The sequence below is a fragment of the Accipiter gentilis genome, chromosome 29, assembly GCF_929443795.1.
Source record: "Accipiter gentilis chromosome 29, bAccGen1.1, whole genome shotgun sequence".
NCBI classification, from domain to species: domain Eukaryota; kingdom Metazoa; phylum Chordata; class Aves; order Accipitriformes; family Accipitridae; genus Astur; species Astur gentilis.
In genome coordinates this window covers 5,572,490-5,833,252 of record NC_064908.1, presented here as the reverse complement: position 1 = coordinate 5,833,252, position 260,763 = coordinate 5,572,490, and the positions used below count along the sequence as shown (strand labels likewise).

The following is a 260,763-nucleotide window of genomic DNA, read 5'->3' as shown; positions in this document are numbered from 1 at the left end:
TGTGGTGGCTTTATCTCCTCCAACTAAAGCAATACCATCAAGGATGGGGGAGAGGAGATAAATGGTGGGGCCAGAGCTCTGCCAAAGCAATTGCCCCTTGGGATGCACCCAGCATGGGGCTGGGCCCAGAAGCAAACAGCACGGGGGTTTGCAGAGACACCTCAAAACTGCCCTCACCTCCCACCATCGCCTCGTGTAAAGGGGAAACCCCAGCACCCCTGGAAAAGCTGAGGAGCACAGGGTGCTGCCAGGGGGAAAAGAGTGAGCAAGGGAAAGCCCGCAGGGCTGGAAGGTTCTGCGTGGTGGCCTTCCGCCTCAGCGTCACCCCTGTGTCAGCGAGGAACAAAACAAGCCCGGACCGGGAAGCTGCTGTCAGCCTGCGGCTCATGAATGGGCCTAAGAATAGATTTCCTGTTTACCAAACGAAAAATCGCTTCTGGGGCAGAGGGCACCTGGGTGCTATTTTTACCAGCTCCTGCCTACCCCCCTCTCGGCCCCCCCAGCTGCCCTTGGGGACCACTGCCCCGCTGCAGCATCCACGTGTGCCGCGGGAAAGGGGCTGCCGGAGAAGAGAGGTGGCCGAGGGATGGAGAGAGTGATGGGACACCGGGGCAGGTTACTGCTACGGCCTTGGCATCGTGCTGTCCCCAAAGACGGCTGGCTGGGAGACAGCATCACTCAGCTGCCCCAAGCATCATCGAAACAGGCTGGTGGGAGACCTAACTAACAGGTGGGGGTCGTGATTCCCCTACTCTGCTTTCCTAGGAAAAAAAAAAAAGATATTTTTGCACCCAAGACGTGCAGCAAACGCACTGATGAATTTTTCCCTTCCCGTGCATTTTGATCCCTGGCTGCGTCACAGCAATGGTCAAGTGGAGCAGTTTGGCCTCTTGCCTCCCCACGCAGAAAGCGAAACCCCGTGGAGAAGTCATGTAGTTTCCTATTCTCAAGAATGAGGAAGGCTTGAAGGCCATTTACTGGAATCCCCCCCCACCGCAGCCCTCCCCGCCACCTCTTCTTGTAAGCACTGACCAAAATACATTGTGAAACCCACGTGCTGCAGCGATGCTGGGGGCCGGGCCACCCCTCATTGAGAAAACCCAGCCCGCAGCAAAGAGGAACAAGTGCCGGTGCAGCCGCTGCTTTGCAGAGCCTTCGTTGTCCCATACTCATCCCAAACCCCGGCTGGGTACCGCACCCCCATCCACACTGCGGGAAAGGGGATGCAGAGAGGTTCGAGGGCACGTGGCGAGCGGAGAGGTGGCAAGCAGGGACATGGAGAAGTTGGGGGGGCATTGTGGTCCCCCCTGCACCCTGCCGCAGGGCTCTGTGCGGTGCAATCTCCCCCTGCTCCCCACGAAGGGGCTCAGCAGGTCCCGGGGCTGGTTCTTCCACGTGCCCCGCCAGGTGTGGGGTGGGATTGGCACCATATGGGCCCTATAAAACCCCATGCCCCCAGTCTGCAGGGCTGCTCTGTGGGGTGGGGGCTCTTGTTTTACAGGGATAGGCTCTATAGTGGGTTTCTCTGCAGGGTCCCCTCTATAGGGACTGCTCTATCAGGCATATTCTCTTGCTTGCTAATTGCAGGTCCCTGTAGGGGCTGCACTCTGTGATGCGAGATGGGGTTTCCTGCTCTATAGGGACTGATCTCCAGGGGACTGCATTGCTGGGACAGTAGCTCTTGCTCTATAACGCCTGGGGTTGGGTTGTATAGGAGCTGGCTTCCATAGGGGCCAGCCCTCTGCAGCAGGGACTTCTGCTCTATAGTTATTGGGTTCTGTAGGTGTCGGGCTCCACAGGTGTGTTCCCCTGCGCCTTGCCTTATAGGTGCTGGGACCCACAGGGGCTCTGGTCGACGATGCTGAGCGTGTAGCCGTTCCAGCAGCATCGCCCTCGCCGCAGCGCCACAGTGCTGGGGCTGCGCAGGCCGGAGCTGCAGCAGCAGCAGCAGCAGCAGCATGGCCTCTCCCCGCCGCGCAGCCTCCGCAGCCCATGGGGGTTTCCACCGCTCCCGCCGAGCGCTTTAAATAATAGATAGGCTGAGGCCAAAGGCAGCTGTGGCAGAGCCCTGCCCTGGTGCATCCCACCCTGCCATGCCTGGGGCTGCAGGGACACATGGGACCCCCAGCTCCCCCAAGGCTGGGGGCATCCCCCCCGGGGGGGGGGGATTTAAGGATGGGAGATGATGCATTTAGCATCATGCAAAACATCTGTGATGCTCCCCTTGCCAAAAAAAAAAAAAACCACAGCCAGGATCTCGCAACCTTAGGGCTGGGGTACCCCCATCCTGCTCTGCATCCCCCCCAGGCCCACGAGGGAGCAATGCAAAGCAGGAGGGGGACCCCAGGATCCACCCAGCTGCACCCCCCACTTTGCATTGTACTGGAAGGACCTCGCTGCTGGGGTGTTCCCAGGCTTGGGGGAGCTTTGAGGGGGGGGGGGATGCAGCTTCCACCTCCTTTTTGGGGGGCCCCGCAGGCTGCTGGCAAAGGGTGTTTCATGCAATTGAGAACCAGGTCGTGCATCTCAGCGTCTGGCGAGGCAGGAGGTGTTTCCCGGTGGCGCAGGAATTTGCTGTTTGCGCCTGTGTTGCAGGAGGCTGGGGGAAGGAAGGGGGGGGGGGGGTGTGCTGGCAGTTGTTATTATTTAATTTTATTTTCCTGCCTCCATCCAGGAATCTCTGCAATGTGCCGGCTGCTCCCTGGGAGGCTGGGGCGGCCGTGAGTCACTGCTGCCGCTGGAACGTGACTCAGTCCTGCTGCTCTCCCCGGCAGGACATGACCAGACTGCCAAAGCCAGGGAGAAGCCCCAGCACCATCGCCTGCCCGCGCCGGCGGGCGAGGACGTGCGAAATCCCTCTGGAGAGCTCAGCCCCCCGCTTCCCACAGGGATATCAGCCCATCGCCGTGGGGCAGAGCTCAGGCTGGGGGGGCAGAATGGGCTCTTTTATTTATTTCGATTTATTTTTTCTCCTTTTTTTTTTCCCCCTAGCCAGGAAAACCCTCTCCACCCACTCTGTCTCACCCATCCATGGGTTACCATCGGGCTGTGGGGACCTCCCCATGGTTTTACTGCCCCATCTTCCAGGCCAGGCCCTATGGGAGAGCAGGGAAAGCTCCTGGCACTGCTCCTGCCCCAGTTCCCGTGCCTCAGTTTCCCCATCCTGTGGGGAGTGGAGATTTCCCCATCTAGGGAACAGGGTTACTTCAGGTTGTGCTTTGAGGTCGGTGAATAGCAGCTGCGGGGGGTTATTATTAATATTAATAGCCAGGTTCGGTCAGGGCTCAGGTGGCAGGGAGGGACGGAGGGGGGGACGTGAAGCAGCCCTGAGTCACGGGCAGGAGCAGGGGGTGGCCCAGCCCTGTGCTGAGCCCCAGCACGCTCGCTGCACCCCAGGGCTGCAGCAGCCAGGGGCTGAGGCTGCCCCACTCATCTCACCCAGGACTGGATGATGCCGGGCACGAGCCCTCCTCATCCTCACACCGCTGCTGCATAGGGAAATGGGCTCCGGGGGTGGGAGAGCAGCGGAGGCGGCCACAGGGCAGAGCTGAGCACTGGGAAGCTTGTCACACCTCAGGCCACGCGGTGCCTCGGCGGCCACAGCTGGCTCTGTCAGCTGTGATTGAAAGCCAAGCCGGGCTGGCAGGCCTTCTCTGTGATCTTGTTAATTAAGAAATACATTTAATTAGCAGCACCCCAGCTGTGACTCAGCTAATCATCATGATCGAAACAAGAGCTGGACTCCAGCACCGGAGCACGGCAGCACCAAACCCCTCCTCGGTAGCCACGAGCTCCCGGCTCTGCCGTGGGACCCCATCGCCTGCCAGGCACAGCCTGATGCCCCTCTGGGGTTTTGGGGTGAGTTTTCCCCTGGGCTGGAGGCAGGTTGGGGCTGAAACCGTCCCCATGCAGCACCTCACACACGCAGGGTGTCGTCCCCACCCGGGGCAATTACCCATTGCCACACTGCGAATAATCACATTAATAACCCATTTAGCGTGCTATAAATAGCCTTGATAATAACAGCCTAGGCTTTCCAGGAATAGATCATCAAAAATGCAGGGAAAGCCATTCCCACCCTGGCCCAGGTTGCAGATGGGGAAACTGAGGCACGGCTGCTTTCAGGCTCGACTCTCACCCGCTGCACAGAGCCGTCTGCCAGGCAGCTGTGGAATTTGCTCCCGAATAAACCGTCATGTAAATGAGCCCTTATGTATATTTATAGGCACCGTCCTGCCAGCTGGAATCTAATAGGGGAGAAAATAAACTGGGAAACTGCCTGGAACAGGAGGGCGGCGCTTCACACCTCGGCCCCATGCCCCGCCGACGCTGCTGGGGACGGGTGTCTGTCCCTGGTCCCTGGGGTGTCTGTCCCTGGTCTCAGGTGCCCAGCCCTGGTCCTGAATCCCCAGCCCTGGTGCTGGGTACCCATCCCTGCACCCCAGGGTGCCCAGCTCTGGTTGTGGGTGCCCAGATCCCCAGGTGCCCGGATCCTGGGGTGCCCGGGAAGCCAACACCAGGTGCTCTGCAGCTCCCGCAGGCTGCAGTTGGCTTTGGGGTGTAGAAGATTTGGGGGGGTTGCCAGCAGTGGGTGTAGCTGCAACACATTTGGCATCCCTGTGCACAGAGCAGGGCGGGGGAGGACCCTTGGCACAAGGGGTCCCTCCCCACCCAGCAGGGCCTGGGTGGCACCACGGTCCCCAGAGCTCATGATGGGTGCTCCTTCCTCGCTGTGCCAGTGATGCACACGTGTGTGTGTGTGTATGTGCGTGCATGCACGTGTGCACATGCATGTGGCACGGGGGTGCGCGCGTGTGGCAGCACCATGCGGACGTCGCAGGGTGCAGAGCACCCACCCGGCACGCAGCCGGTGCAAGGGTGGCCACGGCAGCAGGGTGGGCGGCAGCACCCATGGCGGGGAAGCAAAGCCGCACACCCGGGGGTGCCCTCGCCCGGATTTCCCGCAGCCTCCGCAGCGGCACTGGGAGGGGGAGCGGGCGGCAGCCGGCGGGAGCGAGGCCGATTAGAGATGCAGACAGCGCTGCTCGCCTAATGTCTTCCCGTCTAGAGAAGACAGCAGCAGCCCCTCCGCCGCCAGCCTCCCCTCAACACCCTGCGCCTCGGTGGGTGCTCCGTGCCAGGGTGCAGCCCTTCTGCCTGTGTCCAGCTTTTTGGAGCGGGGAGGGCAGCGGGTGGCACAGGGACGCGGTCCCTTGGGTCCCAGCAGGGCATTAAGGGATGCAGTGGTGCCAAGGCCAGGCGTGACCCTGCAGCCATCCGAGGCGGGGGGGGATTCCTCCTCGAAAAGGGAGGGCAGCGAGGCCGGGGGGGGGGGGGGTTTGGAGCAGGGATGCTGGCAGGGCTTCGTGCTGCAGCACCTCTCCTTCCCTCCCTCCCTCCCTCCTGCCGCTCCCGAGTGCTCGCCGCCGTGATTCCCTGCAGCGGGCTAAAAATATCCCCAGGAGCTGCCGCCGCACACCGGCACTTGGAGGTGGTTATAAATAACCCGGGGGGGGGCCGCTCACGCTGGCCCCGCGTCGCTCCGGCCCTTCCCCGCTGCTGCAGGAGGAGGTCGGAGCCCCCGTCCTCGCCATGCCGCTGGAGGGGTGGATGGACAGAGGGAGGCGTGCGGGGAAATGGGGACGGAGCAGCATCTGCCCCTTGGCCACGTGGGGAAACTGAGGCACAGGTGGGGCTTTGCTGGGGGGGGGGGGGGGTGAGGAGAGGTTATGGGCCCATTTGCCCGTGATGCCAGGGGAGAGGGGATCAGCCCCGTGCTGATGGCAGTTCTGGGGGGCGGACACAAACTCCTGTGCTCGTGTCACTCTGAGTCACATCCGTCTGCCTCAGATACAGCCCTCTGCATCAGACCCGTCCCTTTGCAGCAGCTCCATCCCCCTGCAGCAGAACCAGCCTCCCACATCCGATCCATCCCTTTGCGCTGGATCCATCCCTTCGCACCAACGCCATCCTTCTGCCTTGGACCCGTCCCCCTCCATCGGATCCTGTCCCAAACCGGGACTGCCTCTCTGTCTCTCCACACCACCCTCCTCGGGGTGGGGGACGAGCTCTGGGGACCAGCTTGGGGGATCTGCCCCCTTCCCTCTGCCCTCTCCATCCCGTGGAGCCCCACTCCTGCCTCTGATCCGTGCACTGAGCTGGGGCAGTTCTCATGCCCACGCACTTCAGGCAGGTCCACATCATGGCCAGCTTCCTCCAAGGCCATGGGGAATGGAATGTGGGGCGGGGGGGTCCCATGCAGGAGGGGGGTCCCGGTTTGGTCCCATCACCCTGTTGGAGCCGAGCATCCCAGAGGAGCCCCCTCCCACCATCCCTCCCTTCGTGCTCCCGTTCTCGCTGTGTCCCAGCCCACCCCGGCGGAGCTGCCAAAGCACAGGGCAAACGGGGACAAGCTGGGGAGAGAGAGTGATTTTTGCGAGCGTTTATTTTCCTCCATCAAAATCCACCAGCCGGAGAAAGCAGCAGCGGCAGGGGGGGGAGGACGGGGAAACCCATCGGATTTCACAGGGGATGCTGCCGCCCCCCGTGCCGGCGCTGTATTTATTTCCCCCCGCTTCCCTGCACCACATTTCATGTCAGCCCCGTAATGAAGCTGGGTAATAAATATCAGCGTGCTGGTAAGCGGTGAATCACCGCCTGCTCCCAGTGCTGCTGAAACGCCGCCGTGGCACATGGACTTTCTGTCCCCAGCCCTGGTTCCCCGCCAGCCTGCCAGGTCCCCAGGCAGCGAAGCCCCCACCATCCCCAGCTCCACACCGCAGCCAGGCCACCGGGCAGTTTCGGCCACGGCACAAACATGTTTGGCCACATTCCCCTGGCTCCTGCTCCCGCCCCAGGCCGGTGCTGGGATTCAGCTCCAAAAAACATGTTTTGTGGGAAGGCACCCACTAGGTAGTAACGTTTCTTCAGCTGATGGGAGGCTTCGGGAGACCCAGGGATACTCCTGCCCCCCCTCGATGCTGGGGATGGCCCCATGCTGGAGCCCACGGTCACTCCGTCCCTGCGTTGTCCCCAGTGTGCCTAACTGGTTCCAGTGAGTTCATCCGACCCTGGGGCAGATGTCCCATTTTCCAGCCCTATGTCCCCCCTTAAACACCCCTGACACCCACCAGCCCTGGGTCCTGCCACCTCCCTGCTGCTTGCACCCATCCTGCACCCTTCAGCCTCGGCCAGCCGGTCCCTGTGGGGCGGAGGGGGACCCTGACCCAGCTGTGGTTTCTCTCCCCACCGGGTCAGTGCGTCCTCAGTTGAAGAGCCAAAGTGACACATCTGTAAAGTGCAACTGCTGGCAGGATGCCCTGGGTTCAGGGAGCACCTCCCACCGGCACCACAGCACTAAACCCCCCTCCAAATCAGCTCCCCAGGGACCTAAAACCCACCCCGGACCTCAAACCCAGCCTGGACCCCACTGCTGCAATGGGGCCAGCACATCTGGGAGGCACATCTGGGGCCATGTGTCCCCCCTGGCTCAGTGTCACCCTTGGTGGCGACTGACACAGCCCATCCCAAGTGCCACCAAAGTCGCGTGGTCCCCAGGAGCTGGAGTTCAAAGTCCCCCTGAGCAGCTGATCCCCTCCACAAGTTACAGAAGGTCCTTGGACCTCGTGAGCAGCTGGTGTGAAGCTGTAATTACCTTAATTAGCTCTGGGATTGCATTCCCTCCCCGTGCTAATTTCGTTTCTACAGTAACCAGCCCGAGAGGTGTGCGTGTGCTCCAAGCGAGATGGAGACAGGAGCCCCAGCAGCCAAACCAGGCACCCCAAAACCACCCCGAAACCAGGGGCCACCCCCAAATCCCCATATCCCAGGGGCTCGGCCAGCCCTGCTTTTCCCGTGCAGAGGTTCAAGAGGGTCCTTGGTGCTTTCCACCATCCCAACGGGGTCATTTGCTGCCAGGAGCTTCCATCCGGCTCCGGGGAAGGGACTGGCCAGGGGGAGCGGGACCGGAGGCTGACAGTGCCCAAAAGCACCGGTGGATTTAGGAGTGGGCAGAGCCTGGGCTTGTTCCTTGCTGCTGGTATTTGCTGTAACCCAATATCCCCCTGATGTAAGAGCCATTTGGGAGGAAACCATAAAAGCTTCAGGAAATGGGTATTAATTCACATCGTGGCAATAAAAGGGAAGAAGGGCTCCCGGGCAGTGCGGCCACCTCGAGGGAGCGAAGGCCAGTGGGACTGAGGAGCGCATCCTCCGCCGGCCAGCAGCCAGGCAATCTTGGAGCAGACCACCCCCCCGTAACTGGGCATTAAATCCCCCTTGAGTGGTTTTGGATGGAAAGGAGGGGGGCTGCAAGGTGCAAGCATGGAGGTCTTGCCCCGGTGAAGCATTGCCAGCCCCTCAACTCAAGCATTTGTTTGGAGCTGGAGCACGGCTTAGGGTGACTTTCTCACCCTGGAAACTTGGAGGGGGTCCAGCTCTTCCCCTGCAAACGCCAAGCCCTCCTCTGACAGCATCCCTCCCTGATCCCAACCGGCCTTGGCAGGGAGAGGGCAAGCCCCAGCACAGGCAGAGGCCAGGGCTGCTCCTGACCCATAGACCGAGCAGGGGAGAGTGAGGATGGGGGAACCCCGCACTCCCACCCTGGGCAAAGGCAAGGACCGGGTGATCCCGCTGCCATGCTGGTCCAGTCCTGGCACCGCAGCCGTCACTGCGGTGGGCATCATCCTGCAATAAAAAAGGTCTCTGGGCTTGACAGGATCCATCCTGCTGCTTGTGGAAGGAGCAGGGCAATGCTTTGGGGAGCCCCGGAGCAGGGAATGCATGTGGGGTGCCCTCCTCTGTGCCGCACCAGGAGCCCTGGGCTCACCGCATGTGTGGGGCTAGAAATAGTGCTGGAAAGCAGGTTGCAATGCTCCTATTGCTCCGCGGAGGTTTTGGCAGCCCAAAAATCCAGCAGAACCTGGGGAAGGAGTCCAGGAGGGTGTGGGGCAGGGACCATGCTCCTGCCCCTTGTTTCAGGCATCCGAGAGCAGCGTTTCCCGGGACGGATTTCTCCCTGGCGGCGGGCAGCAGTAGCAGGACGGGCGGTGGAGGCAAATTTCGCTGAGTGGTTGTTTTTTAAAAATAACTCTGCCTTTGTCAGCAGGTCAGGGTTGCTCCAGATTGAATAATCACAGCCGCCCAGCCCTCCCCTGCTCCCGGGCGCTCTCTGGCAGCCCCAGCCCGGGATGCATCGGGCGGATGCTGGACCACGGCCCCTTTCCCAGCATCGCTGTCCCCAGGGATTGAACCTCTCATGGGGGACACGATGCTCTGCATTCCCCACCCTGCTTCCCCCAAAACCCAGCCCAAGAGCTGCAGCTAGTGGTGACGCCCCAAGCTTGCATCCCCAGGGCTGGGGGGGTAACGGGGGGAGGAATTGGGGCACGCGGGGACGGAGCCATCGGGCGTTTGCCGAAACGGCTGACTCACGCAGTAATTACGCCTTAAATGTGAGCACGTTTGTGCAGGGATGAAAGATGCTCACATGAGCAGAGGCAGGGAGCTCGCCCGCTCTCCCCCTGCCGAAGGCTCTGCCCCAGCCACCGCCGCGGCAGGGAGGGATCAGATCCAGCCAGCTTTCATTGGGAGCAGGGAAAATGCCCCAGCTTTGGGGCAGCAGCTGAAGGACGGACAGGAGGGAGCATGGGGGTGATGGGGGAAACCCAGGGCAGAATGGACAAGTGGCAGGGGAAGGAAGGTAAAACCCTGCGGAGCAAACCGTGGTGGCAAAGAGCGGTGAATCCAGCGATGCTCCGACCGGGCATGGCATGGCACGGGGACACCTGCGCAGCACAGTTCAAGGGCTGGGCTTGCTTCCAGGCAGGCGATGTTTGGAAAAAGATGAAGCAATTCGGCAGCACTGGCCTCACTGGGCACCTATGGCATCGGGAGGGGAATAAAGCACAGGGGAAGGAAAAGCTCGAGCACAAATGGCAGCAAGCTCGGACTAGGGCTGGCTCCAGGTGGTCGAAATCGATTCCTTAAATTCTTGCAGCTGGAGAAATACTGCCTGATGTGGGGAAAATGGAGATGGTCTCTGTCTCAGTGGCCAAAGGAGGGGTTTAGGGCAGGAAAGCAGCTCTGTGGGATTGTCCTGGCTGCTGTGGGGACTGGGGACGCTGTGCTACCCAGTGCTATGCCGCATCGAAAGGATGCTAAGGAAAACAGGGAGGAATGGAAACCTCCCAGCTTCTCCCAGGCAGGATGGGGACAAGGCCACCTGCAGAGGCCTGACTGCCTCTGGCCACCCAAGGGCTCCCCCGAGAGCCCCTGTCCCCATGCCAGTCTCTCCTTGGGGGAGCTTGGGAGCAAACGCTGGTGTTACACAGAGAAACCCCAGTCCGGGAAGGGAGAAGGTACAGTGCAAAAACCGCAGGTGCTTTATTGCTCCCTACAAAGACCCGCAGGCCACAGCGGGTGGGGAGATGCCTGCTTGGCTGGGAGTCCATCAGCAGGACACAGGAGGGTGGAAAACAGAGGAGATGCTGAAAAGGGGGTCAGATTTGCCAGGAGCTGCTGTTCAGGCTCCCCCGGGCCATTTTCCCCCAATAGCAGAGCAGTGGCATGCTCAGCATCCTCATGCAGACGTCCTCACACACCCTTCACGCAGCCGGCGGGGACGCAAGGTCTCCCCGTCGCGACGCTGTCGCCGGAGCGAATGCCAACGGCGAGGCCAGATCTCGCAGAGAAATCCTCAGCCTTGTTCAGGTCTGATTTACACCCTGGAGACGCTGCCGCGCTCAGTAAAGCCGCCGCTGATTGATAGCAGCACAACAGCATCCCACCCCGCGCCATCTGCATCCTCCCCCGGCACCCGGGGACAACCCCGCGCCACCAGCCCTCCCACAGCCCCATCTGCCCACCGTGGCATCGCCCCACGGAGCTGTCCCCACCCTGCCACCCCCACCAGAACGTGGGGATGATGCTGCCCAGCACCCTGCAGCACCCTTGGCTGCCTCCATCCCCATCGGACCACGGTGGGACTGTACATCCGGATACAATCCCTGTTGGGGGAAGCATCACCAGAGTCCACCAGCCCCCTCGCCGCGGTGCCCAGTGGGTGTACTGGCTCTGCCAGAGGCTGATCCAGCGATGAAGCAATGGGAACCTTTCCACATCCCCATCGCACATCTGCAGTCGCTCCGTCTCTCATTGCAAAATGCCTCCCTGAGCCCTTCCCATTAAAATCAAACCCTTCGGCACATTTGGGTTCAGGGTGAACACCAGGGATGGGGCAAGGGGGAGCAGTTGGTGTCCCATCCCTCCTCCTCATCACCCCCCTGTGCCATTTCAGAGATGAGAAAGGAAATCGCAGCCTTGGTTTTCCTCCCCGTTTTTTTTTTTTAAATAATAAAGGCAGGGAGCAATTTGGGATTGTGCTGCTCGCAGAGGGGCTGGCGGCGCGCCGGCGCTCTCCAGGCTGGCGGGGAAAAATGGGGAGGGGGGGGATATAAAAGGTTTCATGCGGTGAGCCGGGCACTCAGGGAAGAGGCTGAAAGGGGGCGGTGAGTGCTTTGTATTTCATGCTTGAAGGCACCGAGGCTTTTACCAGCCTTCCTGCAATGATTTAAGACCAGCTCTGCAGTTCAGGAGGGGAGCAGAGCCGCGGCTGGCAGCTCGGTGGGACCCCCCAGGTTTGCCTGGGGTGAAGCCTGATTCTGGTTTGGAAATGTCCTGTACGGGCAGGTACCAACCATGGGTGGTTGTGGGGCAGCTACAGAGTCAATGGGAGCATCTCTGGGGCACGAGCCTGGTTTAAACGTCTGCCCTGGGATGTTCCTTACGGCAGCGGTGACGAGCCCTGGTCCTCGCTGTCCCCTCTCTCCTGCTCAGCATCTTGTCTGCAGCAAGAGGGGTCTCATCCATCTCTGCCCATGGAGCTCATCCCTTCTCAGAGGGTTATTTACTGTCAGCGAGTGTGTTAATCCTATAAAGGAGGGTGGACATGGGTTGTGGGGTCCTCTCTCACGCCCAGGTCCTCCTGAGGTGAGACCCCAAGAGGCAGACCCCCCCCAAATGTAGGTTATTCTCTCCCGAGGGGGCTGTGCGCGTGGGCCTGGAGGGGTTGCAGCCAGCACAGAGATCTGGTGGGGACCAGCTGCATCGCTCAGACCCATTTGTTCTGGAGCACGGGGTGCAGCCCACATTTTGGGGAGCGTGTGGGACTCAATCTCATGCTTCAGCCACAGCAGCAACACATTTGGGACCGAGGTTTTTACCGCCTTTGCTGGCACAGCCCAGCAGCAGGGGCTCCATCAGGTTAGTCCATGCCCTGGGACCTGGTCCCTTGGGCCCCCCAAGTGCAGCCCAAGGCGAGGACATCTCCTCCAGGCTCCCTGCTCCCCACCCTCCATCCCAGCCACCTCCAGCCCAGCTGCGGATCTCACAGCCCTGCCCCATCCCATCTCCCCAGCTGGCCTGGATCCGGCCCAATCCCCCTCACCCCACCCACACGGGGCTATATAAGCCCTGAGCAGCCCTAGTTGATATTCCCATTTTTAGGCTTTGCTTTTTTTTCTTTCTGATTCTGCTTTAAACCAGGCCTGTTGGCTGCTCATCTCCTGTGTCAAGGCTCTTCTGCTTCATCATGGGCAAGATGTAGGTTGGGAAAAGGACTGGAAGGATTAGGGATGCTGCAGGGTAGGGTCAGATCACAGCAAGTAAATGGTGAGTGGCAGCGGAGGCTTTTGCCCTGGCAAGGTGCTTGGCCGTGTGCTGTAAGGGGGACGAGAGCAGAAAAGCTCATGAAGAGGCTGCAGGTTTGTCTGCAGCTCAAGGAGGGGGGAACTGGAAAGGAGAAGTGAGGGTGTGAGTAACGGTCATGCAGGACCTGAGGTCTGCTGAGGAAAGGGCAGGGGGGAAGCGTGAGTTCCGAATCCAGGTTTGGGGCGTGAGAGTGGCCAAGGATGGGGCTGCGGCAGGGATGCAGGTGGGAGCGTTAGCTTGAGCGTGTGGGGGAAACATCAAGGGAGCATCTCGGTTTGGGATGCACTGGGACGGGGAATGGAAACAGCTTAGTGTCATGGGGAAAAGAGCCCCTTGGGACAGCCCCAGTGCTGCTGGTTCCTCCTGGCAGTCTGGAAAAGGGGCACGGGGTGGGGGGGCTTCAGGCTGCCCTAGTTCTGGGGCAGGCGTGCAGCTGTGCCTGGGGTGACACCGGCCAAGGAAGGAGTCTTGTTTGCTGCAGCCGTGCCAGGGGCTTTGCTGCAGAAACCCTAGGGGAATTAAATGTCAGGTTGCTCCAGGCCAGCAGCACAGCGGGTGGGAGAGCCCTGGGGGGCTTGGCAGGGTGGGGGCGCAGGGACCCCTCACTGGGGGGTAGGGGGCCTTGCCAGGGGATGGGCAGAGCTGATAACACCCCCCCCCTGCCTTGGGCTGCCCTCCTAGAGCAGAGGGAGCCGCAGATAAAAGTGCTGTGGGCAGAATGGGGCTCAGCTCCAGGCCTGGCTTGGGCTGATACCAGCCCTAAAGGGTGACCTCTCCCTTGGGCTCGGCTCAGCCCAGTGGACCGGCCACCTCCCCCACTTCACCCCAAATTCCGCCCCTGCCCCCCCCGGATAAGCAGCTTGCATCGCTCTGATTGACCCAGGTGACACCCCAGGCATGCAATTCCCCTGCTCTTAGGTTTGACCACGCTTTGGGGGGAAAAATTCTTGCTTATTCTAAAAGAGACCTGCAGCAATGCCCAGATCTGCTTGCAAACCCCTGCGAAAGCCTCTGGCATCGCAGGTTGAGCCGGCGAGGCCGGGAGGAGCTGGAGGGGGAGAAGCAGCTGCTTTGGGGATTATTAATGAGCAGCGAGTGATGGGAAAGGCGAGGATCAATTGAAACAAAGGAGTTCAATGGTAAAAAGAAACGTTTGCGGAGTAATGGGAGTCCATTTCTCCAGCCGACTGTCGGAAACGCATCCTGTTAAACATCCATCAATTATCCCAGCTTGCAAATGCATTAAAGTAATGAGGAATTATCCATCAAATACACTTAAAGCCAGTGCCCCCCTCTGCCAGCCGCCCTGTAAAGAGCCACTTCAGGAAGGGAAAATGGTCTGAAGGTGGTTGGAAACTCAGGGGGGGCAGCGAGGAGGCCCCAGGGCTGCATCCCCCAGAGCCTGGTCCAGCCAGGACCATGCTTACCCAGCTTCAGGGTCTGATCCTGGGCTTGGCTGCCTCCTTTGGTACCTGCGTTTCCTTCAGAGAGCTGCGGTGACACCGGCTGTGCCCCCCAGGGGTAGCCCAGGTACATGCTCCGTGCCTCAGTTTCCCCATCCCTTCCGCAGCACTGCCTGGGGCCACCTATGGGTGCTGCTCGTGTCTGTGCCCGTGTCCCCTGTCACCTCTCTTCCCAGGAACAGAAGTAGCGGTAAGCATGGTGTGCAGTCTGGTAGATAAATTCTCCGAAGCCCATCCTCTGCCACCTCCTCCCCCTGCATCGCCCACGCTCCTTGCACCCAGGATGACCCTGTGCTGGCAGAAGCGGGGGGCATGGTGGGGGTAAAGGGTCTTGCAGCCCCTTAGGATGCCGATCCCTGGGCTGAGCTGGATGCACCAAGCAAAAAAATAAAAACATCTGGCAGGCAGGATCCTGCTCTGCCATCAGCGGGAAGAAGGTTCTGGAGCCTCCGTCACCCCGATGGGGTCTGAGGGGCTGCGGGTCCGGTCCCCACATGTGGCAAGATGAGCCCGTTCCCTACGGGTGGATTTGGGAAGCAGCTGGAGAACTGCCATAGGACAGCGGGATCTGAGCAAAGGGGAAAATGAGGGATGTGTCCCAGCACAGGAGGCTGGAGGGTCTGGGGTTGGTGGTCCCGGGTAATTTAAAGGGTTTGACCCCTTCGGTGCTGGATTCGGGGCCAGTCCAGGAGTTTTCCAACCTGGGTGATGCAACCTTGCGGCGAGACCTTGGCCAAGGTTTTGGTGCCGTGATGTGAGGGGACACGTCCTCCTCCTGAGGGATGGGGCTGGTTTTATCAGGGCGTTCCCCCAGCAGCAGGATTTGGGGAGCCGGGGCTGCTTCATGGTGCTTTGGTGTGGATTCTCTGATGTCTGATGCTGTGGTTGTGGGCAGGCTCCTGCCTCTCCCTTCATGTGGGGGGAGGATTGAAGAGCAAAAGTCGGAGTTTCTCCTGTCTGTACACCTGCCTGGTTGTTCTCAGCTCTGCAGGCACCACTCGGTTTGGGGTTGGAAGTGGCCAGCAGGTTCAGAAGTCCCTGGGACGAGGCAGGCGGACAACCAGCGCAGTCGCAGCCTGCGTTTCCATAAGGAATGAGGAGAAAAGCCAGCTCCTGGGTTTGCCTTTCCCAGGGCTGCTATGTCCACCTCCCAAACCCCTCTGGCAGCCCCGTCCGAGCTCAGCAGTACCAGCCTGGGCTGGGTACCAGAACATCCCTCCATCTGTGGCTCCGTGGCAAGCTGAGCCTTCCTGGGAGAGCGCTCGGTCTGATAACAGTAACTGCCATTAGGTGTCACAAGAGCATCAGGTCTTTGCTCTTCCTTGGGAAGATGAGCAGTGGCGTGGGACAGGAGGGATGGGATGATGAAGTGGCCCTTGGGGTGGCACCTCGGAGCCGGAGATGCCCCAGGCAAGGGAGATGAGCTCCGGCTGCTGGGAGGGGACAGCATGTCCCTCATGATGCCACTGTCACCCCTGGAGGTCACTGTCCCTCTGCACCCAGCTGCTGCCCAGCTCTCCCCATCCCCGTCGCCTCCTGGGTCTCCTGCCGTGGAGCTGGGGACAGGCAGGAGGTGGCAACAGGTTCCTGCTGTCCCACGCTTGGCCCTTCAATAACCTGGTGCGTTTTATTGTACAAAAGCAAAAGCAGCAGCTGCTCTCGAGGAAGCGGCCGGTGCTGGTGCCTTGCTCAGCAGCACAGCTCCTCCCTGCAGCCGTTCCCACCTGCAGCCAGTGTCCTCCCAGCATCCTCCCAGTGCCCAAGAGAAGCCCAGGGCTCAGACATCTGCAAAAACATAGCGCGTTCCTCCCCGTTCGGGATGTATTGCGCTGTGGAGGCTGCAAGGGCACAGCCGGGCTGGCTCTGGGTGCTCACCTATGGAGGGATGCTTTGGGGTTTGTCCTCTCCTGAGATTCCCACTCCATGCTAGCACCTGGTCCCATGCCATCCCCCACTGCCCCACACCAGGGGCAGGTGCCACACTCAGATAATCTTCCAGAAATTTGCAATTCTTCCCCCAAAAGCCATTTCCCTCTTTAATTTTGCAACACGACCTGAAACAAAGCACCGTCCAGGACTCAGCACATCGTAAGGCACTGCTGGGAAAAACCTTTCTCTCCTCTCCAACGCAGGGCACGAAGCTGCAGTGAGCTGATAAAGCTGAAAACACTGACTTCCCTGGGGGAAGGACAGGAGCGGGAGCCACCTCGGGGAGCATCTCTCCCCCTTCCCTCCCACCAGCCAGAGGGGACGGAGGTGGCCAAGTGGGAGAGCCCCGAGCACTGGGCTGGGACGGCTTCCTGGCCCCGGGTGACCTCCCAGCATCACGTCATCTCTCCCTGCTCGGAGAGGCTGAGTTCATGTCTGGCCTCCCCGGAGCTGGGGACTGTGCCTGGCCTGCCCGCCCCATCCTGTGCCCAGACGCCGGGGTGACGGCCACCTCTGCAGCACCAGTATCTCGGCTAGGTTCACGCCCCGGGTGGGTACCCCATCTCCCCTGGGCCCCTCTGTGGGCTGTAACGGGGGTGTCCCGGGGTACTGCACACCCCCGGCTCACCCCAAAACCCACGGTGCAGGACTCGAAGCCTCGAGCTGCCGTCCCCCAGCACGCTGTGCCGCCGGCTGGGAGGCACGGCGAGGGGCTGGCGGCGTGGGGATGCTTTCCCCGTGACTCACAGCATTCCTCGCAGGTCAGCGATGGCCGGAGGACACCCCGACAGCCCTCGCTGCCCCTGGCCTCTGCCTGAACTCCACTGGCAAAACAAACTTCCCCCCCGTGCCGGATGCCGGGGGTCCTCGGCCCCGCAGCTGCGCCGGGCGGGGGGGAGGCAGCGGGTTCCCCCCGGAGTGGCCCGGGGCGAGGATGGGTGACAGAGAGCCCCTGTGGGTACTCATGCCAGCAAACCAGCCTCTCCGTGATCTGCGGGTTTCCTCCTCCTCTGCCAGTTCTGCAGAACCCCGAGGAGGAACTGGCTCCCACAAACACCCCTGCTGCTGCCCTGGCCCCGAACGCTCCCCAAGCCTTGCCCTGCTCTGTGCCTCAGTTTCCCTGTGTTGGGGCAAGGGGAGGCGGTGCTGACCCCTCCGATGCCATGCACTGAGGTGAGAGGGTTCCTGTTGCATCTCCCTAGCAGCTTTTTTGGGGAACATCCCATCCTGTTTGCTGCTCAGATTTCCCCCCACCCAAAACATTTCCCTTCATCTTTTTAACTTGACCCCTTTGAATCCACTCCTGGGGACCCTTGGGGTGCTCCCCCCAGCACAACCCTGCATCTTGCCCCATCCTACCACCCCCAGCCATCCCATCTCATTGCCATCCAGGTTACATGACACGAGTGGGTCAGTTCTCTTCACTGCTTACAGGCACCTCTTCCCAGCCGCGATGGTGCAGGATGAGTGCAGAGGAGCAGAGCCGATGGCAGCGAAGCGGCCGGGCAGCACGTGAACACCCATCGTGGCCGTGGCTCGCCGGCTGCCCCAGCGCTCAGCACGCAGGAATGCTGTGAGTTTGCAAAGTGGTTTCAGCGAGACGTTATCTAATGGAGGAGGAGGAGGAGGGCGGATTAAGCCAAACCCACAGCACCGGCTTTCAATTAAACCAGGCGAATTTACGGCTTCTCCTGACAGAGTAAACACACGCTCCCAGTGGCCGACGGGGTCCCGACCTGGCATTTCCCCTCCGTGCCCTGGCAGGCAAAGGGAGCAGCATCCCACGGGTACTCTTCCCATGGCAGAGAAACCTGCTGGGTTTTGCATTATTTACTACCACTCAAAGTGCAGGGAAATGTGGGTGATGCTGCGGTGGGCACTGCATCCCAGAGCCATCCCACATCGGGGACCTGGGCTGTGGGGATGGGGAAGGGGTGGGGGGAGAGATAGAGACCTGGGAGAAGAGACACCCCAGCAGCATCCAGGAGAGATGCAGACAGCCCCCGCGGTTTGGGTAATGCAGCAGCACCCTGGGATGGAGGGTGCTGCGGGCCGACGGGTGGGTGGTGCTGGGTGCAGGCAGCCCTGGTGCCACTCTCTGCCTTCCCTGGCTGCCCGATGGTGTCCCTCCGGCAGCTCCCCAACATGTCCCTGCATCAGTCCTGCACATCCCGGTGCTTCAGTTTCCCCCTTGGAGCGGGGAAGGGTGCAGGCTTTCTGGGTGTGGTAGGAGAAGGGCGAGCCGGGCGAGCCGGATGAGCCAAGAGAGGATCTCGCAACCCGGGCCGGGAGCATCCTGCTGGCGCTGCAGACCAGAGCCGGGTGCGAGGTGCACCCATGCGTGTGCCAGGGCACGCCTGGCATCCGCTGCCAGCAGCCTGGCCCTGCCCGGCCACCTTCTCCACCCAAGATGGGGGAGAGAGCAGCAGCCCCCCTCCCCTTGCCCTGCAGCAAAGGGGTCCGGCAGCGCCAGGATGGTGGGTGCATCCTGCCACCCCCAATCCTAGCACTTCTGGGCACCCAAGGCTCCCCGAGCCCCTTCGGCCACAGCAGAGGAGACCTGAGCATCATGCTGATCCCTGGCTATGGGAGATGAGGCCGTGGTACCCAGGTCGGTGGCACGGGGAGCAGCGCAGCGTCCCAGCCCTGCCGTGCCGCAGCAGCACCCGCACCCCGGATGCAGGCACCTGGCCAGGACGGTGACAGAGGAGCCCGGCAAGGCTGTTGGGGTGACGTTGCAGCACCGCTGCTGACGTCCGATGGAGGGAAAAGCCCTCCCTAGAGCAAATAAGCATCCGGGCTGTGCAAACCCGGCTCGGCGGGTGTCTCCGGGCAGGTATCTGGGTCCCATCTGGCCGCTGTTTACCTGCCCACTGGAATCCACCCTGCAAACTTCCTCCTCGCGTGGCCCAGATAAGGTGAAGGAGCCACACTCGGCTCTGCACCAACCTTGCAGGGAGGACCCCAGCACCCCAGCCTCGCCGCTGACCCAGAGCTGGGTGTCCTGGGGAGATGGCGGTCCCTTGGGGATGCCTTGGTCCCTGCACAGGGCAGTGCTGCAGGCAACAGAGTGGATCCCAACAGGGTTTTGGGGGATGCAAGCATCCAGCACCCAGCCCCTGCTGGGTCCCCAAGCCCAGGGCCAAACCCTGTTAATGCCAGCCCAGCACTGAGCACCCCAGGAGCTGCAAACTTCCAGGGAGAAGGCAGGGCTGTTTGGGTCCCCTTCCAGGAGGTTTCGAGCAGGTCGTGGCATCCCCATCGCTGCCTCAGTTTCCCCCTTAGCCGAGTTCGCCTGCCCCGCACATCCCTCCCTGACCCGCGGCGCTGGCTTCGGTGGCATGCAGGGACCTGCCGCCACGCAGGGAGGGGACCACGCCAGGTACGTGCCCGGCCATTACGCTGCCTGACTCAGGCAGGACCCTGCCTGCCATTTCCCCTGCCGGCGCTTCAAAGGCAGCTGGGACTGCTCAGCCCCTTGGTGCAAATGGGAGCCACCGGCTGCACTGCTCCAGGCACACAGGGGACCAGAAAGTCCCTAACCTGCTCCCATTCCATCCTACAACTTGCACTGAGGTCCTACATCCACCCCAAGGGACAAGGGGACTCGCAGTTGACTAGCCACAAGCACAGCCCCATGGTTCAGCCCCTGGGACCCACCAGTTCTTTCTTGGGTGCTGCCACGGAGATGAAGGAACCCCGCTTCTCCTCGTTCCAAGTTTTCCAAAAGGGTGTCTCCAGCACAGCCCTTGCTACTCAGGTGGCTGGATGAGGGGGAAATGAGGCTGAGACCTGACACGCTTCATTACACCTTGCAGTGAAACACATCCATGTTCTCGCTCTTCTTGCAAGCACCCGGGGTTTGCAGCGCTCAGGGCTGTGTTTCCACCTCTGCGGAGGGGGGGAAACTGAGGCAGGGCAAGCAGGTGCCCACAGGGCGATGCAAGCCAGGCGGGAAGGACAGCGGCAGAGCAGGGAGCAAACCCGGCCCCACGCTTGCCAAAGTGTGTTGTGAAAGCAGCTGGTTATCAGAGCACCAGCATCACGCTCAGAGCGAGCGGCTTCCAGGAAAGGAAGGAAGTGCGGGGTCACCCAGCCTCACCGCCGCCCTTTTCCAGCAAACAGCCCAGGCGTGCTGATAATGGGGTCCTTGCCACCAGCCGTGCAGGAATTTGGGGCCGCCAGCTGCACGTGCCACCCGAAACGCAAGATTTCCCCCCGTTTCCTCTCCCATGAAAGCCAGCCGTGGTGCTGGGGCAGCAGCGGCCGGTGCCGATGCCAATGCCGCCCAGCTCTTGTGTGAGATGCAGAGCGGCATCACCCATCGGCCGTGACACAGTTCCACGCCCGTGCCTCTTACTGGTGGGAGCTGGGAGTCACTGGTCTGGGTTTGCTCCTGGGCTGTGCCGGGGGAGTGGGAAGGTGCTCGAGGATGTGTTTCCCGCTGGTCTGCCCCGGCACGAGGCGGGTAACGCCGGTGCAAGGTCGAACCGGGACGCAGCAGGGCGGGGGGGTGCGATGGGGACCTGCTGCTCCCACACACCTGGGTCCTCTCCCACCATCTCCTGCCGGACACGGTCCCAAGAGGCCGGCAAAGCAGCAGGGCATTGGGCAGTCCCACCAAACTAACAGGACCCCAGAGCAGCATCGGGGCAGGATGCAACTCCCTGCCACCATCCTGCCATGTAAAGTGGCCCAGGAGGGAGCAGGAGCCTGGAGCCTGCTCCACCCCGATACCAAGAATAATTAGATGATTATGTGATTTGGAAGCAAAGCGCAGATTAATCTCTGATCTCGTTAGTCCGTGTTTTACCATCTGCTTTGTACAGGCAGGAGAAGCCCTCGCCCCATGGCGCAGCTGGGGAGAGGCAATGGAAACCCCCAGGGAGAGCTGGAGTCCCACGGGGCAGCAGGACGAGTGCATCAGGACATGGGTGCTTTAGGAAACGGGTTCATTGAGACCCAAGCACGTCAGGACAAGTGGATGCCACCCAAGGCACCAGCTGTCATCCACAGCCGCCCGCTCACCCCAGCCCTGATTCCTGGAAGCCAGGCTGGATCCGGCTCGGCGCGGGGCAGGGCTGCGCTGGGACTCCTCCTTTGGCCAACAAGGGCAGGCGATGGTGGCAATGGCCCCGCGCTCCCCGGGGGCTGCTGGGAGGGAGATGCCGGGGTTCAAGCCACCGGCAGAGGTTTATTACGGTCCAGGTGGGATAAAGAGACGGAGGGATTTGACTGAGGACATGCAAGGGGTCTGTGGCAGAGGAGGAGATGGCCCCACCTCTCCTGGGCTCCTTGGGGGGCTCCCCCATCTCCTCCACTCAGGATTTTTTTGCCAAGCAGGCAAAGAGGGCAAGATCTGCCTTTTATTAATTTTGCTTTTGCCAGGAGACCTGCACCTGCCCCAACAACCCCAATGCAGCGTCAGGCCCAGCCTTTGCACCAGGGCTGCTCCGAACCTCCGCACCCAGCAAGAGGAGAGCCCGGTCTGCAGGCTGTCCTTGTGGGGACTGGGCTGGGTTTCCACCGGGATTTCTCCAGGCTGGGGGCAGCACCCTGGCCTAGCTCCCTCCAGCACCGAGAGTCCCCCTGGGGTGATGCTGGGCCAGCAACTGGTACCCAGGCACCTCCGGGTCCCCAGTGGGGCTGAGCTACAAGCACCTTCATGTCATGGGCATCACAGGGGACAGTGCTCCCTCGCCCCCATCGCCCTGGGGTGTGGGGGGTCCCAGCATCCCACTGAGCCATGCAAGGGGATGAAGACCAAACCTAATTGCCCATCACCTATCCTGCGGGTCACCACTGTGACCCATCCATCCCATCTCCGCACCATCCATCCCACGTGGCGATTCAGCCTCCTTCAGCTTGGAAACAGCGTCCGGCCTCCCAGGAGCCTCCCAGGAGCCTCCCCTTTTCCAGGCGCAGACAAAACCTTCTCCCGCTCGCCCCACGCGCTCCCCGGCCGCGTGTCGGCTAAAGGCCCGGGAAAAGATGAAAGGGATTTCCCGGCTGACCTCCTCACCCCATACTATTTGCACCTCCTTTCCCGCACGCAGACAGACATTTTTCCCATGCTCAGGGGGTCAGCGCCCTCCCTGCACTCCCGGCCGGAGCAATGCCAGGAATGTACCTGGGAATAGGCAGGGCTTTGCGGGGTGGAGGGGGAAGAGGAGAGCTGGGCACCCTCCTGTCCCCCATCAGCCACCAAAATCATTTTTATAACCTTTAAAAGGTGCTTTTCTCGTGTGAATGCTCTGCAGAAAGAAACCCGTTCTGCCGGGGCAGGCTGGGGCTGCCCAGGCTCTCTGAGCCTTGGATGTAGCAATATTTTGTGTCCTTTCCCCCAGGTGATGCCACCCAGCTTGCCAGCCCATGGTGCTGGTCACTGGGCCAGATCCTGAGTCCCCATGCACGGTCAGGGGTCTCACCTGGGTGCAGGGTCTCCCCCAGCACAGCCATCCGGTGCAGGTGCACCCGCTCATCCTCCTCTGAACAGCACTTGTGATCCCATCCACACCTTCCCTGCCGTGCAAACCATTTTTTGCCCTTTAATCCTTTTTTTGGGGTAGAATAAGCCTGACTCCACCTTCCAGCCCTGCAGGGGCTCTGTGGCCCCCCCGTGCCTCAGTTTCCCAGAGCTAAATCAGGGACAACAGCCCGTCCCTAGCACACACCCACTGGAAGTGGAGCCTGGCTGCCCACAGCACGTGCCGGCATCTCTGCCATCCCAGGGCAAGCAGCTGGGTCAGATCCTACAGCATCCCTTGGCCCAGCCTGGGGGCTGTACTTCCACCCTGCGACAGTCCCTTCCCAGCTGTCATGTCAGAGATGGAGGACAATAGGGAATAACATAGGAGAAATGCGTTTCCCTCTCCTCCTCCTCACCTTGACCTTGCATCACCCAATATAGTGATAAAGGGGAAATGAAAATGAAGTGTTTGGGGACAAAACCTAGGTCCCAGCCCAGGAGGTGGTGGGATGATGCCATGCGATGCCCAGGACTGGGGGCTGTGTCACCTGGCAGGGTACAAACCCTGTGCCTGGGCACAGCACAGAGCCCATGCCCCCTGCGCAGAGCCCTGGGTCTCCAGCTGCCCCCTCCTCACTGCTGATGCCCCCTCTCCCTGCCCCTTTCCTGGGCACCCAGTGGGGGGCACAAGCCCTCTCGGAGGAGCAGATTTTCCTGCCTGTGCACAGAGCTGATCCGGCTGTTTGCAACTCAGGGGGACAGGAGGGATGGGAAAGCTCCTGGGGCCACGGGAGGACGCGGCGGGGAAGCCAGGCTGGGCACCCCAGGCCACGCCACGCGTGCAGGGGACCGGCTGCTGGGATCTCGCTGCAGAGGGGCTCTCGGGGAGGAAAACACGCAGGGGCCAGGTCAATCGCCCCGCTGTGCTTGCCAGGGATGGGATGCGGGTGATGCATGGCCTGGGGTCCCCACCGTCACCCCGATGCATCCCTTTCCCCTCCGCTCTGCAAGAGGGTTTGCTTGTAAACAGCAGCCCCTGGGTAACACTTTTTAATCCCTCGCCTCTTGGCTATTATTCATCCCCAGCTAACCTTAAAGCCTCCCCCTTTTTCTCTGCGAGGCACCCCCAGAGCAGAGGAAATTCCTCAGCCCTGACGTGATGTGAAACACGAGCGGCTCGGCCCCAGCCGCCCCCTTCCCTGCCCCAACCTCGTCGGGCCATTTCCCAACCCAGGTTTCCCTGTAGCATCCCACTCTCCCCCCCCCCCCCCTTTTTTTTTCCCCCAACCACCCTTTTCTGCTTTAGACATTGTAACCCGAGAGGCTGGAAATGCAGCTCCTTTCATCTTCCATTTCCCACATCCTGAGAGTCTGGGGAGAAGGAGCCCACCCAGATGAAGGAATCCCAAATATGTGGCTCCCTCCACCTCCCCGATCCCCTCCGCCACCCCCCGTGCGGCTCCATTCACAAAGCAGATTAGCCATGCTGCCGCCTCCACGCACACCTCTCCCAAAAAGCCCGCGCTAAAAGCCAACATAGAAAAAAAATTAAATTAATAAGAAGAAATCCCCACATCTGCTCCTCCCAGAGAGCAGGACTGGCCCCTGCATCTCCTGCCCCACTCGCAGGTCCCATCACCTTCCTAAGCTGGCGGGGATTGGTACCCAAAGGCCCAGGACTGGGTGCTGGCTTGGAGGGGTTTTGGGTTGCTCCAGCACACCAGCGAGGACCTTTCTCCTCCTGTCCTCGGGTGACTCCAGCCCCAGGATGGGATGTGCAGTTCCCAAGCTGTCACTGCTGCGTTGGGGTCTCAGTTGGGTCTGGGGGGAGTCCCAGGACCCAGAGGATGGGAAACAGCACCCAGCCAGCACCCCATGGCTGCACTGGCTCCTGGCATCCGTGATCCCGACCCATGCCTGGGGAGAAAGCCCAGCACCTCCGCAGCCCCCCCAGACCCTCTGTGCACCCCGGGATCAGCCGCATCCTGCAGGGCGATACCCATCACCTGCACCGCAATGACGACGCTGGGGGATGCACACACGTTTTATTGCATTTCCAAAGTCGCCAGTGAAACACCAGGGCACCTTTTCGCTGCAATAGAAGTGACTTTAAGTGGGTGATGGCACGTTGGGGGTGTCCCAACCATGGCACCCACTGCCTGGCCGAGGGCAGCACCCACTTCCTCGCCGGTGCGGCCAGGGATTGCTCACTGCGCGTAGGTGGGAGCATCTTTGCTGGCCCAACTGAGGAAGGTTTCACTCTTTCCCTGAGGACCGGCAGGTCCATGTCTCCGCTTTGCCCCACGCCCTGGGCCAGCCGGTTCTGCGGGCAACCGAGCCCGAGCGGAGGGAGCCACGGGCAGACGCAGCCAAGGTCACGCAATGACTCAAAGCTCATGCTAGGAAAACCACAGCCTTTCTGTGTCACGGCTTTAATCGCCCCGCAATCCTCCCCTCCCTCCTCCAGGGATGCTGTCCCCTCCGGAGGGGGATGCTCGTGGGGCTGATATGGGGTTGTGCTCCTGGCTTGGCATTGACCTTGCTATTTTGTCTGCAGGACACCGGTGGAATCTCAATTTTAACCCTCCAAGGGCTGCAAATCTGCTCCCCCTCCATCCCAGGGACTCCCAGGCAGCAAATCGCCCCGCTCTCCCTCCTGGGTATTGCCCTGGCCCTCCCCATTTTCACCTATTTGCTAATTGTGCTGGAGGGGAAGGCGGAAATACAAAAAGTAAACTGCGAAAGCAACACTGCAGCTCCAAGGGCCCAGCACAGCAATCAAGCGATAAAGCAGTAATTAAGCCTGATTATCATGCAAGGCAGCCCCGGTTAGACTGGAATGCCGCTGAAGAGCCTGAAAGCTGCCGGGATTGTTTGCAGGGCTGAGAACTGATCTTTTGATGTCTGCTGGGAGCTCCTTTCCCCCAGACCTGCCACCAGCTCCATGTGCCACTTCTCCCCAGGCATGGTCCTGCGTGGGTTTTTTCCCTCCTTGCGAGCTCTGTGCAATCTCCTCCGAGCCTCAAACTGCTCCCCGGGGCGGGGGGGAGGCTCACGTCAAACACTGGGTTTGACCCAGGAGTGGAAAGAAGCAGCCCGGGTCAGGGATGCTGCTCCCTGGTCGAGGCAGGACCTGCAGTCCTGCTTGGACATCCGTATGTCCATGCAAGTGCAAGGCGTGCCAAAAGACGCGGGCTGCTCTCCTGCACCTGCCATCCTTGGCGGCTTTAATCCCGGAGGAAGAAGGTTGGGAAAAGAAGCGATTCCTCCAGATGAGGGCAAAGCGTGTAGCAAGCAGGATGGGGTTTGTTTCATGTTAGCTTGAATGTCTGACACATCCCAATGGCCTTGTCCGGGCTGGCAGGGGGAAAGGTGAGTATGTGGGATGGGCTTGGGGGGAAAAGGTGGTTCCTAGCTCTGGTTTGGGGTCATTTGGGGAACAGGGATGCGTCTGGGTGGGTTATTCTGGAAATAGATGGATATGGCTGGAAAACAGGGCCGCATCCCTGCTCCACAGAGCCAGGGCATGGAGAAATGTCTCCCCACCGGGAGGGGGGGTTCCCCAACCCCTCCGCGCCGGCAGGAAGAGATGGCCGCTGACTCAGTCCCCTGGGGATATTAGCAGTTGGGCAGGTTTACGCACAAGGATGATTTGGCCCCGGATCATCCAGGTTGCAAGACACGCTGCTCCCTTCGACGCTAATTAGCAGGTTTGGGCAGAGCGAGGAAGAAGGCTGCACCTCCCAAGGAGGTCAGGGGAAGGCAGCCCCCAGGAAAAGCCCTGCCACTCCCGGGGTGAGCTTTGTTTGTCAATAAAGAGCCTGGGTTTCCAGGGCAGCCCCTTCGGTACCTTTCATCATCCTGGCAAAGAATTTGATAATGAGTTTGGGGCCAGATGCTGAGTCATCTCATCCCATAGCTGAGCACCGACTGGCAGAACCAGTTGTCCCAAATATGCCCAGGCGTCGGGTGGGAATAAGGCAGGAGAAAGGCGCTGCCCGCCCCTCTCCTCCACCCTCAGCTTGCATCACCCCAAATAATAACAATAATATATTTAAAATTTAAAAAAAAACACAAAAAAAATAGAAAAATGGGATGAAGGCTGCTGCACCAGGTTGTCCACACTTTCCCCCAAATAAAGATGTCGCTTTCTGGGTAAAAACCAACGTAGGTTTTCCAGTTTTTAGGTTTGTAGTTGCCTCAGCCCCTGAAAGAGGATGTGCCGTGTTCTCGGTAAATCTAAAAGAGGCAACGGTGGTGGCGAGCCCTTCCCGGCCAGTGCGAGGGCTGAGCCGCAGCTCCGTAGCCGGCTTTGGGGTTTGCATTTTGGTTGTGTTTTATTATTTTTTTAAAAAGAAATACTAAAGGAGCCGGGAGCTCACCAGCATTTCCAGTAAACCCCATTCGATTTCAAGCAATTCATCCCACAAGTATGTGTGGGATGCTGGGAAGTCCTCGGTCTCGCTCGGGCGCGGGAGCCCAGATGGGCTTCGTCTGGAATAATTCAGCTCCCGGTGGCTGGAGCTCTTTGCTCTAAATGCTAATAGAGTGAGTAATCAGAGACCTCCATCCAGTAAATTATTTATCTTATCTCTGGAACTCGGGAAAGCATCTCAGCCAGTGACTTCTGCGGAAAAAAAAATAATTTAAAAAAGGGTCGTCAGTCAAGAGTCTCCAGCTGGGATCGCCACTTTTACTAGAAAAGGGAAAAGTTCAGACGCCCGCGACGAAGTAACAGGAGCGGGGCGGGATGGGGTCGGGGGGATGCCGAGCACCACCGGCAAGTTGCGAGGCTGCGGGAAAAAAAAGAATAAAGCGAAGAATAACCTAAAAAAGCCCGGGGTTTTCGGGCGGACGGGGAGGGAGGGGGGCTCCGTGACTCCCGCCCGGCTGCCTTCTGCCTCCCCGGCCGCGGGGATGCCGCAGCGGTGTGTCGGCGGGCCCGATCCCGGAGCCGGCGGCGGGGCCGGGCCGGGCCGAGCCCCGCGTGCCCCCGCACCGCCGCTCCGCGGGGTCTCTCGCTCTTCCCCCCCCCCCCGCCCCGGCTTGCGCGCGCTTGGAACAACGGCGCGTTCTGTCAAAGCCGTGGCAACCGGGGGACGCGGTGGCATTCCCGTTGAGAATGGGGACGCGAACGGCCGCACCGGCGGACGGCAGCAGCGGTTCTCCGCCAGCCGCTCTCGCTTTTTCTCCTCGGCTCGCCCCAAACCCCTCCAAAACGGAGCCCCCCGCCCCCCGCCCGCCTTTGGCGCCTTTTCCTTCCCGCCACGTCGTGACCAGCCGCCGTCTCTCCTCGGCGCGGCTCTCCCCCTATTGGCTGTGGCGCCGTTGGGCGGCCCGGCGTGGTTGGGCCTGGCGTGGCAGCTCCTCCCTCCGGCTGGCCGCGGCCCGCCCCCGGCCCCCGCTACTCCCGGGGCCGGCTGGGGGCCGCCGCGCCACACGGGAGCCCGGCAGTTCGCGGAGCAGCCGCGCCGCGGCCGCTCCCTCCCCGCCCCGCTGCCGTCAAGCTACCGCCTCCTTCCCTTCCTCCTCCTTCCCTTCCTCCTCCTCCTCCTCTCCGGGCTCCCCCGCCCGACCTCCGCCGCTCGGCAGCCCGACCGCCGGAACCGAGCCAGCGGTGGCCGGTCCGGTTCGGGAGGAGCCGGGACCGGCCCCGAAATCGGGCGAGGGGGCCGGGATGCTGCTCTCGAAAATTAACTCGTTGGCCCATCTACGTTCCGGGACCGGTGGGGAGCTACACGCCGCCAAACTACAGCCAGGTGAGCGAGATCCGGCCCGGTTTTGCTCGGCGCGGTTCCGTTGGGGGACCGTTGGGGCGCCGGGCGGAGCGCTGACGGCCGGCTCTCGCCCGCAGGCAAGGAGAAGGAGCCGCTGGAGAAGCTCTACCAGGTGGGCCCGCTGCTGGGGAGCGGCGGGTTCGGTTCGGTTTACTCGGGTATCCGCCTCTCCGACAGCACCCCGGTAAGTGGCGGGGACGGCGGCGGGGCGGAGGAGGAGGAGGAGGAGGGGGAGGCGGCGGGGCGGGCGGCGTGCTCAGCCCGCCGCTCCCCTTGGCTTGCAGGTGGCCATCAAGCACGTGGCTCGGGAACGCATCTCCGAGTGGGGTGAGCTGGTGAGTGACCGGGGCATCACGGGCGGGGATAAGCCGGGGCCCGGGAGGGTGGAAACCGGGACACCGCGGGGGGGAGCGGGCCTGGGGTCACCGGGGGACGCGGAGCATCCCGGGCTGGGGGGGGATGCTCGGGCACCGGTGGGGCCGAGCAGGGGGGGGGGTACCGGAGCATCCCCTGGGCTGGGGGGATGCTCGGGCACCGGTGGGGCCGAGCAGGGGGGCACCGGAGCATCCCCTGGGCTGGGGGGGATGCCCGGGCACCGGCGGGGCCAGGCAGGGGGGCACCGGAGCATGCCGGGTGGGGGGATGCCCAGGCACCCGTGGGACCGAGCAGGGGGGGCACCGGATCATCCCCTGGGCAGGGGGGATGCCCAGGCACCAGTAGGCCAGGAGGGTGGGGCACCGGAGCATCCCTTAGGCAGGGGGGATGCCTGGGCACCAGTGGGGCTGAGCTGGGGTTACCGGAGCATCCCCTGGGCAGAGGGGATGCCTGGGCATCAGTGGGGCTGAGCAGGAGCAGGGGGGCACCGGAGCATCCCCTGGGCAAGGGGGATGCCCAGGCATCGGTAGGGCCAGGCAGGGCGGCACTGGAGCATCCCAAGCAGGGGGGATTCCCAGGCACCAGTGGGGCTGAGCAGGGGGGTACCAGAGCTTCCCAGGCAGGGGTTACTGGACCTCCGGCACAGCATCAGCCCCACTGACAGCATCATGGTCCCCCCGCAGCCCAGCGGCACCCGTGTGCCACTGGAGATTGTGCTGCTGAACAAGGTGGGCTCCGGCTTCCACGGCGTCATCCACCTCCTCGACTGGTTCGAGCTGCCCGACAGCTTCGTGCTGGTGCTGGAGCGTCCGGAGGCATCACAGGACCTCTTCGACTTCATCACGGAACGGGGGTCCCTGTCGGAGGAGCTGGCGAGGGGGCTTTTCCGCCAGGTGCTGGAGGCCGTGCGGCACTGCAACAACTGCGGCGTCCTGCACCGCGACATCAAGGACGAGAACATCATCGTCGACCTCGCCACCGGTGAGCTCAAGCTCATCGACTTCGGCTCCGGCACCTTCCTCAAGGACACAGTCTACACCGAATTTGACGGTGAGCCCACACCCGGGGGGATGCTCCCGGTACCGGGCATTGTATGGCCCAGCCTGGCCAGGCACTGGAGGTTCCCCCCTTTGCGGGGAGGGGAGGAATTAATTATTCAGCCGGCTGCCAAGTTGCTTTTTGGCGCAGGGCGGATGTTGTGAAACGGGAGCCGGCTCCCGGCCCTGCCGACAGTCTCCGCCACCCACCCTGCCCGGGGCTGGGGCGGGGGGAGCCAGCTCGACAAAAACAAACACCCGTGGGGGTAGCAGAGGGGGGGTTGCAAAGCCCGTGCGCCGCCTGGTTTGGTTTGCAGGCGCGGAAGGGCTTGGGCTGCTCTGCTCCCCTTGTTTGCCTTGGCTTTTTCTTTTCTTTTTTTTTTTTTTTTTTTTTTTTTTTTTTTTTTTTTTGGCCAAGGCGAAGGGGGGGAAAGGCGTGGTTTTTCCCCACCCGTGGGTTTTTTCTTTTTTTTGCATGTAACGGTTGGGCCTTCCCTGGGCCCGTGCTGCCCTCTTCCGGCACCGGCGGCTTTTTTTTACAACCCAAAGTTTGTAAACAAGAGTCACGTGTTGGCGAGGGGGCGGCGGGTCACACCGTGTTGTCCCCCCCGCCACCGGTGCAGCCCCCGCATCCCCGGGGATGCTCGGATGAGGATCTGGGAGCGGGCAGCATCTGCCTGACGAGCTCCACGGGTATCCTGTAGGAACACGGGTGTACAGCCCACCGGAGTGGATCCGGTACCACCGCTACCATGGCCGTTCGGCAACGATCTGGTCCCTGGGTGTGCTGCTCTACGACATGGTCTGCGGGGATGTCCCCTTCGAGCAGGATGAGGACATCATCCAGGGCCAGCTCTTCTTCCGACGGCGGGTGTCTCTAGGTGGGTACCGGACTTTGTGGTGGGGGGGATAACAAGTTTTGGGAGATGGCACCAGGCACATGAGCATCCCGCTCTTACAGCTGTGGGGGAGGTTGATCTCCCATGGTTAGCTGGAGGAGGTGGCACATATCCTGCCATCCTGCTGTCCTCCAAAATGGATAATAAATTGGGAGGTTTGGGTGCGGCTCTGAGCACACCCAGCAAGGCCTGGGCACTGCAGACAGTGGTACCAGGTGGACAAGAGCCTTCTCCGACTGACCAGCAGTTTCTGGTTTCTCTCCACAGAGTGCCAGCATCTCATCAGGTGGTGTTTGTCCATGCGCCCCTCAGACAGGCCATCTTTGGAAGACATTTTCAACCACCCTTGGCTGCAAGGCATTCACCTGCCTCAGGAAACAGCAGAGATCCACCTGCACAGTTTGATCCAGGAGCCTGGCAAGTAACAGCTCCACGCCTCTCCTGGCCATAGGAAGCAAAGAAGACCAGACTTCTTCCTCGTGACCGTAGCACTGAGCAGGGACCATCAGATGGGAACACGCACATCTTGTCCTGGAGCTGGGATGGAGACCTGGTCTTCCAAGCGCTGGTGGCCACCATCCAACCCAGCTGTCCTGGACTCCATCTGAATGACCCTGCCTCATTTGAAGTTTTGCCAGTAAATTTTTTTTGTTTGTTTTGGTTTTGGTTCTGGTTTTGGAAGCTTCCAAGTGTCTTCCTGACCTGCTGAATTCGGGACCGCGAGAGGATCGGAGACCTTATTGCGAGAAAAGCTTCAACGGGGGAAGGCTGATTGGGGTGGAGGGCAGGTACTGCGGCCAAATGGCTGTCTCTTCTCCGCTGTCACCGTACTCGAGTGCCTTCAGTTGCTATCTGGGCCATGCTGGAGGAAATACTTGAATTTTCCTACACTGCTGCTTTTCCAAGACTTGCCTGGGTATATAGTTCCTTTTCCCTTTTCAAAAAGAAAACAGGTCAGAAGACACTTGGGCGCCAAATGGGCGATGCCTTGCCTCCTGTGCCTTCGTTTCGCGTGGATTTTCTGGTGTTCTTTGCTTCCCTGTGCCCTCATGAATGCACAAACAATGCAAACCAACAGAGCTGTAAATGTGTACAAAGTTATATAGGAGCAAAGTTTGATGTACAGTTGTTAATAGTGTTAACATTTTACCTTTTTTCTTTTTTCCAGTTTTTGTTTTTAATTTATTTTCATGAATTTGTTGTTGTTTTTTTTAAAGAAAGAGTTCTAGCCGGTAGGATAACTTATTTATTTATTTATAATTCATGTGGGTTTCCACGCCTTGCTTCTACAGCTGCTGATCCCCCGGTTTTCCATTCGGGTCTTCCTTCCATGTCTGTCCTGTGTCCATCCCCGGGCCCATAGTGTTTCTGTTGGATGTCTGGTGGAGGTGCGGAGCGGCTGCCTGGTCCCCAGCTGTCTGTGTACATAGTTCTGGTTGCTGTTGTTTCCTTGCCACGTGCAGATCTCAGTTTGCAGATGAGTTTTGGTTTTCTCCACGGGTGTCTTGTTTGGGGCTGGGGAGGGGGGAGCTGGCCCGGGCTGTCCGCGCTGTCGAGTCTTTACATGTAACCAAGTGTGTAGCCGGCGGGTTTTTTGTTAATAGTTAATATTGTACAGGGGAATTCAGAAATCTTATTTTTTTTATGCGGTTTTAAATAAAAACAAACCACTTGATGTGATGGAGACATCCCTTTATTGTGGGGTGGGATGAAGGATGCTGCGAGCACAGGGGATACTGGTGACCACACCGTGGCTACTGTAGGGACTGCCGGCTTGTCTCTAGCCAAGGCTAACTCCAAAGGTCCCACCCAAAGGCTTGCCGAGCGGCATTAACCAGGACCAGCCAGCCGAAAGCACCACAGGGACGGCTGGATCCATCCCTCTGCGGGGTGTTTCCAGCACCGACTGCTCCTGGCAGGTCTCCTGGGAGAGATCAAAGGGGTGTGGAGCCCTTTTCGTTTCCATTCATCCGCAGGCTGGTGTGGAGCATGTGCTGGGGATGGCAAGTAAACAAACATCAAAGCAACCTTACGAAACACCGGATGTTGTCAGCCAAATTAAATTTTGGTAAGGCAGATCCTGTTGCTCCGGCTCTGTTGGCGTGGAGCTGGTGTTGCATGCCGGGTGCCAGTGGGTGAAGAAAGCCGCCAGCGGGCTGTCCCCACCTCCAGCTCGGCTGCAGCGAACGCAGAGTGAGAGGAAGTCGATCTTCGGATTACGAGAAGTCGGTCACTATCAGTCAGCAGCGGTAACGCTTCGCTCAAGCTTTTACCCTCCAAACTGTCAAACCCCACTTCCCAGCTCTGCGGCGCTTTGGCTTCAGGGGTGTTGGTTTGTGGTTTTTTTCTTTTTTTTTCGCTTGGGATTGTTTTTTTTTAATTAAGTTAACATGCTAAATTTTGAAGGTCTGTTCCTGCTTGACCTCATGGAGCACCTGCCTCTGTGTTCACACACGGCTGTGTCCTCCAAGGAAGGGGCACGTTTCCCATTCTGCAGGTTACTTTGCAAGTCCCCTGGCCAGATCTAACACAACAGAACCATCCTTTCCTTGGCTTGCCCCAGGGCTTTCTTGCTTAAAACCCCCATGCCCAGGGAGCGGTTCCTTTCCCTGGCTCACCCCAGGCTTGGCAGCACCACTCTCCGAGCCATGGGGCTGCTATCCGAGGGAATGGGGGGTCCTGGAGCCACATTCCAGCCTTGCGGGGTGACCTGGTGTGCTGTGTTACTGCTGTGCCTTTGCCTTCAGCAGAAAGTGTTAACTCGGTTTGTTTTGCCTTTTTTTTTTTCTTCTTTTTTTTTAAACTCAGCTGCATCTTTCATCTCCTCCTCGAGGCTGCTAGAAGCAGGAAGCGCAGCTCCAAACGCCTTCAAAGTTTAGGCCTATTTTGAGATGTGGTTTGTATTTAACCTCCTCTCTCGCTTTTTCCCCAGACCATCCGGGAAACTGCTCTTGCACGAAAGCAAACCTCTCTGCCACACTGCCTGCTACCGCGAGGAGCCAAAGCCCCTCAGGTAGCCACTGTCGTGTGTGTCTGTTCCTCCCCCCCCCGTTGGCACCACCAAAACACTATCGCAGCTGCCCCGGCTGCAGGCTGAGCTCGGCCCACCCTTCCCGTAAACGCTCGCTAACTGCTGTCGTGTTTCTTAGAAAACTCGCCGCAGAAAGGCTGAGCAGGTCCGGCACGGGGCTGTGGAGCTGATAGTCACTTCGTTTCCGCCTGTTGATGATGATTTTGTCACCACTGGGCTTGTGCTGCAGGAGGGGAATGGTGCCATCATGTCCCCCAGCAAGATCCTGCTGCCCGGGTACCATCTTGTCCTGCCAGGGTGATTGGGTGCATCCAAGGTTTGGGTATTGGAAAAGGATCGGTGTATGTTTGATCCCCTGTGCACCAACCTTCCTGTGCAGTAATACCTTCACAAGGCTGAGAGCCACCAGATTCGTGTTCCAGTCCTCTGCCATGGGGAAAGGACCAAGGTAGATGTGGTCGGAGACCTGAAGATGGGCAGCTGCAGCATCGGCTGCCCATTGCTCTCCTCCATGATGCCCATCACCGTCTCATCGTGGCACGGGGGACTGCACACAGGGGCTGGAGGAAAGGAAAAAGCCTTTTGACCCTTTGTTTTTCCTTGATAGGAGGGATGTGTTGGAGCGTGTCCAGAGAAGGGCAACCAAGTTGGTGAGGAGCCTGGAGCATAAGTCTTATGAGGAGCAGCTGAGGGAACTGGAGCTGTTTAGTCTAGAGAAAAGGAGGCTGAGGGGAGACCTTATCGCTCTACAACTACCTGAAAGGGGGTTGTAGTGAGGTGGGTGCTGGTCTCATCCGTCAGGTGGCTGTAGATGAGAGGAAATGGCCTCAAGTTGCAGCAAGGGAGGTTTAGGTTGGATATTAGGAAAAATTTCTTTACTGAAAGCATTGTCAGACATTAGAATAGGCTGCCCAGGGAAGTGGTTGAGTCACCATCCCTGAAGGTATTCAAAAAGCGTGTAGACAAGGCACTTCAGAACATGGTTTAGTGGGCATGGTTGATGGTTGGACTCGATGAGCTCGAAGGTCTTTTCCAACCTAAATGATTCTATGGTTATATGATTCTATGTTCACTGCCCTTTGGGGCCATCGGGTATGATAGGAGAGGATGAAGATGCAGGAGTTATCCAATGGGAAGCAATTTGGAGCCAGCATGGCTCTCCCACCTCCCTTTCACAACTTTTTGTTGCTCCCCAGTGTCAGCAGGGGAAGTACCTGCAATTCAGAAGCGGAAAAAAAAACGATGAAGTAGGACCAGAATGAGATTTCAGGCTGTTGGACCTCCTGTTCTGGGAGCACTGGAGTCCCATGGATGACCAAGGACTTGAAAAGGGCCAGCACTCATCCTGTACACATCCATCCCCAGCTAAGGTGCTTGGTGTTGCAGGAAGGACTGGCCAAGGGAGCCTGGAACCACAGCAAAAGGGACGTTTATATTTTCCACATCCCCTTCTGGGAATGGGAGGTGAGCAACAGCCAAATGTCTGCCACAGCTGGAAAAACGCAGAAGAGCGCTGAGGAGAAAAGCCACTCCGGTGAGCAAGCGGGGGCCAGGCTTGCCGCAGGGACCCGAAGAGCTGGAGACTTGGAGGTGGCATCTCGCCCCACATCCCGTCGCAAGGAAAACATCCAGCTGCCCCCGAGGCAGCGTCTGAAACCCTTTGGCCCTTCTCGGCACAGTGAGTCACAGGAGCTATTTTAAACACCTGCCCTAGGACAAGGTGAATTATCAGCAAACCAGGTGTCCCACAGCTCCAGCTCCTTGGTAATGAATCCTTGTGGAAGTCGGTCTCCGAATGCTTTTTGCCGACGGCCTGTGTGGCAATAACATTATCTCCATAGGGTATGTGGGAAAACTGAGGCACGCTGCCCCACCTCGCTGGAGATCTTTTGTGGTGGAGCTTGGGCTTGCCTGCCTTTCCCTGCCCTATCTCTTCTTGGGCTGGGACCGGCTGCAGAGGAGCTGCCAGCTTCAGAACCCCAATGTCCCCACATCCCCCAGGCAGGGGATGTACTCCTCCAGGAGCTGAGACCAAAGCCCTGCACCCTCTCAGCATGAACCTGGGGTGAAACGTGTCCCTTCCCAGACCTCCTCTGAAGAAAAACCCCAGGGTTGTGATGGTGAGGGGGGCCAGGTGCTGGTTTCAAGCACCTGGAGCCCCACTTGACACCAGAGTCTTGTTTTGGGGTTTACACCAAACTTCCTGAGAGTGGGATCTGCATTAACCCTGCCTCCATGACACATCGAAACTGCATCACTCGGCCTGAGAGTTGGTGGGGGTTTTTATGAGGAAAAAACACTTTATTCACTGTTAAAAAAAACACACAACCGCAAAACCTTTCCAGTGTGTAAAGTTGAGTCAAATTTAGCAGCTTCAGCTAAAGAAACATATTTTTAAAAGGGGTAATCAGTGTGTTTCTTTCATCCTTTTCCAAGCTTTTGGTCCCCTTCCTCCAGGGTACTATTTCTGTGTCCTTAATCACCATGTTTATTACAGTTAGGAGGGGGTTAAGCAACCTGAAAAGTGAAACAACAGCTCCTGTTTCAAATTGAAGCAGCCACTTCAGTTAACCTGAAATGACACACAGGCACGCGTGTGTATTTGAAGGGCGAGCGGTTTGCAGGGACTGAGATCTCACTCTGCTGCGAAAGCTGTGAGAAAAACAGAAGCGGGAAAATGTCATCTCAGGTCAACCCCTGCCAAAATTCTTCATCTTCCCCCCGCCCTCCCCCCGAAATGGGCAAGCAGGGCTGGGCCCCCCTGGCACGCGCGCGGCCTCGTAAGCCATCGGTACCGACCCCAACGGAAACCACCCCCGCGCTGCCAACCGCATGGCACGGATACGCCACAGCAGCCGTAATCTTGGTGCCAGGCTACTACTCGTAGTAGATTGCTCGCTGTAGCATCTCTGTGTGTGTGCATGGGTGTGTGTAGATTCTCCCCAAAGCACATAGATTTGGCTAGATTTGGCCCAGGTTGGCTCCTGCTGTCGCCAGCAGAGACCTGACGACAATTGAAGCACAGCCGTGGATGCCAAGGACTTGGATTTCGATCCTTTTTCCCCCATCCTCCGGGTGGGTTTTCTCTCCTTTTGGGGAGAGGAGCAGGATGTAGCCAGAGCAGAGACAATGAGCCACATTGCCTTGCCAGGGTGGAGGGGTCACTTAACTGTCTCTCTAGCAGGGTGTTTCCAAACAAAGTCTTTGATAAAGCCAATAAATGAAGCAGGAGAAAATGTGTAAATTGCCATCGAAAAGCAGGAGGGAAAACTCCTCCAAGGAGGATCTATCCCTCAGGCTGAGAGGGAACAGCAAAGCCAACCCACCCTGCCTAGACAGAGGGGATGGCAGTCATCCAAAGGGATGTGTGGATGCTGAAAGGGACTCTAGGACAGACGGACAGACTCTCTGGTGTGCTCAGCCTCCCACTGACACCAAGGGCTCCCACTCCAATGTGGGATAGTTTCCATTTCTCAGAGTTTGCAGTCATGTTATGGGATGAAGTGATTTTCAATAACCCTCTTAGTCACACCTCGTAGCCCACAGGTTTTTAACTCTGGGTGGAAGAAGTGGCGTTTCCACCCTGGATGGGGTGGAATTCCTGGATTTCCTCCACCCCAGCTCCTTTCTGGAAATTTTGCTAATCCAACACCGCACCTCCTGACTAGGAGGGCAGTGATCTCCCTGCAGCTGGGTACCTCAAAATGCTCTATTTTTGCCAGTTCTTAAGTTTCCCTTCTCCACTTCAGCTTGAGGATGGGAAAAGGAACTGACTCTTCTCTCTCAGCTTTCATTCTCGTTCAGAATCGAAAGCTAACAGAGATCCAGGGCTCGCTGCCACAGGCTTGGGCTCCGTCTACCCCCCGAAATATTTCCCTGTACCTCAAGAGCAGCTGACGGAGAGGGAAAGAGCAGTAACAGGTTGGGTCAGGACAAAGCACCCAGGTGCCAGGCCAGGCCCTGCAGTGAGGCGCCAGCCATGAGCCTGTGCCGCCCTCTGCTGTCAGCCCTGTCCTCCCACAACAGGCTGGTTTTACAGAAGTGTGCCTGCTTTTTAATTTTTGTTCCCTTTTTTTTTGAGTGCTCCCGACCCTCTTAGGTCCCAAAAGACTCTCTGATCCTCTCCCCCAGTGCTTGGCAGGAGCCATGATCCTGCCAAGCCGGGATCTGACCCTGAGGGGATGGCGAGAGCCCTCTGTGTCCACCCCAGCCAGGAGGTTGAGCTCGGGGTGACAATTATCCCTTTTTCCGATGACTCCAATGCCTGAGACACCCCGAGGGACACCCAGATCCCCTCCTGCCATTGCCCTGCCCTTTGCAAACAGGGGAAACTGAGGCACCTCGTGAGGAACTGACTCATGTGGGTCACGGCCATGCTGGCGGCCTGACCATGAGAGGCAGCTGCTAATTCACCAGGCAGGGGCCGTCGCACGTTTCCCCCCCAGGAGCGGGAGATCCCCATGTCCCCACAGCCCAGGAAGGCCAGTGACAGCAGCCATGTCCTGCTCTGCCCACACCTGGCGCCATAGAGGCCCGATGGCTGCCGGCCACCCTCTGTGGTAGGGTTTCTCCTCAGAGCATGAGAAGGATAGCAGCGCCTTGGGGGCTGTCAGGGTCCCACATTGCCTGAGAAATTTGTGGTTTTGTGACATCTGTGGTTTCTTTCTCAGTTTATCCCCGTTTATTCGGGGGGTGACTACTTGCGCCTCACGGCTTGCCCCATAATGGCCGCTCCTCCTTCACCCCGGCTTGTCGTTATGAGGGAACACACCGGCACCAGGGCTCGGTTGGGGGCTGGAAATGGCCCCAAATGGCCTTGAATACTTGAGGGGACCACGACAGCCGCGGGTGCCAGCAGAGCCACCCCGGGGTGCCGCAGGGACCCAGCTGAGCTCTGTCACCAGTCGGTGTGTGTCCCCCCGCCCCGCGCATGGTTCTGTCCACCGGCTCCCCCTCGCGGCCCTGTGGGTGATTTAACCCTCTCTCCTCCCGCCCTCTCCCGATGGTTTCGCCCAGGTGCTTGCTGGGCGTGTTTCCCGCCACCCCCGCAACGTGAATGGTCTCTCCCCTTCCCCAGGGCGGTGTTTAACTCTACCCGCCCTCCCCATTTCAGGGTCCCCCCCGTCCCCCGGCCCACGCAGATACCGCCGCCTCGGCGCCGCTTTCGCGCCCCACTCCATGCCCCTCAATGCTAGTGGTTTGCTCTATCCCCCCCGGGGCGGGATGATTTATTCCCTTCCCCCCCCTCAAATGGTCTCTCCCGCCTCACACAGCCCCTCCTCCAGCCCGTTGGACCCCGCCCCGTCACGTACGTCACTCCCCCTCCCGCTCGCGATTGGCCCATCCGCAACGCCTTGCCCGAAGCGACCAATGGCGGTCTTCTCCCCGCCCGGACCCAAGATGGCGCCGCCGAGGGCTGCGGGCGGGCGGCGGTGAGGCGGCCTGCGGGGGGTCGCCGCCTTCCTCCGCGTTCCGCCGCCGCGCCGCGGGGCCGGCCGGCCGGTGGGCTCGCTCGCTCGCTGGCTGGCCGGCCGGGCCCGCCCCTCCTCTCCCCTCCGCCATGGCGGCCGAGAGCGGCAGGCAGTTCTGGAAGCGGAGCGCCAAGCTGCCGGGCAGGTAAGCGCGGGCCCGGTCCGGCCGGTACCGGTCCCCTCGGTCCGGGGGGGAAGGGGTGCAAGCGCCGCAGCCCCCTTCCCCAGCTGGGGGAGCGTTGGGTAGGGGGGCTGGAGCAGCCCCTCTGCTTTGGGAAGGGGCTGTCGGCAGCACCCACCCTGGTTATGGGGCTGGGGGCCCCGGGGTACCCCCCGGCAAGGGTGGGCGGGGGGCATATCAGCGGTATTTACTCTGGCTATAGGGCAGCGGAGCTGGTTGGGGGCGCCGGGGTCCCTCCCTGCAATGGGAGGGATGCCAGGGGCACCCCAGGCTGTGGGGCAGGGGAGTTTTGCTGGAGGAAGTTCTCTCTGTGCGAGGGACAAGGGCAGCGCCACGATTGCCCCCTCATCTGTAGGGCAGGGCAAGGCCGTGTGGGGGCTGGGGGGAGACCCTGTGTGCACCCTCTGCCCCATGGGAAGCAGGGTGGAGGGCGGCAGGGCCTTGAAGGCCCCCCTGGGCTGGCCTCGGAGCCAGGGCTGTACCAGTCTCCTTTCCAGAGATGCTGAAGAAACCTTATTCCTTCCTGAAGCCCTTAGAGGTGTCGCCTTGGGTGGCAGCAACTGCGTCCCAAACAAGTGCCCCTGCCAACGCATGTGCCCCCCTGTTATGCTCTCCTGTGTGGGATGTCACTCCTGGTCCACCTCTACTCAATACGAGGGACTGAGGGGGGCTGTCTGTGTGCACGTCTCCAGCTTTGCTTCCTCCGGCCGCGATGTCCCAATTCCTGTTGAGGCACCCACACTCGCCGAGGGATGGGTGAAACAAGTGAAATGCCTGATTCAAGTGGTGTATAGGAAGAAGAGGCTGGTGGTGATGAAGGAGATGCTCTTTACAAGGCTCCCTTGGGGAGAGCCCTCTGGGAGGGCTCACCCACCTCTCTGGGGAGGCTTTCACAAGTGCTGTTCCCATCTGGTGCTCCTCACGTTTGCTCTCATTTGCCTTATCTGAACCATGCCCTTCCCCGCTTCGTGTGCGGACGCAGTCTGAAACGCTTAGTTGGCTTTAAATCCTGCTAGGCCAGTTAAATCTCTCTTTCTAATGTGCTTTCACTTGGTTCTTTGTCTCTGTGCTGGCTCCCTCAGGTTGGTGGGACAATACAGGTCTGTGGCAAGCAAAGGGAAAGCAACAAGCACAACACGTTCCTCCTCTTCTGCTCATTGGGGCAGAAAATGCTGTGTTCTCCCTAGGTCATTTTGTCTCCTGATTGCTCCCATTCCTCACTCAGAGGTCACAGCCGTGCTTCCAGATGGTGGTCTTAGACAGCATCTCGCTTCTGCAGTGAGGTGACTTCGAGCTTTGGCTTGGAAAGCTCAAACCAGGTGAACCGGTCTGGTAGGCAGTCAGTCCTGCCTAGACAATACGCTCCAACGTCAAGTTTTTGGCAAAGTTCTCCCCTGCTCCTAACCGGCTGCTTGGCAAATATCCTGCTGTCCAGGAGCCTCGTTACCACCTCTAAATACCCTGCGTGCTGGTCCTTTGCAGGGACAGTTACTGACAGGTCTTGGGCAACACAACTGGAAAGGTGGAGGGGGGCATGTGCTGCATCCATGGTTGCTAGATGTGAAACTCCCTTTCTTCATTTTTGTCTGAGCTTTGAGAGGTCTTGCTATACAGATTCTTGGCGCTCTCCTTTCTCAGCCCTGACAAGCTAGCAGAGGGAGGCTTTGTAAAGATTTGGAGACTGTTAGCTTCCTTTTCTGTGACACTTTGTGCATTTGGTCACCAAGTTTTATTAGCTTTTAGTTGGTGTTTTTTCCCTGTAGATCTATGGTGGCAGAACTAGTAAATGTTTTTTCATGTTTCCAGTACTGTCCTGTGGTTTTTGCATTGGGAATTCTCGCCCCAGTAATTTTCTGGGGATGCGTTGGCAGGTTGCTCTAGTGTGTTATCCTGTGTGATGGGTTGTTTATTTCCTGCTCTATAGAGAAATGGGCAGTCAGGTTCTAGTGGGGGGTATTTAAATGCTGTTTTAAAAGGAGAGAAGCAGAATCTGCTAGGAATAGATATATTCTGTGTCCGAAGTGGCACTGAGGTTTCATGGATATGCTTCCTGCTGCAGTGTCAAAAACCCACCCTCTGTGACGATCTCCTCGTGAGTGGTGTAACACAGATAGTACAGCTGTTGTACCAGACACTGAACACAGGGTAAAAAGAAATGCTGGTCCCAACGAGCTTAAACGGAGACAGGATAGGGGACTTGTCCAGTCAGTTTGGGGGCACAGTGTCAGCTTAGATCTTGGTTCCTGACTCAGTGGTGTGTTTGCTGAGAAGTAATGCCTGCCCTGAGCTTTCTGTCCATGCAAAAGTCAGGTGAGGACAGCTCGGAGACAGCAGATTCATCTAGCCAAGCAGCATCAGGGAAAACCAGGCAAGAGTAAGTAAAGTTACTGAGCGTCATTTGGTGGTATCACTCCCTTCCCTCAATTTTCTCAGCTGTAAAAGTAGGATGTGGTAATGCACCTTTGTGTGGAGCTGTAGTATCTGCTGGGAGTCAGGTACAAGGACGTGAGCTAAAGGAGCGGGATCAGACATCAAGGGTGGCACAAACTTGCCGTCTGGTAGTTGTGCATGTGCTCGTGTATCTTAGAAATCACCTGTTGCACACCTCGTAGCATTTGCACTCTTCCTGTCCAGCCTGTTACACCCTCTGCATGGGTGGATAGGGCAGAGAATCAGCAAAGATAGGACAAACATGGGGTGAACCCGCTCCATTGCAGCGGTTGGAGGTCACCAATGCAGGATGGTGGTGTTCAGCCCTGCTTTTGTAGCCTACTGGAAACGAGACTGTCATCTTCAGCCACTTGTGTGGGAGCACAGGCTGATGGGCTGTGCAAATAGATCAGCTTGGGATGCTTTGGGGGAGCCTGGGTTCAAATTCTTTAAGAAGAGCTGCTTGGAAGGTGGGACCCTCTGCTGCTGTAGCAGCCGTTATCCAGTGAAGGCATCAGCCAATTGCTTCAGAGCCCCAGGGAAGGGTTTCCTCACCCAGAGCTGGCTGCCACATCCCCTCCTCTATCTCTAACACACATCATTAGTTTGGCTTGTGAAGTTCAGGCCTTCCCCTGTGAATCAAAGCGGTCACTGTGGATCCCTGCACAGAGAGGAGCAGCATTGCGACTGCTGTCACGAGATGGTGTGAGCTTGGTGCTGGGTATTGGAGAGGCTCTGCTGGCTCCTTTTCTGCAAGGAGCTGCCATGAGTCATTAGGAAGCAACGCTGATCTGGAGGGGCTGTTTTTCTTACTCCTGTTAATCTGCTTGCTATGCCCACCCACGGGGGTGCCTCTGCTTAATAGCTGTCCTGATTCCTAGATGCTAATTAGTCAGCAAACTCTTTCCTAGGCTTGATCGCTGGTGGGTAAACACAGTGAGCCTTTTCAGCGCTTCCAGCCACGAGGGACAGCCGCTGCAGCGGCGAGTCCACCCCTCGCCAGGCTTCACCACCAGGATCTCTCTGTGCTGTGGTTGTTTCCAGCCTCTGCCCTGGATCTCTGCATCTCTACCCTGCCAGCTGGGCCTGTTGCTGCTGCTTCCCCAGCATCAACTGGTTCCCAGCGCACTTCCTAGCTGTGCCAGGCTGCTGTCCCCCTCCTACACAGCTGGGCTCTGCTCGTTTTACTGCCGGGCACCAGCTGCAGCTCCTGGAAACCAGGCCAGTTCTGTTGACCCAAGAGGAGCCTGTCCCTTGTGTGCCAGCTCTGAATGGGCCCTTGTCTCCACCATGGGATGCAGGACCATGCTGTGTATCAGGGGATGGGGAGGACTTGTTTTCCAGAGATGGTTTTTCAGGGTGGGATGGCTGTGAATAGTTATCCAAATGGAGGCAATAACTTAGGATCCCTGTCTCGTGTCCAGAGCCTGTAAAACTAGTGAGGAGCACTTGTCTAGCAGTTCCTCCCCGAGGTGATGCTCCCCCATGTAGTGCCTGCAGCCCTCAGGCTCCTTGTCCCACTAGTCCCACTCCATAGGGAGGGGGAGCTGAGGGACTGAGATGTGGTGACTCATTTCAGGCCACATAGGAAGTAGTTGATTAAGCTGGGATTTGGACCTGAGTCAAACTGTGTACCATACGAGAGGCTGCTTCGCTGTAGCATTGGCTACGAGCCTGAGAGCCAGCATGGAGTTCAAACCCTCAGGTGTGTTGTGGAGGAGCCCCAGTGTTGCTCGCTTCCCTGTCCCGCAGGGCTTGGAAGTGTGAATTTCCAAACCTGGAAATCCCCTTGATGGAAAAGAGACTGAACATCAGTGTGTAAGGCAGGGAGACTGAGAGACATGGTCACTCAGAGTGAATCAGTGGTGCAGGAAAGAGCAGATCTCAAATCCCAGCTCAGACTGTAGAGAGCCTAAGAGTTTAAACAAGGCTTCTGTTTGCTGGTGCAAAGAGCAAATCTTCAGCTGAATGTGGTGCTTTGGATCTAAGGCTTTGAAGACAGAAGGTTATTGAAGTTGGTTTTGGTCTCTATTCAGCTTCCGACAGCAGGCAAGAAGTGTGACCCCAGTCTAGGCTGAGGAGATTATTCCTGGGTACTCTGTGGGTTTTTGCATTGTCTTTTTTTTTCCTATCCTCTTCCTGCAGCATTCAACCTGTCTATGGTGCACAGCATCCTCCGCTGGATCCCCGGCTCACCAAAAAGTAAGTGTTTATCTTCTGGAGATGCAGGCTGCAAGGCTTTGCAGGTTTTTGGCTCAGTCCTGCAGTAGGTGGAGGTCTCCAGCATCCTCTGGCACTGGGGTGTTCCAGCGGAGAAGGGCAGCAGTGGCATGCGGTGCTGTCTTGAGCTCTGCAAAAGCTTGCAGGGAAAGCTTATTTGCTGGCACCCTTTACAGCCAGAAATCCATACTGTACCAGACACATCAGAGGAGACAGGCATATTTTTTAGCAATGGTGTCTGAGCCCTCTGCTCCCCTTTGGAGACAGAAGAATTAAGGGAAGGGGAAGTAAAGCTGCCCAGCAGCTGCGACACTGCAGAATTGCAGCACCCTTCCCAGCAGGAAAAGGCAGAGCTGAGCTGAACTGCCTCCTTGTCTCTATCTCGTGCTGCATAGCGGTGAAGGTTCCCCCTTGTCTGTGACACTTCAGGTGGTGGACTTTGACTCCTGTAGCTTAAGGGTAAATGCAAAAGCTCCTCCTGTGCCTGAGAAAAGAACCAGGCTGGTCTGTGTGCTGGGAGCCATCGCAGCTGTATCAGGGGTGTCCACAAGTACAGACTGGCTCCATCCAACCTCTGACATGCCTCTCCCAGGTCGCAAGACTATTTTTGGGTGTTATCTACCAGTTTCCTCTAGGGTGGGGGGAGGTAGACCTGGAGGAATTGTATGTCTCTCCCCTTTGCCCTTCTGAGCTGAGAAGCCTGGCGCCTCTCCAGCTGTCTGCTGGCACTGTGGCCTCTGTGCCCTGCCATCACACCAGCTCAGGCTCTGCCTCCCGGCAGCGGGCAGCCCAGAGAGACTTTACACGTTCCTTGGGTCTGGGAGGAGGAACAGGGAAACGGGAAAAAGGGACTGGCTGATTGGAGTGAGGACATAAGGAAGGAAAGAAAATGGACTTGTCTGACAGCATTGCTTTGATACTGTTTCTCTCTGGCTCCCAGCTTCATCAAGGACCGCTCCAAGACCAACGCACTGCCTATGAAAAGCAAGAAGGCCTCCAGCTTTCATGAGTTTGCCCGCAACACCAGTGATGCCTGGGACATTGGTGATGACGAAGATGAGGACTTCTCTTCTTCCTCTTCTTCTTTGCAAACTCTGAACTCTAAAGTGGCCAAGGCCACAGCCGCCCAGGTTCTGGAGAACCACAGCAAGCTGCGGGCAAAACCCGAGCGGGCCCCGTCCACTCTCAGTGACATGCCCACCAACTGCAAGGTCATCAAGTCCAGTAGTGAGGCCCAGCTGTCCAGGACATCTGGTAAGAGCTGTTTTCAGGAGCAACCTCCTGCTCTGATGCTCTCCTGGTTGACTGCTGAACTCAGCCACTTGCTGCTACTCACATGTTATGGGTGAGAGACTGTGACACAGCCTGTAAGCTCAACAGAGGCTTTTGCCTCCTTGTAGTATCCTGTGCTCCAAGGAGCCATTTTTGGAGTCCTGGCCTTAATGCTTCAGTGTCCTTTGCTGCTCAATATCCTGCATAGAGGCACATCTGTCCCAGAGGATCCTGTGTTCTGGGGAGATCTGTTAAGTTCTTGCTTGGGCTTGCTCACTTTCTGCTTCCTTTGTGGCCCAGTGTGCTGCTCTTAGTAAAGGCCTGGATGAGGCTCTGTAGAGCCCAGGTCGGTACAGCTTGGGCAGGGAACTGGGCAGCATCAGCCCCTGCTAACTCTGCCTTGTCACAGGCAGACAGCTGCCTGTGCTGTGAAAGTAACCCAGCAGGTCCCTGCTGCCAGCAGGTGGCATTGGCAGCCCATGACCTCCTCTCTCTGTGCTAGCAATTCGCTTGATCACCATTTAGATCAGAGGTGAGCAGAGGAGATCTGAAGGTCAGTTCTTCTGGGATTCCCACAGCTTCTTCTGCTTCATCTTGTGTGTCCTTCTGCCCATGGCTTTGCATTTGAAGAGGGAGGTCTGATCCACTGGCAGCCAGGTGTCTGGATGCAGGAGGAAGGAAGGGAAGGAGAAAGGGGAGGGAAATGATGGAAGAGCCACAACAGCTGATCCATCAGAGTGGGCCAGTGGTGCTGGGGCTGGGAAGAGAGGGATGAAATCTGCAGTGGCAGGTCTCTGACAGTGGTTAGAGGAGTGAGGTAGGGTTGGAGAGACACGATCTCCTTCACCACCTCACTGCAGCATCTGCTCCTTGCAGAGGAGGCCTGTGTGCGGACCCCGCTTCAGAAGCAGCAGTCCCTTCCCCTTCGGCCCGTCATTCCACTTGTTGCCCGAATCTCTGACCAAAATGCTTCGGGCGCTCCCCCCATGACGGTGAGGGAGAAAACCCGCCTGGAGAAGTTTCGGCAGCTCCTTTCCAGCCACAACACAGACCTGGGTGAGTGTGGCAAAATGGGGGTGCCTGTGGGTGGGAAGGAGAAGGCAAAGGGGGCCTGCTGCCTGCTTCAGGTTGTAATTGGATCTGCTCCAGGGTGGAGAGGAGAAGATGACTGCCTGCAGTTGCACCAGGTGGGATGGTTGCACAAACTGCTGGCAGATGGTAATGTCCTCCACCAGCTCCCTGTCTGTTCCCAGTCTTTCTCCATCTGACAAATGATGGTTGTGATCACTGGGGGCTGTTAGGCTCTGCATGAGAACTGACGTTCCAGCACACTGGGGCCCCTGCAGCCACCAGTTCTGTGCCCAGGCTGAGCTGAAATTCTCTCTACTGCCCTTGCTGCAGACGCACATCCCCAGTCATTGCTAATGTGGAGCCTTCCTGGAGGCTCAGTGTCTCCAGAGCCTGCAGGAGCAGACTGGGCTTTCCTCTCCTTCTAGGTGTAGTGGTGCCTGGACGTGCCTAGGATCTAATCCATTGCCACCACTGTCCGTTTGCAGATGAGCTGAGGAAATGCAGCTGGCCTGGTGTGCCCAGAGAGGTCCGGCCTGTGACGTGGCGTCTCCTCTCAGTGAGTACTTGGAGCTGTGATGCAGGAGTGTGGGGGGAATGTGCTGAGCCAGGGACATGTGCTCCTAGACCTTCATGTGTCCCATAACCAGGTTTGCTTGTGTTGTATCCGTGCCCAGCCTACGGGTGAGCTGTAGGGTTTTTTTGGTCAGGGAGTGTAATTGCTACATTCTCTTTGAGCACAAAGCCCAGACTGGTGCTGGGAATGTGTGTGTCACTGTTTTGGAAAACTGAATCCCATGAAGCTGGGTTGCTCCGAGATCAGTAGAGGCATCAGGGGCTGTGAAAGCCAAATCCCATGAAAGCTCTTTCCCCAGCTCCTGAGTCTCTGTGCCTGATGATTCCGGGTGCACAGCTGACTGGTAGGATTTCAGGGGATGGTTTGTGGTGAGGGAAGAGGGTCTGCCCTGACACAGGTTTTCCTGCTGCAGGGTTATCTCCCTGCAAATATGGAGCGGCGAAAGCTGACTCTGCAGCGCAAGCGGGAGGAGTACTTCGGCTTCATCCAGCAGTATTATGATTCCCGCAATGAGGAGCACCATCAAGACACCTACCGACAGGTACAAGCCCTCTGCCTGTTGCCTGGCTTTCTGCCTTGGTTATATACCTTTCCTCCCTCTTGCTGCTGCTTGTCCATGTGGTTGGGGTCATGCTAAGACTTCCTGTAGCTGTAGCTTCCTTCTCCTTGAGAACAGGGCACCATGTTTCTGTTCGTCTTCTTACAGGTATTAGTTTATGCCTTCCCTAAATTGATCTAATAACTAGATTTCAGACCCCAGCTCTTTCCCAGCTCTGGCCACCTGCCCATGCCTGAACAGCAGAGACTGGAGATAAAATTCTAGGTGATTTTCTCAGTCCAGCTGTCATGGGTAGCCCTTGCTGTGCTTTTCAGCCAGTGCACCTCTCACTTGGGGGGACACTGAGGGGTGGATCGTCCTCTGTTAGCCTGTGATGAGTTATTGTGCCTCCAGAAAGCACAGCTGGTGTGTGTAACCCACCCTCTCTTCCAGATACACATCGACATTCCAAGGACCAACCCACTCATTCCCCTCTTCCAGCAGCCGCTCGTCCAGGAGGTAAGAAGGAGTGCAGCTCCTGCCCCACATTTGCCGTGGGGCCTGTGTGTGTGGAGTTAGACTAGTACTGCCACTAGTGAGTTAGCTTTGTGGGGAAATTTACCTGGCTGACAGCTCCTGATACCTGCTGAAACTGTTTGGTCTTGTCCCGTGTTTCTGAAAGACATCAGACTTGGAGCTCAGGGTTATGAGATCAGCTCTTTTGTGGTGAGATGTAGCCAAGAGTTGGTAAAAGACCTCAAGCTTTTGTTCTGAGACAAATTCAAGGCATTTGAACCAGAACAGGAGATGAGTTCTGTTTTGCTATGAAACCTCTTTTGTGCAAAGCAGTGTGTGAGAAACCTGGGCAGGGATAGGTTTGAGAGGTGCCCAGGAGGTGTGGGTATCTGTCCTCCTCGGAAACAAGCTCAGCGTGTGTATGTGGTACATCAGAGCGTGGTGTCCTGGGGCTGGGGCATTCTGGAAATAACACCTTGGTTGTTGGGGGAAGTCTGACCTGTTGGGAACTATCCCGATCTGTGATGTTTTGCTTGGGAGTACTGTGCTGATAACAGAAAGTAAGTAGCCTTAGCTTTCCATGTGATGTTCAGCAAGGCGTGCTGCTCTGCTAGTAGGCAGCCCTGCCCTGTGGGTGGAAGGGTCTTAAGCCACCTCTCTTAAAAAGTTGGATCTGCTTTTCTTCGAGTGGAGGCTTTGATGAGGAGCCTGGGCTGCCTTGTTCTGTGAAGTGGGGGCTGGCCTGTGTGTGGGATCTGTGGATCATACAGGAGTCTCTCCTAGGACTTGCATGCTTCTTATCTTACCCATATGGCTGTAGAAAAGCCTGTAAGCGCATGATCTCTGCTCCCTGAGATTAGCAGTTATGCTTTTCTGCCTTTCCTTTGTGCACGGCTAATGCAAGTACCTGCTTTCCCTCATTCTTCCCTAGATCTTTGAAAGAATCCTGTTTATCTGGGCCATTCGACACCCAGCCAGCGGCTATGTACAGGGAATCAATGACCTGGTCACTCCATTCTTTGTTGTGTTCCTCTCTGAGTATGTTGGTAAGTGACATTTGCTGTTTGAAGCACAGTGCTGCCCCTTGACCACAGTGTTTGAAATAGTGTGAAGTGCTAGCATCAGAAAAGCTTGCCTTGCTGGAGGGGATGATGTGTTTTTCCTTCAGCGCCTTAGCTAGGCTGGAGATGCATCTTGACCTCTTACTGTATCTTTGCTGCCTGGTTGAATCGACTTCAGTTTCATAACCTTGCTGAGCTCCACGGAAGTTGAAGTGCTAAGGGAGGATTTGCATTTGAATGTGCTTAACATCCTTACAGCTTGGAGGAGAATGGGGTCTTTTAGGCGCTGAGGGAGTTTAGGGAAACTCTGATATACAGAGTTGGGGGAGGGGAGAGTCTTGCTCTCAAAGCTTGGGCTTGGAGCTAGTTATTGCTCTAGGAGGAATGAGTGAAGTATAAAGAGACCCTGCTGAGAATGTAAAACAAACTATTTAAATAAAGATTCCTGTCCTGTGCTGCTAGTACAGGTGTGTTTCTCAAGCTGAGAGTTTCAGAAAGCAAATTGACTTCTCCCTGCTGCTTTTGGCTTGCTTATCAGCCAGTTGCTTTTAGCCGGAGATCAAGTCATTTCCACCCATAGCATTTTTATTCTTTCTACAGCTCTAACTGTGTTTTGGGGTTGACATTAATGCTGGGATGCTGTAATCCCTATGCCTAAAGGCTCTTCATTTTCACTGTAAATAGAAGGAAAAGGGCATTTGTAAGGCTGTATTAGTGACAGAGAAATCCTGTTGAACAAATATTTTTAAGGTCTGATCCAAAGCTTGTTGAGTCAGTGGAAGCCTTCCACTATCTAGCGAAAGCTTTGTAAACTAGTACTGATCTGCCTCTTCTGAGGATGTTGTGAAGAGGTAGGCCACCTCAGTTTCCACTGTGGTAGCTGGTGTGGTCAGGATTGATCCCTAGAAGTGCTGTTGCTCCTCACAGCCTGAAGAAGGGACAAAATGTGGCACTGCTACCAGCTGGAGTGAATTCCCGTTCCTGGGAGGTCAAGACCCTGTCAGGTCTTAGCAGGTTCCCTTTGAGTGGCTTTTCCTGTGCCTTATTGCTTGAGCGGCATTGATGGCACTTAGTCTTGGCAGAGGCTGGTTGTCCAGGATCGTTTTATTGGCTTAGAAGTAGAGCTGTGCACAGTGAGTTATCTGTGCAAGAAGGGAGCTGGTCTGAAGCATCAGAGCTGCCTGCGTAGCTGGTATGACTGTGTTGGGTGTCAGGGCTCAACTCTCTCTGCATGTGGCTGCAGAGTTCATGCTGCATCAGACCTGTCCATCTCTTGCTAGGGTCATGCTTCTTGCCATATTCCAGGGCTGTTTTCACCCCTGACTGAAGCTTCCTCTCTGAATGTGACCTTCCTGATTCCAGCTGTCTCTGAAACCTGTGTTGGAGGAAAAAACTCATCTGTATGAGACCCATTGAGTTGAATTTGGCCAAGCAACATCATGCATCCCCTTTGTCCCCAGAGCCTGGGATTGAAAGCCAGCCTTTAGGTCACAAGCAGTCTCAGTGGCTACCTGCTCTCTGGTCTGCCTGTGTAGCAGTGAGAATTTAAGGGCAAAATCAGTAATTGCCTTGAATGTAGGCGGGAAAGAACTGGCAGTGCTCATGGTCGCATAAACCCTTTTGCAGCAGGATTTAAGTCGCTGGTTTGGAGCACCGGCTATTCTCTACAGCTGCCTTTACTGACAGGCCCCTGAAGAGCTGGTGCTGGGCAGGGCAGGTCTAGAGGCTCTCTTTGTGGGATCACTAGTTCTCAGGATCCCTGGATCAGCCAAGTCTGCACTGTACCTGCGTTCTTGCAGCAGGAGAGCCAAAAGAGGCCTTGCACAGTTTGGTAATCCTTGTGCAGCATGTGCAAAGGGACAACTCACCTTTCTGTGGGAAGTCTCTTGTTCAAAGGAAATTCTGCTTGTATTCTTCAAGCTGTATCCCCCTTGGGAAGGGGGACGATCTGTGTGGCTCAGGCAACCCCTGCCCACAGAGCCACTGAGGGCTCATACACCTGTGTGTCATCTGAGGGTACTTCCACATTCAAAGGTGTGTGTACAACTGGCCTGGAAAATTTTCCCTCGCTTTTCGTTTAAAGCTGGCTCTGGGAAGTTTGCACCAGCCCTGACTCCATACTCAAACCTCTTGGGTTTGCTGCCCCTACTCTCCTTTCAGAGCAGGTGTTTTGTTGACTGCAAGATGCTAGAAGGGATTCACTGTGCTGCCGGCTGGCTCATCTGCTTAGATGCCCACTGTCTTCCCTGAGCTGTTTGTGTTAGAGCCTTTGAAGGGCTGCCTCCCGCAGTAGCTGACTCGGCAGGACCATCACAGCTCTCCGGGGACTGTGGTGTGCATGTGTGATTCAGAACTGACAGGCGGAGGTGGGAGTTCACAAGCTGTTGCCTTTGGTTAGCTGTTCAGCACAAGGCCAGGCTGACACCCTGGTCTTCTACTGTTCAATCTAGTGGCTTCTCATAAAGCAGTCTCACTACTGATAATGGGCTGGTCCTCATCTCCAAGTTCATTGTAGACTCCTAACGCATCATCCCATGCTTTGAGCAGGCATTGCATTTGCAGACAACCAATCAACTTTTCTACAGATCAGTTAAAACCTCTCCTCCGTGCTTATCAGCTGATTAATGTGTCTGGGTGGTTAGTGTCTCCATTATATATCAGTTAATAGACCAAGGCCTAAAACATCCTTCAGAGGGCTTGATTGGCGTCCCACCAAAGGCTAGAATGTGTCCATGGGGAAAAGGTGGGTGGTTTGCATAGGGGATGGTCTGTAGCTTATCAAGCACATTCAGGGAACAATTTGGCAGTTTCCTTCCATTGAAATGGACAGGAGGAATGAACCAACAGTCAGCAGTAACCCAGCAAACTCCCAGGCTCTTGTGTGCAGAGGGATTAAACACAGCTTGCTTGGGGTACTAGTTAGAGCAGTTTGGCTGGCCATACTGCTGTGTCTTTGACTTGATGCCTTTCCATCGTCACCATAGAAGGTATGGGAAGGAAGGGTGTATACCTCTCTGAGTCCTGAAGGAGGTAAACAGACCAGTGAGTGAAAAACATTTGTGGGAAGCTGTTTCTTCTAGCTGCCCTGGGATGCTCTGGGAACTGGATGAACCCGTTATTAACCTGCATCTCCCTAGCCTGACTGAAAGGGTCCCGTTGATGTTGCTTCCCTCTTCTTTCTGAGCAATGCCTTGAATCCAGTGTGTGTGCCCCTTTGACCAGCTTCAGAAAATACCACCTAGGCTGAAGCAGGGAGAAGCAGCTCTTCCCCAGAGCTTCCCATCCCTGTGTGTGAACTCCCTTGCCCCCTTCTCCAGTGCTAGTCAGGACCTGTTGTTTTTCTGGTACTTGCACCCACTCTGAATGCAAAACTCGTGCTTCCTCTAGGTTCTGTGCAGACTGCTGTGAGCTTTTGGCAGATGGATAGATTTAACTGCTGTGTTTTCCCATTTACCCTAGCGTGGCAAGCTGGCTCACCTTCTCCTGTGATGCTCTACCTGCCTTCTGCACACACATGGCTGCCTCAGCTACTTGGCAGCAAGCATGGGCACTTTGGGCCCCTGCCACTGCCAGCTCCATAGCTGGAGGTATTCCTCCTCCCAGCTGATCAATGGCTTCTGCTGCAGATTGCTGAGCACTGCTTGTTTTCAGCTGGTGCCGCTGTGAGGAAGAGCTTGAGGGAGGTGTTGAGGCTGCAGGAGCAGCTGAGCTTGCTGTTGCTGCCCTCTGGTTAGGATGGGCGCAGGCTGCCAGTGCCGCTGGGGATGCAGAGCTTGAGCGGTGAGGATGGGGAGAGGCAGTCTGGCATCTGTAGAATTGGGGCAGGGATGACACTTCAGCACCTGCTGGAGGAAACCACATGCCCCTTTTTCCAGGTGATCAGAGAGGGCCTGCCAAGCACAGGGATGCTGAGCTGTTAGTCCTGCTAAAACTGCCTCCCAGCTCAGGTCCCACAGCCCCTCCTGCTGCACTGAGTCAATCCCAGTTCTCGTGGCTTGTGTTTGCATTTAAAATGGTAGTGACAGAGCTCAGGAATGAGTTCAGCATCCCCAGGTAGTGTCAATGCTGGCCCCTGCACCCTCTCCCAGTGCTCTCTGCCCATCTCAACATATGACACCACTTCCATCCTCTATTCAAGGCCTTGCATAAGGGATTGTACCAGCTTTGGGACCTGTTTGGCATTTCACCAAGTCTCTAGAGGGGAGCAATGCCATGGAAAGTATTGATCTTGCTCACTCCTAACTGGCTTTGTTACTAAATCCTAATCACGGTTAAATTAAGACTCTGTTTCCCTGTAAGCAGGAGCAGAAATGAAGCTTGGGTGAAAAGAAGGGGAGCCTTGTACCTGGGTGTTACTAGTCACACTGTGACTGACCCAGCTTGTTCTGAACTCTGTTTTTGCCCTGGACCTGTCACTTGCTGCACGCAGTGCAGACTTGCCCATTACTGTGCAGAGCTGTGAGCTGAGACTGGGTTTAACTGTTCTCCAGGCATTTAGTCCTGCACTGAGCCCCAGCTGCCAGAATACGGGGAGTCATTAAAGCTCCCCTATGGAAAGCAGGGATGTGGGAGGCTGGACCCCTGGCTCCTCTGATCTGCTCCATGGCAGGCATTTGGGGCAGGGGTTCAAGTGGGACTGTGATGCCCCTTCTCCTGTGTCAGCCCTGAGCCCTGTTGAAATGTCACTCACAGAACTTTGCTTTCCCCAAGCCCCAGCTGCCCTTGGACACCCCGTGACGCTGTCAGCGGTGTCCTGGCTGCCTCTAGCCCAGCTGCAGGCAGCTATCACTGTGCCGCTGGCTCCTTTTCAGTCCCTGTCGGAGCCATATGTTGAGTATCTCGCTCCTTTCCACGGGGCCTCTTTAATGATGCTGCTGAGCAGATGTTTGTGCTGAGCCACACACTCCAGAGACCCGGGTTTTTTTTCAAAGCTTCTTGCAATGTGTGTTGGCTCATGCTGGGGATCTCCTACCACTGTTTTGCTTTGACACTAGGGTGCTGGCAGGGTTGCTCCTCTTGTCCCTATACTGGTGCAAGCAGCAGGGTGTTCCCCATCACATGGGCAGGTCACCACATCCCCTTCTCCATCTCGGTCCTCATGTGTGGAGCTGCACGGGGAGGTCTGCTGCACAAGGCTCATTCCTGCGTGGCTGAGCCTGCCTCTCCCACCAGTCCAACCTGACTGTATGCATGTGGCCCTGTCCCGCTCCTTCTCCTGTCTATCCTCCTTACTCTGTGGGAGAATTTATCTAGGGAAGGAGATGGGTGTTAAACAGATTTTGCCTGCCTTTCTCATTACCTGTTTGAGAGTGGCTGTGGAGAAGCCAGCAAAAGAGTGGTAGTTTTGGATGATGACCTGCAACTGAAACACAGCTTTGTTGCTCTTTCTGCAGTACAAGATTGCCAGATTAATGCAGGTTTAAGCCCTTGCTTGTCCCTAAAGCTCCCTGTGGCAGTTTGCTCCAGAGCTGAGCTCTGCCCCAGAGGAGGGGCAGAGGTGGTAGCAGCGTTGGAGTTGCTGGCTCTGCTCTTCCCATCCTCCTGCGGGCAGGATCTGTTAGTGTCAGTTTTCACAGCGCTGCCAGCCTGAGACAGCTGCCCTGCGGTGTATCTGAGCCAAGAAGGTGGCCCGACTCCAGCCCCGAGACCCATCTTCTCCCTCTTGCTCCTTTACAAGGAAGATCAAAGACGCTTGTTTGGATTTCTGAGCCTCTGGGTTTGGAAATAGGCCAGTTCAGCCCTGGCATCTGTTGATCCGATTTAGCGGCATGACAGCTCCCTCCGAGGTCTCTGTCAGCAGCGTGACAGCCGCTCTCCTCCTAAGGAGGAAGGGAGGGAGCTGCTGCATCAGCCAAGCCAGGAGGGCCAGACCTGTGTCTCTTGACTGTTTCCTTCCTAACTTCCACTGCTTTCCCTTGCCTGTTGCCCTCCACAGCCTCCAGGTTAAGGTGAGCTTGGCCTGGAGCAGGTGATCTCTGCTCCAAACTCAGCCAGCATCACTGCTGTCCCACCCTTGAGGCATATGATCTCTCCCTTGCCCTTCCAGGGGGTTCATAAGCCTATTTAAAAGCAAGGGCAATGTTTTGCACTCTGTGAGTACCCTTTGGGGACAGAGCTGCTACTAATGCTCATGCTCAGGCACCTGGTTCACTGGGTTTGAAAAACAAGCTTGCACAAATCTCTGCTTCCCCTGCAGCAAGGCTCTTCTGTGCATGGGGTTGCTTCTGTTTGCTGGAGCTCTCCTGTCAGCCAGGCTCGAGGAGGAGCTCTGTGAGGCTGAGCAGTCCCTCTTCCGTGTGCTCCCACTGTCAGGCTTCATACTGGATTTAACTCGGAGCCTTTTTGCTCTCCAGGAAGATGTCTGCATGCTTTTGGGTCCTTGCAACTGTGCCCGAGAGTCCTCCTCTCCTGTAGAGGTTTCTGAGGCTTTGGTAGTTCTTCCTCATGGGTCCTCGGAGTTGGCAGCCACTTTTTGGGTGCCCCTGTTGTGACTCGGTCTTAGGCTGGCACTGATGAATCTTGTCTTTACCAAAGAGGGAATGGGAGATCAGCTCCCTCGTGCTACCCCAGGTCAAAAGCAGCATTTTCTTCCCTGGTTCCTGGTCGCAGCTGGCAGAGACCTGCTGTCACCAAGGCAGGATGCGGTCCAGCAAGAGGTGTCCCATATGCGAGGAGCTTTGTCCATGTGCAGCCCTCGCCCCAGAGGGACAACAACAATGGCAGCTCTGTGGGATCCCTCCCACAGTCCCCTAGGGAGCTGGGCTGGGTTCATGTCATGGCTACTGGGTCTTTCAGGGTCCTTCAGCCCTTCACCTGGGTTGGAGAAGTAGCTCAGTGCATGGATGATGTGCTCTGTGCCAGGCAGGCCACTCATGTCATGCAGGGAGCCTTGTAGTGCCTCTTGCCCTGCCTTGGCTTGATAAAGCCCCTCGATGTGTCCCATGAGCCTCCTTGTGTCCCCCATCCTCCTGATGCTCTTCCCTCTCTATTTTGCAGAGGAGGACGTGGAGAACTTTGACGTGACGAACCTGTCGCAGGATGTTTTACGGAGCATCGAAGCTGATAGCTTCTGGTGCATGAGCAAGCTGCTGGATGGGATACAGGTGAGCCACTTCTGGGGCCGCAGAGGTTTCTCTCCCCTTGCTGGGGTAACAGTGCAGTCATCTTTCTGTGTTTGGGTGAGCACTCTGTTTGTCCCAGCATTTGGGAGATTTTGCTACTTCACTGAGCAGAACCCATGGGTAAAATCCTGGGCAAATAAGATGCTGTGGCTGTCCAACTGACACTGCCCTGACTAGGGACTTCATAAGCAGGCAGATGATCCTAGTGCTCAAGAGCCATGTCTCCTTGGCTTATGGTGATCTCGGCTCCCTGTGGAGCTGGGGATGTGGTTTTGGTCGTTTCTAGCTGTTGTTAGAGCTGCTGCTTCTGACTTATGGCCTCTCCCCACAGGATAACTACACCTTTGCACAGCCAGGGATCCAGAAGAAAGTCAAAGCCCTGGAGGAGCTAGTCAGCCGGATCGATGGTAGGTGACAAGGAGATTGGAGCAGCTTGGAGTCTCTTTTGTCACAACATCGGGAGGCCTCCTTTGCAAGTCGTACTCTCAGGGCAAGGGTAGACACTTGCCTACAACACGTACGGAAGCAGGGCAGGGTAGGGTCAGCCAGAAACTGCCTGGGGACAGGGTTTTTCTGGCCAGGTAGCACAGGGTGAGGTAGTAGAGGCATTTAGGAGAGCAAGGTCTCAGCCTGAAAGTGTGTGAAAGCCAGTGCATTGGGGGCAGTGCCATGTGTGGGAGCTGGGGCACTGTGGTCCCCGGGTATGTAAGTGAAATGTGCTGTTTCAGAGCAGGTACATAATCACTTTAGGAAGTACGAGGTCGAATACCTGCAGTTTGCCTTTCGCTGGATGAACAATCTGCTTATGAGGGAGCTGCCTCTTCGCTGCACCATCCGCCTCTGGGATACCTACCAGGTACGCAGGCTCCCACTGCCTTCCCTGCTTGGCTGGTCGTTGTGGGGCCCATTCCCTGTAGATGAGGGGATGGAGGTCTTCTGGCAGCACAGTGCAGCTGGGGAGATGAGGGAAGGAAAGCAGTGTGGCCCTGGGACATTTATAGCCAGCTGGGTGATGGGTGGCCCTGTAGGATATCTGTGTCCAGGGAAGTCATGCTCCAGCTGAGCTGCAGGAGCTGACCCAGAGTTTTTCTGTCCACAGTCAGAGCCAGAAGGATTCTCACATTTCCACCTGTACGTCTGTGCCGCCTTCTTGATCAAGTGGCGGAAGGAGATCCTAGATGAGGAAGACTTCCAAGTAAGTCCCTGGGGCTGGGGGTAATTGCCTGGGGCTAGAGGGGAGGGAATTGCTCTGAGTGGGAGCCCAGTACGGACACAGTCAACAATCATCTTAAAGCTGGCTCCAAGATCATCCAGTCTCAGGATCTTTGCCTAAAAGTAATGTCTGAGCTTCAGCAGTCAGGACAGAGAACTGAGCTGTTGGAGGGTTCAAGCATCAAATACCAGCTCTTCCCTGGGCTCAAGTTTTGATCCCGGTAAGTCCCTTTGTGTTTGCCTTCTGGTGTCCAGCTGTAACACTATGGTAGCAACCTTCATCTCAAGGGATTTGGGGGCATCTGAGGTGCTTCACTGATTCGGATCTAGACACGAGCACATCTTAATGCTGTCTCTGAGCCTTTCAGACCTGTGAGTGTGGTGAGCGAAAGTTACTGAGTGCTGCTGCCTCTGGTCGTGCCAGCTCCAAGCCTGCTCTGGAGCCTTCAACCACCCCAAACTAAGCACCTTCCCCTCTTTCAGGGCCTTCTGATGTTGTTACAAAACCTGCCCACGATACACTGGGGTAACGAAGAAATTGGACTCCTGCTCGCTGAAGCCTACAGACTCAAGTATATGTTTGCAGATGCCCCCAATCATTACCGCCGATAGGTGCCAGGACTCGACTCCCTCCTCTCCCCCGTGCTCACACCCTTGTCCTGGCCCAATCTGATCACTGTGGCATTTCTGTCGTCCCAAGTCCTCGGACACTCCGACCGGGAGCTGCTCCTCGCTGTACAAAGCTCACATGAACTCTTGTCTTAACTCTTAACGTGTGCCTGTCTGCCACTCCATGCGCCTGGATGTGCCACTCCAACGACCGTCAGTATTTCACACCATGCTGGTGGCTTGAGCCAGGGAGAGAGCCTTGAAAGGGCTGGGGGAGGACATGGCGGGCAGCTTTACAGATAAACTGAGCTGAGGACGAAGCCCTCTTGTCCTCTCCACTCCCTACCCTGGGCTTGTCTGGCTGGGACCACCTTGGCTTCTCTGCCTCATGTTAACCTGCCACCACATGCGTTGCTCCCTTCTCTCTTCTGACACCGCTCCAACTCCCAGATGAAAATGCCTTATCAGAGACCCACCTGGCTGGAAAAATCCTTCCCCCGGAGGGCGGCAGGGCAAGAAGTTTCTCTCAGGGCCTAGCTTCGCTCCGAGGGTCCGGAGACCCCAAGCACTTTGTGGGTTCGTGAGAGACCCCCTCAAGCCTGCCCTCTCTCCATCCTCTTCGCGTCCCTCTTCCCCAGGGCAGCAGGGCGGGTATGGCGGCAGGGGGACCACTCCATCCATGTGCAGTTCGAATGATGCACGCCAGCTTGACGGGACTTTTGGTGACCGATGTGCTGTCGGTACAGCCCCCTCCGGCACGGGGGGGAGGTGCAGGGGGGCTGGTAGGGGAGCAGCATCTCCTGAAACCCCCTTGCAAAACCCCTGCTCCTCCAAGACATTCTGTGTATATTGTGTTCTTGTGTATATGGGTCAAAGATGTACAATATACGTCTTCTGTTTGTAGCAGATAATGATTTTATATTTATAATGTGCACCCCTTGTTCTCCCCATCCTCTCCATGCCTGGGAAGGATACCTAGGTACGGCATCATTGGGCTTCGGACCCCTCCGGAGCTGGGGGGCAGTTCAGAGCTGCAGGTATTTCTGCCCCACCATGTTTTTGCAGTGTTGGATCTGCCAGGAAGAAGTGCGATAGAAATATGTATCTCAAGGCTTCCCTTACAAAGAGGATTTGGGCATTTAAAGGAGACGGGAGCTCCCAGTGGGAAGCAGGGGAGAGCTGTGCTGAGGAAACAGGGTATCTGGGCTTGTCAGCTGCTGGCATGTGCCCCTCCAAGCGCTGCAGGGCAGAGCTGTGCTGGTGCCGCCGGCGGGACTTTCCGGGGAGGAACGATCCCAGATCCAGCACTGGCTGCCCCCAGCACTCCCTGGCCATGCGGACACGTCCTCCCAGGACTTCCTCCGCAGGGCCGGCAAGGACCGGGCTGGCCTCGTTGCCGTCTGCTTTTAAGTCAAACCCATCGTGAATGTTTTAATGAGCCGTTTTCTTCCCGCTGTCCACGTGATGCCAAGGGCTGGATGCGGGAGGGCATGGGGGGACGGATCCGGGCCACCCCAGGTTTCTCCCAGCGCTCCCATGGGGTGATGTAGGCTATCTCGGCAGGGGGTGGAGGTTTCTGGTCCCTCTGCTTTCTGTTGCTGTTCCCAGTGGGAAAAGGCGGTGGGCCGTGAGGCTGGCGCCAAGCATGTGAAAGGCAGAGCCTTGTTGCCAATAAAACTCCAAACAGTGTCTCAAGAAATCGCTTTCCTAACCTGGAGTTGTTTTTCTCAGGCATTTGGACTTTCACTTTATTTTTGTGTGTGCCTTTTGTTGTTTTCTCTGAGACAGGCCTGGTGGTCCTTAGTTTAACATGATGAATTTAAAAAAAAAAAAAAAAAAGTGGGAAAAAAAAAAAAGTAACAAAACCCAAAACTAACAATTGAACTGTGTGGTCTGGCAAGTATTTGCAGTAGGGTTGAGGGTGGTCAGTCCTTATTTGGCCTCGTGAGGGGCTTCAGGCACATCACCTACCCCCATCTTGTGCCTCAGTTTCCCCAGCTGTAAAATGAGGGGAGGTTCTCTGTCTTGCTGGAGGACTCAGTGGTGGTGTCTGAGTTTGCTGTTGGTCAGAGCAGCTTATGGGAGGTCAAACCTTTAACCACCCCCCCAAGTCGCTTTCTATCCCCATTAATTACTTTTTAAAGTTCAATGGAGCAGAACAAATGTAATTACTTCTGGGCAAGTCTAATTACCTGTGTTTGTTGCCCAGGCTTTGTTATAATTGATTGTGAAGGGCTGGCTCTCCAGCTCCTTCCCCTGGGTCTCACCAGGCCCACGCAGCTTCTCTCCCCATCCAGGGTTTGTGTCCTGTCACGGCCGTGTCCTCAGCACCAAGTCGGCCCCCAGACCCCTCTCCTGGGCTCTGCTCCCTGCACCCCCTGCTTTGCAGAGAGGTTAAATCAGGGAGCCTTTAGTCTGGGGCAGGAGAGCCCATCAAGGTTGTTTCTGGCCTCAACACTGGCAGGAGCTGGTCTGGGTTTCAGCCAGCCTTCCCTGACCGGGCCGGATCCTGCTGCAGGCTCAGCGCCCTTTTCGGAGTGAGTGCGCTGTTGTCCTTTGGAAACGGGCTGTTACAGCCAAGGGGTGAGCGTACCCCCGATCCTGCAAGGTGCTGAGCATCCCCATCCCAGGGTGACCCAGGATGAGGCTCCATCCCACCCAAACGGGATTTCTTCTCCCAGCCTGGAAACATCGGCATGGCTCCAGATGAAAGCTTGGATCCCTGCAGGCAGGGAGCAGGGTGTCCCTGTGGCCAGTGGCACTGGAGGGTGGCCAGGCTGCGTTGCCACGGCGGGGACCACCCCGCTGTCCTCTGCGTCTGCAGGCGACACGGTGTCACCTCCAGCCCCAGCAGGACTGGGCACCCACCAGCAATTGGGGTTTCACCCAGGTTTTAGGAGCTGGAGGTCCTGTCTGGGATGGAGCAAAAGAGGCAGGGACCCACTGCAGGGAGTTTAACTGCAGGACTCGTTATTTCTCCTTTAATTATTACCATTAACACGGCATTGTGGGCTTGCATCACAATCGCGTGAGGTCCAGCGATGGAAATGCGATTGCCTCCGTCTCGGGCTGCAAATGAGCAAACCAGCAGCACTGGGGGCTGGGGAGAGCCTGACCAGGAGGGAGCAGGTCCCCAATGTCACCAGGGCCAGCCACTGCCACAGTGACGAGGACAAGTGCCCGTGTCCTGGCTTGTGCCCACCAGCTCACCCATGTCCCAGCACGGTGCAGCCCCTCTCCCGTCACCGGCTTCCAGCACGGCCTTGTGAAATAAAACATTTTCAGGTGTCAATGGGAGCAAATTCTCCAGTCCAGGGGCTGGTGGCAGCAGCTTTTCTCTGCAGCAAAGCTGGGGTGTTTGAGGGCTGTAAACACCTCGGGAGAGTTTCATGGAGCCCTCTAACCCAAGACTGCATTTTTGGCATTTTTTCCTCTCCCAAATGAAGCCTTTATGGAATCCCCAGGGGAAATTGCATTACATTCCTGTGCGGTTCATGACAATAAATGGTGACTGTATCTGCAAGCCTGTTTCTGTTGGATGCAACCAGGATTTTTTATTAAAGCGTGGAGCCTGAGGAGCTGCAATAAGGGAGCCCCGACTGATTCCTGCCATTGCAGGCAGGTGGGCTGAGAGATGTCCTGAGGACAAAATAAAATCAAGAGGAGGGTGGAGGGGAGAGGAAACCCTTGCGATGAGACCGGGGCCACTTTGAACTATGGGCTATAAGGGATGAGAGATGGAAAAGAGCCTTGAAGAGAAGCTGATGGACTTGAAGATGAGGAAGAAGGGCTCTTCAGTCCCAACCCCATGCCTGGCTCCGAGTGGTGCCGGGGATACGGCACAGCGGCTCGTGTCCCTCCCGCTCGCAGGCTCACGGATTCAAGCCGGACGAGCTGAACAGGGAGCTTTCCTGTTGGTTTCCAAGTGGCTTAAAATCCAAGGAATCCCGCTGCATCTCCTCCCGGCCCTTTCTTGGGACCAGAGCCCACCCGGGGAAGGTTCAGTTGGCTCGTATGTTTCCCTGGCAAATGCCACCTGCGTTGGCCAAGCCACAGCCTCGTCCCGCCGGCCAGTTACTGGCTCTTTTGGAGCCTTTTTGGGGAGGAGGAAAAGTTTTCCAACAGCTCAGGAGTTTTAGGGTTTCTTCCCAGGAGGTGGAAGGGCCAAATGAAGCACCCGGAGTGGGTCCAGTCCCCTTCTCCCAGGAGACGGGGAGAGGTCGAGCAGTGGCCTCGGCTCCTGGGGACGGCCGTGCCACCCATGGCTGGAGAAGTGGACGCTGGCTCTGGTTTCTTCTCTTTTTCTGTTCCCAATGGCCCCAGGTGGGGGGGGGCTGAGCTGCAGGGGCTGCAGCATCCCCCGTACCCCGGGGTAGGAGGGGGCAGCTCCCACCAAGGGGGAGCGACTGGGGGGTCGGGGGAGGGGGTCGGGGGCAACTGGGGCTAGAAATGGGAGTTGGGAATGATGGAGGGAGCTGGGGACAGGGATGGGGATGAGGACTGGAATGGGGGGGGGGGGGGGGGGACTGGGGCTGAAGACAGGGCAGGCTCCACACCGAGGGGTGGGAGAGCTGCACCGGGGGGGGGGGGGTCCTGCACGGAGTGTGGGGGGGAGGCTGCACCTTCTCCCCTGCGGTGGGGGTGCAGGGGGAGGCGGGGGGGCTCCTCTCTCTCCTCCCTCCCTCCCGGCCGGCTGGAGCATCCCCCTCCCACGGCGGGCGGCCCCGGGGCCGGTGCGGGGCGGGGAGGGGGGGGCCGGGCGGGCCGCAGCGCAGGATGCCGGGCGCCTGGAAGGAGCGTTCCGCCGCCGCGACCATTTGCTGCCTCCTCCTCCTCTTCCTCCTCCTCCTCCTCCTCCTCTGGCTCCTCTCCTCCGCCCCCCCCCGAGCAGGTAACGTCGCCACCCCCGGGCCCCCCCTCCTGCTCGGGGGAACCCGGCCGAGGGGGCTTCTCCTGGGGGGGGTGGGGGTGGGTTGCACCCCTTTAGCAGCGTGCGGAGCCGGGCACAAACTTCTCCGGCTGCTGGGATGGGATTTGGAGGCGGGGGGGGGGCGGGGGGGGGGGGTCAGCTGTTTGCAGGGGGTTGGAATTGGAGCTGCCCAGGGAGGCTGAGCTGGGCTGGGGGGGGCTCTGGGCAATGTGTCCCCCACTCCCTGCAAGGACCTCACCTCCCCCCCCCCGTCCCCCCACCTGCTTGCGAGACTGTGGGGACCCCCAGGGTGTTGCTCCGGGGGGGGATGTGCCCCCGGATGGGACGGGGCAGGGACCCCAGCCATTGCACCCACCCTCAGCTGTGGGACCCTCGGGCCCGGGGGCTGCTGCTAGACCTGCCGGAGGGTGCTGGTCCCACACCCCGAAGAGAAAAAACCCCAATAAACCCACCCCAAACCCCAGGAAATGCTGCCCTCCCCCCCAAGCCATCTGAACTTCGCCACCTTTGAACCATCCCGCATGCAGCCACAGTCCCCAGTGTCCCAGCGGGACTGGGAAACTGGGAGAAGAGTGGTTTGAATTCGCTCCTGCATGGCCAGGAGGGTGCTGGGCAGTGGGCAGGATTGCCCTGGCCCCAAAAGGTGGGCAATGAGGCGGGGGGGACCATGACCATTTCTGCCCCAGCAGCTCCTGTCCTGCCCTGCTCCCATCCTCGGTCCCATCTTCCCATGAGGCTGGGGCTGGTTTTGGGCTCAAGGTTTGAAAGCAATTTGTGCGTAAAAATCAGTTTAAAAGCAGAGGAAGATAACCCAAAATTTAGCTGAGGAGCGGGTCGACCAACCTGGAGGTGACACATGGCATCTCCTTTGCATTGCATACCCTGTTGCATGCAGCCCGGAAATGACCGAGACTGATTTTGCCAGAAAATTTCACCCAAACCAGGTTCATTCGGGGTTTTCCCTCCTGATTTCTGGGGTTTGGCATGAAATTGCAAACCCTCTCGGCCAGGCTGGAGCGGGAGAGGGTTTGCCAGCCCTGGGTAAAGCAGCACATTGTGGTGCCGGGGATGGGTGAACCCCGGCCCTGGGCGAAGACATTCCAGGCCCCCCACCCACCCCGAGTGGGCTCAGCGCTACGGGTGCCCCCTCGCACCCGTCCCCTTGCAGGGCAGGAGCTGGAGATGGGGACGTGCGAGATCACGGCGCTGGATCGGGACCTGAGCCACCCGCGGCGGGCGATCACCCGGCAGACGGCACGCTGCGCCTGCCGCCACGGCCAAGCCGCCGGCACCGCCCGCGCCAAGCCGGCCTGCGTGGACGGTAACCGCAATGCCGGGGAGGGGGGGATCGGTGCCGCTCCGTGGGGGTCCCACGGGAGAGGGGGTGCGAGGGCCCATGGCTGGAGATGTGGGTCCTGGCTGGCACAGTGGGGCTGGTGGCTGCTCTGGCCTGGAGTCGGTCCCTGGCAGTCCTTGACAGCCCCTTGTCCGTCCCTTTGCCCCCGCTCTGTCCTCTCCACCTCCCTCTCCCGCAATCTGAGCATGGTCCCCTGCGCACGCCTCTCTCTGTGGTCCCCAAATCGGTCCTGTGCTGGATGAGCTTATGTGCTTCTTCCCTCCATCTCTTCACCCGTCCCTCTGTCCATCCCTTCATCCATCCATTCCCCTCTGTCTCCTTCCATCCACTCCCCTGTCCATCCCTTCATCCATCCATTCCCCTCTGTGTCCTTCCATCCACTCCCCTGTCCATCCCTTCATCCATCCATTCCCCTCTGTGTCCTTCCATCCACTCCCCTGTCCATCCCTCCATCCACTCATCCATCTCCCTCCCCTCCTTCCATCCACACACGTATCCCTCCATTCACCTACACACCCATCCCTCCCTGCATCCACCCATCCATCGCCCCTCCCTCCATCCTTCCCTTATCCTTCCATCCATCCCTCCATCCACTCATCCCTCCCCCCATTTTTCCTTCCACCTCCACCTCTCCACATGCCTTCCCCTCTCCCAAATAACCCCGTCTGCCCCGCGCCTCCGGCAGCCCGCCTCATTGCCAGCCGGCAGTGGTGCGGGATGGAGCCGTGTGAGGAGGGGGAGCAGTGTGCTCTGCTCCGAAACCGCTCGGGCTGGAGCTGCATGAGACGACTGGGACGAATAAAAACCATCACGGTAAGTCCTTCTCTGTCCCCCGTGTCCCCACTCCCACCTTTTGTCAGGGAAACTGAGGCAGGGCTGGGTGCAAGGCCAACGGGAGCAGGGAAGGGGTCGGGATGCTGGAGCCCCAAGAGGGGAGCCTTTAGAGGGGGGGGAGTATGTATCAATGCGTGAGGGGTGGTTTATTAGGGGCCCAGAGGGGCTCTTGGGGTGGGGGAGAGGGTTCAGTGCCCCCCCATGCACCCACCGGTTGTATGCACTGGGACCCCCCCCCAACTTCAGCACAGCCCCAGCTCCCCCCGAGCCTGCAGCATCACTCGGCACCCATGAAATATTCTCCCAATATTTTTCCCGCAGGTGTCCTGACAGCAGCCAGCACGTGAGGATGAGGGGACTCGTTCCGGAGCCGGCGGGATGAGCCCGGGCAGGGAGCGGGGTTTGCTCAGTGCTGCCATGTCATGGCTTTGAACCCCCCCGCCGGTGCCGGCCGAGGGACTGGCCACCTCGGGCAGGGTGGCTGGAAGGGTCACTGGGGTCCCGTTCACCCCTTGGGCTCCCTTTGCCTGTGGAGGATCCCCCGGGGCTCACCGTGCTGAGGAGGAGGAGGAAGAAGAAGCTGTCGGGGTCCCAGTTTCCAGCTCCGACCTCCCCACCCATCTGCAGGCCCTGAATTTTGCAGCAGTTGAGCAGCATCGGTGCCTGACCCGAATTTGGCCGCCTGTCAGGGTGCAGGGAGCTGCGGGTGCTGGGTCGGGGTCCCGGGGATGGGGGATACTGTGGGTACCCAGGGGCAGTGGGGGGGGAACAACCCTGCTGCAGGGGGGGGTGGGGGGGTGCGGGGCTTTGCAGGGCATTTCACCCCCACGGACCCGGCTGGGTGCTCCCTGCAAGGGGCTGGTGAGGACAGAGGCAAAGCCAGCGGCTTCGAGGTGTCGATGGTGCAAGGAAATAAAAGTCGGATTTATTACACAGCTGTGAAAAATGCTGGTTTGTCGGGGAGGGGTGGAAATTGGCCCCCTCCAAGAGCTCCAAAAAGGGCCTGGGGCAGCCCTAAGCCCCCAAATCCCTGCCCCATACACTGCAATCAAGTCTCCAAACTGCTCATTTGTGGCTCAGCTTAATTACTTCAAAGGGATTTTCAGGACCTGTTGTCCTGGTGCCATCCAACGAGGGGCTGGGGGCGATGCTATCACAGACAGACCACCCAAAAACCTGTGCGAGACCCCACCCAACTCACTTCATGCTGACACCCCCCTCCCCAATCACCCAGGCATCCTCTCTGGCCCACCACGGTTTGAATTTCTTGGCGTGACTCCTCGCACTCGCTCATCTCCCCCATTTTGGGCCGGGGGGGTGGATGAAGCCGGGGGCGAGTGCCGGGGCTGGGACCGGCACGGGCACCACGCTGCGGCTGGTGCGCCTGGAAGATGCCATTGTCATGGAAACCTTTTAGCTGCAGAGTAATTCAGTAAGTCATAATTTCATTTGTTAAAAGAGGAAAAGACGGGGCGGGAGGGGGAAGCTATTTTATTAATATGTAATAATTTCATCCCAAAATGTCAGCCGGGAAGTTAATAGGCAGTGGCTGGGCTGAGGTGGGTCTGCAGCTGCTGGTTTTTTGGTGCTTTCCTCCACAAAAGCAGCTTCCCAACATCCCTCTTGTTGCTAAATCTTTCTCTCCCATTTCTTGCAACAGGTGGAAATCATGAAAAAGAAGTAAAGAGCTCCCCTTTTAATACCTTCGCCGACATCTGCAGCTCTCCCTGAGCCAGGGAACACTGCGCACCATAAAATCTTCCTAGTTATAGGACTCCGAATTAAGGTATAAAGGCTTGAAATACTGACAGTAAGACCTGGCAAATTTTTTTTCCTTTTTTTAGAGTCCCCCAAATAACCCACAAAATTACAGCACAAGGCACTGTACAGCGGAGGGTCAGGGCGGATTGCAGCAGCAGGATGAAGCACCCGAGTCCCTGGGGATGCTACAACGCATGACAGCCAAGGGTGCAGGGTCTTGGGAAATCAGGTTGGTTTTTTTTGGTCCATCAAACCAGCTGCCCTTGGGGAAAGACTAGGAATGGTGATAGGGAGCTTATTTTTGCTTTAAAACACTAAGGCATTAAAGTTGCAGTGCAACAGCTCCAGCAAGATGGCCAAGAAGGCAGCGAGGGGATGGCTGGAGCATTCCAGGGTGATGCCCAGAGCTGGGCAGCACTGGAGGAGCAGCAGGATGGCTTCCCAGAGCAGTCACATGCAGGACAGACCTGTGCTTTTTGTGGTTTTTTGTACCCTTAGGATCAGGATGATGCTCCCTTGCCTCCTCCCCAGCTGTGCCGCTGCTCCTGCAGCTCCGCCGGCTCCCCGGAACCTCGGCCACAGCTAATGGCTGCGATCAGACTTCCAGGTCTGCCCAGATTCACCTGCCCTGGGTATCACATTCCAGCTCCTCACACCATTCCCTTTAATTTAAATTCACCTGGAGATAGAGACAAGGGTTTCTTTTAAATCATCTCATCCCCACCAAAGTCCAAATATCCTTTTCCCACCACCCAGCACCCCACTCCATTAAGTACCTGCCAGCTCTCCTAAGCCAGTCTCCAAAGAGCCTCTTCCCAAACCTTCGCCTTTGCTCCGTGCCACATCCCCAGCCCATGCGTGGCCCCCCAGGACCCCTGTGGTGGAGGGAGCAGGTCCTTCAGAAGGAGCCGGGGTTGGGCAACAAGAAGCAGCTTAAAATTTCCTTGGAAGGTAGAAGAAATAATTTTGTACAGCCCCAACCAAGAATGAGAAATGAAAGTTCACGCTTCAGCAAGCGCGTCTGCCTGCAAAATTTATTTTATTTAGCAATGCTAACGGACTAATTAAAATACATTAGCATGACACTTTCATTTCCTTTCTGATCAGTGTCGAAGTAAAAAGGGAGTTAAAACACATGAGCTATGATGCAACTTCTTCACCAGCATCCCCATGCAAGTTCCCATGACAGCTCAGTGGTGCTGGCAGCCCTCCTGGCTTTTCTCTGACGGCAGGAGCTCTCCATGCCCGTGGAAATGCCCAGCGTGTGCTGTCTCTGCAGACGTTCCCCAGCTCACAGGGCTCCACGGCTTTGCACCGGGGTCACGGCACTGCAGCTTGTGGGGCTGCGCAGCTCCATTGCCTTGCAAAGTGGAGTTGGACTCCAAGCAACCCGTACCGTGTGCAGGGGATATTAATTTTGCTCTAATAAGCGTTGATCAAACATGGCTGATGGGCAGGAAATCTGACACAGCCAAAATAAGAACCGGGGCAAAAGATTGCCATGCACTTGTCTCAGGATGTGTCGCTGCCTGTCCCAGCAAACTCGGATCATGTCTCTGGCCAACGGTCTCCATAAATCCCCAGGCAAAGCTCTAACATTTATTTCCATCCATTGAAAATGTCTTACTGGTTCCTTTATTTCTTTTCCATCAAACACTCTCTGATGGATGGCAGCAGGGGAGAATGGCAGCTGCTCACTGCTCTGTTATTAAAGTGCCGCTTTTCGTTGTCTTGTACAACAGGCCGGTTGTTTGCTCCAGCCAGCGGGGGATCTGATTAGCCAGAAAATTAGGATATAAAATTTAATATTGTGCTTTTTAGAATGAGCCAGGTGGGGTTTTTTGTGTTCTGTATTTTTTTTAGTGGAGTAATTCTTTTAAGAAAATACCTATGGGTGGGGAGTTGATCAGGACAGTGCCAAGAATGAAGTCAGTAAACTGGAGAGAAAATCCAGTTTCCCCATCCATGTGAGCACTGCGAGAGCCATTTGTTTTTAGCACTGCCTGTCCATCCTTTGTCTGTCTGTCTGTCCATCCCCCCATTTTGGTTACCCCTGTGACTCTGGTGCGTCGCTGAAAACCTCACCGAATTCCAATACACGTTTTACAGCCTCAGCTTCTCCTTGCTGGGTCAGGACCGTGGGCAAGGGGAGGTTTCCTGCCAGGAACAGAATTGAGATGCAGCTGAATCCCAACAGATTCACCCCGGCATCTCCCCAGCACCGTCCCAGCTCACCCGGCTCACACCAAGAGTGGCAAACAAAATATAGTTATTTCCATTATCAAAAGGGCTCTGATCAGAGCAAAAGCTGGGCTTTTCTTTAAGGAAAACACCTGCTGGTTGTGGAGATTTTTCACAAAACCCTTCCCCAGCCCGGCCACACACTCCTTTTGTATTTCCCTCAGCAGGGAGCGAGGCCCAAGCTCCGTTTGCCATCAGCTTCACCTCCTGCTTGGCACGCACTGAAGTGTTCCTGATCTGCAAACGCTGCAAAACGTCTACAGTAAAAAAAAAAAACCAAAAAACTTGTAACCATTTCCACAGATGGTAGTAAATAAATAAGGGCAAATAAAAATTCCAGGCATGCTTAGAAAAAAATCCCCTTTCCCTTTCCTAAACCAGGCTACAATAAATGCAGGACTTTAATTACTTGACAGTGTCAGTTTAACATCAGCATTACATCAGGACATCCCTCAATCAGGGACTGTGGACTCAAGGGCACTAAAACTACACTTAGGAAAAGTAAGTAACTGCATTTTGGAGCCACCTCCTTGCCGACTTCCAACACACCCGATGCTGCCCAGCAGCTGACGGTGCAGCTGTTGCAAGGTGCTTTTCCCACGGGAAGTGCCAAGAGATGCCCATTCCCAGCCCCTCGGTTTGGGTGCAAGCTCCAGAGAGGAGCTGTGAAGTGTTGGGAGAAAAAGGGATGCGGGTTGTGAAAGAGGAGAGAGCTGGAAATTTTAACATTTCCCTTTTTCATTCACCTGTATGCTTGCACACACACTACAACACATGCCAAAAACATCTGCACTATCATTAGCAGCTTCTTGCAAGCCCTGTGCATGGTCCCAGACTGTTGTGGGTCTGCACGGCTTCACCCCAAATGATTGGGGGTCTGCAGGGACACACACGGCATTTCAGGTTATGGGTCTGTGCCAGACCCTGCGTGCGCAGTGGGTTGGGCTGCCCGCAGGCATGATAGATGCTGTGAATATTGATCACCACTGATGAATCCCTGCTGTCCCGCTGAGTAATTACAGCGCGTTTCACAGCAGAGCATCATCCATCAAAGGTTGAGCAACACTAAAGAAAAACTAATCACACACTGGAAGCAGAGCCCCCGTCTCCCTCGCATGCCCCTCCCTCCTCATCCTCACCTTTATCTGCCAGTCCTGTCCATCCATGCTGCCTTTCTTCCCCAACTCCATCCTTCCCAGGTCAGATTTCCCTCCCCTTAGCTGCAAAGGGTCCCTAGCTTGGCCCGAGGACAAGGGCTGCCCACATCTGCTGCTGCAAGGAAGAAAAATAAAAATACAGCTTGTGGCTTTCCTCCTAGCTGCTACCTAAGCTCCAGCACTCCAGGCGCTGAAGCACACGTTAAATATGTATTACCCACCTGCTACCCTCACTCTCCTCCCCATCGCTGCCCCAAGCCCCCACTCCCCACCACTGTGGCCCTCACCCAGCCCAGTGTGGGGACCCCGGCTCCAGGGACCGCCGATCCTGGACACATCCTGCAAGGCACAGCCCAGTGAGCCAGGGCTATTTTGGGAGGCTGGGGCAGGAGAGGATTAATCCTCAGCACGGCAGCACCATTAGGTTTTGTCACCTGCTATCCATCTGCCTCTAAGGAGCTGGCTCCACGCAGCTCCTTCCCTCCCATCGTTTTTTCTCACGGAGAAAAGCCTGAGGCCAAACCCATGCACAGCGCCTGGTGTGAACTCCCCTGTCCTCACCAAAGGGGACTGGGACCTCCCTGAGTCACACACAGTGGAGAAAGCTGCCCCCGTTTTCTCCTGAAGCATACTTGCATTGCATATATATGCTATGTCTATATAGAAAGTGCTAATTATACTTACCGACGATTATAATGAGCATGCAAGGAGAGCTGTCCCCCAGATGTACCTATGGCTGTGGGTGTGTAGTCAGTACGTGAAAAACTCATCCTCTGTCAGTGTGGAAGCAGCACTTGCCCTAAGGAGACCCATCCCACAAATAAATACACGTGTGTGAGCACCCACCTGCGGGCACCCAGGGTTGGGCATGGCCCCTGCACCCCCCTGCACCCCTGAGCCAGTGCTGCGGCAGCCAGAGGGGCACGGACCATCCTGCTCTTGCATTTTGATCTCCTCCGGGAGGCTTTTTGAAGGGCAGGTCCACAAGCAAGACCCTCCTCTGTCTCTGGGACATAACTCGTTCATGGCCATTACCTGCCACCCTTGCGCCCAGCACCTCAACAAAAAAACGAAATTCAGAAAATTAGGAAAGGTTGCAGAAATCCAATGAACTTCCCCTCCCCTTGATCAAAATCTGCCGGCCTTCGGCATCGCCCCAACACCAGATAAAGAGCTATGTCCTTATCCGGCCAGCGTGCTGAGCCAGGGGATTTTCTTGCTCTCATTGATTTTGTTTCTTCTTTTTTTGTAACTCTGAAAAGAAACACGGAGAAACAGATGGGGCAGGGCTGATGGCTGCACCTGCAGCATTGACAACACCAAGCAACATGCACCACGTAATCAAGGGGAAATTAAACTTCTCTGCCAGAAAGTTTTGCTTGCAAAACTGCAAATTAATCACTGGTTTCAGGCGAAGGTGCCGTTGGTGGCAGCCCCAGGAGATGCTGTTGCACCAGCTCCGGAGGGACAGTGGATCTCAGCAGCTCCCGCAGGTGCTGCTGCCAGGGCTGCCAGTACAAACTGGTACTGCAGAGACCCGTGGCAGCCCTGCCTTCAAATTGAAGGCAGAAGCATCTGAAAGGACAAACGTATCAGGGGGAAAACAGGAATTTAATTACTCAGTATTCAGTATCAGTTGGAGATGAGGGTCAAGGACCATTACAGCATGGCGACTGCTGGGGACGGGAGATTATTGGAAACTAGGGCTTTTCATGGATCAGGCTGACAATTGTCTGAGCCTGGGAGGCAGAGGATGTGTCGGCAAGGCAGGCAGAGAGGCTGGGCAAGGAGGTGAGAGCCAGGACGAGGCCTCAGAGCAGGTGACTGTATATGTCTCCTGCTGAGTTTGTGGTGCTGGAGCTGACAACAGGATGGGGGGAAAGAAAGGGAAAAGCATCCCCTGGCTCCTGCAGGGTTTTGCATCACAGCGGTGGATCTGTGCCTCTGGCCCCAGAAGGGCTTTGTGCTCGTGGTGGATGGGAACGATACCTGCATCCTCGGAGAGCAGCAGCTTCCAGCGAAACCTGGGGTCTATGCAGAGGGGCGGAGCAGCAAAGGGGTCCTGATGGTGCACCACCACCTGCGGCAACATGAACCTGTGCAGGGAGGGAAAATGCATCTTACGGAAGAGAGACAATGCAAGAGCGCTGCTAAGATGAGAAACCTTCCCCAGCCAGGAGCCAGGGGCCAGCCTGGCTTCAGAGTCCGGCCCTGCCATCGCTGCATCGCTTGGCTCCTGTCTCCGTCTGCTGGCACATCTCACTGCCCACGCCCCGGCATCGCAGCAGCCCTCAGGACCACCAAGGGCCATGGGCATCACCAGCAGATGGGATTCAAGCCCCCAGTTCCCATCCCTTCGGGGTTCTCGGCCACCCCCCGGTGGGATCCCATCCTGCAGCACCCAACCCTGTTACCCATTGCACAGGGAACAAACTCACCTCTTTTGAGGCAGAAACATCCCTCCATGTGTCCCTTCCCTATCACTGCTCTTTGCAACCGCTTTACGCCTGCATTTAGGACAACTGGGACAAATAAACATCATCACATTAAGTAGTGTCCTGGACCTCAGGACAACACTAGCAAGGAAGGACTCTTTTTCTTTTTTTTTTATACATTAGAACATTTATTTCTCAGAGAGAAAATATAGTCTCAGACAGTCAGATTATAGTAGGTAAAATTAGCATTTTTTTTTCTTTACAAGCATAGATTTTCTTATTACCTCTCTTATACCATCTGATATAAACAATTCTAGAAAGCAAATAAACTCACTTTCTACAATAAATAGAGCGATCTGTGCTTTACAGCAGACTGACAGTAACGTTTAGGTCCCGTAGCAACAGCAGGATATTAGCCAATTCAAATTCTAAAATGTCATTTAAAAAACAAACAAAACAAAAACAAAAAAACCCAACTCCCAAAATCTTAAAACATATACACAGGTCACAAGTCCACAGCTGAGCTACCACCTGGAAAAGTGTATGTTCCGTTAAATAAATTACACTGTGTGCATATAAAAGACCCAGCAACACAACTGAGGACTTCAAGAATGGTGACAATAGGTCTAAATAATTTAGAACAATATTTTACAACTATATACACAACATCCTTCCCTAGCCACACTCCATAGGCATGATTATTATTATTATTATTATTACAAAATCCTATGCCCCATCTCTATATGTTACAGGAATCTTCCCTAAAGTGTGGTTCCATGTCCCAATGTATAAGAAGTGGTATTTTAAAAAAGTAGACCAAGTAGAAATGGCAGTGATTACTCCCCACTATTCATTATTATTATTAATTATTATTATTATTTTGACCCCACATTCTCTTCAGTATGAAAAAGTTAAAATAATAAAAAAATATTGAGTTAAAAAGCGAAATGATGATATTCAATCTACAATCTTGCTCTGCACCTTTGGTTCTTAAAATGGGAAAGCAAAAAGGGATACACAACAGAAGAGATCAGAGAAATCATAAAGTCCTTGGCTAATAGAAAAGATTTTGTTATCAAGTTTCCAAACATCAGTTGTCCCTGTTTTTTCAATGCAAACCCAAAAAAACAGGGATCGTCTGCAGAGCTGGGTTTACTTGGGTTTTAATGGATGACAACGCTGGAGACCCACACACCAGGGAAAGGATATGTGTGTGTGGGAGAAGGCGAAAAGGCAAAATGGTCGTGTGCTCTAGTTAGCGCTTGGTTTCAACCCAAACTGAGCCAGAGGAAAACGTCAGAGACAGAAAAAAGGGAAGAAAGGAAGAGAAGCCTTACACCAAATGTGCATAAACCAACACAAAAGATGTATCTCTCTCCAACCCTGATCAACCTCAGTGCCTGCAAAGCTGCTCCAGCTCATTAGACACCTCCAAAATTAGTTTTACTTCTTAAAAAAAGGAAGTTATCTTTGCTTAGACTCAGTATTGTACTAAACCATGATATGAAATGTTACTGGAACAAGCACAGTCACAGAAATCAGAATTTAAATGTGAAACTACCAAATAAATTTCTAGGACATACACACACACACACACACACAAAAATCAGGTAATTTTCTTTTTGTATTTAAAGCTCTGTGCATCTATGCATGTAAGTGTGTGCAGCAGAAGGGAAAGGTTACCAAAAAATCTCAAGCTTTTCTAAATGCAGTGACAGAAATCTAACATGAAACACTATGTACGTAGGCAGGAAAATCGTAATGTGAACTCCCAGCTACGATTTTTTTGTTTAATGTGATGGGACAATCAATGTCATTTAAAAAAATGAAAAGGCCAATGATGGTTAGGGTAAATTTGGCACAATAAAGTCAAGTTGGGATTTCCGTAAAGGATCCTGGTTCTGTTACAGTGGTGACGGGTTCCTGGGAATTACTTGGGCTGGCTGATGACTTAAAAACCCCGGCAGCACGGGGAAGGCAGGGGCGAGGGAGGGTGCATGAGGTCCGAACATCCGAGAGCTGTGCTCTGGTCACTGCATCAGCTCACCTTGGCTCCCATCACCTGGCAGCTTTTCCTAACTACCTTACTCCTGGCCCTGTAGACTATACATTTCATCTCCTGCCAGCTCTTCAGCAGGACACATTCAGAAAGAAGCTGGACAGGCTTTTTGGCACATTTCAGGGTACTTCGAGGAGTGCTGACAGCTGCTGGGAACAGCATCCCCTGGCCAGTCAGTGCACAAGACGGTCCGCTCTGCCAACACAGAGAGCGCGGGGTCTGGAGGAAAAGGAGGACCGGCCACCCCGACCCCTTACAGATAACTGGATGTAACAAAGGGATGATCTCCCCGCACGCGGCTCATGTGAATCATGGCTCGGTCGTATGCCACCTGCACAGACTTGCGGATGCTGGTTTTTCGTCCTTCCATCATCTTTAACTTGTCCACTGTGTCATCCACGCCGAGGGGATAGACTTTGTCACGTGGAAGCCACTGCCTGCAATAGAAAGCCCCATCACCGAGGGCATCAAGAGGGGAAACAGGGAAAGAAGAGCAAACACCTGGAGGCCTCTTGTCCTTGCAATGGTACACCTGAGCTCTCTGCAGGAGGCTGACTGCTCCGATGTGCCCGGCTCTCGTACCCGCTGCATGGCTGCTACAGGCCAAGGAGTTTGTCCTAAGAGTTTCCAAGACACGGCCAAGTACTCCAGCTCCTCAAGCATTCCCCACGTGTCTCAGCAGCAATTAGTCACTGGTTGTCATCTCCTCAGGAGCAGCTATGCTCATGTGATCTATTTGCTTATAGTTAACACCCCACAATGATGCTACAAATGTTTAAATGCCTGCATTTTACATGGAAGAACCACTTGTAGGCAAAATGCCTTCCTGCACAAGCATAGTTTATCTCTCCTTGGAGTCCTTACTCAAGGCTTTCAATGATCCTTGGAGTTCCAGGGGAAACTTGGAAATTCCTGTGTTCCACAAAGCAGCAAATACAAGGACTTCCATGGTGGAAACTAAGTTTTTATCCCTGAGAAAGCTCTGCCATGTTCCAAGAGACTGTAAGCAGTCTCTTGGGTGGGTAAAACTATCTGAGTATCATCCAGAAACAGGCAGCTTCCCAGTAGACACAACCCAAGCCCAGGTTGACGCCAAATAACTGATGACTTAAATTGCAAGTGCTTTGTCTATAGCAAGTTTTTATTGTACAGTCATTAGCCCAGGTTAACTAGCACACCCAGAAACATGCCATCTGTCTTTCCTAACAAAGTCCAGCCCCCAGGAGTTCAAGCTCAGCCACCGCTACCACAGTTTAATGCATCTCCCAGCCAGCCAACATGGGCAACCCAGGGCAGCTCAGCTTATCTTCACCACAAAGACAACGGACCGATTTCAGTCTTTGTGACCCATCTGCAGCATCACTGAAGTCAGCAGAATTTGGATCTGGCACTTAGAGGGGTTTTTAGGACTTTCCTGAGGCACCCTAGCTTCCCACAAACTGCAAACAAGGCTCTGAGCAGCCACTTAAGAGTGTAAACGCCCACCAGAGCTTGTCTTCAACAAGAGCAGGGCAAAGCCAAGGAAATGTTGATTTTTATTGGGAAGGTAGTTTCAATTACAAGTTTGGATTTACATTTTTCAAAACTGATGACTACAGCAACAGGAAGCATGGCACTGCCATTGATTTTCCACTAAAAATCATTAGTACTTCTTTGAAGAACAAGCTCTGTATCAAGTGGTTTTGGTAATCAGGGACAGTGAAACAATGCAGTGTACTAATAAAAAGCCTCAGGAGTGTGTCCCTTGGCACCTCTTTTCCCCAGAGGACACAAACATACTCATCAAGTGGTGCAAACAAGGTCCCCTTCTCAGCTTCCCGAGAAGACAGCACATGCTTTTCCTTTGCCTGTGTTGCACCTTGCCTCCATCTCTTTAGACTGCATAAAACACTGCAGCAACCCCAAAATGTAGGGGAAAACACTCCCCCTTGCTGCTTTACCCTGCTGTGTGTTCGGTTCTGCTCTCTCCCTGTGATGCACCTTCCCTCCAGCCGTGACACAGCCTCCGCGCAAGGTTGACCTCCTTCCTCCAGCCCCTCACCCTTCCCTGATCTCGTGGTTCTCTGCTCTGCCAGGGATGCCAGCAAAGACCTTCCCCAGGAGACTAAGGAGGAGAAGGGCTCTCAAAGTACTACAAGGCTCCTTTTTAAACTTTTGGTATCTTATTTTATAGAGGCAGCATCAGAAGAGGCAAGCCTGTTCTCTCCTCCATTCCCATGTGCACCCTAATGGCCCAGCATCCGCTTTGTCCACAGCATAAACTCTTTGGATCTGTTATCCCAGCTACACACAGGTATTGCCTCCTGTGTGACAATTTATTTGCTTGGTTCATGTTCCCAAGTGGCATTTGCTGGTTAAATAATCCAGCAGGTTCAGAATGCAGCTGCCTGCCTCATTGTGGGGACTCGCCTCTTCCAGCATAATTCTCCAATTCTACAAGTTTCCCATTGTTTCATACATAGATTTCAAAGCCTTATTGCTTATTTTTAAGGCACTTCAGTGGTTTGTGTCTTATTATATCTGGCTGGGTTATTGTTACTGTGTGAGCATGGTCAGCCACTGATACTAAAATCAGCAGATTCAGTCTCTCTGAGACAGAGCAGTAAAAGGCCTTGAGATATTTCACTTGCCCTGAATCAGGTGCTTACACCTACATTTTCCATCTTAAACAAGTATCTTGATTTGAAAACTGCAGGTGCTCAGCACCTATGAAAAATCAGGCAAGTCTAAATATGGAATAAACCCAGCATTTTGAAAATGTTACCCTGGAGATTTTTGGCAAATCTTTTGTGCAGCAGTGGAACTGGCTGCTCAGTCTGCTGGTGTTTTAAAGTCAAATGTTCACTCTAATTTGCTGCAGATTTTGACTACTAAATTGGCTCTTCACGTGCCTCAGTATTTTTGTGGTGATGTGACCCCTGGGTGAAGGATGCTGGGCTGTTCACCGTGGAAGGGGAGCAGTCAAATGTTGTACTCTTGGGCAGGGAAAGCAGGCTGGGTTCCTTATTTAGACTCTTCTTGACTGCTGAGTGTTTAAATTCTCCTATTTACATATAACATCATCATCATCATCATAATCCCTGTATGCTCCCATATACCAAAGATTATGTTGAATCTTCCCTCTCTGCCACAGCACTCGCCACAGGCCCCCGCCTGTCTGCACACACTCACCAGGTTCTCCTGTTGTCAAAGAAAAGGACAAGGAAGAGCTTTTCTCCTGCCTCTGTCTGCCTCTGCTCCCCCAACTTCAACACATCCATGGGTGGGACTGGGATGGGGACTCCATTGTGGAGCAAACCCTCGCGTGGCATCTTGGGATCGATTATCTAGTGACACAGGGAAAGGATATTTAAGCACAAAACCTTTCAAGTACTGCAGAGAATGCCTTTTGTTTTTTCCTGTTCTTTCAGTCTATCCAAGCTAGGCAATTAAAATCTACTTAGGATAGATAAGCAAAATTGCTTGTTCTGTCTCAGCAGCTCCTTTTAAAGAATTCTCCTGTCCTCAAGACTTCCCCTGTGGAAGGGACACCAGTCAGTCCAAAAGCCAAGCACCTGATCTTAAAAAAGGGAAAGGATCTAAGTATGTGGTTCTGTGTGGATGTAGATGCATTTAGACTAACTGGTAATTTAGTACAAACTCAGTATTGTTGTGTTCAGCAAAGGATTTCCCTTCCTCACTCCAAACTCATACAATAAGTGTAACACCATTGCTGTACTCAGCCGGCATAATGCAATTTTACAACAGCTCCGTTCTGGTGCAATTCAGTTGACTTCAGCGGCATTGCTCAGATTTATACTGGTATTAGATCAGAATCAGGCCCAATATTTTGAGAGAGTCGACAAGCAGTGCCAGCTTTATCAGGCTAGGGGAATGCAGACTATAGTCATTTTGGAGAGAAGTAACAACAGATGGATCGATTCTCCCATATAAAGCAGAAATGTCAACGTCCAACATTTGTGCTGTGTGACCACAGGAGGAGAATGAAACAGCAAGGGGTGGATGCAATACTCAGTCTTCTCTTCTTTGCCTCCTGATCTTGGCTCCTAAGGGCTTGAAAAAGCAGCTTGGCTTTGACATTGGCCAGCTGTAGGAATTTATTAAGACACTTTACCATGGCAACAGATTGCTATTAAAAAAAAAAACCTTTTTGGGGGGCAATCTCAGTGTTTAAAGCCATGCTAAGCATAGTTTAACTTTGGCTGTAGCCACATGAAGATCTAAAAGTACTTTGGCTGGCCAACACAGCTAGCAGATCCATAGCTGTTCCCTCCTCTGGCCTCCCACTTAGAGTAAGAGCATGGATGAGGGTCACTCTTATAGCAGAATCTGCCCTTTTTGACAGCATCAGAATTGTGCTCAGCCATGGCCAGGCATACATGCTGTGTCAGCTTACGCCCAGTTTCACAGCTCTGCTGCTTGGATGTAGAGACCTGTATAATTTCCATGATGACTACACTTGCTACAATTTCTCAGCAGTCACAAGCGCTGTCTGTCTTAAGGATCCCAACCATAAAGGTACTTAAGGGGATGGCTGCAGCCATGCAGAAATTACGTGGAGCAGAGATGGCAGGAAGTGCCACATCTCAAGGGATATATTTAAAAGTAACAGAAACAACAAACCATAGTCAGCTTATCTTATGTTCTTACTTATATACTTACTTCAGCAATCTCTGTTGATAACTTAACAAGTACTTAAAAGCCTGCAGTGGTACTGGCACTTCCTAGCAACAGCTGCATGTCATGTCTTGCTTTGGAACCAAGCGCGATGCTCACTGAAGCCAGGTTTATGGCTTTCATGTTAATAGTCAAATATCCAAAGACGGATAAATATTAAGGAAATATCATTCAAAGGACTAGGTGCATATATTCTCATATTTAAATCAAACATATGGTTATTGCAAGAGGATATATACATCACAAGGCCAGTTGGGCACCCATATGTGGAGATGTACTCACTATATAGGAAAAGGTGTGGGCAGTTAGACACCAGTGGAACCTGGTGCCTGCCCTTACAAAATTTAGGTCTTCTCATGCCAACAGTACTGATTACTTTCCCCATACCTGCAGAGTGAACAGGAGAGGAGAGGAAAGATCTCCTCCTATCCCTGGCACCGAGAGACCAATGTTTTATGAATCCTCTGCAATGCTCTGAAACAATGAGCACAGGGAAAATTAACTGTGCAAAGGGGAAAGAAAAAAAACCCCACATATTGCATGATTTTGGGAAGTTTTCCTTTTCTGTCTGGTTACACTGCACACTAGCACTGTGTTCTGGACTACCTGCACTGCAGGTACAGGCTGTGAGAGAGCAATGGGGTACTTACCAAGGCAGGGTAGGAGGGATAGCCACGGCATTTGGCCCACACAAGCTCCAAGGGCTCCAGCTCAGCCTGACTCTCAAAGGACATCAGGAGAGTCCTGCCTAAGGGACAGAAGGAGACATGGCTTGGGAGGGCAATTACTAGAAAAGGGGTTATGATAACACAAGAAACCACACCGTCATCTAACCCAGGCATGATGGTCTGCACTGTCTCAGTAGCAATTAGCTAAAACAGATGAACTACTGTTGTACTTAAAACATACTGACAATATTTTTGTTTTAATTTTTTAACCTATTTGCTTCTGCAGCAAGCAGAAATCTGGAATTTCACCTTTTTTTTTTCTTTTTTTTTTTTTTTAACAAACCTATTGCCCAGCTATTCATCACACAAAAGCATACATCTAATCATTACTGTGTGCACATATGCACAATTCCATACAATTTCTCACAATCAAGATCTAGAGCAAAATGGAAAGCCACTTATTATTTGTACTTATATGCACTGGGTATCCAAACCAGAGGTGATAAGACACATATCTCATCTGTAGTAAGTTTATGATAAAATTTAACATGCAGTGAGATCCAGCCTGGCCACGGTGAATGTCCAGCCTTCTTTATGCTCTGTCAGTACAGTCACGTTCCACATTAAGATAATGCCACAGTCTCCTAAATCATGGGTCTAAGTCTATGCATGCACATAGCTTCAGATGAGCTCTTCAATATGGAAATATTAATCAAATTCAGTTCTGAAGTGAATAGCTGCTATATCACTGAAATCAAATGGGTATACAAGAGATGAATTTGGTCTATTAGGCTCCACCAGGCCAAATCCATCCTCAATGGAACTGATGAAGCTGTATCTGAGATTAATTTGGACCACTGTTCAGAGAGCCCCTTTTTATTCCTCCTAAATACAAGTATCTAGACGATTCTGATACCATATACTTTGGGGCTATTTGATCTCTGCAGGAAATGCCTGGTTCTAGTTGACAGAAGTGTATTAGTCATCAAATTTTTCAAACTTAAGTTAGAAGTATTGCAAAAGATCCATTCAAGACATGAATAACTAACCTGCCAGCTCCTGATCCTGGAAAAGGAGTAATTTTCATTAATGCAAATTTTACAGCAAGTAGTGCTTGCTCGGGGGCAGGGAATGGTCAAACACTGGCTTTACCAGAAGTCAAAATGAATCTAGAAAATGCTGAGTGCAACCCAAATGAGCACCCTGCCAAGATGGATCTGATATGCTTCTCCACTATTGCATTCCAGATGTATTCTTCCATTAATGAACTGATGTTTAAAAACACAGAATTGTCCCACTGATTCTAATTCTTCCAGTACCAGCCCTGCTCTGTAAGCTTATCTCCAAAGCAGATTGCTGAGCACATGGGGTCCAGGATAATAATGGTTCCCAGGGAGACAGGAGCCAGCGCACAGAAGCTGTACAGAAGGGCACAGGCGTATCAGGGAGTCAAAGCTGAACTCTGATTTCAGCATAAACCTGCAATAACTCTATTATTAACACACTGCAAGAAAGACAAGAATCTGGTCGTGTGAGTGCTGGAAGATTGGTGTAGTGCCTTGGGTAGTATTAGAGGAGTGTGACTTAATTTCACTGATGTACAGCACAATCTGACAAAGATGACTTTGTTACAAAGACCTTGAAAGCAATGATAGCAATACAAGAGGGAACAGCTATGAAGTCATCTCCAGAGAGACCCCTCTTATAATTATGATTTACTGTTTGTATTGCAGTGTCACTAAAGAGGACTAGTCCCAAAACAGGAGAAAGCAGTGCCAGGCACATTACACACACCAGACCTACAGAAAGCACCCATCCAAGGGGAACACAGGGCACAGGCAATCAGCAAAAACCTTTTATGCAGTAACGTAAATTTGTAACAAAGCAGGTAACGCATGGGCAGGTCAGCAGCCTGATCATACCACATGGATAGTTTGTGCAGGGCTGGTTCCCTGCCTGCATTGAGACCTGCTCCCTCTGGTTCAGATGGATGTCGGCCCTACGGTGTGGTGGGACGGGAGCAGGGTGTGCTGTACGGCCATTCTCACCTGAGCTGCTGTAATCAGAGTCTCCATTCACACCTTCCAAAAAGGGCACCCGAGAAAGAGCTGGCTTCCCTCGACTTCGCTTGGGAGGCATCAAACCACTATTAGAAAGATATGGAAAATTAGGTATTAGGAGAAAACAGATTGCCCTTGAAAGCAAAGCCAAGTAAATTGATTCCTCAGCTCTGTTTAAAATACTGCAAAATTACTGTACTGGTGCACCCTTGACATGAAAATAACACTGAATACTCAAGCAAAATATCATTAATATGCCTCTTCTGGTGAAAGTACGCTGGACAACACCCCAGCTTTGCCATGAGCAATGAAAGGGGCTTAGTGGAAACCAAGCTATGAACATGAGGAAGAAACCCAGCAAAGACTTCATGTTGGAAAGCATATATGCAATTGGACTCTTATCAGCCCGTGTCCTGAACATCCTTTCACCTCATTACTACAAACATTTCAGAAAAGGGACTATCTCCACCTCAAGCAATCATATTTTTTCACTTACTGCAATTCTTTCTTTTTTCTTTTATTTACAGTTTTCTAATAACCAGCACATTCTGAGTGAATTTGGTGCTCAAAAAGAAAGAGTGCATAAACAGCAGTAAACGGAGCTGTTCCTAAATAGAATAATTGTAGAAGTTATCCATGAGACACCAGCTTGGTTTTAATTCCTTGTTTTGTGGGTGTCACATAGCTGTAATGTAATTTTTGCTATGTGAATTGCTTGCAATTATTGTAATAAGCACTTACACCACACTTTTCATCTTCAAAGTACTATACAAACATCAACTAACAAGTCCCCACGCTCCCCTGTGAATTCAGATTTGTCTCCCTGACTTATAGATGGGGAAACGGAGGCAAATAAGCTGGGGCCATAAAGCCAAGACATGGTTTAAAGGTGAGTTTCTGGCTCCTGGTCCTTTTCTGAGAGTATCCTCACCCCATGTAGGATTTCTACATGACTCAAGGGCCCTCATTTAAAAGACACTGCAACTATGCGTGAGTCCAGGTCTCTCCATTTTGTTCCCTTCGGTGCAGCTCCTTGGCTTACGGTAAGTTTATTGCAAAAGCTTCTTGTGAGATCTGCACGGGGGTCACAGTAGCATCCAGCTTACAGAAGAGGCAATGACTGAGCTGAAGATCTGGGCACACAGCCCAGAGAAGAGGGGAGAAATGAAGAACTGGGTGGGTGTCCCATCTCAGAGAGGAGCTGGAGGTCCTATGCCTCCAAGGGGCTCAGCATGTGCTAAGAGAGATAATTTACTGGGGCAACACCGGCTTCTCTTGGGCTGCCCAGAACCTGACCGTTGAGGTCGGATCACTCTGTGGCAGGGAAAAGCCCTCGCACCAAAATTGCTCCTCCAAACCCAGGGCCTTGCCCCTTGTCATGAGCACGAAAGCCTTCACAAACAGATTTATAATGGAAACACTAATCAAACCTTAGCTACAACTGCAAAATTATACACCTCTTTTGACAGCTAACATTTAGGATCACTCTGCATAGCAGAGTGAAATTTTCATTTGAAAAATGCTCCTGGGATTCAACTCTGCTGCAGAATAATTTGTTACACAGCTAATAGTTTTAAACTGTAGCTTCAGTCCTGAGAATGGGTGTGCATGGGGAGCTTTAAGTGCCCAACTGACATTGCAAGCTTGAAAACTTACAGGACTTACTGACCACATGCATTGAGAGGAATCATAAAATATCTGAACATATTTCTCTAGTGATGGGTCATCACCCTCAGGGTCATCAAACACAAGCAGAGGGCAATGATATGTTCAAGGCACTGAAAATACTACTATCAACTAAGAAAGTCTTGCTTCTGCCTGTCCTGGACAATCTCACCCATCAAGGTTAAATGTCCTCAGCCTGTCACTCACAACACACACAGACATAATATAATATGATATAATGGCATAATATAGGCATAATATAGGTTTTAGCGTGCAGTAAAAGGGCTGTGAAATGACTTGAGTCAGTGTTAGGAGGGCTGGACAGGTAGATAAGACCAGAAAATGGATATGGTACCCACATATGCCTACTGCAACTGACCAAAAGAGGACAGATGTTTGCTTTAAGACTGTTCAGTCCTGTTTGAAGCGCCCAGTTCTGCTTTTAAACGTCTGAGAGGAAGAAAGCAGCAATTCAGTAGGCGGTAGAAGTTAAGCTTCACCTGCAGTGCTGAACTGGACATTTGAGTTCACAGTTTTTCTAGCTTTGGCTCTCAAGAACTGCAAGAAGGTAAGCATCAGCAGAGAGGACATGTATGCACTGAAAAACAGAAGTGTAACAGATACCCATTTGCTTGAAAAATCAAGCACTGCGTTTGGGACCTATAGCTTAAGAGAACAGGATGAAACCTGAGAAGCTTTTTGTCTTTAGGCTCAACACAGAAAATAAGTAACAATTTGGGTTGGGTTTGAAACAAAGAAGTCGAACAATAAAACCAGGCAGATTAATCCAGACACAGAAGGTGTTCTGAGGAACAGTTTTGCACAGGCCACTTACCTGCAGGCTTCAAACACCAGTCCACCACCCAGGCCAGAGCTGCACTCAGAGTCAGAGCCGCTTTCTGCATTCTTTGCAAAGCCATTAGTCACTCCTGCCAAGGAGACAAATGGAAATCAGCCCAAAGAAGCAGCAGCAACACACAGAGATGCTACCAAGGCTCAGGTAAGGTCACTGTCCCATGACTCCCAGCCACAAAGATGCCAAGTGCTTCGACCAGAGAAGGAAATTCTGCAGAGTTACCAAGACTCAGCTGCAACCAAAAGGTGAGTAATAAAAGTTTCTATCCCTAACACATGAAAAATTAGGCTGTCTCTGAAGAAGTAAGTGCTGGAGCAGTGCCCAGGGATAGTATAGGAGAGGTCCATGCAGCACCCAGCTTGCCAGGGAAGCCCAGAGGCCAGGAAATGAACCACTTGCTCATCTGGCTTCAAGTGTATTTGGAAAAGACATGGAGGCTTCGCACTGACTGCCACGGACTTCTCCCTGCCTCACCCCGGGCCTGGCTGGTCCCTGCCCGTGGAAGCAGGCATATAAAACCACAGCTTATTCGGTTACAGGTTTCTTGCTGAGAGAAAACCGCTCTAGGAAAAATTCGTTGCTTCAATTTCTCAAAATGAGATTTTTCCAGTGCACAGAGCAGACACTGAGGAAGCAAATTCCCCCTGGGTAGAAGAAGGCTCCCCACCATCTTCCTCCCTGGCCGGTACAGATGTCACTGTAGCTGTAAGCGGAATATTTCACTTCTTTGCCCCAGACGCCAACAGCGCTGGAAATCGTCCTTTCACTGCCAGGTTTCCTGCTCTGTGCACCACAGGGATACCTACAGAGAGATCTGGGACCACCTCTGTGCTTAGACAAGATCCCACAACCAGGGACAGGCAGGACTCGACAGGGAATGACCCCTGAGAGCATCCCTGAGCCCAGAGCAGGTACAAGGCGGCAAATAACCACTACTTTCCCCCGTGCAGGGACCCACCAACCCCAGGTTCCCCGTGGGCTCATCAAAAGCCCATCAACCATACAAAGGGCAAATTCATGTCAAGGCCCCTATTGTTTTTCCAGCTGTAAATATGGAATGGCCACAAGGAGCACATTTCTGGGAAACCTCTTGTTCTGACAATCCCGATCACGTTGACCTGCTCCTGCGGTAACACAATTTGGCACATCAGACACTCCCTCCAGTTAGGAGAAATCAATTGCATTTGAAACAGTGGAAGGAGCTGAATCACAAAAGCAGTGCTGCAATTTATAGGAAAAATACACCAGTGCTGCTTCAGCAGAGGAAAAATGTCACTGCCTAGTTATCAGTGATTTTCCAGCATCCTGACTGTATTTTTCCATTTTTAACTTCAACCTCTCATTCTGACCTGTATCCATTATGGGCAACTCCCCTCTGCTTTAATTACTGGCAGATGATGACGGTGAGTCCCTCAACTCTTTGGAGAAGCCATTAGTCTTTCCTTTAACCTGTCCTGGTAAGTCAATCCCCACACTCAATTGCTTTCCTCCCACTCTTGATTTGCTAGTGATCTTCTGACATCCAAATAACTTTAAGAAGACAATATTTGAGGTATGGGCTAAGTCAAGCCCTACAGATGTGAACTATCCCACAATGGTTGTTAACACAGAATTAAAAAGAAATCAGATTGCTGTAATTCAGATGTTCCTTTTCACCTTGTGTTTTACCAAATTTCATCTCTGCTGCTTATTCTTATTTGCAGATCTAATTTTAAAGGAACCTGTTCAGTATTCCCACTATTTTATCTAAATCCCAGAACTGAGAATACAGATGATTTAAAAGGAACGTTTAACATCTCATCTTACATGGGTGCTGTGTTGCTGGTCCACTGCACACTTCCAAACCTAATGTACCATTTCTGCAGCAGGAAACTCTCACTCCTAACAGTGGTCAAGCCAAGGCAAACGATTCCACAAGGGCAGGAATGCCAACACTTCTCAGTCCTTACTGGAGAGCCTGAGTCTCCAGCCAGGCCATTCAACAGCTTTGCAAGCAGATGGGCATGTTGGCTTGCCCTACAAAAAATGGCAAACTCTCTCTTACAGTAGCCCTGCTGACTGGTAAAGGGAAGAATTATTTGTGACCTTGCTGGGCTTCATCTTGTTACCCTTAAATATTTAAAATGGAGGTGTCTACAGCTCAACTAAGTTACTAGAAACTCCATGTGGAGTTCGTGGAGAAGGGAAGTGCAACTCATTACAGACATGTCTTGTCTGCCTTATTTTAGAAATCTGTGGAAGAGTTGAAGCTTTCGTCAGGCACATCTGGTTATGGAGACTACGCTTCCCTCAAGCATAAACTGAGTTTCAGTTGAGTAGTTTGGATGCAGATGTCTTTACTCAGCCCCAGGATTCCCACTCCCTCATCCCCATCTCACAGTTTCCATGGGTACAGAAGGAAGAGAAATCCCAAGGAATTACCTCTCTGTCCTGCCTGCCTGGGCGACTTCTCTCCATCACTCTCGCTGCAGGTCCTGCTCTGTGGCCGCTTCCGAGCTTGTCGCTCGCCGTCAGGGCGGGAGGGTGAAAGCTGCCCACTCTGCCTGTGGTCCTCCCCGTTCTCCAGGGAGCAGTCCAGGCCCCTTTGCAGCTTCACCCCGTTCTTAGCTTTTTTAAAAAGGACAGATGTCCGTCGGCCCACGCCGCTGAAGGGGGGGCTGGCAGGGGTGTCTGCAGGCGGCAAGGCCAGTCCGTTCAGGCCGTTGTCGCTGAGCAGGCGCTGGAAGGCTTGGCTCTCCCGCTGCAGTGCCTTCTTGTCGAAGACTTCCCTGTCCGACATCACCCTCTTCTGCAGCTGATTCAAGGACTTGCTTTCACTGATGGGTTTGAGTGTTGGAGGGTCCTGCAGAGACTCCAGCTCCGAGAGGGAGGGTGCGGGTCCTGTGGGCTCCAGAGTTGGAGGGTGTGGGGGCTTGGCATCATCTGCTAAAGGAATAAAGAATCTGCTTGAACATTTTAGAAAGAGTTATTCCCAGAACTACCAACAGCCACTCCCATCTTTCACTAGGGCCACAGACAGGAGAAACAGCAGGTCTTGACTGTTGACATGTACTAGAAAGCTGGATCTAAAATCCTGCTGCAACCTCTCACCTTTCTCCCCTTCCTCATCCCCTTCCCTTGATGTTTTATCTGTCCCCTCTTCCCGCGGCACAGGCTCCCCATTGGGTATGGTCTTGTTCTGCTGCTGGGCCAGCTTCTGCCGAATGGAGTTGATCTCCCGTCTCAGGAGCCGGATGCGTCGTGTCCGGGCGCCGCTGGACCGCATGGTGCTCACCATGTCTAGCTTCTCCAGCAGCTCCTTCAGCTGGGCCTCTAAGGAGAGGTGAGCCCGGTTCTCCGGGAGGAGGATGTTATCCACTGTATCAAAAGAGATTGTAACAGTGAAGGGAAGGAGTAAGGCTTCTTGAAGAAGCATTTGGGACCACTGCCATGCCTCATTTACTTTTATGGTATTCATGAACCAATTGCTTTAGTTTGGGGATTTAGCAATTGTTAACCCTGGAGCTCAGACTTCCTTCCTTTGGGTAAAGAGCAGCTGACTTATGTTGCACTGTCCTCCAGCTCCCGTTACTGTCCCGGGTCAACAGTGAAAGGACATGTCTCTGCACCCCACACAAGACAGCTCACAGTCCGGGTCCTTGGCAGGAACCTATTTCATTGCCAGATTAAATGACAAAATCCCACCACAAACAGAACTGGCCAAAACATAACATGTTTGCCATTCCTCTGGCTCTGCTGAAGGGCTGGCATCCACAGAAGCAGAGCAGACAGCTGAGAGACGTGCTATCATACACCAACACAAATTTCATAACAGACTGTCTTCTGCATCCAAGAGGGCTGCAACATTTAGGAATCGGACGGCAGACTGCAAGCTCTGCATGCTGGATAGCAGCAGTATTCTGTACTAAGTTTAGCCAAGTTATTCAACCAATGCTTTGGAGCTGCATCTCAAGACAGCTGTAGGAATGGATGTGGTCATGTTGTGAAGGGAAATTCTCAGCTAGAAGGACTGCTTGTGTCCCAGAACCTTAACCTCACATCACCCCCTCCCAGCCCTCAGTGCTCCATCTAACCCAGTTGCTCTACACCTTGCCAATTTACAATGAAATGATGAGCTTTCCTCAGAGCAAAGAATGCTAGATCCACCTTTGCACTGTTCTTTAAAATACGAAGTTGGTACTACAGCCATGGCACAAATCAAACAGCATGGGCAGTTACAAGGCTCTTCTGAGACCGACATGCACTAGGAGAGCTGGATCTAAGCTGCACCTAGCTCGGAGTGCCTGGCTCACCTGAAATCCTGCTCTTTGAGGCTCTAAAGGAGTTAGATATACACTTAGGTAAATACATGGATAGGAAAATTCTTATCTGCTGAATGATGGCTATGATTTCCATGCAGGCTGAGTGACATGCTCAAAACAAAGAACACAGTTATGATCTGCCTGAAAAAAAAAAAGCTTAATAAACACTCACCATCCTCCCAAGAAAAGCGGTAAAAGTCCTCGGTTTTGGGTGACTCAGGCAGGTGAATCCCCACATCAGTGTCAAAGCCGATGTTTTCAGCCTGCCGCCGTGCATGACGCAATATCGCTCCTCCAAGGTCTCTGAGCCGGACAGCTGCTCGGTGGAAAATCGTGTCTTTAGCATTATACCTCATGCAGTTGGTAACTATAAGGTTAAAGTCTTCCTCAAACTCATCCAATGTTCGGTACAGGTGGGACTCCAGCTTCCGCCTCATGGTGGAAAAATCCATTGGGTTGGAAATGAATTCCAGGTAATCTGGAACCTAAACATATAAAACCTGTACAATTACAAAAACCATTTACTAGCCAACTAGAGCGCATCCATCACAAGCACTCTTAATGCCCTTTCCACTGGCAAGGGACAGTGCCAGCAGTTCATTTCTGTGTCACCCAGTCAAGGCAGACACATCCTGGCTCTGCAAAACATTATTTGTCTGAGACGTGCTGAAGCTTCCAGAAAACAACACCCTTTTTTGGCCCAGAAGGATACCCACATTGTGAGTCCTCTTTAGATATTCTTTAGTCCACCAGCAGCTTGGGACAAGGTAGTTTGTGCTTCCAGGGTTATGACAGCACATGAGCTTCCGCCCAGCAATACTTCATCTACAACCCGTTAGACACCTCTAGGAAAAAGACTTGCCTCGTTCAGGTTAACAGGCTCTGCGAAGATTTGGGCAGCATCCTTCTCCTGCAACAGGTCCAGTGTTGTGCGCAGAAGTACATTGAAAGGGGTCAGCTGTAGCTCCATAGCAGCCTGCTGAACCTTGACCTGGGAATGGGAAAACAGCAATGAGCAGTTATCGAGGACAGGATATGTGAGTGGTGTCTCCCTCCGGTTTCTCCTGAATCATCACCCCACCTCTACTCTGTGGTAGAAACCTCAGGTCATCATACCACTAGCCTGGTAGACTCATTGCTGAAGAATTTCTGGCAAACATCTTGTCCTCTCCATGTGTAGGATGCACATTAGCAGACGGCACTTTGCAGAGTCTAACTGCACAGTCCGATCCTTTGGTAAACAGGGAACTCCTGTTTATCCAATCCCATAAAGCCAAAACAAGAGGAAACCCCAGAAAATTAAAAGATAATACAACTAAAAATGAAAACAGGAAGAAGCTTTTCATGCCTGGTAAATTATCCTGTAGAACTCCCTGCCTCAAGATATTATTATGCCAATTAGCAACACTATACAAAAGTTAAAAGTATGTAGGCGTTCACATGAACAACATCCATAATTAGATGAGAGCATAAACAAAGTTTAAGATATAAGCTCTCACACTTCAAGGCAGAAGCCAAACAACAAAAGTGGTTAGATGTCTTCAAATTCCTAATACAGTTTCTGACATCTTTTATGAAGTCTCTAATACTGCCTGATTTCAAGCAAACAAGTTGTAGCACTGGTTTGATCTCTTACACTGAAACTATTCAAAGGAGACTGGAACAGGATAGAAGTATTTATTTCTCCTTTAACATTTTAATTTCTTTGATCTTATAATCCCTCATTATGTCATTAAATCAACCACTTCAGTAGCAAAGGAAAGCAAGTCTGTTTACACAAAGCAAACTGTATTTGATGTGCTAAGCAACAAGACAGTATCACTAAGAGAATGAATGAAGACAGACGTAAAGATCACATTCTTCCCCAAAACAGGAAAGAAGCCGCACAAAGACTTAGGACTCTGGAGCATCCTTCTCCACTCACCTAAAAGCTGGGCTGGAATAGAGCTCAAACCAGATATGCTTTTCTGTGATATCATATCCTTTTATAAAGCACACCATAGTTTCTACAAGCTTTTATGGATTTAGCCAACTGTGATAGGGATATATCAAGATACCAAAAGCAAACAAAGCCCAAGCGTGATTTTTTTTTCTGATCCTCCTACCTAAAATACATCCACACAGCAAGGAGGACTGAGCCACTGCTGTTAAGTCAAGGACAATGCAGCAAATGAACCAGTGCTGGCATCAAAAGGACTCCAGAAAAGCTGTGGGCAGTTTCTGGCCACAAAAAATTAGTTTGCAGACAAGCTGTGATCACAGAGGATGCCGCTTTCCCTCTGCCTGGCTCCCTGCAGACAGCCTGAGAGCACCCAGGCAATGCCTGAGGCCACATGTACAGGCTCACCATGCGCAGGGCGAGTCTTTCATGATGTTGCCCTTGAAGATACTCATGCCAGATACCACAATTGTCACTGCAGCAACCAACCAGGTATGGCAAGCAAAGACCCTCAACAGGCAAAGCTGGTGAGCATGGGAAGCAACCTTAACTGGTGCAACTTTGGAAACTGCACACAGATCAAAGAGGAAATTGGAAAATTCAGTAAATGGTCTCCATCTTAAAACTCTTCCTTCTAAAAAATGTACTTAGAGGGCAAAGCACAGGAATTTTTAGCCTCAGAAATGAAGAGCAGAATCTTGATTTAGAACTCTCTCTGGAGTAGGTGTTACCAAACTCCTGAAATAATCATTAAAGGAGATCTAACTTCTACTCGGCAAAACACTTGGTCCATGCCCAGAAACAGAAGGGGTGCTGTAGGTCAGGAATCAAATCCACAGTTAGTTATGCAAATACATTTTTCCAGCACTCTGCAGCCCAGCCCTGGTTTTGAGGGCAGAGGCTGAGCAGTGCGAGCCTGTGGCTGACACAGGGAGGAATATGCTCTGCACATCCAACAGTCATACGCTATGAAAAGAGGAAAAGGCTAAAGAAAAACTGTCATGTTCCTCCTCTGCCTCCTGCAGCACAGTGTTTGCATGGGACCGAAGCTAAGTGCAGCAACTTGACAGCCAAAACTACCTACCTGCTCCCGTTTGAGTTTTTCCCTCTTACGGATCAGCTCAATGAGCAGCCGTGCCCTCTCCAAGTCATGCCGCAGTTTTTGCCAGTATTTCAGCTCTTCCTTCACTGCACTGGTCTTCTCATCCTGCTCCTTCTGTAAGACATAGCAGTGGTGTGAGATGAAAACCACGACTTGCTTCCTGCATTTCCTCCTCTTTCTAGGTATCCCCTGTGAATTGCCCTCATAGTCTTCCTCCTGTCTACTTGTCTCTTGTTCAGACTATGTCCACTCCTTCCTACAGCATTTAGCTGTCTAACAAACACAACATCAGCCTTTCTGGATTTTATGTTATCTGTGAAGTTAGGCCTAAATCATACTGCAGCTACACTCTGGGAACACGCTTCAGTGCATGCTCATTTACATCCTCCCTGCTTTTATATCCAAGTTCATTACAGAGGCTGGAAATTTTTCTGTTGGCCGCTGTGCATCGAAGAGGCAGCCCAAAGGCAAGGCAAGCAAAAGCATGGGAGAAAAGAGCTATTATTATCATCTTTGTAACCACTACGAAGTAGAGCCATGGAAAGAGATTCGCCAAAACACAAAGGAACAGCCAACACTGGGAGATGAGCTCACACCTTCCAAGACACAGTTCAGTGGCTTCGCAATGCAATCAATCATCCTTTCACTCCTAAATCTGTAGCTTTTTAAATGGTTTTGAGGATATAGCTGAAGTGCATACACTTTTGCGTGATTGCCAAGAGAGGACAATTGCTTCACAAGATCTTGATGGTTTATATTTATAGGACATTTGTTCTTAAGAACTTACTTGTGGTAAATTGCCAACTTAATACACCAAGGAAATGCTGCACTTCCCCAAGCTCCAGACTGATGAGTGGGAAATATTTTTTTTATTAATCATCCAGAGCAGTCTTCATGTAAACCAAAAGCCTATAAATTCCTCCAACTACAGTAAAAATATACATGCACAACGTGCACAATACCTACTGACAGGCTACGTTAGAGGGTAGAGTCCGACTGCCTTCATTACTTCACCAACTACTTCTCATGCCAAAGGCACTGCTGTTTAATAGCATCAAGATCGAGCAACTCTGGATGCCAGCTCAGAAGAGGAAGCAAAGGAGTGCAGTGCTGATGATTATGTCTAAACTTCCATATGAATGTGCATGGGAGGGTCGGAAATTGAAGCTGCAGGAAGAATGACCCAAACTGGAATTTGGCCAGGACACTGGAGCTAACACCTAGTTTCCTGAGAAGGGGATCTTTAATCACTCATGAGGAACGTGGTTTTAGAATTCAGCTAAGAGATCAGTCCACCAAGGGCCCATCACACCCTTGCACAATCCTGGGTCTCCTGACTTGGGAAAAACTCTTACCTGCTGGCTCATCAACACCAATACTAGTGGCACGAAGGATATCCCACTGAAACACCAACTCAGCTCTTCAGGCGTGAGCATACCAAGAGGAGACCAGAAGTGACTTAACTCACATCAACCTCTGATCTTTTCACCCTCATTCCGCTTCCCAGCCACACATCAAGTGCATCTCCCCCCAGAATGCAAGCCCTCCATCCTCCCACGTGGGTTCAGCTGGGGACCAGTACCTGCTCCGCGTTCCTCTGGGACTGGAGGTGCGAGTGCAGGCGCCGGATCAGGGGCACCCCGTTCCTCGCCTGCCGCTTCAGCAGCCAGTAATTGTGGAGCCTCTGCATGAACTGGTTCTTCCTCTGGAAGGAGAGGCCACTGCAGATTTTGTTCAGCCTAAAGGAAGCAAAGAGGTGTCATGGAGCCAACTGCAAAGAAATCATGACTCTGCAGACCCTGGTGATACCATCAGGTTTCCCAACAAAGCTTCACGGTGTTCTGTCAATGCACACTCTGAACTACACATGCAACTGGTACATATGGGATGTGCCTACTTTTCACAACATATCCCTGTATTAGTACCAGCTCAGATGGAGGTTCTCACCAAGGTCTTGCCACAGCACAGTCAAACTATGCAATCATCAATTCGGCTCCAAGCCTTAATTTCAAAACTACTTTCAGTGTCAAGAACTTTCCAGGGGGCCATTTAAGCGTGATGTTATTAAGCTGGAGTCTCAGAAACTAACTTGATAGGAGTCCAAGAATAACCTATCACCCATTTTAATCTTTTCAAACCATTTGTTAGACTATACATGGTGCCTTATCAGCAGTTTTCCAAAGCTTATCTGTTAAAATACCAGTGACACATCACCACACTTCCTCAGGCACCAAAGGAAAACTCAGCACTACCTAGTTCTGCATGAGAGAGAGCTGCAAGAAAAAAATACACAGCCAAATTCAAAGGTGCTTGCAACACTGACAGGTTTGACATACTCTGTAATAAAAAGAAGAATTAAGAAACTATGAAATGAGGAGATTAAAAAAAAATGTTAATGGTGGGATGACCCCTATCTGCCTGCCAACCTGTAATGCCTGAAGTATTTTAAAAACACCTTCACAGCCATCTATGTGAATTCAGATGCTAGATGAGTGTTTGCCGTTAGAGACCCCCACAGATTCTGCATTACACAACAGTTTGGGACAGCTGCTCGGCAAAGCAGGGAAACTTCAGTGTGCCGCAACACTCACATGGAAGAACACTGGTCAGGAATGATTCTGCAGAGCACTCTTTGAACACAGTTATTGCTAGGTCTTGACTGAAGAAGATTCAGTGTTTCCAAGGTCAACAACAAGAGGGACCGAGTCCTCAAAACAGACCCTGTCCAGCTCCAGCTGTCCAGCTCCTTCCCTAAACCTGCAACACTCACCTGTAAGAGGGGATTTGTGTGACTGTCACCATGGGCACAGACAAATGCCCATCGGTCACATCACCAGGCTCCTTTTTGATCTTCTGCTTCAATTTCACTTGGTTCTTTTTCAGAGACCCTTTGGGAGGGCCAGAATTGGCTTCCTCCTCTCCCTCCTCCTTCACAGTGTCCTCCTGCCTCTCAACACTAGCAGCTGGAGACCCTTTTTTCACTGTCCCAGGTGGGGAATGACTCTCACAATAGGCAGTCTTGCGCACGGTGAATGTTGTGCCGTTGATGCTGGTCTCCCTCATGGGTTCGATCTTCATGAAGAGACCAGCCCGCTGGGCACAGGTGACGTGGAAGGCAGTGTAACAGTTTACCTTGTGGCATTGGATAGCAGCTCCCATGCCCTTCTGCTTGCAGATATAGCATGTGAGCTTCCACCGAGCCGGGGGGATGTTATTTATCCCTTCAATGGGCTCCAGGAACACAGTGTTTGCAAAGCAGACCTCTGGGATCCAGATGGCACAAACCACGTGAGCCCAGCGGCCATCGCTGGTCTGCTTGAAGGCTCCACCTTTGTTTGGGCAAAGGACACAATCCACAGGGCGAGAAGGGGACTGCAAGCAGCAGCGGCAAAGCCACTGCCCCTCAGGGATATAGGGCACGCCATAACACTCCTGGTGCACGGCCAGATTGCAGATATCACAGAACAGGATGACATTGCTGTTGTGACACTCATCATCCATGCAGACACAGCAGAAGGCATCCTCATCGATGAGGGACTGCTGACCCCCGTTGTTCCGGCTCTCGAGGTACGACTCCTTTTCCAACCGATCCACCAGCAGCTCAAAAGTGTCAGCAGAAACTGTCCCATAACCATCATCCCTTCTCTTCTCATTGACCATTTCCAGCCATGCCAGATCCTCCTCATCCATGTCATACTCCACCTCTACATCGAGGTCCTCAGGGGGCTTTTCAATGTACCGGTAGTAGGCGGCAGGGAGAGGAGGGGCATCTGGCTGGCTGAAGGAGTCCACCACGCGGAAGTTGGGCTGGGGTAAGTGTAAAGATGTCCCTGGTGCATATTTAGAGCAGGACTCTTTCTTCTTGCCTTTGGAAGGTGTTTTCTTAGATTTGGAAGGGAAAAGGGGCTGCTCGCTGTTTTCCTTGTTGCTGTTGCACTCTGTGATGTCCTGGGCAGTCAGCTCATCCTCTGTGATGATTTTTAGGGGATCATAGATGCTGATGCGATGAAGCCGCCCATCAATATCTACCTCCACAATCCGCTGGGCCTGAGCGTATGTCAGTGTCTCCCGAGTCGGTGAGCACTTGAGGCTGTAGGGCGAGGGAGAACGCCTCCCCTCCAAGTTCTGCCGGGACCTTCTCCGAGGCTTCCTCATCGCTGCAGTCCAGAGACCCTGTAACAAAACAGGACAGAGGACAGTGTAAGCCAAGGAGACGAGCAAGGAGCAACACAGGTTCAAAAACTCACTCAGCATTGCAACAGAGCAATATTTCTACTGGAGACTCCAGCAAGTTCAGGCTTGCTGAGTCTTTACACCTTCTTAGATACAAGCAGGTAGCGGATATATCAACCACTTCTTACAATGTGTACCAGAGCAATGCACAGCACTCTCCAACCTTCTCTATTTGCATGTCAGGAGATGTATATACCCCCCATAACACCAGATGAGAAGAGCTCAAATTAATTCTACAGCATAGCATCCAAACACTCTGCTGTGCATCCAGCTCAGCAAATCATTCCGATCCCACAAAATTCAAATAGCACTTATCACATCTGCTTGCACCGTTCAAATACTAAGTTCACACAAGCCAAGGAGTTCTTCTCTCTTATTTTGCCTGTGGTTGTTTTTTTTTATATACCCAGTAACACACACAGTGTGCTGGATGTTTTCCAGGTGGAAAGGAAAGCACTGTTCCTGTCCTATGAAAGCAGTTCCCAATTTTTTTTGTCACTGAGCTCCATATGAGAGAACTAGCAGTGCTCCCTCAGTCCAGGAGGGAGATCCTCCAAGTTTCCCACCTCAGGGCTGCCACCACTACTTCTTCTTCCTTTCCCACACTGTGGATGCAAAAATCCTGTAATGAAAAACCATCCTCCAGCTTTGCTTTCCCTTCCCTTGCAGATGTAGCTATTCCTTACACCCCTCTCCAGATAGTGTGCACTGAGAGGACCGTGTCTTTCCCAACATGCAAAATGGGTCACAAAAGCCCAAACAGAACCAGAGGATGAACGGAGAAACGTAGTGGCTGCTAGATGTGCATTCCTTCTGCTCTTTGGTGGGATCCATGAGGAAGCGAAGGGGAATAAGCATGGGAACAAGCAGCATGGATCCAGATGGACTTACTAGTTTCAGCTCAGCATCAGCCCCCCTGGAGCCACAATCCGTGTTCAGGCACCTGAGCTGGTTCTGCTGGTGCACGGCAGTACGAGCAGGAAAGCAGCAAGACAGCTTCCAGAACGCACCAGGAACTGTGCAATGCTGTGGTATTTGCTCAGAGCCTTAACGAAAAGCCCAAGCCAGCTCTGCCCTCACAAACTGCTAATCAGCAACCCAGATAATCATTTGAGAGTCGGCTCCTAACATTAAGGAGGTGCCCGTCAAGGGGGAGCGGAGCAGAAGCCTGGAGCCGGCAAGATGAGCTGGGGGAGGATGGAGACGTGGAGGCAGAAGCCCAGTGATCTGAGGGTGAAGGAGGGAGGCAGCAAAGAGGGAAAGCGGAAAGGAAGCCAAGTGAGTAATGCAAGTGAGGAGGGCAGTGTCAGGGATGGGAACATGAGTTATGGGAAGAAATGGGCTGGGGCAGAAACAAGCTGAGGGAAGAGGGAGAGGAGACAAAGAAAAGCAAATGTAAAATCTCCCTGAGAAGATAAGTCAGCCCAGAGCTTATCTGTTGCTATGCAGAAGCCTGAATCAGCACCTCACCCTTACAGCAATCCACACTTTCAGCCCCTTTCTGTGGGACCCGCAGACAAGAAAAGACACTGCAAACTCGTAATTCCTATTTAGCCATTGCATTATTTCTGCTCTGTGAAGGACATAGGTCCACAAACCCTCAATCATGTGGGTCAAAGCAAGCAGCACGTCACAGGACCAGGACCTACAAGAAGCCCTGAGCTTATTCCAGAAAGACGCAACAAATTCCAGGAGCAACACGTTTCTCTTGAAAGTACTGGCTTGGTGAACCACAAGATTAAGCGATGATACAACATGTGTCCTAAGAAACAAACAGGCTTTGGGAAAAGTTACCAAACTCTCCTTTGCATCCACAGAAATAAGCTGCAGGTGCCAGTTTCAGTACACACACCCACAGTGATGGAGCCTGTAGGCACAATTTAATTTCAGCTGTAAAACGTGAGATGACAATTTCCACCTGCAAAGATAGGTACCACAAATTTCAGGACCTTTTTTCTTAAAACTCTAATCAGCCACTTGATCAGCAGACTGAAGACATCCAACTGCACTTGTCCCAGCTGAACTCCAATGGTTTCAATCAGTAGGAAAAAAAGAATTTTAAAGTAAGGGTATAAAGGCAACTTGACCATCAAATGGAAAAACTAGAAAATCCTGCTGACTAACAACTGTCTTACAATCCAGGCGGGAACAAGCAAAAAAGATACTGGAGGAAAAAAGATATATGAGCAAAAAAGATATTGGAGGATAAAGTAATCAGCATGAGCTGGCGTTAGCCAGTTGCTGGGAGTGCAGAGGGACAAGCAAATTTCAGCAAAACAAGCACCTAAAAGAAGGGTTATTTTACCTGTTGACAGAAAAAAACAAGGGTACAGAGTTTCTGTTGCTTTAGTGAAACAATCAGTATATTGTCTAGAGAAATTACCCAAAGTGGGCTTTGCACTACAGCAACTGAGTGTCATAAAACAACCCATTTGTAAAACACACAATTACTTAACACTATGCAGAAGCATCTAAAACAGCATGGAAATTGCTGCCAGTGAGAGCTGAGTGCCTGGGATAAGACATGCACCTGGATATTAGGAGAGACACAGCTACCCACCTCCAAAATACCTTGAAAGCAGCAATGAAATGAACTCAGACACACTGAGCTGAACACTGCGACCTTGTCTGCAACAACAGAAACTTCTAAACAGTAATCTAGGAATGTTCTGATCTTCTTGACACACCTGAAAACACCTCCCAGCCATGGATAAAAAAGAATCCCTCCGCAAACAGCATCCATGCATGCTGAAATGCTAAACAGACTTGACTTCAGTGGGGTTAAATGCTATTTCAGCCCATGCTGATTCTGTCCCACCATGGACAAAGGTTGCTGATGTGAAAGCAGAAAGTTCAAACAGTCATCACCACAGTGTGCTCAAGGCTTTCCAAAAACCTCCCATCATCCATTTCCGCTGGATATTGCGCCAGGAGCAGGGGGTGAGGTTCCTAGAGAGCACAACTGAGCAAACAACATAGCTACAACCCACAAAGCCACTGAGGATGAACTTAATTCTACCCCAGGAGTTCAGTCAGGAGCAGTTCAATTCTCCTGAGCAACAGCTTTCACACCTGTGGGCCAGAGATGCCTGGGGGGCTGCAAAAGGTGACTAAAAAAACATGCCTGTCATCAGGAGACTTAAATTTACTACAAAGGAGTCAAAAGCTCCACCGAAAAAAGCTAGAGATCCACGTTTCGAACAACATCACAATACAGGTCCCTATTATACACGCAGCCTGGAAAATCCAGCACAAGTGAATCCCCTAAAGGGCGGGCTAAAAGTTGCCGTGATTTACATCCATGCAACATTGCGCTGGTCATTTCCAAGGGTCAGAGGCACCCTCTCGCACCGCAGAAGACCTCAGTCTCCTTCCCACCCCTCCTTTCCACTGCAGTCCTTCTTTCCAGCCTTCCCACGCTGAACAACCAAGGATTTTCTTTACAGCACCAGGTTTCCTTGCTAACCTGCAGAGGACACAAGGCTGGAGGCTCAAGGCAGTGCTGCTGGGGGAGTTTCCTGGCCCTTTCCAGCATGGCTTGGGGATCCCAGTGAAGAGCTAGGTCCCTCGACAATCAAGATCTTCAGTGATTTGGAGCAAGGAGAAGGCCACCTAGACCTCAGCGGGCCACAGCAAATGGGAACAACGTGGCTCTCATTCCATTTTGGCACACCGTGATTATCAGCATTGGCTACAGCTCATACAGCCCTAAAAAGTTTGGGTTCCAGCATTACCGGAAACTGCCTCTCTCCGGGCCACCAAGTCAAACATGAAGTCTGGAGACATTCCTCCTCATTGCCATCCCATGCTGGCAGCCACGCAGCTCCGGGCAGCCACTTGCTGTTGTTTGCTGGGATTTAAAACCCCTTCCTGCGCCGTGGGGAACAGACACCTACAGAGCTATTCAAGGAACGTGTCCGTAACATAAAGGCAATGAATGCTACATGAAAGAAACAGCCTGGAACAGTCAGAGCCCCCCTTCCACCTTTCTTTTGCCAACTAAAAATGCTGAGCGAGGCTCCTGCCACCCTCGCTGATGTCCCTCCGTGTTCCCGTCATGTCTGTGCTTTCCACAGGCCCATATTCACCCCACACGTCTGCTGAGGGTTTATGCTCCTCATGCCCACGGTGACGCCTACAATGAAGTGTGTCAGTGCTCAGCAGAAGTCACGGAGAGCTGTCAACCCAGCACGTGCCCTGGCACACAGAGAGAATTTTATCAACCCCTGATATTTCTGTAATCAAGTCAAGCTGTGGCACACACCGGGACATGTGCCACACCACAGGAGGGGAAACCCTCGGAGCAGGGAGGGTGCGAGCCATTATGTCAGGCTGCGGATGAAGTTTAAGGTAGAGTCTGGGCTCAGCAACAGATCGTGCATGCCACGAGCTGTGTCTGGCCTCAGCAGTGCTCCGAGAGAACCACCACGCACCACAAGCTGTCTCTGGCCTCAGCAGCAGCTGAGGGAACCATAACATGCCATAAGCTGCATCTGGCCTCAGCAGCAGTGCTCTGAGGGAACCATGACACGCCACGAGTTGTGCCTGGCCTTAGCAGCAGCGACCTGAGGAAACCATGACACGCCACGAGTTGTGCCTGGCCCTAGCAGCACTCTGAAGGAACCACGACATGCCATAAGCTCCTCTCAGGAGCTCCCCTGTGCAGCTAGGGCCACGGGATCCCTGCAGGGAGCCCCAGCCAACAGTCAGCGATCTGGGTCAAGACACAGCAGGGACCGGGACAAAAATAATGCCGCTCCCGACGAAGAAGAAGGCGCGGTGGGTGCGTGCGATGAGCTACGCCGGCCCTCAGCACCGGGCCCTGCCCAGGCGGGCCCACCGCCCCCCGCGGAGCGAAAAAAGTCCCTAAGGAGAAAGGGACCAGGGCGGGGGAGAGCGAGAGAGAGCGCAGGCAGTACCAGAAGTCTATTGGCTGTCGCCGCCGTCCATCCCAGCTCCACCGCCAATAGCAACGTAAGGCTTTGCGGGTCTAAACGGGGCTGCGCTCAGCCCCGCCTGGGCCAATAGCGTGGGAGAAGGTGGGCGGGGCCCCCGCGGACGCCGCGAAGAGGGGGGGCCAAGATGGCGGCAAGGGGGGGGGCCCGGCTGACACGGCGCTGTCCGTTCCCCCTCCCCAGGCGCTCGCCGCCGCCGTCCCCTGCTCGGCGAGGGGCCGCGGACCGCTCCCGCCAAGCGGGGATCGAGCGGGGGCGCGGGGGGAGCCCGCAGGCTGCGGCGAAGCGGCCTCCCCCGGCTCCTTCCCGCCCGCCCGGTCACCTTCCCGCGACCCCGGCGCGGGGGTGTGTGAGGGAGGAGAGACCCCCTGAGGGAAGGGTGTCGCGGCCTCCCGCGCAGCGCTTTACCTGGCCGCCTCAGCGCGCCGCCGCCGCGGCAGTCTCCACCGTTGCCGCCGCCTCCTTTTTGGGGGTATCTTTTTTTTTTTTTTTTTTTTGGCTTTCCTTTTTTTTTTTTTTTTTTTTTTAAATTCTCTCTTTCTCCCTCCCCCCTCCCCTCCCCCCTGGGGCGGACGGGCTCACCCAGCCGGCGGCGGGAGGGGAGGGCACAAGATGTCGGCTCCGTCCGCTCCGGCTACCGCCGCCTCCTCAGCGCCGCCTCCTCATGCCGCTGCCGCCGCTGCTCCCGCCGCTGCCGCTCCGGCCCCGGTGCCGCTTCGCCCCCCCCCCCCCCCCCAACACCCCCCCACCCTCACCTCCCGCCCCCCCCCTCCCCTCCCCGGGGCCCCGCTCGCTCCAGCGCCCCCGCCGCTCCCGGTGCTGTGTGGAGGCGAAGGTGAGGGGGGGGGGCGGTGGAAGCAGGGGACACACGCACAAGATGGAGGCGGCGGTGGCGGCGGCAGCGTAGCCCGGCCGAGCGGCGAGGAAAGGCGGCAGCCAGCGGGCAGGCGGGGGAGGGGGCTGCCGCGTTTCGCGCTTCCCCCCCCCCCCCCCCTTCCCCTCCCGCCGCGGGCAGGGACCGCCCGCCCCTCCCCGGTCCCTTCCCACCCCCGGGCCGCGCGGAGCGGGAGGCCCCCGGGGGCTGCGGGGTGACGGGAAGGAGGCGGGGGGGGGGGGCTGTCATTCGGCGCTGGCCTTACGGCTGGGGAGGGGGGTGTGGGGGAGGCATCACTACCGCCCGCCCCCCCACACCGTCATGCCTGGTGAGACAGAGGGGAGCGGGTGTCCGCAGCACCCCCCCCCCCCTCCCCCGGGGCGGGTTGGCATTTGCTTGGGGTCTTGGGTACAGCCGGGGGGGGGGGGGGGAGGTGGGGAGGTACAGTGCCTTCCTAGGCCGCTGCCTTGCCCCCAGGCCACTGGAGGTGAGCAGCTTGGATTTGTGCCCCAGGCTCATTAGGATGCCTTCATCTTGCAGCCACTTTTTTTGCAGGAGGCATGGGGTCCCCCAAAATGCGCAGGAGCATCGCCAGGTGCCAGAGTCCAACCTAACTGCACCCCCAGAGAGGCTGTAGCCTTGTCTCTGCTACTGTTAGCCAAAACAAGCAACATCGAAGAAACGGTGGGAATAAGAGCCCGTATTTATTTTCTAGTTTGATACTTTCAGGTCCAGATGGCCTTCTAACGTGCGGAGGTGTGACAGGGTGGAAGGACAATGAGAGAGGGACCAAAAGGAAGGAGCAAGGGAGAAGTTATGTTTGCAACTGAAATAAGTGGTGAGATAGGAACTGCAGCGGCTCCTACGCTTATTTTTTATAGAGTGTACCACATACTTGGGCATATGTACACTCCACCTCCCACTCAGATCGTGCAGAGTATTGCACAGTATTACCATCTGAATTTATAGAATTAACTGCTTTCAAAGGAAAAAATGAATGCTATTTCCCCTCATTTACAGTCCAACTATAGATCTTTTGTCTCTTAACGTATGCTAACTGTGGAATCTGAGAGCAGCCAAACAGTCTATGACAGGCCTGTTTTGCAAAGTACTCGGGTTGGACCAGAGCTTGTTGAAGCCTTGAGCATGGGAAAACATGTTACTTAATGCTGAACAGTCTTACATGTCAACCTCTTAAGTACTCCTTTCTGCGTATACTTTTTAAAGAATCTGCTGTTAACATATCAGAACTCAAAAATAAATCATAATATATTCTGTTCTTGTCCTGCATGAAAAATAACCTATCAAAGATTTAGAAATACAGTCCCAATACTCAGTGATTTACAAGAGGATCTCACCTAACCCCTGGAAGAACAGCTATGCAACAGCACAGTCCTAACCGTGAAGGATAAAAAACCAAAATATAGATGTTTCTGCTTCCAAGTTGAGTGTTAAACAGTAAATAAAATTATTTCAGTAACTGATGAGCAACTTCACTGTCTCCTTTTCCTTCTTTATATGAGAACTCGATTTTGATTTTAACAGCAGGTTTTACTTGCATTTTTTCCTAGCACTTTTGGTGCCTTTTTTTAATATGACAAACTTTTGAAACTCCTTCATTTTGACCTCAGTTTTGAAACTTCATACTCTTAGGTTCACACTGGAATTGGCTTATTATAATCACATTAGGTTCCAGTCTTGCAAAGATTTGCATACATGCTTAATGTCAAGCATGTGAATAGCCCTATTAAGTTCAGTAGGGTGACTCGTGTACGAAGCGATGTACAGACATCTCTGAAGATTGAGGGCCATGTGTTACAACATCAAAACAAGTTATCCATCATTTAGTTTTATAATCGAGCTGTGGAACTAATGTGTTATTTGAAAAAAACATTCTGAACTTATCTCAAATCCTAGAGGCACAACTTTATTCAATTTCTTCACACTCTCAGTTTTTAAAGGGTGCAAGTTCAAAACCAGCAATGTCACTTCAAATGAAAGCATCAGCCACGACAGCTCAAACAGAGCTGGGTACCTTCAATGGTATTATCATTTTCTTCATCTTTATTCAAGTATATAAAACATACTTTAAAAGGGGAGAAAATTACATTTGGAATTGAGAACTGACCTTTTTTGTTGATTCATTAAGCCTCAAAAATAAGTAATGTTTGTATCTCTGCTTCAGCTGTTTGTTATGTGGCCTGCTAAAAAGGACCTGTGCACATTAAAGGTTAAAAGCCTGGTATCTCAAAGCGATTAGCCTCAGCTGCTGTTTATTTCAGCTGGATTTGCAAGTGCTCAGCTCCACTTTCTAAGACCCTAGTTTTGTGTGGAGTATAAATAACCTCTCGCTCAGTCTCACTAACTTCAGAGAGGTGACACGAGCACCCAGCACTATCTCCTCAGTGGTGTTCTTTTTTTAATCTTAACATGTAAATCATAGTTTTAAAACCTTTTTTTTCAGGTGAAGTGTTCTGAAGACAGATCTGAAATTATGGTTGATGGTGGAAGAATTTTTATTTTTCCAACCAACGTTGGCTAAAAGGAGTTAACTCACTTTCATTTAACAGAAAATCAATGAGGGTTGAAGATATATACTAACCTTTCAGTATTATTTAACAGAGCGCAATCCAACAAAAAAGGAGTTATCAATCAGCCAAAGTGCTGACTGAATCAGTTGTGAAGCAGCACTGGCTGAACATCACATTAAAAGCTGTATAAACCCATGTGCTCAGAAAATGGCCTTGTAGAAAGAAATCGGGCAAAACAGCCCATAAACCACATTCACCTGGAAACTCTGACATTTTCACAGTGTACTAATGCTGATGGCCTTGAACATAACTGCAATTATGCAGCGAGTGTTCACCCATTTGGGGGAAAAATGAATTAGTACTGGCTATTTTGGTCTTCATTCAATCTTTCTTTCATGTCTTGTTTCTCTTAGTTGGGAAAAGAAAAAGAGCCATAATCACGTTACTAGCCAACACTCCGCTGACCCATGATACAGGAAACTGCAGAGGATTAGGAACGCTTTCCTTGGTTGCTCAGGCAAGAGTGAGACATGGAAATAGGAAAAGGTATTACCAACCTTTGTACAGTATCTCACTAGAGTTCTCAGATGTGTTTATAATTTTCTATGTTTTTCTTCTTTCCCATTATCACATGCTTAAAATCTGAAAATTATTTGTTTGGTCTATAGGATAAAATAAACATATGGTTTTCTAAGAGGCTCGAGATATTTTCAAAGCTCTGCACTGAAAGGTTTCTGGGTGGTGTCCAAAACATGGCAAGTATTGCGTCTCTTAAAAAATCCTGATAATTTTGTGGTGTCTCTTAAGAAAGGAAAAAAAAAAATAAATCATTGCTTCATCTGCTTTTTCTTTCCCACTTACATCTGGAAGTACCTCATAAATATGTCCCATAAAGATGCAACTTCACAGACCTAATTAGCTGTCAAAAAAAACTTACATAGAAAGATTGTTTACAATGAAGGCTTCACTTTCCAAATAGTAGAAAAACTGCTTAGATAATAAACTCAGAAATAAATGTAGGAATAACAAGTAAATAGTATTTCAAGATAAACATCTGTATGTTATATGAGACAGGCACAAAAATTCTATCCATAGAAATTTTTATCATACATCCTTATATGAACAGCAAACATATTCCTGGCTGGCCTAATTTATGGAATTTTGGATGTTCACTTAAAGGCCGAGTGATTTTTATCACTCAGTTTTGTATTTTTAAGTATGTAAACTACGCCGGGGAAAAAAACATAACGAAAGGAATGTACATCAGTTATGTGTCAGTGTGGGTCATCTAACAGGTGCACCTGCACCTCGGCACAAGATAATTTCTTCTTTGACTAACAGGGTCAGGTTTGTCTGTCAGGGTCACACCCCCCCTCTGTTTCTTGTCCTGATTTTGAAGTATTTTACACATTGGCCTGAGTCACCAGCTCTGTCAAGCAGGTGTTTTTCAAACTCCTTTCATGAAATGTGAATATGATTTATTTTTTTTTTCCTTCAAATAGCTCATTCCTCTTCATTGAAGCATGTCCTCAGATGCCGTACGAGCACTGGAATGGTTGGTCTTTACAAACAGACACTGTCTTTCCGCTACCAACCTGCTACATTTCCTGCTATCTATTTTGAGTTACTACCTGGTACATACCATGAAAAACAAATACATGCACACCTCCAGGTTCCCGGGCTTGCAGAGCATCGGCTCCCTGCATTTGGCAGGATATTGGGAATTGCAGAAGAAATAGTGTTTGGCTCTTGGACAGTGTGCTGTCGCTGTACAGGGTTAGTGGGTGAATGAATGAAACCAGCGCGTGGAGCCCACACACCAGCTGCTGAGATTGCTCTCGCAATTTCAGAGCATTCAGTGTAAGCTCTCAAAAGAGAAAACCTACTGAGAAACCCAGTCCCTGAAACACAAAATATTTTCTGGAAGTGTATTCAACAGAAAGACTGATACTGAAGAGACTTTACATGCTATCCCTGAAACAAGTGGGATTAATATTTTCTCTCACTAACAGCAAAATCTACGTACCCCAATCAGTTGTTTTCACACTTGTTCTTCTCACAGTCGTTCGCATCAGAAGTACTCGTTGCCTCTTCTGTGCTTGTCCTCTGGACAGACAGACAATTCCCAAAGGGCATCTCAGGTTATTCTTTAAAACTATGGGGGCTCCTTTGCAACTACCAGTAGACTGCTCAGTACATTATTTTACCATGAAGATGTTTTCTCCCTCAGCCATCATTAGAGAGAGCCAGGAAACTCCAATCCTCTTCAGGGCTGCCTATCCACTTTTGAAGAGGAGCAAGATGATTAAGAAATCACACCTTAAATTCCCATTTAAAGTGGTTTAGGAGTTCTGTCTGAATGGGTTCTTCACCTTAACAGATGACTCTGAAAGAAAGCTGAATACCCTAGAAGTCTCTATAGATTTACTCAATTTTTCTCTGCAAGATTGAGCTTTTAAGACTCTTCTCTGCCTCTCTGTGTCCACAGCTATACATAGTCAGGAGGCCAGCCTGCCTCACCCACAGTCCTGAGACATCCCCCTATGCGTCTGCACACACTCACCTGGATGATGACCCTCCACTGCTAACCACCAAGCCTCATTTTACCAGGGAATAGGCAGCTCTAAACATCCGCAGCTCTCCGAGACGTTTATGGCAGCCAAAGAGAGCTCCTCTCTGACCTCTGTTAAAGATTACACAGTGGACATGGCAGCCAAGTCAGATGCCAGGTTCAAAAGGGCCATATTTCGACTGCTGTTTGACCGATGCAGCTGGAACTTCTCCTTTCCACCGTTCAAGGAAAACGCAGGTTGTCCCACATTTCAGAAGAAGAAAGGATGGTCCCTTGCTCTCATCAAGCTGGGGTTTTTCAAGACAGAGTCAGCAGGACACCATGCGTGTCCTCCAGCCCAGCTCTTCAGTGTGCTACATAACGAAAACATTGAATTTCAAGGAAATTGAGGGAACATCACAATGGTTCTGTGCTCACTGTCCCTACCTAAGAGCGGAGTGAGGCAGAAGGCTTGTACATGGCCCAGAGAGATATGAGCCAAGGGAAACAGCATCTCATCAGCACGGAGCATCTGTACAGCTACAGTAGGATAACACCAACACTGTCATATCAAAAAGCTACAGTCACTGGGGGTTATCGCGAGTACTACATGGCATGAGCTGCAACAGAGAGACAGCCAAGAAACATGACGTCACCTTGTCCAGTTCCCAGTGGAGATGAGAGCTCAGAAAATTCTGACAATGTTGCAGTTTTCCCTTATTTGAGGTCTGTACAGCAAAACTGGATATCACTTAAGGCAAAGAAGTAAATTAGAGAGTACTGAAAGCGTGCAGCCTGGCTAAACCAAACCAAAATGACTCAGCAGCTACAGAAGGGGTGGAAAGTTAAGAAATAACTGCATATATTACTGAATTCATATACCTTCTCAACAAATACTTTTCTATAGCCCTGGGGACTGCGTGCTCTAAACTCTCACACAGAGAAGACACTTGGCTCTTGGAACATGTCCCTTAGGATGGACTGTGGAAAGACTGGCTGAACCTGACTGACCATAATAAGGAAGATGATGCCAACTAAGAAGATATTTACACTGCAGTCCAAAGGTATTATCACAACTAACAGTCATACCCACCTAGCATTGAACTATCTAGTGACTACGTCAATAAGCCATGGATCTGCAGATACACCAGATTCAGCACAGGCTGAAAAACTTTCTGAAGATGCTGAGTAAATATGCAGACTTAACTTGTGCTGAGCTCCTCGCTACTTTACAGACTGTGCTATTAATACCAAGCTCATTAGCTAAAAGCTAGTTTAGATACACTTGCATGAGCCGCAGTCACACCTCTGGATTGCAGGGTGGGTCTGTGCGTTGCTACCAACGTACAGGAAAGGATTTGGGATGTGATTGCAGTAATTTGGAGATATTTGTAGGTTTTGCTGTCAACTGCAGGCAGAATACATTGGCAAGAGATCTTAAGAGCTGGACAGCACCAGAGTCACTATGTATGCACTTCTGCAACCAAACAGCTCTAATGATATAGCACCCGCAATCGTAGGGAAAATCGTAGGTCCAAAACAGATCTATATTCGTATACAAACTTTTCACATCTGACAAACCTGTGGTTACTGCTGGCGAGCCTTACACTTGATAGCTTCCCAGAACACCCCTGCAAAAAAGACCGCCTGTGTAAGTCTGAGCTCCTGTGCAGACTCTTGTCAGGCCACAGAAGGTATTGAACTTGAGTGAATCATAGCTCCATTACTGTTCAAGCTTTTCTCTGCACTAACATTGGTATGTAGGGACATGTAACCTATCCAGAGGTTTATCAGAGTCCATTCAAGAAAACTAATAATTTCCATCCATCAGCAAAGCTGCAGGTAGATGCCTGATTAGAGAATCACTCTTTACAGATGACTGTGCACTTGCAACCTGCTCAGCAGAAAACTGTCTTTTTTTGTAAGTACCTCTATAAATTTTGGGTTAGCAATTAGTGTTTCCAGGACTGTGATAATTAACCAAAGTGATGTTTAAAGGAATATGTGACAGGTTGGGGGGGCGTCCTAATACATATTTAAAGATTTTTTTGTGGGAGTGAAGCATACTCATTCATATTTTGAGCAGGAATATATAAAGGCCTGTCAGAGGAAAGAATCTATTCTGTTGCACTGCAGAGGGGGGATAAATAGACCCCAAAGATGCCATTGTATTTAGGAAAGTTCAGTAATTAACTGTTTAGCATATGAACAATGAGAATTTCCAAGCAAAAAGGAGGAAGGGAAAAGTCCTCCAAAAAATAGTGTCCAATCTCCTGGTCTCAAAAGTGACAAAGGATCACGTCACCACCTCAGATACCAGTGGTCAAGACCTAGCAGTTACAGTGCTTCAGAATAAGCCACACAAGTGCATATGGGCTGTATTTCGAAAGGACTAATGAGAGGTATTGTCTACAAGATCATCAAGATGTATTAGAAAGAGGGCTATCACAGAGAGCCAGGAATTTACACAACAAAAGTATCAGACTTCAGAACTACCTTGGAGTTCCCTTACTCCCCAAAATCCTGCTCTTCCACATTTGCCACCCTGGCATATCCCACCCCAGCGATAAGTTATACTTTGTTTCTGAAGCACGAGTGTTTAGGTGCTCATAGGAGACCCAAACTCACCAAGACAAGAAGGTGCGGACACAGTTGTAATAACACTGCAGTCACTTTCAGATCCCATTTGCTTATTTTGTAATTATTCTTCATCTCTCCTCTGTTCTAATGGTAATAACACTTAGAGCAAACACCTATGTACTTGAGTGGTGGCTTGGGACATACTGATGCATATGCATCAAAAAATGCCAGCCTTCAGATGATATCAGTATATCTCCAGTACATCAAATTACTTTAAAGATCAAAACATACTTTTAAATTTGAATGACTTAGCGTATTGTAGAACCAAAAGATGGAACAAACTTCCCCTGGAGGGAGAATCCTGATGACTGGCTGGTTGGTCTGCGTTCATAAAACCACCTCCCTTTGTGTATGTATCGTACTCTTATCTTGATGCTATCTGAACACCTTGCCAAAGCAATTAAATCCAGGCAGGTTGGCTGGATTTTCTCACATCATCCTATATTTTTTTCTTGTTCACATCCAGGAGCAAAAAAGAGATTATTGTGTTGTTTTTCATCTCGTATAAAACTCTATCTACTAAAGAAACCGTCTTAGAGCAGGGCTGGATACAGCTGGCTGGGGACATACGCTCACCCCAGCTGAGTGCCACCAGCACTGCACAGTCCCACCCTGTCTCACGTGGGGACTCTGAGCATCTCAGAGAAGCCAATTTCTTGCAGCCATCAAGAATTACTCAATAAGTAGGTGAATTAATTAAAATTCGCTAGACAAATAAGAAATGTAAAACCTCAATGACAGTGCAGTAAAAGGAATCTGTGAAGCACTTATTCACAAGGATATTTTTTAGCCTGTAGTAGTTTTTGTGAGATATTCTATTTAATAGGATTATCTTAGATGCAATTTATAATGATGCTGAGTGAAGGAGCTAATCTGATACTAAGAAACTGAGGTATCAGAACTTATTTTCTGTGCTCACCGAGTTGAATTATTGTGTTCCTCTTTCTGCTAATGCTGGATTGGTCATGCAACATACTTTTCTGCTCCCCCCCCCCCCCAAATATATGAACTTTTTTTTTTAGTTAGTTTCAGAGCTGAGCCTTAGGATTGGCAATTGACTAGTTTCCAAATTATCAGTTTAAATGTCTCTTCTTATTGAGGAACGAGCAGCTGTTAAAGAGAACTGGTTTAACTAATCCCGCAGGACAGAAGGAATGAGAATATAAGGGGTCACATCACTGGGCTGTGTAAGGAAACACCAGCCCTGCTGAGAGATAAAGGCAGCCTGGAGCAGGCAGGGTGATGCAGGGGAGAGGGTGCTCAGGGAGAGATAAGCACGGTGAGGAGAGAACAGTTGGGGAAAGGAAAGGGCAGCAGGACTATTAGATTATAACCCAGCTCCTTGGGACACCCAGTCTATGAATGTGGGAAATGGCCTTGAATTCCCAGGACGTGTTTGCAGCTAGCAATAAGGAGGAGACAGCACTGATCAAAGCCCAGGGAATGAAATAAGCACAGCAAAAAAGAGGAGGCAGTGGCTGTCCAGAGGGGTAGCACCCTAGCAGGGAGTTGTGTGTATAGCAAGAAGCTGGAGCTGCTCTGAACACAGATCAATCCCATGATCAGCTGGATTGCCATGGTGTCCTGGAGCTGACACCATCCCAGCAACCTTGCTGTGCTGGATGCTGTTTGACTGCTCAGGGAAAGGGGATGCACTCAGAGTTAGATTGGATAAAGTCTTGTTATGCTGAATTTCACTATTTCTGATTATTTTGCTTGGGACTTACTTCCCAGATGATTTTACCTTTTTCTTTACCTTATCCATAATTAATGTACTAAAACCTGCGCTTGGAAAGACTAATGAGAAGGGAGCAATGAAACTCCTGCTCTCTCAAGTTGGCAAATATATTAAAAAAAAAAAACCAGAAACGCCAGTTAAAATTCTCCCACTTAAATATATTCTCATTGAAACTTTATCTTTTGTGTTGAAAATTGTTTGGGGTCTTCCCCATTTAGTAGAACAAAGTCCAATGCCCGCAGCACAGTGTCATCCTTGTGCTAGCACACAGAGAAGTCCCACGGGCCAAATGACGGCCACCAGCAAGGCAGCGTGGAGTAAATCCGATCCATCTTGCAGGAGAAGTGAATCCCAGCCACAGCTGCACTGGTTGTTATAATGACATCCCACTTCGCTTCTTTGAGTCCTTCCGTGCAATGGGACTGAAGGACAAGATCTCCTTGTAAATATGCTCTTGAAAAACAGAACAAAATAACCATGAGTGTGTTATTTTAGAGGACACAAATGAGAGTTTGAATGTTGTATGTGCAGAGAGGAGGTATTCAGTGGAGAGGATATGGCAGGTACAAGCTGGAACAGATAGACAAAGCAGAGAGGCAAAAAAAGTCTGAAGAGCTGGAGAGATCTTTGCTGAATGCATAAAAGCAAGAGCAAGGCAAGGGAGTCGATCATTGAGGCACCAGCAGGCAATCGCAGCCTTACTCAGCATATGCACAGGAAAGAGAGAGAGGTAGGAAAGTCCCGTGTTAGACAGGAACTTCAAAGATAAACATCTTACTTCTCCACTCATCTGTCGAAAGCTTTTCGTGTTCCAGAGAATCATCATAGGACTGTTGCGCTTCTGTCTCCTCCTCAACATCTCGGAACTGGTCGAAATAGGGGTGAGCCAACGCCTCTGTCGCTGTAAGGCGCTTTTCCACATCAAGCTGCAACATCTTGTCAAGCAGGTCCACTGCTGTAGAAGAAGACAGGAACAGGGCTAAGCATGGTACGACGGAGAACAGGCACCCTGTGCATGAAGCCTGCAAGTGACGGGACTAGTGTTTCCAGTACCACATCTCCAGACCTAAAAATGAAAGAGATTCCTCAACCTGGCCAAGGTAGCATGGAGCTCCTGCCAGTGGGGATGCAAAGTCTGCCCAACAGCAGCCTCAGGGAGCTCTTGCTAACAGAACTGGAGGTGTAAATTGTGCAGAAATAACAAATTAGTCTTGAATAAGCCTTGCTGCACAGATGGGGCAAGAGCAAATCAGTAACTTCAAGGTATTTTTCAGTTTTAATCATTTGCTTTCACTCTGACCCCCACAACTCAAAGTAGTCTTAACACAAGTAATCTACATAGAGATCTATACATCCCTGGTAAACAGGAAGGAAGGAAACTCAGATACCAACTAGTCCGTCAGCCCCGTTCCCCCTTGGTTTTAACATCTTAATGCTTTCTTCCTTTCAGCTTTTAGAAGAGTTTTTCTCGCTCTCAAATCTAACCTACTTGGGAAAAGAGCTCCTTGTAAGAGATCAATTTTTACCCTGAAAATTCCACATCTCAGCTGCCTGGTAAGCATCGATAGATCCAGGTGTTCAACAAACAGTTAGGATCTAAGCTGTACTCTAAAAAAAAATAAAATAAAAAAATTACTGGAGTGGACTGGGGGGGGCTCTCTTGGCACTTTATCAAAACCTATGATGCCTTAGATGTGGGGCTGGGAAATAATAATGAAAAAGAAGAGCTACTTTGATTACCTAAATGCAACTGATCATAATATCACCTGCTTGGCTGCAAGCAACAACCTCTGGAAGCCAATATCAGCCAAAATTCATCCCAACCCTCATACCAAGTGGAGCTGATATATGCAACTGTCCTCATCCCATAATTTCCATCCCACAACCTAGACATCCTGTTATATCCAGCACCCGCTCTGTTCTGGCTTGTTGATATGAGAGTCAGAAGTTTATCTCTTCCCTAAATACTGTATGTTACAGGCTGCGTCATTTTAAAAAGAAAAAAAAGAAAAAAAAAGTAAATGGCTAAGAATAGCAGAACATCACCATTGTAATGCCAATAAAGAATCTTTTTGCTTTTAATTCATACATATGTGCCCTGGGGAGGGGCAGGGGCACAACTTGCAAGGGAGAAAGTAGCAAGAAATTATGAGAAAGAGGAAAAATAAGATTGGAGCCGTGGCAGTCAGCCTGCCTCCTTTCCAGCTGTGAAAACTCATGAGAAACACTGGACATGACTTACCCTGAGGATTGGCTTTGGGGAAAAGCACAGACAAATCCTTCTTGGGGATTTTAGGAAGGGACTTGATATAACTCTTGGCCTGAAAGAGAAAGGAAAATTTACTGCACGTGGACAAGTGCGAGGGGGCTGTGAAATACAGCTCTTGGGTCTCATGGCTCAGATGAGCCAAGGCAAATGAAGAGAATGGCAAGTCATCCCAGATGGCACATTTCAGTGACCAGTTTGCAAGGAACTATTTTTATCAATTGAGATACAGAAATATTCCTGCTTTAAGGGCCAAACTAGAGAACAGAGGAGGTTGGTGGTTTGCTGGGGTGTCGGGCACCTCACCCAGGAGTGCCTGCAATCCGCACCAGTTCCCAATGCAATGCCAAATCCATCAGATGCGCCACTAGCAAAGAGAAACATCTTCCCTGCCAAGGGGAAAAGACTGCTGTCACTCTTCTTCACTGCTGCTGTAGAAGCAACACCTCTCCCATCTCAAAGACACAGCCAAGTTAACCTCTCCCCACTACACCTCTGCCAGCAAGACCTGAATCCACAGTGAACTTTCTTACCGCTTTGTCCTCCAGCTTGTCCACAAAGTCTTCTCCCGGATGCCCCGTTACTTTCAGGATCTGAGTTAGTTGATCTAGGTCTGGCAGATTGCGTTAAAGATCACCTGCCTAGGAGCAAGCCGTGGACAGCCCCCAACAGCTCAGCCTGTGGGCTGGGTGCCAGAAAGCCCAAGGACCTGTGGCAGCTTCGAGTAGGTTACGATACAAACCCAACAGAGCCACACAAGCAGAGACTCATTAGACTGGCAAAAAGAGCTCCAAGGCTTTTTTCCTGGGATACCAGTTTCATCAACAGATAATTTTGCTGGCACAACTGTGCCAGGGCGTATACCCGTGGCCTTGGGGGAAACACAAGGGTTTGGGGATGGAGCTATGGTCACACAGGGTTAGACTGCTGATGTAGAGCACGTGGCCAGCACAGAGGTGTATTTCTAAGGGTGGCTTGGCCCCCTCCTATGTCCTCTCTGTTTTCCTCACCAAAAAGACGGGTCCCTGCGATTCCTTCCTGGTAAACCAGACTGACACCTATTTTTCTCAGTAGCTTCATTCATAAAAGCCCTTCCACACACCCCAAGAATTATTACTCCCCCCCAGGGAAAAGGTTCAGCTTGAAAGGATACAGTCTTTTCCTTTAAACAGCGTTTTTCCAGTCAGCATTTCTGCCATGATACAGCCGATAGACCAGATATCCACTGTTCAGAGAGAAAAAGGAGAAAAAAGAAGAAAAAAAGGGACGGTAAAAAGGCAGCAGTGATTGCTGGGGCTGTTGCTTGCAGCAGGCACCGATTTAAATTTCACTTCCATTTTCCACCCTCCCCTGTTCTTTCTACGCTGCTAAAATCTCTGCTTTCATCATTTCCCGCAGGCAGTAGCTTTGGGAGTCATGCGACAGCTTTGGGACTTGCTCTGCTCCAGGGAACACTGATGATAAAGAAGAAAAACATCTGGAGGATTACGTGAGATTTGACCCAGGTGTGACAGCGGAATCCCCAGGCTTGTCACCAGACAGTCACACTGCTGAAGCAAGACAGCTCACCTGTCTGGTTGTAATGCATCCAGTTCAGAATGACTTCTGGGGCTCTGTACCAGCGCGTAACCACGTAGCCGGTCATTTCAGCATCGGTGTGTCTGGCCAAGCCAAAATCCAAGATCTGCAGTTCACCAAAGGAAGAGGGAGAAGGAATGGCAGGAAAGAAAAGAGAAATCCTACGGGCAAGTGAGAATCTAATTCTAAGAAGAAATGAAGCAGATCCAATCAGATAATAATGAAGCTCCAACTACACCACAGGCACCCACGGGACGGTTCAAAGAACTAACAGGTTTGTCTTAATTCCACCTAAATTGCAAGCCGGCTGCAAAATCAGTTGTTGCGTGAAGAGTCTGCTAAAAGGATCGGTGCTGTGTGCTACCTGGAAGGTCACTTCCTTTCTTGAAGCTTAAGTTTCAACTCTATGACCTTTATTTAATTGAGTTGTTCTATAGCCTGGTGGCAGAGGCATGCTCCCAGGCCACCACAACTCAGCCTTTCCTATAAAAACACCTTGCAGCTGATAGGGGATGGCCTCTCCCTCAATACTGGAGATGAACATAGCTTGACCCAACCTTTACAGGCAATGGAACCATTCTCTCTAATAAACTTTACAGAAAATATGCGCTAGAGTGCCGCACCAGCAAGTTGCAAGCCAACCCTTTAGAGCAATACTGAAAATAACTTTGGATTCACAACCATCCTGTCAATGAGAACCAAAGGGTAACTGTGGTTGAATCCAGTTATCCTTCAGGGATCGTTCACCTAATGCAAGTATTGCTCAGCAGTCTTGAATTTATTTAGGAAGTCATTACGAACTGCCGTGCCACAGGAATTATGGCGACAGGATGTTCATTCCAAGTCTTGGGCCCTGATTCAGCAAGTTACATCAGCAGGTGAGTATTTCCCATTGCTTGCAACTGCCAAGTAATGAAATGCCTCGAACTGAGTCTCGGAAGGCAAGAGGAAACATGATGGTGCCGAATTCCTGCCGGCAGAGCAGTTCCTCCACGATCCAATATACTACGTGCTACAAAGTGTGGTGCTTTTACACCTACCTTTAGCTGACAGTCTTCATTCACAGCCAGGTTGCCGGGCTTCAGGTCCTACAATGGACAAGAGCAGAATAATAAGATGGTTTGATTTGCAATGCATCAACACGAGCCTCAGCCAAATCTCTGCTTGCCTTTGATGGGGTCCTATAACATCCTGAGTTCAGTATTGATACAGCAAAGACACCATGCCTGCTCTACTGTACAGCTTTACATTACTATTCTATTTTTTCTGAAACAGTTTTAATTGAAAAAGCATCATAAAATGCTTCTCAGCTCATCAGAAAATACCACGTTTCCTCAAAATGCTGCACAAATGAGCAAATCCAAACACATATAGGATGTAGGAGGGAAAAGAGGGAGGATGCCAGAGAGACCTTAGAGCAGATGAGGCTATTAGTGAAAAGTTGTTTAGGAATTTATTAACTTTACAGCCAAGCTGTGTTTCTCCTGAACAGACAAAAGAGAGAGTAAGAGTGCACACGGACTTACCCTGTGGATGATGCCGGCTGAATGAATATACTGCAATAAAAAGAGGAGCCACAATGTGAGCACCAGCAGACAAGACTTTCTGTTCTCCAGCAGAGAAACGAGAGCTACAAACAAGAGCTTGCTGAGAACACAACTCTGCAGCCTGCTGCAGGGCCCTGGCCCCCAGGGCAGCAGTTTGAAATGAAATCTCTGCATTGAAATTCTGACGGTATTTGCAATGATATTGCCAGTCTAAAGAGAGGCATAGAGCAGAAGAGGAGGTATGGAGCAATAGTTCCTCAGAGCACGTACACTAACAGCTTCAAACTATCAAACAAAGGCATCAGGATTACAGGGAGGAACATGGTCAGTAGACGACATGAAAACTTTATTATTTTGGGTGTTAAACCATGTGAAAAAAAATCTCATCATTAAAACACAAAATTGCAAAAACTGACTGCATGGCTTTTATCACACCAGTTAAATCTGTGTGTTCTTCCCCCCATTATTTAAACTCAAGATAACAGTGATCAGGGGAAAGGTGTTATTAAGGTGAAATCATCAATGCCTTTAAGCCACTGCTTTGGCTCCGGGTGAAGGATGTTACAGACAGCAGCATTAAGACACTGTCTCTACATCCCAGGGTTTGCAGTGATTCCTTTCTGTTCTCTCGAAGCCAGTTACAGCAGCATATTCCTTCCTTATCCTACTGAACAGAAAATTATTCCCTCCATCTTCTCCCCTGAGAGTGTCTGTTAGGAATTCAGCAGAAGCTCCCATTGCTACCAGCCTCTTCCTTTCTACACAGAGTTTTGCTGAGGGTTTTGGCAAGTCAAAGAGCGACACAACTGCTGTCACAGAAAAACCATCGCAAGGTCTATGACTGTGGATTGCTTCGATACCCGATTGACTGATGTGAACAAGCAGTCATTTTATTGATGTGTGCTGGAACAAGAGTAGTTCAACAGCAAATATCTGTTCTCAGGCAATGCCATAAACCCCCCAAATCTCCCTATACAGTGTTGGAAGGGAGTTTAGTTATGGTCAACCCAGAGGTGATGTGTAGAGGAGACACAGGGAGTCACTAAACTCCTCCAGACCCACCTACCTTCAGCCCTTTCAGCATTTGGTAGACCAGGTACTGGATCTTTTCATCACTGAATTCCTGTCCCATGATCTTTTGTAAATCTGTCCGCATGTATGGCATCACCAGGTAGCTAAAAGGCAGTAAGACAAGGCCCTGAGTCTAGAAGAAAAACACAGGGAACCAGGCTAGCCTTGTTCTCACTTGGTTTTGGGGGGTTTTTTTGGCTGTGTAACTTACTGTAACTAAGATGAGTTGTGGTGACAGTGTTCCTGGCTAACTAGCATAGCCTGCAGTAACGCTGGGATTTCAGCCTGCTCTGAAAATTGCTCTTTCTTCTCCCCTTAAATCAGATATCTGATGTCAAGTAAGAACAAGGATCTTCCAGCTTTAACGATCCTGAATTAGTTTAGACCTCAAGTGATGTTCAGTTTGGGACAGCCTTACACCATCTGGGAGCTGAAACATCTTGCACAGCTTTGAAGAGTCTTGCAAAACTGCTGTGTTGGCTCCCAAATTTATCTTTGCAATGTTCTCCAGCCCTGCCTCGGAAGACAACATCTAGCTTCCTTCAGTCTTTGGCCTGCCTGCTGAGACTGCTAATTAGTTGATTGTCTTCCAGCAGGAACTACTCTGAGAACCTTCAGACACTTTTCCTGCAGGCTGCTAAATACCCAGCCATCAGGCACACGTTGCTCATGCCTGAGGATGGGGAAGGGAAAACAACTCGACTCGTCCAACCTGACCATCAACAGAGGGAAATGCCAAAAAAAAAACCTCAACAAAAAAACCCCAGCCAGAATCAAGATGAAAAGAAAGCCAGATCTTTAAAATCCTTAGTTTACTTCTCCCATTCCAAGTGGCTGGGGTTAAACCATGACAGGAACTGACTTGTGCTTTTGATTCTCCTTGTTATTTGGGGATATCTGGCTTTAGTCTGGCCCCTTTTCAGCTCAGTCTGCTGGGCTGCACCTCAACTTAATCCATTATCCTGCTGCTAGGTCACCAGTGTCTTGGGCAATGGATGAGTCTAGACAGAGCGAATGCAAACTCCAAACTTACAAGTCCTGGAATCCCTGGTAGGAGGTGGCAGAGGTGAAGACATCAAGCAGCCCAATGACCTGATAGAGAAGAGAATTCCACATTTAAACCTGGAAAGCATTTGCTGTGCATGTGGGACTTGGGCAGCAGCTCTCCATCAGCACACGCACATGGGTGAGCACAGAGAACTCCATCTGAGGAATCCGAGGACTCCTTGCTACGCTGTGCAGCTGCTTTTCCTCTTACTAATACACGGGAGCACCCATTACACATCTGCTTCAGCCTGGTGCCAACTGGGCGCAGCAGACAGGTAAGCAGTTAAACCCCGAGACTGCCTGCACGTGCCAAATGTCAGGACCTCTCAATTAAAATAAAGGTGATGCCACCAGAAAGGACTTGTTCCCAGGTGACAAGAAACCCCCCTGGTTTCAGCAGGAATGGAGAGAAACTAGTACTTACATTCTCGTGTTGCATGTGCTTCAACAGCATGAGCTCTCTGTATGCTCTCTTGGCAAAGATCTCCGACTGGAATGGGCGGCAGAGCTTCTTGATAGCCACCTTCTCCCCTGTCTTCTTGTCTATGGCTGAACTGCGACAAATGAAAACCAATTCTGACATCGGCAGTATGTTTTAACAAATTTTGCAATACCAAAGGTCTTCTCCTAGAGAAGAGCTAATTCTGGAGCTCACAGAACAGCAAAGAAAAGCCCCTTGGGAAACCCAGTGGAGCTCTGCACACACAGATGTTCCCCTGTATGACCCGGGGCAGTAGACCACAGCCTGTGCTCTTTGGAGGACGAGGTGGAATGCCAAGCAAACTATTAGTGACTCGTCCTTATTCCTCTTACCCTGCAGAAATGAGCTGGAGCTAATGGAGCTGTGAGAAGAGGGAAACACAAGTGGTTAAAGGTCAGGATTAGTTCTAACTCCTTCCCTAACTCATGGAGATAAAGGAATAAAGCAATTTCTGCTTTGCCATCTGCTTGGAGGTTGTTGTCTTTTAAGATACGTCAGCTGCCTTTGGTGGATTCTGGAGCAAAGAAGTGGATGTCATGCACTGAAAATACAGGCCGCTGGAATTAATTCTCCTGCATTTGGGATTTTTGATGATGCTTCTTTGTAAAAGCAGGTCTGGCTGAAAATGAGAGTGTTATAAAGCTAATGAAAACATGGTACAACAGCCATTGCTGAAGACTTGGCGTGTTATTCCCTCCGGTCACGTTTGCTGTTTGCGGCTGGACAGGACAATCCTGCAACACTCTCTCTGCTTCTGGAGGCTCTTTGATCAGATTGTAAAGGCAGCCCCAGGTTTCACCAGCTAAGAAGCAGGGAGGGAGGTCCTCAGGCAGAGATAGCTGTAATTTGGGATTCTTGGCGTTTTCCAGGGGGTGGCAGTGCTCCCTGTTATTATTGGTGCCCCCACCCTTCCTTGACCTCTCCAAGAGGCAAACAGATGAAGAAAGGGTTTTCCCTGCCAAATTGCGCTGTGGTTTCCAGAGCAGTTCCCACTGCTTTTTAAATCCTTATCTCATCTCCTGGGGAAACAGAAGGGCTATAAATTGGCACGTTCAGTCCCACGGCTTTTAGCTGCACAGGGTAACAAAGCCCACGTGAATGCTGGCATTAGCTCTTTGCAGGCGTCCTCCAGCCTTGCACAGACACATTTCCCCCGCTTCCTTCTCCGAAGGGATGTGTGATTCACCCTGCCACGGTCCCTGACTGCCAGGCTCCAGCCACCACTCCTTCCTCGAGGCTCTCAGAAGACCCGAGCTGGGGAGGGGCAGGTACCATAAAGCTGTAAAGCAATGTTACTGTGACCTCCAGGGCTGTCACTCAGAAGCGAGACCTGATAACCAAACAGGGAAATGCCATCTATATAACGCAATCAAACAGTGCATTTTGCTGGGTTTAGAGCTGATTGCATTAGGAGAGGTGGAATATCCCCGCTCCACGTGGCTTTCCCTTTGGTTCAATGCCGAAGAGGGATTATCAGTTCCTTGCTGCAAATCTTGGAAGTCTCTTGCACAGCTTTCTCCAATTGTCAGCCACAAGCAATCAGTTGTGGTCCAGCCTGTGACCTGTGTCTGGGCTATCATCAACCTTCCCAATACCATCAAGCAATCTCCCTGCTCTTGGCCACCAAGGTCCCTTCCTGTTGGTCTAAGTTGTCTGTGATGAGAGTAAAAAACATCCTTTGGGAGTTTCAGTATGATGGCGATTTCATCAACGCATTCAGCTGGGAAAAGCTACACGAGGCAGCTTCAGTGCTGAAGATGCCATAGGGTATCTTAGGGGGACAGTGAAGAGTTGTCTCAGTTTCAGGACTTCAGCAGGTGTCGGCAGAGGGGACAGCACAGTGTCAAGTTTTTCAAGGAGCCAGGGAAGAAAGAGGAAGGGACCCGGACCAGACAGTCAAACAGCTTCTGCAGAATTCAAGGCAGATTTCCTAATCTGAGGGTGCATCTTCTTACCTGCCTTCCCAGCTGCTGGCCTACAGAGCATCTAACCCCACAACTCAACACAGGAGAGTTGGGTGCTGGAGCTTCAGCCTGCCCAGCACAGACAGCACTGCTACTTTCACCCTTGCCATAAGGCACAACTAAGCATTAATTCAGCTGATGCAGCTGGGACACCCCACCGTGTTCTTTCCAGCACAGGTTTAATGAATGGCTGAAGTTTGGGATGACACCGGGCAGGCAGAGCTGTGTCCCTTCCTTGGCTGGCAGAGATCAGCAAGACCAATGTTGGAAGGGTCAGAAGACTCTTATTCCACAATTCCCTTCAGGTGGGAGCCAAATTACTACAGATTTTGGCAAAATTAATGAGGGAAGAAACACATCTTTGTTGTTTTTCCTGGGTTAGTTTCTCAGCTGCTCAAGGAGGTGTAAAAGCCAGCAGCTCCAAATAATGCTGCGATAGAAAAGCTTCCCAGCAATTCCCAGCAGAGGACAGCAAATCCTAACGGCACATGCTTCCACCTCTGCTTTGTACAGGAATCGGCACCAAGCCCTCCCTGCTGAGCACTGTCCCTGCGATACCAACAACCCCCCCCTCCACCCCCGACCCTGGGGCTGTTGTAACACCCAACCCTCCCTCCCCAGACCTCCAGAGCAGCCGAGACTTTCCCTGGGACCAGTAAAAGATTTGTCTTATTGTTGTTTGGGTTTTTTTCTGGTGGGCAAGGAAACTTTGCAAGGATTTCCCTCTTCTCTTTTTTGCCCTTTCTTTCTTTTCTTTTAGACCTCCAGCTTTCCTTTATGATAAAAAACAGAAAACACTGTAGAAATATTAAAAAAGTCAAGTTTAGTCTTGCCTGATTTTGCAGGACTCATTTAAGCATCTCAGAAGCTTAAATGCACCAGGACAGCAAAGTGGGGAAAGGCAACACTAGTGCCCCTTTGTAAATAGGCAGCCAGGGGACAAGGACAGAACCTGGGCCCCAGGGTTTCAGGATCCATACCGTGACAGCCCTCAGACAGACTTTGCCCAACGCCTACAAAAGAGGACACACCTTTTTTTTTTTTTTTTAAGCTCAGTGTGTTATGAAACAAGGGCTCCGTTTAGATCCTATCAATGGGCTGCTTCATATTTAACCTTTCAGAAAAGTCACCCGTCTCCTCCAGTTCGCCAATGTAAACCAAGCAAGTTCTGACTTTTGCTTGCTTTCGCTACAGGCACCTTTGCCCAACTGATGAACAGCAGCTCGTGCTGCTCTCTTGTAGGTTGAGGATTATCATCAGCCGGGAAGGAAGTCCCAATCTGTTACTGATCTATCTATTTTATGATTTCAAGCTGGAAGCAGCATCAAGGTGGGGGTCATATTGTCCAGCTCCTTTCCCCAGGCAGCCCAGCATCAGCTGCCTTTGGACTAAAGCAGAAAGGACACACTGCAGAGGACAAGCTGCAGCCACCCCTGTTCCAGTACCCACCTCTGTCATCATCTACAAATTGCTTTTGGACACACAGGTATTTTTTTCCACCCTTTTTGCTGCCAGACAGAAATCTTAATGCAAGCTTGAGACCAAGGCAGCTTTGCCTCAGCCCCAATGTCAAAGTGACACTCCAAGCTGCCTCGCTGCACCGGCCAGCCCTGCCTATGCCTACCTGGTCCTCGAGCTGCTGCCTAAGGACACCTGCCGAGGCGAGCTCGGATGGGAAACGCTCCCCTCTGCCCACCCAGGGCAACCACAGGAAGAAACATCTCAGTTTCTTCAAGCAACCAAGCCTCCAACCCGCTGCCCGCGCTGAAGCGGGAGGCAAACCACCTTCATCACACATGCAAATGTCCTTTCCTAATGGAGGGGTGCTGACAAGCACCTCCTTGTTTCAACCCCGGCGCGATGCTTTAAACACCCCCAGCTCACCCCGTGCTGCTGCCTAGGGTGCAGGCAGGACCCCACTCACCACACCGAGCCGTAGGCTCCGGACCCCACTGGGTGGAGGGATGTGTATCTCCTGGGCAGCTCCCAGAGGGTTTTGTTCACCTCCTGTCTGTAAAAGCCTCTTCTCCTTGCGATGTTCATCGCCCAGCGGGTGCGGGACTGCCACCCCCCCAGAGTACTGGCGTATGGGAGGGCTTCCAAGGTGAGAGTGGGACAGCGAGGCCTCCTGCGCTGGTAAAAAGGCTCTAGCGAGTTTCCTTCTCCGTTTTCAGCTGTTGCAAGCGTGAAGGGACATGTCTTTGGGCCCTCCTCCCTCCGCCTCCACATTGGCGGAGGTGAGGCATCAGGTTTTCCGACACGCCTCACTCTTGTACAGGTGCCTCTGGACTCTGCTATAGGAGCTGAGCACCCAGCCCCGCGGCAGGCACACCTCCGCGAGCCCCGCCGTCACCTACAGCTCTCGCTCTCCTGCTTCCACCGGGCCACCAGCCGAGAAATGTCCTCGTGGGGCTTGCAGGGGGTCTCGTGAAGTCCCCGCTCTGAACAAGCGGATGAGTAAGGACTCGTCGAGCCAGGGAATCTGGGGGACAAGCCACAGCGCCTCGTCAGACACGCGAGGACATTCTTCTTTCCAGCTGATGGAGGACAGCTCCAGGCTCGTGACGAAGGACTCCAGGGTGTTACATCCACAGAAGAGCAAGGAAGAGACGGTGATTTTCTCCCAAGCCTGGCTTCCCAGCAGAGTGGGGATGTGGTGAAAGCGGACTGAGGTTCTCCACCTTCATCCAGGTGACAGCAGCAAGGAGGTTCAGGAGCAGCTGTGAGATGGGACCATCCCGAGAACTGTTTGTGCCCCAGGCTTTGCTGGGTCTGGTTTCATCTCCTGCAGCAGGTCTAACCCCTTCTTGAGTCTTCTTGACAGCACAAAGCCCAAGTTCACTGCTGTGTCTCCTGTCACCAGGCCAGAGCGGCAAACCCAGCCTGTGAGAAGGTCCATTCCTGGTAAGCAGTGAACGCCTCGACATTTTGCTCCAACTTTAGGAGGCTCAGGTGGGGCTCCCACACAGGAGGTAGGTGTATCCTACATAACTCCCAAAGGAAGTGACTAAGCTGCACCTTACTGAGCCAGCCCAGCTGCTTACACCGTGCTCTACTCCACCGGCCCTCAACCCTGCCCAGAGCCTCTCTGCTCCTTCCATACGTGTCATCCGCAAAGCTGTCCCTGCTCTGAGCACGTCTGTGCAGCAGGATTAGAGCCAAGTTACCTGATAAATAGGAATTACAGAAAAAGCACCATCAGGGTTTTGGGAAAAGATTCATTTTACCTGCTTACAGGCAACCGCCGCAATACATACTAGCCTTGGCCCTTTCGTTCTTTAGATAGCTGTGGTAAGGTCTGCTGCTTTATAAAACACAAACTAGGGAAAAGGTTCTATGGGAATTTTTTAACCTTGCTTATGCAGATACATGTAAATAAGCCCTGGCTATAGCAACAGCACAGTCAGGAAATAAACCGACGATTGGCTTGGTTCTATAAATACACCTGTGAGCAAGAGGTGTCACAGCAAAACTCCCAGTACATAAGCAAACATGTAACTCATTTGTTATTTTATGAACACAACTCTTGCTCAACTACATGTGCACACACAGGTAATCAGCGCACAATTAAGGAGTTCTAAATATCTAGGGCATGTCTTGGCTGTAGAAAGGTGAATTAATTCAAGTGACCAATTCAAATCGAATAAGAAACCTTGAGTTAAGTAACTTGATTTTGTAGGTGTAGTTTGTTTTTTTTCCCCCAATTCAGTTCTCACTGATTTTAGTGGGGTGTGTTGTTTTGGGTTTTTTTTTTGCTAACCAGGATATACTCTAAGTGAGCACATTCTGAATTGTCTGTCTTGGGCTTGGGGGATATTTTTTTTTTTTTCTCCTAGAAAAAAATAACTGACAGGTCCTCTTCAGGCTTTTTTCCTCTTCTCCTCTCAATTTGTGCTAAGGCAAGCAGAACGTGAAAACAAGCAGGAAGGCAGCTTCCACACAGCGGAGAGAACACCCCCACACTTTTCTTTGTACTTACTCAAATGAGCTGCTGCACAGCTCTGCGACAGGGGAGCATACAGGTTGTGGGTGTCAGCTACCTGACTTGAACCACCTCAGTTGAGGCCAGTTTATCAAGGCCTGGGAACTTGGGTTACCAAGGCTTTTGTTAGTGTGAAGAGCACAGCTCTGGTCAATCGTTCTTCCAAGCAAACGGCACCAATATATAACAAAAGTCGGAAAATCTCCACTACAGAGAGCCACGATGCTCCTGCTCCCATAAACACCCTTCCACCACCAACTAGATGGCAGCTGAAGAGGAAAAAAAATCACTTTTAAATAGCAAACAAACACAAAACAGTACTACTGTGGAAGGGTCCCAGGTCCGGGCAAATAGCAGAACACTGGTCTATTGTGTTGAATAAGTGCTTCCCTATACTAAACAGAAAATAAAAGTATTTTCTTCTGTGTCCAGTACTCATGGTCAGCCTCTTAAGCTAGTTTCATAGCAAAATAAATCACTTGGGACAAATATGGACAGGAGCCCAGCATCAGCAGTCAGTCAACACGTCATGCGACCTTGGCCCTCCCCACCCCAGCCATCACAGACAGGATCCCACACAGCACGAGGGAGAAGTTCAAATTCACACCGTGCTAAAACTAACCCTTTAGTGCAGGAGCTTTTTAAGTACCATCAGCGCAGTAAATCTGAAAAATAGGTTTTATTTTTAACCAGTGGTATTGTGACATCTTATCTGGCATAACCAATTACAGCAAAATTCATGGATAGAAACAAAATAGCAGATAATCTCTTCTTTGAAGTGCGTCCCCCTGTTCAGGCTGCAGGCAGCCAAACAGCATTGCACTGAAGGTAGGGAGTGCATGCCATGCGGGCTCCCGTTAGAGTACGGACTCCAAATGAAACATTCCCACTCACACACGCGCACAGACACACACACACGCACACACACAACGTCTATATTTTTAAAAATCTTTAGCAATATTTCCGCATGAAATCACACTGTAGCATCTACACATAAAATGGCTGATAAAAATAATCTTGCTGTAGGTTTACATAGTATATCTACATTTTCATTTGAATACCTGGACTGCTGGTCCAGCAGAAAAGGGAGGTTTTCTGTCTTGATTTTGTTGGTCTGAGGCGAGTTTTATCCCAGAGCGTGAAATAACTGCTCTCTTCATCTCACCCCAGACCTTTATTAAGTGTTTGACCTGAAGAGATCACTGGAAAGTAGCCTAGGAAGAATCAATGGCTTTGTCATCCATGTCCCATCCCTTTGTGCCACCTCTTCAAACAAGGGGTAAAAACACTACAAACAGTTCCTCTCAGTCCCATAGGTAACAAGAATACAAAATACTGCAAAAGCCTTTCTCCTCACATACACAGGTACGTTGCCCACACAGGATGCCTGCAACAAATAAGATGTCTAAAAACGTCTCCTCCGCAAATCCTAAAATCCAGCTCCTGAGCTCCCCAGGTACAGTTCTAGCACACAAACATGCTGAGAAACCTCCCTCCCACCAGTCTCTAACGCTGGGCATTTCATTTCATGCAGAGTCCTGTAAAATACAAAATATTTGAACCATGTTTGTATTCAAACATACTCGCTTTTCATGTTTCCATAGGCAGAGATCAACCTGCTAAAAAACAGCCAAGAAGCTCTTATCTGAGAGGGTAAAAAAACCTCTAGTAAATGTCACATTTTTATATATATAAATATTTATATTTATAGATATAGACAGTAAAAGGGAGATTGTGGTTTTATGCATGCTTATTTCTTTGCTTTGGATTCCAATACTTCTAAAAAAATTCTTTTCAGGAAATAAGTTAAGTTCTGGCACAAGATCCATGGTTGTTTCTTTGAAGAACATTTTCTACATTTGATCTCACAAGAAACCCTCCGTCCCAAGCTCTCCTTCTCTGAAACCAGAAGATCAGAATGCAAAGAAAAAGGTGCATGTTTCTACGCCGTATATTTTATCCTTTCCTCGCCAAAGCCTCCAGAATGGCAGGTATTTCACAATGAGCTGCAGCACAAGAGGAAGGATGCTGTGATTTCACGGCACTGGCTGAGGTACTCAGTAAAATAGTTCACCGATGATTTAACTGCCCTAGTGCCATCCCCAAGACGTAATGACAAAAATCAAGCAGCTCTACATGCACATACAGCTATGACATGCAAAAACACCCCACCTTTTAAGGAACAAAATACATAAACGTGTGGCTAGCAAGAATCTTCTCCAGCCTCTGTCTCGTGGGAGCTAATGCTGGGAAGCCTCAGAACGAGAGGAGGGGAAGAGGGAAAAAACCCAGGAATACCCAAATCCAGGGGTAGAGGCTGTTGCCTCAGAAAGTTATTTCCTGATTACATTGAGTTCATGCCTGGCTATCTGAGGGCCTTCACCCTGAAAAACAGTGGGTCAGAGATTTCCACTCCAGACTTCCTTTCCCCTCTCTCCCCATTCATTTAAGGCACAAACATATTTACAGTTTCAAACAAAACCTTTTCATGTTCCAAGAATCAGACATTAGTAGGCCTGTACATTCTGCTGTACCAGGAAGATCTGGATGTAAATCAGCCATCTGGCATTGAACAAGGACATCCCTCAACCCCACCTTCAGTCCTGAGGAAAACAGAGGACTCTAAGCCTATAAAACAACTTCCATTATTTTGAGGTTACTTAATTGTAGAAGAATTGATAAATGGCAAGGATTGTAACCAAACTTTAAACGTCAACTTCCCCACCTCGCCCCAGAAGTGCAAACAGGTTGAGCACTGTTACTCTGGAAGGACTGAAAAGCAGTCAGAACAGGTCTTCAGAGGCTTGCCCCAGGCTGTACACAGAATACAAGAGAGCATGCAGCATGTTTACATAGACTCAGCTTTCTTCCCTCCCCCCACCCTCCCCAATTCAACACACACAAAACCCCTCCACCAAGGAGAATATTGTTGTGACGAGGCACTTGAACGAATTGGAGAGTCCCTATGATAAGGCCTTCCCCTCACAGTGAAGTGGGACAAACAGAAGAGAGCAGTTTCTCAGGACTCCATCTCCTCTTGGTCAAGCGGTGGTGGCACAAAGCTGATTACTTCATCGTAAGTCAGGCCTGGTGGGAAAAGCAAGACAAACTTAATAGGCAGTACTAAAGACATCCTGCATGCAAGAAAATCTGCAACAATCTTAAAGGTTCTAACACTATCTTAAATGAAAACCATGGTTTAATTAAGAAGAAAAAAAAAGCATTGAGAAGATGTGAATAAGTTTGAAAACATAAAAGACATGAGCAACTGTCACCTACATGTTTGTATGGTCACAGTAATAATTTGTTACAGGGATTATGCTAATTATGTGCACAGCACATTATAGATTCACTCAATATAAGGACCTCAGATCAAACAGGATGCCCACATTTTTATCAGTTTGTGTCTCTAACTACCATGGCTTAGTTAAACCACAGCTATGGAACAGACCACAAGGGAAGCAAGCTGGCTCTCTCTCCTGTCCCCCAAACTCACTTTTCCATTCTTCAATCTCAAGTTCTCTGCTTTCAAAAGACTGGTCATAGGGGTCTGCCACTGGTTCATCGTCTGGGTCGTGATACTGAGCAAAATAGGCATGAGCCAGCGCTTCTGCTGCAGTAATTCGTTTGTCTGTATCCAGTACCAACATCTTCTCTAGCAAGTCCACAGCTGCAAAAGCACCAAAACGGGAAAGAAAGGTTTATTCTGAAACGTAAATTTGTAAAAGCCCAACATACGAGGAATCTGTAGTTTCTCAAGACCCAACCATCATCCACAATTTCTTCTTATACCCTCAGCCCACACATATGTTGTAAACTTTGAAAATGATACATAGCTCTGTTCTGAACTACTTCTGCAGGCAAAACAAAAGTCTCGGTGTCCCAGGACATGCTAGCTTCAGCCTCAGGAAGAGCACCACGTTTAAAAAGCAAGCCTTACCTAGTGGATTGGCACCAATAAACACATTTTCAAAGTTCATTTTCGGCATGTAAGACAGAGACTGAATGTAGTTTCTTGCCTGTGGAAATAAATGCTCTGCTGAAGTATAATACAATCCAGCCACCAAGACAAAGTACATTTCAGTCATCCTGAAGCACCAGTTATTATGGTCCGTCTCCTCACTTTGCCTTCTCTTTACTTATTCTGATACTTACTAAGCCTATCAGCATTAACCCTTCCCAGCTAAAGGCCACTCAAGACAGCAGAGGAAGAGCTAACGTTACTTGGGGTTCATGCAAGACTGAAAAGCAAAGAGGTGCTGCAAGAGCTGACTGCCTTGGAGTCCCGGTAAGGCTGCGTGCAGTATGGTGTCTGTTGGTAAGCCGCACAACATGGCACACAATGCAAAACCAACTCACATCCAGGCTCTCCCAAGTCTCAGAAGCCTGGGGTTGAGTACGCACTGTCCAAATCTCAACTCTTCATTTAGTACAAAAATCTTGCTTAAGAGCAGGTAGTTAATTGCCCACCCCATGCCACATGCGAGCACATCACTTATAGAAGCAGCAAACACTGCGAGTGAAGACCTGCCCTGCAAACCCCCCTCATCTGCTCAGGTCTCACCTCATGGCTGGGCATCCTGTTAATGAGATATGCAGGGGGTGTTCCCGTCAGACGCATGATCTGCTGAAGCTGGTTAATATCTTAAGTGCCTAGTCAAGGGCTTTGTTAAAAACAGTGCAAAAACCATTTTAAACAGAAAACAGCTGCATACAAAGCATCTCTTCTGCAAACCACAAGTCAAAAGCCATACAGGCAGGGTCCACTAATTTTTTCAAATACTTGTGAAGGGTTTAGCAATTGCACTAGTCAACACTTAAAACAACAGAGAATTACTGATCAGTTGGTAACAGTGTCAGTACAGAAAGTATTTCTGTCCGCCATAAGTAGCATTACACTACAACATGGTTGTGTTCACATTTCCCAACAGTTTTAAGCCACCAGAGTAGAAGTTTCCTTTGGCTGAAGCTACTACTCAAAAATTTTCCAAGGCTGCTGCAGCTACATACAGCCTCAGGAAAATGAACGAAAATTAAAACAGAAACAAAAATTGTATCCTCTGCACTCGTTACCAGCTTTTTTCTTGCTGCATAGAAAATACTTAAATTCCTTGTGGTGCAAAGTGAAATCGGCTCACAACTAACACCTCCCTCTAAACAGCTTTGAATGCACTTTGATACATGGGTGAGGTGACAGAAGGCAATAAATGCAAAATTAGCAAAACATTAGCATTGCATAAGACAGAGTTAGCTGATGTCAGTGAACAGACAGAAAGTAAGAGCAAGTAAAGTAATGCAGCAGAAAAACAGAATTTGTTACAGTGACACACTAAAGGCCCTCAAACACTTGTTTTGCTATCTCCATCTAATGGAAAAAATTAGTAGAAACAGTACTTTACTGCAGTCTTTTCTTTAAATAGATTCTTGATTTGGACCTGGCTAAGAGCAATTATTCTTTTTATTGTGCAATGTTAAAAAAAAAAAAAACAACCAAAAAACCCACTTCAATCTTACGTATGCAAACTAATCTTTCGCTTAACTTAGTCAACCTTTAAGCTTATCTCTCTCACTAATCCCCTGTACTTCAAATACCAGAATACCCTTAAGGTCAGTTCACAGGGCACTCAAAGCAACCTGCTTTATTCGGTTCTAACCTTTCCAAGGGTGGAACGTCCCAGGGCTTTTAAAACTGGTGTTATATTCAGCAAGCTGACCAACTGATTCCAACTTGCACCCCACATCTACCTTCAACAAATCTAAGTCAAGGTTAACCTCACATTTTGCATTTACCATCACTGTTACATGAAAAAGAACATAAGCTGCAGTACAACATAACCTTATCATCGCTCTCCACCACGCTGATCCTCTAGTATGTATGAGAAACAGCAGAGTGACTTGCTAAAGTATGCTGCTAGTCACCTCTACGCAAGCTCATTGCTCACTATGCATTAACTTGTTAACCCATACTGTCACAGCATCTCTTGCTCTAACTTTATGCACTTCACCTTCAGAAACAGGTAAAATTAAATGCCATTTAATACTGTCTTTGCAGAAGTTCACAATTCAAGATTAGAACAATATAGAAATAGCAGTATGGCTGAAAATAGAGGTCACCCATTGAAAAGGAGAGTGCAGAGAGCTTTTTGCTATTACCTTGATAAAAGGGCCCCATACAGTAATACCCTTTAAATACATAGCACAATTAGTTATATTCTCAGCAGACTGCGTGCCCTGGAAACAGCTGCCACATAAAAGCACCTAAAAGGCATTTTGGAATCTATGCTACAAAAACAAAGATGGTGGCAGTAATGTTTCAGAAATTAATCATACTACAGAAGGAACTATGTGTGTTCAGAGGATAACACACTTGCTCCTGTTAAGAAAGATCCCTGAGTAGGCAATCTGGAAAGATAATAATTGAGACCAGCCTCAAGCCTTAACTGTGAAAAATACTTCCCCAGCAGCATCTGATCATACAATACATCACGAAGTATAAACCCACAAACTGAAAGAAAAGTCACGAAGCAGTAAAATGAGAATATGGAAGGAAGAAATCATACCACAGGCAGAGGCAAGAGGAATAAAGATCAGATACATACAGCATAAGAACTCAAAGCCATCCAAGAACAAAGAATGACAAAGGAAAAAAAATAACAGAAAATAAATCCCAACACATACTACAGATAGACTACAGGAGGGCAAAACACAAACTTGGGACTTCCAAAAGGGCAGATATTACAATCAAAGTGTAAACTCACAGACTCTGAGGAGATTTTCTTCAAAAGCTCAGGCCCTGGGGTTCCAACGAGTCTCAAAATGAGCTTCAACTGATCAATATCTAATGATGGACCATAAAGGAAAATGCTGGGACAAATCAAAATGAAAAGCGCAACATATCAGCCTATTAATGTTGAAAGTTAACACCTGCCATGGCCTCCACTGAAAAGCTATTTTAAGCAAACTGTACTCATTCCTCATTTACAGTTGAATACCCCCGTATAACACAGCTCTGTCCACATCAAACAGATTGAACAACTTGTCTACAAACACACCACATGCATTGAATTGGTCGCTGCATCCTTAACTATCATGGAGCAGAAGTCAAAGCTTTCGCCCCACTGACAAAGGATCAGTTTACATGCTCACTTCACCCTCTCAGGCCCCACACCAAAGTAGAAGCAGTTAGCAGGATTAGCTTGCGTTAGTGACAGATGAAGTAAAACAGAAGGCTGAAAAGTGTAGGCACTAATATTAAAAAAAGAAGTCAAGGCCTTTTGTGAACACCTTCCAAGGTAATTCAGCCACTTCTAAAACTTCGAAAGTAAGAAAGTGACTGGACCCTGCTCCTGACCTCCACTTCAACTCGGGGTGCACCTCTCTGAAGCCCAGAGCAGCCGGCAGAGCTGCTGGCCCCCCGCCAGCTCGCCAGGAGGCCAAAGCCTCCAAAGGATCTCCCTTCTGCCCTACAGACCCGCTGGAGCAGCAGAGAGAAACAGGATATGGGCTCAGATTTAAAATCTCTAGGAAGAAAGCTCTCGAGACATAACACTGCAGATGCAAAGAACGTTTTGTCCAGATCAGAGCTTCCACCAGGACATGTACCAATCTGAGCTGTCCTCTTTAACAAGGCAGAAAAGTTAAATATTTGGCATAAGTGACAAAACATACACTTGAGGGAAAAAAATCCACTAAAGACACAGTTTTATGTCTGAAACTCAAAGACAGTAAGGAGGCACAAGGTATCTTTTTAAAACCATGAAAAGAACAATCTCCCTTCTTCTCCGAATTATCCTCCATACTGCCCTTCAAAACCTACTAGTGATTTCAGACTGTCTGTAATGTTTATATTTGCCCTTAAAATTATATCAAACTACCTACACATTTTCCTTTCAATAAGAGTAGTCTACTTACTAGACAAAGTTTATCTGGGATCAATGCTTTCCTGATGTTTAAGATCCAGTTACAATTCTTGCTAGAGTATCTTTTAATTCAACTACTTCAAGAACTTCAAAAACTGACTCCTGTTTTTTAAAAAAGCCTCAGAGTTCCTGTAATAGTGGCAAATGGTATATGAAGGAAATCACCAATACTTTGCTAAAACCTTTATATTTTGATGTAAACTTTGGTCTAAAGTTTTACATACAAAATGAATTAAAAGCCCTGGAAATAGCACTCTGTCAGAACAGCTGAACTAATTTCTCACTTCTCAAGTTGCTTGGCCAACTCCCACCTACTTAAACACTCAAAACCTAAGAGTAAATCCAATGTACCTAGTTGGATTTAGCTTAGCTGCTGAATTGCCAACTCTTAATTGTCAATGCTTAAAATGAAATCAGTATATCCACTGGCGTAGCAGAATTAGCAGAGGGTGCCATACTAACCACAATTAGCTCATTTAAATTGGCTTTTCTTCAGTGCTGTTTAAACCAGCCCTTACATCTTTCACTCATACTTGTGCAAGAAACAGTTGTGCAAATTTCGGACTGCTAACATGCTCAGAAGTCACATGCCATATCTCAGTTTAAATATTTAAATTCTTTTAAAGGCATTTAAAATCACGTGCACCAGGTGTGCCAACAATATTGCTGCCCAGTCTGCTGTCAGCTCCTTTCCCAGGGAAAACTGCTATTGGAAGATACTTGTGTAATATGCTTCAGTGTCTTCTCAGATAAACTAGAGAAAACACAGAATGTGTAACTGGCACTGCCATAGGCATGCCAAAAGCCAACCCCTGCTTCTAGTTTTTAGGCCTGCCATCTATATAACCTGCTGAATTGCACTATTCATTTAACTACAGGGCCTACCACGTCCCAGAGAAATGAGCCATAAGCAATTAAAGACAGGAAAAAGACTTAGTAAATATGAAACAAAAGTAAAAAGAACACACATGTGCATGGAGAAGGAAAGCGCAGCATGCAAACCCCAAATGCCATCACCAAGGTACCTCCAACGACTGATGAGTCTCAGTGATTCTAAAATTCAGAAAACAACCTGCCATCACCATCAGTAGCAGGCATTGCAAGATTGTAAGAGCTTATCCAGGCAAGCAAGGTTCAGAAGTTGTTTTAGCTGCCACCACAAGCAAGAATAAGATGTATCAGAAGAATATGTAATTTCAGACTGGTTAGTTATCATGGAAGTCTCATACTACTGAATAAAAACAGTAATAAAAATACTCTTCAGAGTTTAAAGAAAATAGTCAGCTTAAAACATATAGAAAAAGAAAACTGGCTAAACTAGTACAAAACATTCAAGATATTCTTATTTGTACTTTATATCATTTTACGAAAGTCAAATTGTCAAACTTAGTCAACTTTCCTACTTATTTGTATGAATCACTCACATTACAAGAACTGTAACAAAATTAAGAATATACATGTTTAACAGAAACTGATCTTGGCATAAGACAGATATGATAAAAAGAAAGCCCCTAGCTATGCCTCACATTAAAAGCCCAAAGGACTCTGGTTTTCATTACCTCAATTTTTTTGTCTCTGACTAGTCTTTCCCCACAATCTTGCTCCCCTTCACCTCCTGGCAGGGATTTTACATTAGAAATCCACTTTTATCCAAATATTTCCACCCATAAATTGCAATAGGAACAATTCAATTAGCTTACACTCAGTTTTAAGTTAGGAATACTGTAACAATCCTGCAGAGCTAAGCCCATATTGAGCACAGTTTTTTTTCCTAAGAGCACCTACAATTCTTGCTTTAAGTCAATGACAAGCCATGTTCAGAATCTCTATGGATTAGGTCCTTCAGAACTTAAAACTAAATTCAGCATTAGTTTATCAGTGGCATAATCATAATCCCAGAATACAACTTTGTTACTTACCAGATTAAATTAACTGTACAGCTTGGCTGTACTGAAGCCCCTTACAAGTAATAATATATGCATCTCCAGGCCATATAAAGAAAATACCTGATGGACCGTAAATAACATCACACCATTTCTGCTAAATCCTTGGTGAAAGGGACCAATATTTCAAACAAGAGAATCATCTGAACAGGAGGCATTACCTATTCTGTCACTATCTATTTCATTTTGGAAATGTGAAGCTATACAGTTGAGAAGATTAATATATTGAGATCAAAAAGCAGGAAGAGTGTCAAATTTTCAGTTGCCAAACAGGAACAGTTTCCAGCTTCCTGAACACACAGAAATAGTCACGTTGCCTCCAACTGCAAAGTGAATTCCCTAGAACGGCAGTGGATTTGGATATACTATATCCTCGGCTACTAAAAGCATGGCAAATATACCTTGAATGAAGCATGTTCATATTAATTGCAAAGTCAGTAAGTCAGCAATTGCATAGTGACACTGCAGGAGGAACACAGGCCTCAGCAGATCTGTGGGTACAAAGAAATTATCAAGAGCTCAGAAGTAACCAACAGGATCTGCATCTGGAAAATTCCTAAAACTTTCTCCAAAAATCATGCATATATAAAGATTTCAAAGAGCCTTCCAAGACAGGAAGAAGCTAGAACCCATTGTTATCTTAATTCTGCTTGCTGTCTTTAGATGTCAGCAAAACTGTAGTGAAAGCTGACAGCTTGGTGCCTTTCTAAATCCTCAGATAAGCGTTAGATGCACAAACAAGATTAATAACCAACCCTGCTCCCCTTATAGTTCTAACCTCATGATCAAACAGCATATACGTTACTTAAAGTGGGGAAACACACACCCACACAAACTCTAAGAACTATAGTACTACAAAGTTTTATCTATAATGGGAAAGGATTGGGCCTTATTCGTCTTAAAATCTAACCAATTCAGAACAGAAAAAGCATTTAATTCAAAAGTGTTACTGTCATTTGCAAAAGAAATCAAGCACTTAAGGTAAAGAATCACAAGCATCTGCTAGGAGATATAAATTAGTAAAGTATCTTGATATGACAAAGCAAACAATTTAGATCCTAAGGGTAAACTTTATTTTGCATTGCAGATATTTGCTATAATTCACAGCCAAGAACACAGTCGGAGAAAAATCTTCTCAGGCTTGGAAGGTAACTGTTTTGTTCAATTCATAAAGAACACATGGTGAAGCATTTCTTACATATCGCAAATCCTATTAGTAAATATTTTATGTGCAAGTATCAAGGTTTTTAAAATCTAAAGTGTTATTAGGGTTAAACAGTGGCAACGGCTTAAAGACTTTTGCTTTTTTGAATCAACAATTATTGATTTCTCATTTTTTCTTGACAGAACAAACAAAATCTGCCCCAACCAAATTATATGTGCTAAATCAGCCAATAGAAATATGGCAACTTTTTTCTAGCTTCTAAGCCACTTCCCTGTTAGTTCTGCTTCTGACCCTGACAACAGAAAAATACGGCAGAGATGACTAAAGAGTAACATATAGCAAGTTCAACAAATTTGGAGAGAGATTACGAGATGGAGACGGGCAGAAAAAGACAAAAAACGGGTAAAGTTAAAGTACATTGAAAAGGGAGATGAAACTGTGTCAAAACCGGAATGAAAGCCTTCCCCCTGCCAAAGAGTTCTAGAATGTAGATGCTTTCCAGAAGTAACATAGTACACAGAAGGCCAGCACTTCCAACACTAGTTTTCTTTTAAATCAAATGCTAACATATTTGAATTAACAATAAAAATACTAATAAATTAATATAAGTTATTAAAATAAACAGACTGTGGTTGAAAAAATAAAATTTGGTAAAATGTGGGCAATGTAATTTTCTCTGGCAAATAAAGTCCAACTTCTAGGCAATGAAAAATCTTAACAATAGTAAATTACCCCTATATGCTGTGTGGCTGAATGAACAAAAGCTGCAAGTATAACAATTTGCATGAAGTCTCAGTACTAATTTCCTGGGGAAAATCATGTCCAATTCTCACGAAGTGCGCTCTCATAAATTTGCCAAAGTGTCCTACCCAGCCCACTCTGGTGCAGCAAAAAAGTAATTTTGAAAAAGATATTATTCAAGTTTGATTTTTCACATCAATACAAGCACACAGGGAAAGGAGGCTCACAATCTGTTTACACTCAAGCATGGAAGCGGAACCTAAACATTTCAGAGCAATTTGGAGTGAGATCCTTGGCACTAAAGAATCTGCAAACCCACTGCTTTCACAGCATACCACCAGGATACAGAAGAGAGGCCAGAAGTGATGCTTCACATTTGCTAGAAACCTGAAGCGTGAGAGGATTCTTAGCAGACAGCCTACTCCATGCAGTTATTTTCTACAAACTCAAAGAGCAATGAATTTAAATAAACTTAAAGGAAAGTAACTCCCAGAAACAAACATGTGAGTAATTCTAGTGATGCTAATAGACAATAAAAAGAAATAGATTTGCTGCCTTGCACATTGTGACTGGTTCACATGCAGCAAAATCAATAACTCACCTCATCGTACTGTGAGTAAAAGAAGCCATTAACTTAAAAATAAACAAACAAAAACCCCCCACAACCAAACCCAGAACCTCTTTTCTTGTAAAGTATGTGAAAGTGAAGATCTCTAACTTCCATTTCAAAAAAAAATGTATTACTTTTAAAGGATACGGTCTGTACCAGGGAACAACGTTCTTCCAGTCAACAGTTCAGCCATAATGCATCCCACTGACCAAATATCAACTGAACAAAATAAAATAAAAAACAAAACAACGTAATGCAGAAGAATACAGTCTCAATAGAACCACCCTATCCAACAAGTACAAACAACTTTATCCTTAAATAGTCTTATGGCGTTGAAACAATCTGAGATAAGCTGCAAGCTAACTGAAACTGTTCAGTAACTACATCATCTGAGACTTGTCTAAATAACAGAATACTAGATCAGGCAAATTCTCCTTCCAGAGCATAACATACATTGAACACCAAAAAGCTGGGGAGGAATCTACACAGTCAAAGAGGAAGAAACCTGATCAAGACAACTCTGAGGAATGAATTTGCATATGGCCTTACATAATTCTACCCAGCCAACCACCAACTATTATACTACAGATACAAGTCCATATACATGCAAGAGGAAAAGAACAAGTAGTGAAGTAGGAAATCAGAGTGGCACATTATTCTCTTTGATCCATATGCTCTCGTGTACAAGAACTATTCTCAGCATTTGCTTTTCTTCTCTGTGCCTGATCTGGAAATATTGTAGGGAAGCACGGCGTTTTGCTGAGAAGATAACTGCAAACTGTAAGGAAGACAAAACTGTGAAGAAGTGGCTAAGAAGGGAGGAAAGGAAGGGGGATTTATATACTTTCTAGCATTTCTTCACACCATTAACTCCAGGCATTTTTCAGCATATTCCCAGCAGCTTCCTAGAAACACACCTTCTCCTCATCCAGATACATACCATTCACTTACTTTAAAAAACACTGTGCTAGGAAAAATAGGGGGTAAGTGCTGACAATATTTTGCTGATTGCAATTTCAAAGGTTTGAGTTTAAAGAAGTCTTGTGAATGCTATCATAACAATTCTTAACTTACAGCTGGTAGACTGCGGTTCAAATACTAGTACTATGCCTTCCTTCTTTCAATCACCCTTACTGAAGCATAATTATCATGACTGCCACCTTATTCGATCAAATGGAAAGGAGCACGTAAAAAGGACAACCTCTTTTTTTTCCACAATTCAGGAACTGAAAAGCCTTGTGTTAGTTAAATGCATTACCTGTCTGGTTGTAATGCATCCAGTTCAGCATGATCTCAGGAGCCCTGTACCACCGGGTAGCCACATACCCGGTCATCTCATCATCTGTGTGTCGGGCCAAGCCAAAATCCAGGATCTACAGAAGAGAAAAGACATCCACAAACTACTGCAGTACAATAATGCAAACTAGTTAGAGCAAATAACTAGGTAGTTATTGGATTGGGTGGAGGACAGGTGGTGCAACTGCAAAAGTAGATTATGAAACTAAATTTCACAACTTGTTAAAAGAAACTACCCTAGAACAGGGTAGGACTCAATAATCAGAATTACATTTGGATATCTTGTCTCTAAAGCAACTAAGCCCAAACTAAAGCTGTTAACTCCTCACTTTCATGATGATTCATTAAAAACACAGGAACAGATACAGAAAAAACATCCTTACAGCCTCTTACAGATGGGAAGGACATTATTATTTTGGGCCACAAAAGTATTTCCATAAGGAATTATTTTGTCCCTTTAATTCCAAGGGACATCCACAAGGCATTCCCTCAAATCACAGTCAAACCAACCAGACCTTCTGATTGCATTACCTTCAGCTCGCAGTCTTCATTTACAGCTAGGTTACTAGGTTTTAAATCCTAAAAAATTAAACATCAGCATTAAGAGTGGTATATATGTTGTTTCACAAGTCTAACAGATAAAAAATGTAAATGCAGACAGAAAATATATTTTAACTGGCTGTAAATATCAACTCTCCATACTCAGGAAAATTATTTTATCCCAGAGTCAACGATCTCTTCTGTGGTCCTCAGAGGTGTCACAAATAAGCAAAAATGCATAAAGGCTTAGTGCAACACCAGTGCTGTAGATGTATATTTAATAAATAGAGAACCTATTTCACAAAGACACAAGCCACATATAGACAGGAACAGAAACTAAGGATCTTGACAAGCACTTCCCATGTTTAACCTTTTGACTGTTTAACCAAAATAATTCTCGCAAAATTTCTTCTGGTTTCTAGAGGTGCTGCATTGTAATATTCTGTGCTACGTTTTTTAAAGACATTGGTTCAGTACAGGAAGCAATCTTAGGATAAATACTCACCCTGTGTATTATGTCAGCTGAATGAATGTACTGTAAGGCAAGATGACAAATTTTACATAACAGTCCAAGTAGCCTCCTTCTCATTTCTTCACTAGACATTACTGCCCTATCCCATCCCACACAATTTAAATGCTATAGCTTTTCTGCAGAAGGAACCACGTGTGTGTCTATGGGTTTCAGGTAGGCAGGTGTTTCACTTTGTCTATCCTTAGGAACACTGAGGAGCACTGCCACCACAAGTGGAACACCACAAGTAAACAAAACTGAAGAAATGCAAGATTCATAGCCAGAGTAGATTAGACAGCAGCATAGTTTGTAATTTTCCAGACTCGGCCCATAGGAATGTATGAAAATATCTTCTTAAATGATACATAACTTTACTGATACAGAGCTCTAAAGAGGTATGAAGTGAAAGAACAATAATAAAAGGTTATCCTATGATATGTTAGGGAAGTTACAGAAGTCCCACTATGTACTCATATGAATCTCTGAGGATATGACATTCATCAAGAACTTCCACCTCCCGCTGATGAGCTATCAACGTTCAGGTAGGACAGGTGCAAGTACCTTCAGGCCCCGAAGAATCTGGTATATGAGGAACTGCACATGGTCATCAGTGAGTTTCTGGCATTTCACAATGTTGTTCAGATCTGCTCCCATAAGGTGTGTCACCAAGTACCTATGAACAAAAGGAAACACACAGGCTATGAAGCAATCCCTTCAACAGGATTAGGATAAAAATTCTCTATGAAGCTCGAGTAGCAGGGCTGACTGTCCCAAAGCGTGTTGCTGAATGAAATATAGATCACAACACTTTAAATAACATAGCAGATTAGTACACTGGTTCCTACAGCACTGGTCAAGAAAACACAAGTGAACAAGTTTGAAGAGTCCAGTAGTTTAGGATGTCCTACTATCTTGTGTGTTGGAACTCAGAATTGTTTGAGAATGATGGCAGACAAATTAAGGTGGCAAATATTTCTATAATCATCTGGGAGATGTAAGGAAGATACAAAAGATGTTTTGTTGCAGTCTTCAGAGAAGTTACCTACACATCATTGAATTCTTCTAGTGACTTGGCAGGGGTGAACACATCCAACAAGCCAATCACCTAGAAAGAAAATGGTAAAGTGAAAAAGCTGTGAAATACATTCATAGTATAACATGATACAGTTACTAAGATCCTTTGTGGAATAGAAAGTACTCATTCCAGTAGCTGTTTCATTTCCAACTACATGAATCATTCAGATGTAGACAAATTAGTATTGATACAAGATCAGAAACAAATGTTCCATTCTTGTGTTTAAAAAAAAAAAAAGGTTAAAAATATACAGCTGTCTTTTCACACCAGCCATCCACTTACAGCATCAAGTGGGAGCCACAACAAAAGGCAGGTGTAAACACTGGTTTAGAAAACCTTATTTCAAAAACCAACTAAAGCTTGTTCAGGAAATAAATAGATGACAGAAACAAATAAACAACCACCAGACAAAATTGTTTGCTTCCTGCTCAATTCTTAGTTATACTGCTGCTTACATACTAAAATCAGAAAAATTGGGAGACTATTATTTGTTTCACTTGTACTGAGTAATGGCTAGAAAAATTTGAGGATCTTTGAGCAATGAATAATAATAACTATACTAGAAAATAAGTCAGGAAAACAGTGCAATGTATTTACGACCCAATTTTCACAAACAACTGACAGCTTCCCACTGTCATTTGTATTTTCTACCGAAAGAGCAGCTACTCCACCTTTCATTTTACAGCTAAAGTGTTCTATCAGTAGAGAGCAAAAGGACATGCATGTGTTACTTTGTGGCAAAGAACAACTATACCTTATCCCATAATTACCTTCTAGGTCGTTTACAGCATTAAAAAAAAATAATAAATCTGGTCAATAAAGTTTATTCTGTTTTTCACTGAAATGTGCTTTTAAACTTTATTTTCCTCTCTCAATAGCAAATAATATTTTATTTTATTAATATATGAGATAAATAGACTAGTTCTCTTCATCTAGCTCCAAAAACCTCCTCTTCCCTTTTTAAGTCAGCATCTCACTTATCTTAGATACACAAGTATCACGCACATTTCAGCAACTTCAGTAATGGTTCAAGCGTGCATACAAAACCAAGAGTTTGATTCCCGCGTTCCCCTTCACGCCATCCTTTTTATCCTATTGTTTACACTTGTCAAGGATGTCACAGTCATTTAAGTAACCTTTAAGCAGAGAATTAAAGCCAAAATCTTTGGGGAGCCTAGACTATGTTTTTGGAAGAGAGCAAGTTGGTAGGAAGTAAAAGCTTCTGTCTAATCTATATTATACATTATAGGTAACATTTTATTGAGGAAACTGAAGAGAAAAAACACTTTCCTGCCTCTCTTGATATACATCACAGCAAATCCAAGTCTAGAGAGGTGACATCTTCAAACTGTAACATTCATCCTGCATAATAATTCTCATGCTTACAGTTTCTTTCTCTGGTGAACTCTTCCGTAACAGTTTTTACAGAAAAATTCAACATTATCCACCCAGTTTAGCATGGAGAGGCAAAAACTGACTTTGCTACATAGACTTCATTTTTTTTTCATTTATCACTTTTATCTTGCTACACTGCAAAGCACAGTATCAAACCATCCATATCAGTCATCGAGTTTCACAAACACTAAATACAGTTATTCTGCAGCACATCACCGACTCACTTCTAAGGAAGTGTGAACACCAGCAGATTCAGAATCCAACTCCTAACCTTTTGCTTTCCCCTCCCAGCATTTTAGGATGTCACAGAGCTTATTAATTTCTTCATATGACAACAAACCCATTTGCTCTCCCATCTGCTCAGCACTGTGCTTTATTCAAGCTAACAAGGCCTCCTGGAACTTGAAAATATAACGCAGACACACTTGAGTGCTCTGCAGGTCCATTTATTTGCTCAAGATCATAATGAACCAGACTAGATACAGGATATAGAAAACCATGCTATGCTCAAGCCCCTTAAACCGCCATACCTTCCAGATTTGCGGGTGTGTTCTGTGCCACGTAAAACCAAGCGTTCTACTTCTGAACTGAGATCTGAATAGTCAAGACACTAGCACTAATAAGCCTGCCTGAACTGGCTCTGAACATCTCTGCATCTGCAGGATTTTTAAACCACAACCTAGATAAACTTCCCACAGATAGATGACGGTACGATAAACTGATAATAAATACTTCTATATATAAACAACTTCCTTTTACTCTTAAAGCTACATAGGCTCTTTGCAATACTAATCCAAAAATATTTATGAATGCCAGACACAAAACTGTTGCAGCACCACTTACAATCTAATTTTCATTGTTTAACCTTATTAGCTTAGACAAAATGGATCGATATACTGATTTTGGGGGGGTGGGGGGGGGTGGTGTGTAACAGATATTCAAAGCTTTTCTGTTTGGAGAATATCTCAGCTATGAGAGAAGGTCCAGAAAAAACTCCAGGGGATGGATATTAAGCAGGATCAAATGCTAGCTCCTCTACTGTTGAGACAATGGTATCATACAGAGGCACTGAGGAAGAATTTTTGACAATAGTACATATATGCATCAAAAGATCCAATTATGTTAGCCACACTAAAAACATCAAGATTTACGGGATATCAGAAACTGACTGCGGTGGCTAGAAGCCACAACACACAACCACCACTGCCACAATAGAAGAAGTTCTGAACAGACCATCCAAGGAGAACCTTCCAACAAAATTACGCTTGTTTGGCTTTTTGTGCTAGGTTTGCCCAGCTCACTTCCAAAACAGTATTTCCCTTCTGCTAAGCTAGAGTTTGCCTGGACAAAAGAAATCAAGAGCCTTCCTTTCCTCTTGACATTCTGACAGCTCTACAGAGGGCAGGTTATGAGACTTTTTGCTCCGTTGCATAATTTCTGCTCCAAACAGCACGCAGTATAAATATGTTGATGTGTTAATGCCACAAACACCCAGAACTGGTCAACCAACTGTTTTCTATACAAAATGGAGGTTATATAAAAAAAATAGTTGAACATAACATTTGTCACATCCTATTTTGTTTCTCTGTTGATTAAGTGGATGGCTTATATAAAAAGCCATCCGATTTCCACCCCCTCACCACCCCCTTTTTTCCTCTCCATTTTACCTACAGGAATCTAGTTAACATCTACTCCACACCCTTCTGACACAGGCAAACCAAAACAAACAAATACGAAAAACCCTCCACAAGACACTAAAAACAAACTTTGATATTTTATTTTTTAAAATAAATTCTTAACATAACAAAAACTACAGCTTACTACAGCAAGCTAGCAAGAGAATGTAAGCAACATCACCTGTGTTCTTAATTCTTAACACAGCATGAACCTGCTAAGCAGTAATTTCTAGATTATTCTAGGAAATATTACGATTTTTTAAAATACAAAATTGGTTACGTCAGTTTGGTTATGTCAGTTTTGGGGTTTTATCTGCATGCTTTTCTACAATCATAATCCCTTGGACTACAGCAAGCTTTGTATTTAGTATCAGAAAAAATGTATGCAACAAGATCCTTAAATGCAATCATGATGGATGCTCACTGGATAGTCCAACTTTAGACCAACTTTTCATATCATCTACTTCAACTTACATTTTCGTGCTTCATGTGCTTAAGTAGCCGTAGCTCTCTGTAGGTCCTTTTGGCATGGATGATAGACTGAAATGGTCGGGACAGCTTCTTTACAGCCACACGCAACCCGGTTTTTGTGTCAAAGGCAGAACTACAACAAAGAGTAATCAAATTATCAAAATGAATTATTTATAAATGCCTTCAAATCCACACTTAGCAACTCCAGATAACAGCTATCTGGACACTGAGTCACAGTCAATGCCATTTCTCCATTTCTGCAGTGAAAATAATTTCTAGGTATCCTGGTCCACAACCTGCACCCCCGCCCAAAATCCCCACATCTTTACACAACAGAAAATGTTTAAAAGATGAGTCTTGTTCACACACTAAAGGGAAATTTTGTAGAAAAAAAGAAATGTTTATGATTTTTCTGTCTAAAAACAGTTCTGCTTGTAAACATAAATATGGCAATAAAAGTCTGGAGAGAGGAAGAGTACTTGTAAATATTACCTGTATTCCTAAACATATTTTCATACAACAGACTTCTTCACAAAATGCTATGCTCAAGATACTATCTTTTATGGTTTAAGTCCATACAAAAATCCAAGTGTGCCTAGTAAAATCAACTATGACGGTTGTTAATCACAGTTGAAGCTGAAATCAAACCTTTTTGGTAAATCACATCTAATCCTAAACTCCTGTTATACAAAAATGCATGTGAATAAGTGATATTTAGGTATACATTACTAAAACTTGTCCTTTTAGCAGAAACGTATACATAAAACCTGTACATATAAATAATGTTTCTTCTTGGAACCCATGAAGACTAACTCCACCCTATTTGGTAATTTCATATATACATAGATAGATATTTTGTACTGTAAAATCATCTTTTGAAGTAAGTCACATTACAACCTATTTATTTGTAATATTAAGAAGCAAAAGCCTGATACTTTTGAAACAACAAAAAATTTAACACATGAAGAACTATGTTAAATTTCTGATACACTGCATAAAATCTTCCCGAGTTTAAGTCTTATATGTGAGGAACTAAAGAAACATAGGTATTTAGCTGTGAACTAAATTACTCCTCTTTATTCTCTTCTTTGATGTTCTTATCTAAAACAGCTCTGGTTTGTCAAAAAGGAAGGAGGAAGAGAGGATGTGAAATCAAGGTCACACTTCATTCAAGATAACAAGGGGAAAGTATGGAATGGAGAAAGTCAGAGAATGACAATGTTTATTTTCCTGCTGCATTTTGATTCAGGGTGAACTCCTGATTCAATTTAAAAGTGAGTATGCACTAGTTCTCGATAGACATCAAGTGAAAAGCAAAGCTATACATTTATAAAGCGTGAAGTATCTTAACTAACAGAAAGTTCAAAACCAATCACAAACGTAGTCCTAGAACAAACCCACAATTGCATATACAACTCTTACCCTCCACCCCCGCTAAAGAAGCTATCTGTAGCTGTGATTTATTTTTAAAGCAACTAACTGGAATTAACTTGCAAAAAGACTCCTTATCACAAAGTTGCTCAGTTTCCAAGGAACTTGCTCTTCAAGGTTTATGAGAAATAGAAAACAAAATACAAGCTTGTTTCTACAAACAACTATCCTTCCCCTAGGTCCTGCAAGAGAATGGAAAAACCCACTATGCATGATGGAAGAAGAGCATCTCCTTCTCTATAAAGGGGCACCTGCATAGGCACAGTGGAAAGAGCTCTCTGGCAAAGATACAAAAATAGAGCTAGACAGACAATCACAGGAGCACCAAACTGCCATAGCTGAATTACTCAAGCTCCACCATACTGTCTCAAAGAAAGCCCATTATCAACCACTTCCACACATGAGTTACCCTTTACACCTCACTCAGCCGGGCAGACAATAGAACCCATTAAGCATTCATTTTTTAATCTTGATTTCAAATGATCTTCAGCAAGTCTTCTTGATCACTGGAATACCAATATTTAAGCTGCAACACTTCATGAAACATAGAATCCAACTTTTTTTAAGCTTCACATACAACATTTTGCAATATACAAACATACCTAATCAGGCTGTAATTATATGACAATATTTTAATGATACTTAAGGTGTTTTCTAAGACTTAGAGCAAAAATAAGATTAGTCATCATAATTCAACACATGCAGTTGTGAATTAGTCATGAATCTTTACCAGCTTTCAAACATTTTGGGTACAAAAGGCAGCATACATCAGTATTTCTTTTGTCTTGAAGAGAAGGGGATCCCCTGCATACTAACCACCTTCACAGCTACATAGTCACATTTCTCTCTTGGTTTCCATAAGATTATCATTAGAGTAGACTTCAGAACTACCAGACATAACATAAGCTGTCTCAGAGTCCAAAAGGCATATTTGGGGTTGTGTCAAGTCATCATTCTGCTGTAGTAGATGTATAACCAGCACTATGACATTATGCACAAGCCCAGGAAAGACAATTTTGTATTACTGCACATTTGCAATCTAGAGTTACTCTCAAAGTCAGAAGAATTCTAAGTTCAGTCACATTTGAGGCCTAAAGACAGAGTCTCTACAGATAAAGGCATGCTGAGTAATTTTCTGCCAATATAGATAACTGCCTAATGATTTTCACGAGTACAGAACACACAGCTACAGAACAGCTGTCATGTTGGAGAACATTTTAAGGAACACTAAGCTGGCTTTCATCACAGACTTAAAACAGCTGCATTACACTGATCATATTTCAGCTAAAAAAGCCAAATTCAGAAAAAATTGCACGATCCACAGTTTTAAGTCCCTTTTAAAACAAGGTCAGCACAAATTCAGAATTTATCACACCTGCCACATTTTTTAACCTCTTACACAGTATTACACTATGGCACGCGAACTGCACCCACTTCACCCTAAGTGAGCTAAAACTACAATTCTGACCTAACCTCTACTGAATTCAGAATGCAAGAGCCAGAATAAAACATTTCAGAGAACTTATCCACTGATTCAGCTTGTATCTTCTTATAAGTAACATTTGAAGTAGTCTGAGGAACTGAAGTACACGCAAAATTACTTGACTCCAATTTATTTGAACATTAGATAATCCAAATGTTAATTTTTGTGTAAAGACTATTTTGCTAAATAGTATGCTGCTCATCGCTAGCAGCTATGTAAATACCCAAACTCTTCAGTGGCACCTTCGGAATTAATTTATGCACCCGTAGTTATAGACAGAAAAAACACAGTTCTTAGTACCTGACAGCTTATCATTAAGACCAGCCACTTTTGAGTTCAGTCTATACATGCATTTCAATCAGTTACCCGCCCAACATACTACAAAAAGTTGTAAATCTTACTCCTCCTCTGCTACGTTGCAATAAAAATCTCCCTATAGGACAGACGTGCTTACACTAATTACATTTCTTAATATACAAAGCTCCCATGAAGTTCACACCACTTGCCTTTGCTTTCAGAACTCTGCTCACCCCTTTTCTGTGCATGCCCATCTCCAACTCAATCCCCTTTTTACAGATGCGTGCTGCTAATCCGACCTGTACGGCTGCTTCATCCCACTCAGTTTTACAGTTCTCTTCATATCACGCCTCACATATCTACCACACTTTACTGGAGAAGCAGGCACCTGTTCCTCCAAGTGCATACATACTCTGGAGGCACTTGTGCGCTTTGATAAGGGATTAGTAAGGCTAAAAGACACACATTGGCTAAAAAAAAAAATCCACAGAGGAACTGTTACTACAAAGGTGATATTTAGTGTTGTTACTTCATTTCCTCTGGAGCCTAATATTTTAAAATTTCTTAAATCCATAGTGTTTCTCTCTTAGTTTAAAAAGAGGGGAACTATGTCAGTATCTTTGTAATATCCAGGAAATTCAGAGTCAATGTTGGTACAAATTTTTTTTTTGGTACTAAAAATTTTGTAACAATAGTTTAAGAACAGCTCAGAACTTTATTTAACACTGCAGCACATGCAAAGCAACTCCTTTTCTTTACTAGAATGTTGGTACAACTGTTGAAATGGGAAGAAATCACAAGTTTTGGAAGGGCTATATAATCTGACAGTCTACAAACAAAAAAGCTAAAAAGTTCTTATGCAAGATTCTGAGGAAGAGGAAGTGTTCGCTGTTCAATTCCTTTCCAAATTAAATAAGGCAATACAGATAGCCTGCAAAGCAATTAAACCAAACCCCTTCTTTTACAAAGGTATCAATACAATGCACAAAGAACTGCTGCAAATAATACAACAATGAAGCAAACTCCTAAGAGTATACCGAGTCTGCCTTCGCAGTATTTTAGAAACTGATGGCAAAGATAGTCAAAACACCTCATTGCTTAGCTTAGAGCTGGCTGAACTAATGCCATTTGCTGAGACTTCCCTCCAGCACGCACAAGAAACGAAGCGATCCTCCAGCTAAACGGTGAGTCACCGATTGATCCCATCTCCATTCAGCAACTTCCCACTGCAAGATGCTGCATTACCTAGGCCCCTTTCCTCCTTACATGAAGTATGACAAGACTGATACTTCAGGAACCCGCTTGTTTTAGTGTAGACCTGGTTACAAAATCCTTTTCATGCAAAACACTATGTTGTACGAATATACAAAACTATTGCGAGAATAAATGAAATAGCATTTCACACAACAGATGTCACAGCAATTGTTACATGACTTAGTAATGATCAATCTGAGGATACATATCGATGTTTCTCGAAGTTTTGGAACTGAATCCCTACTTGCACCTCCACATACTTCCAGCTTCTAAAAAACAGATCCTGAAAAATACCTGAGCTGGCCATCTGAACATCATTCTTCCAAGACTGCACACAATACTTCAGAGAACACTGGAATATTTGCTCTAACTTTAAGCACATGCCTCAGGTGACTTAAGCTGCCTGCAGAAAATGCCTCCCTCTCTCCATCCACTGACTACAAATAAAGTCAGGTTCTTAAATTAGGGTGTTCCAAGACATACTCACATTAGACATTTAAAGCAACCTACAGTAGACAGCTCCATAGTCTAAATAATGCATCTGCTGGCTTAATTCTTTCTTTTTTATTCATTTTTCCCCCACTTTCTAGAAATTCCTCATTTTTAAGTGCCTCATCTTGACAACTAAATAAACAACAGAGCATTTTATTACATTCTAATATAATAATGCAGTAGACATACACAGAAGTACATTTAACCATTCAGTTTAAGGGTGGTTAAAACCCCACAATTTACTATCCTAACACATAGGTACACCAAACTCAGTGTCTCATATGAAACCAGGTAACTTTTTAATGGGCAGAAAAATCTCTAAAGGGACAGAGAGCAGAACAAGTCATTGCAGGAATATCCTCAATACTATGCATCACCATTTGCAGCTTAATAAGATTACATATATATGCAAGGGTGTTTGTTTGTTGTTTTTGTTTTGTTTTTTTAAGTGACATATTTTCCATACCACTAGTCTTTCTGAACTGTATCTTTTCTGAAACATACTTCTAGAAGAACATACAGGAAACCATTAACATGGACTGAAAAGAGATTCATGTGCCACATGTCTGAGATTGCTTCCAATACAAAACTGTTTCATCTGATCTGAACAGTTGCACAATCTTTGAAAGTTTTGACACAGCAAAAACAGGAAATTCATGATGCAAACTCTTTAGTTATTGGTTGTGAAAACAAACTTTGGAAGTATTACAGGCACAATGGAGATTGTGGGAGGGGGAAAACAGAAGAGGAATGGGCTAGATGGTGCAGGGTTAATCTTAAAAATACAACGCACAAGGCATTGAGCGAATTCATTTCCTATTGCATTCGGGGAGTTATGTAACTCTGTGGCACTTACAGGGGTATTTATCAGCTATGGCAGCAAGGGCCTTCCTTCACCAGAACTATACCATTCTATTTTAAAAAACCTCGACAAGTACATTGTTTAATCTTGCTACTAGAACTGACCAGCCTTTGTCTGTTATGAAATATAAGCATTTGCATACTTGAGGCACAGAAGTTTTAAGAAATGCATGTTATTTAAGCTGAACTTACTAAAAATTTTGTAACAATAGCTTAAGAACAGCTCAGAACTTTATTTAGCACTGCAGCACATGCAAAGCAACTCCTTTTCTTTACTAGAGTGCAGTATGCATCCCTCCTTATGATACAACATAAATGATAATCATCATATAAATTTGCATATTATGTTAATGAAAAAATATGCACGCCTGCTCATATACAGCAGCAGAGCAGATGTGTAATCATGCACCCATTTTTGAAAATTCTGATCACACTCTGACAGAGCCAAAGAACAGAGAATAAAAACCGTATGTTCGTGTGGAAGACATTTCTTAATAAAAGGACACAGTAACCTGTGAACACTTTTATACAGCTCTACTAATAGGACTGCTGAAGCCTAGATGTAAGACTGATTCGAACACAACCTTGCGTTTAAGATTAAACAATGCATGCAACCCAGTTCGTTTATATTTAATGATCCAATATACTTTCAGCAGAGAAACTACAAATTAAGGAAGTACTGTATTTTGCACGTGTAACCTGTCATATGTTTTGTTCCTATTAGGTAAGCATTAAAAACTAAACTCTTATCTTCAAGCTCTCTGTATTTCTGCAGGTCTCATTACAGGACTTTACTCTCCCAGGCTGTGCATACTGCAGTAATTCTGTCATTCTACAGCAATAAAACAAGTTTTCCTGTGTTGATCTACTATTGCAAAGAAAACATCGGTACTTGTAAACCCAGTTACAAGCCAGGGATGCAAAAACAGTCCTCGCAGCCTTCCCTCTACCCTCCCTGCCTATCAGCAGATTACAGTTAAAAATACAATTGCCTCAAATATAATCTATCCTTCAGATCCAAGAAGAAACTGGGACAAGAGCTGCCAGGCCCTCAGCTCTGCAAAGCCAGCTACGGGGGACTTACCAGCCTCCATCCCCCTCCACCCCCCACCTACTAACTGCAAGAAGGCACGGTGAAATATGTCTATATGAGATCATTCGGGGGAGGGTGGGGGGGTGGGGTTGGGACATGATTATCTTCCCCTGCAAAAATGTTTTAGTGCCACCTGCCATGTGGTGCAATCCCCGACGCATTCCAGAGACAGGACTGCGGCTTCCCGGCAGTACCGCTCTTAAACCGGGAGGAAAAACGTTTCTTGCAGAACTGGTAAAAAGCTGGGGGAGAGGAACCCCTGGAGGACAAGCGAGCCCCGCTCTCCTCCTCCCTCCGCTTCCCGCGGTGACCGCCCTGCACGCATCCCGCCGCGGCTCCCCACAAGCCGAGGCAGGTTTCCAGGCGGAGAGCCCGGGCAGGAGCCGAAGGGGTGGGCAGCAACCGGCCGCGACCCACCCCGCCCCCCCCGCCCCACACACACACGCACGGCCCCGGTCCCCTCCCAGCACTCACCAGACGGAGCCGTAGGCCCCGGAGCCGACCGGGGAGAGGTTCTGGTAGCGCTCGGGCACCTCCCACACCGTCTTGTTCAGCTCCTGCCGGTAGAACTTGGGCCGCTCCTGAGACATCTCGGCTCCGGAGCCCGCCCCGCCCGGCCCGGCGGGAGGGGAAGGCTCTGCCCGCGGCTGCAGCACTACCACCACCACCGTCGCCGCCGCCGCCGCCACCTCCTCCTCCAGCAGCAGCAGCAGCAGCAGCGGCGGCTTCTTCCTTCCTCCTCTCCCCTCCCCTCCCCGCCTCGCTTCTCCCGCGGGCGGGGGCGGCCCCGCAACAGCAACGCCCTCGCCGCCGCCGCCGTCCCCTCACGCCGCCGCCCGCTGGCCGCCGCCCCGCCCGCTCGCGCGCGCCCCCTCGCGCGGCCGGTTGCGCTCCCCCTCCCGCCTTCACTTCACCTCACCTCAGGGGGCGGGCGGCGCTGACAGCGGGGCGCTGGGGGCCCTGTCACCGCCTTCTCTCCCTCCCCTCCACACACACAGCCCCCTCCCTTCTCTCCCGTCTCCCTCCGTCCCTCCCCCGGATAGCGAAGGGCGGGATAGCCCCGTGAGGTGAGGTGAAGCGAGGTGAAGAGAGGCGCGGCGGGGGAGGGTCGTCCAGTCGGCAGCGAGCGGGGCGGAGGAGGGCTGACGGGCGGGCGGGGCGGCGGTGTGGGGAGACACTCCCGTCGCAGGTAGGACGGCGCAGGCGACGCCACAGCCGCTACCTCTGCTCCGCCCCAAGCAGCACAGACCGAACCCCCCGCCCTCACACACACTGCCCCCAGCCCCGGCCCGGCCGCCGCCGCAGCGGCGGAGCCCAATCGTTCGTCACGATCGCTCTCGCGAGAGCTGAGGCGCCGAAGGCAGAGATGACCCAATATGGAACCAGCACGGCCACCTCTCGCGAGAGCTGCCCCGCGGGGTGGGGCCTCCGGGGAGCGAAGCGTGGGGCAGCGCCTTGTGGGGTATTGCACGGCTTGGAGGGTCCCGATACCAACCTTCTCCGGCGCAAATAAGCCAAAATTCGGGAATTGATGCCCTTTTTTCGCCTTTTCATGAGCCCTGCTTGGCTTTCCTGCGGAGCCTCCCTTAGGGTGTGCTTTAGGTGAAAAAGAAAAGGAAAATAGATGAAAAAAACTTGCCCAAGGCAGCACTTCTGCAGGGTAACCTGTCAGGGTCACTGGTGTTCACACTTTGTTCCCTTCCAGGGGCTTCAAGCCAGGAGCGATGGAGAGAGCTAAGCTCTCCTTGCCCAGATTTCCCACTGTCCTGATCTTTCTCTGTGTGTTAGGAGTATAAACTATTTCTCAATACTGCAATAGGCCTTGCAATATCAAAGATCTGTATGTGCTTGCTTTCAAGTACATGTCTAAGACTCAATTAAGTCATTAAGTGCTGCAGGTTAAGCATGTTTTGGAGTAAAGCCCATGGTGTCTTCACCAGGTAGTAAGTACAGAATGTCACAGCAAATAACATTAGGGATTTGCGTTTAAGGCCACTTAGCTTTTGATCTCAAGTTTGAGGAAGATGAGTCTTGTTAGCAGTACTATCCAAGACAGACACATTTGGAATGGGATATGGAAGCCTGCTTTTAAAACATTTGGCTTCCCATGTCAAAACCCTTCTCTTTCTCTACACAGCATAACAGAGTAGGACCCTGTCCTCTGCTGCTGTGAGTCATCACTGAAGTCCAAATAACACGGGTGAACAGCTGAAGGTTACCGCTGCTTGCATCTAAAAAGTAACTACTTTTTGGCGTGCTGGGGTTTTTAATGCCTTTGATTTGCAAACTCTAGCTTCTTGCTAGTTTTGCTTGTTGTATTACTTTGCCTTGAAAAGAGGTGATTGTACTCAAAGATGTTAGAAACAGCTAAGGCTTCAAAAGCTTGCACTGGGTATGAAAAGCTGATGAACAAAATGGCTCTTAAACTCATCTGTGGAAGACCTTGATTTATCTCCTCTGTAAAAAGAAGAAGAAACTGTGCCCTAGGGATGGAGTGTGTTTGAAACTTGCCTACTATTATCTCTCTCTGTGGTTTAGAACGACTGGGGCATGTGTACATGTTGGTAGATACGTCTCACAAGACTGTAAATACTGTGCTGGAGTCCCGGTTGCTGTATCAGAAGTAGCAGATCTCAGTCATGCAAAGCACTAGACCTGTACAAACTGATTGTGGCGGTTCAGGAAAGGAAATATGAGGAGAAAACTTAAATCCCAATGAATTTTTTTGCAGGTTTTGATACTTTAAACTTGGATTGCATTCTAAATACACTCTCAACTGTTCACTCACGGCCATTTTATACTTCCTCTTTTCTTTCTTTGTTCTGCCCATAGCAAAAAAATACATGTCACCACCCTTCTTAAATGTACTTTCACTTGGTAACTCTGGATTTGAATTTTTTTTTCTGCCTCAGCTGTCAGTATGAGAACTTCTCGTAGATCTGTTCTTGCACTGGACCTTACTCAGTATTCACTGTGGGAACTCACATCTTACCTACTCTGAGTGATAGTGATTGAATTCAGATCCCCTTCCTGATAATAAAATACTGAGGAATGCGAGTCAGACATTTTGGGGATTTAAAAACCTGAATGGTATCAGATACCAATTTTATACAGCAAGTTGCAGCATTTGTACAGCCTCATATTTAGCTGCTCTCAGTGTGATTCAGACTAAGCTTTTTTCCTCCAGGACTGGAAACAAGGAGAATTCAAACTGTTTCCTCAGCTGTGGTAGGCTTATGGAGAGGGACTGTATTTAGTTCCCTAAACACAGGCCTGCATTTGGGATCACAAAATGGAGGAGTTCCAGGCTGGTCTTTCCTACTGAGTAGGAACAAGACAAGTTCCAGAAGGACACAGTGTTCCTACAACTGATTTGGCAATGGATTTCTTTGATCCCAAGAGCAGCATATCTTTCATGGATTTAATTCTCCAGAGCCCTGCTTAACGCTGTTGTAACAACTGTCTTCACAGGAATGATGTTGGGATAGACTGATCACATATCATGCTTTTTGGTTTGGTTTTAGTAGATACTTAAGTCAGTGACCCTGTTTCTTTCTTCCAGTCTCACTACCAAGAAAGAGAGCGTTCATTATGGTCTCCAACATTTGCTGTTCCTCTGTTTTTGACTGACTGCGGTCAGAAGGAAAACATGGCACTTGAGAAGGATACTGTTGGTACTTACAGGCAACCAGCAGCTCACAGGGTCCAAAGAGAAATGCAGACCGAGGAGCACTTCCAGGCATACTTTGAAAGAAAACTGTCCTCCACCTTGGGTGGAGCACTACAGATGCCTCGGGAGAACAGACAGCTACAGTGCAGGTGAGTTCTATGCCAGGAATTTATCAGGTGTAAAGAAACTTAAGGACACTCTTCAAGCCCAAGTGTAAAAAGGGTGCTAACTTTTCCACAGCTGGTAATTAAAATGCTGAACTGCACTGGTTGATAACCAAAGCAGAACACCCGCTTACAGCAACTTGGCACGTGAAGTGTGCAAGATCAGTTTAGTGCTGCACTACCGAAGTTGCTGTTTGCAATCTGCAAAAGTGTCTGTTCACTTCAAGACTATGATAGTGTGAGGGATATATGCACTGTAAAGAGAAACTGCCAATAGTTGTAGTTCCCTCCAGTGTTTCCTTCAGCCCAGCTGTCAGACACAGGCTTTAATTTGCTTTTTTTTCTGATCTGTGCCTTTTGATACTTTTATTTCTTAAATTTCAGGAGCCTTTTTCTGTTCCCTCTTAGCTGGGCACATGGTAAGTTGCATAATGGTATGACTGAGATTGACTGATCTGCTTTGGTGTTATTTTGGATCTGTGTTCCTGTGTTCTTTGAGAAGAATTGGTGAGGCTATGGTACTGATAAAGCATTAATGCTTCCACAGCCTCATTTTTCTGCCTGCCAAAATTCTCTTTTGGGCATTATACTAGAAGCATCTCTTCTGCCAGAGGAGCTTTGCAGGCTGCAGGCTCACCAGAAGGCAGTCTTTGTTGGCAGCATAGGAGAATTCCTGATGTTCTTCCAGCTAGGCAAATATAATAAAAAATAGGAAGTCCATTCATCAGCTTGCCTTTTAGTTTTGTTTGACTATGAATATCTCAGTTTTCTTTCTGAATCTCTTTTTGGATCCAGGGTGGACTGTCAATGGTTATGGCTGTGTCTACTCTACAAAGTCCCACTAAGAAAGTAAATACAAAGTCTCTGATTCATCATTTATCTGGGCTTTGTTTCAACATGTATAGTGAATGTATACTGAAACTTAAACTGTTGTTTTGAGACCACGGCAGGACTTGAGACTCAAGTCTAGCTATGGGTGAAGTTCCACAAGGTGCGGTGAGCTAATCTAACAGCTTGCTGCTGCCAGAAGGGACAGGACCACACAGGGAAAGGAAGGTAGGGGAGCCAGACCTCTCTCTGTATAACTAGCTCTTACATCAGCTCAGCTATGTGTGGGACTGCAGCCTAAAACTATGGGTCATGTCTAACTTATGCTGCTGTAAAGTAATTTCCTGGTGATAAGTGAAGGCAAATGGAGCCATAGTTTGAGTTGCTATTGTGTTTTCTAGTTTTCATTCACCATGAAGATTTGTCATCAAGTAGTAAGATCCTTAAATTGTGCAATAGCCTTCTGCCCCAGTGCTATCTTTTTATATATTTTAAAAAAAAAAAAAAGGCAAGAAGGAGATTGGATGCAGTTCTGGAGTCGGAGAAACAAAATCACTTGATGGAAAGGGTTGAATTGTATATAATTATGACATGTGATCTAGAGTTAACAGTCTGTCCACCCAGAAACACCTGGTGCAATAAAATAAGTTGTGCCCAGAGATCAAAGGGAAAATTTTGCTCTAAAGTCATAGATAATATTATTGGAAGCTTTATCATTGCACCTGATGTTTAATAAGGAAATCTCTTTATTCCCTCCCCCAACTCATTGTCTAAGAACTGTATCTGCCTTCTTCCTCATACTCTTTTCCCTGTTTCTTTTCCACTTCCCTATCTCATGTGTTTTCTCTGTTCTCCATTTTGTCTCATTTTTTTCTTCATTTATCCGCTTGTCAGCCCAGTGTGTAGTCACCTTGGACAATAAAATGATGGAAGGAGACTCAACTCTGTAATGTTAACTGGGGTCAGTTCCCACAGCCACTGTTCAAGGCTGCCAGAAGCCTTGGGCAGACACTACATCACTTGTATTTGGATTGTAAGTAGAAAATCACCAACATTGCCAGGGGATTAAAAAGGGGAAGAAGGAGCACAGGGCCGTGTGTTTGTAGTCAGAGTTTACCTACTGGAGATTCTGATTCAAAAACATATACACAAAATAAATCATGTAGGTCAAGTCTTGCTTGCATCCCCTTATTAAATAATGTAATACAGGAAACATTTGACTGGTTTTGGAGAGGTGGGATAGGCTTGCCTATTTTTGCCTCCCCAGATGTAGTGTTTGTTTCTCTTCTAGATCAGAATAGGAGAAATCAAAATACCATCTCCTATTTTTCTGCAGTGTTAATGAGGTCAAGTAATTGATGCATCTAGCGCTCTGGGCTCCAGCGCTGACTGGCTATCATATAAATGGCACACAGAGTATTTGCGATTCATCTGAATGGCATGCAAAGTCATGGGGGTGCCCATGTAAGATTCATGTTATATGCCAGCTGGATCTGCAGAAGGCTAACACCTGTGTGGGTTCACAGTACTTGGTGCCTGCAGCGAGCTAACCATAGCAGTGTGGCTTCTGTGCCTGCAGAGCATGAGGCCATGCAAAAGTGCTGCAGAGATGGAGATTGTAAAAGCCATTGCATATAGCTTAGCTTATCTGATTCTTTTCAGCTTCTCCTGGGGAAGGTTCAGAAAGATCACACTCAAGATGTTCCCTATCCTGAACTGGCTGTTTTCATATCGGTTCAGAGAATGGATCTTGAGGGATCTACATGCAGGCCTAAGTGTTGGGATGTTTCAGATTCCTCAAGGTAGGCAGAGAGAAAAAAACACTCTAGCTTCCTTTTGTATATCATGCTTTTCATAATCTATCCATCTCCTGTGTGTGTTTCTATTCTTTCTAATGTCATCAGGTTATGCAGTAACTTTAACCTTGGAAGTTCCTTAAATCATTAACCTATTTATCTGCATATTTGCAGGAGAACTTATTTTCTATAATCAGATGTTACATGGTGTAATTTCAAGGACAGGACACTACTTTTTTTCATAAAGTTTCCCTCAAACTAACTCAAAATATAGACTTAACAGCAGCATTTTCCTATATTGCAAACAAAATAATATGGTCTTTAAAATCCACCTTGCAAAATCAGGTCTGTTAGATACCCACATGCATAGCCACCCCACTAGTAGGTGGCCTAAACAAAGAGTTGTTCTGGTTCTTTGTCTAATTTATAGTTAGCAAGGGCCCATGTCATAAACCAACATTGGCTTTTGTCACTAACTGGCCTGGCTTTATCAGGTCCTGAATACCCTAAAAAAAAACAGACTGTGGGAGTTGAATGCCCATCTTGCTCACTGATTTGGCATATTTAGGCTCAAACTGGAAAGTGGCAGGTAGTGTAAGCAAGACCAGCGCTCATGCTGCCTATGTGTGGTGATTCTGTGAATATATAAAATGGGATTTTCATAAGGGTTGGCAGGTTTTCATCAGCAAAATTTTACTTTAAAATAGTAACCAAAGACAGAGAGAGCCTTCCCAATTTGCTTGACTTTAGAAACAGATTTTTGCTTTCCAGGGCTCTTGGGAGTTTGGCTGACCAGGTTACCTCTGCCAAATATCAATGGCTTCCTTTCTGCATTCTGCTGCTCGATGACATATGTTATATTTGGGACTTCTCATCATATCTCAATTGGTGAGGTTTATTTTGTACTGTGAAATGTTTCTACAGGACTTAGAGATTATGTTCAATTCTGCTTCAAAAAACTGGCAAGATGTCCTATTCTGTTTTGTCTAATACACAGATGTTATTTAGGTGAGAATCCAGACCCCCAGATTCTCAGTTCATTGTTGTTCCACTTCTGCAGCTGATCTGTGGTGAGAATTTCACCAAGTCAGTCAAGTTTCAGCTGCGAAGTCATTTGTATGCCTGAGGACATGAGCTATCGGAGACACCAGTGCAAAGGAGACGCGTGGAGTCATGGAGGCATCTCCTACGTAAAGTAAAGGACCAGTGCAAGCTGTTTCACATTTACCCCCAGGATGTTACTGTGAATCATGACTTGGCTCCTGATCTTCTTCATGGTCTTCTACATGCAGTTTCTTGCCATGACTGAACTGTTGATGGGTTTACATTCTTAATTTGTTCAAAAAGCTAGATTATTAAAATGCTGTTTACATGTGCAAAGGCCCTTCACATTATCATAATGAGTGGGTATGTGGAGCTCTGGCCTCTTAGGTAAATTGGCAGTTCTCTCTCTGACTGATTATGTTTTTCAGCCTTTCTGGCAGCTTATTGCAATGCATCCATTTTTTGTGCTTTACATTAAAATCTTTTTGTTGTGCATCTGACCAGCTGAAGACTTCACTTGTAAAATGGTAGGAAACTGAAATTTTCAGACAGGACTTTGGAAATTTTAGGTACTTACTCAGAAGCTATAAAAATGTATTACATATGTGGATTATATATATGAATGACATAAACTGTCTCATACTGCACAGACTGATGGTGGAGGGAAGAGATGGATGTGTGGTTTTAAGATATTCTTTGTTGCAACATCTCACGCAGTTCCATTTTCTGTTCTCTATTCTGTTGGTTCCAGGTTCATTCAGCATCCTAAATATGATGGTGACAAACATTCTGAAGACTGTTAATTTCAACCAAACATTGTCCTCTAATGGTTCACTGGACAACTTCTCAGACCCTACATTTATGAAAGATTACATGGAGGCCTTGACACTTACCGCATCAATAACATTTTTGACTGGCATCATTCAGGTAGAAGATGAATCTGTTTTATACCCTTAATGACATATCCTTACGTGCATTCTTCATACAGATGTAAGAATTGGTACTGCTTGCATATTCTTACCACAAATACTAAGCTTGGCACATTTGAATACACGTGTTGTGCAAAGTGGGACATGAAGGTCTGTCTCTTCCTCTCATGCTGTCTGAAAAAGATATGATAGGTTAAGATTCATGTGTCCGTGATTAATATATGTGAAGTAAATTACTATCTTTTATGTTGACCAGTTCTGCAATATGTTGACCCTTAGGTAGTCCTGCATAACTGCACACACTTGGTATGAAGTGCTCCTATTTGGGTTTGGCAGTGTCTTACTTCGTTGTGCATAATGAAAATAGTGTGTTCAAATAATTATCCATCATGTATGGCATTGAAGAGTCATGCTCTTCAAATATGGAAACAAGAAGGGCGGGGTTAGACATTGATAATTATACCACATCTCACTTCTTGTTTTTTCCACACAGTTGTTGCTAGGTTGCTTTTGCCTGGGGTTTGTAACAGCATACCTGCCGAAGACTCTCATTGATGCCTACCTGACGGCAGCAGCATTGCATGTCATTGTATCACAGTTTACCTTTATCTTTGATGTCATGCTTGACTTCCATAAGGGCCCCCTGGGCATTTTCTATGTAAGTAAATTCATTATTAGTTGAAGAAATGCATGCTTCACGGAGGGGAAAGAAGAGAACAGCTTCAGAAATTGAAGGCAATTTCAATCTAAGTCAGTTGCTAAGGGATATTTGTGTAAGTCTCAGCTGTGGTTTACTTTGCCTTCCTGTTGTCTTGAACAATGTATGGAGCTTATTGTGTGACATGCAAGAAGAAAAGTCTGTGTGCATATTTTTAATTACTTATGTAGCACTATAATATATTTTCAGCTTGTCTATAATTGTAGTAGAGCAAAGGTTAGAGGAAAAGGTACTTTTTTTCTTCAGTAGATCATCATGGGCGAGCTATTGGGTACACAGTATCTTTATCATATCTGACAAAGAAAGAGCAGACTCCAAGCTAAAGACAAGTTAAAGCTAATTGATCCTAATTTACTTTAGTAATGTCAATCAGACAACTTGAGAAAAAGGTAGTGTAGAAAAGAGAAGAATGACGGTACTAGATCTGAGCTATTTGTGGCAGTGTTTTCTCTGCAGATACCAACAGACAAGATAGATTTTTAAATACTGTTTTTCTCTTAGCATTTCTCTTCTTCTAACTGAAGATACCACTGTAGCAGAAAGGATGAGTTCAGGAGTCAGGGCAACCTATATCAATCTCCTGGAATATAGAAATATTTGTAGTATTTGCCTCTGATCCTCTCTTATGATGATTATTTTTCAGAATCTGTTTCATTTCTTCCTGACACTCCCAAAGGCTAATGCCACCAGCATATTGCTATTTTTGCTTGGCGTGGCTACACTACGAGTCAATACATCTATCATGATAACTTATAAATATAGTCCTATTGCATTTCCTATGGAACTTCTCTTGGTAAGTGATCTCCAAAATGCCATTGTGATAATTGAACTAACAGAGAGTATAATATACTTTATTTCAAAAAACATTTCAAATATTGCTTCAGGATGCTGTTATATTTACACACAGAATCTGTGCTTAAGTCCTTTGAATACTCCTACAAGATTAACTGTCTTTAGATGGATTGTGTACAGTTTCAGGAGTAAATGCTGTATAATCTCTGGTATTGCTTCTTGTTTTCTTTCTCAGATTATCACATTCAGCATTATTTCTAATCACATTCATCTTCACGCTGAATCTAGTAGTGCTGTGGTCAGTATGATTCCGCAGAGGTTAGTAATCTGTGCTGTTTATGAGGTTGTACTTTAGAGATACAAAAGAGATGTTTCAGCCTGTTCTTGAAATCTGACATGGGCTGACTTTTACTGGGAAGTACAGCTAGAGGAATAACTCTTCAGGAATTTTAATTGCATCATCATTTCTGAGCATATGCAAAATTCAGACTATAGTTCTCTGTATTAGGTTTTATTAGCACACAAAGGAAGGAATTTGCATTTTTTGTGAGGTGGAAGTCTTACAGATTGAGAGCATCTCCTGTGGGGTGCTGGATGCCTCTGATCCTGCATTTGGAGTTACTGTGGACAGAGCTCAGAACAGGTCTAAATTTATCTGTTCTCTGATCCTGTAGGTTTCTGCCTCCTACACCGCCAGATTTATCAAACCTGAGCAAGATCATACTGCATGCCTTCTCCCTTGCAATCGTAAGCTATTTCCTTCTTGGTTTTGTTGGGGAGAGGTATGCTTCACTTCACAACTACAATATTGCCAGCAACCAGGTGAGAACAAAACTACACATACTTCCTAGGTCAAGAAGCAAGCTGAACTCAACTTGCAGAGCCACTAACTACCTGACAGTGGTAGAAATTCAAGGACAGAGTGAATATGCCAGATGATGGTTTTGTAGCAACTTGTTACCCTTCCCTATGGAAAGTGAATGTTATAAGCCAATAATGTGAAGGCCAAAACATGGCCTTCTTTGACCAAGACACCTTTGTATATTCCCAGTGATTATGATGATAACCCTCACACACACACATAGTGCTGCAACTGATAGCGGAAGACCCTTGCTGTCATGAATCCATGAGACTACAAAAGCATGATAAATTAATAGCTGAAATTGTAAATGGCCAGAGCAGCTGTAATTCTTCTCTATATGTGGCTACTGTCCCAGTGTATGGATTCTCTGACCAGTGATTGTTTTGAGATACTTTTAAGCTAAAACCATGTTAGTTTCCAGTGTGCTAGAGTTAGTAAGCATTAGGTGTTTTGCGCTACTCCACGTTTAGCTTGTTGTGATGGCTTTGGATCTTTACTAGAATGGAACTAAGCCACTAAGGAAGCTGCCCTGAGTTCTTGAAGCCTCTAGGGATAAATATAAAGGGAATGTCTTTTCCACTCAGCTTTTGTCCAGGTGTACTATGCTGCATACTGAGATTTGCCACATGTTAGCTTGAAAGCCAGTGCTTCATAGCTTTGGGGTTCTAAGTGGATTTCTCTGAAAGAAGGAATTGATTTTTTGGGTCCATGAGATCCTCAGCTGTGAAAACGGTATGCCTTTTAAGAGAGCTCATTTTAACCATATGAGACCTGGCTTTCCAGAAGGTTTCCTGAGCTTAGCAACACAGATGAGCAACTAGCAAGTGTGAGCAAAGGGAAAGGAATTCCTGGTAAGCTACTTCTGTGAAGGTAAGTCATTCGTTTGGGGTTTTCTCTGCTTCCTTTTGCTCTGTTTTACAGGAGCTAATAGCTGTGGGGCTATGCAATATTTGCAGCTCATTTTTCAAAAGCTTTGTTGTCAGCTGTGCTATTTCTGGAACTGTCATTCAAGAGAAGACAGGTGGAAGAACACAGGTGAGCTGGGCTGGATTTTTTAAGCTTCCAAACGCTCATCAAAAGTCACTGTATGCAGAGTATAGGCTGATATTTAATCTAAACAATTTGTGAGATGTAAAGTTACATACCCATGCAACATGAGTTCAGATACCCTCTCTGTGTATGTTATATTATGTACTATACTTGCATGATATTTACAGCACATGACGTGCCATGAAGGAAGCCAGGATCCTGTGGGGAGAATAGGATATGTTCATGCAGTTTAAAACTGTATTTTAGTGAATATACACAAAAAAGCCAAATGGAAAATTGTTCATGCACCCTTAATTCTGCCACTTCTTCCTAACTCTTGAGTACTTGACTTTGTGCTTTTTTTTTTTTCAGGGGGGAAAGAGGGTGTAATATGTAATAATAATAATATGTAATAATGGTTTTATCATACCTCCTAACTGAATGTCTGTACACACTTCACTGCAGGATAGAAATAATTTTGTTTAATAAAGATTTTATTCCAAAGTCTGACTTGCAAGAGAAGTCTCCTATTACTCAGGTGAAATTATCAAACCAAAATCCTTTGTTGCATTGTTCTGTTGTGCCTAAGAATAGTCCATTTAGGCCAAATTTGTATGTACAGAAAACTCTTTCAGCTTGAGTAGTCTAGAATTTGTACCATGCATTGCAGCATACCTGTGGCCTTTGCTAATTGTTCCTTGGTTATTTTTCCCAGTCGGTGGTGTTACATAGGACATATCTACTTGTTTAGAGAGGACAAGTAAGTAAATGGTTCTGTGAGGCCTCTCTAATAAAGTATTTCTGTTCAGTTAGCAGCAGCGATTGGAGCATCTATGATGCTGGTGATTGCACTGAAACTAGGACACTTTTTCCAGATGATGCCTAATGTAAGTGAACCTAAAATAGTTATGGCAGAAGCCTACTTACTTCCTAAGCATAAAATGAAGATTTTCTAAGCATAATATGAAGATTTTTCTGGGACAGTTAAGGATTAGATCATGCTCTAGAGTTAATTGTTTTCAGGGATGGACCAAACCAAAACAACAGCTTTAAACTCTCCTAAATTTCAGCAGGCTAATGTATTAGGTAATTAATATCGCATCTCTACCATCTCTCACTGATCAGTACAAGCTAAAATTAATTGGCTAAAACTGGATTAAAATTTCACTGCCAGCCCCTATAATTTAAACGTTGTATTTCACTTTTGGTTTCACATCTTCCAAGCTTTTGCACACTTGTATAACAAATTAATGAGTTTCTCTCTTGCATCAGTATAAGTAGTTCCAAGATGGGTGCTTCAAAATCCTTAGTGTAAAGAGGTAAATAAAAGCTTCCAAATGAAAATTTGGATTCAGTGTCTCTTATTCTGGCTTGGTCTTTGAGGTTTATTTTAAAACCATATGGACTCCTGAACTGCCTTCTGTGGATTTTGCATTGCCAGTGCAATAAACATAAACATTTTGTTATCATAGATTATTCAGAGTACTCAGTTTTCTACTTTTCCCTTAAATTTTTATGTAGACTTTCTTTTTTTTCTCTAAGTTTTCTTAGGGAACCACTGACAGAGCATTACTTCCTGATTTTTTTCCTGGCCTCTTTGTAAGGTGGGAGAATTAATCCCTTTCCTAAAACTAGCTGACAAAAAAAATTTAACCATCTACTTCCCTTCAGTCTCCTTTTCTCTGCTAAGAGGCTGTTTCAACAAATGGTGTCAAACAGCTTCCTAAATCTGGCAATGAACTACCCATGCTAATTGAAACCATTCTTTGAAAACAGCAACTCTTAATTTTGTAGATAGTGTTGGCCTTTCTCCTAGTGCTGCAGGAGGCATAGGGATTCACTGAAGAACACTGTAATGGAAACTACTCATAGCATTTCAAGAGGAGGTCCAGTTGTATTGGCAGAAGTGATTGTGAAATCAAACAAGAAATTATATGCTAGTTTCATCTTGGTTTGCAGATCAGAGGAGAACTGTTACCTATAAAAATTATGGAAATAAAGCTATTATAAGATTTTTATTTCAAGTGGTTTTTCTGTTGTGGATATCTGTTCCTTAGCATGTTTGTGGTTGCAAACAAAAACCAACAAAATAATACATGCTATTTTTCTGATTTCCACAGGGTATACTGGCTGCTATTGTGGTATTTAACATGCTCCCTTTTCTTAAAAAATTTCTGGACATTCCCATCCTGTGGAGAAAGGATAAGTACCATTTTGTAAGTGACAAAAAAAGCCACCTACGATTTGGAATGTGTCTTAAAGGAAGAAATGGATGTTTTGGGAGGGCAAGGCATGGCAGTGGCCATTCCTTTAGAAAAGGGATCCTTCGAAATATCCACTGAAAGAAATTTATTGAAATCTCTTCAAATCAATTTGCAATTAATTCTGTACATGGAAAACTGATTATTGTTGTTGCTTCCCACATCCCCTAAGAAGGAAATTGTCTAGCTGCCAGCCAGGGCCACATTCTCATGTCAACTCTTGTGCAGGATTTCTCATAAAGAGAAAGAGCCCTGATATGATGTGTGTTTTCCTAATAATTGAAGCCCTGTTAAAAAGTCTGGAGATTTGTGATCCTTATTTGCGACTACTTCTAGGACTGGGTTGGTCTAGATGTGCCAACAAAGCATTTCACATATTACCATTTCTAGCCTTTTATATTGTCTGCTTTGCAAATGCTGGGGCTGAGTTGGAGGTCATTCTGCATCTTTTTACTGCTCATGTTCTCTCTGTCTCTTGTTCAAAGGTTATTTGGCTTGTAACTTTTGCTGCAGTGCTTTGTTTTGATCTTGATGTCGGTTTAGCGATCGCCATGGGATTTACGTTCCTTGTAATCACCATCAGGTCTCACAGGTACTTGTAACTTTTAAAACAAAATACTAGTTTTTCTTAGAGTTGATGTTTTGGAGATAGTTATACATGTGACAATTAAAATGCTGTTTCATGTTTATAAACACTTCAGCCAGGTCATTCTGGAGTCTCTCTAATGCTATCCCAAACCAGTTTCAAGTTTATGGGCTCTGGATTGGTCCCTTCTGCAGGTGTATCGTGCTGTTGAAGACTGCTTATTGTGGTGTAGGCATCCACCAGGAGAGGTGATCTGTGTACACACTGCTATAGGAATAAAATGAGATGTTTTGCCTTTATTTCAAATACATTCCTCAGTCTTCAGTGCCATTTACCAAATTGCTTCATCTTCTCCGTAAACTCAGTTTGTGATAGGGGAGGGAGGTTACATCAGGCACACATTACTCAGTTTATTAGCTGCTAATCCAAACAGGAAAATCATTCATAAATCCAAGGCACACCTCTTGAGATTTACCTTGATAAGGAGGTGCTTGTCTGAGTAGACTGAAGCCTCTAGAATAACATGGAAAGAGGTAGGAAATAATTCAGTTGCTGCAAATATCGAACTGCTTGTGATCTGACCCAGAGTGGCTCTGAAAGAATACCTTCAGGAAGAATTGCAGTTGCTGTCTGAAGCTCACTGTATTACCTCTACTCAGAGTTATGCTCTTGGGTTTGCCTTGGGATTTAATGAGCATTGTGAAAGGGCATTTCTGCGGCCACTGTTCAGTTAAGTATCCCTGTTGTCCATACTATCTTCAGGATATATAACCTCTTATGAATTTCCTACTAGTGGGAGCATTATGCCAACAACACTCGAAGAAGCATGGGAAGTTTTCTGCAAACAGATTGCTTTGAATAGATTGTCTTGACAACAATTTTCCATACATCAGGGCCCACTGCCTTCCAGTTCTTCAGCAGCCAGGCAGCCAGCCACATGTTTATTTCACCCGTGCCCTGAACTGACCAGAACCTGCCCCAAAACCATGAAGCACCATGAGCAAAGCATGGTACCCAAACCAGGATATTCTCCTTCAAGTCAAAACCCTGCATTAATGTTGCTACACGACCTCCGGATCAGACCTAGCCTATGTTCATGCAGCTCTAAGCACAAGTTATAGCTGCCTCCACCTGCCTCTGTAGATGTATCTTGGAGGACAGCTGTGGGGACATGGAGAGGATACATGCTTTCTACTGTAATAACAATAATCCAAGTGTTCCAGAGCTAGAAATGGGACATTATACATTCTTGAGGACACCAATGTAGCTGAAGACTCTGCTTGTGTACTGCTCCCCTACTCAAAGAACCCTAATTATGAGTGAATAACTTCTTGTACTCGCACCCTCTAAGTTACAGTTGGTGTATCTAGTGGAGAGAAAGGGAGATCGAGCTTCTGGGAACAAATGGTTTTTCTCTGTTCTCTGTGAAAACCTAATAAACATCTCGTTTCAGAATGAAGATGGTGGTGCTGGGACAGATTCCAAACATGAATATTTATAGAAGTTTATCCGTCTACAGAGCCGTAAGAGGAAACAAAACCCAAATGTTCCATCTCTCTCTAATCTAGCTTCTTCCCTTAAATGCCTGGGGGGGACCATTCAGACTCAGTTCATTTGACTCAAAACTTTGAAAACTGAAGAATGCTTAAGTATCTGTAGTGTGAAGTGATTCAGATACGTAGCTCAGCCTGCTTGGGCCTGTGGAGCTCCTTATGTCCATCTGGGCTGTCTCCACGCTGGAAGCTGCACTGCTGTCATTTCCAGAGCTGTTTGGCATTTTTTGCTGACCTGCTTTTCTCAGTCTGGTTTTGTTCACTCTACATATGTTTTCACGACTGTGCATGTGCTGGACTGACTCACAGGTTCTCCCGGTGATGGGAAAATAGGTGGGGCATGGGCCTTTTTAACACGTTATTTTCAAGTCCTGCACCATAGAGTTAGGCAACACAGTAGTAGAGAGCTTTGCCTTTGGCACACAGGTACATTCCCAATGCGATGCTGATGGGTTTGCAAAAAATGGAATAATACAAGGACAAAGTTACTACGACAAGAGTATAGTGTATGTTTTCTGTAATGAGCATTAAAAGTAATTTGGCTTATTTTATATTAGAGCAGCCAACTGTCATCTGTGATAGATGTGCTGGAGGTATGTTTTTAATTGCCAGAGAAGCAGATTAGTTTATGGTAATTAAGTCCAGGCTGCCACTGCCACTGCCAGAATGTGGTGTAGTCAACAATGTGACCAGACAAACTGTCCTTAGGGTAGGACCTTGCAGACTACAACATAGACAGTCAGGAGGGGAAAAATAGCTGCTTCTAGGTACAACCCTCACAGATACAACTTCTGTTTTACAGGCAAGGGAGATTGAAGGTATCAAAATCTTCCAGTGCTGTTCTTCCATCTCTTTTGCAAACATGAATCACTTCAAAACCTATTTGTTACGCAAGGTAAATGCCACTTTTTCAGTCAGCTGAAGTGTCTGAGAGGCTGCATTAGGGAGATAAAAACCCTAATAAAACTGCCTTTCTTTTTCAGATGGACATGAAAGCAGTGCCTCTAGATGAAAGTGAAATGAGGGCTTTAATTTCACTTAGTCTGTCTGACACTGCAGTGGAAAGGAAATATCTTAAATGCTCTTGTGTCTGTGATCCACCTCTACCACCACCTAGGGTCAGCTTTAAAAGTATATTTATCTAGTCTGTTTGTTTGAGGTGCCTGTTTTTATGTTAACAATGACAATGTTTTTAACTTGCCCAAACTGAAAAGGCTGTAAATGTTTACATAAAGCATATATATATTTGCTGTTTGAAAATAAGCAAACATTACCACTGTATTTCTTTACACATAGTTTATGTGATAGTGCAATAGTAGCTCAGCTTACTGGGTGAATTAACTAGCAATTGAAGTATTCAACGTATCCTTAGCTGAAAGAATTAATTTTGTCAGGTGCTTCAGGATTTTCTCCTTTTTCCCCACAGAAGTGAGAGAATTCCATTGCTTATGAGGAATTTGTTCCTTCCAATACTGCCAAGTGCAAGTACAAAATACCTCAAAGGCAGCTACGATTATCACTATTAGAGGATTTCTCATCTTTACTATAACTGGCCACTGTGCATCGTCTATAGTCACTCTTGTCCCTCTTTATCTGAATTTTCTGAATTGTCTTAGACAATACATGAAGGAACTTCAGGGAATAGACTGGCTTCAGAAGACATTTTTCAAGCAGTTTTATGTGATTTGAAAAAGCCCTTCTATGAGAAATGGGTTGAAAGATAGTGGTTTGGAAAACATATGTGGCACCGAGGTGCTTAGGGAGTTGAAGTGATAGGTAATTTAACATTATCTTCTAAAGTATAAAAATGCAGAGAGTGACTTCTCCTTTCTTGCATTATAAAAATTAAAAAAACACATTTGGAACTATTAAGAAAGAAAAATTGATTAAATTGGTCCATTCTGTGACCAGCTGCCGTACAAGAAACTAGATGAATCAAAGGTCTGCAGAACTGAGTCACTAAGGGTCAGCTTACTGTTGCTCAGAAAGGCAATGGCCATGGGCAGTCTTTTTTTTCCTTCTTGTCTTTTCTGAAAGGTAGAAGTAACAAGTCAGATTCCAGTATCATGGGCCATTGCAAGGTGTGGAAGAGTGAGGTACTATTTGGTGGCTGAAGGCACTCTGCTAACCACATCTGAGGCTTGCCCAAGTCACCTGCTACTTTGCATACTCCTGTGGCTTTTTCCTATATTTACTGTTATTTCAGATGTGTTTTTTACCATGAGAGAAGCAATGTCATATGATTTACAGTACTGTCTTACTTGCAGCAAAAAATTTTCCACCTCCTAGGCCCAATTCTTCCAACCACTGGTATACTCTCCATTTTCCATCTTAGATACCATATACAGAGAAATTGGTGAAGCAACATCACGCAGACAGCAATTCCTCATCATCTTCAGTTAATTTGGTACATTGGTCAAAGTATGGAGACAAACTCAAGTCTAGGACGCTCTTGGTGGAAGCAGCCGATATGCAGTGTGCATCCCCAGGCTTTAACACGGGGCTTACAACTGAAAAGAACAAAGATGAAGAGAGAAAAGCTTGCCTTTCACCAGGCTCTGCAATAGATAATTCCTCCGTACAGTTAGATCAGGAAGAACAACCGATACATTTGCCATGTCCAGTTCACACCATTATTTTAGACTTCAGCATGGTGCAATTTGTGGATTTGATAGGTTCAGAGTTACTGCGACAGGTAAGCAACCTAACTGCACATAAATGTGAAACCTGAAGTTACCCAGTGGCTTATGTTTCTTTTTAGCCTAAAATGCCCTACTACTTAACAATCTGCTTATCTTCCAATTGACCTTTAAGGGTGCAAGATTTAGCTATCAAATTTCAGAAATTAATAAATTCCCATAAAACCACTTTTTAAAAAAAAAACACAAAGCCCCTCTAACCACACAAAAGACATGCAAAAACCTGTCATGCATTGTCACCAGTTGTGGAATCACATAAACTAAAACCACATTTATAAAAATGTCTAATTTGTTTTTTCCATTTTGGCTGTTTATTTTTTCTTCTAGCTGGACATTTTTAAAAAATGCTCTTTAGAAGTGTCAGATATAAAACTACCAGCTGTCTTCCCCCAGAGTGAATTTGTTGTTATTGCTGACTGCCTAATTAGCCTTTTCTTTGAAGTATGCCTTGAACTTTTAAATCTTCAAGAGGGGATCCTAGCCAATGGAGATATATATTTAGCAAAAATAAATTTCATGTAGCTGTGCTTCTCAGAAAGATACAGTTCCAGACGGATTCTTAGTCAGCTCTCTCAAACTCTGTAGCTCAACTTCAAAGGATTTTTGTTTAATAACAGGTCAGACTAACACCTACTGGGAATAATTGTGGACTGAGCTGTTGTCCCTAAAATCCTTCAAGATTTATTTGCCACCTATTGAATGACCCTCCCATTGGGAAGGGGGGATAAAGTCAAAGTTTTTCCAGATTCCTTCCATCCCCATATTCTGAAATTCTGTGATTCTCTGAAATAATGAGTTTCATTGCCTTTAAAAAAAAACAAAACAAAACAAACTAGTTTGAGATCTTTTAATTACAAAGGGTCAGGCATTGAGAAAATGATGACAATCTATCACCTCTAAAATCTGATTCCTTTAACCCTAATTTGATAGATCTAAAAATGTTGGACATGAAAATTGAGGCAACCAGAATTACAGGTCACACTTGAAAATAGGGGTTCCTATTCTTGTTTACATGTGGGCATGGCATCTGCTTATGGACAGATGTTTCAAGTTACTCTATTCCTGTGAGAACTTTTTGTTAAGTGAAGAAATAACACTGGGTGCTGCATAGTGAACTGTAGGAGGGCCAGCATGGAGTCTGGCTGTGACCTGCTCTGGTTCTGGACTAAGCATTCACTAAGATCTTGGACAACTTGCCTGTTCAGTGCTTAACTCAAAACCAGGATTTGAGATACCAGAATAAGGGTTTTCTTCAGAGATAAAACACTACAAGGGAGGTTTTATTTCTTTGTTTATGTTTTACCTTCTAGTGCACTTGTACAATGCAGAATTGCTCTAATGCCTGTATGGAATTCTTTCCACAGATCATCCGTATGTTTCACGCTATTGGCATTACAGTCCTTATAGCTGGCTGTCACTGTGAGTATAGTATTTGTTTACTAATACTGACTTATCTCAAAGGATAAGTTTTAAACTTAAATGTTTTAGCTGTACTGCTTGTTGCAATTCTGATGCTTTATTTATTTTCACCCATTTTTTATAGCCTCTGTGATAGCAGACTTTGAGAAGAATGATTTCTTTGACAGCTGTGTCACCAAAGAAAGGTTCTTTCTGACGCTTCATGATGCTGTGCTGGCTGCTTTGGACAAGCATCAAAAGCCAGATGAGCTAGAACCTACTGTGAAAGAGTTTGCTGAAGAACCACTAGCTGAACAGCAGAAGGTAGAATATTTAGCTTAACATTTAAGATTTCATGTTGGTAAATTATCCTGTCAGTAACTTAAACCTTGTCATGTGTCTGAGGAAATAGGGCAGAGCAGATGCTCTTTTGAATTCTCCAATTTTTCACAGGTACTTGCCTTTTTGCAATGGATTGATAATCCAATGTTTCCTTGAGTCCTGTGTTCCTGTTTGGGGAAAGGCATCTTTCTTTGCAGGCTGGAAAGGCGTCCAGCTGGGTTTTGTGGCAGGGAATGACTTCGTTGCATTTTAAATTGTTTCCATTTCTCCAACAGAGCAAGGACCCTGCCAGAGCAGAGCAAAATCTCCAAGTTTTTTATTCTACAGGTTACTGCACCAGCTCCCTTGGGGCTGATGGGGGAAGTGAAGGACAGTGCTAGCTTGATTTCCTTAAGAACTGAAGTTTATGCACATGCTCTTTCTGTCAGTATTCTGCAATCATTTTTAAGCTCACTGGCCATCTCAGCCAAGTTTGAATAGGGCAGACAGTTGCAAGTTCCAGGAAAAGCCCTTGTTCTGAGCAGAAGATTCCAGTAATTGCCCCACCTAGGGAAAGAACCCAGCCTTGGCAAATCGTTCTATGCATACTGCCAGGCTGGGGTCCTATAGCTGAAGGAGGCGAGAATGAAGGCAAAAACCTATCCAAATCTGCAGAAAAACTGGGTTCTTGAGTTCTGCTGCTCATGGAACAACTTGTTTAACTCTCTTATCTTGGCATTGTACAGAATAGTCTAATGCAAGGATATTGACCTTCCGGACTCTCTCCCCCCTGTAGGAAAAACTTCAAAGAATGAAGGTGACAGTATATATTCACCAATCTCCCTTTAATGGACGTGGCGGGGAGGGTTGGGAGCAGCTACCAGGTAGGAGGTAACAATGGTTCCCCAGGACCCCGCTTTGAGATGAGGCCAGGCTGGGCATGCAGATGGGACCCACAGCAGCTCAGTGATGTCAGCTTCGCAGTCCCTGCTGGCTCATTTCCTTGGCAGCTGGGGATTTGGACTACCCTGTGCTCCCACGCCAGCATGGCCCTCTCGCTGCTCACATGATGTTGCCTTGGCATGGGAACTGCGCTTGACTGGCTCAACAGATTGGCCACCCTTGGCTTACAGTAATGTTTGTCTACATTTCAGGGAAGAAGTTTGCTCTTGAAGAAGAACAAAGATTTTTTCTCTGCAAAGAATTCTGATGACAAACTTCTGCAGGAAGAGCCAATATCAGATATCTCATGCTCAGCCCAGAATAAAGCAGAGCCAAGCTTTCTCCGGCAGCATGATACTCCACCCCTTCAATCAGATTTCCAGGACCCAGGCTGGGGGAAGAGATGGAAGTATACCAGCAATCCCTGAATTACAAGCGTTGGGGAATTGGGGTTTCAGTAGAGAGGAAAAGGTACAGTTAAGCAAGAGCATTCGATCTTCTTTTCATTTTTTTCTGTTCCAGAGTTCTTAAAATAGATGGCCTGCCTAATGCCTCCAATAATTCTGTTGTTCTAAATAAAAAGCAACATTTATGTTACTGCTTTCAAGCATTTTCAAATAGATATGCTACCCAGCAATGCCAAAAGCAGAGAAATTTCAACGTATAAGACAATCCTAGCTTTGTAGTTAATTCTAACAAATTATTTGCACTTGTTTTCTGAAATTCTGTAGAAGTTTAAATGTCCTAACTTAGCACTTCTTATATATTCATTGCTTGCTAGTAAGTAAAATTAATCTGCCATATTTCAACAGATTACATGCAGGCAGTTTCATTATTTTCAGATGTATTTAGAATGATGTGAAGCTTCAAAAAAACCATTTTATTATTACTCTTCAACTCTATGCTGAAGTTGATATTGTCTGCACTAACATAACATGGTGTCCATCCATTATTTCTTCCTCAGTTCTTCTCTAACCTACCAGAACTAATTCCCAGTAAACAATGTACTATTTTTTTCATGTTTTTGTAGTCCTTTACTGAAATAGTGAAGAATGGAGGAATGTATTTGCTTTGTTCTGAAGAGCCAGGAAAATTTTAGGCTTAGATAGGGTTGGCACTTGAGGAAAAAAATCGACTTATATTTTCTGTAGATCAGCCATAGAGTTTGATGCAGTAATATCAGTACAGAAGTGTGAGCTAGGATTCCACTGAAAGCAGAAGCATTTAACTATACCAGCAACACACTTCACAAGGCTTCATCATGCCCTCATCTGGAGGATTATCTCGTGGCACAAATTGTCTAGTGTGAAGAGCTGCAGGTGAATTAATTTTAGATGGGTGGCCAGCATTGTGTATATATACACCATTCAGACCCCATGTTAGGGCAAAGCTTGGATTTAAATGATGGATCCTTTGTGTACAGATCCTGTGCTCTGCGCTAAATTTGTTAACATGTGACCAGCTCTAACTTCTGCTGCTGGGCATTGTGTGGTTTCTGGATGTGCAGTAACAGCAAGGTGGCTCCTCTGAATGCTGCTGCTCCTGGCTGCTAAATTTTAGCAATGATACAATGGCTAATAGGAATATTAATATTAAACTATCTGTAATGTATTCCACTGAGGAGTTCTAATCTTTTTTTCATTTAAATTCTTATTGATTCCAAGGAGTTTCTAGAGGGAAGCCACAGTACTGCATGTGTGAACTGCAATGGTAAAGGATTTTAGTGAGCATTACTATGTGGAGTTGCTTACTGTAGAGGAAACTGAGTCGTGGAACCCTCATACCTTTTGGATTGAAAGACAGGAAAAACTGAAAGCTGAAATGGTATTGAGTAATTCTCAAACCACATATGCTTCCCTACATTGTTTTGGACAGTGGCTTCATGCCAAGCTCCTCTCAGCTCTGTAGCTCTGTTCAAAACAGAGTAATACAAAACCCATGAAAAGCATAGCCCTAATTTCCAGATCCTGTTGGCGCTCCTATAGCAGCCTTAAGATGAAATGGCATTCCTCGCTGTTGGCACCATCAAAAGTCTCCACTGCAAACTAAAGAGTTTTTTGGGGTTTTTTTTGGCTTTCTCAGCAAAGTTCCGAATCTTTCCTTCCTACCCCCATGACTCTGCAGAGTTGAGCACCAGGGGACAACTCAGACGTCAGCATGTTAGCATTCAAATTATGGGTATTCGTGTTGCAAAACAAATATCTTGCTGAGAGGAAGTCCAGACAATCCCGATCTTTTTCCCTTACAGCTGTGCGGTGCCATAACTCTGCTCCCGCATACATACACACAGCTTCTGTGTTTAGCCAAGCACAAATCCCTGGACACGGGCTGCGAAGCGACAAAGCACGTACTTTATGGCCAAGGACTCCACCTATACCTCTAAAAAGCCACAGAAGTCAGAGTTCAAAGGCCGGTCTGTAATCATGTGTTTGTAGGCAGCTTGATATTCTCACCTGACCTAGTTGCAACAACTGCAGTTGTTTTGTGCATGCAGCAACTTTTTAATGTCCTTCCTAGCTAGTGTGATGCTGTGATGTTTTCCTAGAAAGGCATGGTGCAGAAACCCAGGCAGCTGTCCCACTGCATTGAATTAGGGGATACAGATCCCCAGACACAAGTGTTATCTTTGCAGACAGTGCAAAGTATATGGTAACCACCCCCAACCCTGTAGGGTTTTTATTAACATATTATTCTGGTGCATAAATGGCTGCAGAACACATAAAGCAGGGGAGGAACCTCAGGAGTCACGCAGAGTGTGGCAAAAGCAGTTCTTGGAGCAATGCACTGCAGTGTGTCACACTTCGCAGGAAGCTATGAGGAAGGACCAGATAAACCAGTTACGTATGGGCATAGTTCGCAGGCATTTATTGTGCTTTAAAAATTAGTGCCAGGCTGGTTGTGGCAAGATGAGTGTATCTTGGCTTAGGCCTGGCTCAGCAACCCTTTGAGGGTGCTACCCCAGACTGTGTTTTTCTATCCCAAATAAGAGTTACAGAAGAAACTTGGCAAGAGTGAAGACGCTGAGTAATATCTTGGTTCTGCATGAGGCTCCTCGTTCAGACTAGGGTGGCAGCTACTGTTCGAGGGAGTATGATACCTGCCTGCACGCTTGCTTTGCTGTGTGGCTTGCCAAATCTGGCCACGTGCCGTCTTTGATGTCCAGCCTAGGCCAGTGGAAGCATGAAACAGAGTGGTAGTCACAGCAGGTGTGAGCACACACCTTGCTAGAGCCAACTGCACGAGCCATTTATTACAAATATGGGATGACAGACAGGCTACCTGTAAATTGAGATTATAATAGCTTCTGTGGTCTGTTTGTATCGTGACTTCTCTGAGGTAGGGAGTTGCTGTGCGATTGCTAGCAGGGGGGACTCTGTTGTGCTTGACGTCTTTCAGCTCAATGTTACCTTGAACACAGCAGTTGTGCAAAGGCTGAAATTTGCCCCTCTCTGTTGCATTATCATGACAAAAATCTTGTGGTAGTTTCTCACAGCTCTCTGCAGGAGAACAGGCAGATGTGCTGAACATCTCATGCTTGTAGGAAGCAACAACTGCAAATTATGAAAAGCATTTTTCTGTCTTCCAAACTTGCACACATGCATACCTACCTTTCCACGAAGATACTTATAATCTGATGCCAAAGGGCCCAGCTCTCGGGCACGTTTTAAAATGCCGTGTCCTAGAAATCAGAAAGCAGAGCAGACATGGCTCACGCTCCGGTCGTGACTCCCTCTGCCGGCTTCGCGGCAGGAACCCGGGGTGAGAATCCCCGATAGAAACCTGATACGATACATAAGGTGCTTGTAACAGAGCTGTGAGGAGTTTTTTAGGAGTAAAATAGCGTTAAGCAAAACCACAGATAGGAACAGAACTGGCAGAAGTTCTAAGGTGAATGCGTAACCACCTTAAAACACAGGTATTTGTTCAGTGCTTACAGGGAAATGCCCGAATGGCCCAGTAGCACGAAAAGTGGTTTTTTTTCATCGTAATGATTAAATCAGCAGTTTAATAACGAATCTCTAACGGGCACGTCACTCCGCTAAAGGGACGCGATTTACAAATCTCTTCCGTGCAAAGCTCTACCCCTTCAGCAGGAGAAGCGGGTGAGGTGTGTGCAGGCACCCCGAGGCTCACCCCGAGGCGCGGCTCACCCCTCTGCCCTTTCCCCGCGGGTGGGTGACCGGCGGCTCGTAGCGTGACGTCCCTCCGAAGCGTCCGCCCTGACGTGGCGGCGTGTGACCGCGGCTTGGCCTCACCGCTGTTATTCTCCCCGGCAGGGCTGAGGAACGGTCGGAATGGATTCCCGAACGGCCGTCCCACGCGCGGCGCTGGCGTCACAGCCGCGGCGGCTTTCGTCACACGCGCGGCTCTCGCCGCCCGCCCCACGCCCGCGCCCCTGCCCGCGCGCGCCACCCGCCATGCCGCCGTCGGAGGCGGTGCCGGCGCTCGGGGAGCTCCGCCCCGTCGAGGGCGGGCGGGGGCGTGGCCGGGAGCGGGGAGGCGTGGTTTCTCTCCACAGCTCCCTCTCGAGCGGCACCGCCAGTGAAGGCGAGAGCAAGGTTGTGGCCGCGGGGTGGCGCGCGAAGGTGTCCAAGCTGCGCGTGCTCGGGCCGGCGCGGCCCGGCGTGGCGCGGGGAGCGGGCGGAGCGCGCAGGCGCGCGGGGCAACCGGGGCTCCCGGCTCTGGCGGCCATGGAGCGGAAAGGTGAGCGCTGCGCGGGCCCCCTCCCCCATCCCCTCCCCCACCTACCCCCCATCCCGGGGGGCACCGGTGCCCCCCCATCCCCTCGCCGGGCCCGCATCTCCTCACGCCTCTCTCCCCTTCTCTCCCTCAGTGCTGGCGCTGCAGGCCCGAAAGAAGCGGACCAAAGCCAAGAAGGACAAGGCCCAGAGGAAGTAAGTGCGGCCCCCGGCTCCCCTCAGGCGGCAGCTCCCGCCACCGGCGCTGCCTCCCGCCGCCGTCTCTTTGTTACCGCGGCCCTCCCCCGCGGGGAAGGGGCTGCCGAGCCCCGCGGTGCCCCGAGCTCCGGCGGGAGCCGGGCGCTCCCCAGGCGGAGAAGCGTGCGAACCCCTCGGGCTAGACGGGTTTTTAACGCGAGTTTAATTGAAGGCACGTTTCGCGGCATAGGCAGGCAGCCGGCGCGGCTGGTGGCCCGGGGCGGCGGGTTTTGCCGCCCTGGCTCTCCGCCGGGGCTGGTTTTCCTCGGGATTTGACGGTTTCTCGCCGTCCCGTGTCGTGGTTCCTTTGGCGGGCTGCGGGCGGGGGAGCGGAGCTGCCTCGGTGTGTAAGGAGGCTCTCCGTTCCCTGCCTCTGCCCCGAAACTCGGTGAACAGAGCTGCCATCGTGCTCTGTCCTTGCTGGCTCCTTCACTCGGCCCCCGGCCGTACCTGGTGGGCGATGCCAGCGTCCCCTCCCCTCTCTGAAGCCTCCAGAGCTGGCTCTAGGAACTAGCTTCTCTTGATTCTCTTGCCCCCCGCCTCCAACGCCGCTTTTTTTTTTTTAAAATCTTGCCGTAAGAATGCTGTGATGTGTTGTTTTACTTCTTTCTCTTAACTTTGATGCTCTCGTGTGGCTTCTCTCCTACCACAGGAATTTCACAAGTCTTTGTGTGATGTGGTGAACTTTTGGATGCAGATATAAAAATTAAACAGATCTCGAGTAAATACTATACAATGGCTCCCACCAGACTGCATTAAGTACTGCATTCAGTGCTGCTCGTGAATTCCTTTCTAGTGAAAGGTGATGTAAATCCTAGAGCCGGTTCTGTGTGCTCAGTAAAATGCTGCTTATTCGCGTAAAACCTCTGGTACCTCAGGAGGTTTTATACTCACTGGTGCCTGGGAACCAAAGGTATTTAGGAAGTAAAGCTTTGGGGGTGGGAGTTGGAGGGGTTTTTCTTTAGGCCTAGAGTAATACTACCTTAGTCACTTTCTCAAACAAATCATGGATTTTAAAATATTTTCTGGTTGTCTCTAGCAAAGATCTGGTTGTTTTGAGATGGGGCTTCTGAGGAGTGAAGAGCATTGACTAAACCCTTTGGGAGATGTGCATTATGTTTCTGTGCTATTTTGTACCTTCTCCTGGTATTTCTTGAAGATGGCGTTAAGACAATTTTTTAAGAGCTCTCCTCTTTCTATAGTATTATCTGCATCCTAATTTCTGAATGAATAATTCATTGTTTAATTCTATACCTGTTACTTTCTTTTTTTCTTGTTCACCTGCAGACAAACAATACTGACTCTGCCAATAGAGTCCACAGTTGCAGTTGGAAAGACTGATTTCTGTGTAAATTCTGAGGTTGCTGAATGGTAACTTCCAGTGCTGGCATGTTTTTTTTTTAAAAAAACTCTTAACTATGTAGCCAGAACAGGTTAACTGCACTGCTGGTTAGCTGTTGCTTTTGCCACTAACCTTGATTTGAGTGGAGAACCATACTATCTGTAAAATGCTGTGTTTATCTCCTTAAACTACACGCTTCAACTCTGTTTTCTGGTACCATAGGTTTGTTAGATCCTGCCTTGGAAATTAAAGAAACTTGCATGTACTTTATGCTTTACATTGTACAACGGAAAGAACCCAGTGTCAGCCTCTAACTTTAGGTACAGTTCCACGACATTTATGCTATTTAAATACAAAGCTGCTCTAGTTAAATCTTCTAAAATAAGCTTAACTGGGTTGTTGCAAGACTTCTCCCATGAAACCTAAACTTAAAACCACATGGAATGTCCTTTTAATACCTAATGTTCCATGGTAGTTGGTTAGATCACACACATGTAATTTTTTTAGATATGAAGGGCAGTAAAAAGCATGAAACAACTGATTTTAGAAGGTTAAGGTTGGTGAGTATTAGGAATTACCTTATTATGGGTAAGTGTAAAAATGCAGAGAATGTTCTGAAGGGATTTAAAGAAATTCAAGGTACCTTTCACTTTAGAAATGAACTATACCTGCTTTAAGTTTCCCTATCAGCCTAGTCTGGTTAAAAAACAAACAACAAAAAAACCCAAAAAAAACCAACCCAAACACTTGGAAAAGTTAAAATAATCACAGTGGACTGTGTATAGTACAAAACTGGAAAGTTACCCTTTTTTTCAGTTAAAATTGCTATTTAGGTTCAGACAAGACCAGCCTAAACTAGTTACTTACAGAAAAACCTTGCAAATACTAATTACGGTTCTGTGTATAGGATTTTTTTTTTTAATGGGAAGGTTAACCAAGTTCTTAATTTTCCACAAATACAGGATCTTCCTAATTCTTCCCATCCTTCCTGTCTTCAAAGTTTTATTTGGTATCAATGAAGGAGTGAGTGCATTTATCCCAACATACTCTTCTGCAGAAAGAGAGCAGGCAAAGTTTCTTTGTAATACAAAGGTGAGGTACCTGTGTCTTCCCACTCTAGTAAAACTACTTCAAATCTTTTGGTAATCTGGAATAATCATTAAACCAGCTGTCTCCAGTGTTTGGTTAGGAAGCTTCTACTTGCCCAGCTTGCTCATCAGTCCTGTGTCTGCCATTGTGGAGTTGGAAGAATATTGTGACTGTGTACCTTTGCCCAGCTCCCATTTCTGTGAGAATTGAGGAGGAGGAAGGATAGGGAGAGTGACAGCTGAATGCCTTGGAGGGATAAAAAGCAAGTCTAGATACAGGGAGATCCTGAGTTCTAATGTTGACTGTCACTGGGTTGCTTTGTGGCCTTGAGTGAAGCATTGATTTCAGTTTCTTCTTATTTCAGCCTTTTCCGTCAAAAAGGCAAGGAATTAGAATTAAAATTGCTTTAATCTAAATTATTTTTAGAAAATGAGAGGCAAGCTTCTGCTTGGCCTTTTCCTTAATATTAAGAATATGTTAGGAAATATGCATGTCAGAGCTTTAGTTGCTAATAAAACATAGGAAGTTTGGTACGTAGGCTACTGCAATGTGTGTTGCTGCCAAGAGATAGCTTTGCTGAAAGCTAGTATGTGATGTATTAATTTTATCATTTCATGAGGTGTGAACATCTCGGGCGCTGAGAGTCAGTTGATTCCCAAAGGCACTCAAAAAAGCCTGTCTTTAAAAAAGGAGCTTGTAGGCTTACAAGCTTTTTTCTTACTAAAACTTTAATAACTTACAGCTGTCTGAAGAGTTTACAGTCTATCTGGTGAGGTGCATTCAGGTAGTTATTTTTACCCAATTGTCAGAAATGCAATAGATTTTTGCAATTCTTTGTTTGAAGCAGTTACTAATATCTTTGGAGTTCAGCATTGGTAGACAAAAATGTGTTAGGCAGAGTATTTGCCCTGGTCCTTAGGAAGGTGGGGGAGCTGCACAGTGCTTTCCTGGGAGCAGTTCTTGTGCTAGTTTTCCTCATATGACTTCTAGGGAACTGAAAACAGAATTCCAGTGTTCTGGTGTCTCATGAGCTGTGTTGGATGGCAACGTTCGTGAACGCAGTGGCAGGAGGAAGGAGTGATGGGTGTCCCAACAGTTCAACCTTTAATCGGCCACGAGGTGGCTGCTTCTTGCTTTTTGTAGGTCCTGCAGCACAGACCAGGCCACGTGTGTGCTTGTAATGCCTTCATGCAGTAAGGTAGTGTCTGATTAGGAAGCAGTGCAGGCTAACAGGAGATTACAAACTTGATTATTTTTTTTTTAAGCCTCCACGTGCTTTTTGGAGGGGAATGTTGCTTTGAGTTAGCTCTGGTGGGGACAACGTCTGTTCCTGGCTGAAGTGATGCTGGAATATGCCAGCTACGTGCTTTCATTTGAAAGAGATTAATTTCCTATGCCGCAAGACTGTTGTACTATGTGAATGAAAGCCCGATATGTGAGGAATATCTGGTATTTACTTCAAAACTGTGCTTCTGTTTGAAAATACAAGCTTCTATTTGAACTAAAATACTAATGTAGATGTACTTTACCAGTGGCTCTGGTAATTTGTACTGGAGTCAGGCACTTGTGACTGTTAGATCATAATTGCCAGTAAAATGCTGTGGCTTTTTTTCTGTCTACTTTGTATGTCGCAAACCCTGAGAAGCTCAAACTGTTCTTTGTCCTGGGAAAAAATGACTGTTTAGGTTACTACTGAGATTAAGACCCAGAGTTTAAAAACTAGGCTAAAAAACCCATCCTGGTTCAAAGCAGTTACAGAAACAGATGAGAAACTGAACAAATAGTTCTGTATTGTAGCTCGTTTTCTCTGAAATGAAGAAAATAAGTATTTGACTAGAACTGGGCTACAGGACTGTGTGATGTGTAGATGATGGGTATGTTCATTGGCAGGCCCAGACGATAATAGTTCCACTAAGTCCAGTGTCTTGCTTCAGCAGTCTTTTATGTTTCAGGAAAAGTTGGCCTATTCGCAGACAAACCCAGCAGTTCTGTGTAAGGAGTGTTGAACTGATTGTGTCTCAAAGCAGAACATTTTATTACTGTAAGCATGAATAACTACAAAGGTAGTAGCAGCCATTCAGTTAACAGTATATGGCTTGTTCTGAAAAATGCTCATGATATGAAGTACTTTCTTCTATTTCTGCATGCACTGGTGAACTTATTTAATCCTTTCTTACAGGCTTTACTGAGTGGGAGATATTTTTTCAGGGGATTTTCAATAGTTCCTCTGGCTCCCTCTACTCCTGGAGGGAAGACAGTGGCAGAGTTGAGTTGGTGCTGTACTGCTGTCTCGCTTCCTCTCCCTCTTCCCAAATGCATGCAATGTTCAGTATTTTTGAGAAACTGTTTAGTTTCTGCAATTTTTCTGGACAGACTCCTGATGTGCAGTGAAGCCTCACTTCTTTCTTCCTCCTCAATAGAATTGCTTTGAAGAGAGATAAGGAAGTTAGTAATTTTTCCATCTATGCAATCTGGGGAGCAGAAAATTCCTAGTAGAGTCTGATACTTTCCAGTTGGTTATTGCTTGTCTTGCTTGTATCACTTTCCTGCTGTCTTTGAGGAGCCCTGAAGTTCTGACAGCCCTCTTGGGTTCTTCCTTGACTTCCTTATTCAAAACTTTGCCTGGGATCAGGATCTTGGATTATGTTTTCTTCACTTGTCTTTCATAATTAACACCAGGGCTACATTTTTCATAAGTTTTTTGAACATAAGTTTAAGGTAGAGTCGCAATGCATCACCCACGGGATTTTTTCATTCAAATACAGAAATGATTATCAGACTATGAGAGGACACAACTGAAGATCTGCTGGTTTCCATGGAAGTCCCTTTGTTTGTAATAGCTGGAATAGCAGAGAGTTCTACAAACAGCTTGTTAAGTGCTTGTGTGGGGGAGTGGGTATGGGGAGTGAGAAACTCGATTGCCTCTGTTATTTGTGCATCAGGACCGTTCTCATGTGAAATTCATTATTACTTATCTTCAAAGTGAACTCCCATAGATCCAACAAAAGTATGTCTTGGTGCCTCTGAGCACCGTCCTTTCAAAACTAAATGTTAGACCATCTCCAGTCGTCTTTAAGTTCTTGACAATGGTATTCAGGTAGCTCTGGGATGGCTGCCCTACAGCAGCAAGTATTATGGATCTGCTCTACTGGCAGAAAATACCAGTTCTTTATTCAGAAAAATAGGGATGCAAGAGTGAATGAGTTGCAGTAATCCAAAATAATGTGGATTACAGACTTATAAGTCCCCCACAATCTATGATTTATAATTCCCCTCAAATACTTAAAATTTTCTTGAACAGAAAGGTAAAGTGCATAAAAGTAGGAAAATACATCTTATCATTTCAGATCTGAATTCATACTGAAAGTTTGAGTCTGAACAGTTACAGTATTTATTGAACACTAGGATGCCAGCAGATCTGCCTGTAAGCACGTTGGAGGGTGGCACCAGAAGCAGTCGTTCTGACTAGATGTGCCTTAACATGATCTTGAAATTACAGGCACATTAAGGAATAGTAATGAGATGCAGTCTGGCAGGCATACTTCCCTTAAAGAGACATTGTCTTGATGCTTGGATGTGAAAATGGGAGAGAGATTTTAAATCCTGGCTTTTCACCATGCCATATGGAGCTTTTTTTTCCCTCTTCCCCAAATGAAAACAAGGAATCTTTAACAGCACTTGAAGCGAGATCTTGCTGCAGTGGGTGTACTGCCCTGGAAAACGTTGGCTGGATGGTTAAGGTGGAAAGCAACACTTCCTTCAGCGAGAGTCCTGAGGTGTGTTATAGTAGTCTTATCTGCATCTCCTACAGTATGAGCTGGATTTGTCATTAGTCTTGCATTCAGTGAATTGAATTCTGTTTGGGGATGTCTCGTGTAATTTGAGCTCACAAATAAGGAATGACAGTGTTTATAAAGATTGTGCTGCAGGTGGCTTAAAACTCATTTCAGAAAGCAATTGTCTTTGGTTTCCTACGGGCAGGCGTCATCTCTGCAAATACCAAGGGAATGGCAAACAGATGAAGAGGAGTAATGAGAGTATCTTTTTTGTTAGCCCATATATAAGGATGATAGGTGTGACAAAAGTGATTTGGATTAAATGTATGCTGCCTTCCTTGCTTGAAGGTTGGAAGGGGTCTGCTTTTGTATCTGTTCAAAGCAGGTAGACAGGTAGCATGGACAGTATTTCTGCTATTTTGGGGACAAGGAAAAATACCTATTTCCTGTACAAAATGGAGTTTTGAAGAAGTTGCTCTTAAATAGGAGAACCAAACACCTCTCTTCAAATGCCTTGTTATGTAAGTTACCAGGGTGGAGAAAACAAGTTCTGAGTTTTGATGGTGAAGTTGCATGTGTAGACTTGGTGGTTGTGATAGCTTCACTAGTGATGTATAGAGAGCAGCAAAGGAGCCCTTGCTGGTGCCACTCCACAGCACAAACACTGCTTTTTCATTGCACACTGTCTGCACTAACAGGCATGACTGTAGTCTCCCATCTTCTTGTCCTCCTGATGCTGTTGGATCTGCCTGAGTGCAGATCTGTGAGAACACACATTGTGCAATCAAGGCTTCTTAATGATTTTTTTACCTTATTTTTAGTGTGTGGACCAGATAAGTGATTCTATGGGAAACTGGCAAGAGAATACAAAAGTCTTTTTTCCAAACTCTTTGAACACCACCTGTAAGGAACAAGTGAGTGACTGAAATCTTAGTTCCTGCAAATAACTGTTACTGTCCCTGCTATGCATTGCAGAGGTGAACAGAGTTGTGGGGTGATATATTGAATGGACGTGGAGCAAAATCTTGACTACAGTGGAAAATTTTGTGTGTTGTTAGCACCTCTTCTAATATTAAGAGGTTTGGCAATGCTAAACTGTGAAAAGGATGTTCAAACCTCAGCGAGCTTTTGAGGTGAAAATATCTTGGATGTAAAATCAGGTTAATCCAATTCTTCTTTAAACCTCTTGGTTTAAAACTGCAGAGCCAGCTTCAGATTGTTTTTCGCTAATAAACAGTCCTCCATAGCAGAGAATATCTCTAAATTATTACTTGCTATGTTGCCTTGTTGCTGACTTGTTTGCCCTATCACTTGCATAAACCATCAGGATAAAAAGGCACAGGAAATGGCTGGTAATTCTTCTACATTGTCGGATGATGATGTTAAGTGCCTGCTGCTGTGAAAAATACTCAGTTCACCTTTCTAAAGAAGATTTGACTCCTCCTGCTTTTTTGGTTACTTTTAAGCATAAAGGATAAGTTTTTCTTGTAACTCTGGATGGGGGAGGTTTGGAATTACTTCATAAAATTCATTTTTACTTTGAACGCCCTTTCTCTCCTGTGTGATTGTGCTGGCATTTCTGTATCAAAAGGGTTGGACTGTCGGCAATTACCATGATCCGTGTCTTCATCCAAGCGTTGAATCCAGTGGACTATTGAATAGGCAAATAAAACCGGCTTGTTCAGGAAGATGAAACAAAGTATCTGACTGAATTTCTAATTTCATTAGAGGGAAGATTGAGACAGGTAAACATCAAGAGAAGGAGATGAATCTATTTATGCTCAACCCCTAACATGACTGAATTTGCAGGAAGATCAGCTGAGAGCAACCCCCAGCCTTGCTGCAAGGCCCTTTACCTGCAATGCAGTGCTGTGCATCTGCAGCTAGGTGGTGGAGGCAAATCCCTCTTCTCCCTCACTCTTGCACAAAGCTTTGCTGCGTTCGAGAAGAACCAGCCCCTCCGCCTGCCGTTGATGTCCCCCTGCTTCCTGAACAGTGTGGCATCTGATTTTTAATGGCTCTTTCGAAAACTATTGGGCTGTCTTCGGGAATATCTTTATCAATGGGAGGCCGTGCTTCATGCAGGTAGGTTACCCTTTCTTTTTAAATATTTTTTTTTACCTCATGAATTTGCAGTTCTTCAGGCATTCTTGAGAGAATAAGGACTTTTGGGAGGGTCTCTAGATATGGATTCACACAAATTCCATAAAAGATCTAGTATTTTGCCTTAGCATTGCTGTTCCACGTTGTTTTCCTTAAGTAAAATATTGCTATATAGTTGTAGAGAGACCCTGCAAATCCCGTTAATTCTGATGATTAATTAGCACACTGAGAGAGCAAAAGTGAAAGGTGATCAAGGTGTTCTTAAGTAGAACAGAGGTGGCTGTAAAAAAAAAAGTACCCTAGAACACTTGATTTTTAATGGGTAAACCATTAACCATTTTTTGTAGCCTCTTTATATATTTTACCTGCATTTTGCAGTATTGCTGACAGCTGTTTCAGCTGTGATCTTTAAATACCAAGTATGGATTTTTCTGCTGTCTGGAGCAGCCTTTTGTGCCTTCTAGAGTACTGTCTGTGTGAGCGAAGCAGACAGATGAGGGTTGTGGGTTTGTGTATCAGTTTTTCTTTGATATTAATAGATATTCTGCACTGATTAAGTCTCTCAATCCATATCTGCACTTGACATGGTCACTTTGGGGGAAGAAGGTGGTGGGATGTGGCAACATCTAATGAATTTTTGCAGGAAGGCAAAGGAATGAGATGTGTTTTGGAGGTGATTTCATAAAGGAAATAGCACAGTAGAAATGTATGTGACCTGAATACAGCTCACATTAGTTGGTATAATAGATTATAATATAGAATTGAAATGCTTTTGGATCCCCAGGACAGACTCAGATGCAGACTATAGGGTGTGTCATGTACGAGGTTGTCAGCAGCATGATTCGTCAGCCCTTCTTAGGAGGGGTGCAGAAAGCTTCCAAGAGAATGGGGTTTAGTGCTTCCAGTAACTTCTTCCTTGATGCATGAAATTACTATTATTGAAAAGCATTGGGACTGCAGAATGGCATGATGTTTCTGTCTGCATCAGTGGTTTTTAAGATGAATTTCCTTTTGAATCCGTTCTAATCCCCTACATCTTGTGCAGATACCAAAGTAAAAATCGCAAAACAGCATTGGGGAGAATTACTCTTTACTACTTACGCTATGGGTGTGGCTCCTGGGCTTAAATTCTCCTTTCTATCCAATTCTGTGTTCTGGTTCTCTTTACACTGTCCATAGGGTTTTTATGTGAGCCTCCAGTCTCCCTTTTAACTGTTCTGTACACGGCCCTTTCTTGCCTTGGCTACAGCTCTTAATTTGGGGATAGTATGTGACTTTATTCTTAGCTCAGTTGTTCCCAAAGGAATGCAGCAGTTTTGAGGTAGCTTTTTGACCTCCAAGGCTTTCCCCCCCTTCCCCAGTTTCCTTCTTCCTATCCCTGACTTGTAATTCTGTGGCTCATGGGGAGGGGGAAATGTCTAAATACTAAATATCTTGGGGCTGGATCAAGCTATGGGGTTGTTAATAAATGTCTCAGCCTGGCAGCAGTGGAATGGACTGTCTGGCAGTCTTGTTTTATGGTTCGGGACCACTAATCTGTGTTGTGTATCTGTTCCTGAATTAAAAAATCAGCAGGGCTTGCTAGCTCTGACAACTGACTGAAATAAATGTCAGGTGGTTTGGTTGTGCCTGGGATGACCTTTGTAGCTCCTCTTTGGTTTAATGAACTTCAATTCCAGATTGTAAATGGCTACAAGTTTAGTCATGATCAGATTGGAACGTGTGATTTCTTTGCTTTTATGCTCCATAGATATTTAAGGTGGCTGTAGTTTTAATGTGTAGTAATGTATTTAATGTACAAAGTCTCAGCAGAGTGCGTGTGTAGTAGGTAAATGTTGAACATTCATTCTGCTGTATACCTACTCAAAATTGAAATATTAAATTTGTCCCATGGATTAAGATTAGTTAGTATGGCCATGATACGATGCACAGAACTCCAGCTCAGTTATAAGCTAGAAAAACTGCGTCTGAAAGCCCACATGCATTAGCATACCCACTGGCATAACCAGTGGCTGTCTCAGCAGTCACTCCTCCTTTGAGCAAAACTAGCTGAATTTGAAATAGGGTAGTGGAAGGCATCGGTTATATCTGCTGCTTCACTGGAACAATAGCGTCAATACAAGAAACTTCCGCTAATTCACCCTGACAGGGAAACTCATTGTAAAGAATGTTATCTCGTGCTTGTACATCACTGCTGTAAAGAAATTTGTTGCCCACCTCTTTGGACAACTCCAGCTTTTTTTAATATCTCATACTTCTAAGAAAAGAAAGCTTGATGTTAATATCCTGCAGTACTTTGCCATTAAATCTTGCCAATGCAAAGGGGCTATAGGCACTGTTTTTTTATAAATGCTTGCTTTGTACAAAACTATATTGAAGATAAAACTTTGTAGACAATTAACCATTCTCTTTAATGCTTTGTAAAGTAAATAACTTACCTGTTTTCGTATTATCATTTCATGAGCTGTTTGGCTGTAAGCAGTGTACTGCCACGAAGAAGGAGTTGGGGCACAGGGGAGATAGCAATATGTTTTAGCTCAGGGAACTGGAACACAGCTTAAATGGATGAGAGCGATGAGGTGGCCTTTGCTAACATGATTTTCACAAGCAGGAACTTAGAGTAGCACATTTGGTAAAAAGTCAAACACACAAAGTTAATGTTTTTATTTATGAATGTGGGAGTGAAAAAAAAAATATATGCCACCCTGGTGCCTGATTTCAATTCCTCTGTAATCACAAGCTCTCAGAAGAGTTTACAGAACATCTGCTCAGCATACTCCCACTCTCTATAGTTCAGACAACTAACAAACTTTAGACCTTCAGTGAAGAGATGAACTAGAAGTGCAGCCTACTGCAGGAGGACAGGAGAAGTCAAGGGCAGTACTAGGGATTTTAGAGTTCTAAAGTGTTAGAAGCAGAAGGATTGTTAAATGCTCATTTGATCTCAAAGGTGAAGGGGACAAAGGGCACAGATTCTAAAACACTGGTTTAATTTTTTTTCCAAAGGAGTAAGAATTAATTGGTGTTAGTCTTTAACATTCATCAACATTTAAACCTTCAGGTTTTATATGAGGTAATGTCTCAAAATATAAACTTGTGTTAGAAAAGTCCTCACTGAATGAAAGGCTGTGAAGGGGTTCAAAGGCACTAATGTTTTGGTGGGATCACTAAGCTTTTAACTCACTATCTTGTCTGGTCCTTTCTTCCACTATAAAAGTGAATCTAGGGCATTAAGTTTTATTTCTTAAATACAAAAATTGTTTCTCTCTATTTTTATATATATATATAAAAGCATTTAAATGTGAAAATAGTTTTTCTGAAGGCTGAATATTGCATCTCCTCCATTATTAGCAGTCCCTCGTGTGAAATGAAAGCTACTGAATTGAAGAGTAACATGTGTGAGACATGCAGTGTGTTCTCTTTCAGACCCGACACTCAACATCGGGGCCCTGCTGCTCATTCAGAGAATGATCTTCCAGAGCAAGAGGAAGAAATCCTGGGATCAGATGATGATGAACAAGAGGATCCAAATGATTACTGTAAAGGTGAGAACTTGCCTGTTTAAAACATAGGTTTTTCAATGTAATCAAGAAATTCCCTTGATTTCCTATCTACTGCAGAGCATGAAAATAGGCTTTCTCTTACTTTAAGTGTTTTTTGAAACTGTATGATGATAATAACATTTTCAAGCTAACCTGAAATGGAAAAACTATTCTCTAAGGTTCTCACTGTTACCAGTTTAGATTTGAGTTGAAGAGCTGTTTTTAATGCATGTGTTTAAAGCTGTTAGCTTTTCCTCTGTGCCAGAGGGCTTTCAAAATTGGTAAAAGCAAGTAGGCCTTGAATTTTTTTGATGTTCATCAGAAAAAGGACACTTTAAAATCTGTTTCAAATTCTTCACTGTTTTCTTTTGAAGATCATCATCTTAGTATCCATTCTTAGGTAACTTCGTGTCTACAAATACAGTCTTCCACTGTTTCTCTGAGTAGAAACTAATTACAGAGCAAGTGGAAATTCCACAGTATATAATTCAATATCAGAAGGGTCAGGCTGTTTTTTAACATAGCAAATACTTCAAAAAAAAATGGAACACTGATCATACAAATTCAACTGATCAACTAATTGAAGCTTGAATGTGTGTCCCCACTTCCAAGCACTTTGTAAGACTACTTCTGTGATACTATTCATTGTATAAATTGAATAAGACAGAGGGAGAATCATGTAACAAATGCCATATATGTGTATGAAAAAATGCAAAGTAGAAATAGCACAGGGAACTTGAATTGCAATGTTACTTACCCTTCAGTGCTTTACTTAAAAGCATTTACATTACTTTTAGCATGCTACCCAAGTATTTGTGAGATTTTGTCGTAAAGCAAGTAGAAAGAAGAAAGCCATTGTCTGAATTAGCAATTGGTGCAGCTGTGACTGTTGTAGCTGAAATCTTTAAGTGAAGAAAAGGGACTTCTGCTGCTTGAGCCAATGACGTAATGGATAGCAATTCTACATCTTGTTTGTGAACCAATCAAGAGAGCTGAATCTTCCTGGCAAAGCATGCATTTCATGGGTGGTATTTGCTGACCACAACTGAATAGTAAATGTCCAGAATCTAGGGTGTAATTCCAGGTTCTAGCAAAAATTTATGCCTTAGCAATCACGGATTCTTCTCTTCGTTCTGTTTTCTGCCACTTCCCTTGTGTCTTTGTCTGTCTTTTCACATCTTTGCTTCCATCGTGGAATCTTTCTGCATAGTCAGCAGCTTGAGAGATACTAGGGGTACAGGGAGGAGAATTTCCTATTTTCAGTGGTGATGTTAAATGGCAAAGTACCTTTCAGTCAGGAAAGCAGTTGCAAGGGAAACTGTTGGGATCTTGGGTGCAGTACTCTTTCATGTTATGGGGCCAGAGCATGCAGAAGCAATGCTGATACTTAGCTGTGTTTTCCAAGGGTGGTCAGCCTAGCAGACTTCAGATGCTTTCACTGAGGAGATATTATTTTGTGATGTTGCAGTGATGACCTACATTGAAAAGGAGGAAAAGTCAGTCATTCTAGTTCAATTATATTAAAACTTTTCTATCAACTAGAGGGCTGTTCGCAGCTCTTTCTCTAACATGCTGTATATTTGTTCTAGCAAGATCCAATTAGAGAAGTATTTGCATTTGTTTATATGATTAAAAATGTAAACACATCAAATAAGTCTGCCTCAAGTTGTGATGCTTGTTCCACATAGCTGCTCTTCAGCACTTGCGTGACCTCTTGACATATAAACTTCCCACTGTTTTTCTAGGTGGTTATCACCTTGTGAAAATAGGAGATCTCTTTAATGGGCGATACCATGTGATTCGGAAGCTCGGATGGGGCCATTTCTCCACTGTGTGGCTAGCTTGGGACATCCAGTAAGTCTTTCTGTTCTAGCTAGTCTTTCTGGTGGGAATGCAGAGCATTGCACAAACATGATCAGAAAGCATCTTTTTACTTTTAGATAAAAACACAAAACGTAGCTGTCCACATTCTAACACAAAAGTTTCCTTTGATATTGTGCATGCAAGTGTGTGTCAGGGAGTGAACAGGACAAACCATATATGTGGAAAGAGTGCTCTTGTGTTCAGCAGTCTCTGACCTATTATTTAATTTTATGAGAAATTATTAACATAAATGTTTTTATAAAAGAGACCCAAAGACAATCTTCATGAGTGCTTAAACCTTATTTTTCCATGATGCTTTAAATAAGTAGCTGTCTTATATGCAAAAGAATTAGGATAATCCTGGAGAATAAGTTCTTTGTATGAGTGTTAACAGTCTCCAATTTACTTACCATGTGTGCATAGAGGGAGGAGATTTGTGGCAATGAAGGTGGTGAAGAGTGCAGAGCACTACACAGAAACGGCACTGGATGAGATCAAGTTGCTAAAATCGGTGAGTGCCTGAGAGTGTGGTTCAATTTTTAATCTTTTTTTAAATGCATTTTGAGAACTTCACATTAGTCACATGCTTGATATTTCTGGATTGTCTAGCTGCAAAGAATTTGGATAGGAACCTAACAGTAGTGCAGTAGCTCCAACTTGAAAATATATTCTTGCCTGGTAATTACCTCAAGGAACACAAAATTAATCCTTTTTTTCTCTGCAGGTCCGCAACAGTGATCCAAATGATCCAAGTAAAGAGAGAGTTGTTCAGTTATTAGATGACTTCAAGATTTCAGGAGTTAATGGTTCTCATATCCTTTTGTGGAATAAAGGCAAAGAATTGCATAAAGATGGGGGTTTGCTGGGTAGCCGCCATGTCATTGCTGGTGAGCAATGCCCAGACATCCCTTTCACTGCCCAAGGAAACATGCTGTAGAATCATCTGCCTCAAAACTGCTTGCTACGCTCAGATCCAGAATGATCATTCTGCCTGTCATAATATGTGTAAGTTGTGGAGATGGCACTGCTTAGTCATGCTTTTAACATGAGAGATGGGGTGGCTGCATCTGATTTGTGAATCAGGACTGAATGGCTTTGTGTCTGAGGTACCTTTGTGGTAAGAGAGCCCATCTATCTCAACCCCTCAATTTTGCAAGCAGCCTGGTAATAACCCCTTATTTAAGTAAAGCAGTACAAAATGTTAAGATCAGTAATTAAAAATGGCAAACACATGCAGTCTATAACTTGATAATGAGGTTGTTTTCTAGTTATGGAAGCATCTTACCTTGGACTTTATCAACGTTGTTAGGATGTTTAAAGTGCATTGCTTTGCAAATCCCTTGTAGTTCTGTGAATAGCCTTCTAATAGGCAGTGATCTGTGGCAAGTCCTAATAATGCATCCATAAAATTTGCAAGTTGGACTTTTGTGCGTGTTTCTGCTTTGCAGTACCTTGAATTTTATTTCGTTGAGAATTACTAGGCTGCTTGAGAGACTTGAGCTGTAGGTTATAAACATTCTAACACTTAGAAAACAGGAGCCCCGTAATGTATTTCCTCTATTAATGAACTTTTTTCCGGTACATAGCACCGAGTAAATGTTGACTTGATCTTGTATGTCTTTCACTCTTGTGAAACACATGCGTGCTTTCTGCCAGTGTAGAAGAAAAGCAGCCTAATAAACTCCTAGACGTTTGGCTTCTAAAGGAAAGGCACAATACTGAATATGTCACTAGAGTGACTGTAGCTGTTGAGATCTTATGGACAAAAAGTAGATAATGTAAATATTGTTGGAAGTCCAGGCTTGTCAAAAGTTTGTTTTACTGGTAAAGAGGCAAGGGAGGGTGGAGAAAGTAACTTACTTGTTCTGAAGATGACTTATGAAATGGAAATTTTATTATCTTTTCAGGTAATGCTGGTACAGAGAGATCTGGCATTGAGTTTTGCCTGGGGCAAAAGCCTAGGCAGTTCCAAAACGTACATTGTTGGCTTGAAGCTGTCTCAATACTAGCAGGAAATACTAATGCAAACTTGCTTGTGTAACTGGCTTTCACTCAAAGCAGGAGTTTGCTGCTGCTGCATTAGGACCATTGTCCTAACCAACTCCATCCCGCTGTATTTTAGCTTTTAGATAACAACACTGATGTGTAGGATAGGATGGTGCTGTTAAGGAAGGCAGCTTCTCTAAGCTGTGTCAGAAGGATGAGGGTTCTTTAATAGAAAACGCTTAAGTGGTATGGATTTCTTTTGAGCCTCAGTCCTGGGAACTCAGCACTCCTTGGGTCAGGATGCCCATCTTTTTCCTTGACTGAGTTCCAGATATCTGTATGGTGTTTGAAGTTCTAGGGCATCATCTCCTGAAGTGGATCATCAAGTCAAATTATCAGGGACTTCCACTCCCTTGTGTCAAAAAGATCATCAAACAGGTAAGTTCCAGTTCTGACTGCACTGCTCCCCTTGGCCTAGAGAGAACTCATTCACTAATCTTTCTCGGATCCAAGAAAACAAAAGTAAAAAATTAGTGGTGTATCTCTCATGCAAGAAAATTATTCTTGGGTTAATATTTCCTTTCTCTACTGCAAAAACCTTCTGCTACAGATATTTATTTTCTGACATTTCAACTATGATGGGAGGCTAGCTTTGCTTTTAACCTCTTCTTACCCTGGTTATTCCTCATAAGTGCAAGTATTTATTTTTTTTTAAACTGTCACAGTAAGTACAGTGCTTAATGATGGGAAGAGCAAGAGAAACCTGTTCTTCCTACTGCATGGTTGCCTAAGAAAAAAGCATCTTTCTACATCTGAGGTGGAGGGGAGGAGGAAAGCATGATTTTATTGTAGGGTATTAAGATGAGATTTTCAACTGTGGTAAGTTACGTTATGAGGGTAGAGCGACAGTATTTTAAATTTGTAGCTAAAATCTGTATGTGAATTCATATTTTCTGGAACTGAGTAGTAACCACTGATCACATTAGCTTTAATCTGGAGCACTCTCAAACACAGAAGTCCTTCAGGTTCATTGGTCATCCTAGGCAATTTTGCATTTTCACTTCACTCTGCTGATTCTTTGCTTTTTCTAATGATCAATTTCCTTCTCTTCTGTCTGCAGGTTCTTCAAGGTCTGGATTACTTGCACACAAAATGTCGAATCATTCATACAGATATTAAACCTGAGAACATTCTTCTGTGTGTTAATGACCAGTATATCCGCAGGCTGGCTGCAGAAGCAACAGAGTGGCAGAGGTCTGGGGCTCCCCCACCATCTGGCTCTGCAGGTGCTTTCTCTTTCTGAAAATTGGTGCTATTTCCCCCCTACACCCCCAAATCATCACTAATCTCACTTGGGAAAACTGCCTGAGTACAGTGGAACAATAATGCAAGTAACCTCTGCAAAGCCAACTCTAAATTGTGAAGTTAGTCATAAGTTGTAACTTAAAGATGATCAGGAAGGCAGTTGTTTGTCTAAGAAAAATGGAGGGAGGATGCATGCATGCTGGCATCTGCTTTTAACACAGCTCATCTGGCACTGATAAAGCGGTAGGGCAGTCAGTCTTGTATAGCACACACTGCATAAATGCTAATGCACTCTGGAGTGAAAATGTGGTGAGGTACTTCTCATGTCTTTTTTCAAAAGTTTTTCTTTCCATTGCATAATGCTGGAAATACATTTCATGAAGGTCTCAACAAGATGATTTACCTGTTGTCAGTTTACAGAAGTCTGAAAAACTTGTAACAGAAACAGTTTCCTTAACATGCTAACATCCCTAAAGATATGAGAGCAAATGTTCTCTTGTTCCTAGTTCCTCTTGTTCCTCCTCAGAATATCCATCTGTACCAGTGTGTAGTTTTCAAGAACTACTGCAGTGTGTATTGCAAGGCTCTGTCACTCATAATCTTATGCCACCAACATTTAGCTGAGCCCATCATAGCATAGCTTAGCTCAGGGAAGCTCCCTTAACTTTGGTATTTTAATGTTTTGGTTTGCATTCCCTTTTCAGTAAGGTGCATAATGCATGCAGTAAATGAAGCTGCATGACAGGAAGTTTAAGTCTATTGATATCAGTCAAGCAAGTCTACTATCTGGAATTTTAATTACGCATTTACTCATTTAATGTTTTTCTTATTTTTTTTATTCTTGCTCTACTTTGTAGAGAAATAAGCCTTCAAAATAACATTTGCTGATATCTTAAAATGCTGTTACCAAACCACGTAGGAAAAATACTTACCTTAATAATGCAGTTGCAGTTTTTTAATATAAACATACTAATTTACTGATCTTCCTTTCCCTTTCAGTGAGCACTGCACCACAGCCAAAACCAGTAAGTGTAATAGCTTTCATACATAAGTATCCATCTGCTTACGGTATCAACTGCATTGTTTCATAGTGCAGTCAGCATTCAGGGAAAGCAACCTTCTATCAGAAGGAAAAGGGTGATTTGTGTTTGTTATAGACATAGGCATCGGGTTCAATGCTGTCTTGGAGGTTTAAGTAGTATTAGCTCATATATCACCAGAACGAGTAGTCTTTTTGGTGGTCTCAAGATCTGTTGTGAAGGTGACCTGTCTGTGGAGTCTGAGATCCCTCATTTTGAGAATACTGGAGGTTTTTCAGGTCAGGACAGAAATACGCTGATAAGAGGCATAGACAACTGCTCCAAAAACCTTAATGTCTGCTTTTTATTTGGGAGAAGAACTGTCTCCAGAGTTTTCATCCCAGACTGCTTCCTCAGCTCTAAAATAAATTAAAACTTGATGCCTTTTAGATTTATTGAAATATGAAATGCTAAGTCCAATTTCTCTGCTTGCTTCTGTGTAGGCTGACAAAATGTCAAAGAATAAGAAAAAGAAGTTGAAAAAGAAGCAGAAACGCCAGGCTGAGTTGTTAGAGAAGCGAATGCAAGAGATAGAGGAAATGGAGAAGGAAGCAAGCCCTGGGCAGACACAGCCTGAAGAGGAGGAAGAAGCTCAGAGCCCTCTGGAAATGCTCATAAAAGTTAGTCCATCAGAGGAAAACCTCAGCAAAAAGACAGGTATAGACCTAAAATATTGCTAAAGTAGCCCAATGTTATCCTTTCACTCATGCTGGCATCAGTAGAGTGAGCACCTTTAATAGAGATGGCCATTGTCATTTAACCTGTTTGCATTGCGTTCTACCCATCTAAAGAGGCTAGGAAATGTCCTGTTACAAACTGAATTAATGAATGATTGTGTTCAGTTACATTTTGAGAACTACCTGCTTCTGAGGGCTCCCTTGAACAGCTTCAGCTATTACTTTGTTTAGACATATTCTGTTATCTTCTCCTTTTCCACTCTTCCAGCTGAAGTCGTTGTACAAGAGCAATCTGTTCTAATGGAAAGCAGCGTGGAAAAATGCGTTACAGAAATAAACTGCAATGGAGTGATACAAATGACGGACTTCCCAGACTCCAGCAATCAAGGGTCTGTGCGACTTGAGGATGACCTTCATAATGCCAATGACTGTGGCGATCACCCTCATACACAGAAGAAGGAAAACTTCCATAGTTGTAATTACAGTCAGCGTAATGGTGACTCGGAGAACAGGCCTCAAGAAGCAATGTCGGACTCGTTCGTGCCCTTAGTTTCAGAAGACTCCATGGTGTGTCAGCCCACGTCCAATGAAGAGCGATCATTCAATGAGCAGGAGATTAACCATTTGCAAGAAAGCATCCGGACAGAGATACCTTCAGAGGACGAGAACGAGAATAATAGCCCGTCAGACAACAAAGGTATAAAAGGAACCCTGTGAGAAAGGGCTCCTTTCTCCTTGATGTGGGCGAGTTGTGTTACAACACTTCAGCAGAGTATTAGTAGAAACCTCCATTTTTATAGGCTGAAGTGATTGGAACTGCCTGTTTGAGACTTTTCCTGTCAGGAGTAATTAACCTGACAGTCCTACTCTGAGACATTTGCTGTTTGTAGCTTCCACTGGTAGTTGCACCTTAGTTTTGACTATTGAATGCGTAAGTATTCCCACTTTTAGAAAATACCTATGCATCTGTTTTTCAGTATAGGAACATTCCTTCCTTTGTATCAGGTGTTTCTTATGTGATTTTCATTTAATAGTTAGAAATGTAAGTCTACAAATTGTCACTGGCTCTTAAATTGTGGTATAAGTACTGTTTAGTGTGTTCTGATAAGTTTTTTTTTCTTAACATGGAGTACAGGTAATTCAGTTGCTTGAGATAAGCAAATTTTTTCCCACAATTGGAAATGCAGCTTGACTGAAAGCTTATACAGCATAGGGGAAAAAAACTCTTAATGCTGTTGTTTAAATATGATTTGTTTCGGGGGGGGGAACAACTCTTAAGTCTTGTAGGTTTAGGAGAACATAAGATGCACAATAGTGTGCAGCAGTTTAAACACATTGCAGGTGTGTGTGTTTTAAAATCTTGAATCATTTGATAAAACTGTCCTTTTTGCATCTTTGAGTCAAGGTCAGGTGAAGTATATCTGCTTGGAGAAGGAGGGGGAAACTAACATTTGTACTACTTTTAAAAAAAAATTTTGCAGCATTTTCTTGGCAGAGTACTGCTGGGGAGTTACATGGACAAAAAGTAGCAAGTGAAATGTCAAGACTTTAAATCTTGAACTGCATTTAGTTGGATGCCTCTGCTAGATTACTAGGTGTATTTTGCTTCTCTCAGCTCTCTCCCAAATTGCTTGAGAGGTACAGATGGGTGTAATTTAGTGACTTAATATTTTTGCTCTCCACTGTGTCATTGAGGTTCTCCCAATGTATACTTTAGCTCTTGTAACTGTCTGTGTTGCTGCAGTGAGTGATGGGTATGTCAAAAAGATGGTATAATATGTGGACTCTCCTTCAAAGATTTAGGAAGACTTAAGGGTTGAGAGGCTTGTTGTGTTTCTGGCAATGCCCTTATTTAAAAAGCCTGTCTAGATATAGACAGACTTTTTAAGTCTGTGCAAAGAGTGCTGGGAAACAGTCACTGTTGCATATGCTTTCTTGTCCTTCTGCTTTATAACACTGGTCAGGTCTTAATGGTGGTAGCTTTGTTTTTCATAGTGCAGACTGCTGATTTTTATACCTAGGCTTTGGGGAGGGAAAGGTTCTGATCTGTAAGCAAAACCCTTCCTGGGTAGGGAGAGGGTGATAGGATTTGGATGACAGATGGTGACGCTGTCCATGTAGCTTTAATCAGCTGTTGTACATGTTGCCTGTAGGAAAATCAACTGCTGGGAATTTCCTTCTTAATCCTCTTGAGCCCAAGAATGCAGATAAGCTCAAAGTGAAGATAGCTGACCTAGGAAATGCCTGCTGGGTGGTAAGTTTACAATCTTTTCACATTGACTGTTTAAACCTGCTAATTCATTCACAGTATGCCAAGATGGAAAAGAATCTGTAAAACAGATTCTTAGACCTGCTTGTGACAGTAACGACAGTTTGAAACTTATGTTGGGGAAAAAAGAGGGGAGCGCAGGGACACAAAGAAAGAAATGGTCTTCTAACATAGGGTTTCAGCCTGTGTTCTGGGTGCCTCACTGGTCATTAGATTACTTCTAATAGGTGTGTGAACAGTGTTACGTATAATGCGTAGAAATCTGCATATGTGAAACTTCTTCAGAAGTCTGTAGCTCTCCTGGAGAATAAGAAAGTGGCAAACAATTGCTCTGATGTGCTAGTTCTGTAGTTAATTAGTTTGTCAAACTATTTCAGTGGATTCATGAGCACATGAAAGAGACTCACAGTTTTATTCTTTGATGGTTGTGCTGCGCTGCTTTTAAGCGGTTGACATTTCAAATAGAAATGTCTGTTTTACTTGGCTTCTTCAATGGCAAAATACTTCAGATCTTATGGGAGAGATGAGTCTTAAACTCAGAATGGCACATCAAGCTTGTAGCGTCTGGCACAGTGGTCTCTTACATTGGTGTTGCTTATCTGCTTTAAGGTAGCTGAATCATGGCCTATCTGTCATGACCAGATAGGAGCGGATGCAGCTTCTGAAACAGTCTTCCCTTATTCTGTTTTTGTGGCTTGCTTTTGTCTAAATTGCTGGACTGTTTTACTCAAGGAGTGTCTCATGTAGAGCATTTAAATAGTACTTGTAGGAATATAAGGAAATCCTTAATGAGGATGTAAAATTTGGATTAAATGTAATGGGAATGAGCTTTGATCTGCTCTGACCTTCCAGGTTGTTGATTCTCCTCTTTTAAACAGTCTCTAACTGTTTAGTAACATGTATCTTCTATTTAGCACAAGCACTTCACTGAAGACATCCAGACAAGACAGTACCGATCCTTGGAGGTGTTGATAGGATCAGGGTATAACACCCCTGCTGATATCTGGAGCACAGCGTGTATGGTGAGTGGGGTCATCCGGGAGAGTTTAAACCGTTTCTGCAGAGCATTCTGGGAAACTCCTGTGTGCTGTGCACTCTGGACTGCTAAGTCGCTAGCCACGCCTGGCAAAAACCTCACAGGTGTTCAGCCAACTTCCAGACTTGCTGCATACCATGTTTCCATACAAAAGTTGTTTATTTTTTCTGCCACGTGCGGCTTTCCTTTTGAAAGTTAGTTTTGTTGTACAGCACCAGCAGATTTCAAATATAACTGTACTTTGATATCATGCTCTGTGGAGAAACAAGACAGCTATGCGATTGTGAAGACAAAACCTTTATATAAAAGAGCATCTCCAATGCATCCAGTACTGTTTCACAGATGTCTTCAGTATAAATTCATATTTTAATCATATGCATCCTCTGCATGTTTGGAATCATTTTATAATCTGAGTAATGCTGAGACGAGGCTGAAGCTGTTCCTGTAATCTGGCAAATGTAGAATATGCTGATTTACAAAAAAATTTAAAAAAAAAGTAGATCAGTCTAGTCAGTTACTGCATGTGCCTCTTTGCTGTCTCCATTCTGTGTTTTCTACAAATCAGAGCTTGGGTTTTATTTTTTAAGCTTGGAAAATTTTAAGTGAAGTCATTTTTGCTGTCTTGGAAAACAAGCTGTGATTTTTGATGAATGTGGTAAAACAAAATGCAGCATCGTCATGTTGCCTCTGCAGAACATGTGGCCAAAATTATGCAGTAGTTACTCTGAGTGCCTAATTCAGTAGTTAGACTACAGCAGTCTGTAAAGAAAACTAAGAATACAAAAGGGCAGAGGTACTGTTTTGAGTAAAAGTGAATACGTAAAAGGATAAATGCATCATGGAGTTTAGAAGTGTTGAGGTGAAATGAATGCAAATGTTCTCATTTAAAACATGTTTTCATATCTACATATGAACGTTCAGAGATTAACTGTTTGAAAAATGTCTTTAGTATCTGAAATTTGGAGGGAGGGGAGAATCTTTGTAAAAAATCTAGAATTTGGACATGACATCATTTTGCAAAATGCTGTTGAGGCGGAAGAGAGGCTAAGCCTGTGAAATGCAGTATGCTTGTGTGAAACTGTACAAAATTAAGGCATTATGCTGTGATCCAGAATTCATCATAGATATGCCCGTGATGTTTTTTTAATGCAGTCATTAAAATGTTGCAAAGTAATTGTATGTCATAAGATGGTAATGGTGTACTAGAGTTCTACAGATTATTCTTCATACTGCTTTGCTTCTGGCCCAGAGATACACAGAATCAACTTGTGGTACTTCTAACTGTGAAGTGCGTTAAAGTGATTTAACATGCTCATTTCTCTTTGTTTAGGCCTTTGAGTTAGCAACAGGAGACTATCTGTTTGAGCCTCATTCTGGGGAAGATTACTCACGGGATGAAGGTGTGTTTGTCTCAGTCTATCTTTTTTTTAAAATGGGCTGTGAAAAACAATGGATGCTTCTTCATAATGAGCCTTCTCTTACGAGTTTGTAATGCAAAGGCTCCTTGCAAAAAGATTGTTTACCCAAATCAATGGTGTTAGGGGACAGCTGTGCTCAAGCCTATGCAGTAAACCAGTAAAACCCGTGTTCTTGTTGTGATGTTTTCCATTCCTCTTATCACTGGATTCTCTATCTTGTTTCTCAAACTGTTCATGCCTCAAATGGCCCTTATTTCCCCCCCCCCCCTTGCCCCTTGACTTTGTCCTTGTTTAGTGTAATCTGACTTCAGGTGGATCTCAAAGTAATTTTTAAGGGAGAGAGTGTCTTTGTCCTTATATCCTGGAGAAGGAAACTGGGGCATAGAGATGTCTTGTGTGGATGTGTCTCATTGTCTTTTCTTTTGAAAAAATGCAGATCACATTGCATTGATCATAGAACTTCTGGGGAAAATACCTCGCAAGCTCATTTTGGCAGGAAAATATTCCAAGGAGTTTTTCACCAAAAAAGGTAAAAGGAAACAAAGCAAATGTCACTTATCCCTTCATCCCCTGCCCCAAATAGACAAGAGTGCCTTGCTGGAAATGCCAATTAACAATAGATGCTAGCAAAGATGCCTCTTTAAGTGTTTCCTATTGTTTTATGAAAAGCTTTCTCAGTAAAACTGCAGCTAAATATAAGGCACTCTTGTCTAACTGCTAAAAGTATCCTGTACCCTAGTACTTGACATCTTGGTGTTGATCAAATGCAGCAGGTAGAAAAACAGTACTGTAGATATTTCTTCAGACTTGATTTGGCTTTATTTAGCTGAACTTTGTCAGCTGCAGTTGTTGACTCACCTTTGAAGTTTTCTCTAGACAACTTGGTTCCATTTCTAGCATGCCAGTTGCTAAATAGTGCCTTGCATCCTGAGCCATGTTGCTGAGGATGCATTATACAGTTACCATAAAGCCCTAAGTACCCCAGAAATGTATTGAGTCTCAAGAAGTTTTTGACCTAGTTTAATACTTTTTTTTATAGAACAAACCCTTTTTTGTTAGTAGTGTATTGCTTCCTCAAACAGTGCTGCATGTATTCCAAAGTCAACGGCACAATGTTTATCTGTGATGTCAACCAGTATAGTTGGTGATTTAATGAAGCTGAACAGTATTTGCTGATATTGGATCAGAAATAGCAGGAGGGAAGAAAGAAGCCTTCAAGGAAGTACATTTCTAGAACAGTCTTCAAAAGCAGATAGAAAAGGGGTTGTAAGATAATTTATTTCTTCCTTTAGCATGCCCTACCATTTTATACTCCCTATGCCTAACTATTCAGAACAGTTTCTGAATTCAGTGTGTCATCTTTAGCTGTTTGGCCTATTTTATTCAGCTGCTCTGCTCCCATGTCTTGCACTTAACCTGTCTGTCTTGGTTTTCAGGTGATCTGAAGCACATCACCAAACTGAAGCCCTGGGGCCTTTTTGAAGTCTTGGTGGAAAAATACGAGTGGTCCCAAGATGAGGCAGCTGCATTCACAGACTTCTTATTACCTATGTTGGAGCTGATCCCAGAGAAACGAGCTACAGCAGCAGAGTGTCTCAGGCACCCCTGGCTTAACTCGTAGAGGCTTCAACCCAATGCCACAGCACTACACTCTGGTTTACAGCATAGCATACATGCACCCAGCTGCCCCTTCCCAGATCCGTTTTTTTCCTTGTTCATTTTCAGTGTGAAGTTCTTCCTTCAAGGCTTCCAAGATTTTAGATAAACCTAACCTGTTCTGCTGAGTTTGCTTGTGTGACTCAATGGGGACTCTCCTCAGCCAGTGGGCATCATCTGTGTTTTGCCTTGATTAGGCTTCGCCAAAGACTAATTGACTAGAATATGAAGTTTTTTCCTGAGTCTCCTCACTGCTATGCACCATGTGTTACAGATGTGAGCTCACCTGTGCTCATATAAGCTCCCTTAGCTAAATTCCAACTCTCCTTTCTTCATGAAGGGGATGTGAAGATTGAACGCCTCCTTATCTCACTGACTCAGGAGTCAATTTCCCGCTGTTTGTCCAGTAGCTAGCAATTGGGTGAGAAGTAACAGATGGCACCAAGGTGGTGTTAGTTCCTTGTAGAGCAAAGACCTCCAAATCCTTCATCATTTTCTAGGTGTCTACTGTATTCTTTGCTTTCCAGTCGCATAACTTTTCTTTAGTTCTAGCTGTTTAAATCTTTTGAAGAGAGCTATTTAAACCTAGGTTTTAGTTTCCTTTATTTCTTCTTCCAAAGTGCCCTGTCCCTTTACTTTTTCCTTCCCTGTGCCCAGATAGAATAGTTTCTGAACTCGGTGACATTTTCTACTTTAATGCCTGTGCCTGTGACTAAAAGGTGACAAGCAAAATAAGCAAAAGCTGGAACTGACTCAACGCACAATCTTTAGCGTACAGATGGGTGTGCCCTTTGGCTGCAGAGAGGTAGCCTTGTTGCAGGCAACTCTTCTAACATTTTAGTGAGCTGTAAGTTTTTTGGTTTTTATCCCTTACTGGCACTTTTTTTGCCTTGCTTGAGGCAGTTGCTATATCTGTGAGAGTTTGGCTTTCACTGGTGCAGTCTACTCTGGCCCTTAATTTTTGGCCATTCACTTTTTCCCAAGAAAAGGGTGGCAGCATCTGTGTCACAGCCATGCTATAGCTCTTGACTTTCAAAATCAACACTTGAAGGCCTAGTGTAAAGATTTCTTTTCCTTTAACTTGCTTCAGGTGCTGGCCTTCAGAAATAACTACCCAGGATGGGACTGCCTTTTTATTTTCTGGGCCATTAGCACAAGGAGAGCTAGCAGAAGTGGAAGAGAACTGACTTTTCCATGTAGATACTGGATTAGAAGCTGTTTCTAGAGTTATCCCAAGTAAAAATGTTCTGTGGGGTTTCTATATAAACTTCTCAGAAGGGGTTGGATATAATGAGTAAATGGGTTAATTTTAATTAAAAGTTAAATCACTGTGGCATTTGATAGTTTTATGATGGCTTCTTCTGGACTTGCCCATCCTGTTACAGATTCAGTGCATCCTACTCTAAAGCAAGATTTGGCAGCATTGAGACTTCAGAGGCACTTCCTTACCCTGGACCAAACAGGCCTTTGGATTTGTGGTGGCTCTCAGAGGATAGAAGTTGTTGCAGGAGCATGCTGGAGGCCACGCAGATGCTATCTGAGATGATTATGTTGCCAAAGCTGCCAAGACCACTGTTATGTGTCACTTCTGTATGTGTGTTTGGAAATCCTGGTTCATAAGGATCGTTCATTCATAAACCTTGGTGTCTTTTAATCCACTTGAAAAGGGTTTCTCCAGTCCAGTGCCTGACTGGGCTTATTAATGCAAATCATGCTGCATGTTCTTTTAGGGGTAGATCAGGTTCTCTATGCATATAATCTAAAATTAAAGGAAGGTAACATACCAAAATTTGACTTTTTTTTCCCTTTCATCTGGAGTTTTCCAGTTGCCTGTCACTTCCATATCTGTTACAGAAGAACTGCAGACAGGACAGGGTTCCAAAATACCTCCTGTCTACATACTGTGAAGATACATTGGCAGGGCAAACAATTTCTGTTGTCTTGAAAGCTCACCCGTGTCCTGTGTACTTGAGACTGGCTGATTAAAGAACTTTTCCTAGAAGGGGTCTGCACGCTTCGACTCTGAGAGCTCCTTCCTTCCCTTCCCTCTGCCACCCCTGACTGGAGGAGGATGTTTTTTACCATGATAGCCAAGGCTAGAGCCAGCTTCTGAGTTGAAGACCTGCAGAAGTAGCTGTCAGGATTCAGCCTTGTACCACATGCTCGTTCACTTGGGGTTTGTTAAATTTCCAAATTGCCGTAAAGTGCTCACACTAAAGGATTTGTACTTGCTGTGTCAGTCTAAAACCTGAAGGAAAATACATTTTTATTCTTTCTACTTGGGTGCTTTGTCTTTTTTCTTTGTGAAAGCCATACAATAAACAGATTATTTAATAACTGACCCCTATTCCTCATATGTTCCCTCTGTAAGTCTGTTCTTTTTGAGCTAGTGGCCCATCAATTGAATTTTCTTTGCTAGTGAGCACTTAGTTTTGATTTCCAGAAAGACATAAGGAGATGGTGTAGATGAAGATGTTGTTGCTGGTATTGTGATCTGTTTTAAAAGGGGGAGAAGAGTGGTCAATAGCAGGACAGCTCTGCTGGAATTTTTCCATTCTAAAATAGGTTTTTCTCCAAGCCTGTCATCTCTCTGCTGTCTTCCCTAGAAAAGTGTCTTAAAACCTTCCCAAACACTTTTTTTTAAAGGGGGAAGTGTAAAACTGGAAGGTGCTTGTTAGAACTGAATTGAATTGACTGCTGCAGGAACCAACCAATCGCAGCATGTAGAAATTAAAATCATAATACAGGTTAACTTGGGGTCCTGACCAGGTAAGAGCTGGATGGAAAGATGTGCTGCTTTGTCTTCTGCAGAAATGGACTGTGTTGAAGGCTGCCGCAGGTGGGTGTTGGATGGGATGAGAAATGATGGCTGAATCAGATTAATTGGGTGCTGCACAGTGAGTTGATGCTGACTGGCACCATCTGCTGCAGTTTGCAGGTACTGTTGCAGGCCAGCTGCAGCCCAGCAGATCGATTTGGGTGGGGTTTTTTCCCCCAGAGAAGTGCCCTTTTTGAAAGGTTGTGGTTGGGAATTGTTGCCCGGAGTGGGGAGCTGATTCACGGCTTTGCTAGGAATTGGCTGTGTCACCGTATTTTTTTCAAGTACAAGGGGGCAACCTGGGACACAGCAGAGGATTTCCCCTGTCCTGAGGAGACTAGCACAAAACCCAAAATGCTAATTTTTTTTTATTCAGAAGTAATTTCCTTGAAAGAAGGTGTACAAACCCCAAGAAGCAGCAAATTGTTGCCCCTCCCCTTTCCCCCAGGTTTTCTGATAGACTTAAAAAAGTGTCCAGTTTGGGCTCTTCCCATCAAATAAACTCCACGAGAGCTGTGAGCCGATAGCGGTCCCTTTGGTGAAAAGAACTGTTGTAGAAAATCCACAGAAGTTTATAAGTTTAAAGCTCTTGGAAAAGTCACTTTAAAGAAAAGGGCTGATGGAAGAAGAGCTCTAGGTGTCCCTGGGAAGAGAAAGAACAGGTCAGCTGTTGCCACATGGAGCATTACTTCAAATTTTAACTTTTTTTTTTTTTTGTCACTTGGCAAGGATTTCTGTTTTCCTGGTTTCAGGAGGCAAAACAAAGACTACTTCCCCTTTAACCACAAATAAAACCAATGTGAGTATAGCACTGAAATCTATACAGGTCCTAACATTACATGTGCTGGGAAGAAGTGTTAAAAACCACTATGGGCATCACTTACGTGGTGATCAGCTCTGTCAGTCATTGCCCTCTTCTGTAAAACAAAAAGATAATTACAGTGTTAATGGGGTATGGTGTAAAACTGAAGGTGCAGGTGTGGTTTCCAGGTTTGTTTTCCAATTTAAAACAGCATGGGGAGAAAGCCCTAGGTGGGTGACATGTAGCCCAGCTCAATTTGGGCTCCTGCCTTGTGCTCCCTTCAATTTTCTGCCTGTTGCTGGCTCTCTTTGTCCCTCTGAAGCAGTGTGATGACCATGACAGCTCTCCTGCTTCTCCCACTGGAGGAAGCCACCATCCTCCCAAATAACAGCAATCAGCTGCAGGGTGGAAATGCTCTGCAGCAGGACTGGGGCTGGGAACTCAGCCCCAGCTGCTTTTACCTTTATTTTCCACTTTAAAATCGGACGGGAGGAGGTTGTCCTGCCGGTTCCCCAACACAAAGGCCAGGAAGGAGAGTATGAGAGCGTCGAGGATGCCGATGATGCAGAGGATGTACGCCCAGCGCACGGTGCAGGCGCCCAGCGTGTACTTGTCCGTCTTGTCCCCGCACATGCGCTTCACCTCGCTCGAGTCCCAGCCGTCGGGGTAGATCAGGCAGCCGATCATCAGCCCGGTAGCTGCAGGGAGAGGGAGACGTTAGAGCGGCCGTGAGCTATCTCCCGAGCTGATAACTGCACGGGGAGAGGGTAGGTGGAGGAGCATGGAACACGATGCTACAAACAGATAAAATACTATGGACCGGCTAACGGGGGCTTAAAGGTGCCCTGTGGTTGCCCGTCATGCGTGGGCTCTGCTTCGTTCAGGTTGCTGCAGCCAGGGAGGAGCAGGATTCAGCACGCTGCCTTCCCACGCAGTCGGCACGCGGCTCTCCATCAAGGACAGGCTGCAGCAGCATCTCCCGTCACCGTGTTGCCCAGGCAACATCTCTCCTCTCCTGCCTCTGCACACATCCCCGGCCATGTCGCTCCAAAGAAATATTTTCTCCAAACAAAACTGGGATGGATTTAGTCTGTACGAAGGGGAGAACCTTGTTATTGCCCTGTGCAGTAGCTGGATTTGCTAATGTAGAGTTGCCATCAGCAGCAGCTTTGCAGGCAGATTAATTCTGCTTGTTCAGCTGCAGTGGTTCCAGCCCGGCCATGAGCCACCGGCTCCTCCTGCGGCCGCTCTCATCATTTGACCCCGGCACACACGCGACCTCGGCAGCCGCTCGGCCTTCGGCACGTCCACTTTACGGCTTTGCCATGGAGTTGCAACAAACCAAGTGCGAGCTGCCGAAGGGCTGTCTTCTGCCAAGCGGCTCGTGTCCCAAAATCTCAGAAGTGCTTTTTTTTATATCCCCACAAGCTCAGAGAAATTGTTGTATTTGCTGGACGAGAAGAGTGACCGGGCTCGGGAGGGAGAAGAGCCAAGCTCAGCTGCAAGGCTTTGGGACGTGATTAACAGAGGCTCTTTGCGTCCTCCACTGTTACCTTGGTGCAGAGCATAGAAGTAACTGGTCTTTTATGTGGTTTTGTGCAGGTGTGAGGCCTTCCCAGGCTCCTCTCACACCAAAAATAACCCCGTGGTGGGAGCTCTGGACAAACAGATGTTTGTCCGTGCCCTTCTCGGACACCTGCAGCCTGCCGCAGCAGCAAGATGCTCCCTGCCCCACACTGGTGCCTTTTCTTTGTTACTGGGTGCTTGGTATTCCAGAAAACACTTTTGGGGCAGTTGCCTTATGCTTTGCCGATGTTTTTTTCCCTTGGCTTGGGGACAGGAGAGCAGCAAGGCCAGTAGGCAGCTTCCTAGGTCTGCAGAGAGCATTCCTCTTCATTGAGAAGCAGCTGGTTTCTCCTCTATTCAATTACTTTTCCCTGTAGCTAAGGGAGAGGAGGAGCACAGAGAAATGGGGGAAGCTGGGAAGAAATTGCTTCTCCTGTGAAAATACATCCTGGGTGCAGAGCAAAGGCCAGAAAATGGATCCACTTGTCGCCTGTGCCCTTTTTAAAATAACTCCCAGAAATGCAGCAGGACCTGCACTGCCCCATGGTGGCTCAAAAACTCCTGAGAGCCAGTCTGGGGCAGAGAAACTGGGCTGTCAGGGATGATTTGGGCTCGTCTGTGTGGCTGGAAGCACCTGTGCCAGGTTTCTCTCCCCCATCCACCACAAATAGATATGTAAAAGCCCCAAATACAACAGCAAAGCCTTTCCTAGCTCCCCGGGAGGCTGAGCTGCCTCAAGCCTCTTATCTAAATCTTTGCTTTGAGCTGGCTTCTTTAGACGGGAACTGGAGCAACCCCGATGCCACAGCTGTCCTCCCGTGGGGTGTCCGCCGGGGTGTCCCTACCACAGGGGCACCCGGGCATGGCGGGGGCTGCAGCGGGTCCTGGCATAAATGATTCAGGAGCAGCAAAGGGCTGGGTTGGGTTTCAGCTGGGGCTGTGAAGGCAGGAGCTGGGTTACCGGGTGTCTCAGGTGTCTCACAGTGTTGGGGGAGGGATGGGGAAGGTGGAGATCCACAAGGATGAGCAGAGGGATGTGGGGATGAGTGGAAAAGTAAGAGAACATGGGTGATGATATCAAATCCTATAGTCAGTTCCCTCCTCCTGTTCCACCTTCCCAGTGTCATCCCCTGAGCTCAGGGAGTTACCGGTTGCTGCAGGGGGTATTGTAGGTACCAAATAACCCAGCAAAAGTTATCACCGTATCCTCATTAATTCCCGCAGGATCCCTAATACAGCAGGGAGCCCTGTGCCCCGGCGCTGCAGTATTCGGTGCTCTTGGATGGATGCTCTGAAGCTGCACTGTGGGGCAGAGCAGGAGCGCCGGCGTTGGGCGACGGCTGGAGGAAAGCCCCCCCCCTCCAAGGTAAGCAGGGCCGGGCTGTGGCTGGGCCATTGGCTTTGCATGATTTTGCAGCAGCAGCACATGGGGCGGGGGGGGAGCATCGCCCACGCGCAGTGAGTCTGCTGGGTCTCAGCTGCTCTGACAGGCTTTACTTACCGCAAATTCTCTACTGGTAACCAGTAAGGGGGAGCAAATGGGGCACAAAGGTTACGCTGGTGTCCCTTTCATGGCCAGCCCTCCCCCAGTAGAGTTGAGGTGGGGGCAGAGAGGGGAAAGCAGCTCTGGCCCGACCATCAGCAGCCCCCGGTCCCCCCGTGCATCGCCCCCGGCCCCGCTCACCTGCCGCCAGCTGCATCCAGGCGCAGACTTTATAGACAGTGGCTGCGTTGCAGAAGAAGAAGAGGCTGAAGCAGAGGATGGAGCCGATGATGAGGAAGGTGGAGATGCCTACGAAGAACATGGCGGTTTTGAAGGCGCTGGAGGGGATGGTGCCGAAATCGAGGGGGCTGCCTTTGCAGATGAGCTCGCCGGTCAGCGCGTTGCCGATGCAGTAGGAGAAGAGGCCGAAGTAGCCGGCCTGCGGCGTGTCGATGCTGTCGCCGATCCAGTACGGTTGGATGAAGGTCACCACCATCAAGATGGAGAAGCAGAGGGTGAAGAGGGCCCAGAGCACCCCCATGGCCCGCGCGTTCCTCACGTAGTTCGTGTGGTAGATCCGAGCCGCCTCCTGCGCCGGCAGCAGCTTGGGCATGGCGGGGGCACCGCTACCGGTACCGGCACCGCTCCCCGGGCACCGGCACCGCTCCCCGGGGCGCCCGGCGCTGCCCCGCCCCGCCCCGCCGGAACGCGGCGGCGGCGGCGGCGGGACCGCCCCGGGGGGCGGCGGCGCGACCCCCCCCCCCCCCCCGCCTCCGACGAGCCCGGGGGGGGACCCGGGAGGAGCCGGCGCGACCCCCAAGCCTCCCCCCACCCCCCGCTCCGCCCCGAGCCGGGATGGGCTCGGGATGCGCCCCGGGAGCCCGGGATGAGCCCGTACCGCCGGGAATATGCCTCCGGGATGGGCTCTGCGTTGCCGGGATGCGCTCTGCACCCCCGGGATGCGCCCCGAGGGTGTGCCCTGCACCCCCGGGATGGGACCCCGGGACGATCCCCGTTGCCCCAAGGATGCAGCCCCGGGATGTGCCCCGTACCCCTGGGATGCTCCCTCGGGATGCGCCCTGCGCCTCCGGCATGTGCCTTGGGATGCACCCTGGGATGTGCCCCAGTGCCTGTGGGGTGAGCCCTGTGTCCCCACGGATCTGCCCTGGGATGCGCCCTGTGCCCCTGGGCTGTGCTCCAGGATGCGCCCCGTGCCCTGCTGTGCACTCTGAGGTGCACTCTGTGCCCCCCCCCCCCCCATGCGCTTTGTGCCCCTGGATGTGCCGTACACCCCCAGATGTGTGTCAGGACGTGCCTGGGCTGCACCATGCACCCCTGGATGCATCCCAGGATGTGCCACATGCCCCAGCATGCGCGTTGGGATGCTCCCCGGGGTGAGTCTTGCCCCCCAGGGTGTGCCAGGGGCTGTGCCGTGACCTTCAGGTTGTCCCCCAAATCCCGCGCCCCCTTGGCTGCTCCCCTCTGCCCTCCCAGCTGCCGTCGCCAGAGTCTTCCCCCACTGGAGGGGGGGTGCATGGGGTGCTGCATCACTGGGATCGGGGGCTGCGGACACCTGCACCCCCCCTGTCAACTCCAGGGCTGGCTGGGGCTGCAGGCAGGGAGGGGACAGTCCCCACAGCTCTGCTGCAGAAAGGGAAATGGCTCATCCTGCTGCCAGGACACTCTGGGGCATCAGCCAGCACCTGGGGCAGGGCCAGTTCTCTGCCAGGCTCCAGTGTCCTGCTGCCAGAGGATCGTGGGCAGCCCCGGGAGCCTGCCCCGACGGGCTGCGGGCATTTGCAGCCACCTTGGAACCTTTCTCCAGGAGTCACATCTGCTCTGCATCCCAAGGGACCGCAGAAGCTCAGCTCCCACTGTGGGACCCGGATGACACGTGCCAGCGTGACGGTCACCCTGCAGCCAGCACCAGCCTCAGCGTCACCCCAATGGTCACCGAAGGCCAGGGCTGCCCCGGTGTTAATCATTGCCGAGAGCAGCCAGGCCAAGGCGGGCGCGAAAAAAGCTGTGCCGTTCCCAGGGCTGTTTTCCTTTCATCAGCCGTGTCCCCCAAGCACTGAAACACTGAGAGCAAATATCAGGCAGGGCAAGGTGAGATGGCAGCCCATGGGCTGGGGACCTCGGTGGGCTCCGGAGCACCGAGCGAGGCCGGTGGGATGCTAGCAGGGGGATGGGCTTGCTCCTGCCACACTTTGGGCTTTCTCGAAGTGGGTTTCTTGGCGTCTGTGATCATAACGTTTGAGCAATGGAGGATCTGGGGATTGGTGCTTTCCCACGGAGCAGAGCTCCTGCCGTGGCACCGGCTCTCACTTTGCCCATGAACCCATCAGCAGCACCCAGCAAGGAGGGTGTCCTGGAGAACCCCAGCTCCACGGCTCCCTGCGGGCAGGGCGAAGGAGAGGAGGGAAGACTGGAAATCCCCCGCCAGGGGAAGCGCAGGAGTGCCATTACTTTGCGTTGGCTTTGGCCAAAGGAGCTGCCAAAGGGCAGGCTGGCATCGCCGGTGTGGGATGGTCACCTGGAGACAGGGCGAGTTGTCCCCATCGTGGCACCTCCTGGCAGCACGGCCATCGCTGTTTTCCTGCCCTGGGCAGGGCGTCGCGGCGCAGCCCCAATGCCACGAGTTGGGGTGTGATAGGAGCAGCCACATCAGCTGATGGAGACGCCCGCTATAAAGCGCCCGCCGGCCCCGTGGTGGAGACACGAGCGAGCCCACCATGGCCAACGTACTGTCCCCCCGCCTGCTCCTGGTCCTGCTGCTCCTGGCCCCGGCCCTGTCCGCCCCGCACGAGCGAGGGCTCATCTTCAACTTGGTAAGAGGGATGCTAACCCGGTCCTTGCCACAGCCGGGGGACGCCCCGAGTGCTGCAATGGGGAGGGTCGGAGGGGTCCGCGGTGCTTTGGTCTCTGGCAGCAGCTACGTGGGGGAGCCGCGGGGTGACGGCTGCAGCTGCCGAGAGCAAAACTTATTGTGGCTGGGGAAACTGAGGCAGGTGGGGATGGCATGCTGTGTTTTCGGGGGTTGGAGGGATCTCCGAGCCTGGGAAAGCAGCTGTGCAAAGGGACAGGGAAGCCTGAACGTGGATGGGATTGAAGCTCTCAGCTGCCTGTGCCAGCGAGGACCCCCTCCCTGGGGGGCTCGCAGGCAATGGGCAGGGGGGACGCTTTCCCAGCGGTGTCTCAGCCCTATTCCCGTGAGCCCAGCAGAAACCAGCACTTCAGCGGGTGGTATTTTGGGCCAGACCGAGGAAATGCTGCAGGGCAGGAGGCTTGGGGGTGCTGGCAGCAGGGCTGAGCCCCAGCCAAAAGGCAGAGCTGGTGTCTGACACCCACCCAAACCTGCCGGACCCATGCCTGGGGGGGGATTAAGGGGGCGACAGAGGGGGATCTGGTCCTCACGCCCTGCCTCATGGTGCAGGACACGGGGGAGCTGTGCCTGCAGAGCGCCCAGTGCAAGAGCGGCTGCTGCCACCGGCACAGCGGCCTGAGCCTGGCCCGATGTGCACCGAAGGCAGCCGAGTTCCAGAAGTGCTCTCCGAAGGTAGGTCCTCCCCTTCTCCCGGGGGTGGCCGGGGACAGGGGCATGTCCCCCGCGCTGCACCGTGCCTTGGTTCCCCACAGAGCCTCTATGGGGTCTACTACGAATGTCCCTGCGAGAGCGGCTTGAACTGCGACGTTGATAAGACCATCGTGGGCTCCATCACCAACAGCGACTTCGGTATCTGCAAGGATCCCCGGAGCTCCAACAGGTCGCGGTGAAGGAAAAGAGACCCTCCCCGGTGTCACCCCCCATGCTGCCCCTGCCACCCTGCTTTTATCCCCCTCCCAGGGATGCCTGGACCTGCCCGCGCTGCCCTGGCTGCAGGGGGAGGTTCGAGTAAACAGCATCTTCTGCCGAGCTGCAAGCCAGCGTTTTCACTCGACGTGTCCCTCTGGCCTGGGACGGGAGCAGCAGGGCCAGAAAGTGCCGGAAAAAAAGCCAGAGGGACACGATGGCTTTACCTATATGCGCGTGCACATCGTACGCAATCGTATAATAATCTGGGCCGGGCCAGCAGTGAGCCATGGGGTGAGCTCTGCTCGGGGGGAGCATTCACAAAGGGGGTGCAGGGAAGGGGAAGATGCAGCAGCCCCAGGATCTGAGGGAGCTGTCGGGTTGTGCTTGACTCGGTTTATTTGCCACTGCCACCGCTTTGGTTGGAAACGTCCCCTAGAAAAGGTTTGTCGCCGAAAAAGAGGGACTTGAAGGTGGTGTCGAAGCTGTGGGTGCTTGGGGTGCTCGGTGGTTGTGTCTGCCTCTGCCGTGTCGCACTGCGGGTGCTGGATGACCCTGCACGCCGGGAGCTGCTCCTCCTCCTCAGAGCAAGCAGACGTGGCCAGGAGGTGGTCGGCTGGGTGGGAGTCCTCCCCGAAAAGGACCTTGTACGGGCAGCGGTTGTACGCGCCATGGGACCCCTTCGTGCAGCACCTCCACCACCTTCTTTTACAGCAGCTTGTCTGCCTGCGAGATGCGCAGTGAGTTTTGGGAATTCCGGATGGACCTGGGGCGAGGTGATGCCGGGAGCAGCCCCAGCTGGCAGCAAGGTGGCAAATCCCCTTAACTCTGTCCCTGGCAGAGCGATGCCCTGGGCAGGGTGGGCTGCGGGGGGGGTGATGCCCAGCTCAGAGCGAGTGGTTTGGGCATGGGGAGGGGGCACAGATGTGCTGCGGAGGAGTGAGGAAGAGGAGGCACCTGCCTGGCAGAGCTGGGGGGACAGCAGGAGTCGAGGGGGTCACTGGAGGGGGGGGTTCTTGGCTTCTCCAGTGCCATCCTCACCCTGCGTGTTTCTGTCCCTGGGGGCAGAAGGAGCACCAGCACCCACAGCATCGCTCCCCATCGCCCCGAGGGGCTGGGCACCCCATGGCAGCTCTGCACTGGGGGGGGCGGGATGGGGGCTGTACAGGGCAGCTGAGGGTGTCCTGCAGGAAACTTTCTTTCCAGGACAAGGGTGATCAGCAGCTTGAGGATGTGCACCTGCAGAAACACTGGGGACACGGCTGGGAGGGTGGCACGGCCAGGGGGGTCCCCACCGTGGTGGGGGGATACGGGGGGCAGCATGGGGACAGGGCAGGGGATGCTTCAGGGACCTGCTGGCCCCTGCAAGCCTGGCTCAGTGGAGCTGCAAGAGGGGAAAATGCTGACCTGGATTTTAGTTTGAAACTTGTGGTGGGTGATGAAAGCGTTGAGGGTCTTGGTCTCGTTGTCGTGGTGGTCCCAGCAGGAGGCCACCAGGTCCAGGTCCTCGTGAGTGTGGGATGAGGCCTGGAAGAAGGGGGAGATGGGAATGGGGACAGGAATGGGGACAGCAGCCCCTCTCCTGCAGCAGACAGGCACCCCCGGGCAGAGCGAGGGGGGACGTGGGGCAGGTGACATGGGACACGGGGTCGCTCTCTGGCTTTGCCATCTACATGGGGTCCCCAACCCCACACGCCATTCCACACCAGTGGGGAGCACCCTGGAGAGGCTGGCATCACCCAGGACACATACTGGGGATACTGGGAGCCCTGCCTCTGCCCAGGGCCAGCCTCGGCTGGGGCTTTGCATCCTTGGCATGGGCAGGATGCGGCCAACGGCCAGACTCGGGCAGTGCCAGGACCAGCAGAGGGCAGCCACAGCGTGCCCGCAGCCTGGGTGCCCCCCAGCCCTGGGGACTCCCCCCCCCCAGCCTAGCAGGGACCCCCCAACCCCAGGGGCAGCTCAGCCTCGGGGGGGGGACACCCTGAAATGCACCCAGCCCCATAGACCTGACACCCCTTGAGCCCTGCTTTGGGGTTCACCACCCTCCCTGGAGGGGGAAGATATTGCAGGGGGTGGCCAGCCCGGTCCGATTCCTGGTGTATATGATGGGCATTTTGGGGTGTCCCCATTTTTGGGGTGTCCCTATGTTGGCAGGAGGAGGACGGGGGCACTGGAGAGGTGGGAAGGGGGGTGTCTGTGCTGGGGGGACACACACACCACATGAACAGGCTCCCGCCCCATCTCGGCCCTATATTTACTGGTGAAGCGGCAGCTTTATTTTGGCAGCTCTGGGCTGGTAAATATTGGCTTAAACCGAAAACCAGACGCCTGACTCACGGAGTCTTAACAAACACAGGAAGGGGCCCCCGGCGCGTGTGGGGTGCTGCCAGCCCTGGGGACGGGGGGACGGGGGCCCTACGCCAGGGTGGGGGCACCCATCCTTGGGCAGGCGGATTTTGTTGCAGTGAGGTCCTTGGCTGGGCTGGGGGGGGGACTTAGGGGGATGCCCCCCTCCTGCTGGGGACCCTGGGCGATGGAGGGTGTGCAAGCATTCAGGTGCCCCTTCCTTCCACCTTGCTTTGCCCAGTGTGTGTGTGTGTGTCCCCCCCCGGCTAAAAAGCAAGGAGAAGTACGAGGCCAAAAGAGCATCGCGGGGGGGGGGGGGGGGGGCAACCCAAGCCCCCCCTCAGTCTCACCCCATCACCAGGGTTACACCCCACTTTGCATGGCAGCAGTGCAACCCCATCCCCAGCTGCTGGCGTGACCCTGGTGCCCACCCTGCACCCTGTGTGGAGTTTGGGGGGGGGGGACACGCACCCCCCCCCAGGATCTCAGTTCACCCTGGGCAATGAAGAGGTGCAAGCATTGGGGTGCCCCTTCCCCCCACCCTGCTTTGCACAGGGCCCCCCCCCTTGGTTAAAAAGCAATAAGGAGAAGTATGAAGCTGAAGGGGTGTTACGGGGGGGGTAGTACCCCACGCCCTTCCCCCCCCCCGGTGTCACCCCATCACCATGCTTGCACCCCACTTTGCACCCCCATCCCCTCCTGCTCACCCATGGGGTGCCCCCAGTGTCCCCCAATACACCGGGGGGGGTGGCCTGGAAGGTTCTCCCCCCCCCCCCCCCCCGCTGTCCCCCCCCCCTCCCCCCCGCCTGGGCTGTTTTTACCAGGAGGGTACAGGATGTTCTCGCAGAGCCGCGCTCCCTCTCCCCAACCTCCCTCCTCCCTCTCTCCCCCCCCCTTTCCGCCAGCCCTCGGCCTTCACCTCTTCTCCTCTGCGCTGTTTTAACCCTTTTTTCTCGCAAAACGCTGCCTTTTCCTCTCCTCAGTAGTAATTTCTTTTTGCGTTTCTGCAAAGATGCGGTTGAAGCTCCTTTTCTCTGCCCAGCCCGGGGTGTCCCTGCACCCCCAATTCACCGCATTCTCTCCCCCCCACCCCCCCATGTACCGTCACGAGTTGGGGCTGCAGGGGGGGTCTCCAGTGGGGTGCCCACCCGATGCCCATCCTCGCAGACCCCCTCAACAAAGACATCTTCCCCCCTCAAATGGGGAGCACCCTTCTAGCTCTGCCAACTGCCCCCCAAAAAGGGGGCCGGGGAGGGGGGTGTTTGCTCTTGCAGCCTTCACCCTGTAAATGCTTTTGGGGGGGGCTGAGCTGCCCCCCACCCTCACAGAGGACCCTGGGCAGGCAGCAGCCCCATAGCACCTAGCTTAGGGCAGTGATTTCGGGGGGGGGGGGGGGGCAGAACCCAGGCACAGCCTGATTTCCCCCCCATCCTCCCCCCCCAGTTTGCTGCAGACTGGTGTCATGCAGGGGCCTGATCCTGCGGCGGGGTCAGGGGGTCTCATGGGGTTTGGGTGGGTGGGTGCTGGGGGTGCCTGTGCTTCGTGGGAGGCTCGTGCTGCGGGAACGCACCCGAGGGGCTGCCCAGAGGCGTCTGGGGGTACACGGAGGTATTTGGGGGTGCCCCAGAGGTGTTTAGGGGTGCTCAGAGGCATCTGGGGCTGCCTGCTTGCTTTTGCGGCTGGGTTTTATTCCCCCCTCCTGGATTACTTCACACCCCCCCCCCGAGTTTCGGTTGGGGCCTGGCAGGGCGGTTGCTGGTGCAGCTGGGGGGGCAGTGGCCCCCCTCGGGGTATCCCTCAGCCAGGGCAGCTTTTGGCTGGAGGTGGCCACTGTGTTTGCAAAGCAGGAGCCGTGGGGATGAAGCACGTCCCTGCGGGGTGTGGGACACCCCAACCAGCACCAGAGGGTCAGGGAACCCCAAATCCCTGGGGAGATGGCCCAGTTTGCCCCCACCACCCCGTGCCGATGTGGGAAGCCTCACGCTGGACCTGCAGCAGCAAAGCCCCCATGGCAGGTCCAAGCCATGGGGTACAACGGGGGGCAGAACCCCTGCACACCCAACTGCAGCCCCCAGGGATGTGGGGGCCTGATCCTGCGACTTCCAATTGCGTTTTCCTAAATCTGGGCCAGGTTTGCACCATCCTGGGGAGATGGTTTAGGGATGCAGCTGGCAAGAAGCCGTGCTTCAAGCTCCCGCTGGAGGGAAAGCAACCTTTCTAGCAACAAACAAAAAAAAAAAAAAAAAAAAAAAAAAAATTCATGAAAAGCTCTGGTTTGCCTCTTCTTGCCAAAACCAATTGTTGAAGATTTTTCCCGGCCTCTCCGGCTTTGCCTTCACATGTGACGGAGGGAACAATGTCAGACACTCTCCTGTTTTTCCGCTCCGGTATTTTTCCCTGGGGTTGGAAGAGGGGAAGGACCCGGCGGGCGGGCAGGGACCGGTTCCAGGCAAACCGCAGCCCTGGGGGCCCCAAAACCTGGTGTGGGGGTCCCCATCCCTCCTCCATCCTTCAGGGTTGGCTTTGGGGCTGGGAGCATGGCCAGGGGTGGGGGCCCTTGAGGATGCTCCCCCAGCCCAGAGCAGCCCAGGGCTGAGGACTGCCCAGCTCGGGGCAGTAGTGGAGGTTGCAAGTGGGACATGGGGACACAGAAGTGGCCCCGGGGGACATCCAGGCACCCCACGCACCTCCATGAACCCCTCCTGATGCTTCCCAGCGGGGCACAAGTGGAAAAATCCTCAGGCTGAATTATTTGCGCAGCTGGAGTAATTAATTAGCGCAATATGGGGAGGTGGGGAGGGCGAGGGGGGGCTGGAGGGGAGACCTCAAGGCCGGGTGCTTTGTGACAGCCAGGTTTGGGGGGGAGGGGGGGCTCCCCCCGGCTGGGATCCCCCTCGCTGGGTATTTTTAGCATTAAATCCCCCCAAATGCTGGTGAGCTGGGGAAGGGGGGAGCGGGCCAGCACCGGGGGTGGGAGGGAAATGCAGGGGAGATATTGGGGTGGGGGTACTGGGGTGGTGCTGGGGATACGCTACGGGGAATGCTGAAAGGGGGGGTGGGGGTGTGATGCCCCCTTGCAGGCACCCCCCCCACACACACACCTACCCGGTCCCGTCCCCCCCCCCCCCCCCCCGGCTGCCGAGGCAGGCTGTCCCTGCGCTCCGGCCGCCGGTACATCGTGTCCCCAGGGCCGGCTCCTGGCACCCGGCCCGGCCGGGGCTGCTCCGAGCAGGGACAGGGGCCGACCCCGGCCCCCCCCCCCACCCCCCCCCCCCACACACCCCCCCCCGGGCTCCCCCCATTGCGGCTTATGGGGTTGGGGATGCTGCGGTGGGGACTGAAGCCCTGGGAGCTGGAGGGGGGGGGGGGGGGGAGTTTGGGGGGGGGGGTGCAACCGCAGCACTGGCCTGAGTCACGCTTGTGCATGTCCCTGCTGGGTGCGATGTCCCCCCCCCCCACCCCAGGGCGGGGGGGGGGTTGGATCCCTCCTGGGTGTTTTTTGGGGTGCAGATCCCTCCGGTGGCAGCATCCCCACGGCACGGTACAGCCTCGCTGCTGAGCATCCCTGGGGGTGCTGCATCCTCCGCCGACCCCCGCACCTAACGCAGGAGAGGGGTGTCACCTTGCACCCCGACACCCCGATCCCGGCGGAGCAGGCGGGGAGCCCCAGCCACCCCCAGTCACTCACCCGCCCCGGCAGAGGCTGGTACAGTTCGTTACGTCCAGACCGGAATGTACTTTGTGTTCGAAGTGGCCCCAGGCCAGGACGGCAAAGCCGGACTTTATTTATCCTCCCCGCTCCGGCCCCGCTGCATCCTGCCCTCGCTTGTGCGGGGCTGGATCTCCGGTGGGGCTGGGGGACCTCTGGACCCTGCCCGCCCCCCCCCCCCCCCACCTCCCAACTCATCTCCAGTTAGGGGGTGCAGGGATTTTCCCTCTTTTCCCCAGGGTGGAAATAATCTGGGAAAATATTTGTGTCCTTTGGAGCAGTAAAAGCCGTCCCTGGTGTCTGGAGGGAGACGGGGACTTGGGGACCGATCCAGCCCCGGCAAAGCCTCTGGCTGGAGGTACCCCCGCCTGCTTGCATGAGGTTTTTTTGCAACGAGGGCCGGCGTTCGGATCGCAACCCGGAAATTTATGGATTGGAAATGCGTGGGGAAAGGGCCAGCCCTGGCCACGCTGGGGGACGGGACAGGATCAGGCCTGCGATGGAGCAGGGGCTGCTCCGGGGGTCCCCCCGCGTCCCGGGGATGCCTCGGCCCCTCTGCCGGTAAAAATTTATGGCAGGAGCCGTGAGTCCGAGCAAAGAGAAGGGGGTCGCAGCCGGAGGAGGGATCACCCAGGGCTGGATCCGGCCGCTTGCCACCGGCCAGGCTCCACGATGACACCCAGTATCCCACCCGTGGCCTCACCGGTAGGAACATTTGGAGGGGGATTTCACGCAGAAAGCAGCTTGCCGGCTGCTTTGCACCCCCTGGCTCAAGCATCCCCACGCCAAGCGGGTGGTCTTGCCTTCCTGCCCCCCCTCCCCTCAACTCCCCCCCAGTGTCCCCCCATGTCCCCTTGGCCCCACCGTCCGTCCCTGCCGCCGGCGCAGCTGCACCCACGGCCGGTGACGAGGACAGCGTGTCCTCCCGTACTCTGCTGCCTGTTGTGCAACACCCGGCTGCACCTCCCGTAAACACCCGGCTCCCCGCGACCGCGCCGCCGGGCTCCTGCCACGCTGCACCCCGTGCCACGGGTGACAGATCGGGGCCTCGGAGGGGTGCACGTGGCGGGGGGAGGGGGTGCCACGGCACCACCAGCCTGCAAAAAGCGGCTTTGCTCCCCAAAATGGGCAGCGGGCAGGGTACCGGGGGTGAAGGGATGGATTTGGTCCCCCTGGGAGGGGGAGCATCTCGCATGGGTCATCTGCCCCGGGGCCATCGATTTAAACCCGGGGCCATCGATTCGTGCTGTCACGTGTGGAAGGAAACCAGGAGAAAACCCATTTCCTCTGCTCTCCAACACGCTTGAGAGATTCACCGATGCAGCTTTTAGCCGCGAAGCCGAGGCAGAGGGACGCCTCTCCTCCCCGCGCTCTCAAGGCAGATTAACGCCGGTTATTTTTAGCAGAAGACAAGCATGAATAAAAATATCCCCTATTTTATTTTAATTTTTTTTTTCTTCTTTTTTTCCAGAACTGCCATTCTCACATCACGCAAGGTGCTCGAAGGCTGGCACAAGGAAGGACATCACCGGCAAATGGAGGTCTCCGGGCTTTGCTCCCCGGTTCTGGTGGGGGGCAAGGGTTTCCCCCAGACCCCTTGTCCTTTCGGGGCTGGGTGACGGTCGCGTGGCGGGCACAGGGCTGGGGCAGGACATGTGCGGCCAGCTGGATGGCGAGGGGGAACAAGCAGTGCCCCTGGCAGCCGCCCCGAAGCTGGCTGGGATTATTTATGGAGCAGATTTCCTCCAGGTTGTGTTACAGGGATGGGGGGGACGGGGCAGACCCCGGCACTGGGGAAAGGGGGTGCGTTTTGGGCATCCCACCAACCAAGAAAGTAGAGCGAGCCAGGGGGTCCGGCGCTGGTATCGCAGTGATTTGAAGATGTCCTTTAAAAAGACCCACTCTGGTGTTTTCTTCCCACGTATTTTGCTTTTTTTTTTTTTTTTTCCCCTCTATGCAAACAAATTTACCTTTTTTGTGGTGCAAGGACAAAGCAGGCTGGACCCCCCCTGCCGCCACTGCCATCAGTCCCATGCTATTTTTCAGGGCTTAGGTGTTATCTCAGGGGCCTGCATAAAATTAAGCTGCGTGGTTTCCTGATACTGGAAACCCACAATACTTCTTTGGTAAATGGAAATTTAAAGCTCTCCGAGGCTGGGTGGGAAATGTTTAAAACCAAAATGCAAGATCCACCTGGGTTATTTTAGAGAGGGAAAAATGAAATGTCGTGAAAATAAATCTTTTTTTTTTTTCTAAAGTGGGCTTTAATTTTTAACTCCCTATTTCCAATGAGTGCCATCGGTGTATAAATTACAGCTGGGAAAATCGAACTCGGTATCAATGAGCAGACCTGCGAGCAAGCATCTGTCAAAGCAGCGCTGCCGTAAGCCTGGCCTTGGGGGGGTTATTGGAACAACACGCAGGAATCGGGGTGCAGGCTGGGAGCTGCGAGCACCAGCTCCAACACAAATCTGGTAAAAACACACTTGAGAAAAAGACTTAAGAGATGCTGAATTTTAAATCGGCCCAGTGATCCACCCCCTCCCCCAGCTTTTTTTTGCCCCTCTGGGCTCAGGCACTGCAATGAGCTGAACGGTGCACGAGCAGCGATCGGATGTTTAATTGCAAATGCACATTATTTCTGATCTCGGGGGGGTATTTTGAGGCAGCTCTTAACAAAAATCTTCTCTCCTTCATACCGAACGGGAACATTTCTGCCTGTCCCAGCAGCTGGTGTCCCCCAAACCCGCGCCTCTCCGTCCCCAGCTGTGGGAGACGGTTATTTGGTGGGTCCTGGGGGGCTGGGGTGCCCTTGGAGGGCGGGGGGGTGGGGGGGGGGAGGGAAGAGTGTTGCACGAAGGTCTTCCCCCACCCCCAGGGGCACTGCTCAGGGCTGGGGAAACCTTGGAGCACTGCGTGGGGCCGAGGTGTCCTTGCAACACTGCATGGGGCCGACACCCCCCCGGGGGCACTGTATTGGGACAAGCACCCCCCCCCCCCCACCCCGGGGGCATTGCACGGGGCTGCCCCCGCCCCCCTCCGAGCATTACACGGGGCCAGGCCCCCCTCGGGACATCGCACGGGGCCGGGGACCCCCCCCCCCCCAGGGCCGCCGCACAAGACCGGTGTCCCCCCCCCACCCTTTCCCCGGTTCCCGCCCGGCTTCGCCGCCGCCGCCGCCCCCGGCAAGTGCGCGGGGCGGGCCGGCCCGCCAGGGGAGGGGAGAACGTTCTGATTTGCATACTGCCACCACCCGAGCCAATGAAAAGGCGTAGCGGGCGCCTTTTCCCAGACGGGCAGGCGGATCGGCCAATGGGATGAGGGCGGGAAGGTGGGGGCGCCGAAGGCCGGGGAGACTCGGCCGGCGCGGGCGCGCAGTGTCACTCGGAGCCGGGCGGCGGCGGCGGAGCGTGGGGGCGGCGGCAGGTGGGTCCCTGCGTGGGGCCGGGGGGCTGGGGGTGCCCTGCGTGGGGTTGGGGGTGCCCTGCGTGGTTCTGGGGGGGAGTCTGTGTGGGGCTGGGGTGGGCCGGGTCGGGTCTGTGTGGGGCTGGAGAAATACCGTAGGTCTGAGGGGGAGTGTGTGTGTGTGTGTGTGTGGGGGGGGGGGTAGCGTGGGGCGGTATGGGGCTGGGGTGAGGAGTGCGTGGGGCTGAGGGACCCTCCTTGGGGCTGTGTGGGGGGTATTGGGGTCCTGCGTGGGGCTGGGGGGTCGGGTGGGGAAGGGGATGGTGCCCCCAGCTGTTGCTGTGGGGTGAGGAGAGGAGGGGGGTCCCCACCCCATAGACACCCCCCCCAGGGCAGGGGATGGCCGAGGGGAGTTAATAGAGAGGTTGCTGGGAACACTGGGATGCACTGGGATGAGGATGGAGGACGAGGTGGCCTTGGTGGGGTGGGGTCGCAGCGGGCGGGGGTCAGTGTCCCGTCGGAGAGGATTTTTGTTTTTCCCGCTTTCCCTCACCAAATGAGGCTCCTGTGCTCAGCTCTCACGTTTCTTTTAATGCCACCCACCAAAAATACCCTATAGGGTGTGTGCACAAATACATAGTTTCATTGGCAGTAGGTGTAAGTGATTGCGCGAGGTAAACGTGAATATTTTTTTAAGCTTCTACTATTTTTCCCTCCTCTCTGGGCACAAAATCTCTTTCAAAGCTTCTGGTTTTAAAATGCACGTTCGAATGAGCTTGCTCTTAGCAGGAAAGAGTATTTTACACGATGAGCTATAACAGCTTGGGGTATACGTCCATCATCGCGTTCCCAGCCAGCAGTTTCCAGCCGAGGCTCCGATGCTGCAGCCGTGTTTCTGTCCTCGCCATGCCAAGCAAATGGGACCATGCCGCTGCCGGTGAAAAAAACTTTAAAAAAGGGAAAAAAAAAAAAAAAAAAAGCCAAGAGCTGATACTTTAGGGTTTTAAAGGTAGAGTTTAAATGGTGTCTCTCCGTAATGAGCTATTAAACTTTTGAGTTGGATTTGGGGTGTCGCTGGGACGTCAAATCCAGCCTGGAGACTGGGATTAAAAATTGAAAAAAGAAAACTTGGAAGCACAAATTGCTTCTTCCTTTAAAATGTGGGGAAGCTGCATCCGTCCTGCTTCCTTCCCGGCCCTGCAAAGGGCTGAGGGGAAGAAGAAAATCATTAAATCTGTCCAGCAGAGCCTGTAACTGGCTTTTATGGGCTGTTTTGCCAGAGGTGTAGTGGGTTTGGGTCGGGTGGTGATGCTGCAACTTGGAGATGCTCAGGCTTTATTTCCAGCCTGGTACCTTAGAGATGGGACAGAACTGCTGGGGAGGGGACAGAAACGCTGCCCAAGCAGAGGGAATGACGCCCGCTGCTGGCGCGGGCTTAACCAGGGGTGCGGGGCTGAGCAGGAACGACCTTCCAGTGGTGCTGAGAGTTTTGCAGCCCAAAGGTGGGGTGCTGGGGTCCCTTGTGGGGGATGCTGGTATTTGGTGAGACGCTGGTCCTCAGCCCCGCAGTGTGATGGGTGATGACAGCAACCTGTGTGACGCAGGAGGAGGAAGGCGAGGGGGCGATGGAGCTGGGAGCTCACGGGAGCCAGAGGTGATGGGGTACTGGTGGAGGAAGGGGTGGCCAGGGACGTCTCTGGGGGCTTTGGGGTGATGAAGCAGGTGGGGCTTGTGCTGGAGAAAATGTGTGATGGGGGGGGGGGGGGGAGCAGATTTCTAGGGAATTGGTGGAGAAGTTATCGCTTCTGCTGAAACTCGCTGGGAGGGATGACAGCACGTAGCCTCTCTTGTGGTTTTGGGCTTGGAGGATGGAGCGGCACCAGTGCTGGCGGGGGTTTGGGGGGGAAGGCTGGCACGATGGGGGCTGCTTTTGATGCCCATCCTGCCTGGAGCAGAGGTGTCTGCTGGGATGAGAGCTTGTGCAATTATTTTTTCTTCTTTTTTTAAAAAATAAAAGCAAATAAATAATCGTAGCTTTCCAAGGCTGTATTTGCCCAGCACACGCTTGAATTACATTGAGGTCCTTTCCCAGCACTGTTAGAGCATCTCCCCACTGAGACGAGCCAGAAAATAAGGACAATGCCCAAGTATAAACCAAACTGTGTCCTTCAGGAACATCACTGCTGTGTAATTAGGCGTGTTTTAATTACCAGCTTGCAGAAGGAGAAAGTTTGCTGTAAGGCTTTAATGTGCTCAGCACCAAGACAACCCCCCCCCCCCCGCTGTGGCTCCCCAGGCTGGCTTTGGGGGGGAAATATTCTGTAAAGTATTTGGAGAATAATTTGATCTTAGTTATTTATACTTTTACACTATTTAATATTTTATTTTATAGTTGCTCTCAGTTATATGTATTTATGTAAAGTTGTTATAGCCCCTTGTGGGAGCTGCGGAGCTCGTACTGATCATGCATATCACAGGGAAATAATAAATTACTTAGCAAGGTGTTTTTTAATGCTGTGTGTTTGTGGGTATAAAGAAATGGCCATGAGCGCTCTAATGTACGAGTTGTTCATGTAACTTGTTTGTCATGGAGCCGACGAGTTTTTTCCGTAGTTAGGAATTGTGATTGAAATAAGGATTTCTGATTTTGCAAGTGAGTGTACTGGAAAATTAGGAAAATAGTAGTAAAGTAACTGTCAGCAGTGGAGAGGGGGGATCATGAGGGACTGCAATTAAATCATCTTCTACCCATCTTCATAAATAGTAGTATCACTCTTAGAAAATTAGCCTCACTGAAAGTATTCCCATTTCAAGTACTTTTTGATTTATGTTAAATTTAACCCTTTAATTCAATAAAACAAGCCCTAGGAAGCACTGCCTTGCAAATAGCATCATCGCTGGGATGTCACCCCTGTCCCAGCGGGGATGCGGGCTCCCTCCCCATCCTTGAGCAATACACACGTGTGTGTGTGTGCGCGTGCACGTGCGCACACGCGTGTGCATAGTTGGTACATGTGTGTTTCTGCTCCTCTGGGCTGGCAGGGCTGAGGGTCACCCGGCAGCGGTGCAGCATCGTCCCCAAAGCCGCAGCATCCTCGGCAGCCTCCTGACCCCCCCCCCCCCCCCCCACTCCCCACGCGCCCCAGGGCTGAGCGCCCCGCACCTCGCAGCACCCCACAGTGATGTCGGTGGCTGTCCCGGTTCCCCTCCATCAGTTTGGCCGCTCGTAGCATTTCTTTGTTCTCTCCAAGAAATCCCGATTTGGCGCGGGAACAGGCTGGTGTTTCACAACATGCCGGGAATTGCCGTTTGCCCGATATAATTTGGCATTTATAGACCATTGGTGCACACGTGGCTTCAAAAAAAGGTCTCGGGCGCCGGGTTATTTCTGGGTGCGTGGCGCTGCCGGTGGCAATGCCGGATGCTGAGTCGGGGATCCCCCCCTGGGATTTGGCACCCGGGCTCTCTCTCGAAATGGTGCTGAGCCCTTGTGCGTGGGGATACATGATTAAATACAGCATTTCCGCTGCTGAGGGGGTGCTGTGGTTTAGGGTAACCTGGCTGAAAGTTTGTTGGAGAAACCCCTAAATCTGTTGCAAGCAATGAGATGCTTTTACAAATTAAAAAAAATTTAAATAAATCCAAGTTTGTTTGTTGAATTTATTCTGGAGGAAAGGCTAAATTGGAGCAGAATTGGCAAACAAGGCATTTCTTGTTTATTCCCATTTTGTATTTATTTTAGTTCCCCCAAGCTGTCTCTTAAAATCGAATTTGCTTGGTGTTGCTGTAGCTGCTGCCAGGAGGATGCTCTGAGCCACCCGTGGAGGGGTCGAGCTTTACCAGAGTGTGCTGTACAGGGAGGGGAACTTCACGTTTAACAGCCAGAGGTGGAATATTTCTTTCCAGTGTCCCGAAAAGCCTGGCTGGGTCTGTTCTCCCTGCTTGTTTTGACGAGTGGAGAAGACACGATGAAAGGAGCCTGCTCATTTTTGATGGCAAAAAAAACAGTTAGAGGGTGCCAAGGAGTGGGTAGTGGGATGTCAAGTACTTTCTCACTTTTTAAAGATGGTTTATATAACCTGCTTGGCTATATTATTATATTTTTTTTTCCCCTCCAGTTACATAATCCTAACTTATGAAAGCATTAGGAAATTGCATTCCCCGCTGTTATGTGAGTGTCTGTATATAATGGCCTCCGAGCTTCTTAGGATGCTGTGCTCGGCCCCTCTGCCAGCCGTTTCCCAAGAAGCTCAGGCAGATGTGGAACAGCTATTTATACACTTTTTTTTTTTTTTAAATTTATTTATTTTAAATTTTTTTTTACCATCATCCGAGGCTGTGTCAGCCCCTCCAGGAGTGGGATGGGTGCAGGCTAGTGCCTGTCCCTGCTGATGGAGAGCAGAGGCTTTGCTGCCAGCTCCAGCATTCCTGTTTTTTCCAGTATTTTCAGGACATGCTGGTTGTGGCAGAGGCTTGTCGTGATTTTTGTGGTGGAAGCAGATGAAATCCTTGCTGGGGCTGCAGACGGCTTTGGGGGCAGGCGGGGTAGGAACTGCAGAGCATTGGTGTGTAAAACCCTTGACCGCATCCCGTCCCTGGCACCTTCTTCCCTTGAAAGAGCAACAACCCATAAATGTTTATGGCTTTTTCTTTCCTCAGTATGTGTTTGTCTTCTGGAATACAGGAGGGGGGAAAAAAATGTATTGCTTGGGTTCTGTCCGTTTCACATTAAAGCGGGGGGCATTGTGTCTCTGGGTACCTGTGCTGGAGGGGATGGGCCATGGGCTGCTGATGGGATGCTCACAAGAGAGTCAAGTCCAAAGGAGCTTTATCCCTGCGATTTCTTATTTTGAAGTAACCTGGAAAAACCACCGAGCAATCCTTTCCTCGTTGCTGCCTTGCTAGATAATCAGCAAAAGAGCCAGATTATTTTTAATGGGTTTATATTGTAAACTGGAGGCAAAAAAACCCCCAACCTTTCTGAAAGTCTTTTGCATGTCACTGGTGTGAGTGTGCTCGCCCCGTTCCCGGGGGATGCAGACAGGCTGAACCCATCTTGCTTTCTGTTGAAATATTTATTCTGGCAGGGAGCAGTGAGCCATCCTGCTCACTTGTTCCTCTTGCTGCAGCTGAAACTTGAGTGCAGCCTCTTATTCACATATTTAAAAAAGAAAAAAAATTAGTTATGACTTGGATCTTAACTAAAACCACTTCAGAAGCTTAAAAATATTAGCTAGGCAAAATGATTAAGCAAGTGTGACGGGAACACATACCGTTGTATTTAAGTTAGCCGCGTGCAGTAGTTTCCTTTTCTCTCCCTTCGTTATTCTCTTAATTGCTTAAAAACCTTCCTTTGCTGCTGCTCTTCTGTTAATAACACTGATACCTTCTGGCCCTTGGGAGGTGATCGGTGACTGCATCCTTCTCTGGGGTGTCCCCATGGGCGGGTGGCACCGGGATGCTCAGGGGGTACCAGGGTCTCTGTGGGCAGAAGGAGTTAACCCTGGAGCAGCAATTGGCTGTGGATAAAGGAGACCAGGGAGTTTGCTTCTGTCCCCGGTTCACCCTGGGCGCGATGGAGGTTTGTCAGGGTGCTGGGCAATTAAAGCAGCTCTGTTTGCGTTTTGTTTTTTTGTTTGAATAAAAGTTGCCATGACTGGCCCATCGGGATGTTAGCTGCTCGCACAACGTGCACGCTAGGAAGTAAATCAATCCATGTGAGTCTTATTCAGCTAGCGATAATTTAAATTTTATGGCTTCCCCGTTTATTTTGAAGGATGGGGGTAAACGTCAAGTGACCAGGATTTAAAAAAAAAAAAAAAAAGTTGTTAATTTTTAATTCAAACTGTGGTGTATGAGTGTGAAAAATAGCACTCAGTGTCTGGGTGCATCCTTATGTGTTGGAGTGGAGCTGAGGATTACGTGGAGCTGCCTTGTTGGGCTTAAGAAGGTCGTATTTTCTTAGATATTCTGATTTTAATTTATTACCAACTCAAACGCTGTCTCCCTGGGTCTCTGCTCTGCAGGCTGGTGTTGCAGGCATCTTAAAACACCCTCACCTGGGGAAAATCGCTGGTCTTCCCTGTCCTGCTGCACGGGGACGGTTCGCTCAGTAAGTAGGTATTTTATTAGAAAAAATAGTTTTCTCGATCGAGGGGGAAGTGAAACCACAGTGGGACAGTGGAGAGAGCCCAGCTGCTGCGCTAATGGGGTCGTTCTTTGATTTGGGGTGATGGTGACCAGGGTTCGGGGCCCCACATCTCCCCCCTGTGCATTTAGACTTGCTGGTTTTTAGCCTGACCTTTGCATTTTGAAGAAACTCCCTCCCATGTTGCAATCCGGAGCTTTTTAAGGCTGTTGTGGTGCCCTGGAAGTAAAAGCGCTTTGTGCTAAGTGGGTCTTAAAAAACAAACCCCTGAGCAGTCAGCTCTTATTTTTCCATCCTGTTAATTTTCATCCTGACTTTCAGCAACAGTCAATAAAAAAGTTGGACAGAATATAGTCTCCCCCCCCCCCCCCCCCCCTTTTTTTTTTTAAGCTGATGGTAAGATGCTGAATGCTGTTTTATGGAAACAGCAAGTCAAAGCATCTTCCCGTGGCTGTGGGCAGCAGAGGAGCTGCCGCAGGAGGTTTTGTCCATGGTCTTATCACCCCTTTCTGAGCATGGTGGAGCATGGTCTTGTGGCTTAAAACCACCATCTCAGTTCTTCTTTCTTCTTAAATCCTGTTTTAGAATAAATTGTTTTTTTTATTTTATTATTTTATTTTTAATTTATTTTTTTTTCCCTCTTCTTACCAGGTATTTTTGTGAAATCCCCACTGTGTCTCTGGGTAGGCACCTCCCAGGACCCTCCCTGGATTTTCGAACCTTCTCCAGTCATCGCATGGTGGCAAGGTGAGACCCCTCAAAACCCTCCCCAGCCTTTCTCTTTCCTCCCTTCCCTTTCCCCTCCCGTGAGCCTCTGGGAGGGATCTGCAACATGAAGTTTCCATTTGGAGCTGGCAAATTCCTGGTATGTCGATTTCTAGGAAACGTGGCCCGGGATTGTGTGTTTGGTGAAACCCTAGCATGTGCGATACCTGTCTGTCCTCAGCCTGGGGTCGGACATCTGCATCCCATTCTCTGCTCTGAATTTTCTCCTATTTCTCTAGGCTGGAAGATAGCAACATGCATGCGGAGAGGGGATTGTAAAAATAAATGGCTTGTTTTTATGGCGTGGTTTTATGCGCAGTGTGTGCTGGTGTCGTACAGCATGCATGCTCCTGGAGCAGAGGTTTTTTTTTTTGTTTGAAAGGTGTGTGCAAAGGGGAGAGGGCTTCGAGATGCACCCGTTGCATTTCTGCAAGTACCCATGCGGTGCCCTGGCATCGCTGGCTGATGGCCTGAAAAACATGCAATGCTCAGAGGATAATGAAGGTGGGGAAGACACTAGCCACTGCCCAGCTTAAAAAAGAAAAAAAAGCCTTTTGTCATACCTGCTTTTGAAAAAATAGACAAAAAAAGCACAGAGTGTATTTTTCTGAAGCAGCAGCTGAATTCATGTCTGATTGTATGGAATTGCTAAAATCAGGGTCAAAGCTGTAGCGCTGCCCAGCTGTATTGGGGTGTGCAGGAGCGTGCTCTGCCTGGGCAGCCTGTGCCCACTGCAGGCAGCTTAATTGCTCGTGGACATTGATTGCAGCTTAATTGCTCGTGGGCATCCATTGTGGCTTAATTGCACATGGGCATCGTTTGCTCATGAGCGTCAATGGCGGTGATGCCGCTCTCCATCTGGAGGAGGGAAAAATAATATTTGCAACTGCTTGTGCCAGCGTGCAGGCCGGCGTTTGGGGAAACAACAGATTGGCAAGAAGGAAGGATGCAGCCATTGTTGCTTTTGAGCAGTTTAAGAAGTTTATATTAATTTAGCGGGGCTGAGAACAGGCATGTGTTGGCACTGTGGGTCGGGATGTGTTGGTCCGAGTGAAGCACACGTCGTGCGTGTGTAGGAGTTTCCTGAACTTGTGAGCCTCTTTGTTTGCTCAGCTAGAAGCTCTTCAATGTATTTCATACTAATTAATGCTGAAATAGTTGCACTTGAAGGAGAGATTGTGTCCAGATGTTGAAACCTCTGGATTTTAAAGTTTGTTTAATCTGTAATTTAAGAGCTATAGTAAACAGCTATGCTGCATTTTCAGATCAACCGGTAGAGCGGGGACTGATTAAAAGCAAATAAATGAAAATCCCAAACCCTTTCCTTTAGCAGTGAGGAATATCTTTGCCCTTTCTCAGGGCCTGGGGAGGGTGGAGGTGGCAGGCTTGGGTCCCTTCGGCTGCAAAGCAGCCCCGAGCCCAGCCACGAACACCCAGGTGGTGGCTGGAGGTACGGACCGGTGCCCAGCATTGGGCTTGGAGCTTGAGCAGGGGCGTTTTTGGGGGTTTACAGGCTCCTGCAAGGGACTTTGCTTCAGAATGGGAGGAACCAAGCTGTGCAAAACCTCTCCAAAACATGTAAGACTGCCCTGTCATCCATGTGCACCTTTCCTGGGGCATGCTCTGGATTTCTTTAATCACTTTCCCGTCGCTTTTATTCTCTGTGCGTGGAAATACCTTCCCTCTTCGTGGCCTTTCTTTGCCCTTATGCATTGTGGAATTGCTGCACCTTGCTGCACCTTTCAGTAGAGGACCCCGGAGGGGTTTAACCCTTCCCCAACCTCTCTCCTCCTCCCACCTGTCCGTATTTACATCCCAGGGAAATGAAGCAGTGTGGGTGTTTGGAGGAGGGAGGATGGTTTAGCCTGGCTTCATTTACAAGCTTGTGGGTAACAGCAACAGGAGAGCGGGATCTGCTTGGGGTGTCAGAAACACCCAGAGGCTTTTGCACGGGGTAATTAATTAATCCCCTCCCTGTATCCAGAGCGCATGTGGTCTTGCAATGAGAAGATTCAGGCTCTGACACCTCCAGCAAGCTTGCACGGCTCTTGGCGACAGTCCCTGGCTCCCTGGTATTTAAATCTCAGGGAGTAGCAGATATTTTTTTTCCCTGCAACTATTTGTTTCAAATTAATTGGGATCTTGGACCCCAGCCAGCCTCCTTCTGTCACTTGAAACTGGAGATAAGCAGGAACAGCGTGGTCTTTTCTCTAACCTAGTTGGAGCCGTTTTTGCTGGACAGAGAAGTCTTGAGCTCTTTCATAACATGGACCACATCTTAATAGCCAGTCTTGTGGGCTCCATCCCTCCCACTGCTTCTGACGCAGAGCGTCTCCCCTCCTGCTCGCCTTGGCCAGCTTCCCTGGATGACTCCACTAATTGCTTACGTAGAAAAATAATGAGAAGGATGCGTAAGATGTATTTTTAGATGTCTCTTGGTGGGATTTAGCAACCGGCGAGCCGGAGCCAGCACCTCCCCATCCGTCTTTTGCATCCCAGCGGTGGCTGCTTGTTGGACTTCGGGAGGTTCTGCCCCAGGAGGTGGCACTTCTTTTGCAAGCTTCTCCCCTTTTTGGGCTCCTCCTGGCATTTAATACATGGGTTATGGATGCTGTCTCCCTCATGCTGCACAGGATCTGTGCCGGGAAGCCCTGAGCTAGTGCACAGTGCTGGCAGCGTGCCTGTGCCACGATGGGGACCACCAACTCCTTGCTCATCTCCAAGAGGATGGCCGCTGTGGTGGCAGGGCAGCATGGACCATGGTGGCTTGGAGACCGTCTCAGCACCTGAATTATAGAATAGTTTGGGTTGGAAGAGACCTTTAAAGGTCATCTAGTCCAACCCCCCTGCCATGAGCAGGGACATCTTCAACTAGATCAGGTTTCTCAGAGCTCTGTCCAACCTGACCTTGAATGGTTCCAGGGACGGGGCATCCACAGCCTCTCTGGGCAATCTGTGCCAGTGTTTCACCATCCTCGTTGTAAAAAAATTTCTTCTGAAGTAACCGATGGCATGTTTTCCAATGTATAAATACCCACGAGACGAAGAGTCTCACCACCAAAGTTGCTTTTTTGTAATGGTTTTTTTTTCAGGTGTTCCCCTCTGAAACCTCAGCAGAGCCGGCAAAAGGGAGCAGATGCAAAATTTCATTAAATGTTACCCCAAAGGCTGTGATAATTGAGCATTGCAGCAAGTAGTTCCCTTATTTTTCTATTTGCTTCTTCCATTGCAGGACTCTTTGTGTCTCAGTGGCTTCCTGTGCCGGGGGGGCCGGGCTCCAGCTCTTCCCTTTCCACCCGGGTGCGAGGAGCGCAATTCTTGCAGCACGACTTATCTGCCCTTGGAGCTGAAAACGTCCTTTCTTTGCTCTTTTTGAATCCCCTGAATGAATGATTTCTCCTGCTGGTTAACATCAGCTTCCACACCAAAGACTGTGGGAAAGCTTCGCAATTTAGAGTGACTTTAATAGATCTGGTTTATGTCTTAAAAAACCCCATCGCTTTCTAATTCTCCATCACATGTTTCCTTGATTACGTGTCGCGCAGCAGTGCGGCTACCAAAATAGCCTTACGGTCTGAAGGAAATCATCAGGAAATATGTTTTTTAAACTGTAGGCAATTCTCTTTTCACCAGGCACTGTTGGAAAAAGTCTGTGTTTGATGAAAAACGTGGCTTTTCTGGCACCTTGGCTGCTTGCGCGGTGATGTTGGGAGCATGGTGCTCCAGCAGTTTGCCCAAAACCCCCCAATTTCTTAGACTCTTGCTGTGAATTTTCTCTTTATCCACCCAAATAGTTGGGATTCTCTTGGTGTTGGGTTTGCTTCAGTTTTTGGAGAAGGTGCTTGCTGTGTGTTCAGGTCTTTCCATGCAGGGTGATGCTTTGCTTGCCTGCAACTTGGAGCCTGCTCTCTCTTTTTAGGGTGTTTTTAGTGGGCAAGAGAAAGTGAGGTTTGCCTGAGGTTGAAGTGCTGCTTTCCGAATAATAGTCTCTGACAAATAGGCAATCCCTTGTGGGAAAAAATCTTGAACTGTATAAAATAACTCAAAAGGCAAATCCTAGCCTGGTGCACCTATTTCTAGCACCTGTACCCAAGGGGTGCCCACCTCTACGTGAAGCCAGAAGAGACTGGTGAAGCTTGGTGGCCATCAGCCCTTTGCTTCTCACCCGTGAGCACTTTGATCTCTCCTGGCTTCACTGCTGCCCTTGATGTCTGCTGATGTAGGTACTTCAATGCTAGTCCTGCATCGAAGTGGATGCTCGGTAGACCATCACTGTGGAAGATCCCTGTGGTTTGGGTGCAGCACCCCATGATGAGTTTCCATGTTTTTCCTGGTGTCAGGAGTCGGTCGGCTGGCACGTGTGTTACCTGCCAGTGCTTTTTTGGGTAAAACTCTTGCTGGGGGAGCCTCCCGGGGCAATGCTGGGGGTGCAGTGTTGATTTAGGGAGGCTGAAGGTGAAGGCTGGGGACCTCCGTGATGCATCCCCATTGCTGCGGCCGGGCGAACCTGTGGGGCTGTCCCCGGTCCCTGGGGGTGAGGACGGCCGTCATTGCACACTGGGGTTTCCTGTGCCCTGTGGTTCTGCTCGGCCTGGGTGGCCCCTGGGAAGGGATTTTCCGCTCTGCATGCTTGAGATGTGCTCGAAGCTTCCTGCCCTGGCCCGCAGCAGAGCGAGCTGCTTGTTTTCTTTAACCCTTTCCTCTTACCCCACCTCCTGTGGTCCTGACGGGCTGGTGGGGTGCATGCCATGTCTCCCCAGGTCCGGGGCTTATGCGAGGAGACCATGACCACTGATGAGGCCACCAAGAGCGAAGGGGAGGTGCAGGCGGCGGCTCTTGCTGAGCGCGGGGAGGACATCACGCCGGCTCGAGACCGAGGGGTCCTGAAGGTGAGGGGGGCTGCTGGGAGGGTCCTGCCTTTCTTTCTGCATTTTGGGGTACATGGTCACGTCAGTGGGCTGCATCCCCAGCCCTTGGGGTCATGTAGTACTTCCAGGGCTGTAGGACTGATTTTTTTTATTTGAAAGGCAAAGGAGATGAGCATCACTTGGAATAAAGAACGGAGTGGCGTTTGAGACTGATGGATTCAGGCTGCTCAATGAATTTCGCTGCTCTTGTGTTCCTAATCAGATTATTAGCTGTAAATCCACAAAGCATTTTTGTGTGTGACTCACAGACATTAGAAAGAGCACATTACTGAGGTCATCCAGTCTGCTCCACAGCCCCTTTTTCATATTCAGGGCCGTTTCTGGATAGTTCTGCTCCCCAGCGCTTGCTCTTCTCCAGTTGAATAAGACCTTTCCTCTAAGAATAGCATCCTCCCCTGCTCCATCCTCAGCTTAAGAACTGCTTGTTCCAGGCTGTGGCATTCAAAAAAAGGAAAAAAAAAAAAAAAAAAAAAAAAGAAGTGTTGACAAGATGTGAGTAGTGAAATGACACACCCCTGCGAGTAAAATGTGTACGGACAGAAACCGAGTGTAATTGCATTCGCTTCAGATTTCGAACCGCAGTGTTTATCCAGACACCTCCACAAAGTATGGGCAGGTCTCCGCTCCCAGCCCTGTCCCACTCCATCACCGTGGCTCTGGATTGGGATTTATTTTTAGGGGCTGATGGAAGACAAATTGAATGACTCCCCCTCAAGCCTTCCTTTAGTTTAGAGCAGCACCGGGGTGTATATCCATGTGTGTATATATATTTTATATATATATATGTGTGTGTGTATATATATGTATATGTGTGTGTATATATATCGGTATCTCTCCCTCTCCATATGCATCCTTAGCTGTTCCATGGCCTCCCTTCTCACAGGTGGTTTCTCTCTTTCAGATTATTAAACGACCTGGGAGTGAAGATGAGTCCCCCATGATTGGGGACAAGGTTTATGTCCACTACAAAGGCAAACTGGCCAATGGGAAAAAATTTGACTCCAGCCGCGATCGGAACGAGCCCTTTGTCTTCAGCCTGGGCAAGGGTAAGCCAGTCTGGGGGGTCTGTCTGTGGGGATGCTTGAGCATGGGATGATCCTGGGGTGGGGTGGCATGATCCTGGGGGGTGGGACCCTGTTGCAGGACAGATGGATGGTGTCAGCTCTTCCTTAAGTGACTTCTGAGGGTGGGTTTTTTTGGGGTGCCATCCTTGCAGCACCCAGGCTGGGTCTTTTCTGGACTGCCAGTTGCTCTTTCCTGCCTGACATCTGCCTCTCTCCTAGGTCAGGTAATCAAGGCATGGGACATCGGGGTGGCTACCATGAAGAAGGGAGAGATCTGCTACTTGCTCTGCAAACCCGAGTACGCATATGGCTCTGCTGGCAGTGCCCCCAAAATACCCTCCAATGCCACCCTCTTTTTTGAGGCAAGTAATGCTGGTGAGCCGGCGCGTGGATGAGCTCGCTCGCTCCCTTTCTGCCTTGCCAGCCAGCTCAGAAATAAAAAAAACAAAACAAAAAACCAACAAAAAAACCAGCTTGGATTCCTGAAACGTGTCCCTCTGCTCCAGGAACCGCTGCCAGGGTTTTCTCAGAAATGTGTGTCTGAGCTGGGAGGCTGGGACTGAAACTCCGGCTGGGGAGAGCCCTGGTGCCGGGGCGGGTGGGGGGGAGCAGGCAGATTCACGGTTTAAAAATGTACATGGGAAGGAGAAAGCGTCTGGGAAATGCCTCTGGGTGCTAAAAACTGATTAGTGCCGCGGGGCGGTAGGAAAGCCAAGGTTTTGGCATGGTGTGCTTGCTGAGCAGGGCTCGTCAGGACAAGGCAGTGGGGCAGGAGGAATGGGTCTGTCCTAAATTAAGGTTTAGTCCTTCCAAGTCGAGTGGGGACTAAGCCGTGGGTCAGAGCAGGTCCCGTTGGAGAATGAAGGGGAAAGTCCTGCCCATGCTGGTCCCAGGCAGCTTTCATAGCATCTTCCAGCACCAGCCATGTTGTACCCTTACAGGCTTAATAAACTTATTTTTACTGTTACTTTGTGTTATGCTTCAGGTACTGGATGTGTCCCAGTTTCTAATAAATCGAGTGTATTATGCTGTGGCTTGGAGCTGGCTTTTATGGGCAACTTCTGCTCGTCAGCTGAATGGAGAATTAGCTGGCTTAGCTCTCCAGGCAGAGGATGAACTGCTGCTTTGTGGTTTTTCTGTTGTTTTTCTCTTCTTCTTCTTCCACCCCTCCCCAAGCTCTGCCCACCTTTTCTTTATTATTTTATTTTTTAGGTTGAGCTGCTTGACTTCAAAGGTGAGGACTTGTTTGAGGATGGAGGGATAATTCGGAGGATTAAGAAGAAGGGAGAAGGTTACTCCAATCCTAACGAAGGTGCTACAGTGGAAAGTGAGTACTGGTCTGTTTGTGGGGGAGGCTGGAAGGGTGAGCTGGTCTCGGAGCAGCCCAGTTTTTTTCTTCCTGGCAAGGAACTGCTGGCACTACATAGGTTGCAGGTGGCTGTGCATCATGGTGGGATGCAGTTCCATCCATCCAGAGGCTGGATGGGATGGAGTGGGGCTGGGAGAGCTGTGATTCACTGCCCGCCCACCCGGGGATGCTCCTCTGAGCTCTCCCTTGGCATGGCCCCGGCTGTGGCTCTGCCAGAGCTGCTGGCCAGAAGGGTTGATTGGAAAACCACAAGCTGCGGGAGCAGCCAGGCGATGATGGAGCAACCACTCAAATATAACCTGCGCTCTGTTTTCTTAGTTGTGTTGACAAACACATCCCTGCAAGCCCTGGAACTGCTCAGTTGGTGGCTGGGGGGAGGATGCAAACCCGGCTGGGGTTTTGGGGCTCTGCTGTCTCCCCCTGACCCTTTTGCATCCAACACAGTGTCCAGGCTGCTCTGGGATGCACTGGCTGCCAGAAGCCTAGCTCTGCCTTGCCTTGAAAGCATCAGTAGCCAGGACGTGCTCCCTTGATGGCATCCCTTGCTAAGCGTTTTGGGCACTGACACAGGTGCTCAGCAGCTTCTTTGGCCACCTTGTCCCAATGTTGGGACAAGTAGTTTTGGTGGGTTTTATCACACCTCTTGCAGAATGGAACTTTTTCTTTTCCTTCCCCTGTGGCCAGAGCGCTGCTGCTGATGGAGGCGGGGGGTGGGGGGGAGATTAATGCAAGGGATTTGCTGAGGCTGGGGTGGTCTCAGCTGACATGGGAGGATGAGGAGCTTGGGTCCTGTTGGGGTCTCCCTGTTCTGATCACATTTGTGGAGTAGACATTTCACGGGGCTGGATGGGGGAAGCCAGGCTAATTTTTTTATTTTGTTTTCCTTCCCAAGAACCACTCAGCCACAGACAGAGAGCTCGCTCTGTACAGAAGGCATTTACTTTCTTTTCTCTCTTTCAGAGCTCCTGTACACAAAGATTAACTCCCTTTAGCAAAGGAGAAATTGGATCTGAGCTGTGACAGCTCATAAAGCTCGCCGCTTAAATGGCTGGTTCTTCTAATGAGGCTTTCTTTTAAGGAAAAATGAGTTTTTGACTCAGATTCAACTGCCTCTCCTGTGGTGAGCATCTTAGCTGGGGACCAGCGGCAAGCCGAGCATCAAGCCGGCTCTGCTACCCCAAAGATTAAACTAAAAGACTAAATATAATTGAAATTGTCACAGATCCAGCATTCCTCTTTATTTTGATTAGGTCTGAGCGCTTTACGGGCAGCACTGTGCCCAGTGTGGAGGACGGGGAGAGCCCTGGTCCCTCTATGGTTGCCTTTGCAGCTCGAGGTTTTCTGGAATGTGAGGATGCTTTAATGGCTCGGGGGGCACCAGCCAGGAATCATCTCTCTGAAAGGACATAAGGAGCCAAATAACAAGGCTCCTCGTATGCTTGATGCCCCACAGCCTATTGTCCCTGCTTTACCTATTTCAAATGAATGCATCCATCAGAGCAAACGCTGCGAGGGAGAGCACACGTGTGGTTAGAATCATGGAGATGGATGCCCTGCCAGGTCATCCTGTGGAGCCGGCGCTGCATGTGCAGGGCAGAGATCAGGAATGCTGCGCTGATTCCGCCGGCAGCCTGCCTGCTGTGCCAGCTGCTCCATTTGCAGCTCGTGTGGCCCTTTAATTCATTTGGCCCTATACATCCCAGGGAAGGAGACCCTTAAATACACCCACGTGAGAGAGGACAAGGAGAAGCAGCACAAGGCAGCCTTGCAGTGAGCATTTTGGGTGCAAATAGGTTTTTTTTGTTGTTGTTATTGTTTGGGTTTTTTTTTAACAAATGCAACGCTATTTATGATGGGCACTGTGCTGGGGATGGCACGGCAGCTGCGGGGACAGCACAGCAGCGCACCCTGGGGCAAGGCTGTGACCCAGGGGTGCAGTGATGGTTTATCTCAGCTGTGTATTTGGGAGGTGTGTTGCCACTGGAATTAGACTGGAAGAAACCATGCTTCCAGGAGCAAGCATCTCCAAGCTGGAGTTTTGAAAGCGTTTTTATAGGTTTTAAGTTTTACAGACCCTAATTCGCAGTTCCGGTCCCTAAAACCCAGACTGCAGTCGAAATCTGGCATTCCAGCTTTTGTTACAACCTTTCCCCCCCACCCCCCCAACCCCCCCCTCCTTCTCCATTTTTAATCTGAGTACAAATTGCTGTCAGCACATCAAGTTCGTGTGCCAGCCGCACTCGGTACACTCTGTTCTCAGCTCTTCAAAAACAAAATCGCTGCAGGCACCGAGAGAACAATAAGTCAGGGCTGCAACCGGAGTGATGTTCCTTCAGCAGCTTTTTTTTCCCTGTAATTCAAGAGCGACTGCAGCCAGCTGACCCGCTCCTGGAAACCCGAGCAGAGATTTTTCCCCTCTTTGCCCAGTGTATTTTATGCGCAATTAAAGTAGAGTGAAACTATCCTCTAAGGGAAGGATCGAGGCATCCTCCTGCGTGTCCTGTTTTGAAGTGGGATCTTCCTGTCACTGCTGCGTCCCACTGGGGACAGGGGACCTGGGAGAGCTGTAGTGCTGCTTTTGGGGTTAGAGATTATGGATCCATACTCACTGGGAACATGGAGGGAGTTGGTATGGTGCTGTGGGGTTGCTGGGTTACCTGTATTTTAGGCTGAATTTTCCGCTTTTCTATGCTTAAGAAAATAGCCAGCTTGGTTTGTGTAATGTAAAAGCAGAGGTCAGCCCCGGAGGAGCTGGATTTGCCTTTTGTCCTCATCCCGAGCTGGGTGAGCACACACCAGCCTGAGCCTTGTGGTCATTGCACACCAGTGATGGATGCAGGATACATCCTGGGATGCTGGCACGCACATGAGCATCCTCCGCCCTTGAGTCCTAGCGTGGCTTTGGTGGCAGGAGCGGGGTGATGAGGCAGAGCTTGATGTCTCACCCCCGCGGTGGGGAGAGCATCCTTGGGTTGTGTTACAATGGTGTTTAATGCCCAAGGGCTGGACCTGCCCTGGGAACCGGCATCAGCCTGTTGTCTCTCTTAGTCTGTGCGTCTCATTCCAGGGACTTGCAGTAGGTCCCAGGGCAGGGAAGTGGGGCAGAGATGGGCAGATTTCCTTCAGGCTGCGGCTTCCCTTATGGAGCCCAGACTCTCTCTGCCGTGCGTGGCACGGCATCTGCTTGCATTCACCTCCTGCCACCCAGGGCAAGATTCACGGTGCTGGAGGGGTTCTGATAACAGCCCCCAGCCCCAAGGATTTTTTTTTTCTTTTTTTTTTTTTTTTCCCCAAGCATCCCTCCTCTCCCCTGTTCAGCAGTGCTTGCACAGGCGATGTCTCCTCTCTGTTCTGCAGCGAGCAAAGGTAAAGCTCCTGTCCTTCCAGCCTGCAAAGTCCTTAAGCACAGTTGTGATGCCTACCATTAGTTTTTCCTCTTAAAAGCTTTTTTGTTTGTTTTGGCTTTTTTTTTAAATGGTATGTAGGAGTTCCTTATGAAATTGCTTTTACTTTATACCTGCTCATACACGTATGCCTTGTATCCTGCAAGCAGAGTGCAAAGAACATAAAACTCTCCCCAAAGCCCATAACATCTTCAGGATTGAATAAATAAAGCATAATCTTGCTGTGGAAACCCAGCCAGGAGTACCAGGTGGCGAATGTGCCAGGTACCTGGTGTCCGCTCTGGCTGCGCTCTGCCAGCGTCTGGGGCTGGAACAGTATGGTTATTGGTTGAAGATAAAAAAAAAAAAAAAAAAAAAAGTTTATCTTGTACTTTGAGTTCTTGGAGGCAGGAGAACATAGCCTTATTTTCGAGGTAGAAAGCAAGGCAGTATAGCACTGTATAGAAGATTTGTAATCGCCGTGATAAACTCTGTGTGGCAGCGTGCCAGGAGCAATATCCAGTTCCAGTAAGACTTGACTCGTGCAGTTGAGTACTGAGGGGAACATATTAGTCATGATGTTTATCTGTTGTCTGGTCCTTGGTTAGACAAGATATGCCTGCCTTGCTTTTCAGCAATGTTTCCAAGCCCTCCCCATCCCACTCTGCTCACCAGGGGCTGCTTGGCTGCACCCAGCCCCATGTCTTCCTCCTTCCAGGGCTGGAGGCTTTGCTGGATTTCAGGAGATACGCTTTATAAGATACTTTAGAAGATGCTTTCTTTGGAGCCCACCTTGCCTTGGTTTGGTTGCTCTGGGTGTGATCCTGCCCTGTCCCCCCTGCAGTTCACCTCGAGGGATTCTGTGGCGGCACCAGGTTTGACTGCAAAGACGTGAAGTTTGTCGTGGGCGAAGGGGAGGACCATGACATCCCCATCGGCATCGACAAAGCCCTCGAGAAGATGCAGAGGGGAGAGCACTGCATCCTCTACCTTGGGCCACGGTAAGGAGCATCCCTCTGGGAATATCACCTAGTTTTAAGCTTCCGGCATCCGCAGTTGTTTTAGCACTCATGGAAGATGGTGATCCCAAAAATAGGACTCTCCAGGAAAGCCTCGGGTTAGCAATGCCAGCAGGGATGGCAAGAGTGACCGGTGGCACGTAGGCAGGAATCTCAAGATGCTTTAAAAAAATCAGGTAAAAGGAGTTTATCAGAGTCCTGTGGCTGAAAGGAAAATGTGTCCCTGGAAATTGCTAGGGCTGCATCTTTACACTGGGGAGAAACCTGTATAAAAGGACGGGTTTGATGCAGCCGGAAAGGATGATTTCCAATATATAATTCATTGTATATTGTCAGACATCGTTGCTCACGGAGAATAACGTCACCCTGGCCCCAAAACGTTAGAAAGCTGCAGGCACGAAGCTGGGTGTGAAACCAGAATTAGTAACCTGGGACTGTGTTTATGGCCAAATGCTGCCAAAATGAAGATTTCCCCCCTCCCCCTGCTCTGACAGCCTCTTTCTGCCCTTTTAGGTACGGCTTTGGTGAGGCAGGAAAGCCGAAGTATGGCATCCAGGCGAATGCGGAGCTGGTGTACGAGGTTACGCTGAAAAGCTTTGAAAAGGTGAGGGTAGGAACACGCTGGTCCCTCCCCAGGTTATGGGAATGCCGGTCCCTTTGCAGCGTCCACCCTTTGTCCCTGGCGTGGCTGCAGCCCGGCCCCTGCTGAAGTGGATACGTCACCAAGGATCTCTGTGTTCTTAATTTGTTCTTCTCTGTTGGTTTGTTTTATTTTTCTGGCTGGGGTCCAAGGCTGGTTCTCTTATTTGTTCCTAGCCTTGTTCCTTTTGTACTTTCTTTTTTTTTTCTTTTATTTTTTCTTTTTTTTTCCTTTTATTGTTTTTCCTTGTATTTTTTTTCTTTTATATTTTTTCCTTTTCTTTTTTTTTTTTTCTTTTCCCTGGGCTGCACAGATCAAATTTGGTGTGGTCGGCCAGCTGACCCCGAGGAGTTTGGCTGGCATGCCAGTCTGGCTGTGCCCTTGAGGAGGCTGGGGACGGGATGCAGGAGATGCCCGTAGGATGGGACAGGTGCTGCTGTGCTGCATCCCTTGCTGGGTTCCCTTCCCACCCCATCACCCTGGCTGGAATGGGAGCAAGACCCACCACATCCCTTCTCTGCTGGGGGATGTCTCTCCCCACCTTCCTCTTCCCTTTTTGGGGTTTATTTTTTGTCAGGGTTTTTCCTCCTGTGGGATTGTGGTGGACAAACCACCTTGCTCAGGGTGAAGTCCCAAAGCTGGTGGGGGTTCCTCTGTTGTAAATGGCTCTAGGTCCACACCCCCACATGTGCTCTGGGTGTCTCCTTGTTCCCAGCCCCTCAAATTAAAAAAGCTGCCAGATCTGCCTTCTCTATTACTGCCCTGACGAGCCCAGCTCGTTAACGAGCAGTCCTAGAAAGCCATGTGGTCCTGCTGGTGCAGTGGGTTGCCATGCTCTGCTGGGACTGCTCCAAGCATTTCTTTTGCAGGCCAAGGAGTCATGGGAGATGGACACGAAAGAGAAGCTGGAGCAGGCTGCCATCGTCAAGGAGAAAGGCACGATGTACTTCAAGGTTTGTAAACTTGGGGATGGTGGAGGCGGAGCAAGGGAGATAGAAATAAATTGGGGGTGACTGTCAGATACTGACTTAGCAGTCATCAGTGTCAGAGAAGCCGTGTCCCCCCAGACAGTGCCAGGGATGGCGAGTCCTGCTCTTCCTCTGCCTTTTTCTCACTCCCTGAGATACCTCCTCCTTTCCCAGCATGGCCTTGCCCATGTGTGCTCCCTGTGGAGCAGGATGGCAGATCGGACTGTTCCCAGGGGTGGATGTGGCCAGGGCTAATGCCAAGGGGCCTTGCAGTTCCCCTTCCTGGGGCGTCCTGGTCCTCCTCTGCTTTGCATCGAGGAGGAATGCAAACTCTGACTTGGCTTTTTACAGGGGCTGCACACCAGCAGCTCCAGCCAGGTCCTGGTGTGTTTGTAGGTATTAGGCATCCTCCTTCATCCATTTATTTATTTAACACACTGTGTTAAACTCGTAACCTGTTTCCAGGACGTTTCGGGAGCAGACCAAGCATTGTCGGCGCGGGTTCCTCTAGCCTCTTCTTCTTTGCTCCATCCCAGGAAGGCAAATACCTGCAGGCAGTGATTCAGTATGGGAAGATTGTGTCCTGGCTGGAAATGGAGTATGGCTTGTCTGAAAAAGAGTCGAAAGCCTCTGACTCTTTCCTCCTGGCTGCCTTCCTCAACCTGGCCATGTGCTACCTGAAGCTGCGAGAGTACGCCAAAGCCGTCGAGTGCTGTGATAAGGTAGAGCGCATGAGCCTGGGCGTTGGAGCATCCTCTCTTCCTGCATGTTTTCATTGGGAGTTTGGGGTTTTTTGAATTTCTTTTTGTATAAGAAGCAATTTCCAAGCGGCAGTGGGATGGTGGCATCCCTTCTCCACCTCCGGGTCTCTGTGGATGCTGCATGCTTGGAGACTGCAGGAGCAAAAGTGCCTTTTGAGGTTGAAAAGCCACCTGGATATGCGCTTACGACATCTTTTCTTCCAAAGCCAGATCCACGTGAATGGGTGCCATGTGGACCGGCAGCCTTAGGACACTGTTTGGGTCTGCCCAGGCTGGATTTAGGTGTTGGGTGCTGATCTGGATACGACAGAGGCAGTCTGTGCCAGAGCTGCAGGGGATCTCCCAAGTCTCTTGAGGGGTGGCATGGGGCTTTGCCAGTCCCTAAAAGAGCTGCAACCTTGTCTTTGTCAGGAAACTATTAATCCTTTTTTATAAAAGGCTTAATTTAAGCATTTTGCATATGGGAAAGATAGTAAGGCTAGTTGCCTTAATCTAAAAGGTCAATCATCTCTTGAGATGCATATGTGGCTTTTACTAAAGGAAAAGAATGTCATTGCTAAAGCAGGGAGAGAAAACCCTGTTTAATCCATCAGCTCCCTTGCCTCTGAGCTCTTTGTGCTCCCCTGGGCTCAGGTGTAGCGTTTACACCTGATTTCTTGTCTGTGAGTTTGTCTCCCAGTGACTGCCACTCTCGGGGATTTTAAGCAAAGAGAAATAACTAAACTATATTAATGACCTGCCAACTGCTGATGTAGATGAGTCAATTTTGTTGAGCAAGATGCAAGTGGTCTGGAGACTTGAAGCCACCTTGTCCTAATTTTGGCAGATTAAACGAGTCTTTGACCGTAAGGGAGTCTTTGGGGGATCCCCAAGTTGCTAACAGGGACCTGTGTGTTTCCAGGCACTAGGACTGGACCAGGACAATGAGAAGGGCTTGTACCGGAGGGGTGAAGCCAGGTTATTGATGAATGAGTTTGAGCTGGCAAAATGTGACTTTCAAAAAGTGCTGGAAGTGAATCCCCAGAACAAAGCAGCGAAATCCCAGATCTCTGTCTGCCAGAAGAAAACAAAGGAGCACAACGAGCGGGACCGGAGGATCTATGCCAACATGTTCACAAAGTTTGCGGAGAGGGACGCAAAGGTGCGTGTTGCCTGTTTTTGGCCATCTAGCAGGCTGCACTTGAAGGATGCTTGGCAGGTTTGTGATGAGAAAAGATTGGTTGAAACCAATTAAATTATAGATCAGGTTGAGGATGGAGGGATAGAGCCTGCTGCAGTGGGAAGAAGTGGTTTATTTCTTGGTCTCTGCTACGTAGAGACTGCTGTCAGATGCTCAGTCATCAATAAAAGTATTTGCAGTGCGAGCTCCTGAGGGCTGATAACAGGGTTGGCATTTGTACTTAATTTTGCTGTTCCCATCTAGTGACTGTTGATGACCTCCTGGTCGCCGGTAAAATGAAATGTCATCCTGTCTCTGGCAAGGCCAAGGGTATTTTGAGACATGATAGTATGGATTTCCTGAACCTGGTAAGGCAATAGCCTGCTCCTCTGCTTGTACGGAGAGATTGCTGTCTTGTAACAGGCTCTCATCCAAAATTCCTCTGACCAAAACCCAGTGTACTGTAACGAGAGAGGACACAGCTTTGCAAGCTGTCTGCACGGGTCATTTTTAGTATAATCTCTTCTGAACCAGTGCCTGGAGGTTGAGGCTGTGGAATAAGTGACCGGTGCAGACCCTGGGGAACAGCATGCCGGGGTAACTGGCCCGGGGCAGGGAGCGGAGCCGTCCCAGCCAGCTGCTGGCACTGTGGTGCGTTGGCTCGTGGAGCTGGCTGTGATGGGGAGGGTCACTGCTGGAGCAGGCGTAAGGCTTTACCGTGCCTTAGTGCTCCTCTCCTGCACCCACCAGATGGGCTGCACCTATGGCTCAGTCCTGTATCTCCACTCCAATGCTGCTGCTTTATCTGCGTGTCCCTCTCCTCTGTGCCCCTGCATCCATCCATCCTGGCTTGCTCTGTGTCCGTGCCCTGCTCCTGTTGAGGTGGGAATGATGATCCCATACCTGCCCCAAAGGCTCACTAAGCCCATGAGGTTTAACCTCCACCAACCACTGAGCCAGGAAAACAGGAGCCTCTGATGTGAGCTGCAGTGGTCGATAGGCAGGGGAGAGCCAAGCGGGGGGGAATTTTGCCTGCCTTGCTGGGTTTGGCTGCCTGTAACCATCCCCAGCATCACTATCGCCTGCCTGCTACTTCCTTCTCCTGTTTCCAGCCCCATGTCCTTTATTTGCTGTTTTGCAGGAAGCAGCTAGCAAAACTGGGGTCGAAAAAGCAGTGGAGAAAGCAGCTTGTGAAAAGGGACCGAAAACTCCCGGTGCTGAAGATGAAGAGGCTGAAGGACACGTATGATGGAGGAGGAGGGGAAGGGAGAGCCTCCTGCCCTTAGCCCGTGCAGAAAAAGGTTGCTGCCAGACCTCAGGACTCGCCAGTGTTTTCTTGTAAAGCTTGTTACAGTTTGTGTGATCGTGGAAGCAAAAAGCACCTCGCAAAGAAAAATGAACCCCGTCCCACCGCCCTGGGCGCACTCGGGGGCACAGCGGGAGCGGCGGGATGCTGTGGGACCACCGCACATGGAACAAATAGCTTTTAAACAGAGAGAAAGAGAAAAAAAACAATAAATAAAAATTGAAACTCTTGGCTCTTGGGAGGTTTCCATAGACAGCTCGTCCCCGCTCCGTTGGCTTTGTGTTGGCTGTCGGTGCAGCATCCCGGCTCCTCTGAGATGAGTTAGGATGTGGGAGATGCTCCTTGTAAACCGCAGTGCTGCCTCCGGTTGCATCCAGCACACGACTGTGCTGTACCGTACTGGCGACAGCACTGGGTGCCGTGTTGCCTCCGCCAGCCCCGAGCACGGAGGGGAGTGCTGCTGGCACAGGCACGGTGGGCTGCTGGAGCCCAGGACACCTGCGCACTCGCTGGTTTTGGAGGGGGGGAAATTGGTTTTCTCTCCTGGTGGCTTCTTGCCTGTGGCCAAAGGGGTTGTGATGTGGAGCCAGTCGTGAGGTGGTATCACCTGCATGACCTCTGCTGCAGCCCTGTCATGCAGGGATGTAATTTGCCTTTAAAGCACTGTTTTGAGGGGCAGATTTTATCTTTTGAAGAAGCTGGTTTCTATTTCCTTGGAGAGCAAAAGCCTCCTGTCCAGCTCCGCTGCTCACAGGTGCTCAATCCGCAGCCTGCACCCCATCCCTCAGCTCCCATCTTTAAATGGGGGTTTTGTTGCTTATTTGGAGTCCATACGGGGGGGGAAAAAGAGCAGGTTGACATGTTGTGGTTCAGAAAGCAAGTGACTGAGTCTGAGCTGGTACTGTGGGCTTACAGCTCATCAGTGAGCAGCTTTCCCGTGGCAAGGGGGAAGCCTGGCATGCGCGGGGCACATCGTGTCCCTGCACCGATGCTGCTGCCACCTCGGCCATAGTCCCCCTCCATACTAAAGGGACACTGTCACTACTGTGTGAGAACAGCTTTCCGGTTGTTATTTTTCCTGTCTGTTCTTTGTAATACCCCTTTTGGAGCTTGAAAATAAACAACTGAAAAAAAAAAAAGTGCTTTTTCTCTGGATCCTGCTCACTCAGCAAAGGGGGTGGCTGGGGGGAGGCTGGGTGTGCTGACCCCTGGGTGGAGATTCCCTGGCTGCAGCAAGGGGTTCGTTAAGGAATTACTGGCATCCCCGAGGATGCCCCTTTTTACCAGCACCATCGTTCCCTGTGCTTCAGAGGTGCCTGGCTCTGGGGGATGCTACTTGGGGGTCTCAGCTGTTTTTCCAGCCTGGGGGGGGTTTATCCTGATGCTGCTGGGGTTTTTGCCAGCATGTACCTTTGGGAGGGGGCTCTCTGGGGGGCACCCGGGTGGGTGGAGGACGAGTTTGTGCCCCTTGGCTGAGGGTGTAGAGGGAGCGGAGAGCTGTGCCAGTGGGGACTGTGGGTCTGCCCAGCCTTCTCTTACCCCCACCACAGCAATCCTTGGAGGATAAACCAGTTTTGGTTAAAATTCCTCTGTAGTCCATCAGGTGGTACCTGAAGCAACATTTCTCAAGCCTGTCTGTTTTCCCACTTGCAGCAGATATTCCCAGTGCTGCAGCCGTGCTGCTGCTCCGGCTGCTCGTCCAGGTCTCCAGTTTTACACCACCCCGGGGTGTCTCGTAGCCAGCAAAGCATCTCTGTGGGTGCTGCCCGGGGAGGGTGCTGCAAGACCTAGGGGCTCTGCAAAGAACTGGCATTTTTTTCTTGCAGGCAGGGCAAAAAAATTATTTTGGGGGCAGCCCAAGCCATGTTTTCCATAGGAAACAACCCTCTCCAGAAAAAAACAACTTGCTTTGCACTTTCTGGGCTTTCCCCCCCGTTTTTAAGCAGATTTTTGGCTTACTGTGGCTTGGTGCTTTTCTCCCCCTCGGAAGAGAAATTAAACTCGGGCAGGTGATGAGATGCGGTTTAGAGATTAAAGGGAAACCAGGAAGGTTTTGCACCGAAGGCGTCGAAACCTTTGCCGTGCTGGTGGGATGCCGGGTGTGCGGTGTTCAAATGCCATCTAGTGGCACCGGGCGCGGGGTGGGAAATGGGGTGGTGGGAGGTTTTGGGGGGGTCTGTGGTGGGCTGAGCAAGGCCGAGGGTCCGGTGGGGGGTCACTGGGGGCACTTGGCTCAGTTGCCGGCTTTGCAACTGGAGAGCATCTGCGGGCAGCCTTTGGAGGGGAATAGTAACAGCTAAATATTAAGTGCTGTTAACAACGAGGTGAGGCAGGAGCAGCGATGTGCAGGGTGTGAAACTCGTCACCCGAAGGGACCTGGGGATGTGGGATGGGGTCAGAGCAGAGCGGTGGTCCGTAGGGAAGCCCTTAACATCACCCGGAGCCGGGGATGCTGCCTTCCCCTGCATGGGCTCCCCATGCCCAACTCACGCAAAACAGCCCAAATCCTGCTTTTCTATCACCAAGAAGACATTTTTGGGTGGTAAAAGGCACATCCAGGGAGGGTGACCCTAAACAAGGTCAGGCAGCATCCCTCTGCGCACATCAGGCTGGAGCGAGCAGCTGTGCCGTGCCAGGGATCCCACCCAGCGTGGGGGGAGCTGGGCACCCCCAAAAGGCACCGGGGGTCCCATTGACCCCCTGTGCCCCCCTGCACTCCCGCAGGGCCCCCTTTTCCTGGGATTACCGCCCTGCCAGCTGCTCTCCCGGCACGCCTGGCCGGCAGCCCCTGAAATCCTATTACTGAGTTTCAGGAGAAATAAAAAGTTAATCATCTCCTTCACCTGCTCTTCCTCTTCCTCCTCCTCCTCTCGCCACAGGGGCTCACGGAGGTGGCCGAGCCGATGCCGTGAGGCTGCTTGGACCCTTGTGGCTGTGGCTGAGCCCGAGCCCATGGATTCGGCCCAGGACTGGTAGGAGCTACAGCACCAGGGGGGTCAGCGGCCAGTGCCGGGGAGGAGGGAAGGTCAGGACAGGGCAGAGGGAGCCATCCCGGAGCCATGCCGCTGCAGACGGAGATCCTGCGGGAGGTCTGGGCTGCCGACAGGTGAGTGCAGGCGGGCAGGATGCGACCCGCGGGGTGGGCAATGTGCTGGGTATCCCCACTGGGCTCCCGTCTCCTTCAGCGCCTTTTTCTCCTATTTTCAGTTAAATTACAATTTAATGAGCTGTTTTATCAGGTTTGTTTTCTCCAGGTGTTGGTGTCATGATGCCCATTGGTTTAGAGAGGAATAGCGTTCATTAGTGAGGGGGGGTCCCCAAATGTACCTCATTGCTGTCACCCTTGGTCAAGGCAGAGCCCGTCCTGTGCTCCCTGCTAGGAAGGATGCTGTTGGCCGAGCTTGACTTGGTTGAGATGGGGTGGGGGAGCTGCTTCTGGAGCCAAACAAAAGGCTGACCTTTCCCCCCACCCCAAAAATGGGGGTGGTGCTCGGCCGGAGGCTCTCGTCCTCCCTGGGAGCTGCAGAGGGCTGAAAGCCCTCACACCTTTTCCTTCTGTGCCCCACAGCCCCAGCGAGGAGCCGGGGAGCCCCCAGCAGCACAAACCCAAGCAGGTGAGAACACCCCCCCCCCCCCCCCCCCCCCATCCCTGGTGCCATGTCCCCTGCTGCGGGCTGTCCCCAAGGGCTGGGGACATCAGAGATCCCCAAATCCCAGCCCCACACTGAGATTGACTTGGGGTTGGATGGGCTGATCCATCAGGGTGCTGCAGCCCTGGGGGGGGCATGAGCTTTTGGGGGACCCCCCCTCCAGAGCAGGTGGGCAGAGGAAATCCCACAGCCTCCCCTCTGCTCCTTTGTGCATCCTTCTAACCCCCCCTCCATCACTTCGAAGCACCCCGTGAGGTGGGCTCTCAGTTCCTAATTAACAATTTAATTAAGCCTCTCAGTTAAGCCGGCAGCCGTGACTCACTTTCCCCAGGCTGTGACCCCAAAGGCCAGAGACCCCCCTCATTGCATTTCGGCACAGCCCTCGGGTGCTGCCCGGCCTCGGAGGGGTCTCGGCAGCAATTTCATGGACCAACCACCCAATTTAATCAGCAGCCCCTCCTCGAAGGGCTTCGTTAAGTAATGAAGACAGTGGCTGTCCTCCCCCCCAGCTGCTTAAGGGATTAAAGGATGCGAAGGAGCTTTTCGGTGTGAGCTGATGACATGGAAGAAACCAGCCTGTTCCAAGCTCCGCCACGGGACCCCCAGCTTCCGCCCCCCAAATCCACAACGCTGGGATCCCGCTGGGATCCTGCTGGGATCCAGCCAGATCCCGCCTCTTGGAAAACACCTTCACCCACTGGGCTGGGGCATCCGGGAGGGATGAAACCCCTGCGAGGGGGAAGGTGCTTTGTCGGGTGGTGGGTGCCCTGGTGCAACTGGGTTTGCTTAAATCACTTTCTGAGGGCCCCAAACTGACACCCACTCCCCAAATATCTCCTGTCCGGAGGCAAGTGCTGCCCCAGATGCTCCGTATTTGGTAAATCAGAGTTATTTATAGCCCCGACTAACCAGGATTAGGTGTGCTGTGCCTAATCCTCCTGCTTCTCTGCTCCAGCTGACCTCCATCCCAGCACAACCCCACAGTTCCTTACCTTCGACCGGAGCCTTTCGTGGGGACGAGAGGAGATGGAGGTGCGGAGCCAGGCTGCCTGCCCATCCCCGTGTCCCCTGTCCCAGTTCAGGTCCCCCGGGATGCCCACTGGGAGATAAGCCGGTGCCCAGGGTGGCTCCTGGCTGGGGTCCGTATGGCACAGCGTGGTTTGTCCCTCCATGCCAGCATGGTCCATAGTGTCGGGGCATCGCCAGCAACATGTCCCTCATCCCTCGGGCTGGCACGTGGCCGTCTGTCCCAGCACTGATGCTCTCCCATCTGTCTGCTAACAGCCTTTTTCTGTTTTCCTCCTTCTGCCTTCCCCGGGGGACTGCCCCATGGTAAGTTGCTCATTTGAAGGTGCGACCGTGTCCCCGTCCCTGAAATGGGTCCCTGCTCCCATGTGGGGCCAGGGAAAAGCCTGCCTGTATTTTGGAAAGGGAGATGGTGCTGTATGAGCTGGGCTTGCCTTGCAAAGTGAAAAGGGATTTAAGGCTGGCACTATCTCCGCAGCACTATCCGTGGGGCAGAAGCTGAAGAAGAAGCGGCAGGAGCCTGTGCCGGAGCCTGAGGCGAAGCCCCGGCGGCTGCGGGTGAAGAAGCCGGGTGAGGCGGGGGCTGCGGAGGACCCCGGTGCCCCGGCACAGGGTAAGCACAGACACCCCCCCACTACTTGCATGGAAATGGGGGGACACGCTGGTCCCTCCCATGGCCCCATCCTGCACCCGCTGTGTCTCCATTGAGAGCATCTCTTGAAACGTGTAGGGGTGAAGAAGCTGAGGAAGAAGAAGGAGGAGAAAGAGGAGGAGAGCGACAAGGACGCCTACTCCAAAGTCACTCGGGAGCCTCGGAAGAAGAAGGAGAGCCCGGCCGCCCGCTCCCGCGTGGCCAAGGGCCCCAAGAAGCAGCAAGGTGGGGGGGGCAGCACCCACCCCTCTGCGGGCACCCACTCATGGCATCTCATATCCCCGTGCACCACGGCCCCTCGCACCACGTCCTGCCAGTGCCATTGATGGTCCCGGTGTCTGCAGGGACCCTGCATGTCCCTGGGGGGGGCTTTTTGGCCAAAACCCAGCTGCATACTGGAAGGAAAGGGGATGTGGTAGGGGACCGGCACGCATGGTGTTGACTGGGGAGTTGGGATCAGGGCCGGGGGGGACACATGCTCCCTGGGAATGTGGCAGTTGGCGGCTGGCCGGTGCCACCAGCTCCCCGGACATCCTACCGGAGCAAAAAGATGGGGTGGGCGAAAAGATGGGGCTCATCCCCCTCCCCAATCCGCACCCCGGGGGTGCAGCCGCGAGATGGCAGTGTGACTTTGCACGCTGTGTCCGGCACTGGACATGTCCAACGTGCTGCTGGCCACCCTGGTTGGGCCGGGCACCCATGGCCCCAGCACCCTGGCCATGGTGGGATGGGTGCCCACGCCGGCTGGCGCTGCCGAGGGAGGTTCCCTGCTCGCAAATCATGAGGCCGCGGGTCCCCAGTGCAAGAGGCCATCGCGTTGCTGATGCTGTGGTTGTCACCTCCGGGCAGAGCCAGCTGAGGACTCGGAGGATGAAGAGGAGGAAGAGGAGGTGGAGAATAAAGACCCGCCAAAAAAGCTCAAGAAGAAGCTGCCCAAAGAGCCCCCCTCGGGTGAGAGCCGGGAGAAGAAGCTGAAGCCGAAGGGTGAGTGCCCAGGGGATGGGCACGGCTCGAGCCCAGCTCCGTTGCCACTTGCATCTGTCCTTGCCGGGACGAGGGGATGGCTCGTGTCCCATCTCCATCGCTGTCCTGGGAGGCTCAGGGGAGGCTGTGGGGCAATCGCCCCCTCCTCATGTAACCTGCCCCCAGCTCAACCTTTCCCGCTGCCCCCACCCTGCCACCTCCCTGTCCTCATCACCGCCCATCCCCATCCCACTGTCCGGCCACTCATCGGCTCCTGCATCCCACTAGGAGACAGGAGCGACCCTGACAGCAAAGCCAAATCTGCCAAAAGCACCAAGAAGGAGCCCATGTCCGTGTTCCAGGTGAACGGAGAGAAGAAGAAAAGCAAGAAGAAAGGTATGGGGCGAGTGAGGGGGTGGCAGCCAGTCCCCACTGCCCCATGGCATCACCCTGAGCCAACAGCACCCGGTGCCATGTGACAGTGTCCCCTGTGTCCCCCCCCAGCCGCCACTGGCAGCGATGAGGAGGACGATTCTGACGCCAGCACCAAACCCATCAGGTCAGAGAAGAAGAAAAACCCGGCATCTCTCTTCCAGACTGGCGGGGACCCTCCCAGGGAGAAGAAAACCAAAAAGAAAGGTCAGAGCCCGGCAGCAGTGATGCGATGGAGGGTAGTGGGTGCTGGAGGAGCTCGTGGGGGTGCGGGTGAGCCTGGCCATGCAGAGGGGGGTTATGATCAATGGTGTTGGCACGGTTCTATGCCGATTTTGGGGTTCGGTGGAGTCAGGCTCTTCTCCCATCCTGTGCCCCTGCCCGTTCCTGCCTGCAGCTCCTCCCAAGGCGGCTGAGAGCGAGGAGGAGACCCCAGAGACCCCGCAGAAAAACTCCAACAAGAAGGGGAAAGGGAAGAAATCAAAGAAGGTACAAAAACCCCCTCAGAGCTGTGGGGGTCCCCTCGGGGTGAGCGCAGCAGCTCTTCCCCCCCAGTGTGGGTCAGGGGGCTAGAGCATCCCCCAGGGAGACCCACCGCAGCACCATCCCCAAAGCCACCAGCCACAGCCCAGAGGGGTGATCAGGAGCAAAGAGCAATTAGTTGGGAAAGGAGACGAGCTTTTGGGAGGTTTGGCTTCGGGGTCACCATCCCCTCTCGTGTTGCAGACAAAGGAGGAAAGGCCCCCGTCGCCTGTCATTGAGGTGGACAACCTGGAGGAGTTTGTGCTGCGGCCGGCGCCGCAGGGGGTGACCATCAAGTGCCGGGTGACGCGGGACAAGAAGGGGATGGACCGAGGGCTTTACCCCACCTATTACCTCCACTTGGATAATGACAAGAAGGTGAGATGGGTTGGGGGCTTGGAGACTCCTGGGGCTCTACGCCCACCCCGGGGAGCAACCTCAGGGTTTTGGGGGGATGCCTGCCTGCATCCCACTGTGGTGGTGGGTCCTGGATGGGGCTGCTCCCTTCCCCTGCAATTCCTCTTGGGAAATGCCCCATGTCGATGGTACCTGGGATGAATCATGAGCAAACGTCTGCTGGAGAGCCATGCTAATTCCAGGCTGGGCTCAGACCCTCCCGCCCCCATGGCTCAGCCAGTATTTTGGGGATCATCTTCACTCCATCACTTGCGCGAGGTCGTGGCAGTGACCTGTTGGGCCAAGCCTTGCACAGAGGGCACGGCGGGGTGGTGAGCCAGGGATGGCGGCAGCGATGGCGATGACAATGCCCCATCCCAACACGGTCCCACCACCCTCCCAGGTGTTCCTCCTCGCCGGGAGGAAGCGTAAGAAGAGCAAAACCTCCAACTACCTCATCTCCATCGACCCCACCGACCTGTCACGGGGGGGAGAGAACTTCATCGGGAAGCTGAGGTAGGAGTGGAGGTGGCACCCCGTTTCAGTGGCACCCCATTCCTGCAGCACCCCATTCCTGCAGCACCCTGCTCCTGCTCCATGGGTTGCTGGCTGCCTCAAGCAATGGCTGGGTCAGGCAAGAGGCTAAATTCGGAGTTCCCCACTGCTGGGTCTGACCTGAGGAGTGTCGGGGGGGCTGGGAGGGGAAAACAGGCTTGTCTGGTTCCTCCTGGCAGACAGGTCACAGCTAGAAACGGCGCCCAGCGAGCCCGGCAAGTCCCGGCCCGTTGCACTGCTGGTAGCTGCACAGCGATGCTGGGGGGTCCCCCCTATAATGCCCCAATTTAGGGGTGCCCTGAACCCGAGCAAATGGCTAAAGGGTGGGAAGGACGGTGTTAGCTGGGGGCCGCAAGTGGGTTTCGCAGCTGGGGCTGTGCTTGGAGTGGGGGGGACAGGGGAGGTCGGAGGAGACTCGGTGGCACCGGTCATGGCCATCTCCCATCCTCGGCTGCAGATCCAACCTGATGGGTACAAAGTTCACTGTGTTCGACAACGGCGCGAACCCCGACAGGGCCAACGCTGACTGGTCCAACGTGCGGCAGGAGCTCTCGGCCGTGGTCTACGTAAGCAGCGGCACGGGGACACCCCCCACCCTGGGGACCTCCTGGGCAGGCGGCGAGGGGGTCCTGACCTGCACCCTTTCACTGGGCTACTGCCCTGGGGGCTTGTAGAGATGCGGGATGGGCTGGATCCATCCCTGAGCCCTCGTTCAGCCACCGGTGGGAGGCTGCAGCCCATGGCGGTTGCTGGTTTTAGGGACGGGGCTTCTCTTGTAGGAGACCAACGTTTTAGGGTTCAAAGGCCCCCGGAAGATGACGGTCATCATCCCCGGGATGAATGCCGACAGCGAGAGGGTGCCCATCCGGCCCCGAAATGTAAGTCAGGGGCCAGACTGGGAGAAACTCCTTGGGAGACTGGATTTGCTGGGGTTCACCTTGGATTTTACCCATTTTGGGGCATGGAAATGCTTTCAGGTGTCCCTGAAATTCAAGGCACCTCCCTGGGAGGTGGGGGATGTGGCATCTGTATTATTTTGTTCGCGCTGGATCCTGTCTCTCAGCTGGGTACTGCTACAGAGCATCCCCCGGGCATGCCACGGGGGGTGGCAAGGCTCCGGGTAGGGTCACCCCAACTCTGCTCTCCCCCCTCTCCCCCTTCCCAGGATAACGACGGCCTCCTGATGCGATGGCAGAACAAAAACATGGACAACGTGATTGAGCTGCACAATAAGGCGCCAGTGTGGAACGACGAGACCCAGTCCTACGTCCTCAATTTCCACGGCCGGGTCACCCACGCCTCCGTCAAAAACTTCCAGATCGTGCACGGCAGCGACCGTAAGCTGGGAAGGGGACGGGACGGGGGGGTGACGGTGGGGGAGCACTGCCGTCGGCTGGTCCCAGCAACCCCTTATTTTGCCGAGGTTTAGTTTTTTTCCATGCATGGCTGCTTTGGGGTCTTGCCTGCCTTTGCTGGAGCTGGGATGAAGGTGGACAGGGCGTGCGGCACCGCACAGGCAGCTGCCTGCTGGCCCCGGGTGCCGGCAGAGGGAGCGCGCGGGTCACCTGTTGCCAGGCAGATTAGGGCAAGGACAAATCCTGTGGGGTGCTGAGCCCCCCCCCCTTATCACACTACAGCCACCCACTCAACCCAGGCCATCCCAGAGCATCACCTCCAGCACGCACCCCGCATCGCCGGCGGGCTCACCCCGGGGTGCGTCGCGCCTCGGGGACGGTCCCTCGGGGGTGGCAGTGGCTCTGTCCCCGCGTGAGCGGCCGGACGCGGCCGTTCGTCACCTGTCCGGTGCAGTCAGAAACCCTCGGCCTCCGGGGTGTTGGGTTACGGGACAGAAAAAACCTCTCGGGGGCCCCTGGTTATTTTTACAGATTTCCTGTCACCCGCCCTCCGGTAGCAGAGGTCCCACGGGGGGGTGAGTGAAGTCCCTGTCCCTCGGGGGGCTGCGGCTCCCGGGGAAGGGGTGCTGGGGGGTCCGAAGGGTGTCGTGGTTCTGCGCTGGAGCGCGCAATGGGAAAATGATGGTTTTCGGTAACACGCGCTGCGGTACGGTGCCACCGGCACACCAACCGTGGGCTGAGCTCGGTGGAAGGCGGGGGCGGCTTCTTTGGGACGCTGCTGCATGCGTCCCCTGGGAAAAGGGTGGGAAGGGTGCGCGGGTGACATCCCAGCCGCTCGCCCTCTCTCCTGCAGCCGACTACATCGTGATGCAGTTCGGGCGCGTGGCAGACGACGCTTTCACCATGGACTACAACTACCCGCTCTGTGCCGTGCAGGCCTTCGCCATCGCCCTCTCCAGCTTCGACGGGAAGCTGGCCTGCGAGTAGCACCCGTGCCGGGGCTGCCGGGGCCACCGGGACTGCCGGGGCTGCGTGCTGGGGCTGCGCACTGGTGCCCGGTGGATGCTCCCGCATCCCCGTCCTGCTCCTGCATCCCCATCCTACCCCTCTGTTTCCACCTTCTGCCCGGTGAACGCTCATGGTTACAGCTGCTCCTGGGGTGGCTCGAGGTGCATGGTGCCCACAGAGTGCCGTGGGACACTCATCCAGCCATGGCCACCCTCTCCAGGCAAATTTGGGACAGATCGCTGGTCTGGGGCAGATGGCAGCGTCAGGCCTGGGGTATATTTAGCAGATGAGGCTGACTGTGATCCCGATCTCATCCCTTTGAGATGTTTCTTGGACTCGGATCCTGGAAACTCATCCCTCTTTTTTTTTTTTTTTTTTTAGATTCTGGTTTGTATTTTGTAGCTCCATCTCTCAGTGAGAGGGGGGTTGGTGGTCTCCTCGTTCATGTTTCCTCATCCTATGAGTGCACACAGAGACCACGTGTGGCCGGGCTCTGCCCAAGCTCCCGGCGAGGGACCTCCCACCCGGGTCAATGCCCACCGGGCACCAAACCCTGGGTTTGCCCCATTTTTACCCCATTTTTGCCCTGGCACAAGCAGCCGTGCGGTGCCCATGGTGTCTTTGCACAACTTGGGCTCTCCACGAGCTGGGTCTAACCCCACTGCCTGGAAACCCTTTGGGGATTTAGGTCCCCGAGGAGCACCCTGGCACCCAGAGCACTGGTGGCATGTGGGCATGTGCCGAGGGAAGCCGGTGCCGGCGGAGGAGGGCCAGCAGCCACGTGAGGCAAAGCTGGCATCACCGGCACGGGGCCGGGCTGGGTCGGTGCTGCCAAGAGGGACCTGGAAGGGAAAACTCTGGGTGCACCAGGAAGCGCTGGGGTGACTCACAAGGTGTGGTTCGGTGCTGAGTCACGCTCAGCGACCGGACGGGCCTCGCCGAGCCCCCCGTGCCCCCGCCGCTCACCGCCCCGGTGCTCTGCGGCATCCCTCCGGACCCCACCGGGCTGGTGGTCCCACGGAGCCCCGCACGCCCTGGGTGTCTCCGCTGCCGGGACTGGCCCCGCTGGTGCTCCCTGCTGATGGCACAGACCCGCGGGGTGTCATGGGGAGCTCCGGGGGGGTCATTGGGAAAGGGAGATGCTGGAGAGGGGCAGCTCGGGGAGACCAGGGTAGCCTGTGCCCCCATTTCCAGCACAAACCCACCTTTGTGGGGTAAGGCTTTGGCTGCACGGACAGGCCCAAATCTGATTAATTCAGTGGTGAGAAATACAGGGACGTGCCAAGGTGCTTTGAAACACCGTCTTCGATTCCCCGATAATGCTTCTCACCTGCTCAGCTCATGCAGTGACCCCGGGGGGGGCTGAGACAATTTGGGGTCCCCTTCCCAGGTAACATACAGGTCTTTCCCCCATTCAGGGGGTGATTTGACCACCCCCCAATTTAATGCTGTGAGAGGTAGCCGGGGCGCAAAAGGCCGAGGAGCAGGAGACGGATGAGACAGATGCGGTTGTGTAAGAGGGATGCTCATCCTTGCTGGGCAGTGTTGCAACACCGCCGCAGCCCGAACCCGTCCCTGCGTGGGGTTGGGGACAGATAACAGCGACAGTGGGACCATGAGCTGGGACCACTGGCAAACATCTGCCCCAGTGGCTTTGCAGACAGAGCCGAGGTTTTCCCGCCAGCAGCACGAATCCGGGCTCCGTGATTCATCGGCAAACGCTCGTGACGGGGGCAGAAGGAGGCGAACAGCTTGGGGACAATGGGCCAGCGTGGGACATCGTCCCTTACCCACGCGGTGAGATCAGAGACCTTCTTGTGAGCTAAAGAGAGAACCAGCCACCGCGGTTTGGGGCCAGCATCCCCTGGCTAGGTATGGCCAGCAAATGTGGGGAAAGCGAGAGCTTTCTGCCCAAATCCAGCCACGAACCCAACATCTGTTTGAAATCGGGAAAAGCTCAGCTAACGGTTGAGCTAACGCTTGTTCCCATTTCCTCCAGTGGAAGCAGAAAAGCCAAAGCGGGGTGAGAGAGAGGGGTTTTGGTTCCCCAGGCTCTCACTGGAGCACCGTCTCCCATTCTCCCAGCTGCCTCCCAGGGACTTCCTCCCTCCCCTCACCCAAAAAGTCTCCGTGTTGCCCGTTGCTTGCAAACCCCTTGTGATTCCCAGCCTGCAGCCCAAGCGGAGCAAAAAATCTGCCACGGGTATCCAATGCAATGCCACCCCATCCCAGAATACAGTTACCGCATCAGCCACCCACCCCAAATCACTTAGACAAACCCTCTAACCCAAACCAACTGTGGCACAAGAAACAAATGAAAACAATTTAATAGGGCGATGGATGTTCGGGCCCTTTGTTTGCGCTGGCTGTTAACACCAGAGGAGATGAGGAATGGAAGCAGTTGAAATGTGTATCTACTTTGGCCGACGGAAAGTGTGACGGATGCGCCGGCAGACCAATGGCTGAGGATGCTGGGGTGTGCGTGGGTGTGAAAGGAATGCTCGCTGCAAGAAAAGATTAAAAAAAAAAAAAAAAAAAAAAAAGAGAAGGAGCCTTATCAACGGCGTTTGAGCCCAAAGTGTGTGTCTTCCTTGGAGAAGGGGTTTTCTCAGTCCCCAGGGATGATGTTTTCCCCGCAGCATGAGACTTTGAGGCTTCTGAAGCTTCATTTTAGGGGGCTGGTGCTAAGCTGGTGGTGCAGGGATGGATTTAACCCCACGAAGCGCTCACGCAGGGGCACGAGTGTGGCTAGCGGCCGGAGGCGACTGTCAGCAGCTCCTCAAGGGAACCTCCTGGGAAATGCATTTTGGTTTTGCAAAGATGGTTAAAAGGCAAAGGGGAGGAAAAAAAATAAGGTCCCACCTCCATGCTGAGCGCCGCATCCTAGCTAGGACCAATCTCACTGTGGTGCCGGCGGCTCTCGTAAGGCGGTACTTACCGGCATCCCCATCCCATGCCGATGAGTGGAAAGATGCTGGTCCAGAGCTGAGGAGGAGGATGGAAGCGTAGCGCTCGTCACCAACTCCTCGCTTCTCCCTCTGCCCCAGGCACCCGGGGCTCGGCGGGCTCCACGCGCTCAGCCCTTGCACTTTTAGTGGGGGGGCTGTGGGGTATTTCCATGGGGCTCCGGAAGGCAAATGCCCCATCAGCCGGGCAGCCCGCGGAGGGAGAGGGCTGGCTGCATCCCGGCAGGTTCAGGAGGGGAAGCCAGCGCAGGAAAACTCCTCACCTGGCAATGGAAGGGCCGGAGCTGTTTGGTTCCCAGCGAGCGCCCTGCCCAGCGGAGAGCATCACCTCAGCCTCAGGGGCTCTCGCTCCGTGCTTTGAAGTGGTGATACATTAATTAATTAAAGGACGGAACGGAACAGGGTGTTTTTTCTCT

The 260,763-nt window shown here is 49.7% G+C and overlaps 12 protein-coding genes and 2 long non-coding RNA genes across 42 annotated transcripts; 10 read left to right on the top strand and 4 right to left on the bottom strand.

Moving 5' to 3' along the window:
- The first annotated feature begins 28,001 nt into the window (after positions 1-28,001).
- PIM1 (Pim-1 proto-oncogene, serine/threonine kinase) lies at positions 28,002-32,332 on the top strand. The gene is made up of 6 exons (XM_049832668.1): positions 28,002-28,328; positions 28,424-28,530; positions 28,631-28,681; positions 29,405-29,771; positions 30,463-30,639; positions 30,925-32,332. The coding sequence occupies exons 1-6, from the start codon at positions 28,247-28,249 to the stop codon at positions 31,080-31,082; spliced, it is 942 nt and encodes a 313-aa protein (XP_049688625.1). The 5' UTR covers positions 28,002-28,246; the 3' UTR covers positions 31,083-32,332.
- Positions 32,333-39,046: 6,714 nt separating this feature from the next.
- On the top strand, positions 39,047-61,380 carry TBC1D22B (TBC1 domain family member 22B). Of its 2 annotated transcripts, XM_049832645.1 has the most exons (13): positions 39,052-39,304; positions 43,916-43,972; positions 44,931-45,244; positions 46,139-46,318; positions 46,819-46,889; positions 47,320-47,448; positions 47,899-47,964; positions 48,893-49,007; positions 56,019-56,125; positions 56,475-56,550; positions 56,872-56,999; positions 57,243-57,338; positions 57,839-61,380. In XM_049832645.1, exons 1-13 carry the CDS (start codon positions 39,249-39,251, stop codon positions 57,965-57,967), a joined length of 1,524 nt encoding a protein of 507 aa, XP_049688602.1. In that variant the 5' UTR covers positions 39,052-39,248; the 3' UTR covers positions 57,968-61,380. The 2 variants fall into 2 exon arrangements, with proteins under 2 accessions (XP_049688603.1, XP_049688602.1); XM_049832646.1 differs by lacking the exon at positions 56,872-56,999 and having other exon boundaries at positions 39,047-39,304; positions 57,839-57,974.
- Positions 61,381-64,076: 2,696 nt separating this feature from the next.
- LOC126052151 (chemokine-like protein TAFA-5) lies at positions 64,077-65,773 on the top strand. Its single transcript, XM_049832397.1, has 3 exons — positions 64,077-64,215; positions 64,937-65,064; positions 65,407-65,773. Exons 1-3 carry the CDS (start codon positions 64,077-64,079, stop codon positions 65,413-65,415), a joined length of 276 nt encoding a protein of 91 aa, XP_049688354.1. The 3' UTR covers positions 65,416-65,773.
- A 1,874-nt stretch (positions 65,774-67,647) lies between these two features.
- BRPF3 (bromodomain and PHD finger containing 3) lies at positions 67,648-101,907 on the bottom strand. 15 transcript variants are annotated; one of them, XM_049833246.1, is made up of 16 exons: positions 101,603-101,750; positions 94,777-96,179; positions 93,589-93,745; positions 91,989-92,120; positions 89,828-89,956; positions 89,138-89,450; positions 87,755-88,021; positions 87,086-87,589; positions 84,644-84,737; positions 82,132-82,229; positions 80,066-80,163; positions 77,910-78,064; positions 75,070-75,175; positions 72,683-72,766; positions 70,227-72,340; positions 67,649-69,344 (listed from the first exon to the last, which is right to left on the bottom strand). In XM_049833246.1, exons 2-14 carry the CDS (start codon positions 96,159-96,161, stop codon positions 72,758-72,760), a joined length of 3,447 nt encoding a protein of 1,148 aa, XP_049689203.1. In that variant the 5' UTR covers positions 96,162-96,179; positions 101,603-101,750; the 3' UTR covers positions 67,649-69,344; positions 70,227-72,340; positions 72,683-72,757. The 15 variants fall into 15 exon arrangements, with proteins under 15 accessions (XP_049689202.1, XP_049689203.1, XP_049689196.1 ...); XM_049833245.1 differs by having other exon boundaries at positions 67,648-69,344; positions 70,227-72,766; XM_049833237.1 differs by having other exon boundaries at positions 67,651-69,344; positions 70,227-70,359; positions 70,929-75,175.
- Positions 101,908-102,490: 583 nt separating this feature from the next.
- Positions 102,491-115,281, top strand: LOC126052500 (uncharacterized). The gene is made up of 3 exons (XR_007510055.1): positions 102,491-108,214; positions 112,344-113,082; positions 115,193-115,281. It is a non-coding gene; the product is annotated as an uncharacterized LOC126052500 (long non-coding RNA).
- Positions 111,666-126,613, bottom strand: MAPK13 (mitogen-activated protein kinase 13). 8 transcript variants are annotated; one of them, XM_049833249.1, is made up of 14 exons: positions 126,526-126,613; positions 125,462-125,733; positions 123,407-124,649; positions 119,462-119,591; positions 119,024-119,082; positions 117,986-118,094; positions 116,899-116,928; positions 116,413-116,460; positions 115,364-115,478; positions 114,948-115,019; positions 114,328-114,407; positions 113,771-113,849; positions 112,307-112,483; positions 111,666-111,981 (listed from the first exon to the last, which is right to left on the bottom strand). In XM_049833249.1, exons 3-14 carry the CDS (start codon positions 123,709-123,711, stop codon positions 111,902-111,904), a joined length of 1,284 nt encoding a protein of 427 aa, XP_049689206.1. In that variant the 5' UTR covers positions 123,712-124,649; positions 125,462-125,733; positions 126,526-126,613; the 3' UTR covers positions 111,666-111,901. The 8 variants fall into 8 exon arrangements, with proteins under 8 accessions (XP_049689206.1, XP_049689207.1, XP_049689205.1 ...); XM_049833250.1 differs by having other exon boundaries at positions 123,407-124,465; XM_049833248.1 differs by adding an exon at positions 126,087-126,129 and having other exon boundaries at positions 123,407-125,733; positions 126,526-126,608.
- On the bottom strand, positions 126,136-152,522 carry LOC126052499 (mitogen-activated protein kinase 14). 3 transcript variants are annotated; one of them, XM_049833259.1, is made up of 12 exons: positions 152,192-152,519; positions 144,810-144,939; positions 141,236-141,294; positions 140,751-140,862; positions 140,184-140,213; positions 139,670-139,717; positions 139,101-139,215; positions 137,990-138,061; positions 130,029-130,108; positions 129,405-129,483; positions 128,961-129,134; positions 126,136-128,551 (listed from the first exon to the last, which is right to left on the bottom strand). In XM_049833259.1, the coding sequence occupies exons 1-12, from the start codon at positions 152,305-152,307 to the stop codon at positions 128,484-128,486; spliced, it is 1,083 nt and encodes a 360-aa protein (XP_049689216.1). In that variant the 5' UTR covers positions 152,308-152,519; the 3' UTR covers positions 126,136-128,483. The 3 variants fall into 3 exon arrangements, with proteins under 3 accessions (XP_049689216.1, XP_049689215.1, XP_049689217.1); XM_049833258.1 differs by lacking the exon at positions 130,029-130,108 and adding an exon at positions 132,223-132,302 and having other exon boundaries at positions 152,192-152,518; XM_049833260.1 differs by lacking the exons at positions 126,136-128,551; positions 128,961-129,134; positions 129,405-129,483 and adding an exon at positions 132,223-132,302 and having other exon boundaries at positions 130,029-130,128; positions 152,192-152,522.
- Positions 152,523-152,610: 88 nt separating this feature from the next.
- SLC26A8 (solute carrier family 26 member 8) lies at positions 152,611-174,878 on the top strand. Its single transcript, XM_049832915.1, has 21 exons — positions 152,611-152,784; positions 153,855-153,955; positions 155,280-155,536; positions 158,042-158,181; positions 158,947-159,063; positions 159,971-160,146; positions 160,642-160,806; positions 161,510-161,659; positions 161,894-161,976; positions 162,333-162,480; positions 163,442-163,555; positions 164,359-164,436; positions 165,670-165,765; positions 166,296-166,402; positions 167,850-167,919; positions 168,752-168,844; positions 168,933-169,067; positions 170,285-170,644; positions 172,013-172,067; positions 172,192-172,370; positions 173,522-174,878. Exons 3-21 carry the CDS (start codon positions 155,367-155,369, stop codon positions 173,735-173,737), a joined length of 2,652 nt encoding a protein of 883 aa, XP_049688872.1. The 5' UTR covers positions 152,611-152,784; positions 153,855-153,955; positions 155,280-155,366; the 3' UTR covers positions 173,738-174,878.
- A 3,012-nt stretch (positions 174,879-177,890) lies between these two features.
- Positions 177,891-203,515, top strand: SRPK1 (SRSF protein kinase 1). 3 transcript variants are annotated; one of them, XM_049833119.1, is made up of 16 exons: positions 177,891-178,013; positions 178,144-178,204; positions 189,968-190,101; positions 191,844-191,952; positions 192,385-192,472; positions 192,686-192,767; positions 194,273-194,385; positions 195,068-195,233; positions 196,252-196,277; positions 196,775-196,988; positions 197,277-197,705; positions 199,162-199,262; positions 200,192-200,299; positions 201,644-201,713; positions 202,168-202,260; positions 203,168-203,515. In XM_049833119.1, the coding sequence occupies exons 1-16, from the start codon at positions 178,001-178,003 to the stop codon at positions 203,350-203,352; spliced, it is 1,992 nt and encodes a 663-aa protein (XP_049689076.1). In that variant the 5' UTR covers positions 177,891-178,000; the 3' UTR covers positions 203,353-203,515. The 3 variants fall into 3 exon arrangements, with proteins under 3 accessions (XP_049689076.1, XP_049689078.1, XP_049689077.1); XM_049833121.1 differs by lacking the exons at positions 177,891-178,013; positions 178,144-178,204 and adding an exon at positions 186,384-186,538 and having other exon boundaries at positions 189,983-190,101; XM_049833120.1 differs by lacking the exons at positions 177,891-178,013; positions 178,144-178,204 and adding an exon at positions 186,384-186,538.
- On the top strand, positions 180,571-186,172 carry LOC126052457 (uncharacterized). Its single transcript, XR_007510046.1, has 3 exons — positions 180,571-184,453; positions 185,275-185,367; positions 186,045-186,172. It is a non-coding gene; the product is annotated as an uncharacterized LOC126052457 (long non-coding RNA).
- Positions 203,516-206,569: 3,054 nt separating the features above from the next.
- Positions 206,570-211,428, bottom strand: LHFPL5 (LHFPL tetraspan subfamily member 5). The gene is made up of 4 exons (XM_049833124.1): positions 210,258-211,428; positions 207,469-207,705; positions 207,090-207,122; positions 206,570-206,848 (listed from the first exon to the last, which is right to left on the bottom strand). Exons 1-3 carry the CDS (start codon positions 211,426-211,428, stop codon positions 207,106-207,108), a joined length of 1,425 nt encoding a protein of 474 aa, XP_049689081.1. The 3' UTR covers positions 206,570-206,848; positions 207,090-207,105.
- Positions 211,429-212,783: 1,355 nt separating this feature from the next.
- CLPS (colipase) lies at positions 212,784-214,021 on the top strand. Its single transcript, XM_049833132.1, has 3 exons — positions 212,784-212,887; positions 213,493-213,615; positions 213,696-214,021. Exons 1-3 carry the CDS (start codon positions 212,792-212,794, stop codon positions 213,831-213,833), a joined length of 357 nt encoding a protein of 118 aa, XP_049689089.1. The 5' UTR covers positions 212,784-212,791; the 3' UTR covers positions 213,834-214,021.
- Positions 214,022-223,267: 9,246 nt separating this feature from the next.
- On the top strand, positions 223,268-247,961 carry FKBP5 (FKBP prolyl isomerase 5). 2 transcript variants are annotated; one of them, XM_049833126.1, is made up of 13 exons: positions 223,268-223,333; positions 229,339-229,424; positions 230,112-230,207; positions 234,986-235,114; positions 236,055-236,199; positions 236,437-236,579; positions 237,430-237,544; positions 241,814-241,970; positions 242,502-242,592; positions 243,498-243,581; positions 244,133-244,318; positions 245,259-245,498; positions 246,658-247,961. In XM_049833126.1, exons 4-13 carry the CDS (start codon positions 235,010-235,012, stop codon positions 246,763-246,765), a joined length of 1,374 nt encoding a protein of 457 aa, XP_049689083.1. In that variant the 5' UTR covers positions 223,268-223,333; positions 229,339-229,424; positions 230,112-230,207; positions 234,986-235,009; the 3' UTR covers positions 246,766-247,961. The 2 variants fall into 2 exon arrangements, with proteins under 2 accessions (XP_049689083.1, XP_049689084.1); XM_049833127.1 differs by having other exon boundaries at positions 229,339-229,428.
- A 1,718-nt stretch (positions 247,962-249,679) lies between these two features.
- Positions 249,680-257,722, top strand: TULP1 (TUB like protein 1). Of its 2 annotated transcripts, XM_049833122.1 has the most exons (14): positions 249,680-249,928; positions 250,391-250,436; positions 251,994-252,111; positions 252,229-252,375; positions 253,000-253,134; positions 253,402-253,509; positions 253,618-253,752; positions 253,943-254,034; positions 254,272-254,445; positions 254,867-254,979; positions 255,476-255,584; positions 255,798-255,896; positions 256,184-256,355; positions 257,227-257,722. In XM_049833122.1, the coding sequence occupies exons 1-14, from the start codon at positions 249,882-249,884 to the stop codon at positions 257,358-257,360; spliced, it is 1,629 nt and encodes a 542-aa protein (XP_049689079.1). In that variant the 5' UTR covers positions 249,680-249,881; the 3' UTR covers positions 257,361-257,722. The 2 variants fall into 2 exon arrangements, with proteins under 2 accessions (XP_049689079.1, XP_049689080.1); XM_049833123.1 differs by lacking the exons at positions 249,680-249,928; positions 250,391-250,436 and adding an exon at positions 250,496-251,504.
- Positions 257,723-260,763: the final 3,041 nt, after the last annotated feature.

Coding starts and splice junctions, on each gene's coding strand:
- TBC1D22B (XM_049832645.1), top strand. CDS start 39,249: ATGGCGGCCGAGAGCGGCAGGCAGTTCTGGAAGCGGAGCGCCAAGCTG. Junction 39,305..43,915: donor AGCGCCAAGCTGCCGGGCAG/GTAAGCGCGGGC, acceptor CTCTTCCTGCAG/CATTCAACCTGTCTATGGTG. Junction 46,890..47,319: donor TGACGTGGCGTCTCCTCTCA/GTGAGTACTTGG, acceptor TTCCTGCTGCAG/GGTTATCTCCCTGCAAATAT.
- SLC26A8 (XM_049832915.1), top strand. CDS start 155,367: ATGGCACTTGAGAAGGATACTGTTGGTACTTACAGGCAACCAGCAGCT. Junction 167,920..168,751: donor GTTTATCCGTCTACAGAGCC/GTAAGAGGAAAC, acceptor TCTGTTTTACAG/GCAAGGGAGATTGAAGGTAT. Junction 170,645..172,012: donor GTTCAGAGTTACTGCGACAG/GTAAGCAACCTA, acceptor TTCTTTCCACAG/ATCATCCGTATGTTTCACGC.
- LOC126052499 (XM_049833259.1), bottom strand. CDS start 152,307: ATGTCTCAGGAGCGGCCCAAGTTCTACCGGCAGGAGCTGAACAAGACG. Junction 140,214..140,750: donor AGATTCTTCGGGGCCTGAAG/GTACTTGCACCT, acceptor CTTGCCTTACAG/TACATTCATTCAGCTGACAT. Junction 129,484..130,028: donor ACAGGATGCCCAGCCATGAG/GTGAGACCTGAG, acceptor TTATTTCCACAG/GCAAGAAACTACATTCAGTC.
- SRPK1 (XM_049833119.1), top strand. Junction 191,953..192,384: donor TGGCTAGCTTGGGACATCCA/GTAAGTCTTTCT, acceptor ATGTGTGCATAG/AGGGAGGAGATTTGTGGCAA. Junction 196,989..197,276: donor AAACCTCAGCAAAAAGACAG/GTATAGACCTAA, acceptor CCACTCTTCCAG/CTGAAGTCGTTGTACAAGAG.
- PIM1 (XM_049832668.1), top strand. CDS start 28,247: ATGCTGCTCTCGAAAATTAACTCGTTGGCCCATCTACGTTCCGGGACC. Junction 28,329..28,423: donor CGCCGCCAAACTACAGCCAG/GTGAGCGAGATC, acceptor TCTCGCCCGCAG/GCAAGGAGAAGGAGCCGCTG. Junction 30,640..30,924: donor CCGACGGCGGGTGTCTCTAG/GTGGGTACCGGA, acceptor TTCTCTCCACAG/AGTGCCAGCATCTCATCAGG.
- TULP1 (XM_049833122.1), top strand. CDS start 249,882: ATGCCGCTGCAGACGGAGATCCTGCGGGAGGTCTGGGCTGCCGACAG. Junction 252,112..252,228: donor CCCCGGTGCCCCGGCACAGG/GTAAGCACAGAC, acceptor TGAAACGTGTAG/GGGTGAAGAAGCTGAGGAAG. Junction 254,035..254,271: donor AAGGGAAGAAATCAAAGAAG/GTACAAAAACCC, acceptor CTCGTGTTGCAG/ACAAAGGAGGAAAGGCCCCC.
- LHFPL5 (XM_049833124.1), bottom strand. CDS start 211,428: ATGCTGGGGCATGTGGCACATCCTGGGATGCATCCAGGGGTGCATGGT. Junction 207,706..210,257: donor CTGGATGCAGCTGGCGGCAG/GTGAGCGGGGCC, acceptor CTCTCCCTGCAG/CTACCGGGCTGATGATCGGC.
- MAPK13 (XM_049833249.1), bottom strand. CDS start 123,711: ATGTGGAGGCGGAGGGAGGAGGGCCCAAAGACATGTCCCTTCACGCTT. Junction 119,592..123,406: donor GGAGCCTACGGCTCGGTGTG/GTGAGTGGGGTC, acceptor CATTTGTCGCAG/TTCAGCCATAGACAAGAAGA. Junction 119,083..119,461: donor AGCACATGCAACACGAGAAT/GTAAGTACTAGT, acceptor CTTCTCTATCAG/GTCATTGGGCTGCTTGATGT.
- CLPS (XM_049833132.1), top strand. CDS start 212,792: ATGGCCAACGTACTGTCCCCCCGCCTGCTCCTGGTCCTGCTGCTCCTG. Junction 212,888..213,492: donor GAGGGCTCATCTTCAACTTG/GTAAGAGGGATG, acceptor CTCATGGTGCAG/GACACGGGGGAGCTGTGCCT. Junction 213,616..213,695: donor TCCAGAAGTGCTCTCCGAAG/GTAGGTCCTCCC, acceptor GGTTCCCCACAG/AGCCTCTATGGGGTCTACTA.
- LOC126052151 (XM_049832397.1), top strand. CDS start 64,077: ATGGGGACGTGCGAGATCACGGCGCTGGATCGGGACCTGAGCCACCCG. Junction 64,216..64,936: donor CAAGCCGGCCTGCGTGGACG/GTAACCGCAATG, acceptor CGCCTCCGGCAG/CCCGCCTCATTGCCAGCCGG.
- FKBP5 (XM_049833126.1), top strand. CDS start 235,010: ATGACCACTGATGAGGCCACCAAGAGCGAAGGGGAGGTGCAGGCGGCG. Junction 237,545..241,813: donor CGAAGGTGCTACAGTGGAAA/GTGAGTACTGGT, acceptor TCCCCCCTGCAG/TTCACCTCGAGGGATTCTGT. Junction 242,593..243,497: donor CGCTGAAAAGCTTTGAAAAG/GTGAGGGTAGGA, acceptor TTTCTTTTGCAG/GCCAAGGAGTCATGGGAGAT.
- BRPF3 (XM_049833239.1), bottom strand. CDS start 96,161: ATGAGGAAGCCTCGGAGAAGGTCCCGGCAGAACTTGGAGGGGAGGCGT. Junction 93,746..94,776: donor ACACAAATCCCCTCTTACAG/GTGAGTGTTGCA, acceptor TGCTTCCTTTAG/GCTGAACAAAATCTGCAGTG. Junction 89,451..89,827: donor AGCCTGTTAACCTGAACGAG/GCAAGTCTTTTT, acceptor TTATATGTTTAG/GTTCCAGATTACCTGGAATT.